Genomic DNA, 285,591 nt, shown 5'->3' on the forward strand with positions numbered 1-285,591 from the left:
TACATAATTTTCCTTAAGTCTCTATCTTATCATCAAACATTAAAAAATGCACTTAACACGGACACACACACACACAAATGGAGGACGAATTCCATACGGCGCTTCGGGAAGAAGATGCAGCATAAACAGTCGCTCCACATAAAGTGAAAATTACGTTGTTATTCAGTGCTTTATTCACCAAATGTATTTTAATGGACTACAGTATGAGACACAGTAGCGCAACTCTCTCTCAACCAAGAGTTTTGGGCTTTGAGTCTCCTGAGGTTGCGTATAAATAGCACGAAGTGTAAAACTCGTGCAATACATACGCCAAATTCCACTTTGGCGTGCATATGATACGCAAGTCCTTCCCATTCACTTAAACGGGGCATCTTTTTTTGTCGTTTTATTTATTGGTTTCTCAATTTTTTTCTGTTTTTTAAACCATTTTCGCTTGGGTTTAGGGTTAGATTTTAGATTTGCTTAATGAGGTTATTTAATATACAGGTTTCTCAATGTTTTTGTCCATATTTAAGCCATGGTCGCTTGGAGTTGGGGTTAGAGTTGGGGTTTGGGTTAGGGTGTCATTTTTATATAACAAAAAGTTGTTCTAACCCTAAACCCAAGCGTAATGGTAAAAAATAGCAAAAAAATTGAGAAACCAATAAATAAAACGACAAAAAAGATGCCCCGTTTAAGTGAATGGGAAGGACTTGCGTATCAAAGTGGAATTTGGCGTATGTATTGCACGAGTTTTACACTTCGTGCTATTTATACGCATTTTTAGGAGACTAGGTTGCAAGGTCATAGGAATAATGGAATAATCACATTTGATTGGAGTTGGACTGGACACATTCAACCGCATGTGCGTACAAAAAATTACTCACTTTAGTGCCTTTTTGTGGTTAAATAGTTTAAAATCACTGCTAGCAAATTATCAACTTTCACCCTATTTAAAATTGCGTATTAATCCGCGAATCACAAGCGAGCCGAACCGTGGGTCGTGATCTGTACGGATCACTGATCAATTGTGATCCCTTACACTAATAAGTATTAAAAAAAAAACATCTTGAGATACTTGGTAGCCTACAATATTTACCTCTTATCATTAGAGACTTGGGCTTGAGTAAGTTAGGCTATTTGCTGGTGGCAAGCTTCTCATTTCTCAGATGAGTCAATGACAACCGGAAGTGAACTTCACAGAGTATTGCACGGAAATCTTGTAGAAGAACAAAAATAACGGTATTAACCGGTTACCAGTATTTTAAGTAAACGATTCTGTTCCAGAACATATATTTTTTAACTTTTCTGGTTTTGTTTCTGTTCCTTGCAAAACATCAAAAGTTTCTGGTTTTCGTTTTCGTTCCGTGAACCGGTTCAAAGCCTTGGTTGTTTGAACTTTTTTTCAGCACAAGCATTTCTGCTACATATCTTTCTCCAACACAGTTCGTCTTTTTTGATTGACTCATTAACCACCAATCACATTAAACTATCATATGCATGGGTGGGTTTAAAATAACAATCATCCAATCACATAAATAAAATCAAACTAGATGGTAAACATGCACATGTTCTCCAAGTGCATTTAAATCAAACTTTAGCGTTTGCAATGGGCTTCTTAAAGGGATACAAAAGTCCTTTACAAAAATGCAATGATCTCAGCTTTTTGCTCAAAATGTTGTATTTTTTAGGAACCCACCCATATTTGAGAGGTGATAAAAACAAATGAAGATAGGATGAAACAGTTTAAAAAAAGAAAATCACATAGAGTCTGTTTTATTTGATATATTTTATGTTTATATATTTAAAGAAGAACATTTTCTGGAAGGCATTAAACTTTTGTGAAAACCATAAAAAATGCTGGTGCTGGCTGGCAACATTCTTTCTGTGTTATCACACACATATGACTGCTTATGAAGCGTTTTACTTGAATACGTTTGATGTAGCTTTTCTTTGTATTTTTTTTCTCAGAAAGACATTCTAGAGAAATTGCCCCTTGCTAATTGGATAAAGTTTGTGATACAACACTCTTTCGCAATGTAAAGGACTTGTGGTATAAAAGGCCGCTCTGCACACCAGATGACAGTCGCTGTTTTCAACAGAGCTACAAGAAGCTGCTTCAAGAGCACTTGCATTCTCCTGTCTTTGATTTCTTCAAATCGTCATTCAAAATGAGCAAGATCATTGTTTATACCAAAGAGGGCTTTGAGGGCAGAACAGCTGAATTCACAAACAATGTCCAAGACTTAGAGAGAAAGGGCTTCAACAAAGTCATCTCATCTCTGAAAATAATCGGCGCACCATGGGTAGCATATTATGACAAGAATTTTGCTGGACAGCAGCTTCTGTTCGAGGAGGGAGAGTACCCTAGCCTTGAAGACAATGCACTGTTCTCTTCTCTAAAGATTGTCACAGATGACCTGGACGACCCTGAAATCCAGCTCTTTGAACATGGGTTGTATCAAGGACGCAGCGTGACCCTACATCAAGAAATCAATCTTAAAAACATCGATTTCAATGACGTAGCTTCTTCCCACAAAGTGAAAAGGGGTGTCTGGGTGATCTACGAGCACATCAATCGTCAGGGTCGCCAGCTTGTTTCTTTTCCAGGGGAGGAAAATCCCGGATATTTTTCAGCCTCCTTCAATGATGTGGCCAGCCATGTGCGTCCCCTGCTGCCAAACCCATAGACAGCATCATTCAAAGCACGCTTTCTCCAGCTCAATATGAAATGAAACCCTTTTGGAAAGAATGAGGCAGGTGGTGGTGGGGAATGACTGATCCTGACAACAAACAATGATTGTGACAGATACGCTAACATTTTATCCAATCAGAGACCTTATCACTTAAGTATACATGTGTTATACATGTGTATACATACTGTACATGTTCACTTGACAATCGTTATAAAGTTGATGGTTGTTTTGGCTTTTCATCTTTAGTGATCAGTGTCAGTAAACATGATGTGATAAAATACAACTTCAGAATTATTGTTATGCATCTACCAAAGATCCTGTTGTCCTTTAATGTATTTCCCTGTTAAAATGGAGTAAAATATTGAAAGGGTTTCTGGATTCATATTGTGAGCAAGAGACAATGAATGCTGTGTTGGTCTGTCAACTCAAAAAATAAACTCTCATAAATATCTTCATTCTCATTTGTCTTTTTCAATCATTTTTATGTTTATGCATATAACAGATGCTTTTATCCACGACAGCTTTCATTACACATTCTATAAGTTCATACCTTGCCTAAAATTTATCCAATGACATTGGTGGTTCTCACGCCATCCTCCACATTTGAGCAACAGGAAATTTGACTTCAAGTAGTACATCTGATCTCAGATGTTGAAAATAGATAATTCACCCCCCAAAAACAATGAGTACAATGAGTTATTACAACATTTGACCTCATCAACTTTCCTTGTAGGGAGAAAAAAACACTTAGCTATTTAACAATATATTTTGTATTACATAGAAACGCATACAGGTTTGGGATGAGACAGGAGTAAGTAGGGAATGGTGAACTATCCTTTTAATCTCTGTATGCCTGTTGATGGATCCTACTTTAGATCCTCACGTGCAGAATGTTTTTAATTGTGTTTTTTAGTTTATTTTTAATAATTTATTCACATAATCATTTTAAAATCATTAGTTAACCATATAATTGTTTATTTGATTATTTAATATTATTTTTATTATTATCAATTTAATTATTATAATTTTTATCATTATATTATTGTTAATTCATTAATTCATTAATTCATTCATTATTATATTTCTATATTTTATTGTTTATTCATTTATATTGTCTATTAATTCATTTATTAATTCATTTCATTATATTTCATTATCTTATTAATTTAATTGTTGTCTCATATTTGTGAAGTTTCATGAGCTGTGTAAACAGAGATAAAGAGAATGTTTATGGAAGCTCAAGGTCTATGGGATGTTGCTATTAAGCAGTTTTTGTATGTGGAATTCATGCTTGTTAGACGAAGTTTGAACATTGAGACATATGCAACTGAAACTGTCCATTAATAAAACTCTGTTCTATTTTATCATCATATATGCTTGTGTTCTCTAGCTTTGATTGATTAACATCTTAACTGACAAAAGCCTGTTAAAAAAGTAAATTTATATTTTCTGACGTGATCTAGCATCCAGGGCAAGATCGTAAATATTTTATTTTGTCTGTGTGGAGACCTGATCTAACCATTTGCACTAATACAATTCTATATTAATGTCTTAACTATAGAGATGCAGATAAATTTAAGATGTTTTATGTTAATCCAGAGTGCTGGTAAAAAGCAAACAATGTGAATGGCATATATAGGGCAGTGAATAGCTCAATGTCTGTAGGAAAATGAATTGTCTATATCTGCCTGTTCTCTTCACCCACACAGAAAGGAGCTCTGCAGTGTTCACTGGCAGACACAGAGGCTCGGTACGGTGCTATACTTGCTGGATTTCAGAAACTGATCAATGTGTTGGAAGCAGAGCTGTGTCAGATGAGGACTGGCATTGAGCAACAGGGTAAAGACTATGCTGCCCTTCTGAACATCAAGAGCCACTTGGAGAAGGAGATCGCCACCTACAGGTGCCTGCTGGAATATCCATTAAGTACATTTACATTTCTGACGTCTAGTTCAACCAAAAAAAAAAACATTCATCCCCATTTGTTTCTAGTTTAGATTCATACAATGGCAGTACATTATAAATCATATTGGTGAACTTTGAGTAAACTATTCCTCTTAATGTATCTTATGATGGGTCTATTTTTATTACTAATATTAAGTAATAAGTTTTTTTCTGATATATTTTTTCATTCTTCCTTTTCTAGGACCCAAGGTAATTTTAAATCTATATTTTGAATTGGATATTTTTATAATTTAAGTTGTATAATTAATATTTAAATTGTGTAGGCTATAATGAGGTCTTCCTATGTTATGCATAACATCTTTTTTTTCCCTTTAGGTGGGCTGTGTACCTCAATGTGTGCATGAAAGCCTGTGGAAATGGTTGTCCAATGTAAAAAAAAGGGTCATTCGGCATTAAGCCAATGCAGGGCAGGAGACTAAGATATCTTGTGTGATATGTGATGTGTGATCCTTAATGAAGTTCACTCCCATTATATGTATGTTTCATTTCTTTATTTATCAGCTTTAACTTTAACAGTTTGTTTTCTGAGGACGTGGTTAACAAATGTTATACATTTTAATGTTTTGACATTAAAATCTGGTGAACTTGTCAGCTACACCTACAATTCCCAGACTTTAAGTTCAGCGAAATGAGTACAAATATCTACATTAAAAATTTCTGGCTATGCCAAATGTTTTTGCACCTGCTGGCAATATAATGACAACGATGATATAGGTTTACATTGATACAGTGTGATTTGAACATCTATAAAGCAATCTGGAAACAGTAAAAAAATACAGATGAATATGTTACTCTGATTTAATACACTAGAGGGCGCGCTCAGTTCAATATATTTGATTCAGCACAGCTGCTGATAGCGTGAGCGCTCGCCGGGCGCAGTGGCGCGCGCCTGTAATCCAAGCTATTGGGAGTCTGAGTCTGGTGGATAGTTTGAGTTCAGGGCTTCTGGTCTGTAGTGGACTATGCCGATCGGGTGTCCGCACTAAGTTCGGTATCGATATGGTAATCCTGGGGGAGCCCGAGACCGCCAGGTCGTCTAAGGAGGGGTGAACCGGCCCAGGTCGGAAACGGAGCAGGTCAAAGCCCCCGTGCTGATCAGTAGTGGGATCGCGCCTGTGAATAGACGCTGCAGTTCAGCCTGAGCAATACAACGAGACCCAGACTTTTGTGTTCATCTAAAACTTTGTTCAGCTCTTGCTGAGGAGCGGTATACACTTCCGGGTTTAGTCTTTTGTAAACACATACTTTATATGTTTTGTTTTATTGTTTGTAATGTGACTGGCAATAAATAAAGGACAAAAATAAAAAAGCGAATGTTATGTGATAATTATGAGGTTCAAAATGCACATAATGGCCCGTATAGTAGCCTAATATAAAGTGCAGCATCAATAGCCTACTACATTTTAACGATATTAGATTATCGATAAATAAATTATAGTTTTGATTTTGCCCTTCATTCATCTACATATAATATTAAGCTATGATATCATACACTAGAGGGCGCATGGTTCGATATATTTGATTCAACACATCTTCTAATAGAGTGAGCGCTCGCCGGGCGCAGTGGCGCGCGCCTGTAATCCAAGCTGCTGGGAGTCTGAGTCTGGTGGATCGCTTGAGTTCAGGGGTTCTGGTCTGTAGTGGACTATGCCGATCGGGTGTCCACACTAAGTTCGGTACCGATATGGTGATCCTGGGGGAGCCCGAGACCACCAGGTCGTCTAAGGAGGGGTGAACCGGCCCAGGTCGGAAACGGAGCAGGTCAAAGCCCCCGTGCTGATCAGTAGTGGGATCGCGTCTGTGAATAGACGCTGCAGTTTCAGCCTGAACAATACAACGAGACCCAGACTTTTTTGTTTATTAACAGCTCTAAAGACATGTTATACGAAGCTAACATGTCCGACAAAACAACACCTATTCATAAAACTAGATTTCAAAATAAGCCTGGCTTATTTTGTTAAGTCTGGCTTATTGCTGGTGGATTTCGTTTCATAAAACAAACTTGAAATAGTTCAACCAACTTATGCTTGAAAACTAGTCTGGTCCGGGGCAGGCTAACTGTCAGGCTAAGCCTCAGTTGTTGTTTAACTAGACTTCCACTAACACTGAACTGTATATGCAATGATATTACAGCTGACTCTTCGACATTTAATTTGACTTTTTTCACCACTATTAATCTTACAATTAATGAAAATCTACTTATATATTAAATTTGATAAAATACAATAGAAATGTGTTTCATAATATGGTATGTTATAGGCCTATCAAATGTTAAATATAAATGATAATCTCAACTACCCCAATATAAGAATAATAGCCACAGCAGTAAAATTTGTATCTAAATTTAAGATGTATCTAAATCCAAATAATTGCAATTTATTGATGAAATATATATATATATATTTCAGATTGTCTACAGCAGGGGTGGGGAACCCTGGTCCTGGAGGGCCACTGTCCTGCAGAGTTTAGTTTCAACCCTAATTAAACACACCTGAAAAATCAAATTGAAGTCTTCAGGATTACTTGGAGATGAAATTCAGGTGTGTTTGATTAGGGTTGGAACTAAACTCTGCAGGACAGTGGCCCTCCAGGACCCAGGGTTCCCCACTCCTGGTCTACAGAAAGGAGATTAAATTGAAATATACAACTCACAAGTCAAGTACAGTCATTGAATTTTTTTTATGCTTAGTGTTCATAAAAATGCACATTATTTTAAAGATCTACAGTATTTGTATCTTTCTCTAGTTGTTAAATTTTTTTTAAATTTAAAAATTCTTCATGGTGTCTGCATGTCTGAAGGAACACGATATAATTTTATGATGGTATGCTCTTGGCATTTTGTTTTAATGAGTTAAAAACTGTGCCTTTGATCTCAGAGAAGATTGTTAGTGTCCTGCAGACAATAATTGTTCACCACACAAGTAGGCTTGTAGTGTAGACTTACAGTATAAATGTGTTTATCTCAGGCCTCTCTTCAACTGATCCTCACCCTGAAACCATTCATAAAACTCTGTTTATATATCAACACCTAACACTACACTGTTAAAAAAATTCTGTAGAAATGACAGTATTACTGTCAGCTGTTTGCAAGTAACTTACTGTAGATTTAAATGTATGTTATTTACTGGCAACAGTTTGTTCAAAGTTAAATGAACATTAAACATTAACACGTCTATTCATTTACAGAATAAAATTTTAAAATAACAGCCTCATGCAAAGCATTCTGGAAACCAAAATATGAAGGAAACAACAGAAAAAGGTTGATCAGGATTTCTGGTTCCCAATATGCTTTGCATGAGGCTGTTATTTTATAGTTTTATGATGTAAAATCATAGACTTGTTAATGTTTAATGTTTAACTGTTGCCAGTAAATAACATACATTTAAATCTAAATAAGTTTTTTTTAAGTTTTTTTTTTTTCATTATTTAATTAAGAATATATAAATGCAATTTAAAATGATGAACTTATTGAGTGTTTTATGTTGTTTTTGTAAATTGTTATATTACTTTGCACTATTTATTTATGGATTAATATTTTATTTCTACATTATTTTATAATCTCACTTTTTATTGCCTAATAAAATGTTACATAATGATTTTTTTGTAACTTTGTCTATTTATACATTAATTAATGAATTTTTAAGCAAATTATTAATTGATATTAAAATATTAATTTTAATTGCTATTTTTATTGTCCAGGTAGTTATTAAATATTGAAGTTCTTTATTAAATTTTTAATGACTCTTGTGGTCCTCCATACATCACAGGTGTGACAAATGAGTACACCAATGTAACGTTAAAATGAGTTGTTTGAAATGAAATTGTATTTTTTTCACTCAGTTTTCATATGTGTAAAAAAGCAATTAAATTAACTCTGCAACTCTTATACCTTTTTGTATGTGTAGTCCTTGAAAATATGGCCTATGGACAACAATCATTACGATTAAAATCTGCTGCTGCAAGTGAGCAGCCTCATAGCGGAGCAGGTCAATGCCCCCATGCTGATCAGTAGTGGGATCGCACCTGTAAATAGTTCAGCCTGAACAATACAGAAGACCCAGACTTTTGTGTTTATACCATAGACTGTAAAAAGATGTACGTAATGTCCATGACTTCACCCATAGGTTTCTGAAGATCATTTTTTAAGCCAATAGTAGGGGGTGCCCGCTGCGCGTCACAGCGCATCATTCCTGAATATCCAAAAATGGGTAAAGAGGCAGGACGCCTAGCTCGACTCGGGTTCACCCGTCACTCAAGTGGCCACGCTCTAAATTATGCAGAATTTTAAGGCTTAATATCATTTAAACAGATGAGATACAAAAATATTCACCCCCTGACAGTTGTCACGAAGGGCAAAATTAGCTATACAGTCAAAAAATGTTTTACCAGGTTGTAAACATATTATATTCTTCTCTAAAGATGGAAATTTTTACATGGGGTCTATGGGAATTGATTCCAATTTGGAGCCAGCCTCCATCAGCCAGTCAATGAATTGCAGTTTAAATCACTTCCGTATTGGCTTCATCAGAGAGATCGAAAGGTTGCCCCTTGGTTTAGAAATGAGGGCACAATTAAAAACGTAGTGACTGCAAGCCAATGGAACTGCTTTTTTATTAGTGCGTCATCACGCAACAGAAATTAATGAGATGAGTTCCTTTTTTAGGAACAGTCCTCATGACCTTTCACGTTACTGCTATTAACAAAATACTACAGCATGCAGGTTTTTATGGCTGTGTAAATTACAGGGACAACAGCTTATTGTTTACCAAAGATTGTTGTCTGAATGCTTTTTGTATTGCCCATCAATGCGTGAACTGCGGCCATTTAAAGAAATGCTCAATTGATGAATAATTTATGTGATTTCATTGTGAATACTTTTCTATTGAAAAGATTTGGTTTGTACTTTGTAAATAGTTGTTTCGGTTTCTCGTTCTTTAAATGTTTTCTTTTAATCAGACTATGTGATGTAACTCTATTTGCATACCTTTAGTGTGTAAAAGTTTCATTCTAGAAAAGTGAAACTTACTGATCACAAAAATATTCAAACTGGATGGAGCCCAGGGAGTTTCATACAAAAAAATAGTTAAAGTGCCTTAATTGCATGGAAGCTTTGGGAAAAATAGTTTTTACTTCTCAAATTTCCTAAAATACAATTTACCGATTTTAATAAACTTACAATAAACTGTTTAACAACATGAGAAAAAATAAATTCTTAATTTATCCATATTTCAATTCTCACCTCTAAAAATACAACTTGATGTCCACCCTATACCAGAAGCAAAATATGTTTACGCTCTTAAAACAAATGTGTGAAATAGCAGATCTCTGTGTTATTTCTGGAACAACACAATTTGTGTTGTTTTAACAAATCTTGTGTTGTTCCTTTTATTTATTTAAACACAAAATCAACATGAAATGACACATAATGTGTTAAAATAAATAGGATAACACAAAACAATGTGTTAAAAATGAACACATACTTTCTACCATCTCGCATCCAGGTGTAAGCATTGATCTGCTTTATGTCTACTAAAAAGAGGAGTGGTAATTAAGGTGACTTTGGCTAATAAATAAATTAAATTAGAACAATTTATGGCAGTAGACTGGCATATACAATTGTGTTATTACATTTAAGAGTTTTTTCTTGGTTTGGTACAAATGTTATACACTTATACTCACACAGTCTTCATATGCATAAGACTGCAGTGTGGAAAAAAGACTCAAGGAATTTTTATTACCACATCGACATATGCAATTTTGGCCATGTTTGCAATAAAAACTCAATCCAGACCCAAAACTGTCTATTTTCAGTGTTTTCATTCATTGATTCAATGATGTTTCTGCAAAATTACAAAAAAGTCTGCAACAGTATCACTCTTTAATGTCAACTTGATTATTTGTAGCATCTAAATCTGTTTGTAATTGTGTGTAAATGCATTAATGTACTTAAACTGCATTAAACAGTCTGTGTAAATATAAACTAAATGCCACTTTACAATCTTCTGAACCACTGAGTTGCAAAGATTGTTTTGATAGCAATTGATAAGTAACAGCTCCTATTATCTTATTATTTTTAATTGGTTATATTTAAGAATTAAATTAAAGACGAGAAAATGTTCGAGATCCTCTAAGATATCTATTTAAACATTTTTGTCTTGAAAATGGGCCAGTGGGGTGTAAGGATTTTTTCCATGAAGAAGGAACTTCATAGCCACGCATACACGCACACACCCAACCCCCTCGCTCCTCCTACCCGAGACAGCATAACCAATCAGAGTTGAGGTTACTCTGAGAAGTTGAAGTTAAAAGGTTCAGTTGAAGAACAGGAGACCAACTGAATACAATTATCAGAGCAAACTAAATCTGGATACCAAAAACTGATCAAGACAATTGCTGTAAGGATTTTCTTTAAGACAGGTTAGTGCTGTGTGGGGATGTGCTAATACTGTATGACATGCACTGCAAAGTTTGCTGGCTGATTTATAACACAGACCTATAACAGGGTCGCATTTGTGTTTTCGGTATTTTTCTTTTACTCAGAAGACAAATGTGTGCTTAGACGCATTTAAAAAAAATTATATATGCACATAATTGGCAAAGAAAAACTCATCTATTCACTTTGCTCAGTAAATAATTCTCTTTCCTTTCTTGTTTTCTATATTTTCTTATTTTTCTGTGTTTGTATGCTACACAAACCACCTTGATATATAAGTGATGTTTATCATCTGATTGCTTGACCTCCCATGTTAATTATTTGCAGTTACTTGTTGCCAACCTCTGTTTCCTTCTGACTGTCTGTTATATTTTGTTTGTCAATTGATAGTATTAATTTTGTAAAGCGACATTGGGTTCCTAAAAGATTTTAGACGGGTTAACAAAAGAAAGCCCTGCAGCGAATTCCAAACTGCGTTTTTTTCGCCCTGAACTGCGGCCCCGAAAGATTGTTCAGTTACACAAAATAGAAAGTGGCTTTAAGAAAATACTTAAAATGTATGCGATAATGGATGCGCTATTACCTAGCTTTTTTGTGAACAACGGCTCAGGGATGCGTTTCTCAAAAGCATCTTTGGCCAACTTCTGTCAACTACTCTTCCCGAAATCAATTTTGCTACGATTTCCGGGTTGAACGACATGTTTCCAGGAAACAGTGCGCAACGGGGTTTGAGATACGTTTTCTTTTGTTTGGTGGGTGTGTCAGAACTGCAGTTTAATCAGCAGCAACATGTAAATAAACCATGCGGTACTAAATAGACAGCTCACACAATGGGTTTAAGTTGTAATGTATTCTTTCATTCTGCCCTGCTGAAAAAACCAGCATACCAGCAAGACCAGCATATGTTGTGTTTTGGTGCTGGTTTGCTAGTGGACACCAGCTAAACCAGCATCAAACCAGCATTAGCACCAGCTAAACCAGCACCAAGCCAGCATTAGCACCAGCTAAACCAGCATTAGCACCAGCATCCCATGCTGGTCATACCAGAATATGTTGTGTTTTGGTGCTGGTATGCTGTAACCACCAGCTAAACCAGCATAGACCATAATTCCCATGCTGGTTTGATGCTGTTTTTTTCAGCAGGGTGGACAGCAAGTGCAGTGACTGTAACGTTATGCAATGTTTTGTCGGGCCTGAACGCAGCACTTCACCTGTCGTTGCATTTATGAGCTTTAAGACCCTGGCAAGAGTGACGTAATAGGGAACTTGCACATGAAATATCTTAAATATCTTAAAAAAAACAACAGATAACTAAGGCTATGTTTACACGTCGGTGGCTATTCGTGAACACATGTCAGTTTTCAGAAAAGTGTTCATTTACACGTACCCGTGCATATTTGCCGTCAAGAGAAGCTCAAGCCCACGTAGCCAATCACTGGCGGCGCTGTTGTTGACGCGGACTGGTTCTTTGTGTTGGAGGGAGGAGTTGTTGCAGTTGGTATTTGATGACGTCAAAGTACCGCGAGAGTGATTTGAAATTAGACCTCTACGTGTAATAATAATAATAATAATAATAATTAGTTACATTTATATAGCGCTTTTCCAGTGCTCAAAGCGCTTTACATATGAATGGGGGAATCTCCTCAACCACCACCAATGTGCAGCATCCACCTGGATGTGATTTCTCAACTCGGTCTGGCAGTACGTTGACATCATCCACTTGTCAGTTCTTGCAGTGCCGCATGAAGTCGAACACGTGTAAAATTGCTGACCTCCAAGCACACGTCTGTGCTGCTCGACATAATGGAGCAGCTCTATTTGCAAATACAAACACACGAAACAAGTTTGCACGAACATAAATGTGATCATGGAAGCATTCAGAGTAGCAGTCACATGTAAACAAAGGTCGCACTTTTGATGTAGGTGCGAGCTCTGGCGCATTCTGTGACTTTGGCCGCCTGAACATCTGTTTGTCTCAGTTTACATGCAAGCATGCAGACGAAGGTTTCCAAAATATCTACTTTGGCCAGAGTTTTTAGAAAAAAAATCTGTTTTAGAGGTGAAATCTTCGTTTACCTGTAAACGAGGGGCGCAAACGAAGGTAAATGTCTCTGTTTTTCAAAATAACCATGTACGTGTAAACGTAGCCTAAATCACGATAACAAAATCAGTCGTCCAGTGCAATATACGTTATTTACAGCAGTAATCTGAAATTAAATCGATTTGCACAGATTAATTAGTACTCCACCTCCCATGTGACATCATCGACTATGTTGGAACCATGGTTCAAACGAGGAATGTGCAACAAAGTTACTATGCTTTTGGGAAATAGTCATGAAAAGCTAGTTAGTTTCTCCAACTATGCATTGTACTTGGTTACGTTGTTGTTCTGTAAATGCTCCCTTGCATAGTAGCAAATGCCTCTCCATCTGAAAGGAACCGTCTTTATGGATGAGATGCGCATAACAATCGCATGAGATTTATTGTGCGAATCTTTTAATGCATGTACTTCTATTTGTTTGGAAATGTATATAAAGTCTGATACGCATTTTGTTCGATTGTTAATCATTACCGCTTAATTGTAGAAATTTTTAATCTCTTAAAAATTAAGACTCCAAAAAGCCTTACACCTTTTTAAACGAGTATTTATGTATCCTAATTATATAAAAACACTATGGTAATTTTTTTTTTTGACAGGTCTGTTTTTCTAAACTACACAGAGATCAAGATTTACACCATCAGTGAAGACATTAACAAATAAATGCAGGAATAATTTATTAAAGAGGCCATTTCATCCAAATGCTGCAATAATACAATGTCTACAAGCAGGTAATGTGTGAACAATCATTAAAGAGGAGATCAATACTGAGAAACACAGAGATCCACTCTCGATTCATCATTAATTATCGGTAAGGAACATTGAAGTAAAACATTACCATTTTATTATGATTTGGTTAACATGACAATAACAAAACCAATGTAAAAGAAAGTCAGATATCACAAAATATACTTTTGTCTCATTTTAGATCTAAAGGAACTGGAAGAAACATCATCAGTGTCAGGAACATCATTCCATAATGGCAGAAATATCTTCTGGTTGTTTGCAGATGAAAAACACTTTCTGTCCAAAAAGAAAGCAAAGAACAGAAGACAGCAAATCTTTTACTTGCCCTCACTGTGAAAAGGAATTTAAAAGAAAAGCACGTCTTGTGGAGCACATAAAAATTCACTCTGGAGAGTCCCCAAACACATGTCTTCAGTGTGGAAAGAGTTTCACTCAAAAAAATGGTCTTAAGATCCACATGAGAATTCACACTGGAGAGCACCTATACCCATGTACTCAGTGTGGAAAGAATTTCACTCGAAAATGTAATCATGATGCCCACATGAGAATTCACACTGGAGAGCGCCCATACAAATGCACTCAGTGTGAAAGGGGTTTTACAATGAAAGCACATTTTATAATTCACATGAGAGTTCACACAGGAGAGCGCCCATTCACATGTACTCAATGTAAAAAATGTTTTATTGATAAATCAATTCTCAGGGTGCACATGAGAGTTCACACTGGAGAGCTCCCATACCCATGTCTTCAGTGTGGAAAGAGTTTAAGTAGGAAAGATAAACTTGCAGATCACATGAAGGTTCACACTGGAGAGCGCCCATACATGTGTCTTCAGTGTGGAAAGTGTTTCACTAAGAAAGATAAACTTGCAGATCACATGAACATTCACACTGGAGAGCGCCCACACATGTGTCTGCAGTGTGGAAAGTGTTTCACTCAAAAAACTAATCTTGATGCCCACATGAAAATTCACAGTGGAGAGCGGGCATACCCATGTCCTGAGTGTGAAAAGAGTTTCGTTACGAAAGTGTATCTAAAGAAGCACATGAGAGTTCACACTGTAGAGGGTCCGTACACGTGTCTCCAGTGTGAAAAGAGATTCACTCGAAAACCTAGTCTTGATGCCCACATGAAAATTCACACTGGAGTGTGCCCATACATGTGTCTCCAGTGTGGAAAGAGTTTCACTCAAAAACCTAGTCTTGATGCCCACATGAAGATTCACACTGGAGAGCGTCCGTTCCCATGTCTTCAGTGTGAAAAGAGTTTCATAGCGAAAGGATGTCTTAAGAAGCACATGAGAGTTCACACTGGAGAGCGCCCGTACATCTGTCTCCAGTGTGGAAAGAGTTTCAGTCGAAAATATAGTCTTAATGTCCACATGAGAGTTCACACTGGAGATGAGAAATAATCATGTCCTAGGTCTGAAAAGGGTTTAAGACAAAAGAAAGTCTTATGAGGCCCATGAGAATTCACATTTGTGCACATCCACATGTTTTAAAATTTATTAATTTTTCTTCATTTTAGTCCATAACTCTACAGGTGAAGGGGCCACTTTATCTTCAAATATATAAGGTCCCACGGGCCAAAACTGATCAGCAATAGAATCTTTTTTATTATTGTTTTTAAAGTGACTGGTTCTGAAACAGGCGTGAGGTAAAGACACGAGTGCACGTCTGCTTAGCATGCACAATATGTGAGTAAAGGCTGGGATGAGTATGTGCTTGACTCTCTCTATGCCCTCACAGCTGGACAATACGTGCTCACTCGATCAAGATGACATTTGGTGTCTTTGCACCTGTGATAAGTTTTTTGAGATGCATTCTAATGCTCAGTTAACTGAAATAGACCAGGCTTGGTGACGTATGCGGCATAATACGGTTAGATTAGCCACAAGCGGGCGTGCCAGTGCCTGCCAGATGAATAGCATCAGAGGTGTCATGCCAAGTTATGCCCCTCAAAGTGGATTTTGCATGCATCTGACTTTGATGCAAAAATACTTTCCTCCAAACATGTTTTGTAGGGTTGCTGTTTATTTTAAGTTGCATGCTTTCAACGCAATTCAATTGAAATGTGAAAATAAACTAAAAATGACAGCATGGCATTAAGATCATCTTACTTTGCATCAAGTTGATTCATTTTATTCCTTGTTTTTGCGCTGTTAATCATTACAGCTCATCACAGATGTGACAGATGAGTGCACAAATGTAATGTTAACATGACTTGTTGGTGTAAAATTAAATTTTTTCACTCAGTTTTTCAAATGTGTAAAATAGCAAATAAATGAACTTGAGAATGCTTTTTACCTTTTATGTCTGTGTAGTCCTTGAGAATATGGCCTATAAACGTTTTTTTTATGCATTTAATGGACGTTAATAATTATGATTCCAGTATGAAGTGTGCACACTGTGCCCCCTTAAAAAACTTTGATGCTTGACACCCCTGAATAACATCATTTTAACTTGCTATTTTTTTACTTTTAGTAAATTGATGCCACTGACGGACAGAACAGTCTGTAATTGTATTCTCCCGAATTCTCCCATTTTTAGAGCTTTTTTACTCACTCATCATACTTTCTGCCTACGCCACTGTGATATCTTAAGGGGTCATAGCGTGAAAATCAAACTTTTTTTCACACTTAAGTGCTATGGTTGGGTCCCCAGTGCTGCTATCAACCTAGAAAATGTAAAAAAAGATCAACCCAGTAACTTTCTTTGGGAAAGCCATTTTCTGCAAGCATGTGAAAAATTAGAAGTAGGTAGCAAGGCGAATTTCAAAAAAATACCGCCCCCTTACTCTGCACTATCCAACCACAGCACTGCTATTCAGAGCAGAGAGAAAGAAAAAATATTGTTTTGTCTAAAGATGCACACCTGTAGTGTTCTTTGTAAGGTATGTTTGTAAAAACGTCTTGAATTACCTAATATAAGGCCTAGTCCTGGATTAATCTAAACCAAGCCCCATTATGATTTTTCCTTATTCTGATGTCATACACTAGAGGGCGCATGGTCTGATATATTTAATTCAACACGACCGCTGATAACGTGAGAGCTCGCCGGGCGCAGTGGCGCGTGCCTGTAATCCAAGCTATTGGGAGTCTGAGTCTGGTGGATCGCTTGAGTTCAGGGGTTCTGGTCTGTAGTGGACTATGCCGATCGGGTGTCCGCACTAAGTTCGGTATCGATATGGTGTTCCTGGGGGAGCCCGAGACCGCCAGGTCGTCTAAGGAGGGGTGAACCGGCCCAGGTCGGAAACGGAGCAGGTCAAAGCCCCCGTGCCGATCAGTAGTGGGATCGCGCCTGTGAATAGACGCTGCAGTTCAGCCTGTACAATACAACGAGACCCAGACTTTTGTGTTCATCTGGGGCCGCATCCACTTAATCTATTGCTTTGTAGCTACACAAGACAAGTACTTTATCTGTTTTTATTTTTTGTCTCATTTTCTAATGTGACTGGCAAAAAATAAAAGACAAAATTAAAAAAGCAAATGTTGATCTTATTGATAATCATTTGAAATCCACTTTCTACAACTACAGACATTAAAAAAATGACACGAACCTCTTGTCATGTCCATATTAATATAAAGTGCAAAATGGATTTATACATTTTAAAACATTTGAATATCGATTAATTAATGATTCTTCACTTATACAATATTATGATGTCATACACTAGAGGGCGCGCATATTTGATTCAACACAGCTGCTGATCGCGTGAGAGCTCGCCGGGCGCAATGGCGCGCGCCTGTAATCCAAGCTACTGGGAGTCTGAGTCTGGTGGATCGCTTGAGTTCAGGGGTTCTGGGGTGTAGTGGACTATGCCGATCGGGTGTCCGCACTAAGTTCGGTATCGATATGGTGTTCCTGGGGGAGCCCGAGACCGCCAGGTCGTCTAAAGAGGGGTGAACCGGCCCAGGTCGGAAACGGAGCAGGTCAAAGCCCCCGTGCTGATCAGTAGTGGGATTGCGCCTGTGAATAGACGCTGCAGTTCAGCCTGAGCAATACAACGAGACCCAGACTTTTGTGTTTATACCCACGAGTTGAAATGAGAGCACAATTAAAAACATGCCGTCTTTCGCAAGTGCCCGTAGTCACTTAAAGACATTGAAAATGCTTCTTTATCAGTGCCATCAGGCAACATATATGTTAGATGAGATCGCTTTTCAAGAACAGTCGTGACCTTTCCCAATACTGCTATTAACAAAATATTATCGACGTGACTAACGTTACAGTATGCAGGTATAGCTGTGTAAATTACAGGGACAAAAGCTTATTGTTTACCACAGATTGGTGTCTGAATGCTTTTTGTATTGCCCATCACTGCGTGAACGCTGCGGTCATTTAAAGAAATGCTCAACTGATGAACTATGAATAATTTATGTAATTTCATTGTGAATCCTTTTCTATTGAAAATAATTGGTGTATGTCATGTTTCCTTACATACAGTTTACTGATTTTAATAAACTTACAATCAACTGCTTAACAGCATGAGTTAAATGAATTGTTATACTGTTATTTAATTCATCATCTTAATTTATCTAAATTTCAATTCTCACCTCTAAAAATATGCAGCTTGCTGTCCACCATACCAGAAGCAAAATATGTTTAAAATGAACACATACTTTCTACCATTTCCCATCCAGGTGTAAGCAAGCATTGATCTGCTTTACCAATAAGAAAAGTGGTATTTAAGGTGACTTTGGATAATAAATACATTAAATAGTTAGAACAATTTACAAAAATGTCCATAACAGTATCACTCTTTAATATCAACTTGATTATTTGTAGCATCTAAATCTGTTTGTAATTGTGTGTAAATGCATTCATGTACTTGAACTGCATTAAACAGACTGTGTGTTAATATAAACTAAATACCACTTTACAATCTTCTGAACCACTGAGTTGCAAAGATTGTTTTGATAGCCTTTGATAAGTAAAAGCTCTTATTATCTTATTATTTTTAATTGGTTATATGTAATAATCAAATTAAAGACGAGAACATGTTCGAGATCCTCTAAGATATCTATTTAAACATTTTTGTCTTGAAAATGGGCCAGTGGGGCATGAGGACTTTTGTTCATGAAGAGACTTTGTGGCCATGCACACACCCAACCCCCTCGCTCCTCCTACCCGAGACAGCATAACCAATCAGAGTTGAGGTTACTCTGAGAAATTAAAGTTAAAAGGTTCAGTTAAAGAACAGGAGACCAACTGAACAAAATTTTCAGAGCATACTACATCTGGATACCAAAAAACGGATCAAGAGATCAAGACAACTGCTGTAAGGATTTACTTTAAGACAGGTTAGTGCTGTGTGGGGATGTGCTGTATGACATAATATGGTATAATATTATAGGCTACTGCAAAGTTTAGTGGCTGATTTACATTGGGATAGCTTCACTAAAAATAACTCACACGGGGTTATAACACATACCTATTACAGGGTCGGGCATTTGTGTTTTCAGTATTTTTCTTTTACTCAGACGGTCTTCCACAAATGTGTGCTCAAGCGTTGTAAAAAAATTTTGAGATAAAGAATCGGCAAAGAAAACTCATCTATTCACTTTGCTCAGTAAATAATTACCTTTCCTTTCTTCTCTATATTTTCTTATTTTTCTGTGTTTGCATACTACACAAACTACATTGATATGATATATAAGTGATGTTTATCATCTGATTGCTTGACCTCCCATGTTAATTATTTGCAGTTAGCCTACTTGTTGTCAACCTCTGTTTCTTTCTGACTGTCTGTTAAATTTTGTTTGTCAATTGATATTAATTTTGTGAATCGACATTGGGTTCTTAAAGGGTTCTCGATTTAGCCTAGACGGGGTTAACAAAAGCAAGCCCTGCATCGCATATTATCAGTACAGGTCGAAATATCATAGTATGTGCAACCTCTTTCAATCCACTAAAAAGTCTATACTTTACCATAACAAAAACAGTTGGGCAGTAGGCGAATTGCGATGCAGGCATGCAGCGAATTCCAAACGGCGTTTTTTCGCCCTGAATTGTGGCACCAAAAGGTAAACAGCCTACTTTTAAAGGTACAGTTATGGACAAAAATCTTGGCACCCTTGGTAAATATTAGCAAAGAAAGTTTTGAAACAAATTTGCAATGTTTCTCCTTTTAAGGTTTAATAAAAAAAACATTGAAGTGAATCAATTGAAGAGGGATTTACATTAGGATTTTTTTTTCTTTCTGTTATACACACTGAACACAATTATTATCTCGTAAGTATTCCCATTGATATGAAAATTTTCACCTAAAGGTGCATTGAAATTTAAATGAAAAACTTTTTTTTTACAAATGACATAACTGTGAGCATTTTTTTTTATTCATTTGCCCTCATAATCTTTCATCAAAAAAGCTAATCTTCATGCCTTCCTTCCTGTGTGTGTGTCTCTGTGTGCGTACGTGTGTTTGTATCTTTATGTGTGTTGTCTGTGTTTTTATGTGTGTGAGTTTAACTGTGACTTTGTGTGTGTGATTCATTTATTCGTATTAGCTGACATGAATTTCCACTGTTATTCGTGTCTCCGGAGACAAATGTCTTTTTCGTCCTTCCCAGCACAATTTTCTATTAATGGCTTTTTGTGTCTGTGCCACAACTTTCTTTATTGTGTCATTTTATTTTATTACATTGTCGCGTGGGGTTAAGGTTAAATGCGGGGTTTGTATTAGGATGTAATTTTATGCATTGGTTTTTACGTGTTTTTCGTCCGCTTTTAAAACTATTCTCGCCTGGAGTTGGGGTTTGGGTTAGGAACTGATTCTAACCCAAAATCCAAGCAACAATGGTACATATGGATGGATATTTTTGAAAGGTCCACACAGTTAGGACAAAAAAATCTGAATGGTCAGTTATTTCCTCTGATATTGTATTTACAGTTACATTTTAATCAATTATATTTTTATGTTTGTTTTTATTTCATTATCATTGTATACTTAAGGCTCAGTACTAACCCCACTGTGTTAAAATATTTTCAATCCCAGCTATCAGTTACTGGTGCTATGTTTAAGATAACAAAGTGATTAAGAAAATATAAAGTATACTGTGTATATAAATTATATATAGGGATGTCTTCATATTTATTTGATGTATAGCATCTTTTTTTATCTTTTGGTGGGATGTGTATGTACCTCAACTCATGTGTCTATGAAGCCTGTGGAGACAGTTGTCTAATGTAAATGTTTTATAAAAGAGCAACAAAGGTAAAGAATGAAAAGAAGGGCTGTGCTTCAACTTGCATAGTTTGTTTTCTGAGATTATTGTTACCAAATGTTACTTTTAATGCTTTGTAATTAAAATCGGGTAAATCATACCAAAAACCAGGCCACTCTTCAGCCTACAATGCCCACACTTTTTGTTTATTGACGCGAGTCTAAAGTATATACAAGAAAATATACATGACTGTGGCTGTGTAAATGGGATGTATAGACGGTTTCATCAGACGCACTTGTGCTGACGCAATATACGTCAGGATCCGAACATTACTTCCGGTTTCGTTTTTTTAATGTTACTAAACTGATCTTTTGAACAAATGCCTCGTCGAAAATAACAAATGTTTTGGTTTCCGTTGTAATCTGCGTGTTATTTTTTTGCTTGTAATATAAATAAACTAAGTTTAAATTACCTTGTTGTTATTTATTCTTAGCGGAGTTTACCGGAAGTTACGTTCGGACCACGACAGCCGCTTGTTTATGTTGTTACTGCTGAAACCGTCTATACAGCCTGCATATGCAACCTCCAGAGGATGCAGCCTTTGAAACGGCCCTTGTAATATGGTAAGATTGAACAACACCAGAGGTGTCAAGTGCCCCAGCAGTTTTTTGTGCCAAGTGGATTTTGCATGCAACCTCCCAAAATCATTGAACCATCTGCTACTTTGTTTCATAGGATAAATATGACCAGTTCTTTACTTTACTGACATTTTCACTGTTTTAATCAGGTGCTTCGTTTTGGACGCAATTAATTATTAATGAATTATACAAATCTAGACGCAACCGAACAGCACTGGTGCCATCATTGTGCACAGTCTCAGATAAGACTGGTGCTGGATTTTGTTATCTTAAATAATTTAAACGGCATCACAAACGCTCGCAAGAATTTCAAAACGCAGCAGCCATGGCAATGTTCAGTTTACCCTACTTGTGTTGAAAGATGATTGTTCAAAGTCCATTTAATCTTTATATCTAAATTCACCCCTAGAGGGTGCACAAAATGTTCATATGCTCTGGCTTATATAAAAATGTATAGACCCTTTTACTGTTAGTACACAATGATGACGTGGCAACGTATGCGCGCGCATTTTGGCAACAGAAGTATGGCAAGAATCAGCAGTGAAGCAACACAGACAGAGATACTTTTTTAAAAAGTTGACTTTATCAACATTTTCAACACAGCTACCAGATCCTTTTACTATAGTGGATCCATTTACATTTCACGTTACTGCTACTCAGTGGTGTAGTGCAGGGTATACGCAGGTATACGGAGTATACCCACCTCTTTATTTGATGGCAGGGGGTATACCCACTTCTACTGGGGGCATACATTAAAAGTACACCCACTTCTACTGGGGGCATAAATTAAGAGTATACCCACTTCTCCAGACACCACTACAGAGTTATGGCTGTGTAAATTAGAGGAACAAAAGCTTATTGTTTACCACAGATTGGTGTCTGATTGCTTTTTGTATTGCCCATCACGGCGTGAACGCTGCACCCATTTAAAGTAATGCTCAACTGATGAACTATGAATAATTTATGTAATTTCATTGTGAATCCTTTCTATTGAAAAGAATTGGTTTGTAGTTTCTAAATAGTTTCGGTTTCTCGTTCTTTAAATGTCTTCTTTTAATCAGACTATGTGATGCAACTTTATTTGCAAATCTTCAGTGTGAAAAAGTTTTATTCTAGAAAAGTAAAACTTACAGATCACATAAATATTCAAACTGTGTTGAGCCCAGTGAGTTTCATTAAAAAAAACGGTTCAATTGTCTTAATTGGGAAATTAAGCTTTGGGAAAACATTGTTTTTACTTTTTCACATTTCCTTACATACAGTTTACTGATTTTAATAAACTTAAAATCAACTGTTTAACAACATGAGTTAAATGAATTTTTATACTGTTATTTAATTCATCATCTTAATTTATCTATATTTCAATTCTCACCTCTACAAATATTCAGCTTGCTGTCCATACCAGAAGCAAAATATGTTTATACGATTTAAAAACTAATGTGTTATAATAACAGATCTCTGTGTTATTTTTTTGGAACAACACACATTTACCACATCTTGTGTTGTCCCTTTAATTTATTTGAACACAAAATCAACACGAAAAGACACATAATGTGTTTTGATAGCCTTTGATAAGTAACAGCTCTATATCTAATCTTATTATTCTTAATTGGTTATATTGAAGAATTAAATTAAAGACGAGAACATGTTCAAGATCCTCTAAGATATCTATTTAAATATTTTTACTAGTCTTGAAAATGGGCCAGTGGGGTGTGAGGAATTTTGTCCACGAAGAAGAGACTTTGTGGCCACGCACACACCCAACCCCATGGCTCCTCCTACCCGAGACAGCATAACCAATCAGAGTTGAGGTTACTCTGAGAAGTTGAAGTTAAAAGGTTCAGTTGAAGAACAAGACACCACCTGAATACAATTTTCAGAGCAAACTAAATCTGGATACCAAAAACTGATCAAGAGATCAAGACAACTGCTGTAAGGATTTTCTTTAAGACAGGTTAGTGCTGTGGGGATGTGCTAATACGGTATGACATGCACTGCAAAGTTTGCTGGCTGCTTTATAACACAGACCTATAACAGGGTCGTATTTGTGTTTTTGGTATTTTTCTTTTAATCAGAAGACAAATGTGTGCTTAGACGCATTTTTAAAAAGTTATATATGCAAAAAATCAGCAAAGAAAAACTCATCTATTCACTTTGTTCAGTAAATAATTCTCTTTCCTTTCTTGTTTTCTATATTTTCTTATTTTTCTGTGTTTGTATGCTACACAAACCACATTGATATATAAGTGATGTTCATCATTTTATTGCTTGACCTCCCATGTTAATTATTTGCAGTTAGCCTACTTGTTGTCAACCTCTGTTTTTACTTCTGACTGTCTGTTATATTTTGTTTGTCAATTGATATTAATTTTGTGAAGCGACATTGGGTTCCTAAAAGGTTTTCGATTTAGCCTAGACGGGGTTAACAAAAGCAAGCCCGGCATGCAGCGAATTCCAAACTGCGTTTTTTCGCCCTGAACTGCGGCACCGCAAGTGGACGTCGGGTAAACAGCCAACTTTTTAACGAAAATCGCTTTTTGTTTTTCAACAATTTAAACGTACAGTTGTGGACACAAAAATTGGCACCCAAATATTAGCAAAGAAAGTTGTGAAAAAAAATCTGCAATGTTTCTCCTTTTGAGGTTTAATAAAAAAAAACATTGAAGTGAATCATTTGAAGATCGAGGGATTTACATTATGAAAAAAAAATTCTGAATACAAAATTAGTCGTCCGGTGCAATATACATTATTTACAGCAGAAATATGAAATTAAATCGATTTGCACAGATTAATTAGTACTCCACCTCCCATGTGACATCATCGACTATGTTGTTAAACCAACATAGTTGAAACCATGGTTCAAACGACGAATGTGCACAGTAGCGCCTCACTGCAGAACACGACATCCGGGGGCGGGGTTGCATTTAGATCCAGGGGCGGAGCTGGATCCCGATCCAGAGTTCCCATTGGTCGTCAGTTTTACCACAAGACACGTCATACACGTTTGCTGCGTTACCATTTCCGTATTAAGTCGTAACTAAATTAAGTTATTATTTTGACATAAAAACTAACTTTACTTATGACTACAATAAAAGTAGTGCCTTTAGGGTGAAATGTAAGTTTTTTGCTATAATGTTTTGGAGTAAAACATTTCTGGTAAGCCTACTATGAGTAGGGTGGCCATTCGTGCCAGTTCCGCCGGACACGTCCCGAACATGTTTTCGGGTTAGTTCTCCGGAAGTCGCGTTGGTCGACCGCATATGTCATCAAGGTTTAATATTTCGGGTTTTAATAAAAAAAAAGCAACCGTTACATTTCAATGTAAGAATGAAACTACAATGATTGTATGTCTTAAAATAAATAAATCTTAATTTTCTAATGTATTTTAACTGAAATGTGTGAACCTCGATGACGTATATGCGGTCGAGCAACGCGACTTCCGGAGAACGAACCCGAAAACATGTTTGGGACCTGTGCAAAGAGATTGAAGTTATCATCATCTACAGTGCAAAATATCATCCAAAGATTGAGAGAATCTGCAACAATCTCTGTGCGTAAGGGTCAAGGCCGGAAAACCATACTGGATGCCCGTGATCTTCGGGCTCTTAGACGGCACTGCATCACATACAGGAATGCTACTGTAATGGAAATCATAACATGGGCTCTGGAATACTTCCAGAAAACATTGTTGGTGAACACAATCCACCGTGTCATTCGCTGTTGCCAGCTAAAACTCTATAGGTAAAAAAAGAAGCCATATCTAAACATGACCCAGAAGCGCAGGCGTTTTCCCTGGGCAAGGATCATTTAAAATGGACTGTGGCAAAGTGAAAAACTGTTCTGTGGTCCAACGAATCAAAATTTAAAGTTCTTTTTGGAAAACTGGGACGCCATTTCATCCGGACTAAAGAGGACAATGACAACCCAAGGTTTATCCAAGTTCTAGATCCATATGATCCCATTCAGACGTCGTCTCTTTCAGGGAAGAGCTTGCATTTTCCAACATGACAATGCCAGGCCACATACTGCATCAATTACAATGTCAAGACTGCGTAGAAGAAGGATCCGGGTACTGAAACGGCCAGCCTGCAGTCCAGATCTTTCACCCATAGAAAACATTTGGCGCATCATAAAGAGGAAGATGCAACAAAGAAGACCTAAGACAGTTGAGCAACTAGAAGTCTCTATTAGACAAGAATGGGACAACATTCCTATTCCTAAACATTGGTCCTCATCCAGCTGTTCCTTATATGTACATTTAACTTTTCTGCCCTCGTATTGCTACCTGTCCCAACTTTTTTTGGAATGTGTAGTTCTCATGAAATACAAAATGAACCAATATTTGGCATGACATTTCAAAATGTATCACTTTCAACATTTGATTTGTTATCTATATTATATTGTGAATAAAATATAAGTTTATGAGATTTGTAAATTATTCCATTCCTTTTTTACTCACAATTTCCACAGTGTCCCAACTTTTTCTGTTTTTGTAATTGCGGGCTGCAACAACGCAAAAATATTGGTTCATTTGGCGGAACAAAGTATATAATGCTGGAGGAGTTGGATCTAGATCCAACCCCGCCCCCTGGATGTTGTGTTCCGCAGTGAGGACCATCTCAATGTGCAACAAACTATGCTTTTGGAAAACAGTCATGAAAAGCTAGTTAGGTTCTCCAACTATGCATCGTACTTGGTTCAGCAGCGAGTACGTCGTTGTTCTGTAAAAGCTCCCTTGCATAGTAGCAAATGCCTCTCCATCTGAAAGGAACCGTCTTTATGAATGAGATGCGCTTAATCTCATGAGATTTATTGTGCAGCTACTCTTAATGCATGTACCTTTTATTTGCTTGGAAATGCATATAAAGTCGGATACGCATTTTGTTCGATTGTTAATCATTAACGCTTAATTGTAGAAATAAGATGAAAATTATTTGATCCTGCTTTAGTGGATTATAGCGTTGTAATCTCTTAAAAATTAAGACTCCAAAAAGCCTTACACCTTTTTAAACGAGTGTTTATGTATCCTAACTATATTAAAACACTATTGTTATTTTTTTTTGACAGGTCTGTTTTTCTTAACTACACAGAGATCAAGATTTACACCATCAGTGAAGACATTAACAAATAAATGCAGGAATAATTTATTAAAGAGGCAACTTCATCCAAATGCTGCAATAATACAATGTCTACAAGCAATACTGAGAAACAAAGAGATCCACTCTCGATTCTTCATTAATTATCGGTAAGGAACATTGAAGTAAAACACTACCATTTTATTATGATTTGGTTAACATGAGAATAACAAAACCAATGTAAAAGAAAGTCAGATATCACAAAATATACTTTTGTCTCATTTTAGATCTAAAGGAACCGGAAGAAACATAATCAGTGTCAGGAACATCATTCCATAATGGCAGAAATATCTTCTGGTTGTTTGCAGATGAAAAACACTTTCTGTCCAAAAAGAAAGCAAAGAACAGAAGACAGCAAATCTTTTACTTGCCCTCACTGTGAAAAGGAATTTGAAAGAAATGCACGTCTTGTGGAGCACATAAAAATTCACTCTGGAGAGTCCCCAAACACATGTCTTCAGTGTGGAAAGAGTTTCACTCAAAAAATTGGTCTTAAGATCCACATGAGGATTCACACTGGAGAGCACCTATACCCATGTACTCAGTGTGGAAAGAATTTCACCAGGAAAGATAATCATGATGCCCACATGAGAATTCACACTGGAGAGCGCCCATACAAATGCACTCAGTGTGAAAAGAGTTTTACAATGAAAGCACATTTTATAATTCACAGGAGAGTTCACACTGGAGAGCGCCCATTCACATGTACTCAATGTAAAAAATGTTTTATTGATAAATCAATTCTCAGGGTGCACATGAGAGTTCACACTGGAGAGCTCCCATACCCATGTCTTCAGTGTGGAAAGAGTTTCAGTACAAGAGCTAAACATACAGACCACATGAGCATTCACACTGGAGTGTACCCACACGTGTGTCTTCAGTGTGGAAAGAATTTTACTAGGAAAGATAAACTTGCAGATCACATGAAGATTCACACTGGAGAGCGCCCATACATGTGTCTCCAGTGTGGAAAATGTTTCACTAGGAAAGATAAACTTGCAGATCACATGAACATTCACACTGGAGAGCGCCCATACATGTGTCTGCAGTGTGGAAAGAGTTTCACTCAAAGAGCTAATCTTTATGTTCACATGAAAATTCACAGTGGAGAGCGGGCATACCCATGTCTTGAGTGTGAAAAGAGTTTCGTTACGAAAGTGTATCTAAAGAAGCACATGAGAGTTCACACTGTACAGTGTCCGTACACGTGTCTCCAGTGTGGAAAGAGTTTCATTCAAAAACCTAGTCTTGATGCCCACATGAAAATTCACACTGGAGTGTGCCCATACATGTGTCTCCAGTGTGGAAAGAGTTTCACTCAAAAACCTAGTCTTGATGCCCACATGAAGATTCACACTGGAGAGCGTCCGTTCCCATGTCTTCAGTGTGAAAAGAGTTTCATAGCGAAAGGATGTCTTAAGAAGCACATGAGAGTTCACACTGGAGAGCGCCCGTACATCTGTCTCCAGTGTGGAAAGGGTTTCAGTCGAAAAAATAGTCTTAATGTCCACATGAGAGTTCACACTGGAGATGAGAAATAATCATGTCCTAGGTCTGAAAAGGGTTTAAGACAAAAGTAAGTCTTATGAGGCCCCTGAGAATTCACATTTGTGCCCATCCACATGTTTTAAAATTAATTATTTTTTCTTAATTTTAGTCCATAACTCTACAGGTGAAGGGGCCACTTTATCTTCAAATATATAAGGTCCCACGGACCAAAACTGGTCAGCAATAGAATCTTTTTTATTATTGTTTTTATAGTGACTGATTCTGAAACAGGCGTGAGCTAAAGACACGAGTGCACGTCTGCTTAGCACGCACAATATGTGAGTAAAGGCTGGGATGAGTACGTGCTTGACTCTCTCTATGCCCTCACAGCTGGACAACACGTGCTCACTCGATCAAGATGACATTTGGTGTCTTCGCACCTTGTTTGAGATGCATTCTAACGCTCAGTTAACTGAAATAGACCAGGCTTGATGACATATGCGGCATAATACGGTTAGATTAGCCACAAGCGGGCGTGCCAGTGCCTGCCAGATGAATAGCATCAGAGGTGTCATGCCGAGTTATGCCACTCAAAGTGGATTTTGCATGCATCTGACTTTGATGCAAAAATACTTTTCTCCAAAAATGTTTTGTAGGGTTGTTGTTTTTTTTTAAGTTGCATGCTTTCAACGCAATTCAATTGAAATGTGAAAATGCACTAAAAATGACAGCATTGCATTAAGATCTTCTTACGTTGCATCAAGTTGATTCATTTTATTCCTTGTTTTTGCACTGTTAATCATTACAGCTCATCACAGATGTGACAGATGAGTGCACAAATGTAATGTTAACATGACTTGTTGGTGTAAAATAAAAAAAAATTCACTCAGTTTTTCAAATTTGTAAAATAGCAAATAAAAGAACTTTAGAATGCTTTTTACCTTTTTTGTCTGTGTAGTCCTTGAGAATATGGCCTATAAACGTTTTTTTTTAAATGTATTTCATTAATGGACGTTAATAATTATGATTCCAGTATGAAGTGTGCACACTGTGCCCCCTTAAAAAACTTTGATGCTTGACACCCTGAATTACATCATTTTAACTTGCTATTTTTTTGACTTTTAGTAAATTGATGCCACTGACGGACAGAACAGTCTGTAATTTATTCTCCCAATTAAAGCGTGTTAAAAAACAAATATTTATTTTACATCTCAAAATCTCATAATATGACCCCTTTAACAAACCTGTGTAAATTTGATTAACAACAAACAAGGCATTAATTAGCCCATTTATAAGAGCCTTTCACTTTAAAAGAACTGCTTCAAATGCAAGTCAAAGCCCCCGTGCCGATCAGTAGTGGGATCGCGCCTGTGAATAGACGCTGCAGTTCAGCCTGAACAAAACAGCGAGACCCAGACTTTTGTGTCAAATTAAAGACGAGAACATGTTCGAGATCCTCTAAGATATCTTAAGATATCACTTATTTTTGTCTTGAAAGGGCCAGTGGGGCGAAAGGACTTTTGTCCATGAAGAAGAAACTTTTGCTGCGTCAAAAACCGCCTATACAATATTAATACGCGAAAAGCAGTAGGCGAGGCGAGTAGTATGTCCGAATACATAGTATTCGAAAAACAGTATGCGAAAAGTACCCGGATGACCTACTACTTCCGGTTAGATTTTGCAGTGTGCATACGATGGACACTTCACTATCCCATGATGCCCCGGGAGAGGAGTTATCCAACGAAGAAGAAGATCATGCGGCTGTTTTCGCGCTGAAATGACATGACGTGATAACAAAGTATGTCACGTGATGTAGCAACATGGCCGATGTAGTACGTTTGAATCTCATTCATACTACCAGGATTCATACTATACAGTACCTACTGTTTTAACGGCAAGTAAGTAGGTACTTCATCTTATTCAGTACCTACAGTATGCGGTTTCGGACGCAGCCGAATAACTGTGAGCATTATTTTTTATTCATTTATCCTCATAATCTTTAATCAAAAATGCTAATCTTCATGCCTTCCTAAAAAAATCTCTTTACTTCCGAATGGTGGGCGGGGCCAAGGAAAAGATTGCAGCTATTAGCAAGTAGCAACATGACCCAACTTAAAACAATCCAATTAGTTCTAAATGGACGAATTCAGGTCCAGCCCTACCTTTTGTCATTTCAGAGGCCATTTCACTCGTATACTTCACAATGGAAAAATTAAAACAATCACAATCACTACTTTTCTTGGCAACTTTAATCATTCATTACAATGGGGAAACCCATTCTGAAGTGCAGCAAAAGATTGTTGAGCTACACAAAATAGAAAGTGGCTTTAAGAAAATAGTTAAACCTCAAAAATAAATGCGATAATGGATGCGTCATTGATGCGTTTCTCAAAAGCATCGTTAGACAACTACTGTCGTAAGTTTCGTCAATTACTGACAAAGTTCAATGATTTTGGTGTTTCCGGAAATCATAGTTCAAACGAACATTTGCGAGCTGCATTGCAAACTTGTGTGGTTTGAACGACAGCGGCATGTTCAAGTTTAAAACGGTGCTGCAGTTTAATCAGCAGCAACATGTAAATAAACCACGCGGTACTAAAGTACAATGGGTCACACAATGGGTTTAAGTTGTAATGTATTCTTTCATTCTGGACAGCAAGTGCAGTGACTGTAACGTTGTGCAATGTTTTGTCGGGGCTGAACGCAGCCCTTCACTTGTTGTTAGAAGCATAGTTCCTTGTTATCATATGTATCATATTACCATTTATGAATGTATAATAATTTGCTTAGAATCATATTTATCTTAGTAGCTACTCAGAAAAACTGCCAAGGTGAAATAGTGGGTAAGAATGTTCTTTTGTTATCATACGACCTTTGATTACTGCATCATCAAGCTGCATCATCAAGCTACTATCTTTGTTTTTGGTAGAATGTAGTCAATCCTATTTTTCTAGACTTGTTACAATTGTGAAGGTCTGTGAGGTTCGACCTTCGAAATGAACCGAGAACCAGTGATTAAAACCTAAATAAATACAGTCCGCAGAGAAGCTCAGATCGAGAGACAGACTGAGTGTATCCTAATGAGACATCTCAATCTGGGTTCTCCCTGCAGAATATATACTACCCCATTCGTGGTCTGAGTGTGTCTTAATTTTGTTAAGGTTCCTAAGTATTTTAAACCTGACACCGTCTTTACGGATGAGATGCGCATAAAAATCGCATCAGGGCCGGCGCTAGCTATAGGCAGAGTAGGCAAATGCCTAGGGCCTCAAGCTTGGAGGGGGGCCTCCATAACTGCTAAATCCATGTGCGCTAGTCCGACAATCACTACTGAGAGCATTAAAGAAATATTCCATTTCTTAAAAGAAAAATCCAGATAATTTACTCATCACCATGTCATCCAAAACGTTGATGTCTTTCTTTGTTCAGTCGAGAAGAAATTATGTTTTTTGAGGAAAACATTGAAGGATTTTTCTCATTTTAATGGACTTTAATAGAGCCCAACATTTAATACTTAACTCAACACTTAAAAATTTTTTTATTGAGTTTTTAAAGGACTATAAACAATCCCAAACGAGGCATAAGGGTCTTATCTAGCGAAACGATTGTCATTTTTGATAAGAAAAATAAAAAATATCCACTTTTAAACCACAACTTCTCGTCTCACAAAAAGGCGGTGTTTTAAATAAATTACTGCATCCACAACAACAAATTTGACCTGCCTTAAAATGATTAACACTTGTGGTTTTGCATAATTTCTAATTAATTTTAAACTAAATTTTATCTATTTGTTAACTTATAAAACAGAAAGTAATTGGGAAAACATGTTTAATCACTGTAGTGGTCAAATTAATTCTTACAGGGTAGGGAAAAAAACACTTTCTCCGATTACTCTGAAAATTAAAGAAGTGTGAGGGGCCTCCAACATAAATTTTGCATAGGGCCTCCAAATATATAGAACCGGCCCTGAATCGCATGCGATTTATTGTGCAGCTACTTTTAATGCATGGCCTACTTCTATTTGTTTGGAAATGCATATATGGGTCTGATACGCATTTTATTCGATTGTTAAACATTCAAGCTTAATTGTAGAAATAAATTGACAATTATTTGATCCTGCTTTAGTAGTTTTAATCTCTTAAAAATTAAGACTCCAAAAAGTCTTACTCCTTTTTAAACAAGTGTTTATCCTAACTATATTAAAACACTATTGTTGATTAATTTACTTGAAGGTGTGTTACTGTAAAATGTATTCATTTATTTTTTGTTTTGACAGATCTGTTTTTCTAAACTACACAGAGATCAAGATTTACACCATCAGTGAAGACATTAACAAATAAATGCAGGAATAATTTATTAAAGAGGCCATTTCATCCAAATGCTTCAATAATACAATGTCTACAAGGAGATCAATACTGAGAAACAAAGAGATTCACTCTCGATTCTTCATTAATTATCGGTAAGGAACATTGAAGTACCATTTTATTATGATTTGGTTAACATGACAATAAGAAAACCAATGTAAAAGAAAGTCAGATATCACAAAATATACTTTTGTCTCATTTTAGATCTAAAGGACCTGGAAGAAACATCATCAGTGTCAGGAACATCATTCCATAATGGCAGAAATATCTTCTGGTTGTTTGCAGATGAAAAACACTTTCTGTCCAAAAAAAAAGCAAAGAACAGACAGCAAATCTTTTACTTGCCCTCACTGTGAAAAGGAATTTAAAAGAAAATGAAAAGTCCCCAAACACAAGTCTTCAGTGTGGAAAGAGTTTCACTCAAAAAAATGGTGTTAATATCCACATGAGAATTCAGACTGGAGAGCACCTATACCCATGTACTCAGTGTGGAAAGAATTCCACTCGAAAATGTAATCTTGATGCCCACACGAGAATTCACACTGGAGTGAACCGACCTGATGTCTTCAGTGTGAAAGAGTTTCATACTTAAATGAGGTCTTAAGAAGCACATGAGAGTTCACACTGGAGAGCGCCCGTACATCTGTCTCCAGTGTGGAAAGAGTTTCACTCAAAGACCTAGTCTTGATGTCCACATGAGAGATGGGCATTAATCATGTCCTAGGTCTGAAAAGAGTTTAATGACAAAAGTAAGTCTTATGAGGCACATGATAATTCACATTTTTGCCCATCCACATGTCTTATTTAGTTTTGGTTTTGGTAAACCATTCTCTACAAGTACATGAGAAAATATGTAGTTGAAATTTGGCTCTCCTTATGATGTCATAAGGAGCTCTTATTATAATAATACCGCCCCTTAATCTGCACTATCCAATCACTGCACTACAATTTAGTGCAGAGAAAAGGAAAGAGGGAAAATAATTCACAGCACAATTGAGTTTCAATTGCAACAAACCGCTCATGCATTTAAAAGGACACACCCAAAGGTACATTTTGGCACACACCTACAAAGTGGCAATTTTAACATGTTATTATAAATTATCTGTAGGGTATTTTGAGCTAAAACTTCACGTGCTCTGGGGACCCCAAAGATTTATTTGACATCTTAAAAAAGTCTTGTGCCATGGCCCCTTTAAAAGGTTCAGTTGAAGAACCAGTTCAGTTGAGGCAAACTAAATCTGGATACAAAAAAACGAATATACAACTATGGATATTGTTTAAGACAGGTCAGTTTTGTGGGAATGCGCTAATACAGTATGCCGTGCATGGAAAACTTATCTGTCAGATTTACATTGTGAGACATTAAAAAAACTCACCACATGGGGTTACACAGGATCAAGTATTTGTGTTTTTGTAAGGCTATTTTCTTTTACTCTGATAAATCAGATAAAGATCTTCCACAAATGCCTGATTTGTTGTCCATCCTTAAGTTTGGAAAGAGTTTAATTAATGGAATTAATTTTGGAACTGTTGAGAAAAATTTACATTTATGAATATATCGTATATATTCTATGTTTCCCAAAAATTTACTTAACCACAATCGCACGCAGTGGTTCTATGAATTGCTGTCCACTTGTCAAATGCTGAAATGAGCTTATGAAAAGACTTGTAATTGTAGCACACGATTGTTTTGGAAAGGTTTAGCCTAATAATGTGAAAGTATTATTAATGGCAATCCCCTCAAATGTTAACAAAGCACTCAACTTTAAACAAAGCATTAAAATGAATTATGCCCCCCCATCCTGGAATTTCACCAACTCTTAATCCCATCATCATTACGGTCTCACCCAGACCATTTCATTATCATAAAAATGGATTCACACCTTAGGCATGATATTCACCTTTGACTTACAGTCATACAATGGAACAAGAGGCACCATGGCCAAAGTTACCTTGCGAATTTCTTTCATGATGAGACAGGAACTTGTAGGAATACATTTACATATAACTAAGAGGACAGTGTTACTTTGCTCTCGAACATGATGAACACATATATAAATAGTGGTTCCCAACCTGAAGTCAGGGGGGACTAGGGTTTTAGGTCAAATACAAATGCAGAAAAGCATTTTTCTGATAACTTTGTATAAAATATTTTAACAATAGTAGGCTTGGATTGCAATGAAATTGAAAAATAAACAGCATTACATTTTGAAATGCTCATGTTATATAGGCCTATTTCTTTTCATCTGCTGTTTTTGCAGAACTGATTTTTGATTAAGCAAAGTTTTTCATTAGAACCAATTGAGCACATTAATGTAATGACGATAGAATAGATGATTCTTGCATAAGAACACCCATGCTCGATTTTGAAATTGTTATCATTATCTGCTGGCGTCTGATTTTATATTTATAACACTATGCCATCCTAACTGAGCCACTTTTTAATTTAAACACATGTCTGATGCAGCTTTGCTTCACTGTATATGAAAATGGACATCAGTTATAAACTTTGGTAACATGTTATTGGTAACAAACTAGCCTATGTCATTTGTCACAAAAAATAACACATTAATATAATTTAAAAAATGCCCCTTGAAATCAATTTAAGATTGTCAAACAACAGGAGAATAGCACATACAGGCCCATTTTATTGATGAAAATAAAGGACATTTTGAATGTTTATGGTAAAAAATGACAAGCGTCTATCAAGAACCAAAATTCTGGTATTTAGCAAACAATAGTTTTGTGGACAGTGAAAGAGTACATTTGCAATAAACGGGCCAGTTGGAGGCATCCAAAGGCACACTTTGATACTGAAGTCACTCAATGTAAAATGACAAGATGCATTTAAAATTAGGATATGTCAGGACGCTGGAAGTCACCTCTTTGCCCACCTGTCTTGCTTAGCAACTTAATGTCAGTAATAATGATGTCACGACTGACAGACTTGCACATGTCGTACAGTGCCAGCGTGGCAACTGTCACAGCTGTCAGAGCCTCCATCTCCACTCCTGTGCGGCCGAGGGTTTGGCACGTTGCCTTGACAACTGCAGTATTTCCTTCCTCCAGCAACTCTATAGTAACAGAGGTGTGGTCAAGAGGAAGCGTATGGCAAAGAGGAATGAGAGATGCAGTCTGCTTGGCACCCATGATGCCAGCTAGCTGGGCTACCGCCAGTGCATCACCCTTGGCAAGTTGGTTGGCACGCACCAAATTAAAGGCCTTTGAGCCTAGGATGACCTTGCCACAAGCCGTGGCTGTGCGACAAGTTACCGGCTTACTCCCCACGTTGACCATGGAGGCTTTACCTTGTGCATCAGTGTGGGTCAGGCAATCAGAGGTTCCATCAGAGCTAGAAGATTTTGGTACTTTTAAATCAGGACCACATTTAAAGGTTTCACTGTGAATTTGCCGTGAACTCTGAGGAACTGAGATGCTGCCTTTAGGTTGATTAGGTACAGACAAAAGGTTTACATTTTTGGATTGTAGCTGTGTAGAGCAAGACCTCCACCAGAAAACATGTGTATGAAAATTGACAACTGGGTGTTTTTGAAAAGCACAAAGATTCACCTGACAATAAGAGTCGGTCATTAAGCTAAGGGTCTTTAAAGCTGCTCTCATCATGTAACAGATATTAACAAACTTATAAAAACTTGGTTGATTATCGTGATGAATCAAATCTAGTGCTTCAGAGAAAGTACTTGTGTAGTACTCATGGACATTGCCACACAAATGCTGATTGTTATTTCTTGAAGACTGGGATGTTGCTGAGGACGCTTAATCCACTCTAAATGCTTGCAGAAGCCAGGTGCAATCTTTACCTGTAGAAAAGAATGAAAACATTTTAATACTTTTTTTTCCAAATCCAAATTTGAGTAAATAGAGCTAAATAAACAACATAGTAAAAAAATTTAGCAATCCAATGATGCACCAGCTGATATCAATGGAATTAAGTAATAATTACATATGCTATCATACATCATCAGATTGATTAAACTAATTGGGGTGGTTTCCCGGACAGGGATTAGACTAGTTCTAGATTTAAACACTTTTAAGAGCTCTCCAAACTGAAAATAACTTGCACTGACATATCTTAAAATACATCAGTGCCCTTTGTTTTACCTCAAAATGCACACAGGTAATGTTTTTAGTAAGGCATGTTTGTTAAAACTAGTTATATTTCCTAATTAAACTAAGGCCTAGTCCTGGATTAAGCTAATCCTGGTCTGGGAAAACCGCCCCATAGTGTTCTGTTAATCAAAAGGGTGTCCAGAGTTAAAAACACATCAGAGTTAATTTAACACTTTAGTTTTTTGATCTTTTTTATCTGCCTGCTATGTGGCATCCTGTCTTTGTCATTTACAGACAAGCACATTTCTAGCTTGGCAAGATAAAAAGGCTCGGGCACGCATAGCTGGGATAAGCCATATGTTTAAGTAAACCGGTCTATAGTAGACGATCTATAAAAACATACTGTAATTTTCAGATCTCAAAACACCTTTTATGGAAACGAGGTTGTTTCATGTCTTTCTGATGTCAGACAGATGAATGAATCAACACAAGACAGCAACACATCACTGCCTAGTTTTACCTAATTTCCTCTTTTCAATTAGTTACACCTACTGTGGTAAACTGATGAGGGTAGAGTAGGAACGAGACAGCCATGACTATAAGTACTGGACGTTTACTGATTCATACTGAATACTGTTTTTTTTATGATAAGATACAAATTTTAATATACACCAATACCAGTGTATGTTGCTTAAACAACATGCAAAATTGTTTAATAACTCATATCATGATATAAGATTTGGTCATATCGGCCGACCGCTAGTTTAAAATCACCTCGTTGGAGCACAGAATTCTGCTTGAAATATAAACAGTGAACGCCTTTGTGACACCTTATCCCATAATTGATCACTACAATACTAATTGTCACTAGAAATGCAATCAAAAGGTGTAAAAGTAAAAATATAACTTTTATTTAAACTAAATTTGTGATCTAGCTGCTTTCTTGGTTGCCATTTTATCGACCAGGCTCGACTAATCACATTCCCACATAGAATTGTGGGACAAGACGGTGAAGGTATCTAAGAGGCTGTTTACACTTGGCATTAACGTTTTCATCGATCGGATCACAAGTGGACGACGTTAATGCAAGGTGTAAACGGTGTTCAAAACGTTTTGAGCTCGTCCACTTTCGACCACTTTCAACCACATCCAGAGGTAGTTGAAACCACTTTCGATCGGATCGCTTTGGAGTTGCGGAACGCATATGTGGTTGAATGTGTTCGAACAGCCACACGCGACCGCCTTCTCTCCGCCCATTTATCTAATTTGAGGTATTAAACACAAGTTTTACGTCTTTTTTTACTTCTGGCGTGAACACATGGTGAACCGCGCTATTTTTAGCCTTTCATTGATAAACCTAAAGCGGCTGATCTCCGTAGTTTCGTTTTGAAAGTGTGTTTTTTTACTTGCTAAACAAGCAGTGGACTCCGACATAATATTAGTTTGCGTCCATATAAACTCATAATTACTCCCACTCGCGTTTGAATGACAGCAGAGAGACTCGCCCACCATCTCACAGACCATCCCCTCACAGTATTCAGGACAGAAGGGGTCGAAAGTGGACAAAAGAGACGGATTTAAATACCAGGTGTAAACGTAATGTTTCTCTCTCGTCCACTTGTGATCCGATCGATGAAAACACATCTTAAAACCAAGTGTAAACAGCCCCTTAGAAATCAAGAAGTAAAGCAAACATTGGACTCTTTGACGTGCCTTGATGCCTTCCTGCCTTGAAATGCTGCCTCTGAAGAATGATGCGCCGGTTGGATGCTGTGACATTTGTCCTGCCCCTCCTCCACTGTAATTGGATGGCTGAGTGAGAAATGACATTGACGAGCTGAGCGTTTCACCCAAAGTCAACTCTCGCTGCTCAGTGCAAACATAACATGCCAAAAAACATAAGTTGGGCATGCTACGCAAGTTCTTTAAGCACATTGACCGGAATCGTCAAGCAGGATTGATTTCTAACTAAATTAAATTTGTACACATCTTTGGGGGTTCATTCTGGGGTTTACTACTTTGCACAATGAACTATCACGTAAATAGCTTGTTATCAAGTCAATAACACGTTATTAATTCACTGTTCATGTCTTAAAAACATAACAGAGAAAATGCATAGGACTCTTATGTTCTATATAAACCTTTCCTTCCACTAAAAAGCACAAATAACCAAAGATCATATTGATGAACCGTTCCCCGCCCACTTTTCGCAGCAAGATCCGACAAATTTTTCAAAGCTCAAAGTCTAGTGTGCACCTTTAGGCATATTTTAGCATGAAGCACCTCAGTGAATCAATGATCAGTGACATTTGTTGCAGGCGTTCAGGGTGGTGTACAGTCACTTTTTACTTTACAGTTTGTTTGTTTGTTTTTTTGCCAGAATTTAAGGCTAACTTACATTTTAATCTGTTGGTTAAAAACTGCCTCTTCTTCCTTTCCTGTGTACTGCAGCTTTAACGTTATGCGTGAGATTTTTAGATATTAGGCTTTTAAGGCTTCCCTAAGGGGCTTTTGGCGAAGCATAGATATGCTGCCTTCAAAAAACTCTTAAAAATGGGTCAAAACTTACCACAAATTTGCGGAAGACCGTCTTCTGCGTAAAATAATCTCTCGCCCCTGTATATGCAATAGGTCCGTGTTTCAGTTAACCCCACGTGAGTGAGTTTTGGTCTTACCAATGTAACGACGTTAACTTAAATCGGATAGCAAAATACACAATCATACCGTATCACATCCCTACAGCAATAACTTGTTTTAAACAATATCCATATAAATTAGCAGTTGTCTTGATCCTCCGTTTTCGATATCCAGTTTTATTTTGCCCTGACAATTTCCCTGGCCCGTCTGCCGTTCTTTCACTGAAACTTTTAAACGTTTCGAAGCACTGCTTGTTGAAGCCTTGAACCATTTACGAATCTTTTATTCGAATCAGTGGTTCGGAGCGTGTTTCAAACTGGCCAAGTCACGTGATTTTAGCAACGAGTCTTTATTACGTCATAACTGTTTCGAAACCTTTCGAAAATCCGATGATTTATTATGCAGGTTTATTAAACAGTCATCCTTCAGACTGATAACGCTACAATTTTGCCTACTTTTTGTTTATAAACAGATTTAATGACAAACATGTGCATAACTAAAAGGGGAGTTAGAGTGTTTATCCTATTGACATATTATCCTAAATAATAAAACAGAATACATTTTACTAAATAGCTTAATTAAGTTAAATAATTTATTTTTCTTAAAAACATGTTTTTTTTTAGAAAAACCTTTGTATGTATTTTGTAAAAAGTGTTACATGTTTGGGCTGATATCTTGTTGCTTTTAAAATGTTTTCACCAGCACGTGGCGCCATATTTACGTGTTTCGAGCGCTTCGAAAAAATGAATCATTTTTCTAAGCAATTGGTTCAGTTGATTCGAAGCTTCGGAAAGGGTCACCTTCTTTTGGTATTTTATGGCGGTTTGGCAAACCAATGAAATGGTGCATTACCGCCACCCAGTGATGTGGAGTGAACAAATTTGGAATGAATAAATAAAATTGAAAAAAATTCTGGACTAGATTCCATCTATTGTTCCTGTCCAGGTATTTAAATAATAATTAATGTTCCTTTGATTGCCTTGATTCGTTTCCTTTAAATACTTAAGAAATCAACTCCAAACCATCCTAATTCTTGTATTAATTGGAATCTCTCCCTTTCAAAACACTCATTAAGAATATGCATCACTGTTGCTAATTCTCCACAATTGTCACACTCTCCCGATTCATGCTTACATATTTTAAACAGACTATAGTTTAATGCTGTATGTCCAATTCTTAGTCTTGAAATAATGTCTTCTTCCTATTTCCATATATTTCTCTCTCATGTCCAACATACTTCTAAATCTGAAAGAGATGTCTTCCATCAGACCCACTAATCCATAAGTATTGCATTTTTTACTTACTTCAAATGATATCACTTTCTTGAAATTACTTAAAGCTAACGTAATATTTATTTGTGGATGATTTAATGCTTTCTAGCAAGTCCACTTCTTCATTTCCATCCACACCCAAATGTGCACCCAAAAGAAATAACCTTGAAGGAAATAAATCTTGGAGGAGGTGGGTGTGTGGAGTCTCTTATCTTCATGGACAAAATTCCCCACACCCCACTGGCCACCCAGCTTGTAAATGCATTTTTAAGACAAAATAGGGTCTAGCATGCTGTCTAAATACTCATCTTTAATTTACTTTTAAATGTTACCAATAAATTATTTTAGAATAATAAGATACTGTAAAGCTGTAATCAACTAAATCAACACAATCTTTGTAACTCAGTGGTTCAGAAGATGCATTTGATGGAACTTTAAAAGTAAATGTTAAGATGTGAGCTTTTGGATTATTAAAAAAAATAAACTCTTTGTTTGACAAAAGTTAAAGACAATATTGCCAACAAGTTAACAGATGAATACAAATTTGATAAATTTTGAAGTGTAAATATGTTATATAAAAAGCCGAATATTGACTTAAAAATTCATAAAAGTTGTGTTCATCTGTGGGAAAAACAGTCGTGACTTTTCACAGTGATGCAATTAGCAAAACATCATGTGACAACAGTGTGCAGATATTTATGGCTGTGTAAATTACATTGACAAAAGCGTACTTTTTAGTGCAGATTGGTGTCTGAAGGCTTTTTGTATCTTCCATTACTGCGTGAATGCTGCGGCCATTTACAGTAATGCTTGACTGATCTGCGATCAGCCATCAGTAGCCATGAATAATTTATTTGATTTCATTTGAAATGCATTTTATAAAAAAGTTTTGGGTTTTACTTTGTTAATGGGTTTTTTTTGGGGGGGGGGGGTTGGTTATTTAAATGTTTTCTTTTATTGGAGTATTGATGTTGTAGGTCAATTTGCATATCTTTCATTTGGAAAAAGTAAAACTTTAGGTTACACATGATCATACAACTGTTAGTAGATACAAGCTTAACAAATGCTAAAAGAGAATTCTGGAATAATGCCACAGTGGTTGATTTGTTCAAGATTATTTGAATAACTAATCTTCTCATATATATGGATGAGTCAAAGGAACCAGAGTCAGGCCATACTGGGGTGGCCTTTTACATTCCCCACTAATAGGAGTTAAAAAGAGGGCAATGGATAACATATCAGTGTATTCTGTAGAATTATTGTCCTGTAAAAAATCCTTTTAGCACTTAAATTTTAAGTTTAAAGGGGACATATCATGAAAATCTTACTTACTATTAACTTAGTTTTGGTAAACCATTTTCTGCAAGCATGTAAAAAATAGACCATGAAATTTGGCTCCCCTTGTGATGTCAGATGGGGATCATTTTATAATAATACTGCTCCTTAATCTGCACCATGCAACCAAGGCACTACCATTTATTGTAAAAAACAGCTCATTTGCATTTAAAAGGACACACTCAAAAATTAAACTTTTTTGCTCACACCTACAAAGTGGCAATTTTTAAATGCTATAATAAATGATCTATATTATATTTTAAGCCAGAACTTCACATAAGTACTCAAAGATTTATTTTACATATTAAAAAGTCTTGTGAAATGCCCCCTTTAAACAATTTGACTTAAACAAGTCATTTCCACTTTCTTGACTAGTGAGTAGTTGGTAGGCCTATAAATAAATAAAATAAATAAAGTTGAATAGGCTTAAGTTACAACTTTAATTTAACTATAACTATAATTTATAGCAACTTCTAACAAGTCAAAAAATTGAATGAATTATTAATTCAAGATGTTTAAACTAAACATTAGAGTGCAACAAGGCATTTTTACATTTTAGGTATTTTATGGGCATTTTAATGGTTGGAAGGAAAACAGAATTAAAGTGTTGTCATAGCTTCTGATTTATCTGTTTATCAGCATCTAGTTTCCAATCCAGAAAAGGAAAGAAAAGATTGTAGATTACTTGGTAAAAAGCTCAATAAAGCATGAAACAATTGACATACAGATATAAATATACAGGTACTACTGTGTAAAGTAGAAATTAAAACTATTATAAAAAGTCAAACACTCAAAATATGGCATGATGAGTATTGGGACATATCAGACACTAGAAACATTTACAATATACAAAAACAATAGTGAACCTATGCAGGAATCCAAAGGAACAGATGGTAATTACACGACTAAGGACAAGACATACAAGACATTGGACGTGCTGGCTTAAATCAATCATTGCACAGACTAGGGAAGCACCCTGCTGGATCCTGTGATTACTGTAATGCACAAGAGACTGGAGAACACATTTTGATACACTGCAAGAAATATGAGAAGGCTAGAAAGGAGGTGGGAAATCAAATCGGACAATACAATACAACAATAGAACATTTAATGGGAAAAACATCTTATAAAAGTATTTATTATGTAATCAATTATCTAAAAATGACTGGGAAATTGTCGACTTTAGGTCAAGTTAGCGCTTGGGATCGTAGTTTATCATCCGCTGCTCACATTCCAGTCCAATAGGTGGCGGTAATGCACCTTTCAAGCTGGTTTGCCAACCACCAATAAATCCATAGAAGAAGACGACGAGAGCCCGACTGAGTGAAGTTGTCAAGGCAAAGTACATTTGGGAACCAAAAACGAATAAAGAGGTCCAGACAACTGCTATTTGGATATTCTTAAATAAAGGTTAGTGCTGTATCAGGTGTAATGCGGTATGAATATTTTGCTGTCCTAGTTTTATTGGAAATAAGACCAAAACTCACTCATATGGACAGTCGAAAAACGGACATCGTTAACGTTACGCAGGGTCAGTATTTTTCTTTTACCTAGAAGACGGTCTTTCTCAAATTTGTGGTAAGTTTTTGAGACGCTTTAAAAGAGTTACTGGACAACGTGTTGTAGATTTGGCAAAGTAAATATCTTATACAATTGTTTTCTCCCCGCTTATAGGCGTATTGATATCTTGCAGGCTTAAAAATATGTTTACGTGTATTTTGTGAAAAAAAAAATCCTCGCCTTATACTGTCACCAGGATTATATTAATATTATATAACTATGATGTTTTGTAATATTAAATCATATTAATGAAAAGCAACAAAGTCTGAGCACGTAATTACTCTTAGTACAACAAATTATGTAATAAAAGTGCAAAAAATAGACTGCATTTTCATATATTCATATATTCACTGCATTTTTATATATTCACATAAAGTTTGCATGTTCATATGACGACTCTTTAGTTACTTAGCAGTTAGTGTAATCACTGTAGTCACTAATCACTGTACTTGGTTGCCTTTGTACGTAGCAACAATCCAGGTAAGAAAATAACTCCTTGAAGAACAATAGGGTCCTCGCACCAAGGTCTGATTTAAGGCTTAAAATACTGTGATTAATATAGCCAGTGTTTACGTGAGGTAAACATAACCTTTAAATTTGATAAAGTGGTCACTTTAGATATGAGTGTATATTGATTGCTGCTGCCTGCCGTTTTTTTCCCGTACTGGGGAAAAAATTACAAATTGTGACACAATTCACAAATTCCTCCTTTCTGGGTTTTCATTCCTGACGCTATTCTGGAGAAGCATAGCCTAGGACTGTCTCCTTGTCGGTTAGTTCATTTTATTGCACATCAACTGTTCAGAAATCACTCACTTCTTAACCTGCGGTCAATGTCAGAAAGCCCCCTCTTGTCCATCAGGGTGGTGTTCCCCCTTAGTGCATGATTGACAACACAAGAAAACTATGAATAGTTTAATCATTTATTTATTTGTTCATTTTTTACTAATTTATGACAAGTTACTTGATTGGTTGACAAAAAAGAAGCTGATTTAGGTTTGTAACAACATGAGAGTAAGAATTTTCATTTTTTTTTCCAGAATTTTCATTTTTAATTGAACTATCCCTTTAAGTATGCAAACTTAGCATTCGCAGCATACAGCCTGTAGACAGTTTGCCCATTATCACACTGTAAACAGCATAGGTTTTTCTTATGAAAAATGAAGATTTTAAAAAGGCTTTTCTTTAATTGATACATACATTCTGCAAGCTATTTTTCAATTCCCCTTAAATGGTTTTGGACACAGTTGACTAAAAAGTGGTAGGGACATGTCACACCCATATCACACACATATTATGCATGCTGTTGCTGTTCATGTATGAGGTATTATCAATAAATGAGACAGACCATTGATGAGAAAGACAGCTGTGGACTGTCATAGAGATTAAGTAATTGCGTGTGTTTTTTTGACAACCTAGACACGGAATAAAATAAAAGGAGGGTAGGCAATGTTTAACAATTAAGTTCTTTGCAGCAAAGTCGTTGCAAGTAATAGTTATTTGAAAGTGGACTAGAATATCAATCCGATTAGTGCAGTTCAAATAGAGAGCAAATAGACAGTTTTATGTATCATAATGTATCATTTATTTGTAATATATAAGCACTTGATTAACTTTGTGTTATTGTGAAAATTTATTCATTTATGTATTCTTTTATTTTGACAGGTCTGTTTTTCTGAACTACACAGAGATCAAAATGTACACCTTCAGTGAAGACATTCACAAATAAATTGAAGCCACTTCATCCAAATGTAAAAATAACACACTATCTACAACCATTAATCAGTAAAGAGGAGAGCGATACTGAAGAACAAAGAGATTCACTCTTGATTCTTTATTAATAATCTGTAAGGAACATTGTAGTAAAATAACTGAAGGAACTGGAGGAAACATCATCAGTAAAAGGAACATCATTCTACTGGCAGAAAAACTTCTGGTTGTTTGCAGATTTTTTTTCAGATTTCTTTCCCAAAGAAAGCAAAGAGCAGAAGCCAGCAATCATTGTGAAAAAAATAATTGAAAGAAGACGACACATTGTGGTGCACATGGAAACTCACACTGGAGAGCGCCCATTTCCATGTCCTCAGTGTGAAAAGAGTTTTACTCAAAAAATAAACCTTAAAATCCACATGGGAATTCACACTGGAGAATGTCCATACCCATGTCCCGAGTGTGAAAAGAGATTCATGTCAAAAGCATGTCTTATGAGGCACATGAGAATTCACACAGGAGAGTGCCCATACACGTGTCCTCAGTGTAAAAAGAGTTTCAACCAGAACGCAAATCTTATGAGGCACATGAGAATTCACACTGGAGAGCGCCAATACAATTGTCTTCAGTGTGAGAAGAGTTTCATGACGAAATCAGGTCTTATGAGGCATTTGAGTGTTCACACTGGAGAGCGGACATCCAAATGTCTTATTGTGGAAAGAGCTTAATATGTTAATTTTAATCCCTAAACTCTTTTTCTTAAATGGCTTCAGTATGCAGAGCAATTGCAGAATACACCTTATGGACTGCATGCCCTCTAGGGGTGGTTCACATTTTGCATCTAAAACCGCATTGAAAACGTGACCATGTCGCTTTTCTCCTTCTTTCCAACGTGGCATTGTGAAAAGTTGGAAGCATTTTCAAATGCATGTGGCCCTGCCGCGTCTGGAAAAAAAGCATGTTGCACCATGTGCACGTCTCAACCGCATCACTCTATCTGAGTGCACTTGATGTGCGTGGCTTTGCCCATGCAAAAGACACGAAATGTGAATGCCCCATACAGCAACATGCTGTTAACGTCACACTTTAGGAGGATGCATGAACTGAGTAGAAACAGGCCTGGCTCTGGCCCTTTGATGTTGAGACCAGACCCATGCTGTCCAAATGTAATAACTATTCTGCTATCCAAGTATCAGATATGATCTAGTTATGCAGACCAGGCTTAAAGGAATAGTCTACCCTTTTGCCATATTAAACTATGTTATTACCTCAACTTAGACGAATTAATACATATCTATCTTTTTTCAATGCGTGCACTGTACAGCGCGTTGTGAATGTGTTAGCATTTAGCCTAGACCCATTCATTCCTATGGTACCAAACAGGGAAGCCTTCCGTGTTTTCCCTATTTAAAGACTGTTACATGAGGAGTTATACCAGTAAGTATGGTGCCACAAAATAAAACTTTTTTTTGGTACCATAGGAATGAATGGGGCTAGGCTAAATGCTGAAAAAAACAAATCTGCAGGTCCAATCAGCAAACAGAGGGGGGTGGCTAAGAACGATGACGTTGAGGTTGTGCGTCAGTTTGAGTTGTAGTTCAGTAATGGCAGCGGAGAAAGACGTGAGAAAAGCTATTCGGTCCGTTGTTGCAAAAATGCCGGCTTATTTCAAGTCTGTGAAACTGGGCTCATATAGTTTGTGCAAGAAGTAAAAATCACGACCTATTGTATTTTTTTTGCGTATATGTACTAATATACCTAATCTGATCATTTAATAAGCATCCAGCTTTTTTAAACACATGGGGACATTAATGATGCCAATAAAAATCTCTTAAAATTTAAAATAAAAAAAAATAAAAATAAAAAATACACTAAACTGAGAGGTAGCCATTCAAAACATTCAGTAGATTTCTAGAAACTAAGGACAAACAGCAAAAATAAATTAGCTCTAAAACTTCCCCAACATGTTATGCAAAACAACGCACAGTGGCATGTGCCTGCAATCCAATTAGAAGTCTGAGTCTAATGGATCATTTGAGTTAAGGGGTTCTGGTCTGATGGTTGGCCATCTTTGTGGAGAACCAGTGGGGGAACTTGGTCAGACACCATAATTTTCTGTATCCTGTTATTATTATCAAGTTAAATATCTAAAAGCCTTCTCAAAAATCTTAAACCCCTTTAACCTGAATATAGGACCAAACTGTGTTAAAGCAGAGTAAAATCAAGAATTCTAGCTTTTTCGACAAAGGTCTCTTGTTATCAGATGTCTTTTACATATCTCTCTGATCTATGTTGGTTCCCAAAGTCTCTCTGCCACTTCCAAATAATAATGAATGAAATAACTCTTAGGTGTCATGCCCAGCAGGGTAAATTGTTTTATAATTCATGTTGTTTGGGGGGAATTGAGCTTTGTTTTAATTCTCTCATGTAGAGTCTTCTCTGAGATATAACAAAAATATACTTTTTTTTCATTGTAACGCAATCTGCAAACAATAAAAAAAATACAGATGAATAGTGAATACTTGATTCATAACGGTTGTTGAAAGTTCGGGTGCTCCCTGAAGGTGCAGTGGTGTGCGCTTGTAATCCAAACTACTGAAATAGTGAGCCACAAACAAGTCTTTGCCCAGGTTAAAATATAGAAATATATATTTGGTGTGTACTCAGCATCACTGCAGTATAGACATTTCTGGCTGTGTACAAAGCTTATTGTTTAGCACACATTGGTGTCTGAATGCTTTTTGTATTGCCCATCACTTTGTGAACACTGCGGTCATTTACAGTAATGCTCGACTGATCTATGATCAGCCAGTAGTCTATGAATAATTAATGTGATTTCATTGTGAATGCTGTTTTTATTGAAAATATTTGGTTTGTACTTTGTAAATAGTTGTTTGGGTTTCACATTCTTTAAATGTTTTCCTTCATTAGATTATTTGATGTTGTAACTCTATTTGCATATATTTAATGTGGAAAAGGTTTCACTATTGAAAATTAAAACTTACAGGTCACATAAATATTCACACTGGAGGGAGCTCACCCAATGTTAAAACATTTAATTGTAAGTGTGGAAAGAGCTTCACACTTTTTTACTTTTTGATTTTGGCCAAAAAATACATTAAATAAAACACAATTGAATCCTATATGTGGCAGTACTACACTGGCATGTACAATTGTGTCATCACTATTGTGTCGCCACTAATCCATGTTACAAAATAGCCTATAATTATTGTTTTTGATGTTTTTGAATGTAAAAACCATGCGGACATCATAAGTAGACATCAGGCAACAGTATAAAACAATAAAATCGACAAATTCACCGCCCCTTTAATATTCTGAGTTTTATATACTTGCTATACGGTTCTGTACTCACACAGTCTTTATGCATAATTATTTGGCTAAAGTGTGAAATAAAGTCTCAATGAATAAATATCACAATTTTGGTCATGTTTACAATAAAAACTTAATCCAGACCCCAAATTTGATGTCCATTTTTCAGTGTTTTCATTCATTGATTCAATGATGTTTCTGCAAAAATGGTCTACAGCAGCATCACTTTTTAATGATCCATATGTATAAAAATATTTTTGTCTATTATACAATATTTTATATAAAAAATATGCATTTATGAGAGGGGTGTGTGGGGTATTTTGTCCATGAAGATAAGAGACTTCATTACTGATCATCAGTCGACCCCACCCCGCTCTTATCACCCCAGGTAGCGAGCATAACCAATCAGATTTGAGGTTACTCTGAAGTTAAACGTTTCAGTCTTCGTCGCTCTGTTCTTCAGTCGAAAAACGAGACGGGAAACCGAGTGAGTAAACTTGAACAAGGCAAACTAAAATTGGAAACCAAAAACGGATCAAGAGGTCAAAACAACTGCTAAATGAATATTCTTTAAGACAGGTTAGTGCTGTAGGAATGTGATACATTAGAAATGTTATGCTGTCCGATTTAACTTGCATTGGGAGAATAACACCAAAACCTACTCACACTGGGTCAATCGGCACACGGACCTCATGCATTTTTTTGGTTTCTTTATTTTTCTTTTACTCAGAAGATGGTCTTCCTCAAATTTGTGGTAAGTTTTGACGCATTTTAAAAGCGATTGGCAAAACTTACTGGGCGTGTTGTAGAGAGGCAAAGTAAATCTCTTTTTTGATTATAGCTTATTGATATCCGGTTTAATATTTTAGACGGGATAACAAAACATGGGTTGCGTTCACTGATTCAAATAAATTACTGGATTGTATGGAGTAAATTTTGTGCCATAATGAAACAATATCTGATTGAGAAAAACCAACGATTCACATGATTACATGCATAATTTTTCCTTGATGATAGGATCACAGATTGGACTAAACCACACCTTTCAATACCATAGAAAATTTCATCCAATCAACCACAATCGTATTGATTAAGGTGTTTACATGAGGGATTTTCAATCTGATTGAGCCATCAATCCGGATTATTTGGTTGCATGTAAACATAGCTATAGAAATTAAGTAATTGTGTGTGTTGATTGACAACCTAGTTGGCGAATAAAAAAGGAGGTTAAGAGGTGTGGCCAAATGTGAATATGCTACTGTTAGGCAATGTATAAAAAGTACGTTTTTGGCAAGTAATAGTTATTTGTGAGTGGACTAGCACATCTATCCATGAAAACAGTTAGTGCAATTCAAATACAGGGCAAACAGACAAATTCTCCTTTTAAACTAGTGTTTTATGTATCCTAACTTTACAATTAAATATTTTAACACCTTTTTGATTAATTGCCTTTATGGTACTGTGAAAATGTATTAATTTACATATTTTTTTATTTGACAGATCTGTTTTTCTGAACTACACGAGATCAAGTTTTACACCTTCAGTGAAGACATTCACAAATAAATGTAGGAAAAATTCCTGCTATCCTAAAGGTGAAGGGGCACCTCTTCCAAATGTAGGAATAAAACAATGTCTGCAAGCGGTAATGTGTGAACAATCATTAAAGAGAACAGAGTTATTGTGGAAGAAAGAGATTCACTTTTGATTCTTTATTAATAATCGGTAAGGAACATTGAAGTAAAATCACTTTACCATTTTATTATAATTTGGTTATAAGTTTACAGTTTTAATATTAGAATAACAAAAAAATGTAAAAGAAAGTCTGATATCACAAAAATATACGTTTATTTCGTTGTAGAGCTGAAGGAACTGGAAGAAACATCATCAGTGTCAGAAACATTGTTGCGTAATGGAAATTCACACTGGAGAGCGTCCATACCCATGTCCTCAGTGTGGAAAGAGTTTTACTAAAAAAACTAGTCTAACTATCCACGTGAAAATTCACTCTGGAGTGAGCCCATTCACATGTACTCAGTGTGGAAAGAGTTTTGCTAAAAAAAATAGTCTTACTATCCACATGAGAATTCACACAGGAGAGCGCCCATTCACATGTACTGAGTGTGAAAAATGTTTCAGCAGTAAATCAAGTCTTAAGATGCACATGAGAGTTCACACAGGAGAGCGCCCATACCCGTGTTCTCAGTGTGGGAAGAGTTTCAGAAAGAAAGATAAACTTACAGATCACATGAGGATTCACACTGGAGAACGCCCATACACATGTCTTCAGTGTGGAAAGAGTTTCAGAAAGAAAGAAAAACTTACAGAACACATGAGGATTCACAATGGAGACTCCCAGTACACTTGTCTTCCGTGTGGAAGGAGGTTCACTCGAAAATATAATCTTGATTCTCACATGAAAATTCACACTGGAGAGCTGCAATACTCATGTCCTCAGTGTGAAAAGAGTTTCATGACGAAAGCACATCTTATAAGGCACATGATGATTCACACTGGAGAGCGCCCACACAATTGTCTTCAGTGTGAAAAGAGTTTCATGACGAAAGGATGTCTTACGAAGCACATAAGAGTTCACACTGGAGAGCGCCCGTACATGTGTCTTCAGTGTGAAAAGAGTTTCATGACGAAAGCGTGTCTTCTGAAGCACATGAGAGTTCACAGTGCAGAGCGCCCACACATTTGTCTTCAGTGTGAAAAGAGTTTCAAGAGGAAAGGATGTCTTAGGAAGCACATGATGATTCACACTGGAGAGCGCCCATACATTTGTCTTCAGTGTGAAAAGAGTTTCATGACGAAAGCATATCTTAAGAAGCACATGAAAGTTCACTGTGTAAAGTGTTAATTTTAGTATGAAGAGAAAATGCAGCATTCAGCCTATGGACTGCATGCCCCTTATCTTGCTGTAGAGAGCATATGTTTGATTTAAACATTTAGATTTTTTTGTATTTCTTTTCCTTAGTAGATGCAAACCTTCTGCAAGCTATTTTTCAAATTTGCACTATTTTTTTTACCTTTTGCAAGCTATTTAAGAAAAATGGTATCAGTCGACTTGGGCAGAAAAGCGGTTGGAATATGTCCCAACCATCCAACCCGCATATTACGCCTGCTGTGCAAGTACGAGGTATTATCAATAAATAAGACACACCATTGTTGACCTTGTTGGGATAGCACTTTCCGATGGAAACAATTTAGGGCCATTCAAATACCCATAAACTCTCCCATAAACTGTGTAATAAATTCTTCATGGATGAATCTAAATACTCGTGTTTGGTATCATTTGAAATGTCTTGATTGATTGACACAATGGTCTCATTTCCATGACAGTAGAGCGGATCATAACAAAGGTTTGAGAGTTTAAGAATATTCTGTTCACTGGGTGATTCATGGGGTTTTTCATCTTTGTAATACTTATCAAGAACATTCATCAGTGTTATCAGATACATCTCCATTTGGGGGAAGTGTACTTTGGTCTGAGTATTTATGGAGAACTGGCAGAAGGTTCAGAGGGATTTTGTAGCTAGATGAATTGGTCATGTAATTGGCATATAACATTTACCTGGCAAATAAATTGTTAATCCTTAATCGCATTCTGAGTTGCTCTAAGATTATTTCTTTAGATTAACCAAGATTTTAAGTTTTTGCAAATCATTGACCAAAGTCAGTACACACTAGCGGTCATGCTGAATAGATCATTGGGGTACATTAGCATTGGAGTTCTAGACATGTCTGACTGACCATACACTAAGGAGTGGTTCCCCTGACAGGGATTAGACTAGTCCTAGACTAAAATAAATTTAAGAGCTGTCCAAACTGAAAACAACTTGCACTGACATATCTTAAAATAAATCAGTGCACTTTGTTTTGCCTTAAAATGTAAGCCAGTAATGTTTTTAGTAAGGCATGTTTGTTAAAACTAATAATATTTCCTATATAAACTAAGGCCTAGTCCTGGCTTATGATAATCCCTGTCCGGGAAACCACCCCTAAAAGAGAACCAAGATGAAAAAGTTCTTAATCAACCACAGTCATCTTAACATGTTCTGCAAAACAACAACATGCTTGGTGGATTGTTTGAGTTAAGGGTTTCTGGTCTGATGGTGGGCCATCTTTGTGGAGGAACTTCAGACACACCGTCTACCTTCATTCTCTATCCTATTATAGTAAAAAGTCAAATATCTAGCTCAGTTTTCCTTAGTCACCATGCAATTTAAATTAAAGCGGTCATATTATGAGATTTTTTTTAAAGCTGTTAAATAAGTATTTGGTGTCCCCAGAGTGCATATGTGAGGTTTTAGCTTAAAACACCCCAGAGATAATTTACTATAGCATGTTAAAATTGCCACGAAATGCAAATGAGCTGACGAAACGCAAACACTGATTGACAATTGAAACTTCATTGTGCTGTCAATAATTTCCCCCCTCCTTTCTCTCTAAACTAAATAGCAGTGCCATACTGGGTTGTGCTTTTTTACGTTTTCTAGGTTTATAGAAGCACTTTGGGCCCAATTATAGCACTTAAACATCGAAAAGTCAGATTTTTTTTTACGCTATGACCCTTAAAAACTTTTTAATGGAATATTGTAGTGTTTTTTCATAAATGACTTATCTGTGCACTTCATTATTATTATTATTATTTAAGTCATGTGCCAATTAAAAACGCAAAACTCCTCGAAACGACCACTCTTCGCTTCCTTGCGTGTGTGTGCAGAATGTGAAAGATAAATGTATTTTATGCTTTTTTTTATACTTTCATTTTTATTGAGAACAAGGAACACACACGGTTACCAGGAAAAAGGAGAAAAAAATGTGTTTTATGCTTTAATTTAAACCCACAAGTCATTTAAAGATCCTTCAAATATACAACCATGCAGGCACATACTTGCACAAAAATCCAATGTATGATTTCTCACTGTGCTATGAGGGCCAGTTACACAATTATGCATTACACATAATACCGAGTAAGAGTCATCTTAATAGACAAGTCCGTAATGCAAAGGAAATGTGATGTAGTGGCAAATAGGCAAACATTTTTAACTATGATAGCAAAAAGTGCATGAAATATTATTTTTGAGAATTGATGGACAAAATATAATACATATTTGAATTAGCTACAATATTTTGTTTTTTAAGGGTTAAAGTCTTTCTCTCGCCTTTTTAATTTTTTTTACTTGGTGCTTTACTTGCAAATACAGTGTTTATATATAATGCTCTCAAATACTCATCTTGGGCCATGGCGCGACCTCTACAGATTAAACTTCACATTTTGCTCAGGTCTTTTCTGTCAGGGCCTCGTGATTATTTCTGTTCTTACGTCACAGAGAGGGGCGGGGTGCCGCGAGGACCATCTCCAACGGTTTGTATGTTGTTTTTCAAGAGTTGTCGGGTGTCTCTGTCACTCATACGGCTAGCCCTAACCCGCAATCCGACTCCACTACCGAAACCAACATCTCTGACCATCCGGACGAGCACACTTCTAGTCCGCACTTTCCATTCTCTTCCCAGCGTATCGACGTTATTCAGCATGCCCGAGCGGAGGCCCTTCATGCGGTTGCCCACTGACGTCTACCCCGTCAACTACGGGCTGCGCCTCAAGCCCGACCTCGTCGATTTCACATTCGAGGGCAAACTGGAGGCAGCAGTGGAGGTAATATTTCACCGTACATCATGCAGACCCCCTGCTTCCCACGTAACCTACATGCTCAAGTCAAGTTTTCAATTTGGATTTTGTAACCGCGAATAACGTTACTGTTGTTGATGCTAATCTTGACCAGTTACCTGTTCGTGAACCAAACAGCGGGTTTGCACGAGACGTCCTCAACCCTTACGGTTTCCAATAGGTTTTAATTAACTTTAGAGTATTTAGGGTTTATACATAAACCGGGTGCACTCTGTTTCTTATGAAGACAAATAAGCGTTAATAGTGTTGCCCTTCAAGCTAAAGTGCTAACTAGCGCAACATTGCTAATCTTGATTAGCCTGCAGAGCTGCTGTCATAAACCATGTTTATGGTTCATGTCTTGTCTAAACACACACACAAATGTCGCAATTTTTGCTTCGTTCAAGGTCGTGGTGTTTAATATAAATGCATAACCGAGACATGAATCAGTCATGTCTGCAAGCTCCTGAGTCACTGCGAGTCTGTCTGACACTTAAACGATACTTTATAGCTTACTATTATCAGTGTTAGTGCACGAGGACGGCTCGTGTATTTTACTGTGGTTTGTAATAAATCAGTGGACTACCGGGTAAAATATCAAAAACATATAGGTCTGAATAAGCTTTTTCATTATAATAATCACGCATATTTCTATTGAGCATTGTTTATACATAACCCTATATGACTTGACTATGAAAGAGTCAAAATCATCTCAAATGTCGCTATCCTAAATGTAATACTATATAGATATTTTTGTTTAAGGCTATACGATCACCTCCCCGATATGGACATGTATATTTTACACACTACTGCTCTTATCTACACACGTACAGATACTTCTAAGTAAATTTTTGTGTTCTGGTAAGTAAACAGACAAGAAAAGCAGTAGTGGTTAACAAAGGCACAGGTCCAGCCTCTAGCAAGGGCATTTACGCAATATTGTTTGTATAGCCTTTTTATAGACCAGCAACTTTGCATGTTAAGTCTTTTGGTACCCCACTCTAATGGAGGGCTATTGTGAAAGTTGCCTAGCTGCTGATGTTTTCTGGATCATGTGAGGTATTAAAAAATAAGATTCACTACATCCCCCACAATGCCATACACTTGATGAAAATCATTACGGGTCAGGTATGGGTCACGTTTGTAAACGGCATTAAAACAGAATGGCTGCTTATCGTAGTAGGCTACTTTCTAAAGCTGTACCATGGTACAGACACAAGGCAAATGTTGTCCAGAATACAACTGACCATCAATAAAGTGTGATAATGGATTAATTAAAGATAAATTAAACCCAAGCATTTATCAATTGTGGTTTACTAAGATCTACATTGAATTTAGTTTTGAAGAGCAGGTTATGGAGAATTAGAGACCGTGATAGCTATTGATCGTCCTAGGAAAGTTTCACTGCTGCCTTGTGCACTTAAAGCACTTTTAAACCGTATATGCAAGAGGCCGTGCAAACTGTTGTTCTTTTTATTTATAATCTGATTATATATGCACGTGTCAGATTTTCATATCGGTAGCTGCGGGAGATTGTCCTTCATCCTCTGCAAACCCTTGAGCACAGAGCACAATCTTTTTCCATGTATTATATGGGCACATAAAAAAGAGCCCTTATACACAGAGATTACGGAAAATACACGGATAATGGACAAATCTTAAGATCCTTCGATTTTAGTTCATATTCATTGCCAGTGATTTTCTGGAATCTGTGTGTGCGTACACACACATCCTATAATGATCTCGTAAAGTCTTGACATCCGGATGTGATCTGTGTTATGTAATTGTGCACTTGGTGGAATATTTTCCGTAGCATCCTAAGTTTGATGATTATCTGTGATTCCTCTCTCCAGAAACCACGCTTGTGCATTTTTTATTTAATAAAGGTACGTTCTTATTTGTTAATACACTAGCGAATCACACAAACCCTATTCGTACAGCTTGTTGATTCCAGAAAAGTAGAGTCAAAAAATGCATAAAAGGTCTACACATCCATAACAACCAGAATTGGGTTCAGGTGCTGGGCAACGAATAATAAATCACAGACAAAATGACAAAGATGCCCACACGCTGATTAAAGTGCTCCAAATATAATTTACTAGTGCAACGTTTCGTCCTTCAGGTCTTTTATCAGGCACGATGCCTGCATGCTTGATGAAGACCTGAAGGTCGAAACGTTGCACTATTAAATTATATTATTTGGAGCATTTTAATCAGTGTGTGGACTTCTTTGTCGTTTTGTATGTGATTCTAGAAAAGTCCCATACAATTGCCATCATGCCTTTTGTGTGCATGCAAACACTGTTTCTGGGATCGTTCCGTAAGGGGGACCTAGTAACATTGCCGTAACATTTAAGGAAAGCGTCCTGTGTGAACAAAAGGCAAAAAACGTTGCAGTAAGGTACTTTTCGTAGTGAGGATGTGCAACAAGAAGCGCTTTTAAATGCAGATCAGCGTTCGTGGCGAGATATATCTCCAAACTGGAATGAAGCAAACATCAGGGAGCTCATAACTATCTGCGCTGAAACGAGGTCGATGAGATTGATCGGCAGCTTAATAAAACTGTACCTCATGCGCTTGTTTATGATCGAATCAGAAACAAAAATGCACTTGTGGTTTTTTGAGAAAGAAAAACTTAAGATGATGTGAATGAAATCCACCAAGTGAACGATTGCATATACAATGCACGTCATGGTACGTGTCTTTACGGGATTTGTGTGAGCGCACGCACAGATTCCGGGAAATCATTGCCAATGTGAATAAACCAAAATAAAATGATACCCAGACAAATCCCAGACATAATTTTCATGTATTTTCCATAAACTGTGTGTGAAGCGGCTATACTGTTCTGGAAAAGTAAACTGGCAAATCTCAGCTTCAGCGCAGATAGTAATAGTACATTCACATGGGGCATAAGCGTTAACGCTTGACGGAAGGCTTGTCTGGAGCATGGCCAATCGCAGTGGCCACAACACATGCTCCGGTCTTGCATAAATGTAATTGGTTGCTCACACTAGGCGGTCAGATTGATTGACACATGCGTTGGCGCTTGAAAAGTTGAGAAATTTTCAACTTTTGCCGCGAGCAACGGCAGTGACACGACGTTGACAGATCCACAATTCAGTTCGGTAACGCATGACGTCACCCATTAAAAGTAAATAAGAAGCGTTTGCGCTTACTCTCTGTGTGAATGCGTCGTAAGGAGCTCCACGTTCTCTGCTTCTTTTCAGGTGCCATACTTTTTTGTTTTGAACATTGATCTGCATTTAAACAGCTGGTCAAGGAGTTGCTCGGTAACTGTCATTGTGACGATGGCGGCATCTCCATTACCACACACCCCTATTTAACATTGTCCCTGCCTTTTGTTCAGATGGCACTCTGGCAGATTCATGACACAGAAGGCAATCTGGCAATTTTATGGCAAGTTTCTGTGATCAACGTGCTGTTTAAAAAGGGTTCAGTTTAAATACTAAAAGAGAGTAGTAGTGCAGTATGAAATTTAGCATTGCTATGTGCAAAGATTAATGGACTGTGTACACTGTACAATAATGTTATGTGTTGCTGCTGACACATAACTAGCAGACCATCAACAAAGCTTGATGATACCAACACATAATCACTCACACAGTCTTCTGTCTGAACTCCACCCACATCACTGTAAACCTGAAAGTGTATGTGTGTAGTATTTACACTTCACTGCACCAGAATCTTCCTGCAATACTGTTATTGTGATGTAATGTATAGGGCTAAAGCTTTTTATGGGTGTTATCTGATACAATATGAGACAATGGCAGCTTTGCAAATCATGTGAAAGTAAGTATAGTTTAGTACAGGTAACTACAAGAGACTGAAACTGTAGATCATAAAACAACTGTTCCTATATCAGCGTTTCTCTGAAATTGCTGAAGTTTGGGGCGGGTCCCACTGGTGGGGAATAGGAACATTACAATTGAGGTGTGAGGAAATGGGAGGAAATTTGGTCATCTCTGTTAATTCATTTATTTATTGACCATACACACAAAATGACACATTTAAATAAAAGCCTGCCTTAAAACAACATCAGACGTTAGCCTACAAAAAACGAATTAAGGTCGAAAATGGTAATTGAAGTGCCACAAAAACTTTAATGTGGCAAAGACAAAATGCATACAAAGTTGCATTATTATTATTTACTTTTGAACAAAGTTTTATTTCATGCATTTATTTTCTCTATGTAATGCTGTTATGTTTTAAAATATGATTTGGTTTAATACATTTCAACAGTTAAACTTAAAGCATAATTTAAAAAAAAAACTTTGGAAAAGGGAGTCGGGCCGAGTACCAAAACACACTTGTAGCCAATCAGCAGTAAGGGGCGTATCTACTGACCGACGTCATTGCTTGGGTTGCGTATGTGTGGGGTGGGTCTAACAAAAGAAAGTCCAGATTCTATTAGGGTAGGGGCGTGTTTGTTTAGGTGATTTCAAATATCATCATTGGCTTTCAGAGATCATGCACCCCACCTTTAAAGCCTAGTTGATGCCATTTTGTTGGGGCAACTGGGGACAAGTGGAAATGGCAAAAAAAGTGTGAGAAACACAGGCATATATAAATGATGACAATTTGACTGTATGTCATTGTTCTTGGCAGGTTACACAAGGGACAAACCAGATTGTGATGAACTGTGCTGATATAGACGTAATTACTGCTTCATTTGTGCCTGAAGGGGGAGAAGGTGAGGGCAAAAACCACTTTTCTAACCCGCATTCGCCAATTTACCCTACTTTTGCTTGATTGCTGGTTTAACCTGCATTATACGTAGTTTCAGTATTTAGGATTAACTGTGCTCATTTTCTCCATATCCATTTAGAAATTAATGCTACCGGATTTAACTATCAGAACGAGGATGAGAAGGTGACCCTATGTTTCCCCAGCACTCTGCTTCAAGGTAAAAAAAACTCCTTTACCTGAGATAAAATCTAGCAGCTGTCAAGCTAACAGTTGCTGTGTAATTATATGCTATGGTTTGTTTGTTGTCATGATAAAGGCTTTATTAACTTCCTGTTAAAGGGGTGGTTTACCCAGAAATTACCCTCATGCTGTTTTAAACCTGTATTATTGAACACAATAGAAGATATTTTGATAAATGATGGTAAACAGACAGCTTTACCTATTGATTTCCATAGTAGGAAAACATATACTATGGAAGTCAGTAGCTATATCACCAACTGTGTGCTTACCATCATTTATCAAAATATCTTTTGTGTTCAACAGAATAAATAAACTCAACCAGGTTTAGATCAACATGAGCGTGAGTAAATAATGACAGATTTTTCATTTTTGGGTAAACAATCCTTTTATTGCATGAATGGGCTTCCCTCGCTCTTCCCTGTTATTATTCACGGGCTTCTTGTTTTTCAGGGTCAGGATGCTTGAAAATAGACTTTGTCGGAGAGTTGAACGACAAAATGAAAGGCTTTTATAGGAGTAAATATACGACTCCCTCTGGAGAAAGCCGCTATGCTGCTGTTACGCAGTTCGAGGTAAACCCAAATCAGAGCGAACCATTCATTCATTTCATCTAACGCATTCACTGTAAGTGTATGTTTTGTCTTGTTTGCCATTTCCTCTTTTCGCCTTTTCTAATATTTTGTTCTTCCCCCTGAGCTCTTGACTGTGTCTTTTGACAAAGATAAATTCACTTGAAACTTTTATTCAAATCAGCTTACAAATGGGGGACCATACGAGCAATTGATCATTCAGGATTTGACACTATTAGCAGTAATGTAGCAGAAAGCAAGTTTTGGGTAAATGCAGAAAATAGTGTTAATAGGAAGTGTCTTCATTAACAGTTAGGGATTGACTGAACAGGTGTGTCTTCAGCTGTATCCTGAGGATCTTGACCAGATTAGATAAAGGTTGGAAGATAGGGAGAAACTTAAGAGGGTCATACAATGGGCGAGAAGCGCTGCATCTAAAAATCTAACTTAAAATCTAATAATCTAATTTTCTATAAATGTACACACTGGCGGCGAATGGACGCTGCTCTATTCCCTGCCGCACCACCCACATAGTTTACATTAAAGGGGACAGAGAAGAAAAAACATTTTAACCTTGTCTTTGTTGAATAATGGTAGTCTACCCGCATTCACAAACATAGAAAAAGTGCTAAACATGCTAAACATCTCAGTCTCATAGAAATTCCTCTTTTAGAAATGTCAGCCAGAAAACGACCCAATCTGAAAAACTGATGCTTATGACATCACAGGCATCTAACTGCCCCTCTACTTTAAAATAATTGGCTACATTTTTTGAGTGGCAGCAAAGTCAGCCAATCAGTAATGAGATTGCAAGTTAAGCCAGTAGGGGGAGCCAAATAGGGGCAAAACCACTTGTTTAAAATCCCCACCCTAATAGAGCTATCTCAGAGAGGTTTTTAGGAATCTTCTAAGGCATTACAGACCCAAACAAAAACATTTTTGTCTACATGTCACATCACAGAACAAGGATAAATACCTCGTTCAACCATTCTATGTCACCTTTAAATAACAGCATATTTGTCCAAAATTGTTAACAATTATAATAATCTGCATCCAATATATGATCCTATATTAACAAACCTCATCAATGGAAAGCTTATTTATTCAGCGTTTAGATAATATATATAAATATCAATTTTGAAAAATTGATCCTTATGACCCTTGACCAACAACCAAAAACATTGTATCTGTTGATGACAGTAAATATATTTGACTATTAACAGGGTTCCCATGGGTCCTTGAAATTCTTGAAAGTTTGTGAATCTGGAAAAGAAATGCCAAGGCCCTGGTAAGGTAAAATAAAGATACATATATACCGGTGATAAAAGTGCCTAAATATATTTATATATAAGTTTTCTGGGGAAAAACCTATATTATTCCCTGTGTAGTATAAAATGACATCATAAAATTCTAGACTTTATTTTTAACTCGCATGCTAAACTGTTAGTTTGAATGCTTATCTTCTCTATGCGAATACCAAAGTGCTTTTTTGCATAGGAGTGTTTGACACATGAAAGCTGTGACAATGTATCTTACAAGGTACTTAAAATGTGTCCACACATTAATTTGAATTTCAGGGTATTGGACATGAGAAGTCCTTGAAAGGTCCTTGAATTTGAAGTTAACCAAGGTGTGGGAACCCTGTAAATAACTCAGCTGACCAATCGAAGTTAATTATTATAAAGAGCAACGTAATAAATGCCATATAGTTGTTAGTTTAATCGTTGTGCTTAATTTAACCATGGCCTTTATTTTCCTGCTTCTAACAGACTTCATTTATATTTTTTATTGTGCATTCAAATTTATATCAATCAAACAGCAGTTGGTTTGTTTTGATTTAAGCCTTCATAACTAAACAGTACAGCTCTTAAAGCTAAGTAGCACAATAAAACACACTAAAACATAATAACATAACAATAAACTTTTGAATTTTGTTTTTAATTATCTGGTTTTAGAACCAAATCATATGTTAAATGAATAAAAATTGCTTTAATAAATGGCTTTTATTACTGATCATCTTGGCTTTCCATGCCTTTTGCCCCTCCTTTTCTTCAGGGGTCCAATACATTTCATTAACATATTTACACATAACTTCATTTATAGTTGTCCTTGGTTTGTTATCTTTGCATGTGTGGATTGCATCAGTTGTGTTACAAACATCTGGTGAAAGTTTCATGTCAATAGCACCTTTAGAAATATACTTATTAAAAAAAATGGTGACGTGTTCAATACTTAATGTTACCGGCTGTATCTTGAAATTTATTGATCAAAAACTGTAAGATCTCTGTTATGTGGACCAGGAGAGATGTAATGTGTGTCCCCTTAAGTTTGATGAGGAATATTTAAGCAGTGGCCTTTTACTGGAACATATTAGGTAGCCATATTGATGTTGGTTAAGGCTGATTCATACTTCTGCTCAGATCGCAAGTCACTGTCTGTTCACTGCACACAGCTGATTCTTCAACAACGTACAGAACAAGCAGCTGCTTCTTCCACTTTTGCATTGATACTGTTGGTTACTCCAGTAACATGCCTGCACCATGTATAGCAGGGGTCTCTAAGCTTTTTGTCAGCAAGGGCTACCACAATGGATAAAACAATACTTTTTTTGTTAATATGTTTTATCGTTGTTTAAATTGTTAACGAGCACAAAAGAAGCCAAGCTAATATAAAAATATGTAATATTAATAGAATGTGCTTTGGCAGGCAACTTGCAGACTCCATGCGGGCAACCTGGTGCCCGTGGGCACCATGTTGGGGTTTACTGATGTCGAGGCTACGGCTTAGGTCAACACAGAAGTATAAATCAGCCTTTAAGAATAGAGAGAATAGGGGGGAAATGATGATCATGATTGGGGTGCGATTGTGTTACTATACAGCTTTTGTATGTTTTTAATATTGTGAATTTTTTCATGCATATGGTTTAATCGCTTGACTGCAGTTCATTATTTCTCTAACACTCCATCTGTGTCCATCTGGCTGCAGGCAACGGACGCCCGTCGAGCTTTCCCTTGCTGGGATGAACCAGCTATCAAAGCCACTTTTGACATCACCCTCATCGTCCCTAAGGACAGAGTAGCTTTGTCAAATATGGTATGTGTCATATTTTTTTATTCTTTCCTCTGCTACCAAACGTCTGTAAATGACTTGATTCACATCAATGTTAGATGGCTATATTATCTAACACAGACACTGAGGCGTTGTGCCCTTTCCCTAGCCAATGTACACTTTCTGTCCGAGATTTAAATCTGGCCTGTGATGGTCTTATTTGCATCACCCTTTGCCCAATGAAAGGGACAATATCTATTTAACCATGAGGGAAAAGCCAAGCCCAAATGTAGAATTTAAAATGGCCTACTTTTTTAGAGAACTGAGGACTTAATCTTAAAAATTCCATAGCTATTAATAGCTATTATTTCGAAATGATAAACCTACATTAACATAAAAAACCTTAGTGTATGCTGTTCATCTCTATGTCTAACATTTTAAATCTGCTTCGTAATGTATGAAATAAGCGCTGGTTATTATTAAGAAAGTGCCTGGTCATTTCAGCTTGGTCACAGATTGTTTACTCGTTTCGGATGAAAAGGAGGCATTCCTGAAAAGTGCACCTCCACAAAATGGGCTGTTTATTTCTAATTCTGACTGAAAGAGGGGGTGAAAATGTACTAACTTGAAAATATGACAACAGTATGATCCCTTTAAATCTGATATTTTGGTGTAGTCCGAGAAGGTGGGCTAAATGGCCCCTGTGTGTTAATACCATAGAGTACTCACTAACCGTAGGCTTCTGAAGGGGACTGTAGATATTGCAGATGTGGATGATGTAGGAGGTTGCAGAACCACTAAAACACTCAGTGATGATAATCATGTAACTCTAAGCTTTTTCTATTCTTAGTAACAGGTATATTTAATTTTATTTGACAAGTATATTCAATGCGTCTTTTTTATGCAGAATGTTGTCGATCGAAAGCCATATCCAGAGGAGCCAAATCTGATGGAGGTGAAGTTTGCCACTACACCCATCATGTCCACCTACCTGGTGGCGTTTGTAATCGGCGAGTACGACTTTGTGGAAAGCCAGTCCTCGGATGGCGTGACGGTCCGCGTCTACACGCCTGTTGGGAAGGCTGAGCAGGGGAAATTTGCACTGGAGGTATACGAGCTCCCCTCTTTGAGACAGTTAAGCAGCAAAACAGATCTGTTTAGTTGTTTATAATCTAAACAACAAAATGACCTGACATTCATATTTAACTTAAATTCCGATTTATAGCGAATTTTTGGAAATGGTTTAGTGTGAACAGTCAGATTTGATTTTAAACAATTGATGTGGACGTAAAGTAACAGGAACGTCATACACAGTACACACAGTGCTGTAATGTCTTTTTGGCATGTTTACTATGTGGTGACATAAATGTTAAGCAGTTTTGGACACAACAAATGCATTGTGTAAATACGAAAACACCTCTGTTACAGTATTTACACATTACTGTTACACCTCGTGAATTGATGAAATGTCATGATGGACATGAGCAAAGGTAAAACTTTCCACTGTTCACTGCTCTCGATCCACAATGACTGCTACTGTTTTATGTCTCTTTAGATTTTACTATAGCAACAAATGTGGATACCCGATATTGCTTTTACTCTCTGAACAAACATACTTTATCTGATTGCAAAGATAATGCTGACAGTCAGTCCGAAAACCACATCACATTTATGTGCAATATGTCTACTTGCTGTTTGTGTTTTTTACTAGTGAGCGTTCAGTGTTGAATGTGTTTGTGTTTACACTTTGGTATTGATGGTGTTAACCTATGGGGAAACTTAAAGAAAAACTGTTCTCTTTTTTTAGGTTGCTACAAAGACCCTTCCGTTCTACAAAGATTATTTCAGCGTTCCTTATCCGTTACCTAAAATTGATCTTATTGCTATTGCTGATTTTGCTGCTGGTATGTATTAAAACTTTTTGTAAGTCATTCTTACTTAGTAAAAGCTAGTTTGGTTTTTCTTTACTTTTTTTTACTTGTGGCTTCTTGCTTTCTGTAGGTGCGATGGAAAACTGGGGCCTTGTAACTTACAGGTGACTTTTTAAGACCTTATAAATTTTCCACTTTTTCAAAGCAGCCATTCAGGAGAGGTTCATAAATAAGTTGCATGTTTACCCCTCCGCATATATCAACAATATGTTATTGTTTTCATTGTTGGTTTTATTGTTATTTCCTGCTTTAAAATCTGGTGTATGTTCCCTTGCAGGGAGACAGCTCTGCTGATAGACCCAAAAAACTCATGTGCGTCATCTCGGCAGTGGGTCGCTCTGGTGGTCGGCCACGAGCTGGCACATCAGTGGTTTGGGAACCTTGTTACCATGGTGAGTGTGTTACTGCTGCTTTCTTGCTAGGGTAAGAAGATTGAGCATCGAGTGTCAGTTTTTAACAATGATGACGTCAATGTTCCCACCTGGAAAAAAACGTGGAAACAGCCCTTGACATTTATGTTTCCAGGCTTGGAAAAGTCATGAAGTGGGTGAAATCGTAAGCGGTTACGGAAAAACGGTGGAAATTTCTTTAGTTTTTTTCAAGTTTTGCTCTGCTGTAAAATATTTAATTGTTTGTATGTTGCTCTTTGGGGGGAGCACTTAAGGAGAGTCAAATTTGTCTGCAAGCCACATAAGTTTGTCTATTGAAAGTCTTGTTGGAAACATATGTTCACTAATATGCATAATCATTTAATTTAAAAAAGTTAATTTTAAGGATGGGTACCATGATTAGGCCTGTAAAGTACAGGTTTATTTGTGCGTACAATGTATTGCATGTTTTTAGTTGTCAAATTATATCTCCATATGATTTTAATGATTTTGTGTTTGTTATTGTTCATAAAGCTGTATCAAACATATACATATGTGACCTTGTCTGTGAAATCCTTACTCTGTAAATATTAAAGAGCACCTATTGTCCGATTAACGATTTAACATTTCCTTTGTTGTGTAAGTGTGTATTAGTACACGTTAACGATATGCAAAAGGTACAAACCCCAAAGTAAACGATGACGCGAGTTATTGTCTTCAACGTAAATCTCTTTTCTTGGAATACAACAAACAGACGGACTGTAGGCAACAGTTTACTTTCTGGGATTGGTGATGTAGACAAGACCGACATTATCATAATTCCTCCTGCTTCATACTCACAGCCTTTAAGTTAACTGCTGTTAGCATTGCATTGTGGTAAGGAGCGTCACATTTCCTCCTGCTGACATCAGAGACATTCAGGCCAGTGACAACGTACAGATCAGCTGGCCAATCAGGGAGTGAAATATGGAGCTACAAAAATGTACATTATGTGGAAAATATTTTTATTTTTTAAACCATAAACCATGTGAACACATTGTATTATACCAAATACACAAAATAACATTGTTTTTATGAAATAGGTGCTCTTTAAACGTATCAAGTTTATATTTTTACAGAATGGTCTTTACATTATGTAAAATAAAAAGTAAACCACAAAACTATATGTACTGAAAGGATATTTCTTGCTGCAGGAATGGTGGACTCATTTATGGCTTAATGAAGGCTTTGCATCTTGGATCGAGTACCTCTGTGTTGACCACTGTTTCCCCGAATATGACATCTGGACCCAGTTTGTATCTGCAGACTACACCAGGGCTCTGGACCTGGATGCATTAGACAACAGCCACCCTATTGAGGTCCGCATTAGATGAGTTTATCTTTTCCCATGCCCCGCAGCTCTCCATTGCTTTTGTGTTTGTGTGGACAGCAGAAAGTTTTGATTTGCACTTTGTTTGTCAGTCAATTTGTCTACTCAGCCATATTACTTACAGCAGTTAAATTTCAGGCCCAGATTTAGCCTGATGAAATATTGATCTCTTCGTCAGTTAGTTTCAGAGCGTGTTTGTGTGTGTTTTAATGGCAGGTTGATGTTGGACACCCTTCAGAAGTAGACGAAATATTCGATGCCATATCATACAGCAAAGGGGCCTCTGTCATTCGGATGCTGCACAACTATATCGGTGATGAGGTGAGGGGTCACGTTTTTAGATGTGCGTGATTTAAATATAACGAGTACAACTGTCAGACAGGCGGTAAAGGTGGGTGCTGCATGGCATGCTGCACATCTGTCTGTGATGCACTAGAGAACAAATCTCAATGTGAAAAATTTTATGATTTTTGTGAAATAGTGCAACTTCAATCGCATAAAGCTTTGGTTTTGAATGTGCTGATCTTTTTTTTTTTTAGGATTTTAGAAAGGGAATGAATGCTTACCTTTTGAAGTTTCAGCACAAAAATGCATCTACCGGTGAGTTAAGTCTTGACAGATTTAAGCAAATTCCAGAAAATGTGGATTCTTTATAAAATCTTTTTTTGAACAAAGGAAAGCTTGCAGTGGGACTTCACCCAAAAAATGAAACTTGTCCCTCATGTTGTTCTAAACCTGTGTGAGTTTCTTTTTTCTGTTGAACAATAAACATATTGTTCTGTTGATAAACGATGGTAACTGCACAGTTGGCAGTACCTACTTACTTCCAAAGTAGGAAAAACAAATACTATGAAAGTGAATAGGTACCGTCAACTATGTGCTTAAATCATTTATCAAAATATCTTCTTTCATGTTCATCAGAAAAAAAGTTTCATACAGGTTTAGAACAATATAAGGGAGAGTAAAAATCATTTTTGGGTGAACTATCCCTTTAAAATGACCTTTGCATCAGATCAGAGTTTGGTTTCAGATGTGTCAGATCCTATGCTGGTTCTGGAACGGTTATCTGGTGTTTCTAGTAGTGTTTAAAAGAATAGTTTACCTAAAAGCAACAAAAAAATTCTCATTGTTGATTTGCTTGCATACACTCCTAACAAAGTATGTGATGTGGCCCTCGTGCTAAAATTTTATTGTTAATTGTTGTGCAGTCAGGAATAAAGGGTGTAATTCCTGGAATTCATTGATTTATTAATTCTTTCTTTCCATATCCCAGAGGACCTGTGGGAATGTTTGGAGCAAGCGAGTGGGAAACCTATTGCAGCAGTGATGAATTCCTGGACCAAACAAATGGGCTTCCCTATTATAGTTGTGGATCAAGAGCAGGTAACTCTCATAAAGACCCATTCTCTTAAACATGGAAATAGCTTTACTTAACCATAAATCTTGGAAAATTGCAGATGCTTGCTGAGATAGAGAGTACAAGTTTTCATTATGAATCTGATTTTGACAAATGTTATCTTGGCAATAAAAGATTTAATCTGTACTGAAAATAATGGGTTTGGTTTTTTATTTTTCTGTAGGATGGTAGTGAGCGTGTTCTAAAAATCTCCCAAAAGAAGTTCTGTGCTAGTGGACCACACAATGGTAAAAGAAAACAGTTAAACTATGCACTGAAACTACTTCACAGGCGTCTATTAAACATTGATATTCTTCTTCTCTGTGTCAGGCGAGGACTGCCCCAGCTGGATGGTTCCCATCAGTATCTGTACCAGTGAAGACCCGAGCTGCACCAAGATGAAGGTTCTATTGGACCAGCCTGAAACCACCATTAACATCCCAGATGTTGCACCTGAAAGCTGGATCAAGGTCAGGCTGCTCTGTGTGTTATATAGTATATTATGGTTTTGTCCAGTGTGCTTAAATATTTGTGACCTTGGACCTCAAAAGCGTCGTAAATCACATTTATGTTTGTTGTAAAAGCCAAAAATGCATGCATGGGTCAAAATTAAAGATTTTTCTTTTACTCCAAAACTAATTAGGATATCATATAAAGATCATTTTCCATGAAGATATTTTGTACATTTCCTACCGTAAATATATCGAAACTTTATTTTTGTGACTGGATGCGACAAAATTGGCCAGAAACTTCTCTACAAACTTGCTCTCGTTGCTATCCGCTTTCCGCAAGGTCATTATTATAATTAAATAATTCACGTAGCTTTTGTATCAACCTGTTATAATCACGGAATATTTTGCTCATTTATCCGTGTCATTTTCGCGGATCTCCGCATTTTTCCATGTCCGTACCACAGACTTTCTTTTCCATATTAGTTTCACGTATTGGTTACTCAATTGTTTTTACTATTTTCTTACCATTTTCGTGTGGGTTTGGAGTTAGAACGACTTTCTGTAACATAAAATGACATCCTAAACCAAACCCAACTCTTACCTTAAGGTCAGGCGACAATTAATTAAAAATCCAGAAAAAAATAGTATAAATCAATAGTTAAAGTGACATCCTAACCCAAACTCCAAATCTAACCTCAAACCCAAACAAAAATGGTTTAAAAATAGGAAAAACAATTGAGTAACCAATACGTGAAACTGACACAGAAAATAAAGTCTGTGGTACGGACACGGAAAAATGCGGAGGTCCGTGACAATGACACGGATAAATAAGCAAAATATTCCGTGACTATACCACGGAACTTGGTGAGATCATGTTGTGTGTATGCATGGAAAAATCAGGGGTCCTTGAAAGTTTGTGAATCTCGGGGAAAAATTCAAGGCCCTGGGAATTTTTTTGAAAATAAACATACATAGATACAGATCATTGAAAGTGCTTGAATCTATTCAAGTTTTCTGAAAAAAAATCCGTATTATTTCCTGTGTAGTGTAGGATAATATCATAAAAATTCTAGACTTTTTAAGCACACGTGCTAAACTGTTCACTTTAAATGCTTATATCTTCTGTATGCAAATGTTGATACCAAAATGCTTTTTTGCATAGTTGTGTTTGACACATGAAAACGTCTTGGGTTACGTATGTAACTATTGTTCCCTGAGAAGGGAACCAGATGCTGCGTCTGCCTTGCCATACTTCCTGCGTCCCTATTACGCCGTCTTTGGCAATATTTCAGATAGCGATATACTTCCTGGCTCCCGCGTCACCCTGTCTTTGTCGTTAAGCCTCACCATTGGTTGAATTTGATATACACATTGACGCACTTACCCCTGGAGGCGTCCCCAAAGTTTCACCGCAGTGACGCAGCGCGAGTTCCCTCGAAAGGCAACTGAAACAGTGTATCTTAAAAGGTAACACGATGTAACCCTGCTCTCACTTGAAATGTGTCCCCACATTTAGTCCTTGAATTTGACCTGGAAAGTCCTTGAAAGTTCCTTGAATTTGAAGGTAACTAAGGTGTGGGAACCCTGAAAAATGTAAAGCGGGCAAGTCATAAAAACGGGATTGTCTTCTTTTTTTGTATCTATACATATCTATAGAATTAGTAACTCAGTCCATCCATGTGTACAGTATTACAAAGAAGTAAATTATAAGAGAGTTAGTTTTAAGTGCACACCAACAAAAGCAATATGTTTAATTCTTAAGGCTGTGTGTTCACCAAAGCGTTGCAGCAGACAACACCAAGTGAGAGTTTTTCTAGCTGAGGTGCTTTGTTTGCTATGATATGAAAATATTAGCCTGTTGTTTATCAGTCATTGTACGTTGCGCCGTTGGTCTGTATAGTGCCCAGCATTCACTGCCGAATAAACACTCAGCACCTCGCTAGCAACCGGCATTTTTAAAAGCGTGGTGCTCCCAAAGCTGACAGTTTAAAGAAATACACAGGAAAAATGCTTTGGTGGACACACCCCCTAATGGGGCGTACACGCCAGAAGCGAATTTAACTATTTGTTTGAGTAGATTGCATACAAAGTCAATGCAAAGACGCAAATAGATGCAAACTTACATGGGGTGATGGGGATTGAGCGGAAAATATTCAACTCAAGCTGAAAATTCACATGACACGAAGTTAACCCCACAAGTGTTCTAGAGTGAGGAATGTGACGCTTCGCGTTTAGTGTGTACGCAGCATAAGGCTCAAAGAGAGGGTGATGTAAAAAGACAAATATTGTAAAATTTGACTGCATGAGTTCACACATGGTTATACGTTTGTGCAGATTAATCCAGGAACAGTGGGATTTTACAGGATCCAGTACAGCTCCTCTATGCTAGAGAGTTTGTTACCTGGCATCAGAGACCTCACACTGCTGCCTGTGGACCGCCTGGGTCTGCAAAATGACCTCTTCTCCCTGGTAAGTTGGCTTATGTTGGCTAATCACTCATTTCAAATGTTGTAAGCATACTTACTTTCTTTAAAACACTTATATAGTCCTATGACTAAGCACTTATCTCTAATTCGTACAGATTATAAAAAACGCAAGACATACATACGTTAAAAACTTTTCTCCCGTGAGTTTTTTAAGCACATTGACCGGAAAACAGAGAAAATACATGGGACATACTTTTATGTACTAAACAAACTGAAAATGTATACTTAGTCCTAAAATATTGTATTGTTGTTTTGAAGAAAACTAAACATGCTTACAACATGAGAACTTAGCGATTAGCCAATAGGCTAATATCCAAAACTGATATTATGCACACAATGCACTATTTTCATCTCATATTAGGTCATATGACCCTTCTAATTTTAACAATCCACATTTTCTGAGGTTCTTGTCCTGTGGAAATTTGTAAAACGATATATTTTCTGTGTTTTGATGGCTGAATGACCAGCATCCTGATACAAAACAATAGGTTTAAAGCACACGCTGGACGTCCATCCCTCACAGCCTCGCTTTGGAATCAACATGGCGGCGGACTGAATAAGGCGTATATTAGCACCTTCTGTTTTATAGTAACGTTTCGCTGTCTCACACTGTCACCCCTTCATGCCCTCAGGCTCGTGCAGGTATGATCAGTACTGTGCAGGTGTTGAAAGTGATGGAAGCTTTTGTGAATGAGCCAAACTACACAGTGTGGAGTGACCTGAGCTGTAATCTGGGTGTTCTGTCCTCTCTGCTCTCACACACCGACTTCCACGAGGACATTCAGGAGTTCATCCGAGATCTCTTCACCCCTATCGGCCTGAAACTAGGGTGGGATAGCAAGCCTGGAGAAGGTGAGAACCAGTCGTATGAGTTTTTTTGGTTACTGTACCTTTAAGACATCACGGGTTGAATGTTCTTTTGTATGTGAAGTGAGTAACAATGCCCCTGCCTAATCTCTGAATGCCGGATGGGTGTTGATGTGTAAACGTTGGTCTACAGAAAGCTTAGTTGAATTCAGACACCCTTCAGGCGTAGTTATGTTTTTGCAGCACCTTGCATATTTTTTTTTTCAATATCTTAAAGGAATAGTCTACTCATTTTCAATATTAAAATATGTTGTTACCTTAACTAAGAACTGTTGAATCATCCCTCTATCATCTGTGTGTGTGCACGTAAGCGCTGGAGCGTGCTGCGACGCTACGATAGCATTTAGCTTAGCCCCATTCATTCAATGCTGCCATTTAGAGATAAAGTTAGAAGTGACCAAACACATCAACGTTTTTCCTATTTAAGACGAGTAGTTATACGAGCAAGTTTGGTGGTACAAAATAAAACGAAGCGCTTTTCTAAGCGGATTTAAAAGAGGAACTATATTTTATGGCGTAATAGCACTTTTGGGAGTACTTCGACTCGCCTGAAAAGTCCGCTCCCCTTCTCACTCTCATAATGGGAGAGGGAGGGTGTTACTGCGCCAAGTCGAAGTACTCCCAAAAGTGCTATTACGCCATAAAATATAGTTCCTCTTTTAAATCCGCTTAGAAAAGCGCTACGTTTTATTTTGTACCACCAAACTTGCTCGTATAACTACTCGTCTTAAATAGGAAAAACGTTGATGTGTTTGGTCACTTCTAACTTTATCTCTAAATGGTACCATTGAATGAATGGGGCTAAGCTAAATGCTATCGTAGCGTCGCAGCGCGCTCCAGCGCTTACGTGCACACACACAGATGATAGAGGGATGATTCAACAGTTCTTAGTTAAGGTAACAACATATTTTAATATTGAAAATGAGTAGACTATTCCTTTAATCAGTACTCAAAGTTTAAATGTTCAAGGTTGCATAATATGGATATACCATCTATATTGTTTCTTTAAATTGCATTCTTCAAATTTAATGTTTAGTTTGACTGGCTTTTTATGCCTCCCTCTCTTTCAGGGCATCTGGACGCCTTGCTGCGGGGTCTGGTACTGGGGAAGCTGGGTAAAGCGGGACATAAGCCCACTCTGGAGGAGGCCCGGCGGAGATTCAAAGAGCACGCGGAGGGTAAACACATCCTCTCTGCAGACCTCAGAAGCCCTGTGAGTTCGTTATCACCTCCTTTATTTGATTTTCATTGAAGATCATTTATATTTAACACATCTTGAAAAACGTGCTTGTAAACGAACATCTGTTTTTGCTCAACCTAGGTGTATTTAACAGTTCTCAAGCACGGAGACAGCACAACACTTGACACTATGCTAAAGGTGACGATTGCCTCATTTCTTATTCGCACAGCATTTTAATTTGCGCACGACTATAAATGGTACTAAGACAGCATGTGTGTGCATTTCTTTCTTCAGCTTCATAAGCAGGCAGACATGCAGGAGGAGAAAAATCGCATTGAGAGAGTGCTGGGAGCCATCCCTGCCCCTGACCTCATCCAGAGAGTGCTTAACTTCGCCCTGTCGGTATGTATAAACCCATACACCCTTACTGGAGTAAATAGGGCAGCTTTTGGACAATATTACAGGATTAGAAACACATTTTGAGTGAGTGTGAAACATCTAAACAAATGAAACGAAACATGAAGCGGGACAAGAATGAAAATTCTAATGGGTGAATCTGATCAAGAGTGATCTAACTTACCCAATCACAGTTGCATTGACCTTTATATGCACCAACATTTTTGACACAACTATTGCATTATGCAGCTGATTCACATAACCTATTGCACAATATAAAGTACATTCAGTTCCTTTATTCTTCAGATGGTTTTGTTTCACGCTTTGTTGTTTTACTAAAGGACCTTTATTGCCCTCCAGGCAATTGGATCAATAAATACTTATCTTTCTCATTCAATTCGAGTTTTAAAAGAAATCAAGTCGTATGTGAGTCTTACGGGAAAAAACACTAGAAGTGTGAACGGTGACACAGTGTGGCTGTGTATTTTTAGGAGGACGTTCGGCCCCAGGACACCGTCTCTGTAATTGGGGGAGTTGCTGGAAGCAGCAAACAGGGCCGCAAAGCTGCGTGGAAATTTGTTAGGGACAACTGGGAAGAACTTCATAACCGTTACCAGGGCGGCTTCCTCATATCAAGACTCATCAAGGTGAAACAATTGCAATACATTAACAGAGACACAAAATACATGCGTGTGTATAAATGCATTCAATGTATATAATTATAAGAAATACACACATTATTTATCTGATACAGTCGGGAGTTGACGATTGTTTTTTTGTTTTTTCTCTGCAGCTGACAGTGGAGGGTTTTGCAATAGATAAAATGGCTGCTGAAGTTAAAGTGAGTGATTTTCTCTTCATCTAAAATGTTAAAGGGTACCTTGACATAAAGACTTGCTTTAAAGGAAAACACCACCGTTTTTCAATAGTTTACTATGTTCTTACCTCAACTCAGACGAATTAAAACATATCTATATTTTTTAAATGCGTGCACTTAATCTTTGTACAACGTGTCGTGAATGTGTTAGCATTTAGCCTAGCCCCATTCATTCCTTAGGATCCAAACGGGGATTAATTTACAAGCCACCAAACACTTCCATGTTTTCCCTATTTGAAGAATGTTACATGAGTAAATATGGTGGCAAAAAATAAAACGTCGCGATTTTGTTAAGCAGATAAAAAATGAGAACTATATTGTGTGGTGGAAGAGCACTTAGTTTGCAGCACTTTGACCTCAGGCGCAGTAATATTGACAGAAGTTTGAGCGAGACGGGGAGTAATCAGAAGTGATGATGGTACTGCGCGCCAAGGTCGAAGTGCTGCAAACTAACCGTAGGTTCACACCAGATGCGTTTGAGGCGTCAAAATCGTATAGTTTCCTGCTTGAACATTTGAGTTGCTCGCTTTATTCGCGTGTGAAATTCTAGCCATCGAGACTTTAACGAGGAATTTTGCGTCATGGGAGCGGCTTCTGCGACTCACTTTCTGTAATCACGTCACTACTAGAGCAAGCTCCTGATTGGTTAACACGGCGCATTAACTTAACATTGAAGTCACTCGCGCTTGACGCCTCTACCGCGGCTTGCCTAAACGCAGCATAAGTGCTTTTCCGCCATACAATATAGTGAAATATATTGAAAAAAAGATGGGTATGTAATTATTCGTCGAAGATGAGGTAAGAACATAGTAACATATTGAAAAACTGTATTTTTCTTTTAATAGTTTATATTTGCCTTCTACTACTAAAATCCATTGATTGAAACGCATTATAGAAATATGATTATTTCCCAACATGCAATACTCCTTTTAACCTATGGAGGCCGCCATTATGTTTGTGCAAAGTGCATTCTGGTTCGATGACATGTAAAGTTTGTTCTACTATAGTTTTACAAGTGAGAATGTATTAGTCCCCACCGTCTTACCTCTCAGATCGTCTTTATTTTGATCATTTCTATGTTTTCTGTATTGTTCAGCATTTATGTTGATGTTTTTGTATTTGATATGAAGGCATCAAGGCATGCAGATGTCATCTTCTGTTCACATCATTTTACAATCGACTGATTGAAGACCATGCTTACCTCGCTGTAGTGTTAACATTATGATGTAAATAATGCCAGCCTCCGAAGATATTTTTTTAAAGTTTAATGAATCTGTGACATTTGTACTGTTTTAAATGTAACATTCATATAGCCAATCCAAGTGTTAATCTATTACACCAAACCATACACGTCCTTCTAGTCATGTAGAGCAGGGGTCGGCAAGTAACTTTGGCCAAGGGCCAATATTTTTTTAGCCAGTAGATGGCGGGCCAGCTGCTGTTCCCACACTTACGTGTCTTATTTTGAATTAGCCTAGTATAGGCTATCTGATCTTTTGTCAAGAAACATTGTCTTTATTTCCTATTTAAGACGAAAGACAGCATTAAAAGTTGCTAAAAACATGGTTATGGATCCGTGTATCATTCGTTTTTCAAATTAAAAACAAAAATGAAAAAATAACCACCACGATGAATTACTGGATTAGACAAATTTTTTATTTAACACCTTTACAGGCATAATATATCAATAAAAACATTTTAAACAGACCAAGTAGGCTACTATAGTGGTAACATATTACAGGCATTTATGCTCTCATGAAAGACTCTTACAGTCCGACTTTTGAACTTTATTTCTTTTTTTATTAATATTTATACGGGACACACACATACACACCTAAGGTTAATGGAGGTCTGCGCTGGACTGTTTTTTTTTGTCCAGCTCCCACAAGATTCTATTCAGTAAACCGCTTAAAATACACTCTGTGTTCACCCGCTTTATTTCCCAACCCGACGGGTCCGGTCGCAAAACATAACGTTAGATCTCGTTTTCAGAATCTCACATTCAAATGTCTCTAAAGAAAAGAGAGAGAAGTAACCTATAACAATTATAAATGCTATACCAAAATTGTGTTCGTGCCAATATAAATATTATATTAACATTGTACTGTCAGCAGAGAAAAAAAATAATGAAATATAAATAATAAATTAAAAAGGACAAAGCCTCTCAGTCAAATTTCTTACCAGCATAAACCGAAACCATTGTTGGTTGCAGAGTTGCTGTTCAAACAAATTGCTCCTTTGCCAAATGTATAGCGTATTAAACGGATGCAAAGATCAAAGAACTATGCGTTAGGAAAATTAATAATGGCTTTATTTTAATAGACATGTAAAACCATATTTTGGCGGATTACTTTAATTTTTTAACGAATTTGCCTGCCCATTTAGTCTTAATAATTAACGGTAAACGAACTTGACTTGCAGTTCTCGAAGGCAGGTCGGACCTTAAGGTCGGGCTCGAGCCCCAAGTTAAGTAACAGAACAGAAGAGAAAAAAAGAGTAGTGAATGAGACGATGAGAAGAAGGAGTTGCAGCTATGCGCCCAGGCATGGAGACTCCCGTTTACCATATGTTTTTAATAGTGACACAGGACTGTTTCCTTTCAAATCTACGTTAAAAGTGAACTAGTTAAAATATTACTGCAGTAAAAGAGTTAATTTTGTATCATATTTTGTTGTGGTTTCTAAAAGCCTGCAGTCATTTGCGATGTCAAGGAGTTTAATGTCTTCACGCGTGACGCATTGACATGATTTGCAAGGTAAATTTGCAAATGATTCATGAATTCATACCTTTGCAATTATTATAGTTATGATCGCGGATGCGCTGGTAGAGAAAGAGAACGAGAAACAGCGGCCCGTTAAGATTAAACTATTACGTAGCTATTATACGCATTTTTGGGCTAGACCTCTGGGCTAGAGGAAGAGTTTTGTGCAGCATTTAATGCAAAAAATTTTTTATCTAATACATATTATTTATCAGTGTGTTATACGCGAAAAATAATAATGAACAAATTCAAAAGTCGGACTGTAAGCGAATGAGACCTACAGGAAAGCATGGTTGCTATTAAAACCCTTAATTAAATGTAATCTGTTAGTACCTGATCTGTTTTAAATTATTTCATTGGTATATGTCTGCTAAGGTGTTCAATTAACATTTGTCCGAACCCGTTTTCATTCATTTTTCTATTTTTGATCTGAGCGCACATTCGGAAAAAAGGCGTTTGATTTTAGTTCAGGAAATAAATAATAGAAAAACAAGTCGTTTCTCTTTATTTTCTTTTTGGTTTTGATTTAAAAAAAAAAAATGAAGGAATGATACACGTGGCCATTTTTGTAAACTGTTATTGTAAAATAAAAGTAGTATTTGATAAAAAAAAAAAAATCAAATTTTTTTTTTCAAAATAATCCGACGGGCCAGAAAATATTGCCTGTTGCCGACCCCTGATGTAGACCCTTTTATAATATAAATGCACATTCATTTCTAAATTGATTCTGTATCTTTAAATGAAATTATCCTACCTCACCTTTTGTGGGAAGTTAAAATAATGTCTTGTATAAATCATTGAATGTAAATGAGTTCTAAGAGGCCTTAACTTCTGCATTTTCTTGTTCTTACTTAACCGAAATGTTGTGGTTGTTTTCAGAGCTTCTTTGAAAGTCATCACGCGCCGGCAGCCGAACGTACGGTACAGCAGTGCTGCGAGAACATTCTCCTGAACGCTGCCTGGCTCAAGAGGGATGCGGACGACATCCACCACTACCTGCTGCAGAGGAAAGCGCCTCCCGTCTGACCTCCGAACTCTTGACCCCACCCTGACCCGGTCACTCGCTCCTAAATGAGCATCATCTTCAGCAAAAATGGAAATAATTAAAAAACTGCAACTTTCATCTTATGAATTCCCCAATAAAGAGTCTAGGATGCAAGACTGTTACTCACTCACGAGTGTGGTGTAGTTCCCCATTCCGCCAGTGGGAGGCACAAGCGCACTCGAGCAGAGCTATGACTGAAACGAGATTCTCCATGTGTTGTTTTATGAGCTGGTAATGCATGTACATTTTTCCGTCAATATGGCACCACTCTCATACATTGGTATTATTACACAATCATCTATCTCTCCTTCATTTCACCAATACAAATAGGCATGATGTTGACGTAGGCATAATTTTAAGTTTTCTCGTTTTTATTTTGTACAAAATCAATCTGTTTTATTAGTAATGGCTATATACACATTTTACCCAGAATCTTCGGGTTTGTGACTGGGCAGAATGGGGTTGGGATGCACTGGTGACTGAATGGACTCTATGGTAACGGCTCTGAATCCCATCGTTAGTAACGGTTAGGACAGAAGACACAAGCATGGTACTGTGTGTATATTGTATACTGAAAGCACTAGTTCTGAGACCTTCAATAGTCTCAAATGTGATTATATATACATGAATATTCTCTCTGATCGTTGCCCTTGTCTCCCGTATGTGAATACCACCTGTTTAACATACCTCCAATTGTTCATCCCTTCAATAACTGCAAAAAAAAAATATAATGAATAGAATGGAAAGATAAACTACACAAAATGTTAAATGTGTCATTAGCATATATCATGATAATACAATGCTGTTAGTGAAACATTTTATAAGATCAATTTAATAATTATTTTACTGTTGGTGCAATCACACTTGAATAGCAAATGGGCCCAGTTCAGAATTCAGGACTCACAAAATCATAATTAAACCCAGAGGCCTTAAATTGGTTATTCTGTGATTGTTAAAGGGCATGGTCACTGATTTTTGACAAAAGAGTAAATGATGAGATTCATAAGGCTCACATTAGCCTTATTGAATGGTAGACACAGAGAATGAATAATCTGAAATGGCTAGTTAATGTGAGATTATGGTTATCAAATTCTGTATCTGAATCCTTCCTTGAAATGTGCTTTGTTTAAAGATACAATTGATGTTCATTAAAGAAGATGAGAACAAAAATGAGCACAAATGTGTTGTAAGAATGTAACTTTGCATGGGGTGTGATTTTTCTTAAAGGGATAGTTCACCCAAAAAATTTAAATGCTATTGCAAAGCATGCACAATAGCTCAGATAGATGGAAAGATGAGTATTTTATCAGAAGAATAAATACTTAATATTTGGACACTAAAGAGATAAAAGATAAGTAATGGAAGTTAGAGTCTGATTTAAAAAAAAGAACACTATTGCAAAAACGTGAAGAAAACATAGAAAGTAGGAAATAAAGAAATCACATATTTCAAGAGATATTCTGTGCAATGGAGTTTGCCCAAGGTCCAGAATGGGTCATCTGCATATTCCAGTATTACCAAATACTGAATATTTTATTCAACCGCTAGTATAATAATAGTTTTTTTAATGATTTGTTTAAAAAATACACATTGCATATGTAAAAAAGCAAAACATAAAACCCACATTATGTTAAAGGGATAGTTTACCCAAAAATGAAAATTCTGTTATAATTTTCTCATCCTCATGTTGTTCTAAACCTGTATAATTCACTTTTTCTGATGAACACAAAAGAAGATATTTTGATAAATGATGGTAAGCACAAAGCTGATTGTAACCATTGATTTCCATAGAAGGAAAAACAAATACGATGGAATTCAATGGGTACTGTCAAATGTGTGCTTACCAACAAAATACTTCAAAAATTGAAGAGTTTGTTTCCAAAACATGATAAAGTCATTTAAAAAAAAAAAAAAAGTTAAACGGTATTAAAAAGTAAATTCTTCATTTTACGCAAAATACGATATCAGCCATGTTATTCTGTCATCTTTTCTCCCTTTTTTCCAAACTGTGACAAGGCCGCCAGTCCTCCTTCTCTGCGAAAAGCAATAAAACCGCTTAACCAATCACAGCGCACCATTTCACGCATTGTAAACAACCATTGCGGTTCTTTGAATACATGTGGAATCTTAGTTTTCCTCATCTATTTGTACTTTGTGATCATCAAACAAACAAAAACACAATAGTGATTTTGAAGGCATTGATAAACCTGTGGTGGATTTCTGTGGCGGAGAAGAAACTTAAGCCATCAAAATCGAATAATTTACATGAGAGAGGAAAAGGAAACAAAGAAAAAATGCTGACTATTACTTGTTCTCCCAACAGCATGAAGCTTCTGTCATGCTAACACATTGACCCAAGGGGATCTTATGAAAAACTTTCCATTATTTTACTCGAAGTCAATGAAAATATAGCAGGACCAAAACAAGTGTTTTGATTCATGCCATTAGTGTTTATTTTTTTAATCAGTGTACACCACTAGTCAACTAAATGAATATAACATGACAAAGATGAATGCACATTTATATATTGATTCAATAGATTTATAGCATTTTGAAAAAATAGTAAATTTGTCATGGATTTATTGCATTTTGCAGAAAAAATTTTTTATAATAAAACTTTAAAATCAAATTATGGATTTGAATTTTTTATGTTATTATAACTTAAAAATCCTATGTGAAAGTTTGTAACAGAAAATAGTGGTTTTCATCTTGTCACTTTCTTGGTATAGAAAACACATTTTTACCCAAATTAGTCTAAATGGATTTATTGCGTTTTGGAACGCAAGTCAATGTTTACAATCAGCTGTGTGCTCACCATCATTTATCAAAATATCTTCTTTTGTGTTTATCACAAAAAAAGAAATTATACAGGTTTAGAACAACATGAGGATGAGAAAATGATGACATTTTCATTTTTGGGTGAACTATCCCTTTAATGGCGTCAGATACTCTAGTACCACTCCTCGCCTTAGGGGGCGCTGATAATTGATTCACGCTTTGTTCAGACACACGAAGCAGAGTCAATGTGGAAAGAACATGGCGACGTCCATATGTAGGACACTGAAATCCCTTCATCTAACAACATGTCATAATATAAAGGTATGTAATGATTACATTTTTAAATTAATAGAAAATTAGTTCGAAACCAATACAGTCTATATGCAATATGGTTGGTTTTGCGGCATTAATGAACATGTATCAGCCTGACACGAAGGTGTTCGTTTTAATGTCAGACGACAGTACATTATATTCTTTATTAAGATTGAGAATGGGACTAACTAACCATTCTCGTGATACTGATGCTCTGTAAAATCCCTCTAATGTGTTTCAGTATGTTGCGCCGCTGCTGGACGCGCGGTTGACGCAGCCGGTGCTGGTTCCGATCCGCACAAAGAAGCGCTATTTCATTCCTCCAGCTGCAAATGTCAAACAGAAAACACACGCCGAACAGGAGGCTCAGGCCCGGGCAGCGGGTGTGGTGGTCCGGCAGGAGTACATGGAGAGAGCAATCAATATCGCATGCACAGGTGCACATATTGACCAACATTACATGCTCACTTATATATACAGTAGTAGAAAATGACGTACTGATTTATTATAGTAACATCCATGTATGTGATCTGTCTTCCCAGCGGGCATTTTTGATCCTTATTTGCCACCCGAGGGAGATGCTCGACTTTCCACATTGTCTAAAGAAGGTCTTAAACAACGTACAGAGCAACTTCGTCAAAGCGCAGCATCGCAGCTAGCGTAAGGATCATCTCTGTGTTAATCCTTTCCTTTTATTCACAATTTTAACAAGGTTATGTTCATCTAACCCACTTGTGGTTTTACACCTGACCAGGATTCGTAAAATAAAAGAACACGACCCTGAATACTCCTCAAAAGTGTTTGCAGCAAGAGCTCAGGAGATTTTTATAGAGGCACATGGAAATCTCACACAGTATGTGGTGTTTACACTTCATGATCTCTAATTTGTACATAAACCGTTTATAGGTTACATTATTAATATCTTCTTCATCTGCTTTCCAGGTTTAACAAAGAAAAGCTTCATTCTTTGGTCACCGAGCGATGTTACCCTGTAAGTTTTTCTCTGACATTTCACAATTGACCCTGCTAACAATTTTACGTTCCCAAAATGTTCCCCTAACGTTAGTTTTTGGTTTCCAGAAGGTTATTTTCCAAGGTTTGTTTTTGGTTAGCCAGGAAAGTTTTCTTTACGAAAATAGTTATTTTATAGTTAACATAATTTTTAGGTTAGTGTAACGTTCCTCTAATGTTATAATAACATTCTCTTAAAGTTAGAATGTTGAATTTACCTAAAAATAACGTTCCCCTAACATTAGAATAATGAAAACTGTCCTGGCTAACCAAAAACCTTGGAATAAAATGTTCTGGAAACCAAAAACGTTAGGGGAATGTTTTGAGAACAAAAAACAACCATTAGGGGAACATTTTGAAAACAAAAAATAACATCAGGGGAACGTTTCGTGGACAAAAAACACTAACCTTATGGGAACGTTTTGAGAACCAAAAACAAACGTTAGGGGAACATTTTGAGAACAAAAAATAACATTAGGGGAACGTTTCGTGGACAAAACATTAACCTTAGGGGAACGTTTTGAGAACCAAAAACTAACATAAGGGGAATATTTTGAGAACAAAAACAAACTTTAGGGAACATTTTGAGAAGAAAAAACTAACGTTAGGGGAACGTTTCAATAATTAAAAAACTAACGTTAGGGGAACGTTTCGTGGACAAAACATTAACCTTAGGGGAACGTTTTGAGAACAAAAAACTAACGTTAGGGGAACATTTTGAGAACAAAAAACAAACTTTAGGGAACATTTTGAGAAGAAAAACTAGCATTAGGGGAACGTTCCGATAATAAACATAAACATGTCCATAAACGGCAGAGAAAGAATGTCTAAAGTTTGGGATCAATACATTCTTATCATTACATTACATTACATTACATTCAGCATCTGAACTGAAAACATCCACTGCTGTTTCACCAAGCGTCGATGAAACAAGGTAACGTAGCTTTCGCTGATTTTAATCCCATACTGTATTTGTAGCGATGTCGTTATGCGTTTTGACTAGATATGATGTTTAGCTTTGATGTTTTGAAGTAGTAAACGTATTCACGTTCAATTGCAAGAGACTATAGCCTAAAGAAAAAGAACCCCTACACACACACACTCACACGTCTCTCTCTCACGCCAGTCAGACCAATCATGCAATGCATCAGATATGCTTAAACTTTTATGTAGCCACGCAACAATAATTTCAGCATGCATTTACTGTATACAGCGGGACGTGATTTTTCAAACGGATTCTTAACCTAAAATGCACCGCAATGCAAGTGATGCAAACCAAATTGAAAATGAATGTATGTATTTCTGCCAAAACCAAACTGCAATGAAGCAACTGAACATCTGACTGGGGTGTCACTCTTCCTCACACACAGCACGCGTACACACACACACAAACACAGATGCACGTGTGCGCGCACACACAGGTTGTTACCATAGCAAATAGGCTCACCCCAGAAATGATATATTATTTGTTAGTAGCCTAATGGTAAATGCTGCAGGTCTAGAAATGTACATAAACCAGATATTTACTTTAATGTCAGGGCTAGATTACAGCATGAAACCTGTTGTGCATATTAATACATTAAAGTGCACTGCTTAACTCTTTCACCGCCATTGACGAGATATCTCGTCAATTAAGAGAAAACGCTTCCCCGCCAATGACGAACTTTCCGCAATTCCGCAACTTATACAACCCGGAAGTAGTGCCTCTAGTGAAAGAGAAAGAACTCCGTGTATGTTTTAAAGATCGCTCTGCATCTGATCTCTATCAAAAGTCCTTCGCAAAAATTGAATTATTTCAGCTTTTTGCTCAAAATTGGGTGTTTTTGAAGAAACCTACCCATGTTTGAGAGGTGATTACAAGAGAACTAATGAAGGTAGGATGAAACGGTTTTCTTTGTTTGAAAGCAGAGGGTCTGTTCTTTTATCTGATAGATTGTTTGTTTATACATTTAAAGAAGAACATTTTCTGGAAGGCATTAAACTTTTGTGAAAATCATGAAAATGGCTGGCACCTTTTTTTTTAAATGCTGGCGGGGAAAGAGTTAATTGTTGGAACTGGCACTTATAAACATTAAATGTGTAAAAATTTAAATAAATAGGCTTATTTTTTGGAGCCAAATGTCAATACCTCTGAGTTTTTTTTAGAAATAAAAGCCAAATGCTTGAACATTTTACAGCCACATAATTTTCCTTATGCATTATTTGTTTTGGTTGTTTAAGAACACACACAAATTCTTTATCCGATTACTCGATTAATCGATCGATTCAGTGCTAGATTACTCGATTACAAAAAGAATCGATAGCTGCAGCCCTATCACAGATTGCAATCAATAATTAAAATCAAACTTTGATGCTCCTCATCTAATATATTCTGAGAGTTTTACCTGGATATCACAGACAGGGTCACATTTGGTTCATTATTTGACCAAAATCAGAAACAGCCATCAACTTCGTTGTGTTTTTTTCGACCTGAACATATTATGTTTGTTTTGCAGGAGATGGTACGTGGAAACCGCTATAAGACTCTGCGGTGGCGTTTCATCGAGTCATTGGAGCCTCCACGGGTGGTTCATGCTCGATGTCCTGACATGGTCAGTAAGGGCAACCTGTATGGTCAGGTGACTGTCCGTATGCACTCTAGACAGGTAAGCTAGAATACATTACAACTGTACGAGAGTGTTATTATATGCGTCTAATTTTCATGTTATTTATCAATCCACTATATTCTCTCTTGCTTGGCGTCTCTCAGACATTAGCAATCTATGATCGTTTTGGTCGATTGATGCTTGGGGATGAGGAGGAACCAAGAGACGTCTTGGAGTATTTGGTGCTAGAAAGGCATCTGGTCAACCCCTATGGAAGATGGAGACTTCACGGCAAGATTGTTCCAGCATGGGCTCCACCGAAAGAACCAGTTATTAAGGTCAGTGGGATTCTTTTCTATAATAGGCAAATAATTTATCATTTTGATTGCTAATCAAATGTGCAGTGTTAAAGTGAGGAGTCGCACAACTCCTAAAATCCTGGCTTAATGATTTTAACAGACTATCATGATTCCTGGACCTAAACTTAAGCCTGAGGAGGATTTTGAGGATCTGAGTTACCAGGTACCAAAGCCTAAGGCAGTCCAGTGGTACAAGTAATTCTGAATGGTGGTGCCTTCCTCCACAGGTCCACTGTGTACATACTGATTTCTAATGTCCATAATCTTCCATAATAAATGTTGTATTTAAAAACGTTTCAGGCTGTTGTTTGTGTCATCTCTTAATATATTGCCATTGTTAAATACAGAGCTGTCACAATGATTAAATAATCATTTCATTGTGATTGTTTGACCTCATCACAATGATTTCAGATCACCGCAATGATTGCTCATCTCTCTAAAAAACACAAGGGGAGCGGCAGCACCGGTATAAAGGAGACATTATCTGATTACTTTTAAATATGTGTTATGTGTATTAATATTAACTGCCATGTAAAACTTGCAAAATATTTATTTTAAATAATCACACCAATGGCTATCTAAATGTAAATCACAATAGAAAAAGTTTAACCATTTGTCTCAAGTTTGAAGCATAACTATATTTGTTCGGTGCAACTGAAAAGTTTATTTGAGAATTATCAATTAACAGTTTTTCAAGAATATAAAAATAAAATGTTGCATATTTACATTGACAGGTTTATGGAAACTTCTGGTTCCTGTTTAAAATTGACTGGTAGTTCTTACAAAAGTCTATCTTCATACAAGAGCACAGTTTTTATGTTTCTGGTTTGAGAAGTTGCAAACTGACAACCATCAATCATCCACTGATCTGTGCATTTTGTCATTTTTTTTACCTATGCGATTTTTAAGAGATAGCTGCATGTAAATAACCTTGTTGTAAAACCCTAAACATGTTAACAAAATAGATTTATCTGTAAATGCTCAATATTCTTAATATAGTTAAAATAGGGGGTTAAAACAGTATTCTTCAAAACAAAATTGTTCAGAAATGTCCAAGGATTTTGTTACACTTGCACTGTATTTCCAGATCAAGTGTACTTTGAGACAAAAGAAACACAATGTAAAATGTAGTGTTAAAGATTTGTGAATGTTACTTTTGATCTGAAAGATCATGGCTCTCATCTTTAGATTCATGACTTGTTTAGCCATTTTTAGATGTTGATTTTATTTGATTATCTGTAGTTGGTTCAACCTTAAAAAAAGTTACTGGTTGTCTTAAATTTTGGAGTTAAAGGATTACTCCACTTTCAAAAAAAGCTGATAATTTAATTAACCCCCATGTCATCCAAGATGTCAATTTTTTTTGGAAAATATTCCAGGATTTTTCTCCATATAGTGGACTTTATTGGACCTCAACAGTTTACAGTTTAATGCAGTTTGAAATTGCATTAAGTAATACGTAAGGTCAAACGTCTAGAGGAATTTTCTTTTATGAAAGTTGAATATTCCTTTAATTCAACCGAAAAATATTAGCTGACACAATTTTTACACAACATTTTTGAGTCCACTAATATTTTTACTTTGAATGAACTCAAACCTTTAAGACAACCAGGTAACTTACTTTTTTAAGTTGAACCAACAAATCTTTTTTACAGTGTAAGTAAAAGTTACTGAATTGTATTTAGCCTGTAATATTCCAGGGCAACTATCTCAAATCACTATCCTACAAAAATAGCTGTCATTGGGGAGGAAGTACCCTTTTAAAAGGTCCTAATATGTACTATTAAGTGCAGATATGTATACATTTGGTACCAGCATATACCTTGAAGATATGAATATGTAACTTTGAGCTGCTAATAAGCTTTCATATGTACCTAGAGGTAGTAATGTGACTCTTTAGGTAAAAAATGTCTACTTTATAAGAGGGTACCAGCCCAGTGACAGCTAGGGCACATATTTTGACCTTTTTTACAGTGTATGCAACTTTCCACAGTTCCACCCCAGGCCTGTAAATATTTGGTTTTGCCGGTTACACGTTCATGGTGGTTTTGCCTATGCATAAATATTTAACACTGCCTTAAAAACACAAAGACACAAAACAATACCATATTAAACAAGGGGTTTGTGTTAATGTAAGGCCAGAGGGAATGTGTAGTGGGGGAGACTGCATTGGTATCTTTATAGATGTCCTACTAGAGAATGAAAGTTGCCATAGGTGCCCTTTAAAAAAAACGTACAATTGTGCTAATCTCCGTGGAGTGACGTTCACCATTATGTCAATTGTGTGACATTGAATAAACCAATGTAAATAAAGCAGAATGAGTCACAAGTCTGGAGGGAAGATGAAGGCCTCCGCAGCAGTTTCTGCATCACCATCATCTTCCTCTGGTATTGTTTCCTCCCAAGTAAAGACATCTAAATGATCATTCACTGTTATTGATTCTTGTCTGCCCCTTTCCATTTCCCAGGGGCATAATGCATCACGGCGAGCTAAAGGAGTGGTAACCCTGACCTCTTCTGTGGTTTCTGTGCCTTCATCTGCAGGCTGCGTGATGGTTATGTCTCTTTTCTCTGTGGGAGTTTGAATGCTGACTTCTGTTTCTGATGGTGTCTCTGGAACACTGTCTTGCCTTATTGATATGACAACATGGGTGTTGCCTTGTGCTTGTTTGGGTGATTGTTTTACCTCCCATGGACAGACATCTGAACGCACACTTTCTTGCTTTTGCAAAGTCTTCCCTGGATCCCCTGTTTCCCAAGGGCAAACATCTCCTTGGACACTTTTTAGTTTTTGCTGTGATTTCAGTACCACTTCACTTTCCCAAGGACAAACTACTTCATGAACACTTTCTTGCTTCTGCAAGGTCTTGCTTGGCTCTTCTGTTTCCCAAGGACAAACCTCTTCACGGGCACTTTCTTGCTTCTGCAAGGTCTTGCTTGGCTCCTCTGTTTCCCAAGGACAAACATCTGCTCTGAGACTTTCTTGCTTCTGCAAGGTCTTGCTTGGCTCCTCTGTTTCCCAAGGACAAACATCTGCTCTGAGACTTTCTTGCTTCTGCAAGGTCTTGCTTGCTTCCTCTGTTTCCCAAGGACAAACCTCTTTATGGACACTTTCTTGCTTCTGCAAGGTCTTGCTTGGCTCCTCTGTTTCCCAAGGACAAACATCTGCTCGGACACTTTCTTGCTTCTGCAAGGTCTTGCTTGGCTCCTCTGTTTCCCAAGGACAAACCTCTTTACGGACACTTTCTTGCTTCTGCAAGGTCTTGCTTGGCTCCTCTGTTTCCCAAGGACAAACATCTGCTCGGACACTTTCTTGCTTCTGCAAGGTCTTGCTTGGCTCCCCTGTTTCCCATGGACAGACATCTATACGACCAGGTTCTTGTTTCTGCTGTAATTTTACTGACACTTCAGTTTCCGATGGACAGACCTCTGCATGAACACTGTCTTGTGTTTGAAAGGTCTTCGCTGTCTTTCCTGCTTCCACTGGACAAGCATCTACACAAACACTTTCCTGCTTCCGCAATGTTTTCAGTGGCTCACCAGTTTCCCAAAGACAATCATCTGCATGTACACCCTTGTTCTTGCTACTTGCTATCTTTTCTGACTTGTCAAAATCTTCCACTTCCAACTGAAATACAGTTGCTTTTGTTGTCTCAGTCTCTTGTGAAGAGGGTCTTTTAATATTGCTTGTATTTTTTTCTGAATCCAAAAGACTTGTTTCAGTTATGGGTGGAGGTGGTTCAGGAAAATTACGTTCTTGCTTTTGTGCTTCAAGTGTTTCCAAGGAACATGCATTACTCTGAACTGTTTCTTGATGTGCTGGACTTTCTTCTGCAGGAACATTAATGACCCTTTCACCGGGTTTTATTGAGTCACTAGAAGTTTTCGTGTATTCCTGTCTGACTTTAGGGTCATTTGTGTTGAGTACATAGGAACGGCATAATTCAGACTTTGTGCTTGCCTGCTTCTGAACAGAGGAATCAAGTGTTTTGTCCTTAGTGTCCGTTAATGGGTTCAAATCTGCTTCCCAAGGACAAACATCAGCACGTATGTTCTTAATTTGCAATTGTTCTGCTTCTACAACTTCCCAAGGACAGACTTCAGAAATGCTGGTTTGATGAAAAGGTTTTGGAACATCCCATGGGCACACCTCTGTGTTTGGTACAGCCAAAAGAGATGGAAGTTGGAACCCAGGAGCTTTGTAGTTATCATTGCTTAGTGTTGGAGATAACACTTGCTTGTCACCATATTGTCTTTGCAATGCACCTTCATTAAGATTCTGCTGCTTGACCTCCATGATCACTTCCTCTGACTCCCATGGACAAATGTGAACAGGAGGTGCTTGTTTAGGGCTCCTCTCAGGAGAATCTATCGATGGCTGCCGGATTGCTGCTTGTTTCACAAGACAAGGTTTTGTGCCGATGGTTGTCATAGCCCGTCTATGCGGCTGTGGGGTACGCTTGTCTGAAGCTGCACTTCCAGGGCACAATCTCATAGATGTGGAGAGGGATTTTTGTAACATTCCCTCCTTAACATTACTTTCTTGAAGACATTTCTCTTTGCTTGGACTTCTTCCAATTTCCCCTATGCCTTTTGCTGCAAGTAGGCTTTGGGTTGCTGTGCAGAAAGAAAGCACTCTAAAATCCTTTGGCTTGCCGCAAACTGTATTTGGAGACCCTGGAGCACTACAAGAGATTGGAGGTTTGTGTTTTGTTGGATCAACATCCAACTGTATTCCATTCCCATTTTCAGTTGCAGGTGGAGTAGGAGTAGGCAGGAATTCCCATGGACAGACATATAACAGCGTTGGTGACGATGCACCACCAGGTGATTTGGGTTCTTCTTGGTTTGCAAGAGAATATGTGACATGTTTTTGATTCTTGTGGGCAGGGACCTCCTCTGGAACATCCCATGGGCAGACCTCTGCTTTGTCAAATGACTCTGAGAGCAAGGCACTGGAGGTCTGTTTCTTTATGTTGACGTCTACATTTTGCTGGTGCTTTTCTCCTGGGGCTGGTTTGGCACAAAGTGACACATTTTCAAAGCTTCTACATGGAGTCGGAGAATGATGATCATTGTGTTCTATAACACTAAGTGACTTTTGAAACCTGGTGGGCTCTGGAAGTAATAGGTTAGTGTCTGCAGTCAGATTGTGTGCACTGGCAGACTTGCAGACCAGCAGTGTTGTGTTGATTGATCCCGTGTCAGAATGCTGTGAAGCCCTTCTGTTAGTTGTGCTTTTTATAGAGGAGTTCAAGTGTGAGTTTTGAGATCTCTCTGGGGCACAGTCATATATGCTATGGGACTTCCGCAGTTTTGGTGAGGGGAGCAAAAACGATTCATTTCTATTAATGCTTGTGGTTTGATGGCTTTTGTAATAAGATCCTGTTCGATTTACAGGTCCAATTGAAGAATTAACATCCTTATCTTCACGGCTGCATTGTCTGCTTAAGCTTTCTGGGATCTCAGTGATTCTCTTAATAAGTGAGCGCCCAATACTGATACGAGAGCTGCGCTTTTTCGGCAGATGGGGGTTGTTGTTTGTCATCGTCTTGGTCTTGTGGACCTCCAGCTGAGCATAAAGTTTCTTCAGCTCATCCTGGTGCATAAGAGAAAGTGTTTCAAATGACTAAAGTTGGAGGGAGCAATACAGTATGGTTTGTACATGCTTAAAAATGTTGGGAGCTTTTAGCCTAAGGGTAAAATATGGACAAACCCAACCGTTTAAATCAGTGGTTCTCAACTCTGTTCCTTGAGGCCCACTGCTCTGCACATTTTGTATGTCTCTCCTATCTGACAGACTTAGTTCAGTTCATAGGGATCTCTACTAATGAGCTGATGATTTGAATCAGGTGTGTTAAATAAGGGAGACAATGTGCAGAGCAGTGGGCCTTCAGGAATAACGTTGAGAACCACTGGTTTAAATGAACCTACGCAGGTTGTTTCAACCCATAGTTGGGTCAAATATGGATATTTTCTTTTTATATATATAATTTAAACCAACAGTTGGGTTTGTCCATGTTATGACCCCTAAGTAAACACTGACCCTAATGTTTGTGATTTTCCTCATGTGGGTGTGAAGGTGTGGGTGGTGTTAGGGTTGCAGCAGGGAGAGGGAGTTTACCCGAATGTCATCAGGGTCTAGACTGTGGTCGCTACAGCAGTTGGATGTGAAACTGCTGTTAAGGTTAGAGGATGAGCGCCGCAGGTCCACCTCATCCTCATAAACCTCTGCAGCTATTTCCTCCCGGACTGACCGTGACATATGAAGAAACTGCAACACAAACACGCCAATACTGATCTTTTCACAAAGAAGAGATGCGGACACAACTTTATTTGCTACGGTCACCTTAAAGGGTACCTATTATACAAAATCCACTTTTACAAGGTGTTTGGACATATATGTGTGCTGCCAGTGTGAACACAACCACCCTACAAAAACCCATTAAACAAAAGCAGTCTCATTACACATGCTATTTTGATTCTCTTATTAATGTGACATCACACAATAATACCCCGCCCACAGTCACTGACTGACAGTCATGCATTACCATAGTTTCGGCCCTCAGCAAGTTGTATGCTGTCCGCTACAGTGCTCACTATCTTATTTGGTAAGGGAGTGAGAAGCATTAGCTCATTTGCATTTAAATTGATTATAGGGGTATTTAAGACATGTTATAACAAATGATCTGTGGGGTATTTGACCTAAACACACCTGAGTCTTATCATCTTAATATAGGTGCCCTCGACAATGCAATTGACAGTACCTTGGGTATGAAGAGCAGGCCGAGTGTTACTGTAATGGTGACGTGTGTGTGAGTGAAGAACAACAATAGCATCCAGTCAGGATGAAGTGATGGTCTGGCAAATCTGAAGATCAACAGCAGACAAAAAACAGTTAATAGAACAGCACCTTATGGATGAGTTTTAAATCACGACAACTCTACTCGCTTACCTGAGAAGATGAAAGAGGGAAGAGAGCAGTAGCTCGTTGTGGATGGCGATACTTGTGTAACGTGGTTCATGAAATGCTGATGGCACTGTCTTTACTGCACTGCACAGAAAACTGCCCCAGCACAGAAACAACAGCTCCGCTGAAAAAAACAAAACACGGGTGTTGTGTAGGTTCAAAATAATTTTGCCACATATGCAATCCCAGCAAGCAATTTTGCGTTTAAAAGACATTTAATAGCCATCCAAACACAGCCTAGATGTCCGAATTTGGGCTGTCACACACATGCTACCATTTCATTTCAGGACATCATTTACTAATTTATGACATTGCAGTACATTTCTTATTTTAATTCGTTATACCATGTTATTAGTATTGTAGGTAGTTGTTAAAGCAGAATCAATTGCAATGTTTTTCAGTGTTCAAATCATCAGCTAAATGATTAAAAGAACATTAAATTATCCAGGACCATTCATCCTTTCATTTGTCTGATCTACTAATGTGCCCCAATTTCAAATAATCTCTCTGCCAGACACCCAAGAAAGCCCACGGACATCACTCACCCACAGCCATCATATAGTCCCACCGGTCCAGATCACACACATTGAAACCCTGTCCTTCTGAGGTGGTGGATATGATCAGTAACGGAACGTTCCGATCTCGATTCTGAAGGACACCAAATGTCCATGCACACAGAAACCAGCTGACAGTAAGCACTATGACTCCCAGCATCCTCAGTATACCTGTGGTTGTGATGTATGGCACTCGCTGGGCTGTACGTGAGAGGAACACTCTCAAAACCCTGGAAACACATCAACACATTTAGTGAACGTGTCAATCTGTTATTTTCTACATGGTGTTGCTTAAAATTAGTTAAAATCATCAGATTATAGATTTATAATAAAAAAGAGTGAAAGAGACAATCCAACCAACAATAAAACCAGTTTTTGCCAACTTATCAAAGGTTTATGTACATCGGTGGTTCTCAAACTGGGGGCCAAGGGGGCTGTGAGATGGTGCCAGGTGGGCCCCAGTTTTATGGCATTTTCTAAAATAAATTAATTTATCATGAATTCTGTGTAATTAAACGAAAAAATAAGGCTACTAACCAACAGCACTACTTTGTATAATTAATTTTTTTGTTTAATTAAAATGTTACGTTTTAAAACAGTTTTTTGTCATAAATTTTCTTTGGGGGGTGCGAAGGATACACAAGGGGGGCTGCATGCGGAAAAAGTTTGAGAACCACTGATTTAGATAAATGATATACTGTATATCTAAAGGGACAGTGCACCCAAAAATAAGACGTCTGTCATTTTCTTATCATTAACTATAATGTAACTTTTATATATTCCAAGTCTTATGAAGTTATTTTATAACTTTTTGTCATAAAACAGGCTGAGAATTATTCAATTTTTACTGATAATCTCTTCCTTCACCAAATCTCTAAAATCTTAATCACATCAAAAATGCTAAATGTAAAATAACATTTGAATAAATTTAAAATCATTCAGAAAATAAAGAGTTTTCAAATGATACAACATGATGGAAGAGTACCACAGGGACTCTTGATCACATGATGTTGGACCCGAGCCTCCGTCCGCAAAGTTTAAAGAGGACATTTCTCAAGATGTTTTTAAGAGGTCAAATAAATCTTTGGTGTCCCCAGAGTACATATGTGAAGGTTTAGCTCAAAATACCAACGGACAATTTTAGTTTTGGGGTGTGTCCTTTTAAATGCAAATGAGCTGATCTCTGCACTAAATGGCAGTGCTGTGGTTGGATAGTACCAATTAAGGGGCGATATTATCCCTGTCTGACATCACAAAGGGAGCCAAATTTCAATGACCTATTTTTTCACATGCTTATGGAAACAAAGTTCCTGGGTTGATCTTTTTCACATTTTCTAGGTTGATAAAAGCACCGGGGACCCAATTATAGCACTTAAACCTGGAAAAAGTCATGATTTTCATGAAATGTCCCTTTTAATGGGTTACTTTACGTTATAGTGTATGGTTGTTTTATGGAACAGAGATGCGTAACCAATTCAAAATTCAAAATATAGAAAAAAACATTTGAACAACACAGAGGTGAAGTAAAAACTGATTTTTTTGGTTGTGCTTTTCCTTTAAATAGATTTAAAAGTCTGCTGCCTTGTTAAATGGGTTTCTGAGAGTAGATGTGCAGGTCAGACATTGAGACGGTGAGTATAAGAGATCACAGAACTTAAGTATTACATACCGGTACATCTTGAGCGTAACAGTCCCATAAACAATAGCAAAGCCAAGCATACGGACCCAGCGGAGTAGTATACAGCGAAACGTGCTGGGTTTGAAGTATAGAATAAAAACCTGTAACAAGATGAAGGACAGTCAGGGGACTCATTTTAATTGTGCTATTATTCATTTTAAGTTTTGAAAAAAGGATTTCAGACACACACTCACAGGGAAGTAAAGCAACAGAGAACCACAAAGGATCATTTCCAGCAGCAAAAGACCAGACGATCGGATCCTCTAAGTGACAGATGGAGACAAAAAGAGGAGAGATGTGAAGGTGGCAGAAATCTAAAACATATTAAATATTACATTACAAAAATAATGTGACCATGCCTGTGAAATCCAGGCTAAAGTCTCAAAATTGAATTGTGAGATGTGGAGCATCAAATTTTGTTTTATTCTTATCTATCTTTGACATGACTTTACCCAGTCAAAATTAAAGATATCAAAGTTTCATTTTAACGCAATGTTCTTTAAATGATGTAGGATATTAGCTGGGTTTTCACATTTGATAGAACGATAAATCTATAAAGTTTTATGATGATGCAAACCACCAAGAAAAGGATTGAGTGTCTAATAAATATGCATGTGCATATGAAGAATGACACATTGAAAACTTACCTTGGTTCTTCTGCATTGATATGCTAACAGCATAATGATGAGCACTAGGATCATGAAGAGTCCCTGCACAGCCAGGACAGTCGCTCTCAGGAGCCAGTCTTCCTGGACCCAACACGGCTCACCATCCTCACACTGAGCACAACCGGGCCAACAGGGCAGGCACACAGGGATTTCTGGATAACATGCTTGGGTACCATTCACACGGCTGTCCTCTGTAAAACCATACCCAAGGTGGTTTATTCCAGTAAACGTAGAAAATATTTATATACATGCTCTCTACTAAAGCTGTGACTCTTCACCAGTCATCCGGTCTTTTTAAACATATGGATTAAAGATTGAACTCACTGTAGATTTTTGTATGTGCAGCAAAAAGATGTTTGTTTTGAAACCTCTTACTGTTGTTTTGTATGTAGTAGCCCTTTTTACATCTGCAGCAGTACTGACCCATCCGGAAACCCTGTTGTGGGATTGGCTCACACTGGAGAGAGAGAAAGAGAAAAAGAGGTAGCTTCATAAGTTATAAGTCATCTATTTTAGTCATTGTAAAAACAAATGCTTTGTTTCTAAAAAGAGACATTTGTGTTGCTGCCGGTTGTTTTAGATTGCGTGTGTGTGTGTGTGTGTTTGATTGTTTTCTCTCTGCTTTCTTCCATTAAGTTCATGTGCCGTCTCACATTAGTGATTTATCTGTGAGTCGGCTGACCCACACATCAGCCTCACTTAGAATTAATCCTAGTTAAATCCTAAATGGAAGGGTAATACCTTTATTCGCAGAGCTTGATCTTTTTATTCCGGGAAATTTAGCGCTGTTCACATACAGACACAAAAACTACATGGCAAGTTATAGTATATTCATTCATACAGTATATATACGTGTATATATATAGTCACATATAACCATTTATACAAAGATGTCCAGCATCATTTATGACCTTTAAAGAGCACCTATTTTATTACTAAAAAACAATGTTATTTGTGTATTTTGTATGATACAATGTGTTCACGTGGTTTATGGTTCAAAAACACATTATTTTCCACATACTGTACATTTTTGTAGCTCTAGATTTCCCTCTCTACCTGAAACACACGATTTTGTCATTGATTTGAAAAGCTCTGTGTCCCTGATTGGCCAGATAATCTGTACGTTGTGATTGGCCTGAATACATCTGACGTCAGCCGGAAATGTGACGCTCCTTACCATGTTTGAAAGATTCGCTCACAATGCAATACTAACAGGAGTTAACTTACAGGCTTTGAGTTATGATAATGTCGCTCTTGTCTAAATCACCAATCCCAGGAAGTAAACTGTTGCCTTCAATCCGTGTGTTTGTTGTAGTCCAACAATAGAGATTTACGTTGGAGACAATTACTCGCGTCATTGTTTACTTTGGGGTATGTAGCTTACCTTTTGCATATCGTTAACATGTACTTATACACATTTACACACCAAAGGAAATGTAAAGTCGTGAATCGGACCATAGGAGCTCCTTAAACCATCCCAGCTAATATATAATACATGTCAAAGGATTGTTTTGTGTGAAGGGGCATGGTTATAAAATAAATTGTTCTAATAATGTTTTTCCATTCATTTTACAGTTGGATCAACTAAATTCTCATTAAATTGGTTCAGTGGGCCAAACCTGCCAGAGGTTACAGTATGATTTGCTAATGTTGGTGGGGGTCTGCCCAATGGGTGGGTGTATGTGAGCATCACAGGATTATGATCCTAATCCTTCAGATCATCCTGCGCTCACATCTTTAAATAGAAAAACTGTATGAAAGTGGGAGGATGATGATGAAAATCAGTGGGAAGAGGAGATGAACTATGTGATATAAAACATTATTCATGTCATAAATAACATTCGAGTTAGAATATGATGCATACATAGAAAACTTCTGTGTGATGAGATATTGTATCATCAGCCTCTGGTGGTTATAAAGCATTGTTAATGTTATAAATAAGTGCTCAAAATGTGTCAATATGGGAAGTGGTAGAGATAAGCAGATTATTATCAGTTTGTTATAAATGGCATTCCCGAAACCTAAAGAATGGACTTGTGTTGTCATTACAGGACAATATTAGAAAATACCTCAGATGATAAAGTAATGCAACTATAATCTAGTAATTTAGTTTTATTATAATAACTCTGAAACCTGTTTGTTTAAAAAAACAAGGTTTTCTTTTGACCTCAATAGCAGTTATATCACAGTGATGAATCAAAAAAACTTTCACAAAGGGAGACACATACAAAACAAATCAACACCCATCACTTCACTAAATGTCCTCTTTACATTTAGTGACAGAGCATTTTGAGTGGACCTAAATGTGCACTTTAAATCTGTAAATAACCATATAATGTAAACTACTTGCTTTCAATTTCAATTTAAAATCAAATAAAGTCTGAATATGTCATTTGGACCATGGCATCTAGTCAAGTACATTATGTACAGTACAGAATTCCTTATTAATCTGAATGAGGTCAGTGTAGACTCACCTCTGTGCTGGTACGATTACACTTGTGTGTGTTTGCAAACCAGAAGTCTCCGCTGGCACACTGATCCACATTGAATCCCTGGATGTTCACGTCAACACGGATCACACCCCTACCACCAGAACGGTCGGAGAGGTGACAGACACATGGCAATAACAAAAAATGAACAGGAATGAAGACAGATTTGAAATTAGGTGGATGGACACAAAATGGTTTATTCCAAAATGTTCTTTAAGACAGTAGGGGACAGTTTTCCGGATAGGGTTCCCATATGGCAAAAAGAATACATTTCTCTGGCCAAAAATATGTTTTAAATATATGCTATATCTTATACAATGTAAAGCCTAATTAAATGTAAATTTTTTATTTTAAATTAAATTTAGCATTTATCAACATTAATTTCAAAATGTATTTCAAGGGCAAGCAAATACATTTCTATTTTTACAATCCATATGGCAAGAAATGTATTCTATAAGTAGTTAATTTATAAAGTATATTTTGAAAATATATTTAATTTTAACCTATTTAAAAGTTTTGTTACATAAACATAAAGTTTTTCTTTTAATGTGACGTGAATATATTTCCTTGTTTTGAATGGAGGGCTAAATATATATTTTACAGGGGACATATCATGAAAATCTGACTTTTTCAATTTTTAAGTGCTATAATTGTGTCTTATAGTGCTTCTATAAATATAGAAAATGTGAAAAAGATCGACCCAGTAACTAAGTTTTGGAAAACCATTCTCTGCAAGCATGTGAAAAAAATAGGTAATTGAAATTTGGCTCCCCTTGTGATGTCAGAAGGGGATAACACCGCCCCTTAATCTGCACTATCCAACCACAGCACTGCCATTAAGTACAGAGATCAGGACACTCAAAATGGCATATTTTTGCTCACACCTATAAAGTAGTAATTTTAACATGATATAATAAATTATCTTTATGGTATTTTGAGCTTCAAAGATGTACTCTGGGGACACCAAAGATTTATTTTACATCTTAAAAAAGTATTGTGAAATGTCCCCTTTAAATGCTTTAAAATATATTTATTTATAAAATATATTTCAGAATATACAAAAAAATTGCCAAATATATATATTGGTGAAAAATATAGTTAGTATTTCAAAATATGTTTCAGCAAATATTTTTTTGGCCATTTTTTTTATATTTTGCCTATTTAAAAATATATTTTTTGCCGTATAGGTTTAGATTAATCCAGGGCTAGGCCTTAGTTACATAAAGACATTAACATAGTTTTTACAAACAAATCTTACAAAAAACATTACTGACAAAATATTAAGATATGTCTGTCAGTACAAGATGTTTTGAAATTAAGGCAGCTCAAACATGCATTTTAGACTCAGGACTAAGATCAGCCCTGTCCAGGAAACCACCCCTCAAAGTACAAAAATCTAGATACTAATTTCATTAACATCTATGAGCTAGTGTTCCTGTAGCTGTAGTTCCTGGGGAACACCCACAAACTGATAACGACACATACTGTCTTTTGATAAAAGCATCTGCCAAATGTCAGAAACAAAGGTACAAAAGCTGTCACTGGGAAGATATCTTTAAGAAAAAGGTCCCAATATGTTTCATACTTCATACTTTGAGGTACTAATATCATATGCACCCCTTAGGTGTACTTTCTAAAAGGGTACCACAACAGTGACAGCTTTGTACCTTTCTATCTAAGAGTGCATATGTAAATCTAGAATCAAGTTCACTAACCTGAACTCTGGGCTGAGATCTGGTTTCAACCCATAAAACGGCATTGAGAGGCTGATAAGCCATCCGGGAGAAAGTCGTCCGTCTACACACTCGAGAAACGGAGATTCGCCCCACTGAACCCCACTGCTATTAATCACATAACTGTCACCCCGTGCCCATTTGGGAGTCTCTAGGGTGCTCAGATCATTAAGAAGAACTCGTTTAGACAAAGCATGGAGGGGTGGAGAGCTGTACTTAAATGAATTAAACCAGCTTTGATCGGGGTCAGGAGGAAGGAGGCTGCTCCAGGCAGAAGTGAGGTCTTGCAAGAGGATGTCCTGTGTCAGACCCTTAGATGCACGGAGCACCAATTGGGGCTGCTGGATAGTCGGGTCAGCATCAAACGTCAGAAAAGCTCGTCTGACCAGGCCCGGCCTGTCTCCTTCCAGCATGGCCCGGACAAGTGCGTGATACCACTCGATATCCTCTCGTACGCTGGTTTCTCTCAGCTCGCTGGCTTGGAATATCAAGTTGAGGAAATTGGCAGCGTTGGTGAGTGATGCAACAGCTTGGTGCAAGAAAGGATGAAGGTCTTTTGGAGGAGACCCTCGCTGAATGGGAAGTTGATAAGACTTGGAGCAAGTAGACCCAACTGAGGACGACCACTCGCCAGTGTAGAGATAATTCTCTGCTGCAGACAAGTTTTCTTCCATGTTTACTTTCACTGTTGGGCTGAGTTCCTCACTGGTGGACGGGATGTTGGTGGACAACATTTCTGCAATCATGCTAGTATTTGGGACGGTAGGAAAAGGTGCTCGAGTGAGATCCAGCCTGAAAGGGCTTTCGGGTTCAGACACAGTGCTGGGTTGAGCAGAAAGTAAGCAGGGTAGTGAAAACAGTAGGAGCAGCACTCCACCATGTTGGCCCATGCTTGCAAGGTGCTTTCTTAGATGATAAAGGTCAGTCTCCTGCTTTTTTAATATGCTTTTGGAGAGCAAGGTGTCATTTCGGCTTTTTCTGTGGTTTTGAATCTTCTCTCCTGTTTCTGTATCGCAGGTGTACAGCAGGATGCGCTGCGGCAGGTGACAGTGGAGAACTGCAACGGTCGTCTCACTTTACGAGTGCACAGAATCACGGTAGTACTTCTCAAAGCTGAAGCTAAAGGAAGAAGGCATACATCCTGCGCTCAGTCCATCCAAAATCGACATTAAAATTCTTTGAAGATGCTGATCGCCAGCTTACCTTTTGACTTACTCCGCAGTCCTCCTGTAAAGCTCTCTCTCTCTATGTTTCTCTCTCGCTTTCCCAATCTCCTGCAGTGGTGGATGCTAAGAGTGGCACATCTGTTAATGTTGGATTGTTATGATGTGTGTATGGGTATGAGGATGGGTTGATGGATGAGAGGATGGGAGGGTAATCCTCTCTGTCAGAATCTCACCGCTTTGTGGATTAACCCAACACTCCCCGGCTGAGTCACTTATGAGTGGTCTTTTTATGGACTGTGCATGTGCAGAAGACTTTGTGCATAATGGAGTTTGCAAGCCTGCATCTGTTGGCCAATGATATGCACTGAAATCTATAATAAACAAATTTATTTTGTACATCAGTCAGGGAAATTTAAAAAAAGACATGCAAATACAAATAAATGTTTCTCTCTTTCTCTTTCTCTCTCTCTCTCTCTGTGTGTGTGTGTGTGTGTGTGTGTGTGTGCGCGCGTGCGTGCGTGCGAGAGAGAGAGAGAGAGAGAGAGAGAGAGAGAGAGAGAGAGAGAGAGAGAGAGAGAGAGAGAGAGAGAGAGAGAGAGAGAGAGAGAGAGAGAGAGAGAGATGATTCAGACAAATCCAGTCATATTGGGTAATGCAGGCGAATCCGTGTTTTTGGTGCCATGGCAACAGGAGTCTGAGATTCAACACTCATTCCTGTGGGACCCCACCCCCACTCAGGACTGCAGAGACTCTAGCTTATGTGTATCTATATACATGCACACAATACTCAAAATAACTAAACTATTTACGTGTGATTTAGGGTTTTTCCGTTTATTTTGCTATTTGGAAGAGCATTTTGTGCATTAAGTATTTGATTGTCAAAGCATATTTGCCAAATGAAACAAAAACACATTTTTTCTGAATGTATGTGCAAAGCCATAACTATAATGACGTCCATAAACTCTTAGTGTTATGAGATGGTTTGTTTTAAAAGGCTCTGTGGGCTTGTCAATGTTTGTATTAGTTGGCATACAGCGACATCGTTCGGTCCGTCAGTGAAATTGCATCACGAATCCAATACAAAAATAGCGCATATTAAAAAGTCTTGACCATAGAACAATGGCTGAATGTAAACAATAACTGAGTTTATTTGAAAATTATGTATTTAGCATGTATTAATATATACCACACATATTTAAAGTAAGCTAGTATTATGCCACGTAATATATTGTTAAAAAATACAGTATACAGCAAGCTGTTTTATTTGCACTGTAAATGACATTTAGTTTTACAAGTGACCTTAATTATTAAACATTTGTAAAATAATCGAGATCAGACTACAAATGCGTCGGATTTGCAAATGAGAGTTTAATTTGCCTCATAATGCATGGGAAAATGCGAAGCCAAAATTTAGCAGCTGATATGTGTCGTATTTTTGACAACAACGTGATAGATGACATTTGTGTGACCAGCAGGACGTGCAAAAAATAAAAACATTACAGCACGGTGCGCGTCACTAAAGGGGGCAACACATAGCCTGCAGCCAAGTGGACAGCAATGGCACTGATAAGACCAAACGCGAAACGCATCGCATTTGCGGAAGTGAGCGCGCGGGTGGGGCCTCGGTGTGTGCCGTAGAGACGGTGACTACAGACGCCTATAGGATCCCGTGAAATGAAGCGTTCTGTATGACCCTACAAAGACCCGTGGATTTTTTTAAGGCCGGACATTAAATGGCGCCGATATTTGGAAATAACAGGGGTCACCGTGCGCAATGTTGAAGGAGCGGCTGAAATAAGCGTTTATATTTTCTAATTGTCTAGCAGCGAGTGGGCTAACTAACACCAAGAGGATTAAACCCTGTTACCATCACACAACCGATATCTCATGACTGGAGCAATGTGAAACGCCGATATCGCTCATTCCTTCAGTCTATTGAGGAGGAATAATAATGAACGACGCGCAAGATATGTCTCCCGATTTTGTCTTGATGCGCCTGGTCTCCGCGGCCGAGGATGACCGCTTGGATGAGGAGAATGGGAATTTGTCGTCGGGCAGCGCACTGACAGTGCAGGAGGTCTTGGCTCATGGGGGTATTAAGGGTAACTTTGAATGCACGTCGAATCAAATGGCCCGACACGGACATATGAACAAAGCTCCGCAAGCAAGCGGACCGGAGGCACCTGACACTGGAGTGATGGCGACCAGACCTGCGCTGTCTGTACCGCCTCCGCCGCTTCATTCAGCCGAGGCCCACGGGTACGATCTCACACACAGAGGGGGAATGGGGCCTCAGCTGCTGGTCTTCAGAAACATATCGAGAGACTCTGAAGGATTTGCTGAAAATAATTCAGATGATCAGCGCGCGGTCAGGGCTTTTGAGGACCGAGCGGCGCTCGCATCCGAATCTAGCGGCAGCATCAATAACAACATGCTTGGCGCCGTGGACGCGCAGCATCCTTCGGCGTGGACCCTGCATCCACAGCTCAAAGCTACAAACATGGAGGGAGCCGAGCTGTGTCACCGGCATCGTCTGATCACGGACAAAAATGACTGGCCGCCGGTGGTGGATAAAAGCAACCCCGTGTCGATGACAGAGCCTGGCTGGAGCTGCACAGCGGCGCAGCGACAGCTCCAGCTTCCCGACGGTCCCGTATTAGAGCTGGCGAGGAAATTCGGGGAGCTGGGGGTCACTCCGGTAACCGAATTTTTACTCAAAGACGGTGAGCTCCCGCACTGTTCGTGTCAAAGCGTCCTCGGTTCGGCGGTAGCTGGAATCAGGCAAGGCGAGGACCCAACCGAGACCAGTGATGCTCTGTTGGTGCTGGAGGGCCTCGGGTCAGAAGAGGTGAAAGGCCTGGGCATCAATACCTGTCAAAAGACTGAATCACAGAATGTTGGGGGACAGGGTGAAGTGGTGAACGCGATGCCGGGTGCGTTTGCGCTCAAGTGTTTCCCAGCGGTGCAGGCCATGGGGGTATCCGGGGGACTTTGCGCGCCCGCGTGTAGTGAATCACGGCTATGTTGTTTGTTGCGAGATTCGGTAAACACCACGGCTCAGGCTAATACCGCTGACAAACGGACTCCCGAGCTTCTTTTACCACTGTCCGTTACAACCCAGGCTGAACCGAACCAGCACACTCCGTGTTCCAGCCAGGCGTCCACTCCAAAGGCCCGGCCGGACAGGAGCGCGTCCCGTGCGCAACTCTCCTGTGCGGTGGGCAGTGGAGAGAAGACGCTAAAGGTACCAGGGAAATCCAGAAAGGGGTCACTTAAAATCCGCCTGAGTAAACTTTTCAGAACTAAAAGTTGCAGTGGCTCTAACAATATTTTGGACAAGAGACCTTCGGTTACGTTCTCCATATCCTCAGCAGGCAGTTTAGTTGACATGTCAGGTGCAAGCGGTACTGAACAAGACGCAGGGAGGTGAGTAACAACAGCCGACAATAATATACAACAGTAATATTACAGTAGGTCTGTCATGTTTATATGTCTACAAATATCTGTAATAAACTGTATAGCAATTAAAGTCAAAATCTTTGACACGGAACATATTTCTCAAACTAAATAATTACTATAATAATTGTCTTTCCACAGCCAACCTCGACTCACAAGGGCACAAAGTGCCTTTTCTGCAGCCTCTTTTACTCCTCTTTTCACAGGTAAAGTGAGATTTTATAGCAAAGGGAGGATTAAGGAAAGATAATGGGGTGGAAGCTTATGGAATCCTAGCAATATATTAAATTATTATGGCACATACAAATCACTAATAAGCTTATCACAGTGCATGATGAAATATAATAACCCAGACACAAGATTTGGATGAGATTACTCTCGTTTTAGTCCAATCTTAGGAATTAAGAGACATTATTGTAAGAAATGTTGTTAATGCCATCTTTATAATCATTTCTCACCATCACTCTTCTTTCAGGAGAGACTGTGTCTTTAGTTGATGTGGACATCTCACAGCGAGGGAGAAACTCTCCTCATCCTCCCACTCCTCCACCTCCTCCTCGACGGAGCCTAAGTCTGCTAGGTGAGCCCCACTACAGATGTTCTCAAGCCTCCTTTGATCTCCCTCATTTCTTTTATTTTTTTTCCGTTTTGCCTTTGACTTCACCATCTGTTTAGCACTTTTCAAATATTTCTCTCAAAACCTCCCCATACTCCGTGGTATACTCCCTTTATCCTTGATAATGTCACTTTTATCTTCTAGATCCTTGTCCATACACTGTAAAAAGTTGGATCAACAAAAAAATTAATTCAGTTGCTAACATCTACAAATTTTAACATTTAAACACATAATTTGAAACAATTTTGTTGTTGATCCAACTATGACCCTGTTTAAACCTGGTATGCATTGTTGTCCGATCACCATTGGTTTTTTGATTGGATTACTTCAACCACACTTGGATGTAGTTAGAAACGCACATGACTGCATTACATCTATCATGAATGCCAATCTGTCAAAAGTGACTTTGAAATTTTTTTGTTTGTGTTCTGCAAATATCAAATTCATTGAAGTATCAAGTGAGTTTTTGTGTAAAGTTTTGTCGTGGTTGGACAAGTTAAGTTTTATTTCAAGTGAAGGGTGTAAGTTCATCTGCTCGGAAGGAATTACATCTGAATGTTGTGTGATGAAGCTGTCTGTGTTGGTGAAAAAAGATGATTCATTATGTTTGATTATTCAGGCATGGGTTGATTCATGCAGCTGCCATTTTGATATTGAAAAAGGGATCGGATGGGAAAACTCTTTTAAAAGTAAATAATGTCTGTGTCCGAAATCTAAGGCAGATGACTTGAAGCCTTGTGAGGCAATGACTTCGGCGGCGTGAAGGCAGCTCCGGGAAACACATTTGCACAGCCTTCATAGGCATCGTAATGGAATTCTGTTCGAAATATAAACAGAGAGCGGCTTTTTGATAACTAGTTGCAATAAAAAAAAACACAATACAAATTTCTTGTTAGAATTGCAATCAACATTTAAAATAAATTTACACTAAATTTGTGCTCCAGCTGCTTTCTTGCCCGCCATTTTTTTTTTTTCGAACTTGACCATGCTCAACCATGATCACATTCCCCATGCATGCCTATGCATAGAATTCCGATGAAAGTTTCTCAGGAGACTGGAAGTAAACCAAACATTGAATTTGGACGTGCCTTTATGCCTTCATGCCTTCGAATGCTCCCTCCGAAAGAAGCATTTTAGAGATTTCGGACGTGGCAAATGTCAGACAGAGAGTTACCCTATTGCAGGGTAAGGCTATTAAATCTGTGAGGTGAAGTATTTAACTTTGGTTTTTGTAAGATTTTTGTTTAGGATTTTTTTTATTGATTAACTACTGTCTGGATCAATACCCTTCATACAAAATATCTTAAATTATTTATTATTGTTAATATTTACACTTTTACAATCACAAACCAGTAGGACTACTCATGAAATATTGACACTAATTTCAACAACTCAAGAGCAATATTACTGCGTTTAGGTTAGGTCGTATTTATATCACATATTGAGATGAACGTGCATGAACACCACCACAAAGTCATAAACAGGACGGGGCGTGTTAGGGAGAAACATAGTTTAATCAATGGATGTAACGTCTGTTGTTGAAAATTGTCAGACATTTTTATTTACAAATTTTACAAATCTTACAAATTTAGGTTTCAGACAGGCAAAACTATATGTTGTTTGTACATACCTGCATTCAATTTTGATAAAATATGCAAGGTAGATTTTGCTAATAGCATTTGATCTGAATTCAGTCATGTTTATCAGTCATCTTTATAGTCTGCATATTATTTGCAATTATACAACAGATAGTGTGAAGTAAATTCTGATTGGATGAGCCACAAAGCCAATGTGACTATAAATGACACAAATGCACATCTGTGACTACACATGTTATATTGATACAGATGGTTGCAACATTGTTTGCCAACCATAAACAGCCTACAGCAGATAATAAATTAAATGACTTGGCAGACATCTTGTTTATGCCGATAATTATTCAAAATAAGTGGAAACTATTAAAGGGGTCAAATTGTCAGATTGCATGTTTTCCTTTGTTTTTAGAGTGTTAAATGATGTCTGTGCACATAAAAGATCTGTAAAGTTGCAAAAATTAAAGTTTCAAATCCAAAGAGATCTCCTTTTTAAACGTGAAGCCTCATCATCGCCCACCTAAAACGGCTTGTTTAACACGCCCATGCAGTTAGACGTCATACTGGTTTGAACACCGCCCTCATATATACGCAAAGATGGAGGGTGTAACTTTCAATCACGCTGTAGTATTGTTTTTACTGTTTTACAACAGAGTAAACATTAAGAAACTGTTTCAGAACAGTACAGCCCAAATGTTCGATTGTGTGCTGCACATTTTAAGGAGGATTACTTTCTACTACTCTGACATCCTGTAAGTAGCCGATGTTTTCATATTTAATACATTTCCTCACTGATGATTCAAAGATGAGTTTGGTGCAGAGACGCGCCTGTGTCTTAATGCATTTCCTAATGATGATCCAAACGCGAGATTTGAGAAGTGCAGATTAGTGCTTGTTTGTTGTTTCTACGTTCACAAATGCAAACATGGTTTATGTTTTAGTATCCTTACCTTACCATCGGTTACGTTCTGCTCACATCGCGCTGGTAAAGTTGATTGATTAGCTTAGCCATCCGTGTTTTCTGGGTCAGATTCAGGCTCGTGTTGATAAGGTAGTAGTAAATATGATAGTATCTCGTGTCTTTCAATATTGTTTTGGGAGCTCATCTTCCAAAACTTGGCAAGGAGCGTCATATTTCCGATAACGTTACTGAGATATTCGGCCAATCACAACGCACTGGATAGCTGGCCAATCAGTTCACACCCGTTGACACCGCGCTTTCTCACAACGATGAGCTTTGTACCAAACGACCTGTTTCAGATGGGCGAGACTTAGAGGTGCTAAAAAATGTATGGTATGTGGAAAATAATGATTTTTTTTTAACCATAAACCACACGAACACATTGTATTACACCAAATACACAAAGTAATGTGCCCTATAATATGACCCCTTTAATAAACACTGGGGTCTTTATTCATAGTGCTGTTGCCTGTTTTATAGACGGTTTCACCAGTAACAACATAAACAAGCGGCTTTCGTGGTCAACACGTAACTTCTGGTAAACTCCGCTAAGAATAAATAACAACAAAGTACTTGAAACATAGTTTATTTATATAACAAGCCAAATTAACAACCCGGAAACCAAAACATTTGTTATTTTTGATGAGGTATTTGTTCAAAAGTTCAGTTTAGCATCTAATCAGACTATTAAAAAAAACTGAAACCCGAAGTAAAGTTCGGACCTGACGCACGTCCAATGAAACCGTCTATACAAGCATTAGTTTATTTCATATTATACCACGGGGCTGTTGAATGCTCTATTCTGATTGGTTGAGAAATGTTCCATGGGTATGCATTATTTTTTTATAAATGTACACTTTTCTTAAAATAACCACCAGAGCAATGTCTGTGGTGGTAACCGTGGTATAAGAGGAATAATTGACTCCGGTCCTTTGAATTTTTTTAAATTAATGCACACGTCATGCCGCATTACCACTTTGGGTGTGCATTATTTTCAAATAATTCAACGGCCCGCAATTATTCCTTACTTATACTAGTAATATTTATTTGTTAGAAGCTGTATATATTTATATAATATCCAACCATTAGATAAAAGCCAGATTATAATTTTGTACACACAATTGTAGCAACACTGTGATAAGGCATTAAGAGTTTATTCTGAAACCAAATCTTATTTTAATGAAGTAAAGCCTTGAGTTTACAGCTGTTTGGTCTGAACCTACAGTACACATGGAGCTTTGTTGACACTTTCAATGTAGTCAGCTTCAAGCCACTACAATGCACTGTTGGACGCGTTTAGCATCGACCTGTGTTACTATTGTGACCCGCTCCATTGCTTTATCTATCCCATCTCCTTATTCTCCCTGCTCTGATACCTCCCTCCTGCTCTCTTCCAGACGATATAGGTGGGCCGCAACCTGGGCCCTTCCTAGTGAGCGTAATGGGGGCATCCCTGCACTCTCTCCCTCTGCCTCTTCCTCCTCCTCCCCCTCTCCACACTACCATCCAGCATAGTCTCAGCCTCAATGGTAAGACTTGGGTGCGGTGGAGGGGGCTGTGTGTTGGTGTTTTTGGGGGCCTTTCTGGTTCTGAGAGCAGACTTAAATACACCTGTCCGTCTCTGTGGACTCGCTGCCCTCAGAAGCATTTTTACTCCTAGAAACACTGTGTGAAATTGAATAAAGTGTGAATGTGACTGTGATGTATTTGTGGAAGGCAAAGACAATACATACCGCCTAACAGATGTGTTGCTTTGTTAAATGGAGGCTTCATCCGACCGCACGGTTTGGTTTCAGTTCCCTTTGCTGTTTGGTGGTGAAAAAGGCGGTGTGACTGATGCATGTTTTTTTTTAAGACAGGAAGTGTAGGCATTATTGTATCACACCGCATCACACAATCTGTGTTCTACTTGTTTTTCTAGGCAACGACAGTGTATGTCGTGTATAAGATATAAAGGATCGTCATGCTTAGATTGTGTTATTTTGCATATAGGGGACTATAATAATAGTTTACTACAATTTACCGTATAAGTATTTGGACACTTTAAGGAATAGTTCACCTAAAAAATAAAATTTTGCTGACGTTTACTTTCGTGTGGTTTAACCCAGTATGACTTTGGTTCTTCCATGGAACACACTTCTCTTTTTTCCGTACAATAAGTGAACACTGTCAGTCTGTCTATCACCTCCTTTTGTGTTTCATCGAATAAAAGAAAGTCATACATGTGGGTAAGTGATGCCAGAATTTTATTTTTAGGTGAACTTTTCCCTTTAGTCACACTCTTAAAAATATGAATGTAATTGCATTTGATAAGGTATCAAACCAAGTGACATTCACATTGAGGAACAATAGCAGAAGAAAAATCTGTTTTTTTTAGCAAGCTGTTTTATTTTCTGGTGGTTAGTCAAAAGTCATTTTTAAACCAAACAGGTTATTTATTAACAAATATGGTTCGTTTGTGTCTCAGATGCTTTCTTCCGGGCACTTCCTCATTCGGCCCCATCACCAATGGAGACACCCGCCCCTGCCAGAGTGGCCCCACCACCGATTATGTGTCCGCTGAGAGGGGCCGATTCCAGTAGCTTCACTGCCAGCCTGAGAGAGCTGGAGCGGGTAAGATGCCAACACCTATGCCATTAAGTAAAAACTACAAAAAAATTATATTCGTATAATTGTAGTGTCACTGGGCTCTATAAGCAGCAGTTTTATAATGTTAAAGCGATACTCTAGCCAAATATAAAAATGTACTCACCATCAAACAATCCGACATACATATGTCCTTTATGTCTTTCAGACGAACACATTTTGAGTAACTTATCCTTGCTTTTTCCAAGCTTATAATGTGAGAAAACAGGGACCAGGGAACAACTTCTGACTTTAAACCCCATGAAAGTGCATCCATCTTTCACAGATAATCGATGCGATATTGTAATAAAATTATCCATGTTTTAAACTTTATAATACTATAATAAACTAGCTTCTGGTAACACGATTCACGAGAGTCACTGCGCAACGTACCCATGGCAACGAACGCTCACTACGCTGAGTCCAAGATGGTGTAGTTACCGAAAAGCTAGTTATTATTGAAATATGGATTTTGTATCGATTACCCGCAAAAGACCTTTATTAACCCCTTGGAGCAGTGTGGATTACCTCTGTGAAGGATGTAGGCACTTTTATTTTTATGGGGTTTAAAGCATAGACTGTAAACAAAAGATGGAAGATGTGACATCACTTCCTTCCATTGTAATGCATTGAAGCCAAAAATGTCCGACCACGAGTATGCTATGTTACGTAAAAACGTCAGTTTGGAACCAGGGCATGCGCTGAAGGAATCGTCCATGGAGCCAGAGGCGGAGCCGTGATATCAAACTTCCGCCCAAACGCTTGCGCGCCAATTCAACCATGCCAATCATAAGGACACGCCTTGTTTCTATAGCATTAAATTACTAGCTAAAATGAAACTTATAACAAAAATGAACAATTAAACATATATCAGCGTGATAACAACTACCTTAAAGGACCAAAACCATCTTTCGGAATATTTTATTGAAAGTGTAAATAATTTTTTTATTTAGACCAGAGTCCTGTTTCGTTTGCTTGGAGAGGGCGGGGTTTATGACTTATACTGCAGCCAGCCACCAGGGGGAGATCAAAGAGTCAGCAGCTTCACTTTTCAAGATCAGAAGTTGTTCCTTGATCCCTGTTTTCTACCGTTATAAACCTTGGAAGAGCAAGGACGTTTACAAAAATAACTCCTAATGTGCTTGTCTGAAAGATGATAGACATATGTATGTAAGATTGCTTGAGAGTGATTAAATCATGGTGTAATTGTGATATTTTGATGGAGTTTCCCTTTAAGAGGTCATTGTGTGTTTGTGTGTGTGTACAGTGTGGCTGGTATTGGGGGCCAATGAACTGGGAGGATGCTGAAATGAAGCTGAGAGGAAAGCCAGATGGCTCATTTTTGGTGAGGGACAGTTCGGACCCACGGTACATCCTCAGTCTCAGCTTTCGCTCGCAGGGAGTCACGCACCACACACGTATGGAGCACTATAGAGGTAAACACACACGTGCATTACAGGTACAACAACACACACGTATTTTGTAAGAGTTTGTTTAGACAGACAGAAGTAAATCTGATCTTATAATTTAAAGGTGACATAGAATGATTGAACGGGGTATTTATCCTTGTTCTGTGATGTGACATGTAGACAAACATTTTTTTGTTTGGGTCTGTAATGCCCTAGAAGCTTCCTAAAAACCTCTCTCAGATAGCTCTATTAGGGTGGGGGATTTTAAACAAGTTGTTTTGCACCTATTTGGCTCCCCCTACTGGCTAAACTTGCAATCTCATTACTGATTGGCTGACTTTGCTGCCATTTAAAAAATATAGCCAATTATTTTAAAGTGGAGGGGCAGTGAGATGCCTGTGATGTCATAAGCATCAGTTTTTCAGATTGGGCCGTTTTCTGGCTGACATTTCTAAAAGAGAAATTTCTATGAGACTGAGACGTTTAGCATGTCTAGCACTTTTTGTATGTACGTGAATGCGGGTAGACTAGGTAGACAAGGACAAGGTAAAAATGGTTTTTCATTCTCTGTCCCCTTTAAGCAGTGTTTATATGATGTGCACAAGGACAAAAGTTTTTGCTCACTCTGTGGTTGTAGCAAACCAAGTGATAATCACACATTCATCTAGTGAATATTAAATTGGGTTGGTACAGTGTGCACTATTGCAAGGCTGGTTTGAGCCTTGGCTGGATCGGGAGCCATGTGTAAAGATTTAATTTGTGTTAAAATTCAAAGCATAGTTCACCCAAAAATTGAGTTTTCAGTTTCATAATAGAACAGAGGTGAAGTTTTTAGGTTCTTGTCCACTCTTTTGTTTGTTTATTTATTCTTCGCGCCATTCCAGCATCTATTTAGCTGTATTCATGTTGAGAAATGGTTAATCCATAAACAAGTTGATGCACACAAGTTAATCCATGCATACATTAGTTGAGGGGCCATTTGACAGTACCCAGAGTAAACCCACGCTGGACACAGGGAGAGCATGCAAACTCCACACAGAAAGGCCACTTGACTTACCCAGGGCTCAAACCGGGGACCTTCTTGCTGTGAGACAACAGTGCTACCCACTGAGCCACTGCGCTGCCCCTGTTCACTCTTTTTACACCAAAAGCTTCACTCAGTATGTTGTCTTGTCTTCATGCTGATGCTTACATCACTTCTTTCGCAACCAATGTAAATCTAAAAACCTGCTTGTGTGTAAAAAAGCATATGAACGCTACATAAATAGACATACTGGGGGAGCCACATGGGTAATTCACACATACATTTTATACAGTCAAAATTTTAATATCTGTTTTTCAATCTCTGTATGTTCACAGGAACCTTCAGTTTATGGTGCCACCCTAAATTTGAGGACCGCTGCCATTCTGTGGTTGAATTTATCGAGCGAGCCATCATGCACTCTAAAAATGGGAAATTCCTCTACTTCTTGCGTTCACGTGTACCTGGTGAGACCCTGCAAATATATCCTGCTCATCATTGCCAGTCACAATTAATACATCTACACTCATGAAATATGCGCAGAGTTTTGTTTGTTATGTCCAGGAACATGTTTAAACGTTAGATGTGAGAGATTAAAGTAATAAAAGATGTGGTATGTGTTTCAGGGCTGCCTCCAACCCCTGTGCAGCTGCTCTATCCAGTCTCACGCTTCAGCAATGTGAAATCACTCCAGCATTTGTGCCGTTTCTGCATCCGACAACTCGTCCGCATAGACCACATTCAGGAGTTGCCCCTTCCCAAGTATGATTCACTCTTCTTTACTGAAAATTAACTTTACTATGAATTCAATTAAATTTTGTTTATGATGACAGCATATTTGTTTGTACCTGACATAGTTTCAGTTTCCTATTTTATGGTTTTGAGTTTATCACAAATGTCTATATGGTATTTTGTTTTATTAAGCTTCAAACAGGCACACCACCAGTGACTTTGTCGCTGTGTGTCATCCGTACCTTTCATTGTGGTTGTAAAAGCGTCATGAAACACTAACCAACACTTTTTTTAGATGTTAACAAAGTTAGTTGTGTTGCATATCATAGAAGACAATGTTAGTATCTGTTAAAAACTAGTTAATTTGTAGCTTTTTGGTGATATTTTTTTATGCGATAATTTGTGTGCTCTCCCATTGCTCATCGCTGGTGATGTGCACACAGCTTTAAAGGAACATGCCCACATTTGGGGAATTTAGCTTATTCACCGTATTCCCCAGAGTTAGATAAGTCCATACATACTTTATTCATCTCCGTGCGTGCCCTAACTCTGTCTGACGCACCCACCGCTAGCTTAGCTTAGCACAAAGACTGGAAGTAAATGGCTCCAGCTAGCATACTGCTCCCTATAAGTGACAAAATAACGCCAACATTTTCCTATTTATATGTTTTGATTTGTATAGTCTCAGCGTGTACAAATAACAAGGTCATATGAGACACAGCCATCTTTTAACCGTATACATACTGGGAACTATATTCTCAGAACGCGAATCACTGCTACATGGCTGGAGTGACTCTGACCAAACTCTCTGCCCCTCACCAGGGGCTTCTCGGGTGCTGCGAGCAAATCACTCCACCCAAGTAGCAATGCTTCGTCTTCTGAGAATATAGTTCCCTGTATGTATACTGTTAAAAGATCACTGTGTCTCATATCACCTTGTTATTTGTACACGGTGTGACTATACAAATAACAACATAGAAATAGGAAAATGTTTGCGTTATTTTGTCACGTATTGGGAGCAGTATGCTAGCTGGAGCCATTCACTTCCAGTCTTTGTGCTAAGCTAAGCTAGCGGAGGTGCGTCAGACAGAGATACGGCACGTGCGGGGATGACAAAGGTATGTATGGACTTATCTAACTCTGGGGGATACGGTAAAAAAGCTAAATTCCCAAAATGTGGGCGTGTTCCTTTAAAATACAGAATAATCTAGTTATACAGTTGATTTAGGATAAAAAAATATAAAATATTCACCTGCTCACAACAAATCTATCAACGCTAACTTTTCTTCTCTCCTAGACCGCTCATTGTCTACCTGAGGAAGTTTTATTACTATGACCCAGAAGAAGAGACGTACCTGTCAATCAAAGGCATGCGCCAGGCAGCAGGTGTGGAACAGGAAGCCGAATCTGAAACATAGCCAGATCTGTACCGGTTTTCACTGTAAGTACCTACAGAAGTGAGGCATCTGATTGTAAACACGCATTATAAAACGATGAATTTTCTGTAGTCCACTAGCATGTTGAGATGCTTCACATTTGATTCATTTCACAGGATTTCTGTGTGGATAATAGATGGAACAGCGCATGGACACTTCCTGGTGCACAGCTCTGCTCCAACTCCCTGCCAGTCTTCCAGCAGCAGCCAATCAACATCAGCGGACTGGCCCCTCCTCTTTGACCGAACATGGACAGAGGGAGTTCAGAGGAGTGCTGGAATACTGTCTATGTTGAGCAGACAAATAAATCCAGAGACTGAAATGATAGACAAAGGACTTGAAAACACTGGACAGCATACAGTGGACTTAAAAAATAATAAGTTTAAACAAAAATCGATCATGGACATTTGATTTGGGGTACTAGCAAAAGCCTTCATCTGTGAGTTATATTACACTGGAGTTTTTAAAATGGCCGGTTTGTGAATCCGTCTCTGTTTTGTTCTTTCTTTCTTTTCCCATCAGGCTCTTGTCGCTGGGTGGAGTGTGTGACCCCTTTATTTGTCCTTTCTGTAATTCCTTCAGTCTGACCAGGCCACATGAACTGTATTTTGAGTAAAAGACAAAGTAAACATGAAAATAAGTGGTGGCATACTTCATGACTTTATCATATTTTTAACTTGGACATAGCTACTACCCAGTATTGAGTGGTACAGTATTACTGATAAAAGAGTATTATTGTCTTTTGGAAATGTACCGTAGTTATTCCATGGGTTTCTTTGGTGTATTTAAACTGGGGTGTATGCTTTATTCTGATTGGTTAAGAAATGTTCCACGGGTATGCATTATTTTTGATAAATGCACACCTGACCTGTCAAATGACTTAAAATAATCCCCAGAGCAATGTCTTAGTAATGCATGTGGTAACCGTGGTATAAGCGAAATAATTGAATCTAGTCCTTTGAAATATTTGAAAATAATGCACACCTGCCGTGTAACCTGCATTAGCACATTGGATGTGTATTGTTTTCGAATAATTCAACAGCCCGTCATCAATTATCCCTTATGGACCTGTCACATTACTTTGAAAAAAGATGACACACTCGGCTTTTAACTGCAACAAGAATCAAATATGCAATATTGCTCAAGTCAGCATGTAACTTGGTCAATGGTTTGGTTAAGTTGGAACTCATTATAATTTTATAATTTATTTAGATTTTATTTTGTGGAATCATTTAAGAAACAACTTTTTATAGTTAACTTTTATTTATTTTAAGAATTATCGTGAATATTTATTTATATTTATGTGAATATAAAAATGTGCATGTTGACAGGGGGTATGATTAATGAGATGCACCATCACCTACTGGTTGCATATCATTCTTAGAAAACAACACAATAGTTTGAAAAAAGAGAAATTAATCTATGTATACACATTTACAAAACTAATACGTAAACGTAGATCAATCGATCGATCAGTCAAAATAGCTGTCAATTACTTTTGATTGATATGTGTTATCCATTTCTTACTGGGTGAACTATACGTCAGTCCAATTCAAGGCTCCTCATAATTGGTTGATTTCATAACGCTGATTGTCTCTCAACGCCCGCCTTTTCTTCTGAAGACTCGACAAGCTATTGGTCAAAGATATATCCTTCAACTGTCACTGAAAAACATCCTTATCCCAATGGTTGGAACAAACGTCAATCAAACAAATGCATTTCTGTGATTGGTCAAGATTGTTATCTCTCGCTGATTGACATGTAAGCAGATTGGACAGTGGTTCGGGTTGGGCGGTATTTCGTGTGGGCTCTTCAAGGCTTCACGGAGAGCGAATGTCGTCATGAGCGGTGGGTAGGAATTATAACGTTGGTGTTTATATTACTGTTACTTTCTTAAACCTTTCCATCTACGATTTAATGACACAGTATTTTACATGCTAGTTTGCACATATGTGTTTTAAAAAGCAATCGTTGTATTGCGTAATTTATCAAAGGCACACTTCCGTAATCAGGTTTCTTTTCCGCAGCGAAGAGTTTATCTGCTAGTTAGCACTTTAGCATGCTAAGCCAGCAGTTTCCTCTTCTATCAGCGCACTGAGAGTCCCTCTGCCCGTTTGTTTCTCACCCATATGCCCCTGAAAATCAGTAGACTTGTAGACGGGTGATTAAAATGTATTTTAAAACGAGATTGAACTGATGTTTTAAATCATTAATGTAGCATAGCTTACTTGCAAGCGTCTGAGGTTTAGCCAGTTAGCGTTAGCAGCTGTAGTTTGATTTTATGCAGACGTAAAATGTTGCAAACACCAAATTTACCCATGAGTTCTTGTTTAGCAAAACATTACGTCTTAGCCGTTCCGGTGTGTACTGCTTTTTTACCATAATAATCTTATTAGGTGGTTATAAGGGCAAGTTTTTCATAAAGTTAAGTTACAAAACTGTTGAATTTATTGGTAAAACATCAACTGTTGTGTGTTTAATTTCCGTTGTAACTCTAGACGTTACCACGAAACTCGCTGACATGGTTACATTAATGCATTGCCATAAGTAATGCGTTTTGCTAACTCTGTCAGCATCATAACATCTAGAGTGTATTTGGATTGTGATCTGAGGTTCTATGGGGGCAGTGCTGGGTGGTTACTGTATAAGTAAATATAGTAAAGTACATGCTTATGGTGCAAATTGCTACAGTGTGCTATTGGTGGATTTAGTTTTATACCCTGCCCGCGAATGTCCGTCCTCTCCAAGGTTTAGATTGTCACAGGTAACGCCTCCTCAGTCTCACTGAATAACTGCAAGTGCATGATGATGCTTCCTTTATAAACTCTACAAATTTCACAAATGTCTTGTGCACTTTCAGTTGTAACTCATAAATTCAAAGAATTCCTGGTGTGTTACTCTAGAAAATAAATATTAGGTAGTTCTGTTCTTTACATGAATCAATTCACCTTTCTTTTACAGATCAAAAGGACAGTATGGCCACCACTGTCGCAGTCAGCCCCAGTGAATATCTTCAGCCCTCCACCACCACTTCTCAAGTAAGATCCATTTGAAACCATATTTTAAATATTTTTTTATGAAATCACCATCTTTACACAGCTCTCTGAAATGCTTGATTTTGATTGGATAATCACAACATTCTGTGGTCAAATATTTTTCTATACTCTAAAGTAGAGATCGACCAATACTGATTTTTTTAACCGATACCAAATATTTGGATGCTTATGTGCCCGATAACCAATATGCTGAACCGATTTTATTTACTGTTATACTACTGTTTTTGACACAATTACTACAACACTGCTGAACTGAAAAAAACCCTTATAATAATAACAATCATTCCATCTTTGCATACAAAGTAATAAATAAAGGGGTCTGAAAGAGAAAAAAAAATATTTTTAATGAATCATATCATTGTAAAAACAAACAGGATAATAATAATAATAATCAGGAAAGTAACAAACAAAACAGCTTATGTGTCATTGAATTTTACAAAATGATTGCGTTTATCAGTCAGTCCGATATTACAAAACTGATAACGGATAATGGGAAAATGCTTAAATATCGGGGAAAATGCCGTGAAACAGATCTCTACTCTAAAGTTTAATTTGTTGCTTTGTCTGGGAATGAAATTCAGTTTTGAGTCGCATCTAATTGAGATTAGAAGCATCAAAGTTTTGATTTCAGTCATTGGGTCTTATTCACTAATAATTGGGTAAGATTTTTGTATTTGTATGCAAATTTATATGGACATTTGAACTTCTCGCGAAAACTTAAAGCCTAATTCACAACACATGCGCACATACATGATGTTCTTGCACTTGTTCTTACAATAGTGAGTTTGGTGTGTTCTACATGAGCAGCCACAGGCAACAAAGTTGGCAATTTGCATAATACCCACCCAAACCAGCTCCATATTTTAGAGCTGTTTATCACGGATGCACAAGAGCTAGAAAAAAAATCCATGATCATATTTATTATCTGTATATTTCTGTTTTGCTTTACATTTTCAATTTGGGAGGTTTTAGTGTCATTGGAGGAAACCAGATGTGCTGTATGTCCACCGGAGTAATATGTATTGGTAAAAAAGGAAGTATATGAGATGACGTTTCGACTTCTCATAACATCACGTTTACATTAGGCATTAAAGCTTTCATAGATTTATTTAAAAAGTGAGGAAGAAAAGTGTGAAGATTTGTCATCTTTATGTCATGTTTTGGCTGTTTTAGTGTTTTTGTCTGTTTTTTTTGGGGGGGGGGGTATTTTCCCTCTTTTTGTCACATGCATTCTTGTAATTATGTTCAGCTCAATTACTGCTTAATCATTAAAAGTGTGCTTCTGTTAATTGTGTATTGATGTTTTCTCATGTAGGATTCTCAGCCCTCCCCACTGGCCCTTCTGGCAGCTACTTGCAGTAAGATAGGGCCACCTGCTGCTCAGGCCCCAGCCAGCATGCCACCAACTCAGCCAACCACACGCCGTCTCCACCCCATCAAGCCCGCCCCCATTGCTCCAGCTCCACCTAAAAACTTTGGGTTTCTCTCTGCGAAAGGGAACGTTATCCAACTCCCTGCAGGCCTTGGTTCTTCAGGTGCCAGCCCTATTGTCTTCACTATTCAGAGTCCTTCGCGCCCAGCGGGCACATCTACTGCCAACATCCAGTATCAAGTGATTCCTCAGTTCCAGGGATCTCAGACCATTCAGATGATGCCTCAGGGAGGACAGATCCAGATCATCCCTGGAACCAACCAGGCCATCATCACCTCACCTATGACCGTTCAGGCTACAACACCTGCCCCACCATCTTTGACTCCAGTCACCCATCAGAAGGCAGTGGCTATCAAGCCATCTTCACAAAAGCGTCGGCAGAATAATGCCAACTTATGTAATACCAATGTTGTACGACTTCCGAGTGGACTCACGCTGCCTCTCAATGTTACTACAAGTGATGTGGGAGGAGCTCAGGTTGTTACAGAGACTGCAGTTACTCCAGTAAAGGGCAAGAGGGGAAGGAAGAGACAGTTGGCTGTAGCCCCCTCCACCCCTGCCCCTCAACCAGCCTCACCGCCACCTGTAGCTGAGCAGGTAGAAACGTTGCTGATAGAGACCACAGCTGACAATATCCTTCAGGTATGAGGACATTTTTATAATTCTGTTTTTTGTTAAAACCTTGTGGCCTAAAATTCCCTGCACGGCAAATTGCTGGATTATTGGTTGTCTTAAATGCCATCGGATAGATTGTTTTAGTAAAAGCTCTACAATTTCTGCACTTAGAGATAAGTCTAAGATGTATACGTAAAAATGGCTGCTGGTAATGACACTATTCTGTGCTGACAGGTGTGGCTTATGAGTTGTTTTCAGGACAAGGGAAAATCTCTTGTGTCTTTTTTTGTATGATGCTTATCAAGAACAGTGTAGTTTCAAATGTAGTATGGGTGAATTTCACAAAACTATCCAAGAACATGTCTTTGTTTTTCACTTGCTAAAAACCCCCCAAAAAAGATTGTGCACATCAAGTCTGTTTGCAAAATAACTAGCAAGTAAAAAAATAAGTTCTTGGAAAAATAAGCAGGATTCTCTGCTCTCAAACGCTGGGGGTGTGTCCATTGTTCATGCTGAAACCACGCCATGGATGGTCACTGTTGTGTTAGGGGCGGCGCCATAACCCTGAATGCAGAAATTTGGAAAAGTTAAGTTTGTTCATGTTGCTATTGCTGAAACCGTCTATTGACAGTGAAGGTAAATACAACAACTCCTATTGTTTCACACTTTTTCACAGCATCATCTAACTACGCTATTGTTTCTGTGACCTCTTGTGGTAAAAATAACTATGGATGCTCCCATCGATCGGCCACAGACCGGTATCGGCCGATAACGGCATTAAATGACTCGATTGGTACTCTATAGACCCCTTCAAGGCTTGTAAACATTGAATGACTATCGTGTGGGTGCGCAGCATGGGTCAAACTGTTCATACCATTTAGGCTTTCTAGTTTAATCTAACCAGGCTGAAAAATGATGACTTACCTGAAATGAAGTGAGCACTACAAACACAGGCCTCTTTGATATTTGCATTGTCCCAGTCTGCACGTTTAATTGCTTGCAGCCACAGATGTTGTATTTTTTGTTTTTGAGATTCTGCAGGAATCCCGAAAAACTTAACGGCAGACCTGGTGCAATTTTCAAAGCCCACGACGCAAGTAGGCATTTTTGACGATACAGAATAATACGCAACTCAATCTGCTGTAATGAGTTTTCTGACCCCAACATGCGCAGTCGGATCCGCCTGGGACATGAACTGTGAAGGGGTCTATAAATTTGCCGATCTCTTGAACCGATCTTTCTGTTTACCTTTGTCATCATATGGCTCCTGAACGTGGCTGCAATGAGCAAATCGATCTTCGATTAATGGCTGTGCAAAAATATAGATACAGCTAAATACCGTGATACATTTTCCGCGATAGTGTATAGTTTATCAATTACCTCTGTGTGCATCAAAGAACTTCCTCCGCCATTGCTATAGTTGTCGCTGTCCAGTTGTCTGTCATATACGACCATTTGACCAATGTCTCAGAAGTTAGTGGGAATGAGAAAATGGCAGAAAATTTTAAAACGCCTGCAGCTTTCAAAGCCGAAGTGTGGATTTTTTTTTCCATTTTTTTATAAAAAAAATAAAAAGTATTGCAATGTATCGCAACATGTAACGCACTGTATCGTGCTTTCAATTTAACATTATAATTTTTGGTAAATATGCAAAAACTATTGATAAGCCTATCATAAAGAGAATTCATTTCCTTATCCAGTATTTCCTTTGGGTAAATTTGAACCAGGCATGCTTCTTTGATATTTTGTACTGGGATCTCAATTTTGTTTTTTTTGCATCTGTTCCTAATAATTGCTTCTATTCCCAGGCAGGGCACAATCTCCTGATAGTACAGAGTCCAGGTGGAAATCATCCTGCTGTTGTGCAGCAGGTGCAGTTGGTTCAGCAGAAGTCTGAGCAGCAGGTTGTTCAGATTCCCCCGCAGGCTCTTAAAGTGGTACAGGCCGCCTCTGCCACACTTCCCCCTGTACCCCAAAAACAGACACCCAGTGTGCAGGTGTCCCCCTCAGAACCCACACAGGTACTTTTGATAACCTTATTTGGATTATGCTCTCAGAGTATAAATCATTAAATATTCAATGCTGTTGTATGTACCTGGGTTTGATTTGTTGTGCACTGCATCTCTCCTAGGTGCTGATTAAAACAGCCTCAGGTGAATGGCAGGCTGTACAAATACAAGAGACCACGGTTACCACGCCAACAACGTCCCCCAGCCACTCCACACCTGCAATGGTCACTAAGAAGGCTCAAACAGGAACGCGAAAAGAGAGGACGCTCCCTAAGATTGCGCCGGCTGGCGGGGGTCTCATAACATTGAATGCAGCCCAACTAGCTTCTGCTGCTCAGGCTGTTCAGACCATCAACATTAATGGTGTCCAGGTGCAGGGGGTTCCTGTTACTATCACCAATGCTGGGGGTGAGTTAGTCATTTAGACTTTTTTAGATCCATCTTAAATGGATAATCTTAAATGGATATATAATAAAGGCTGTGGCTATTCGATCCCAGGGAACACACATACTGAACGTGTATACCTTGTAATGTATAGTAAGTCACTTTGGATAAAAGCACCTGGCAAATGCATAAATGTAAATGAAAAGTTTTTCCAAAAATTAGAAACCTGTTCCAACTCATTCAGTCATGATGCTCATGTAAAATCTTTTCATCCTCCGCATTTCATCTCTAAATGGATTGTATTCAGGGCATGTAATTACCATTTGGTATTAGGTTTAGATCTTCATTGCAGAAGAGTACAAATATCCTCACTGCCAAGCTGATGCAAACCTTACATTTATTTGGAATGGTGCATTTTGAATAACATTGAAATCTTGCCGCAGAGATTGTGATGTGTATTTTGATTTTCTGTGTTTGTGTCTTGCAGGTCAGCAACATCTGACAGTACAGACAGTTCCAGGTGGTGGTCTTCAGCTGGGCGGTATTCAGACACAAACTCAAACAATGCAGATGGAGCAAACACAGACACTCGCACTAGAACTGCAGACACAGCCAGGAGAGAAAAAACGGCGCATGGCCTGCACCTGCCCAAACTGCAAAGATGCAGAAAAGAGGTGCGAAAGTCATGAATTATTTCATCAAATGTCTTAAAGGGATAGTTCACCCAAAAATGAAAATAATGTCATCATTTACTCACTTTAATGTTGTTACAAACCTGTATAAATAATTTTTTCCTACTATGGAAACGAATGGGGTCCACGTACGGTTTGGTTACAAACATTTTAAAAATATCATCCTTTGTGTTCATCAGAGTGAGTAAATGATGACAGAATTTTCATTTCTGGGTAAACTATCCCTTTAATAGACTATTATTAACAATGTGACTGAAAGATGGAGTGTCACATTAGCATACTATACATCATGGGTCTCTGGAGACCACCTGTCCTGCAGATTTCAGCTCCAACCCCAATCAAACACACCTGAACCTGCTAATAAAGGTGTTCAAGGCTACCTTAAAATTAGGGGCAGGTGTGTTGGAGTAGGGTTGGAACTAAAATATGCAGGACAGGTGCCCTTCAGGAACAGAGTTGGAGACCCATGCCAGACATCAATCTTGTGTAACTAGATTGTATCACAAATAAAATGTTATAAGATATATGGTGTTTATATGCTACAGGCCAGGAGAGGTGGGGAAGAGAAAACACATCTGCCACATAGCAGGTTGTGAAAAGACCTTCAGAAAGACTTCGCTGCTGCGGGCACACGTCCGGCTGCATACAGGTGAAAGACCCTTCGTATGCAGCTGGGTTTTCTGCGGAAAACGTTTCACACGCAGTGATGAGCTGCAACGACACGCCAGAACACACACAGGTGCGTCAAATACTTATGCATAATAAATACAAATGTTTGTTAATATTTAAAGGTGCAATGTGTATGAGGATATAATGACAGAAATGCTATATAATATACACAACTATGTTTTCAGTGGTGTATATAGCCCTTACATAATGAACCACTATGTTTTTATTACCTTTTAATGAGCTGTTTTTTTCTACATACACCACGGGTGCCCTTACATGGAAGTGGCCATTTTGTGCCTTCATGTTTTTACAGTTTTCCTAAAAGGACAAACTGCTTTACAGAGCACATCACTGTTGTCTTACGCTGCGTTTACACCAGACGCGGTAGAGGCGGCAAGCGTGAGTGATTTCAAAGTTAAAATCAATGTGAAGATGCGTTGAAGTGCATCTGGAGGTGCCGCGGTGCTGATGAGGCGTTTAGCGCAGCGAGTAAGACGCGTTTTCGCCTCATTGGTGCTTTTTGTGCATATTGCGTTTGACGCAAATTTGCGACTGACACCCGAGTTCAAAAATTTGAGTTTGGCGGATTTGAGTTTGACGGATTTGAGTTTGACGGATTTGAGTTTGGTGGATTTTCGCGCCGCGTTAACCAATCAGGAGCCTGCTTGCTGCTGTGGCGGCAGCCCCGCCCGGAGTCACTCATTCAGCATGAAGGCTTGATATTGTCCGCGAGCAGTCACCTGGAGCTATACGACACAAGTTTTTATTTCTATAGAGACAGGAATAAATAGGACCTCGCTTGGAAGAGTGTCAGTGAGGACATTGGGCAACCTGGTAAGTTGTAAATGCACATTTTACTTTTGAGTCACGTAACGTTTATCGACCCGCGCCGTTTATTTTCCCCCTATAGTAAGATTACCAAATACAAACCGGTAACTCTCGATAAATGCACAATCAACATCACCCATCCTGCAAACAGACAACAGCACATCACTTGCCCCTCCCACAAGAAGCGGATTTTGCCTCTGACGCGCGTCTACTTCGCTCTACATGCATGAATGCATTCAAACTGTTCAAGCGGCAAACTAGGCGTGCTAGACGCGATTTTGACGCCTAAAACGTGGTTGGTGTAAACGCATTATTAGACAACGACATTTTTGTCTTGCGCTGCCTACTGTAGCTTCTCTATGTATTTTGAAGGGAGGGCGGTAAGTGGTGAACTGAACCATTACTTGCATTTCATAACCTCACCACTAGATGCCGTTAAATCTACACACTGCACCTTTAAATATTTAAATGAATGAACTATTCCTGTTTAGGTTTTAAACTTGGTTGCTTTGAGTTTTCATAGTATATTTCAAGTAAAAGTGTCATTTTAAGTGTTGATTTTTTCTGATTGTGTGCATCTTTTTAGGAGACAAACGTTTCGAATGCAATAAGTGTCAGAAACGTTTCATGCGGAGTGACCATCTCACGAAGCATTACAAAACACACATCAACACAAAGAACATGTGAATACAGGGTTTCAAAAACTTTGAGGGAGAAAAAGAAAATCCCTTATACCGGGGCTTGAAGGATTAAAGGAAACAAAGCAGTCAACCCCTCCTTCATCTGTACGACATGGCTCTGGAAAATCACCTGTTCATACCAGACTTCACTCCTGCTGTCCCCTTTTATTACTCATCCTTATTGTCAGAGGAAGGCTGGCAGGCCTCACAGGATCAGTAAATCTTGGTGTCTTGGATGATTATAAGCAGTGGAGAAGGATGACTGTTCAGTATGAATTTTAGCACCAACAGGCACTCCAGCAAAAATAGAAGATCCTCCACAATTTACTATTTTTTCACATGTATGCGTTTCATTTTATGTCAAACCCCCTTACATGATGTGTAGCAGCTATTGGACAGTGTTTTCTGGCTTTTATTGTGTAAATGTGTTTGTTTTCATACATACAAACATACATTTGTACATACACTGGCACAGTTGAATATAAAAATAATGCTTTGGACAAACTCTTTAACCCAGTTAAATGAATTTCAAAGTCTAATTTTAAAGTTCAAGTGGATGCTTGAAACTTTTGTTACTTGGTACAACTTTGGTTGATTCGTTTTTTTTAATATTAGAGGTGGTTTGGAAAAAATAACTTTTTTTGGCTTTTACATTTCCAGGGTTGGACAATCATGTCTTGTGTACAGAGGAGATAAGGTAAATATATTGGGATATACAGCAGGGGATAGGATGGTGGTTTATTAACCATACAAAATAAGGAATAAGTTATCAAAAGAAAAACTTATTAAACTAATATTAGTGCATATGTGCGGAATGTGTCTTTGTTGAAAGATCGCTAATGTTTTCATGCAAAATTGTAGATAAACAAGAATTCGTGTTTATTTTCTGTTGTGAACTCAAAGCAGGCGGACATTTCTTTGGTGATGGAGATGAAAACCAGTTTAAATGCTTTTATTTTATCTACGGTACAGGTACACCAGCTATAGGCTAGTTCAATTTAGTCATTCCATTTGAGGATTTGTCCAAGCTCTCTACAAGAGGCCTTAACATGAAAAATATCTGTGCTTATGTATGTTTGTATAGTGTCTGAATTCATACTGTTGTATTCGGGTGTAAAATGTAGGATAATTGTTACACAAATGTGTATTGGCTGGTGTTGCCGAACATAAGATGTGGACTGTGTACAGTGTAAATGAGAAGGAAAAAACAACATTGTATATTTTCATTCCTATTATACGCAAGACTAATAGATGACCCTTTTTATTGACTAAAAGATGCCTTAGTCTGCAGCACGCCATATTTAAAGAGATTTGTCCTTTTCCAGAGAACTGCATTTGTAGACCTGCTTTATTTTTGTGTCTAATTTATAAAGTGTTAAGAAATGCCAATTTATGTGCACTGACCAAATTCAGGGTTTTTGCTGAGTGGATAATTTAATTATTTGGTTCATGTACCTACATTTGATTTGACAGAATCGACAAGTTCTTTATCTATCCTTTATATATACCCCACATTTAAACAGCCCTGGCTTTGAAAATTGGTAGATAAACCTGTGTTTGTATTACTTGTATTGAGGAGCTTAGAGCAGAAAACTTGCTATCTTTTTCTACAGTCAGACCACCTGTTCCACTCACCTAATAAAGCTTAACACAAAACACTCAGTGTGTCCTTGTTTTTGACAAGAAAAGAGAGTTAATTCTCATGAACTATGTTTAAAGTCTGGACATTTAGTTATTACGTTATACAGAAATAAAAGTAAAAAAGTGATGTGAGAAAATGGTAGGATATTCCCGGGGACTTTTATTCTAAAATGAACTTTTGCAGCCGTTGGAACGGTGTTGCCAAGTCCTCATGAATTTGCGGCGATACTTCAGAACTATTCGTGTTTTTGTGGGTTAAAGTGGAAGGATTTTGTTTTCAGCTGTCAATCCTGAGGTAAGATGATTTATAGAATATTTATTTTATTACTGTTTATTATTACCAAATAACAGTGATTCTTACGAAGAATTATGTAATAAATGAATAATTGAGCAATGCATAAAAAGTGTAAAATATGCAGAGGTAAATTTTTAAGTATCTGTATTTTTTCGTGGTGTTTTTCTTTTACTTCAATACATTGAAGCATAATATTGTACTTTAAATTCCATTACATTTCACTTTATATATAATTTAATACATAATAAGTTACATAAAAATGTAAATTAGGTAAAAGTACAAGTTTATTTAACAGTAAAAGTATAGGCGTACATAAGATGTAACTAGATTTGATGTATTTAAATGTAAAAAGCAAGTTGCTTTTATTAAATGTATTTAAGTAAAAAGTACAGTGCATCGGAATGTAGTGAAGTAAAAGTTTGCAAGAGAAAAACACTGATAAGTACAAATGTTTGAGTGCTTTATACCTATAAAAATATGTATTTTAGGATTAGTATTTTTAGTATTTGGGATAGTTTTTGTATATAGAAAAGGGTCATTGGGCTACCTGTAGGTTTGATTTCCAGTGGGGTGGTTTTGCGACGCAGATCTGGCAACCCTGCGTTGGAAGTTCTTCAAAGCTTTTCGCTTCACAGTTCGCGCTGACGTGCATGATGCCTGGAGAATAAAAACATTTACACTTACAGCAGGTACTAAATGTTTATATGACTATTCTACTAACGTATAAGCAGACTCTTAGTTCTCTTGGTTTTCAAGATGGATTTCAGACTAATTAGGATACATTCTGACTGACTGAGCCCATTAAGTTTTAGTACCTACTAGTGTGATGTAGGCAACATACAGGGCATGTGAAGCTTTGTCGGTGCTCTCTTTCATATCTGTCTGTCTTCAAATCTTGACAATCCTGTTTGTCCTAGGACTGCATTCCAGTCCTCATATGATCTCAGAAGGCCATGGAGGGCAGTCCAGCTGGATTTGGACCTGCTGAGCTCATATCAGAGCTATGTCACACTGGTGTGGACACACCATTACCTGTGTGGCAGAATGGGACCATCAGTCCCTGTCTGAACCAGCTGATATTTGGATCACTCTCGCATGCTATTATTGCCATCTTCTGTGTCTGTTACATTAGTGTGCCCAGGTAGGTGTAGTTAACTTGTTTTAAAGGCGGGGTGCATGATCTCTGAAAGCCAATGGTGATATTTGAAATCACCGTAACAAACACACCCCTACCCCAATAGTATCTGGACATTCTTTTGATAGATCCGCCCCACACATAAGCAACCCAGCCAACGATGTCGGTTAGTAAACACGCACCTTACTGCTGACAGGGGCGAAAATCTCATCTAAATGTTGGGGGGGACAATAAACATAAAATTTTTCAAGAACAATTTTTGAAGGGGACACCAATAATACAGGCAAAATTGTACTTGCAAGGAAATGGGTACAGATAGAAAACGTTTCTCTTTCTCTATGAACGGACGCAAATTTAATTTTAATACATATGAATGCAGAGGTGAAAAGAGTAATACAATTTTCTACTTAAGTAATAGTAAAGTTACTTTAATAATATTTTACTTAAGTAAAAGTAAAGTTACTGGTCTAAAAATCTACTCAAGTAAAAAGTCATTTTAATTTTAAGAGTTACTTTTTTACAGCGGGGAGAGGTTTCTAGTATAGTTCACAAAGGAAGGATATATACATCTCAAACTATGTTTTTAATTGTAAACATCTCTACAATTAAAGTGCAATAACAAATGTTAATAAAATAAAAAGCTTTTTATAACTAAGAAACATTTATGGAATTATTTAATGATTTTTACAGGTGAGTTATGCACTTTTGAAGCAAAAATAATATGAGGTCAGCAGCTAGTAAATACAATCATTATATGAAGGTTGTAATTGATGTATTGCTGGTAACATACATTGTTATTAAACTATATACATAAATGAACATATAATGAGATGAGTGCCATGGCTATACACTATACATCCTTTACACGTTTATTAGCTCCCAGACCTGTGTACCTGATGTCTTTCAATCTATCTCTCTCGCGCTCTCTCTCTCTCTGCAATGTCTAATGATCTGCGCATTCTCGAGGACGTTCTCAAGTTGTTTGACTTGACGCGAAGCTGCTAGACCTCGGAAGATAATGCGCATGTATTAAAAATGCATCGTGCAAATTAGCGGTTAAACACGGTCGGCAATTCTCAAACTCCGTACTCAAGAGCATGAACCCTACCTGAATGAAACAATCGCTTTGCGTCAATGGCCAGGGGTTTCTTTCGTAAGAATTGAATTGAGGGTCTGCATTAGCCTGCGCCTGTCTCGTCCCTCTCCATGGTTCTTTTTGCGCGTTCCCCCGCCCATCAATCAATCATCCGACCGTGGCGCGTCTTTATCACCTTACTTTTTTATTTATTTTTACTCAGTAACGGATATGATTTAACATGTAGCGAAGTAACCAACAATACTTTAAACATACTTAAGTAAAAGTAAAGTACAGATTTTAAAAACTACTCAAAGTAAAAGTACACAAAAAACTCAGTTACAGCAAGGTGAGTAAATGTAATTTGTTACTTTCAGCTCTGCCTCACCTCTGCATGAATGCATAAAAATGTTTTCTTGATCGTTTATCTGCTTCTGTTCTCAGAAAACGAAATATGTTCATGTTTATATGTCAAAATAGTCCAGTTTTAAAACATATGAGGATAAACTGATAAGTGATGGGAAACGTTGTATTGTATATAGCTTATTAACGCGTCGGCTCCGTACACTTCTCTACCACCGGAATGTGTGGTGGTGAGGTAAAAGGGGCGTGGGCAGTGGACCAAACCACTGTGAGGCAAGGGAGGGGGAATCCAAATATTTAAAACGTTTTTTTGTTGTTGCTCCGTTTGCATTTGTATTGTTTCACTTCTTACACAACTAGTTTAAGTATTATAAATCATTAAATTATTTTCAATACACATATTCTAATGATAATTTAGGGGGGACAACCCTCAGATAGGGGGGGTCCTGTCCCCCCCGACCCCCCCGGGATTTCCGCCCATGACTGCTGATTGGCTACAAGTGTGTTTTGGTATTCGTCCTGACTCCCTTTTCCAAGTGTTTTTCAAAAACCATGCACCCCGCTTTTGGCACGTATGGTCACCCTATACAATTCTTCTTCTACTTCTTTCTCGATTGTCAAATTATTATTATTTTTTAATAATCCTTGCATTATTTTCCACAGGCTTAGTTATATTGCTTCCTCCCTTCCCATTGGCTGGGGCTTCCGGGCCGCATCCGCCCTGCTGTTGGCTCTTCTCATTGTTGGAGACCTGGTCCTCGTTTTTGAACTTCAGGCCCCAGACATATACCTGGACGTCTTAGCTGATGGATGTTGCTTGTTGGCCTGGTTGGTCCATTTTGGTGCCGTTTTGGCTTTACAGCGGTCCATCTACAGAAGAACTCGAGGTCCAGCTGCACTTCCTGTGCTGGCGATTTTCTCACTTCCTAATCTCGCATTCACCCTCGCTACTTACATCCAAGAAAACATTCATGTTGGTTTCTCTAAGCCTCTGCAGGTCATCCGTCTTGCTCTGACGATAGCCAGGGCTGTTTTGGTTCTGGTCTATTTTCTTGGCTATACCTTTCCCTGTTACAGAACTCAAAGGGACCTTCTTTCCTGTAATGCGGAGGATGTGGCTCCTTTAGTTGTGTCGGAGCTCGATGATGGAGTTACTGTAGCAGAGGACGGCTGCAGCTTGCTCTCCAGGTTCCTCTACCTGTGGCTTAATCCACTGTTAAGGCGAGGCAAACGTGGAGAACTGGAGAGGCCATCTGACGTCTTCCAGCTGCCCCATCGATTGCGCACTAAAGCGGTCACAATCCGGTTCCACCAATGCTGGCAGAAATGTCTAAATTCGAAAGGTTTGGAGAGATCTGATAGACCTCTTAGAGGAAACCTGCAGGAAAACTCCTGGAGTGAGGTCCAGCCTGAGGAGGTATCTGAGGGTGCAAGAAAACAGGATGTCAGGCTTTTTCAAGTGTTGCACAAGGCTTTTGGTCTACGTTACTACCTACTGGGTGTGTTGAAGTTAGTGGCTAGTATGCTTGCTTTCGCAGGTCCGTTGCTTCTAAGTGCATTAGTGGGTTTCATGGAGAAAGAAGGGGCGCCACTAAGCCAGGGTGTGTGGTGCGCTGTGGGACTTTTTGCCAGTACGTTTGTTGCTGCAATCCTGAGAAACATCTTTGTGTATGAAGTTTCAAAGGTTGCACTGGAGGCTCGGGCTGCCGTGATATCTGTCATATACAGTAAAGCTCTTAAGGTCAGTGGATCTGCTCTGGCCCGCTTCAGCATGGGTGAGGTGGTCAACTTCATGAGCACTGACACAGATCGTCTGGTGAATTTCTTCAACAGCTTCCATGAGGTTTGGAGTCTTCCCTTCCAGTTTGTCCTCGCACTTTACCTGCTTTACCTACAGGTTGGCGTGGCTTTTTTAGGAGGGGTGGGTGTGGCCCTGCTGCTTGTGCCTTTAAATAAAGTCTTGGCATCACGAATACTAGAAAACAACAAGCAGATGTTGGTACACAAGGATGGAAGAGTAAAGGTATTTTAATGCATTTCTACTAAATATCTTCGTATTCTTTTATCATTTGCATCACTCTTGACATGAAATTAATACTAACCAACTATCACTCCTTCTTGTTTTTATCCTAAGCTAATGACAGAGATCCTCTTTGGGATTCGGGTCTTAAAATACTACAGCTGGGAAGAGCACTTCACTCAGAAGATTGCCGAAGCTCGCAAACAAGAGCTACATCACCTGAAAGTTCTCAAGTACCTGGATGCTGTGTGTGTATACACATGGGCTGCTTTACCTGTGGTCATCTCTATACTCACCTTCATCACATACGTCCTGCTGGGAAACAGTTTGACAGCTGCAAAGGTGTGTAGCCCCTTTAAAGGGGACAGAGAATGAAAAAAAAAACATTTTTACCTTGTCTTTGTTGAATAATGGTAGTCTACCCGAATTCACGAACATACAAAAAGTGCTAGACATGCTAAACATCTCAGTCTCATAGAAATTCCTCTTTTAGAAATGTCAGCCAGAAAACGGCCCAATCTGAAAAACTGATGGTTATGACATCACAGGCATCTCACTGCGCCTCCACTTTAAAATAATTGGCTACATTTTTTGAGTGGCAGCAAAGTCAGCCAATCAGTAATGAGATTGCAAGTTAAGTCAGTAGGGGGAGCCAAATAGGTGCAAAACCACTTGTTTAAAGTCCCCACCCTAATAGAGCTATCTGAGAGAGGTTTTTAGGAAGCTTCTAAGGCATTACAGACCCAAAAAAAAAATTGTCTACATGTCACATCACAGAACAAGGACCTGAAAATGTAAAATGGTGTAACTGGCAATTGCACCAAATAATAAGAAATATGACATATTTTATCTACCTTGATGGCATGCAACGGTAATAAAAAAAATATTTTAAAATATTATTTTATTAGTTATTTTTAAATGTACATTTTAATATTTTTTGTAATATTTGTCCTGACATACTCTGAAAACAGCTCTGTTTTCTAAATAATCTTTGACAAATTATGTAAAAATGTATGTAAAAAAAATCCATATTACACTAAACATTTTATTCCACATTTTTATGAATATATTTTTATTTAAAAAAAAAAACTAGTTACACCAATTGACACAGCTTGGTTACACCACATTGACATTTTTGCAATTATCCGCCAAATATTCTTTCAAAATGAAATAAAGTCAGAAATTTAAGACCTGGTCCTCAAAAAGGGAATCTATGCAAAGTAATCTGCAATTTATTTTTACATTTGAACCCTTTTACATTTAATTGAACCATACGGACACAAAATAATTAACGTCATTGACCCACTAACGTTAGGAAATGTACAATATATCTTCATGAAACATGATCTTTACATAAAGCAACACTATGTAGTTTTTTTTACCTTTAAATAATGTCTCTAAAATTATTTCAGTGATAGAACAACTTTTAACTGGACAAATTGTACTGTTGCTGAAACCTGAGCAGCCTCCTAGCTGCTACAAGCACACACTCAAAGTGGCGGTGGAGGGTAGGAAACACAGCCCAGCCCCGCCCCTCCCCCTGCCTGCAGAAGAGTGTCTGATACCAGGCACTGTTGCGCTTTGCAACCACATGGGGGAGCTGTAAGTCATTTTTACATGGAAACTACAGAGTGTTGCTTTAATATACTAATGATTTATGTGACTGGTTTTGTGGTCCAGTGTCAAATATTGTTTCATACTCTTCTTGTTTCACAGGTGTTTAGTACTCTAGCTCTAGTGGGGATGCTCATCCTGCCACTCAATGCTTTTCCATGGGTGCTGAATGGAACGCTGGAAGCCAAAGTGTCTTTGGATCGTATTCAGCGATTCCTTACACTACAAGATCAAGACCTCGCCGTCTATTACAGTAAAGGTACTTGGTTTCTACATCTCATGATAGTGCTCATTGCCTTATGTACCTTTAAAGGAGCTTGGTCAGATAACAAATGGAAATAAATGGCCAAATTGGTTGCGAGGCCACCGGTTTTCTTTCCATCTGACTGCTGCGTGTAAGGCTGCAGATTGCACACATGTCAGTGCCGTTTACATTCTGGTCCAGTCTGTCTTTTTTTTGTATGTATGCATGTCGAGTTCAGGTAAAAGTGATTCGGGTCATTTCAGATCGGGTACATTTCTTTGGACACGAGAAGACATCTACCGTAAATTTAGTATGTTTCCTAAATATTTATGAATATATTATAGTATTTTTTTAATTTAGTACAGTCAGAAACCTACATACAGTTACCTTTTAACATGCGTACAAAGAATATTTGGTTGTTCAGTGCTTTATGCGTTACTTTTGTTCACTCACCTAACAATAAATTAACTCTTATATTTTACATAAAAACACCATCTACATTTTACTTCATTTCTGCAGTGTCTCCTGAAGACCCTTCCTCTGTAGTTCAGATGGACCAGGCAAGTTTCTCCTGGAAGCAGTCAGAAGAAGCACATTCTGTTGGCATATCTGATGACAGGACAGAGGAGGGGTCATCTCCCAGAAGCTTTTACCTACATGCTCTCAACATCAACATCAAAAGGGTTTGTGCTGCAGGACCATCAGCTGAATTGTTGATCTTCAGTAAAAAAATCCAAATTGATTGACTTAGATCTAGTTGATCTATTATATTGGTCTGTTGGTTTGTAAATGGTTCTCTGTCTTTGCTCCAGGGTTCTCTGGTGGTCGTGGTGGGGAAGGTTGGCTGTGGGAAAAGTTCACTGCTGGCTGCCATAACAGGAGAACTTGAGAGGTACAACAAATTCAAAATATCCAACAGTAGCGTGTCATGAGATCTCTTCCGGGGAGGCTCATCAAAACATGTATGTAGCTCGTCGTGTGTGTGGCGTATCATGTCAAAATATGTGTAGGTGCATCATGTGAACCTATGTACAATCACACTTCATGTCAAAATACGTGGCTGCTGCAGACACGTAAAGGGGTTTATGATAAAAGAGACCCTCGCGTTTGCTAGATACTCGCTTAAATTCAAGTATAATCAGAGTTAAGAGTTAAGCTTAACACTTTTGAGTATCGAGCGAGCATTAATTATGAATCTCCTGTAGGTGTGGAGGGGATGTTTCTGTTCACGGAAGAGAGCAGGGATTTGGATTGGTTGTCCAGGAGCCGTGGATCCAGCACGCGACAGTGCGGGACAATATTCTTTTCGGCAGAGACTTTGATAGCATGTTTTATCAGGCTGTGATTGAGGCCTGCGCCCTTGCTGATGATCTAAATGTGAGTGTATTTTAGATTATTATTATTATTTTGAATTTTTGTACAGTATGACACAAAAATCTGTGGGGCAGTTTCCCGGACATGGCTCATCGTAGTCCCAGACTAAAATGCATGTTTATGCTGCCTTCATTTAAAAACATCTTGTACGGACATATCTTAAAATATATCAGTGCCGCTGGTTTGTCTCAAGATGCACACCAGTCATGTTTTTTGTAAGGTATGTTTGTAAAAACTACATGCATGTCCTAATATAACTAGGCCTAGTCCTGGATTAAACTAAAACCCATCTGGTAAACTGCCCCAAAGCATACCAAAACTTTTTGTGACAAGTTATCCAAAAACTTGAGCCTAGGTTTTGTGTCTTCAGACTTTTGGACCCCATTTTATGTTATGTGGTTGAGATGTTATGAGCTGTATTATTTCAGTGTTACGAATCAAATTGAACTGTTGTTATTTGTTCAGGTTTTGCCTAATGGAGATCAGACAGAGGTGGGTGAAAATGGCGTCACTCTGAGCGGAGGACAGAAGAGCCGTCTTGCATTGGCCCGGGCTGTTTATATGGTGCGAGGCTGCTGAGTGATGGCTTAAATATTTATACTGGTTTGGCCAGATATTTGATATGTCTGTTATAGTACATCCTTTCTTATATTTTTTTTTAGGACAAAGAAATGTATCTGCTGGATGACCCATTAGCAGCCGTAGATGCCGACGTCGCCCACCATCTCATGGAGAAATGCATTTTGGGAATTCTCAGAAACAAGACAAGAATTCTTTGCACCCATCGGATAGAGTTTGTGGATAAGGCGGATGTGGTTGTGGTGATGGAGAATGGGATGACAATAAGAACGGGTACTGTCCAAATGTTCCTGTTTAATTTATATGTATTTGCATATTAATTTGCAGTTATTTATGTATGAACTCACTTATTTTTTTAGGGACACCAAGTGAAGTTCTGTCTTTTGTTAAAGCCGTCCCTAAAGACAGCAAGAACAACAGCAATGCTATGGAGAAAGGTATTCACTTATGCTTTTCATTCATTTGGGTATGACCGCATGAGCTGTGATTATAAATACAAATCTATCTTAGATAGTTTAGGTGAGGATGAACCAGCAACCAATCAGCTGGAACCAGAGGCGGAGCTAAATACGTTTGGGGAGGAGCAGAAACAAATGGGCAAGCTTTCATGGGCCGTGTATCGTTCCTATTGGAGAGCAGTGGGTGGATGCATGGCAGTGTTAGTCCTGCTTTCCCTCTTTCTAATGCAAGGTACTTACAGCCATATCAGAATCAGCTAAATGTGAAATTATAACATTAAAAAAGTAATGTTACTCTGTTCCAGCCTCCAAAAACGTCTCTGACTGGTGGTTGTCTCATTGGATTTCACATATAAAAGGCAATGTCACTGACTTGCTGTCTCTGTCAGCCGGTCCACTTTTAACACTGACTATAATCTCCCCTGGAAGTCTTTCGTGAGTTAAACATTTCGTTAAAAAATGTATTAAACATTTCTATTAATATTGACATTAATTATAATTATCATGTCAGGTTTTACGTACTCGATCGAGATTCAGAGACTTTGGGGAATGTGAGCTCTGACCTAAAGTTTTACATGAGCGTGTATGGATCTCTGGCAGCAGCTAACACACTCTTTACAGCTGCTCGAGCTTTTCTCTTCGCCTACGGAGGGATCTGTGCCGCTACCATTGTTCATAAGAGACTGCTGTCCAGTGTACTTAAGGTATTTGGGTGACATGCACGTCTTTTAGTAAAGCATTATGTATGTGTGCATTTATTTATATAATTTTTATGCTTTTCCCATTCTAGGCCCCCATGACGTTTTTCGACACTACACCGTTGGGTCGCATCCTAAATCGCTTTTCCTCCGATATTTACAGTGTGGATGACTCGCTCCCCTTTGTCTTGAACATCCTCCTGGCGAATGTGTTTGGGCTGGTTGGGATGCTGGTTGTGATGAGCTATGGTTTGCCCCGGGTGCTGCTCCCCTTGGTTCCACTGGGGGCGCTGTACTACCAAACTCAGTGTTTCTATCGTCACTCGTCCCGTGAGCTCAAACGACTGTGCAGTCTCACTCTCTCACCGGTTTATTCACACTTCTCAGAGACTCTCAGTGGCCTGGCCACAGTGCGAGCCAGTGGACATACTGCAAGGTCTTAAAGCTCTCTGTATTTGTCCTTACGTCCTGAGATCTTATTTAGGATGCACATGTCCTGCCTAACCCCAAGAAATAAAAGAAATGACAGTAGAGATAAATCAAATGAAGCAAGCAAATTTTGAATCAAGCATGCAAAGTTTATATTTAAAGTAATGCATAACAAAAAATATTTTTATGTAAATTTTAAATATATTTAACTTTTTTATAATTTTTACCTTTTTATATTATTATATATTATTAAAGTTTTTTCAAAATAGCTTAATGATGATAATGTCATATTTCTGTTGACAGCCTGTGTTTTTTGTGTGTTTATGAGCAGATTTGAGGAAGAGAATGAGAGGCGTTTAGAGCAGAATCAACGCTGTCTCTTCAACAGTAACGCTGCTATGCAGTGGTTGGACATTCGCCTTCAGATGATTGGTGTCACTGTGGTAACCGGCATCAGCGTGATTGCTGTTATCCAGCATCAGATGAAATCCATCGATCCAGGTTAACTATTTTGCATTTAGGGCATTTTAACAGTTGCTCTTTTCAAGAGCGACTTACAAAAAGTGCTTTGAGCTTCATTTAAAGTATCATTACATCTTAAATAATTAAAGCATTAAAGGGATAGTTCACCCCAAAATGAAAATTCTGTCATCATTTACTCACCCTCAAGTTGTTACAAACCTGTATAAATTTCTTTGTTCTCCTGAAAACAAATTAAGATATTTTGAAAACAACAGATCTGGGGCACCATTGACTTCAGTAGTAAGACCAAATAATGCTATGGAGGTCAATGGTGACCCAGACTTGCTTGTTTGTTTGTTTTCAGCAGAACAAAGAAATTTATACAAGTCTGGAACAAATTGAGAGTGAGTAAATGATGACAAATTTTTAATTTTTGGGTGTACTGTCCCTTTAAGACATTTACAAATGATTAACTGGCAGTGGCGGCCGATGACTTCTTTTTTCGCGGGCCCTCAATGCAAAGTTCGTCACAACATGTATGTAGCCCGTCGTGTGTGTGGTTCGTAATTTCAAAATATGTTTTCGGCGCATCGAGTGAACCTATGTGCATCACGTGTTTTGTCAAAATAAGTGCCTGCTGCAGACGCATCTAAAGGGTTTATGAGTAAAGAGACGCTCGCGTTTACCAGATACTCGCATAATCTCATGCGTAATCAGAGTTTAGTGTTAAGGGAGTGTCTTGCGTGTATTTTGTGAACGTGAGCGTCTCTTTTATCATAAATGGTTTTGATGCGTGTGCAGCAGGCATTTATTTTGACAAAACACGTGATGCACATGGTTTACATGACACAACAAACACATATTTTGAAAACACAAGCAACACTCATGACACTCCGAACACATATTTTGAATTTGCGCCCCTCGGATGAGCAGTCACGAGCCGCCACTGTTAACTGGTTGATTAAGATATGGGCAGGAGGTGCTAAATCTTCTCCATTCCATCAGGTCTGGTGGGTCTGTCTTTGTCCTACGCGCTGTCCATCACCAACCTGCTGTCAGGCCTGATTTTTAGCTTTGCGCAGACAGAGATGCAGCTGGTGAGCGTGGAGCGTACCGAAGAATATTCAACCAACATCCCACAAGAGCCTCATCAAACTAACACAGAGGTCAGAGAAGTCCTATGGGGGCAAAAAAGCACATTTTGGAATTGTTTTGATTTAATAAAGGGCACTTATTATCCACTTTTACAAGGACATAAACGTGTGTTGGAAATGTGTAAACACAACAACCGTACAATAAAAAAGACCACTCCCTTTTTTTTAAAATCCCCATTAAACCAAAGCAGTCTCATTAGACATGCTGTTTTGATTCTCTTGATAATGTGATGTCACATTAATAAAGCCCCGCCCATGGCCACTGACTGACTGGTTATTTTACCTAAAAGCTTTTCTAAAAATGTTTGTTATCATGTTTTAGGACTAATGCGGCTAAAGATATTATTGTCTCTGAACTTATTCACAGGAATCAGATCTATTTTTAACTGAAAGCTCATTTGCATTTAAAAGTTTAAACATGATAACAGCACTTTTTTCCTCCTTGGGGGCATTTTGGTTATTTTAAGCTAGACATTCTAGGTACACCTGAAACTTTTCAGTTTGTAAAAATTGTCATAATTTGTGCCCTTTAAAAGAGGAAGTCCTAAACTTTATTGTTACCCCATGACCTAAATTATTTACATGAATTACCCAATAATATTTCACATAATCCATTAAAGATCCAATTAAAATTCTAGATTTTGTATAAAAATATGACTTTTCTTAATCTTACCACAATTCCTATTCTATCGAAAACCCTTGGAAACCAGTATTGAACATTTCAGACACTCCTTATAGTCCAATGCAGAACATTATCCTAAAACTAATCTACAGGTTCCAGACATGTGGCCTGAACGGGGCCGAATTCAGTTTGTGGGTGCTGTATTGGCGTACCGGCCGGGCCTGCCCAACGCTCTTGATGGAGTCAATCTAGAAATATTACCTGGTGAGAAGGTTGGCATCGTGGGGCGTACAGGCTCTGGGAAGTCCTCATTGTTTCTCGCCCTGTTTCGCATGGTGGATCTGAATCGGGGTCAGATTCTAGTGGATGAAGTGGACATCGGCTCAGTCAGGCTTGGTCACCTGAGGTAAGAGTTAGAGCTCCTGTTTCTATTTTGTTAGCCAGATGAGTTTCACAAACTGTATATTATTATTTTAATGATTCCTTTAATGATTCCTGTGTCTCCCTCTATAGATCAAAGCTGGCCATCATTCCTCAAGATCCCTTCTTGTTCTCCAGCTCAGTGCGAGAGAACCTTGATCCGCATGGGCGTCATCCAGACTACCGGTTGCTGGATGCTCTCGAGCAATGCCATCTGGGAGATGTTGTACAAAGAATTGGTGAGGTTTTTAATCTTTGACTGACATGTGAAATCCATCTGCTCTGTGAAAGGATTTAGTTTTACATGTACGATTTATCTGTTTATGACAGGTGGCCTGGATTCTGAGGTTGGGGAGAGAGGAAAGTCTCTCTCTGTGGGACAAAGGCAGCTGCTGTGTCTTGCTCGGGCTTTGCTCACTGAGGCTAATGTATGGGTCACATGTTTGTTCAAATACAAAATACATATACACTTCCTGACAAAAGTCTTGTCGCTTCTCTATTTTGTAGAAACACCTGCTACTAACCTGACTTTTAATTAATCAATTGGTGTTAGAAATAGCTCATATGAAAAGCTAAAACCCTCCCAAATGATGTTTAATCCACTGAAATAAATTAGTTTTACTGGGAAAAATATTTATCCTTTAATCAAGACAGAAAGGTCAAATTTTGGCAAGACAAAAGTTTTGTCGCCTATACAGAAATTGAACAAATTTACTGCAAATACAAAAATGTCAGTAAATTAAGTAGTGGTGCTGTGAGATCCAAATTTAATATATTGTATGACTTCCATGAGCTTGAAGGACTGCATCCATGCGGTTTGGCAAGAATTCATACAATGTATTGATGAAGTCATCAGGAATAGCAAAGAAAGCAGTCTTGCATGCCTCCCAGAGTTCATCAATATTCTTTGGTTTCGTCTTCCATGCTTCCTCTTTCATCCTACCCCACATATGCTCAATGATGTTCATGTCTGGTGACTGGTCTGGCCAATCCTGGAGCATCTTGATTGTCTTGAGGAACTTTGATGTGGAGATGGAAGTATGCGATGGAGCACCATCCTGCTGCAGAATTTGGCCTCTTTTATGGTTGAGAATATAAGAGTTAGCTAAGATTTCTTGGTATTTTAGACTATTGATGTTGCCTTCCACCCTGCAGATATCTCACACACACCCATACTGGATGTAACCACAAAACATGATTTTTCTGCCACCAAACTTCACTGTTTTCTGTGTGATTCTCGGATCCATGCGGGTTCCAGTAGGTCTCCTGCAATATTTGAGGTGACAGTGGTGTAATTCAACAGAAGATTCTGCTTTTCCAGCGTCCATCCTTTTAGCAGGCTGTGGGCCACACGGTTTTTCAACTGTCTTTTGTTTAGTGCTGGCTTCTGGGCACTGATTCAACCATGGAGGCCATTTCGAGACAACATCCGACAAACTGTTCTGGTTGACAAAGGGACTTCAGGTGACCAGGTCTCGTGGAGCTCTTCTCCAGTGGAAAATGGGCTGACCTTGGATTTTCGAGAAACGTCTCCGGTCTCTTCAAATCTTTTTTTTATCCTCTGTACTTGACTCTGAGACACATTGAAGGTGTCTGCCACATCAGCAGTGGATCTGGTCTTCAGCCTCTTGATTATCAAAACTTTAGTCTCAGGGTGAATCTTAGGCATGTTTGCAGAGGTCAAGTTGCAGTTGATGTGAAGTTCTAGTGTACTAGGGTTTTTTATACACACCTGAGACCTAATTGATCCATTATTAGTCACAGATGAAGCTCATAAGACAAGGTGACAACACTCATGTCTTTGCAAAAATTGACTCAATGGGCTTTACCAAGCTGTGAATATCAGAATACTTTTTGACAGTTTCGTTTTGCACTGAAACATCATTACAAAAGCTGTTGGGTAAATGAGCCATTTTTCTTGTAAAAATTTTTGATTAGAAATATATTTAAGCGACACTTCATGTCAATTTGTACACGAGCAAAAAGACTTTTGTCTGGGAGTGTATATACACATATAATTTATATATACACACATAATATTTATATATTAATTTAAAAAAATTGATAATAAATTTAAGGCCAAATAAAAATGGCTGGGCATGTAAAATCATCTTTTCTTTACATATACATATATACATACATACATACATACACACACACACACACATATATATATATTCATTAGAAAATTTTGAAACTTTCAGTGAACCCCAGCTAAAGTAATTTTTGTGATTTTCTACTTTCTACATAAAATCATCCTGCGTAATGTAATGAACATTCAGTGAAAATATAACTTTATATCTTTAATATTGACAAAGTAAGGCCATGTCAAAATTGAAAGCAAAGATTAAATCGAACTATCTCATAATTAGATGAAGAGGAGCCTGGATTTTACAGACAGGGTCACAATTGACATGCAGTGCAAAAACATTTTTTTTTTTCATTTTTAAATTAATTTGCTTATAGTGTAATTTTCCAGTATTAGCATATAATTCAAAATAATAATGTCCAAACATCACAGAAAACCAAACATACACAAACACAATATTTTAAACATTAACCTGACCTCTTTGATTCTGGCCTCAGGCAGCCGAACATCCTTATTGTTGGGACCTATTGTGAAAAACAAACAAATACCTGTTTAACCTCTTTTTTGCTTCAATAGATTTTGTGCATTGATGAGGCCACAGCCAGTGTTGACCAGAAGACCGACCTTCTGCTACAGAAAACCATTCGAGAAAAATTCAAGGATAAAACCGTTCTCACCATCGCACACAGGTTTTAATTTACTGCTCTTTAATATTTGGGAAACAATAGTTCAAAGCCCATATCTTTTCTATCTTTGTGGTTTTAAAAAAGCATAACAATATTGATTTATTACATAACATTGCCAATAAAATCTCTGTTGCTACAATAATTAGGGTTGTCACAGCGACCTTTGCAACATTCTTCAATAAATAGTCATAGTGTACAAACCCAACCCATCTTTCTCATCCCAAAGGCTAAATACAATCATGGACTCCGACAGAGTACTAGTGATGCATGCTGGGAAAGTGGTGGAGTTTGACAGCCCAGATGCTCTGTGCCAAAAACAGGATTCTGTTTTCAAGAAACTCTTACAGGGAGGAGAAGACTGAGCATTCGCTACAGGCATGAATACTGCATTTTCAGTTTGTAGACGAATGCAGAAGGATTTTAATAAATTACCTTTAGTGCTCCCTTTATATCTCTGCCCATTGCTAAACTTAATGCATTAAGTACTTGCATATACCAGCAGTCATGTTACGTAATGTCAAACTCAGGGATTTTGTTATAATAAACAATTCTTTACAATGTAAAATAATCTTTTACTTATTGTCTGGTTCACAGATTTGTGAATAAACATAAACAACATTCACACTAAAGATCTGATTTTGGTTTTTTGAAAAGAGCCAATCAAAAGGATTTCAAGTAGGGCGTAACATTGCATTGTTTTAATATGTTTAATATTATAGTTTCAATGCATTGTCTCATCTTGAATGTTCACAAAGCAAAATGAGTTTCATTGAAGGTGTGAACACGCCATAAGTCCATCGCCGCCCAAACAACACTTTCCAGCAGGGTGAGAGCGAGGGACTACGCCTAACAGGTGACAGTTTTCAAACTCGGCACATATGAGTCATATGGGAGTACCTGTGTGCATAGTTGTCCTTTATTTTAACCACCTCTTTTGATTTCTTCCAATCGATCTGGATTAAGGGAGTGGTTTTATATTGTTTTGTAACCTTACCTCCAGTCAAGGACAAGCAATGATGCTGAAGCATTGTGAAGTGCGTGAGCTCATAGATGGAGGTTAAACCAGTTTGGCAACTTTCGAGGTGTTTTACTCGCCGCAATGAGAATTCAACAAGCAGTAAGAAGAGAACAGAGGTAAATACGGTCTTCTGCTTCAGCGTGTCAGAACTTCTCAGCATGACACATTATCGCTACTGATATTTAACAAGGATTTTAAAGCTTAATACAGTGTCATGGAATACAAGGTAAGACTTTTATTTGCTATTTAAGCTGACTGTTTTCTGTGTCTAATGTTTGCATAAACAAAGCCTTTATAGGACTTCAGATAAAGTTTGAATGCTTAGCAGGTGTATGTGCTCTGCTCTTTGTCTTATGGATAACTATCCAGAGCATCACTTTTCTGGAAAAAGATGTCTCTGAATTGTTTATTTTAATGTATTTTGCACTGCTTACTTTACTACAGCACGACCTTATCTCATCATTATTACTATAACTAGTACTGTGCAATGCGGGCAGCGTTTTTTAGCATTCATGTACCATGCCTTTATGAACCTGGATTCATGTAAATATCCAAAAGTATTAGTTGTAATTGTTAGGTTGTGAAAATTGTAGGTTATGAAATACCGTATGGGTCTATAAATACAGAAAGATGATCATCTTAGCATCCACTACCATGTTTACAAGTTTAAATTGAAGGTGTGGTTAATAAGGTGAGGTCTCTTCATACTTTCCTTTGTTCTGGCTTAACCTGTTCCTAACTCTCTGTTAAACTATCCCAAAATTCCTTGAATTCCTCACAGTTTCGTCTCTACGTTAATCTCCGTGTGAGATGATTTAATTGCGAGAGACAATTTTATAATGCAAAATGGGTGTGTCATTTTAAATTATATAAGTACTCGGTGAGTTTAAAGTATGAAGGGCCTGACCTAAAGTTTTATTGAGACTGCAATGAGCAAACAACCATTAAAGCTCAAGTATGTTTCTGCAATAAAAAAGCAAAATGATGACCCGGACAATAGATAACTAAACAGATCGTCCCACCGCAAAATCACAACATTGACTTAGGCAATGTTGCTGCATTCATCTGTCAGAGCAATGTTTTGAAAGCTGAGCAGTGTTTACACTTTCAACCTACCAATGGCTTTCACTTGTTTAGAAATCGGAGAATATCTTTAAAAGCTTTAATAATACAGTAATTTATATCCCACTGGGGTCGAAAAGTTTGTGCTAAATGCAGTGATCACAAAAATGTGTTTTAAACCACTGAAAAAAGACCAAATGTAAGACCATGTCAACACTTTCTTTAAGGCCCCAAAACTTGCTCAGACGCCAGAGGGTTAAACTCACCAGCACTGAAGCATTTGTGTCTTATAGTTCTATTCAGAGATGACATAGACTTAAACCTCCTTTGTTTTACGTCAACAGGTTTGAGTTTTGGAACCGTTTCTTCACTGTAAATATATAAATACTAGAGCAATGGTATGTTAACTTTTTTCCATTTCAAATTGTAATTTTCTGTAATTAAAAGGATGTATCTTCAAGTTGTGCAGTTGACTTAGGAATATGGATACATCATCAGTTTATGCATACATCAGTTTATTTTATGTAAAAGTGCCATGACAGTGTCTTGGATTTTGCAGGCTGGTCATCGAAGATCCCTCTCTGACAGCTTGCTGCTTGAAGATGATTTACCTGGAGAGAAGTCGGAGTTCACAGACAAGCACTTTTTTGAAGGTACAGAATGCTCTTATAAAGTGTTTATGCAGTAGAGTGTGACATTTGTCTGGATATGGAGAAAACCACAATTAAACAGTTTTAAAGTGTTGATAATAAGGTATGATAAACATTACATTGTTATTTCAGAAGATGATGGTGCCAGCATTCACGTCACGCAACCCAAGAAAAGTGAAGCTATTTTAAGAATGATTGACAATAAGGTGAACAGTCCTTCTATAAAATCCAGCAGAAGCATGGATAGTCTAGATGTCAGAGCTCCAAATGAGGTTTGTGCACATCACATTTCCATTGTCTTGTGACTTTTAATTATACCACACATTAATTTGTATCAAATGTGTCAACAGGTGTGGAAGGATTCTTATGATAAGCTCTACAATACTAAAGTTAAGAGATTCATGAAAGGAAATAAAACAAGCAGACAAGGCATGCCTAATGTGACAACCCAAGGAGAAACACTTGACACTGATACCAGTGAACCCCATTTAATGCATTTCCGCACTGCTAACTCTAAGAGAAAGGTAAATGTTGCAACTTTCCTTAACAACGCAGATCGCATGAAGCTCGCAGACGTCAATTATGATGGAAGTATAAAGGGATCAAACCCGGCAATGTCGTCCTCTCAGTTAAGTGCAAGACTAGATGGTTCTGATTTTGACATCCATGGACCAGATGTTGATCTCAAAGGTCCGAAAACAGATCTTTCCCTTCCAGACATGGACATGCCATCTGGAAAAATTAAAATGCCCACAATCAAGATGCCTGATTTTGGTCTCTCAGGACCCAAAATAAAGACACCAGACTATGAACTGAGGTCTCCTGAAATGGATCTTTCAGCTCCACGGATAAATGCGGACTTTGATTCCCCAGACTTCAACATCAAAGGTCATAAGCCAGATATCACAGGCCCAGATATGAATCTTGAAATTCCTAAAGGTAAAATTAAAGGACCAACTTTAAAGAAGCCAAATCTTGATATTAATTCTCCTGACCTCAACGTAAAGGCCCCTTCAGGGAAACTGAAATTTCCTAAATTTGGCTTCTCCAAGTCAAAAGGATACGATGTTAATACAAATTCTCCAGACCTGAACCTCAAAAGCCCGAGAATTAAAGGAGGACTTCAGACCCCAAACATGGATTTGTCTTATCCTCAATCTGATTGGGAAAGCCCAAAACTAGATATCAAGTCACCTGATATGGACATTGATGGCCCCTCTGGTAAATTTAATATGCCAAATTTAAAAGTGCCACATTTTGGAATGTCAGGTTCGAAAGGACCACAAATGAATCTTAATGCTGACATTGATAAGCCAGAGCTTAATCTGAACCCATCAACTCCCAAACTAAATGCTGGGATACATGGTCCAGATATTGACATTAATGGACCAAATGTTGATCTCAAAGGTCCAAAAACAAAACTTCCAGACATGGACATGGCTGCTTTGAATCCGAAAACGCCCCCTTTCAAGATGCCTGAGTTTGGTCTTTCAAAACCCAAAATAAAGACACCAGACTATGAACTAAAGACTCCTGAAATGGATCTGTCACATCCAAAGATTAAAGCTGACTTTGATTCCCCAGACTTCAACATCAAAGGTCATAAAGCAAATATTACAGCTCCAGACATGAATGTAGATATCCCAACAGGTAAAATTAAAGGACCAACTTTAAAGAAACCAAATCTTGACATAAATGCACCTGACCTCGATGTAAATGCCCCTTCAGGCAAACTGAAGCTGCCAAAATTTGGCATCTCAGGGAGCAAGCCACATGGGCCCGATCTTAATATCAATTCTCCAGACCTGAATCTCAAAAGTCCCAAAATTAAGGGAGGACTTGACACACCCGACATGGATTTGTCTCTCCCTCACGCTGATTGGAAAAGCCCAAACCTAGATGTCAAATCACCTGATATTGACATTAATGCCCCTTCTGGTAAATTCAGTATGCCAAAATTAAAAGTGCCAAGTTTTGGCTTGTCGGGTTTAAAAGGACCACATATGAATGTTGATGCTGACCTTGATCAGCCAGACATTAATCTGAACACATCAACACCAAAACTAAAGGGAGGAATAAATGGTCCTGATTTTGACATTCACGGACCAAATGTTGACCTTAAAGGTCCGAAAACAGATCTTTCACTCCCAGAAATGGACATGCCATCTGGAAAAATGAAAATGCCCACATTCAATATGCCTGATCTTGGTCTCTCAGGACCCAAAATAAAGACACCAGACTATGAACTGAAGACTCCTGAAATGGATCTCTCAGCTCCCAAGATGAATGCAGACTTTGATTCCCCAGACTTCAACATCAAAGGTCAAAAGCCAGATATTACACTCCCAGATATGAATCTTCCTAAAGGTAAAATAAAAGGACCAACATTGAAGAAACCCAATCTTGACATGAATGCACCTGACCTCGACGTTAATGCCCCTTCAGGTAAACTAAAGATGCCAAAATTTGGCTTCTCGGGTAGCAAAGTAAAGGGACCCAATCTTAAAATGAATTCTCCAGACCTGGATCTCAAAAGCCCCAAAATCAAAGGAGGACTTGACACACCCGACATGGATTTGTCTATCCCTCAAGCTGATTGGAAAAGCCCGAACCTAGATATTAAATCACCTGATATTGATGTTAATGCCCCCTCTGGTAAATTGAGCATGCCAAAATTAAAGATGCCGAGCTTTGGCATGTCAGGTCCGAAGGGGCCACATATGGATGTGGATGCTGACATTAATAAGCCAGATCTTAACCTGAATACATCAACTCCCAAACTAAATGCAGGGATACATGGTCCTGATATTGATGGACCAAATGTTAATCTCAGCGGTCCAAAAGCTGACCTTAAACTTCCACACATGGGCAAACCTTCAGGTAAAATGAAAATGCCTACTCTAAAAATGCCTCATTTTGGTATGTCAAAACCTAAAATAAAGACACCAGACTATGAATTGAAAACCCCTGAAATGGATCTGTCAGCTCCCAAGATGAATGCAGACTTTGATTCCCCAGACTTCAACATCAAAGGTCATAAGCCAGATATGAATCTTGAAATTCCTAAAGGTAAAATGAAAGGACCAACTTTAAAGAAGCCCAATCTTGATGTGAATGCACCAGACCTCGACATAAATGCCCCTTCGGGTAAACTGAAGCTGCCAAAATTTGCCATATCAGGAAGAAAGCCAAAAGGACCCAATCTTAATGTAAATTCCCCAGACCTGAATCTCAAAAGCCCCAAAATTAAGGGAGGACTTGACACCCCTGACATGGATTTGTCTCTACCTCAAGCTGATTGGAAAAGCCCGAACCTAGATGTAAAATCGCCTGATATTGACATAAATGCTCCCTCTGGTAAATTCAGTATGCCAAAGTTAAAGATGCCGAAGTTTGGCTCAACAGGCTTGAAAGGACCACAAATGAATGTTGATGCTGACATTGATCGGCCAGACATTAATCTGAACACATCAGCTCCCAAAATAAATGCAGGGATAAATGGTCCTGATTTTGACATCCATGGACCAAATGTTGATCTCAAGGGTCCGAAAACAGATCTTTCACTTCCAGACATGGACATGCCATCTGGAAAAATGAAAATGCCAAAACTAAAGATGCCTGGGTTTGGTGTCTCTGGACCCAAAATAAAGACACCAGACTATGATCTAAAGACTCCTGACATGGATCTGTCAGCTCCCAAGATAAATGCAGACTTTGATTCCCCAGACTTCAACATTAAGGGTCACAAGCCAGATATCACAACCCCAGATATGAATCTTGATATTCATAAAGGTAAAATTAAAGGACCAACTTTAAAGAAGCCCAATCTTGATGTGAATGCACATGACCTCGACATAAATGCCCCTTCAGGTAAAATGAAGTTGCCAAAATTTGCCATAACAGGAAGAAAGCCAAAAGGACCCAGTCTTAATGTCAATTCTCCAGACCTAAATCTCAAAAGCCCGAAAGTTAAGGGAGGACTTGACACCCCTGACATGGATTTGTCTCTCCCTCAAGCTGATTGGAAAAGCCCGAACCTAGATGTCAAATCGCCTGATCTTGACATAAATGCTCCCTCTGGTAAATTCAGTATGCCAACGTTAAAGATGCCAAAGTTTGGCACAAAGGGCTTGAAAGGACCACAAATGAATGTTGGCGCTGACATTGATCGGCCAGACATTAATCTGAACACATCAACTCCCAAACTAAATGCAGGGATAAATGGTCCTGATTTTGATATTCATGGACCAAATGTTGATCTCAAGGGTCCGAAAACAGATCTTTCACTTCCAGACATGGACATGCCATCTGGAAAAATGAAAATGCCAAAACTAAAGATGCCTGAATTTGGTGTCTCTGGACCCAAAATAAAGACACCAGACTATGATCTAAAGACTCCTGACATGGATCTGTCAGCTCCCAAGATAAATGCAGACTTTGATTCCCCAGACTTTAACATCAAAGGTCACATGCCAGAAATCACAGGCCCAGATATGAATCTTCCTAAAGGTAAAATTAAAGGACCAACTTTAAACAAGCCCAATCTTGATGTGAATGCACCTGATCTCGACATAAATGCCCCTTCAGGTAAACTGAAGCTGCCAAAATTTGCCTTATCGGGTAGCAAGCCAAAAGGACCCAATCTTAACGTCAATTCTCCAGACCTAAATCTCAAAAGCCCCAAAATGAAGGGAGGACTTGACACACCCGACATGGATTTGTCTCTCCCTCAAGCTGATTGGAAAAGCCCAAACCTAGATGTCAAATCACCTGATATTGACATAAATGCTCCCTCTGGTAAATTCAGTATGCCAACGTTAAAGATGCCAAAGTTTGGCACAACAGGCTTGAAAGGACCACAAATGAATGTTGACGCTGACATTGATCGGCCAGACATTAATCTGAACACATCAGCTCCCAAAATAAATGCAGGGATAAATGGTCCTGATTTTGACATCCATGGACCAAATGTTGATCTCAAGGGTCCGAAAACAGATCTTTCACTTCCAGACATGGACATGCCATCTGGAAAAATGCCAAAACTAAAGATGCCTGGGTTTGGTGTCTCTGGACCCAAAATAAATACACCAGACTATGATCTTAAGACTCCTGACATGGATCTGTCAGCTCCAAAGATAAATGCAGACTTTGATTCCCCAGACTTCAACATCAAAGGTCATAAGCCAGATATCACAGTACCAGATATGAATCTTCCTAAAGGTAAAATAAAAGGACCAACTTTAAAGAAGCCAAATCTTGATGTAAATGCACCTGACCTCGACATAAATGCCCCTTCAGGTAAATTGAAGTTGCCAAAATTTGCCATAACAGGAAGAAAGCCAAAAGGACCCAGTCTTAATGTCAATTCTCCAGACCTGAATCTCAAAAGTCCTAAAGTTAAGGGAGGACTTGACACCCCTGACATGGATTTGTCTCTCCCTCAAGCTGATTGGAAAAGCCCAAACCTAGATGTCAAATCGCCTGATATTGACATAAATGCTCCCTCTGGTAAATTCAGTATGCCAACGTTAAAGATGCCCAAGTTTGGCACGACAGGCTTGAAAGGACCACAAATGAATATTGATGCTGACATTGACCGGCCAGACGTTAATCTGAACGCATCCACTCCTAAACTAAATGCAGGGATAAATGGTCCTGATTTTGACATTCATGGACCAAATGTTGATCTCAAAGGTCCGAAAACAGATCTTTCACTTCCAGACATGGACATGCCATCTGGAAAAATGAAAATGCCAAAACTAAAGATGCCTGAGTTTGGTGTCTCTGGACCCAAAATAAAGACACCAGACTATGAACTAAAGACTCCTGACATGGATCTGTCTGCTCCCAAGATGAATGCAGACTTTGATTCCCCAGACTTTAACATTCAAGGTCACAAGCCAGATATCACACTCCCAGATATGAATCTTCCTAAAGGTAAGATAAAAGGACCAACTTTAAACAAGCCCAATCTTGATATGAATGCACCTGACCTTGACATAAATGCCCCTTCAGGTAAACTGAAGCTGCCAAAATTCGCCATAACAGGTAAAAAGCCAAAAGGACCAAATCTTAATGTAAATTCTCCAGACCTGAATCTCAAAAGCCCCAAAATTAAGGGAGGACTTGACACACCCGACATGGATTTGTCTCTTCCTCAAGCTGATTGGAAAAGCCCGAACCTAGGTGTCAATTCACCAGATATTGACATAAATGCCCCTTCAGGTAAACTGAAGATGCCAAAATTTGGTTTCTCGGGTAGTAAGCCTGATGTTACATTTAAATCTCCAAAGATGAATCGCAAAAGTCCCAAAATCAAGGGACAACTTGATACCCCTGACATGGATTTGTCTCTCCCTCAGTCTAACTTGAAAGGGCCTAACTTGGATATGAAATCACCTGATATTGATGTGGATGGTCCCTCCGGTAAATTCAGTATGCCGAAGTTAAAGATGCCAAAGTTTGGCACATCAGGCTTAAAAGGCCCACAAATGAATGTTGACGCTGACATTGATCGGCCAGACATTAATCTGAACACATCAACTCCCAAACTAAATGCAGGGATAAATGGTCCTGATTTTGACATTCATGGACCAAATGTTGATCTCAAAGGTCCGAGAACAGATCTTTCACTTCCAGACATGGACATGCCATCTGGAAAAATGAAAATGCCAAAACTAAAGATGCCTGAGTTTGGTGTCTCAGGACCCAAAATGAAGACACCAGACTATGAACTAAAGACGCCTAAAATGGATCTGTCAGCTCCAAACATAAATGCAGACTTTGATTCCCCAGACTTCAACATTAAAGGTCGCAAGCCAGATATCACAGCCCCAGATATGAATCTTGAAATTCCTAAAGGCAAAATTAAAGGACCAACTTTAAACAAGCCCAATCTTGATGTGAATGCACCTGATTTTGACATTAATGCCCCCTCTGGTAAATTCAATATGCCAAATTTAAAGATGCCAAAGTTTGGCATGTCAGGTTTAAAGGGGCCACAAATGAATGTTGATGCTGACATTGACCAGCCAGACATTAATCTCAGCACATCAACTCCCAAACTAAATGCTGGGATACATGGTCCTGATTTTGACATTCATGGACCTGAAGCTGATCTCAAAGGTCCGAAAACAAACCTTACACTTCCAGACATGGACATGCCATCTGGAAAAATGAAAATGCCTACTTTCAGGATGCCTGATATTGGTTTCTCAGGACCCAAAATAAACAGACCAGACTATGAACTGAAGACTCCTGAAATGTCAGCTCCAAAGATAAATGCCGACTTTGATTCCCCAGATTTCAACATCAGAGGTCATAAGCCAGATTTCACAGTCCCAGATATGGATCTTGATATCCCTACAGGAAAAATTAAAGGACCAACTTTAAAGAAACCTAATCTTGATGTGAATGCACCTGACCTCGACATAAACGCCCCCTCAGGAAAACTCAAGCTTCCAAAATTGGGATTTTCAGCTAGCAAGCCAAAAGGGCCAGAGATGGATATTTCTCTTCCTGAATCTGACTACAAAAGTCCAAACCTAGATTTTGACGTTCGTGGAGCAAATGTTGATCTCAAAGGTCCGAAAACAGATCTTTCATATCCAGACATGGACATGCCATCTGGAAAAATGAAAATGCCTACTTTCAAGATGCCTGATATTGGCTTCTCAGGACCCAAAATAAACAGACCAGACTATGAACTGAAGACTCCTGAAATGTCAGCTCCAAAGATAAATGCCGACTTTGATTCCCCAGACTTTAACATCAGAGGTCATAAGCCAGATTTCACATACTCGGATATGGATCTTGATATCCCTACAGGAAAAATTAAAGGACCAACTTTAAAGAAACCTAATCTTGATGTGAATGCACCTGACCTCGACATGAACGCCCCCTCAGGAAAACTCAAGCTTCCAAAATTGGGATTTTCAGCTAGCAAGCCAAAAGGGCCAGAGATGGATATTTCTCTTCCTGAATCTGACTGGAAAAGTCCAAACCTAGATTTTGACGTTCGTGGAGCAAATGTTGATCTCAAAGGTCCGAAAACAGATCTTTCATATCCAGACATGGACATGCCATCTGGAAAAATGAAAACGCCTACTTTCAGGATGCCTGATATTGGTTTCTCAGGACCCAAAATAAACAGACCAGAATATGATTCACCAGACTTCAACATCAGAGGTCATAAAACACCTAATCTTGATATGAATGCACCAGACTATGACTTTGATGCTCCTTCTGGCAAATTCAAAGTTCCAAAATTGAGTCTCTTAGGCAGCAAAGAAGAAGGACCAGATACTACAATCAATTCTCCAAAGATGAATCTAAAACCCCCCAAATTTAAAGGAGGAACTGATTTTCAAGATATGGGTTCTGGTATTGATTTTGGTGCATATACACAAAGGGACAGTAACAGTTTTACGGTGCCAAGAGGTAAACCTATAACTGTAAAAACATATAATTATTATGATCCCCCAGAAGACATCAGAATACCAGCTCATCACAAATATGGTGCTTCAGATCTGAACATGCAGGAATCCTATCATACATCTTCAGGAAATGCCCAGTGGCCTACAATGCAAAAATATATACCTCACTCTTCTAATACCAAAAAGGCTTTACCACCCCAAGATATCAGAATTTCTGGAATAGGTCCAACATCATCACATCCTCACTACAATGATATGCCTAGGCCACCCAGGTCAAGGGTTCGTAAAACAAAATCAAGTGGCTATGAATTTGAAGGAAACTGGAACCACATGTCAGCTCCAAGAGTTCACGTTTCAAGAAGTAGAGAGAATTTAGCTCTGACCCATTCAAACATGGGAACGTATACCACACAGAGATCACCCCATATGGGAAATAATGGGGGTTATTATGAAAGATCTCGCATGGTTCCTAGGCGTAATTACACAACTGATGATATATGCTACACTTATAAAGGGATGCCAAGGGTAGATGGATGGGGAAACAGGCAAAATGAATATAGGCAAACATCAAGTGGCCATAGACAAACAATGAATGGTATGCGATTACATGCTATGGATCTGGAGGTTCCAGAAAGCACTTCAAAAGGGGCCTGGTTTAACTTTCGTAAGCATATGTAATAGCATGATGAAAAAAAGGGAGGTGGGTGGGTGACAAGAATTTGCTTGCTATTGTTTACAGAGTTGATATTTTTGGTGGGTTGATTTATGTAGCGTTTGCACAAACTTTATCCTAAACCTTTCTTACAACACACTTCTCTTTAAAAGAGTTTTTTTTTTTAAATGTTAACATAAAACATTTGATTTAATATACTTGACCTCTAAATAAAATAAGTACATTCCAAATACAAGGTATTGTAAAAACTTTTATTTTATATGTACAATGTCACATGCCTGATAAGAAATCTTGTATGCCTGATTGTAATCTAGTATTCACATATATATTTTGTAAACTATGTATAAAGGTACTATGTATAAATACAATGTTTTGGGGTTATGCATGTGTATAAAGTCTGGAAGTTTATTTCATATTGATAAATGTCTTCTATTTGTGCCATGTTATGTCTATGTATGTGCTATTGCGCAAACAGCACTATTGCACTTTTCTTAACATGTTTGTTGATAATAATATTGTGATAAGATTTAATGTAAGAACTCAATTAGTCACATATATTTTGACTAAATTTCAGTTTTTAAGGTGAATAAATCAATATTGTTTCAATAAACGTTCAATGTTAAATAATCTTGTTATAAAGGATGTATAAAGTGTTATGTGGGAAATATTTCTGTACCAACACTTGAGCTAAAGGATAGCTCCAGGAACTGTTTGATTACTAAAAAGCAATGAAAAACAACTGGTGTTGATAAGTTGATGTTCTAAAATATTTGAGGTGATATGAAAATAAAATTGATTAAAATGAACAAAAATATCTATGTATCTATATTACATTAATAAACCACACCCCAACTGGTATTAACAACGGTTATTTTTTCAACCAAAACGTTTTAACTAAAGCCAACGTAGGATCAGTTCTTGCTGTCTCATAATGGAGAAATTATGGGCATTTTTATTTATTAATTATATTAATTATGTCACACAAAACCCTGGTATTCAGCTGTCTGATTTTGTAAAGTACTTTAAGCATGAAAATATCTCAAATATAAAATACATTTAATAGTTTTGCCTAAAAATTGGATTAGGTAGGCAGGACATTTGGATAAAAAAATTACAAGTTACCCGCTAGAAAAACCCTCCTAAAAAAGTAATGGTTTGTCTCATTCTCACATTTGCACAGTATGATGTCAACACGTGGATGAAACACTAGAAGGTATGTTCTCTCTCTCTTCCCTATTGGTTAAAATAGCAAACCTGTGTCAAGAGTGGATTAATTGACTGTCACAGTGCTACACAAGTATTATTGATGCAAATTTTAACAAAACAATTTAACTAAACTCATGTTTTGTTCATAAAAATATTTTTATAAACATAGTGGGCTCCCACGTTGAGGCCCAAAACGTCAACTAAGTTGCCTGTCAACTGTGTTACCCAATAAAAGTAACATAGTGAGCAGTGCAAACATAGTTGGTATTTTATGCACATATTCCTACAAATCACCTTTTTTATATAAATTTTTATACAATATAGATTGTTTCAACGCATACTGAAAACCCTAAAAGGTTGACTGAACATAGTTGAATGGAGGGAACAAGTTTACTCAATCAACTAAAACTTGTATATTTAAGTTTACTTAACTTTGTGGTCATATAGACTGAATTAAAAAGTTCACCAAACTTGGAGTTTGTATAGTGTACTTTAACAATTAAGTTCACCTTGTGTTTAAATGAAGTTAAATTGGCATTTTACTAAGAAGGAGGTCTCTGCAGAACAAAAAGAGGCGTTTTCTAATTTCGGGGCGTCTTCAAACTGAAAGGTGTTTTCCACCTTTTTGTCTGATTGGCTCAAATTGAGTGGGCGATTCCCAAATGCATTTTTTTGAGAAGGAGGTCTCTGGGGAACAAAAAGAGATGTTTCCCAATTTTGGGGCATCTTTAAACTGAAATAGGTGTTAAAAAATGATATATGGCATTAAGGGCTTCTGTACCTTTTTGATTGGATGGTAAAAAATGCCTAATACCAGTCTGAAAACACCCCAAAATCAGGAAACGCCCCTTTTTTGTTCCGCAGAGACCTATACTTGATTTAACTTGGTGTTCATTAAATCTTTTTAGGGATATTATGACATAGTGTAATAAAAGGAATTTATGAATAAATTTGTCAATCAGTGAATGAAATTAATTACAAATAATTGTAATAATATTTTTAGGTAACTGCACTTAAGAAATTGTAAGTCATGATTACTTGCTTGTTTAAGTACAAACAACATTAGGGCTTACATAAACAGGAACTTAATAATTCAGTGATGCAACAGAGATTATTTTAAAAACCCTTTTGTTTCAAAACAGCATATTTGACTTATTTGAGAAAATGTGATGACCCTATTTTGTGAAAATAGAGATCTATTATACCTCTACTTTTTTCAGAAAGTTTGAAAGATTAACCTTTTTTGTTTTGGTAAGTGAATACAGAATCTGTCAATTAGGTTACCATTTAAATTATACTTATTTGAATATTTCAAGCTATAAACCAGTACTTGTTTTGTCAGCAACATAGTTTTTAAACAAAATGGATGAGTTAATGACTTAATGATCTACTGTAAATAAAAGGTTGCCACCTATTGGTTTTACAGTGTAACTTGCTAAAGGGGGACTGTATTATGGTTTATATGCACTATCCCAGCACTCTTTACGGACAATCAGATTCAAATATATGCATTTAATAAAAACTACTGAATATCTGATATTGCTCACGAAACAATCACATTGTTAAGTGTTATTTACACCACAACCACACAATAGAACATTATACAAATAAATAAGAAATATGCTGTAATTGTTGAAATCTTAATTGCTGGCATTGCTTTATCTTGCACATTTAGTTTAGTACAGGAATGCCCCTAATAGTACAGGAGCCTACATTCCAGCCAACATTGATATGTGGGTCCATGTGGATTCTATCTAGGCAGCATGGGTTCCATGTGGGCATGGTCTTCACATGGGCAATAGATGTGGGTCCCATGTGGGTTCACTATGTACATTTTGGATGATAATATGGGACCCTCTTAGGACCTATGTGGGCAAAATAATTTCATGCTTGAAATACATCTTTATACATTTAAAATCTTGAAATAATAAATTTTGGTTGATAGTCACTTTTATAGAAACAGCAAATAATTGAGATAGGATCTGATCAGTATAACACTTTTTTTAATATAAAAATGCATTATTCTCTATTGTAACATTAAATTTTGTTAATGATATAATATTAATTATAATGTTCACCTGGCAATGAATTGATCAAATATTGTGTGGGTCTCATATGGCAGTGGTTCCCAACTCCAGTTAATCCATGCCCATAATTAAAATATTTAATAAAGTTTAGGGTTCTCTAGGATCTGGGGTTTTTTAGGATCTCATAAATAAAGCCTATAGAGTAGTTTAAGGAATTTATTGTGTTTCTGACATGCGCCATTAAGTTATATTAAATTTTACAAAAAGTTTACAATGGAGCCCTTAAATATAATGGTTTACAGTGTTATTCCCAATTCTGATCAAATACATTAAAATAACACTCATGCTCGTTTTTTTTTTACATAAAATAAAATTTCGTCCTAATTAATTTTAATTTTATTTATTTTTTAAATATATTATTTGGTTAAAATACTGTTGGATTATCCCATATGCTAATAATCAGTATAATAAAAAGTTTACTCCAGTGAGGTAAATAGGTTTGGTCGCGCGACAGGTCTCGCTTTCCGGTTGTAATCGGAGTTTTTCGACCGCCTGCCTCCATTTTGTACCGACTCCTGAATTTCCGGGATATCGTAGAACTGGGTTCGCTCAAACCCGGTGATCCAGTAGAGACACATTATCGCCCATTATAACTGGGCAACATTATTGGGAAAATGAATCTGTGAATATTTCTGTTTACGTCTATTTTTCCGCTGTGACCTACTTGGAATAACTTTACAGGGTTGGCAATAACCAGCCGTCAGCATGACAGCGGACAACAAGAAGTTCTCTCCGGTTTAACGTTAGTTACTCAGTTACTAGTTTTTATTCGGTGGCGGGTCAGAAAGCAAGTCATCGACGAAAGATCAACTTGTAACTGCATTACATTTCATATTGTTTCGGACATAAACTCAAACAGACAGGTAATGTTAACATAAAGCTTTGCCAACGTCTTTACAGCCGGAAGGGATGAACAATTTATCATGTTAAACTGTTTGTTTGTTACGGTTCTTATGACATGTTTTAATGAATACATTGTCAACAGGATATTTACATTATTTAATTGGAGTTGTATCAACGAATTCGTTTTACAAAATGTAACGTTAAGTCTACTTTGGGGTTGTTTTTCTTTCGGCTTCTGCAAGTAAAGTCTAAGTTACTTTTAAATATTTGTATTCTCTTTAAAGAGTTCAATTTGTACCGATTTTGGCATTGCCTAACTTACTTTTCATTGTTTAAACATGTATAAGTTTTTATACCTCAGGATCTTGTATGGTATGACAGGTATGGTGACTTCAGTTTGTGTACAGTTTTAATCTGTTGATCGAGCTAAAACTCGACATCTCAATCGACATAATCTCGTATTTCATTTTTAGAGGCTGCTTTGACCTCCCTCATTATCAATTTCTTAAATTTTATTTTGAAATATTATGTCGACGAACCATCTTGCCATACTTATATAAATAGTTACACAGTTGCTCTGAACTGCTATCAGTTTGAATGCATGAACATTGGTATAAACCTGGATTAATTGTCAAGTCCACATTTATGTTTAAATTGGTTCACAAACACATTTTTTTTTTAAACAGAAATCCCTGTTGTTGGTGTGAAGGCCCTGATAGATTTTTGTATGGTTGATCAGATTTGAGATAGGCTGCCTGTTATATGACATGTAAAGAATGCTTTATGCTCTTCACAGTTAAGCCTGTTTTTCTGGAATTTAGCAGTGTTTTCTGGGAAAAAAATATCATTTACAGATGAAATGTGCATTTTGTGTATTTGTTTGCCTTTACAGATCAGTCAGTTTACAAGTGGGTCTATTGACTGGTTAATTGTTTTATTGTATTGCACATGATTCAGTTTTAGAAGTAAAAATGAAACTACATTTATAATAGGCGCTGTTCCATATTTATTAGTTTTCAAAGCCAGATATCTATGGGATGATCAGCATTGTGTTTTGCATAGAAAATAATATACAGACATACTCAAATAAGCCATAGGGTTGTATATAGACTTGCAGGGACAGTTGTTTAAACCCAGTCCCAGACTAAAGTGTATGTTTCATCTGCCTTAAAGGAATAGTGTACTCTTTTGCCATATTAAACTATGTTATTACCTCAACCTAGACGAATTAATACATACCTATCTTTTTTCAATGCGTGCACTGTACAGCGTGTTATGAATGTGTTAGCATTTAGCCTAGCCCCATTCATTCCTATGGTACCAAAAAAAAGTTTTATTTTGTTGCACCATACTTACGGGTATAACTCTTCATGTAACAGTCTTTAAATAGGGAAAACACGGAAGTGTTTGGTGGCTTCCCTGTTTGGTACCATAGGAATGAATGGGGCTAGGCTAAATGCTAACACATTCATAACACGCTGTACAGAGCACGCATTGAAAAAAGATAGGTATGTATTAATTCATCTAAGTTGAGGTAATAACATAGTTTAATATGGCAAAAGGGTAGACTATTCCTTTAACTGAATACAGCTTGCACTGACAAATCTTAAAGTATATCAGTTTAATTGTTTTGCTTCAAGATGAGGTGTTTTGGTAAAAACTTCTTAAATGTCCTTATATAAGTAAGGCCTGGTCCTGGTTTAACCTAAACCTTGTCTGGGAAACCGCCCCATAGTTTTAAAGATTGTATGTAATGAGGATGACCCATTCAGGGCGTAAGTTTTAGGGTTCAGTTCTGGTTCAGCTACTGCTCTTACCCGCTTTTTCACTCTTTAACTTAGTCGTTACGTCATTGCAGATCCTGCCTAACAAGATTCCTGCTAGTTTTGTATCACGTCGCTTTATCTCAGCGATCATTTCTTTTAAAACTACTAGGAAAAGGAAGCAGGGGTGTCTCATTGCAAGCACAGGGAAAAAGGTATATTTTTACCTTTGGAATTTAACCCTTGTCAGTGGTTTACTACTTTCCGTCATATGCAGAGTAGTTCCTGGAACTGTCATGTGAATTGTTGTGAGTAATGTTATGTTAATGATGCCAACCAGTTTTACATGTATCACAGTGATGCTTACTTAATTTTGTCTGTATGAAGTATTTTGGCAAACTGGAATCTGTATGCCAACACTGATTTACGTAATGTGATAAAAGTCTTATGGGTGTATTTCTTTCATCTTGCAGAGCTTTTGTGTGTAAATCAAATCAACAAACGAAGATTAACGTGACTGCTGTAGTCTTCAGAATTCACCAACATGCCCGTTCCTCCTCCCCCTCCACCCGGACCTCCACCACCCCCAACTTTCAGCCAGGTCAGTATAAAGCATATGGTGTACTCGCATTAAGCGTACCGTACCATACTTGAGTACGTTTGGTGCCCAAAGTCTGGTTCTTTTGTATGTTAACTGTACCCTGGTACGCAAAGATGGTCTTGATACAGTTCAGTTTGGTTCAGGGGTGTGGCAGAAAATTGTGAGTGCCAGCGGATTTAAAAGCTATGTCATAAAACTGTTTATATCCCCCTTAAACTTCAGCTGTCACAGTTAAATCCCTTCTGATACATACAGCATGATCACATGCAGCCACGTGTTGCCACATCCCAAACAGCAACAAATAATAGTTGTGCTCGACTTCATGCAGCGTTGTTGACATTGCTGTATGACGTTAAAGGGATAGTTCGGCCAAAAATGATATTAAACCCATGATTTACTCACCCCCAAGCTGTCCGAGATGCATATGTCCATCGTTTTTCAGACAAACACATTTTCGGATATTTTAGAAAATGTTTTAGATCTTTCAGTTAATTAAATGTGAAGATGCGGGGTCCACGTCCTTCAAGTCCAAACAATGTATAATAAATACACAAAATAAATCCAAACGGCTCCAGGATGATAAACAAAGTTCTTATGAGGGTAATCCGTGTGGTGTTGTTGTATAAATATCCATATTTAAAACTTTATTAACGAAAATAACTACCATCCATATTTAAAACTTTATTAACGAAAATAACTACCATCTGGTAGCGCCGCCATCTTAGACTCCTCTGTATTCCGGAGAGAGTATTAGCATAGTGCACTTTTCTTAGTGACGTATGACAAATTCCGAGGGCGAGGGCACAGAACATCAGCAGAGTAACCTCCGTAAGCTTCGATCTTGAATGCGGACGCTACTAAAATAGCGGGGTTACCGGATGGTAGTTATTTTCGTTATTAAAGTTTTAATTATGGATATTTCTACAACAACACCGCGCGGATTACCCTCAGAAGACCTTTGTTTATCATCCTGGAGCCATTTGAATTTATTTTGTAAAGGATGGATGCACTTTGTTTGGACTTGAAGGACGTGGACCCCGTAACTTTACATTTAATAAACTGAAATATCTCAAACATTTTCTAAAATATCTGAAAATGTTTTTTCTGAAATACAATGGACATATGCAACTCGGACAGCTTGGGGGTGAGTAAATCATGGGTTTAATATCATGTTTGGCAGAACTATTCCTTTAAATAACCACGAGAGAGATTTAAAGGTGCTGTTGAATGTAAAACTGTATTTAAAAAGGCATAAATTAATAAAACGAGTTCTGTACATGGTAATGACATATTGTGAGCCTTAAACACGATTGTTTCCTTCTTCTTATGTAAAGCTTGTGCATCCAAAAGACTGCTGAAAACAGGCCAATCATACATAACATAACACCAACTGTGATGTTACATGTACTAAAAACATGGTAAAGTTGTGACTGCTGAGTTAGCGCTATATGCTAGTTAATGCTATATGCTAGCATTAACAGTTAAAGGAACAGTATGTAGGATTTTGGCCAAAACTGGTACTGCATTCACACAACTGGTGGCCAAAACACAACATAACAACATAAACATCAGTTGAGGGCTGCAACTCCACTTTTTAAATGACAATATCCTGGCCGGACCACTGTTGTCAGTGATATAAGTATTTGAAATGAAAATTATTTCTTAATGTCTAGTGACATAGCAGGGCCATTTTATGATTAATTGATATACATTTCTTACATACTGTTCCTTTAAAGTATATTAATGTTATTAAAATCAACCCAGTCAGCTTAGCATAGAATTATAATAAAACTAGTAAAGTTGACTAAACTTTACAGAAAGACACAAAAAAATCTTAGTGAAATTATGTCTTATTTTGTTGGGTATTTCAGTTGTGAGGTGTCTTATCAATTAGACAGTGTTTTTTACTGTACTGCCTCTTGAAATTGCAGACATTAAAGGTGTCTAATGCGATGCTTTCAAAATTGCACAAAGCAGACAGTTTAACCACACATTCGTCACAATGTGCACACAGTCTGTTTACCACACTGCGTGTCAGCTGATGTAAATAAAGGATCGGGCTTATACACACAGCCAACCCTGATCTGTTTAAAAATGTTGTGATTGGCCTAATACTGATCTTTGGGAGCATTGAAGCCATGTCTAAGGGCCAATCCCATTTCTCTGTCTTACCCCTTCCCCTTACCCCTACCCCTTAGTTTTGCACGTTCACGTGAGAGTAAGGGCTATCCCAATTCTCGTTTTGATCAAGGGGTAGGGCTAAGGGCAAGTGGTAGATACCCCTTAAAACCAAGAATTTCCGCGAGCTTACTTGAAACCAAGGGGTACCCAGAATACACTGCGCAACCGGCAAAAATGGCGGAGAGAGTCCCATAAATGTAAGTATTTTCGGCTTAATAATTAATTTAAAAATTGCTAACGTCTTGTTTTGTGCTCTACACAGTCCTGTTCATATATATTTGAATTATGTTCTTAATTTAAATGTTTTAAAATTTCGCTAGTTTGCTACGCTAACGTTACGTTGCTGATTTGCACAACATTCCCGTATTTGCTGATTTGCACAACATTCCCGTATTTCTCTAACTAGCCATGAATGGACTGCATGCTTGTCTACAGTTTTAACTAAATTCCATTAACGTTAGCAGCGAATTTCGTTTGATATCAGTGCATAACACTACTTGCTTTGGAGACATCGGTACGTGCTTTACGTATACCGTCCTGTATCACACAGGGACGCCAGAAGAAACTCGGCGGCTGATTCACTTTCACTTGCACTTGTCGCGTCTGGTGATGTTGCAGCCAGCAAACGACGATGTATGATGACGTAACCGTAACCAAGCGGTGTCTCATTTCATAGGGGTATGTTTTCACCCCTAGCGCTTAACACTTAGTTTTGAGGGACAAGGGCTAGGGGTAAGACGAAGTGGTAGGGGAAGGGGAAGGGGTAAGACAGAGAAATGGGATTGGCCCTAAACCTGTCCAAATATCCACTATATGTTTGTTATGTGTGAGGTTTGTATATTACACACTACTTTGGAATGCTTGATTCTGATTGGCCAGTCACAACATTCCTAGGCCTAAAGCCACTAGGAAATGTTTTTTTCCTTCTGTAAGGTTTGCATTTTTTACAAATTAGCTAGTATAACTCAATATACAGCAAGTAGCCGTATACAACCGGCTGGTCGTACATTATTTCTTGTGTAAAATAAACTTACATTTGTAGTTGGGTATCAGTCTTGATCCACTTGAATCTTTTTACATTCAGGCAAACACAGTTCCTCCCAAAATTAGCCGAGATGAAGCCAAAGGAAGAGGAGCTCTGCTGTCAGACATTTGCAAAGGCGCCAGACTGAAGAAAGTGGCTGCAGTCAATGACAGAAGTGCACCTATAATTGAAAGTAAGTCATCAGTGGTGAATTTATGTTTGTTTGCAATGCATCTTTTACGAGATCTATAGCTAATCATGTGATATCTTTTCTGGCAGAACCTGGAGGTCGAGGTGGCGCCAGTGGTGGCATTGGAGCAGGTGGTGGTGGTGGTGGTGGTGGTGGTTCTGGGCCAAAGCCCATGGGAGGGTTGTTCAGTGCAGGAGTGCCTAAACTACGACCAGTTGGAGGTTTGTGTCCCTTTTATAGCCGGTATCTACAATAAAAGGCTATTAACTCTATTTTGATGAGAAATTAAAGCATTTCTTTGTTTTTAACTGGACCCTTTATCAAATCCTAAATATTTAGGGGAATTTGCATTGGCCACATTGTAATACTGTTTTTTATTGATATGTGCTCACAGACGGCACTGTTGGAAGGTCAGCACTGCAGCCACCTGGCTCACGCCCAGCAATACCCCGTGTCGCAAGTCATTCCGAGCTGGATGGATCTTCACGTAGTAGTGAAGGAGATCGTACTTCAGCTCCTGAGCAGTCGCGAAACAATCGACCCTTACCGCCAGACGCTCCCAAACCATCTCATGTCAACACAAAACCTAGCAGCTCTGCTCCACCTCCACCTCCGCCATTCAATCGCGGTGGCAACCGTGGACCCTCCTCAAACCAACAGAGTTCTGGGTCTTCCTCTCAGAGTCGTGACAAACACTTTCCATCTCCACATCCAAGCAAGGGGGGGCCTCCTCCGCCACCATCTTCTGCCCGTGACGGACCTCCTAGACACCCCCCAGGATCTTCTCGCACCTCTTCATCCACAGTCTCCTCCAGTGCTCCCCCACCCCCACCTCCCTACAGACAGTCACCTAATGTTTCCAATGGTGAGCTAGCTCCTGAGTTACCACAGAGGCGAAACTCGCTGAACAAGAAAAGCCATCCCAATGCTCACGTCCGTGGACAAGCACCTCCTCCTCCACCCTCTTCCCAACAGAACCGAAGACCACCACCACCAGCACGTGAACCGTTACTGCGCACCACAGGTATGTTTGCTGTATTGTCATCATTTAATCATACTATTAGCTTTTCTCTGTGGAAAACAACAGATTTTGTTGGTTGCATTGTGCCCAACAAATGATAAATATCACCTATATGGCTTGTCTACAATATTGTAGATCTTGCAGAGCAATACAAAAAAGGTATGGTAAACAGAATTAACATTCTGTAACATGATCATTCAGCTCCTCAGGCTCCCCCTTCTGGGGCTCGTAATGGGGTTCGGGATACACCACCTCCACCACCCCCTTACCGGTTACAAACTGAAGCCCCCAGTCGAGGGAAACCCCCTCCTCTCTCCTCTGCTGGACGGCAGCCTTCTGGACACGCACCTCCTCCACCTCCACCAATCCGCAATGGGCATACATCTCATCATTCTAGGTCACCTTCTGGTGAGTCTAGTATATTAATCATGGACATTATATTTATTACAAATCTCTCTCTTTGTCATTAAATGGATAAGCATCAATCGTTGTCCATTCTCCAAAATATTTCAAGAAGTATAGACTATAATTATAAACTATAAGAAGTATATTTGTAGGATTTTAAGATCACAGTTTAAATTCTAGCTATTTTGCAGCATTGCATTTTTGTCCATCAGTGTTTATCAGCATTTAAAAATAACTGCAGTCAAATGACCTCTTAGGAATTCAAATACAGGACCCTTATTTCCTCGTACTCCAGCCAACAAAACTTTCTCAAAACAGATAGTCAAATAGTCCTGAAACATGGGATCATTGTCACCATTAATTTGCACCAAACTTTTTTTACATCTGTTTTTATCTCAGTCGCAGATCATATGCAAATCATTTGCAACTCTTGAGTGTGTGAAAGATCACTGTGAAAACGCATGCATAATGCATATCATTAAAGTCCTGCATGTTTTTATGTAGAAGTTATTATTTTTAGGGGAAAACAATTATTTATGCAATCACAAGTCTTAACATTCATGTGCTAAATAAATAAGGGATGGGAATTTTCATAGTATTATATTGAAATATTTAAGCTAAAAAAGTATTATTCGATTATATGTTTATTTAAATGCCGTCGTTTATCAAGTCTTAATATTTTGACTTTTTGTGCTTCATTATGTCACAATTTTACAACAAGCTTATAATTAGGAAATATGAACAAGGTGCTAAAAATGTCTGTACATGTTAATAAATATATATTTTTTATTTCTCATTGTAAAATACAAAAAAAAGGGTTTAAACCAAGTGGCAACCTTCCTTAAAGCATGTGTAAATGGGGTCTAAACCATTTTGAGCTTTTTGTCCACATTCAAAGGATGTTGAATACGCATTCGACCACATTGCGTTTGTGGTGTAGACGCTCATGTGTTTAAATTGCCACAAAAGGCCGCCTACTGACCTAATACTAGGGATTTAAATTTATGCAATTTCACATATTCGATGATCGTTTAAATTAACAATCAAGCAATTGAATAATTTGGCTAGCGTGTAGCGCCTCAACCAGTAAATAATGATCAGTGATATATGTTGCGGGCGTTCAGAGTAGGGCTGGGCAAAAAATAGATTTTTCGATTAATCGGTTTTTTTTTTATACGTGGTCGATTCAGAATCGATTCTCAAGGAGCAGAATCGATTATTTTTCCTGCAAAAAATTAACGTAAGATGTTACCAAGGAGCCTGTCATTCTTTCATTCAGTGCTTAAAATGGCGGTTTTAGGTGCTTCATCAACTTTGATGCCACCTAAACTTAAAAAGTAAGAGGTATGGAAGCATCCCGAGAACCGGAATCGAAAATTGAATCGAGAATCGGAATCGAATCGATAGCTTGTGAATCGAAATTGAATCGATCTGGAACATCTGAATCGATACCCAGCCCTAGTTCAGAGTGTAACAACAGTTGCTATGCTAATCTTTGAGGCTTACCTGAAGAGGGTCTTTGATTTCAGTATGCTAACCGTATTTGCATTTTCTGTATCGGACCCTATCAGATCCACAGCTTCGTCTCGCATGACGTTAAAAAGCCCAGGTGTGTGTCTGACATCGAGCATCGTTGTGATCATGGCTAGTTATACTTCTGCACGCTGGTTTCATTTTTTTCTACGGCTGTTTGTGTTTTGCGCAGGCACTGCACTCACGTGCATGATCTTGCTTATTCGACAATCGTTATGTGTTATCAATTAATTTTTATCGACAATTAATCGAAGATCGATTAATTGTTAACATTCCTACCTTATACGTAATGTACCGAGCACAATGTTTTTCCATCGGTCCTGATTTCTATCGTGAACCCAGTGTTCAGAACAGTCTTTAGGCTATCATTGATATATTTGCAAATGTGTGAAAGTTGCATTTGCTTATTTTGTCCATCGCTCTAAAATATCCGAGAAAACTTTACAAAACTTTGTGCCGCATGTTTACAAACAACACGAGCAGCGGTACTCTGACATAATACTTGTGAGCAGTAACTCGTCATTTCTCCCACTCATGTTTTAACGAAAGCATACATTCTTTTGAAGTAATCAGGACAGAAGAGACTGATTAAATCGCCAGGTGTGAACAGGATTGTGTCTTTTTATCCATGCACTTGTGATTTGATTGACAAAAATGCATCTTAATACCAGGTGTAAACAGGGCCTAAAAGGTTTTGGTCACTTGATTGACGACATTTAAGTATATGGATGCAGCAATTCAGACAGATAGGAGCTTGGTTATACTGATAAGGGAACCTTAAAATTGATTCTGAAGTGAATGGGTAGACAATGAAGAACACTAAATATTGGAGTGATGTGACTGTATTTATGACTTCTAGGAGCTGCATTTTGGACCAGTTATTTGGAAGCAAGCAGTTTGAGACTTGAAAATGCTGCAGTTTGCTGAATTCATAGACTTTAAAAAAAGATAGTCAATGCGATGTCACTTCCTTACATTGTATTGAATTGAAACTAAAAAATGTCATACCATGGGTGCTGCCATGTTACGTAAAAATGTCAGTTTGGAGCCAGGGCATGCTGAGAAGGAATTGTCCATGGAGCCGCGGAATCAAACTTCCGCCCAAACGCAGGGTGATCAAAAACGTAAATCTTAAAGGACCAAAACCATCTTTCGGAAAATTGTATTGGAAGTGTAAATCATTTTTTTAATTAGAGTCGAGTCCCATTCGTTTGCATAGAGAGGGCGGGGTTTATGACTTGTACTGCAGGTAGCCACCAGGGAGTGATCAAAGAGCGGTAATTTACGGTAATCTAATCGAGAAGTAATAAAAGCATGAACAACAATCTGGAGTTTTGTTAATTAGAAAGCACTAAGGTGGCAAGGATAAAAGAAAAGAGGGGGGCTCCAAGATTGAACCTTAGGGGAGACCCAAGGTGAGGTGAGCAATGAAAGAGGAAAAATATCTAACTTGACTAAAAACTTGACCCAAACTTGGGACTGTTCTGTTGACTGTACTGTTTAAATGACAAAATATAAAATGTGTTTAACCTTTCTCCTCAGATGATTTTGAATCCAAGTACTCCTTCCACTCCATACAAGACCTGCCCCCTCCAGAAGAATATAGACCGTTCCAGAAGATCTATCCCAGCAAAACCAACAGAGGTAAAGTCTGGTTTATACCTGCCAAGTATGGTTGAACACATTATATATTTTAAGGAAAAGTTTGTTTGAGGCTGTAGTTACACAGATGTCATTTTTCTTTTATTATTCAGGTACTGTAAGGGGTGCACCTCCTTTGCCTCCTCCTGTGCGATGAACATCATTCAGGGAAGACAAGGACCAAATTGAGATGACACACACACACACATACATATATATTGACCAAATACTGTGTATATTTGTACCACGCAAACAATAATTATTCATACGAAACACTACTTATATAAAATCATTCCTAGGACAACACTATGTATCAACACTCTTATCCAAACCACTTGAGAATGCTGTACTTCTAGACACTGTGCAATATCCCTGTGCTGCCTAGAAATCGCACCTTCTAATACTGTGCCTTATGACGGGCACAGTGTTGTGACCAAAACAGAGCAAACGACTCAACTTACAATGGGGTTGAATGCATATATTCCACCTCTCCTATAAAGCTACCAAAGTTTAAGAGTTATAGTTTTAATAAATAAGAAAATGTGTAGCACTTGTAGATTATTGATGTCTATACATATAAGACAGGATTCTGAGACACTTGACAATCAATCTATTACGTATCATATTATGTTATTGTTACTGTATTTTGTTCTAATTCTATTTTTATCTAGAATAGTGTCCAAGAGGAAGTTTCATTGAAATGCAAGTGTTTGCTTACACTACAAAAGCTATGAAATGGTTTCTTCTTTCAAACCGTGGCCACACTACATTAGGGAACATTAGCCACCCATCACTACTTACTTTCTCAGTTATTTTGTGAAAACTATGAGTAGTTCATTGAACATCTCAGTATGTGTGAATGACAATACTTGTTTTACTGACGTTTGTTCGCTTCACCTCTGTAAAGGGAACTTTGTTTTTGTTTAATATTGACCAAATATGAATGAAGTGCCAGAGGTTCTGACAAATACTTACATGGTGATCTGTGTGTATTTTTGGAACTGTATACAGGTCTATGCAATTCTATAGTGCCATCATGTGGCTTATTTGCACCATTTCTTCTACTGGGTACCATGTTTTTAAGGTGATTTATACGTTGCCTTTTTTAATAGTTTTTGTTTCAAACCTAAGCTGAATTTTAGGACGTACATTTGAATAGATTTTGTATACAACACTCGCGAAAACGGACGTTTTACAAGGGATTTATTTTAATTGTGTGACATTTAAAGTCGAGTAACATGAACTCTTAACATTGTCACGTGTCCAGGCACTTTCTGGATGTTAACTTTAGAAGTAATGTTTGGGGATTTGGTGACCTTTTATTCTGATATGTGACTGTCATTTTATCGCTTGTTTATAATTGTGTTAAAAGTTATGTTAATATGATGCATTTGAAATAATAAAAAGGTTATGGGAAATTTATCTAAAGTTTCTTTTTCTGTTTTGTCGTGTTGATGATTCACAATTTAAATGCATTGATAGTTCACACAATAACGTCACGTTCACATCCTCTCATAAGACATTCAATACTAATATATATATATATGTATTCTTAATATTTAGTATTGAACGTATATTTCAGGTTGATTGGCTAAGATATTCAGTGTGTGTCAACACCACAGACTGTAAAAAAACAGGTACTACTTACATATTTCCCGGGAAATTATTTGCGCCAAAATATCTACAAAGAAATAACGCGCCTTTACAGTCAAGCAAACGGGGAGGGGTCTGAGAACCTTATTGGTTGGCCGAGAGAGATTAACCTCAACAACCAATGAAATGCGTTGTCATCGGTGCATACGTCAGAGAGCAACGCGTCAGCTGTGCTTAGAGGAAGAGCTGAGAGACATTTGGCGCTAGTATGACGGCGGCTCGGTTTGAGGAGTAGCTTGTGTAACCAGCTGCTTGTTTTTAACATAGATTTTACAAAGCTTCACCAATATAAGGTAAGACATGAAACATCATCACTCTAATCTTGTTATTTAAAGGTTGTCGCGCAGAATTTATGGAGTGCTGTTGCGTTTTATTTAGCTGTTCTGATGTTGGCTAAATAGTTTGGCGCCAAGAACTCGCAGCATTAACTAAGACTTGGCGGTAGTTTACAGTATAAAGATAAATCAATGCTCTGATCTGTATACTAGTGTGCATACGCGTACTTTTTATATATTTGTTATTTTTATATACATGTTTTTTTGGGTTGTTTTGTAAATTGAAGTAATGAATGGAGTTACTGTTACTAGTGAATGAAAGCCAAAACATTTCTGTGATATACCAAAATACGTTGTGACAAGATAAAATTCTGCCTTTTATCTGGGCGATAATGCATGAAAATGAATGAAATCTTTCTGTGTTAGATTTAATATCACTTTCAACACTCATAAACTCATTTTAGTCTGGCTTTGTCTCACCCAGAAAGACGTCTTGACAAAACAACAGTCTCTTGCTAAATTCCTCATGGTTTGCTCAATTGCACTGTTGAATTCAAATAAACTTGAAATGCAATTTAACTTGCATATCAGTAAAGTTTTGTGACTTAAACTACATTTAACTACACCATAGGTTCACATTCTAGTTTACAAGAGTATTATTCTAGTGTCATTTATATCTATTGCCATGTCACAAATGAATATTTTTGTTTCTAAATCATCCCTGTGTTTCTTCTTAGACGTGTTTCCTGTTTTAAGACTAAAAATGCCCAGCACACGCTCCCAGAATCAGCCCACCCTACAGTTCCCCAGGCGCAAGTCATCCAGATTGGGTCCTCGGCCCAAAGTCTCCTCTGAGAACACAGCGGACATACAGGCAACCCCGCTGTCCCCTAGAAAGACAAATGTGGTGGATCCAAGAAATATCCCACTTTCTCCTAGGAGCTCTGTGTTGAAAACCACCTCTTTGTCTGAACGCTTGCCTCTGAGTCCTCGCAAACGCACCGGTGAGTACATTAGCACGTGAATGTAGGTTCACATTAGCTTGTTTCATAACAGTATGTGTTGGTAAGTGTTTAAATGTATAACCCTGTTTGTTGATGTGTTCCAGGTGATGAGAACGGATGCAACCTCCCAGCTTCTCTGCTTGGTTCTCCCCCCAAACAGAGTCGTCCTGCGACATGCTCTCCCCGTAAACTGTCCTTCAACGAAAACACGCCTGTCTTCTCTCCTCTTCGTCCCATCCCATCTTCACCAAAAATTCCTCTCTCTCCCATCTCTCGTCCGTCGCCGAAAAAGCCCCAGGAGTCTGCCCGCATCAGTCTGTTTCCACAGACGGAGGGGAAGAAACCAGTTGCACGACTCGTTCATGTTAAAAGTAGGTTTAAAAGTACCATTAACATGCTTGTAATGGTAATTTGTTGATGGTTTGCAAGTCGTTCATGTTTGATTGAATGGTTCACTAGGTAAAGTACAATGAAAGCATTGTTTAATTTACAATGTCTGCTAATCCTAAAACTATAACTCTCTTTTTGTGTGATAGACTCAGAATATCAAAGTGTAAAGCAGGCCCTTCACACCGCAGTGCCAGAGCGTCTCCTTTCCCGTGAAGCAGAGAGAGGCGCCATTGTGTCCTTCCTGGAGAACCATGTGGTGAAAGCTAAACCATCTAGTCTTTACATTTCTGGAGCTCCTGGTACAGGAAAGACGGCTTGTTTAAACTGTGTCCTACAAGAGCAGAAGGTGAGTTCATAAAAATGAGTGAATAAATTGATCTTTGTGTAAGAGGGGTGTTTTGGCCAATGCATTGGACTCACGTAGCTTTTTTGCTTTATTTTTTAGGCTCTATTGAAGGGAGTTCAGACGGTAGTCATCAACTGTATGAATCTGCGTAGCTCTCATGCAGTCTTCCCCTTGTTGGGTGAAAAGCTGGGTGTCCCCAAAGGCCACAGCGAGGCTCGGCTACAGAAACTTCTGACCAGCTCAGGGCCCACTGTGTAAGTTCACATGCAAGCTTAGTTGATATGCATAACGTCACACTGACATGTCCATTTTTGTAGTCTGACTGAACGTTCTCGTGTGTTTTGTTCATGATTTTGGTTTTGTGTGTGCAACAGCCTGTTGGTTCTTGATGAGATGGATCAGTTGGACAGCAAGTCCCAAGAGGTGCTCTACACGATCTTTGAGTGGCCTTACCTGCCCAAATCTCGCCTCTGTCTTATCGGTAAGCTTTTTACCACCACCTTGTGGAAGTTGTTGGAAGCCCATGATATTAAGATATTATACTTTAAATATTCACTGACTAATGAACCTTTGTCTCCTAAGGTATCGCTAACGCTCTAGACTTGACGGACCGCATTCTGCCTAGACTCCAGGCCAAGCCGCATTGCCGACCCAAACTGCTCAACTTTCCCCCCTACAGCCGCGAGGAGCTCAACGCTATCGTCCAAGACCGACTCGCGCTGGTCCGTATCCATTGGCGTACAATCTGTTTGCTGGTTAACACGGGCATGTTTTCTGATGTAATAATGCGTTGTCATGTTTGTGCATCTTCAGGTGTCAGGTGAAGGTCTTATGGACGCAGCAGCTGTTCAGTTCTGCGCAAGAAAAGTCTCAGCGGTGTCTGGAGATGCTCGCAAAGCTCTTGACATCTGCAGGTAAGATAACCTTAAACTGCATTTAATACATTGGCGTAATGTTTGGTTCTGTGAGAGACTTATGAATCTATATGTCGATCCATTAGGAGAGCTGTGGAGATGGTAGAAGCAACAGACCGGTCTAAAGCAACATCTGAACCTTCAGCCAGTCCTAAAGGTAGGAATTACTCTAAAATTTCTAATTTGCTGAGCACGTTGCAAGCATAAATGTTGTGATCCATCACAGTCGTTTTTATATTATGTCATGGTTGCACTGTAATAACTGGTTGGCACATAACAATGTCGCTAATCTATTGCAGCGTCACGGGTGAGCGTTCCTCAAGTGGCCCGGGTATTGTCTGAGGTATACGGTGACCGCATGGCATCCAGCAGCGGGGAGGACGGCGAGAGTTTTCCTCTGCAGCAGAAACTGCTTGTATGCTGCCTGCTTCTGGTTATTCGTAATGGAAAGAGCAAAGAGGTCCAGTTGGGAAAAGTGAGTTTTTAAGATTTAATCTATTAAACTGCTTTTTTAGCAAAAGACACCATTATTAATGTGTGCAAATACTTTGTTTCTCTCTGAAGCTGTGTGAAGTGTACAGTAAGCTGTGTAAACGGAGGCAAGTGGGTGGAGTCGGGCAGACTGAGTGTTTGTCTCTCTGTGGTCTGCTGGAGAGCAGAGGAATCTTCACTCTCAAAAAGGCCAAAGAGGCTCGACTGACTAAGGTAAGAGGCTTTGTGTGGTGCTTCTACTAAATCATTACTTTGATGAGTTTAATAAGAGGTCTAAGATTCAACTTTCTCCTCCTTAGATCTCGCTGAGGATTGAAGAGCGAGATGTGGAGAACGCTTTGAAGGATCGAACTCTCCTTGGTAGCATTTTAGCGGCTGGCCTGCCATGATGCTGATGCATGTAGTTTTTAAATTTTATTTAATTTTAGGTCTGTGTAAATAATTATATCGCTCCTTTATGAAAGTCTCATTTAAAATGAGATTACTTGCTTGTTTGGAGGATGATTTGATCCAAAAGGGTTTATTGAATTTTATGTTTGTGTCAAACGTTTTTGCAAGATTATTTTAATTTTTTTCAAATGCCACACCTTCTTTAAACTTTTAAGAGAAGTAAGTGCCTTTTTGTTTTGTGCATGAACTTTTTAATTTCGATTTGAACATTTAGGCTATACATTTTAATAAAGAGAAATGCACACCAGTTTGATCTTGTTTGTGGTTGCTTCATTTTAAGTTTTTTTTTTCTTTTCTTGAAGATCTTCTAGTGACACACATATGAGCTGTTATTCAGCGCTACTGTAGTTATATTTAAGCGGCTAATCATATTAGTTTCCTTATTTTCATGTGCTTTGTACTCTAAGCCAGGGGTTTTCAAACGTTTTGGCAGTCGAACACCTTTCACCAAAATTATTTACCTCCCCCCTGAAATTTTACATTCATGTTTCAATCTGACAGGTCAAGTTAAACTTTTATTAAAACATTTTTTGCCATCCAAGTTTTTATTAATAGTATTTTACGTTGTTATTTTCTAGTTGTATATAATATATGTCCATTTTGCATGAGTTCTTGGTTTTTGATATGGTGTAGTGTTGTGTAATGGTCACATTCAGATTAAACGCAATATTTTTGTTTAAGTTTTAGTTAGATATTTTAAATATTTACATTTGATTTCATTATTTTTTTTAACTTGCGAACCCCCTGCAATTCCCTCGCGAACCACCAGGGGTTTGGGAAATCCTGCACTAAGGTTTTTTTTTTTACAGTTTTTCTCAGTCGCTTTGGTGCATTTCTCACATCACTATTTACATTTGCACAACAGTTAATGCAGTTCTCAAAACAATTAGTACAAACTGCAAAACCTAGTTGATCACCTGCAAAAGCGTGTCACTTGCTCAAAATGGATACGCCATTCCTCAAAAGCAAGTATGATCTTGATGACACTTTCGTGTCAATTAAATTGTCAGTGTCATCAAGATGAAAAGTCCTGACACCATTGTTTATGAACAAGATAGTCAAATGGCATTGTCATGTTTTCATTATGACAGTTTACTCTATAAATGTTTTCCAATGCAAAAAAGTCAAATCTTGGTGACACTACCTGAAAATGCTCAAGACAGCACTATATGATATTTGCACACTTATTTGAAAAATACAGTAAAGTTACACATGACTTTATTTAGTGAGGTAACTGAGTACAAGACACTGAATAGATATATTTCACATTTTACTGCATATGCTCTGCAATTCAAATTTGTTTAGAGCATTGTGCAAAAGAAAAAATACACCCTTATTTACAACAAACATAAACTTTGTGTAGAGCTGTGCACAACTGTAAACAACATTGAAGTACATATCGGAACTGAACATACAAAACACATAGTACTGTAATCATTCTTGCACACCTAGAAAAAAAATATTTTGACAACTAGTTCAAAATTTTTGTATTGACTCAAGCAATGAAATGAGGACTATTTTATATGGAATGACTATTCAGCATTCGCAAGTATAGTTCATTTTGACTGACATGACATAAGCAAATGATAATGTTATAAAACAGTGGAAAATTGTATGAAAGCAATTGATGCATGTCCAAAAGCATTTGCAATTTGTTTGAAGGAATGAGAAACTGCTACTATGATGTGCACAAATGACTAAATGTTGTAAATAGTGGTGCAAATGTAAATAGTGATGTGAGAATGCACCAAAGCGACTGAGAAAAACTGTAAATGGCAGGTTCTAGATTTTATTTTATCTAAGTTTTTATTTAGTTGCATTTATAGCATGTTTATATTTGTAAAGGGTAGGGGTTTGACGAGAAGAGACTTTAAGAAATCCTCAATAAAATATATGAATGGGAAATTCAAATCACATTTTAAAATGTTGGATTGGCCCTAACAATTATTTTGGTAATTGATACTAAAGTATTTTTATTAATAAAAATAGAACTAAGTGAACACTAACCTTGAAGATGACATATAATAATGATGATGCCGTAAAATAAACCATTACAAATAAGTAAATTCATGGTTTTATTAAAAACATTTATGTAAAAACAGCAGTATGTATTATAGCAAATGCCTGCAGAGGGCGCCACAGTAAAAAAAACTCCCACTTTTGACCAAAAAAAACAACGGTATTGTATTTACAATAGATAAATACAACATTGTAATTCTTAAAGAAAATGCCTGGTTTCTTCTTCCTTTATTTCTTTACGCCCTTCCAGCATCTACGGCTATATTCATGACGAGAACCAGTTAATCCATACACAAGTTTTAGTCAGACAAGTTGATCCATACACAGGTTGGGGCAGGGACAATTTGGCATCTCCAATTTTCAATGTTTTTGGCATGTGGGAAGAAACCGGAGTAAACTCACGCTGACACAGGGAGAACATGCAAACTCCACAAAGGCCTCCACATGAGGTCACAGAGGTCCGGACCTCGGTAATTTTTTCATATAAAAAAATAAAATTTAAAGTTCTCTGATTGACTTATTAGTTTTTCAACAAGAATCCGCATATATAATTAAGTTTGGACAGTTTACTGTATAGTGTAAAACGACGAAGATTGGGTTAAGCTGCGACGGCGCGGGTACAGAATTTGCAGTGTTGCCAGATCCTATTATTAAAAATCCTCTTTAGACGTAATAATTAAGCAATTAATGTGACACTTTGACATGATCTATAAAGTGATTGTTAGGTGTAGGTTAGTATTAGAGATTTCTCTAAATTTATTTCTGAAATACAAGGTTTGGACGAACTTTGTTTTTTAAGGCCAATTATTTTTGCTTGTTTTGTACTAATATCTGGCAACATGGAAACTGAAAGTGATCAAATAACAGCATCATTCAGCGTGAGCAGGTTATTGCTGATACTACATTCGGTAAGATAAAATCAGTAATCATCAAAATTGTGTCTGTAAGAGTATCAACAACACTATCGAAAAACAGAAAATAACTCTGGTACAAAGATGTAGAAGAATTGGGTTTAAATAAAATATGCCAAATATGTTAAAATGCGTAGCGTAAAACGGTAAAGCTAATCTCAACAAAATATAAGCATTAAGAATTTTTTCATTTAATTTAGAAGTTAACCTTTATCAAAGTAATGCTGAAAACAATAAGAGCACTAAACAAGTTCTTGTATAAAATCTTGTAACGTTTTTGTTATATAAGATTGCTTATTAAAATGATTACAAAAATAAACATTGCATGAAAAAGTAATAAATAATCCAGCAGTCCCAGTCCACCCCCCAAAACAGAGTGTGTACCCAAAGTGTAAAAAGGTTAAGACAGAATATTTTAGATCCCAGGTAAAAATAAAGTATGCTTAAACCACTTAGATACTAAGTACATTTGTAAGTTATGTAAAGCTATGCTACAAATATACTTATTAAAAGTAAAGTTCTACTTCTTGAGCAGTACTTCAGTTTACCAGAAAAAGTAAGAATACCAGTACCAACTAGATTTTTATTAAAATAAATCATGTCTCAAAATAACACTTAGATGTTCTTAACTTAATTTTAAGAAGTACCAAAAACAAATGTGATATATAAACCACAAAATGAGTGCACGAAAATAGTACATTTACTAAGTGTACTTAAAAAGTGTATTATATTTAAGTGCACTTTTTTCACTTGGGATAGCATTTGTTAACTCTTAACACCCCATTCTGGACCTCGGTAATTTTCAAACCCTGGCTACAGCCATGCCTGCAGGGGATCGAACTGAGAGGCCTGGTTTCATAGAAAGCAGTGGTTCTTAACATTATTCCTGGAGGCCCACTGCCCTGCACAGTTTGTATGTCTCCCTTATTTAACACACCTGATTCAAATCATCAGCTCATTAAAATAAATCTCCATGAACTGTCAGATAAAAGAGACATACAAAATGTGCAGGGCAGTGGGCCTGCAGGAATAACGTTAAGAACCACTGCGCTAAAACAACGACTATGCCTTAGATGTTTAAGCATCTTTAATAAAGTTTCCTCAGAAAAAGATGTACATGTTTAAGCTGTTCCTAAGCCTCGTCTGCGAAACCAGAGCTAAATCATTTAAACTCAATCTGCTGAGACACACAGGTGAATGATCAACAAACACAAAGCCTCTGAGACTTTATATGAGTTCCCAAATTATTTGAAACCCTAACAAAAAAGCTTAAAATAGAAATATTGATGATTAAGGTTATTTATTAAAAGACAGATGCCTTGTCCAGGCACTTGTTGTGCAGTGCGTTTTTATGTCATACCACTTGTGTTAGGGCACATGACTTTTTCCAAATGGACCCCCTAATTGGTTCTTGGTCCCCTGTGCCACCCCATAAAAAAAATTCTAGAATGCCCCCTGCTCGCCACACCCCTTGTGTAGATTTTTATTCTGATCATTATCTCAATGTGATTAGAGATGTAAGTAAAGTGTGAACATCATCCTTCCCACAAAACTTAATGCCAGCACAAATTTCCAGTTATATAATAAAAAAATGAAAACATAACAGCTTTAGATAACATGATTTTATTTGAACTTTTTGGACAGTGATGTAAAATGCTACAAATACAGTAATAGAGTAAATCCCTTTGTCTGTTTAACTAAAATATTCTGATGCTTGTGTAAAGCTAGTTTTAGTAACAATGATATTATTTAGTTACACGTTAGTCCCTTTAGTTCAGCACAGTGTTTATTCATGAAGTAAATATCAAACATTCTCCACTCGCAAGATCCGTAAAATCATTATTTTCTCATCTATACATTAAGACAAATTGCAAACGACACGTGGAGTGAAAGTGAAGTGTAAAAAAAATGGTCACGCACATGTAATATCTCTTCATTAAATGATGGTCTCTATAGGTACGGCGGTGAACTTTATCAAGTTCTGTTAAGATCCGCAGAAAAATTTCTTTCAGTTTTCATTCACTAAAGCTGACTACGGATCAGCTCTGACTTTAAGTCAGTTATTGTGAGATCACATGTCTAAATCACTGATAACATCCAAGATCTTAAAACTACAAAAAGCAACACGATCATCATTATAAAATATTATAATAAAATCTCTTTGGCATAGTTTACCAGTCCTCTTACCAACAATGTATTAATGCACCCATAAGAAACGCTAAAATATAACATTTTCTACAAAAAAAAAAGTGTAAAACTCCGCTAGCTGTCGTCCTTGTCTGAAGGCAGTATGAGGAGGTTGTGCCTTACCCAGCATAGTAAGAATTGCATATATTACAATAACAGCGTCAGTGTGTGTTTGTGTACAGAAAAATGAACCACAGGCACCCAGCAATAAAAAAAATCCCTCTGCTTGGAGTTTCTGCCTCTCTGTTTTTCATATTCCTCTCTTTCTGTGTAATTTATCATCAGGCTGTGGAAAAAAACAGCTAAGTTATTGACTGTTGTGCAAATTTTACCTCAGACAATGAGCAACAAATTGTCTGTAAACCTAGAAGACCATGGTTCACCTTTAAAACTTCCTATTTTAGAATGCCAGTTTTGTAAAGAGACACACAGTCATACATCAAATGTGCATTTTGAATCCACATTGATTTAAAATATAGACGTTTCAGCAGTAACAACATAAACAAATGGCTTTTATGGACTAAACACAACTTTTACAGTAAAATTATATGTAAAATGAATGTATACAATGTTAGCTACAGATCCTTTAATTCCTGGCTGCCAAACCTTTCTGCAAAGTCGTGATCCATGCTCGTCGTCTTTCCATTTTCTACAACGTATTTGTTTCAGGTATCAGCTTAGCCACTAACCAGACTGATAAATAAACACATGGTCCTCTGGGTTTTTAGACTGAATTGTGTATTTTGTACAACCTTAGTAGTGGTCATACGATCTGCCCATATCATAAGGCATGCCAGGGCCGTAATCGTCTTGCATATCAGCTTCTAGAGGATGATTCTCCATATGCATGGCATCACCATATCCTGGATATCCGCCTGGGCCGTAGCCATCAATTTCTGTAAAAGACAAGACACAAGAAGGTCTCGTAACGCTGTACACGTTTATCGGCAAATGTCTTCAATTAGAAATAGTTCATCAAAAATAACAATTCTGGCATCATCGCCATGTTGTTAAAAATGTGTTTAAGTTTCTTCTGTTTAACACAAACTAAGATATTTTGCTAAATGAAGGTAAGCAGTCTATGGCACTTATTGACTTCCATTGTATGTTTTTATCCTACAAAGGAAGTCAGTGGGTACCGTCAACAACTGTGTGTTTACCATCATTCATCAAAATATCTTTTTTGTGTTTAACAGAAGAAAGAAACTCATACAGGATCAGAGCAACATGGGTGAGTCATTTTTTATTTTTATTTTTGGGTGAACTATCCTTTTAAAGCTAACGGTACATTCACACGAGGTTTAAGCATTGATGCTTCCCATTCATTTTTAATGGGTGACGTCAAGCATTGCCGAACTGAATTGTGGATCCGTCGGTGCCGCGTCACTGCCGTTGCTCGCAGCAGAAGTTAAACATTTCTCAACTTTTCAAGCGGCAACGTGTGCGTCAGCCAATCAGATCACCTTATGCAAATAACCTAGGCAGAGCCAGCCAATTACGTTTATGGAAGACCGGAGCATGCGTAGCGGCCACTGTGATTGGCTGTTGGCCAAGCTTTAGACAAGCCTTTCGTCAAGCGTTAACGCTTCTCTCCCCCGTGTGAATGTACCGTGAGAGTCAAAGATGAATGGTTGGCAAATTAGGGTGAGTGAGGGAATATACTAACCGTCAGCGGGAAAGCCAGGATCCATCATGGCGCTGTTTTGAGCCTACAAAATACAAGAGAAAAGATAATAATTTTACCATATTACAACACAAGCACTGTTCTAAAAATAAGAGAGGTATGAGCTTCAAATTAACATGAAGGATGTAAATATTTAATACACGTTTCCGATCCTGTTGGGAACAAGAAAAAATGTCTTTCTATCAAGAGTTACCTTACATGACCAATGTGACCAAACCTGCAACCAAGTTTCAACCAACTGGTGGCAGCAATGTTTTTTTTTTAACAAAAGGTCTGGTTTTCACACCCCAATCAATTCTCAATGGATAAAGGCTCTGTTATTTAAATATTTAATACAATTTAACTGAATATTTCAAGTTTTGTTCAAATGAAACTTTGAAATGCGCCCAACTCACCATCTCCCATGCAGCAGGGTCGTGTTTGAAGAGCGAATGAGTGAGCTCCACTGATACTCGTTTCTTGTAGTCTGCGTTCTTGTCCTCGGAAATTCGGAAGAGTACAGCGGCGGCATAGGTGGCTGATGGGTAAAAAAAGCATTGATGTAAAACTCCCATACAGTACTTCCATGATGTTTATTTTTAAAAAAATCTGTTCTTGCTTAATAACTCACCAATGCCTTCGTTGCTGGAGTGCAGGAGCTCCATGAGAGGAGCGCAGGCTCCCTCCCCGTCAATTTTCTCAGCCGACTGTTTATCAAGAGCCAGTTCACACAGAACACCAGCTGCCACACGTTTGACGTTGTCCAACGGTGAATACAAAAGCTGCAAACGGAGTAAACACGAGGCTGTTAAACACTAACCACTAACTAGTGCGTAAAAGCAAGACAAACTCGCTCTTGTAACTATCTGCAACCTATTTGCAACCTCAACTAAAACTAGCTGGTCTCGATTTAGGAAATTCTAACTTCTGAGGCTGTGGGTGAGATAAGAGACCAATGCAAAACAAAACCACACTGCATAATGCACAATATGATGTGTTTTACTTCCCTGTCCCTGAAAAAGGTTTAACTGACCCGAAACCAGTGAAAAGGTTATATACTGAAACTAGGTGAAACTTAAAAGAGCACCTGAACAAACAGTGGAATGGTATCCATGCTGCCAATAATGGCTCTGTTTTCTGGATCTCTGGCCATGATATGCAGAGCACCGGTGGAGCCCTCCACAATCTCTTCCATTTTCACCCCATCCTGAAAGCAAAGGATCATTTTACTTATTTTGTAACTAAACACGAGTCTATACATTCTGTGAGTCAGTGACAGATAGAGAAAACATGCCTGGTATGTCTGTTGAGCACTTGAACCGTGTTTCTGTGCATCCTGGTGAGCTTTCACAAGCAAAGCGACCAATCTGGGAATGGCCTCGGCGTCTCTTAAAGGAGCCTGATTGGCTGGACACAGCGCAAGGTTACGGACGAGACCGACCACAGCCTGGAAAGAAATAAGTTGGGGTCAGCAAGACATGGTTATAATTGGGGGGACAATAGGGAGCTTTGTCTTGGTCCCTGGGATAAAGGGCCCCACTAAGGTCCTCTGGTAAAGCCTACACATGGGATAAAAACAATTTCGGGCCTTGTGAATTTATGGCCCTGCTACATACAAAATGAATTTAAAAAAATTTAAAGATGTGCTACAGTCAGTGACTTCAAAAAACAAAAATCTGTTTCATTCTGCATAAGGCATATGTCATAGCACTGTTGTAGCATAAATATAAATGTAAGATTCTTTAAAATAATTTTTTCATTGACAATAGATTCAAGATCTTACCTTAACAACTGGCCAGTAGTAAGGCTGATTGAGCAATTTGACTATTGGGGGAATGCCGTAATGGTTTCGTACGGCATTCTGTGCGACCTCAGCATCTGGATGCCGGCTGGTAAGGTGGCGCAGGGCACAAACCGCTGGCTCAATAATATCCTGTTTGGAACCGGCCCTGATGATGGTGTGAATCAGCGACTCCACACCGTTACTCTGGGTCACCTGCGCTTTGTTGCGCGTGTTGTTGCAGGTGAGGTTGGACAGGATGCCTGTGGAGCAGGTTAACATGTTGATGTCATCTGAAGACAGCTGAGTGACCAGGACTTGAAGCAGACCTTCCATTCCGTCCTGCAGGGGGCAAGAGAGAGCAAATGTTTACACAAAACTGCATTTACAAGCCTGGTCTCACTGTTTATACGTAGTATTGAAGGGACAGTCCACTTGTTTTGAAAATATGCTCATTTTCAGCTCTCCTAGAGATAAACATTAGATTTTTACCGTTTTGGAATCCATTCAGCTGATCTCCGGGTCTGGCGGTATCACTTTTAGCATAGCTTAGCATAATCCATTGAATCCGATTAGACCATTAGCATCGCACTCAAAAATAACCAAAGAGTTTTTATATTTTTCCTATTTAAAACTTGACTCTTCTGTAGTTACATTGTGTACTAAGACCAACGGAAAAATAGGCCAATATGGCTAGGAACTATTCTTTAATTCTGGCGTAATAATCAAGGACTTTGCAGCGACAATGATATTACGCAGTGCCCGAAAATAGTCCTCTGCTATTGAAAGTTACCAAGGGGACTATTTTCAGGCGCTGCGTAATATCATTGCGCCTCTTGCAGCCATGTTACGGCAGCAAAGTCCTTGATTATTACGCCAGAATGAGAGGATACCGGTAGTTCCTATACATTTCTGCCTAAAAAATCGCAACCTAAAATTTTTCACCGGTCTTAGTACACAATGTAAATACAGAAGAGTCAAGTTTTAAATAGGAAAAATATCTGCATTATTATTGAGTGCAATGCTAATGGTCTAATCAGTTTCAATGGATTATGCTAAGCTATGCTAAAAGTGCTAGCGCCAGACCCGAAGATCGGCTGAATGGATTCCAAACTGCTAAAAATCAAATGTTTAACTCTAGGGGTGCTGGAAAATGAGCATATTTTCAAAAAAAGTGGAGTGTACCTTTACTACGTGACTTTAAAAAAAACCTTTTCTTGTTTGTTTAAATAGATGCTCAAGCCTACAATATTAGATGTATTTGCAACATTTAATCAAAGCATTATTACGTATCACTAGCAGTATTCTCATGAGATCACGTTGGTATTTCTGATGGTGGCCAAGTTCAGTTCAAGTAACATGGACGTGACATTTCTTTTCTGTTTACAGTTGGTACAGAGGTGTCGAAAAGTCTATTTAAAGGGATAAGTGTAAAAATGTGTTTCTCCGTCAGTGTGAAAGTGTTTCGAATGAAAACAGACCTGTCTGGTTGCAGCGTCTGACAAGTTTCTCAGAGTCCACAGGCAATTCTGCGTAAGACGTTGACTAGACCCATTGAGATGCTTACCAAGCGCTTGCATTCCACCTGAGAGACAGAAAACATGAGATGCATACTTTGTCTTTGAGTATAGAAAGTATACCACAATGCTCATGGTGGCTTCCAGGGCAAACTTTAGATGGTACAATCCCAAAACCTAAGAGCGCTTATGTTAAGCAGGTCCCTAGATACATCCCAGGTCCATACTTTAACCTTTAATACATAATAATACAGATGCTTGCCTTTGAAAGTACAACTAATGTATGCTGTTAAGATGTCCGGTTTGACTTACCAGCATCTACAATAGCAGGCTTGTTACTGGGACAGACTGAGAGCACTTTGAGGACACGGCTGGTGGTCCACAGCAGCTTTTCGTAGTTGTAGGTCCTCATGATCTGAACAAGACCCTCAGGGCCACCATTAGCCAGGATGATCAGCTGAGGGACAATCAGAAGGTTATACATGACTGCCTGACTGTAAATGATATCTTAATATCATACATGATCAACAGGTATAAACACCTTGCTCTCCTGATTTCCATAGGACAGCAGCTGCAGACAGTCTGTAGTGATGGCTAAGAATTTGGGGTTGCTTTTCTTCAGCAGGGGGACCATTCGCTGCAGCCCGTCAGCAAGACGCACCGCCATCTTGGCTCCCTCCTGGTGCAGGATCAGGTTGTGTAGGGTGGTGATGGCGTAGAAAAGAACCGAATCGATCGGAGAGCTGAACAGGAGACAGGACATTGCATGGTCAAATATATAAAAAAAAAAAACATCTGTGATGAACACACGTGTGTTCACTTAAAGTTCTTGCCAATGATTTCATGAAGGCGGGCCACACATGAAATATTTTTTATTTTCAATAGCATTTGTATTTTGTCTTTCTCACCTCAACATGCGCACCAAAGCTGGAATGCCCCCTGATTTAAAGATGGCGAGCAGCCCCTCGCGCTGGTGAGAGAGGTTGTGCAGGATGCTGGCTGTGGCGCGGGTCGTCTCCATGTCTGATGTGTTCTGCATGGCCCTCACCACTGCCGCCACCATCTGCGGGGACTGCATGAGAGCCTTCCGCGATGCATCTCTACGGGTCAGCTGGTTCACAATCATAGCTGCTTTATTCACCACCACCTGATGTCGAGAGAAGGGGCAAAGGTAAGAAGAAGAAACTACCGTGCTGTGCGTTCGACTGTGTCCATACATTCATTTACACGTAAAACAGGCTTTAATCGGCATCAGACACAAAGTTTAAGAAAGTGGTGAGGCACCTGGTCATCATCATTGAGGAGCTTGGTGAGCTCTGGAATGGCGCGTGTGGCGAGTTCAGCATCATCTTGGTAGTTGATGAGATGAACGATGGCGGCTTTGAGCTGCTGAGAGGGTTCGGCCAGTTTCTGTACGTTGGTTTGTTGGGATGGATCCATCTGTGTGGAGAAGATGGTCGTTCCCTCGGTCACGGTCTCTGGAAACATAGCTGCCCTCACGCGCTGGGCACGTGTCTGAACGTACTGAGTCTCCACTTCTACAGTGACAGAAAGAGAAATATTATAATCTAGTAGAGTTTATAACTAGTACTTAACGTTATTAAAACGCTAAAGACTTAAAATGTTAAAGAGACACTCCACTTTTTTTAAAATATGCTCATTTTCCAGCACCCCTAGAGTTAAACATTTAATTTTTATTGTTTTGGAATCCATTCAGCTGATCTCCGGGTCTGGGGCTAGCACTTTTAGCATAGCTTAGCACAATCCTTTGAATCTGATTAGACCATTAGCACCGCGCAAAAAATAACCAAAGAGTTTTTATATTTTTCCTATTTAAAACTTGACTCTTCTGTAGTTACATTGTGTACAAAGACTGATGGTAAAAGTTGCGATTTGAACACACACGTCCAAACATTTGACATTTGCATAATAGGTGCCCTTTAATACAAAATGTACAGTACATGCAACTAAGTTCAGTATTCACTAAGTGTAATATCTAAATTAAAGAGTTGTCATACGTTAATGAGCTGTGTGTGTATATGTTGTGGTTGTATTTTACCTGCAGGGTGTTCTGAATATGTGAAGTTGTATTCATCATCTGATCGAACCGTATTGGCTCCTGTATGGATGCCTGAATCTGTCCCGGAGTATGAATGTTGCCACTCCGTCACCTTCACCATACCGGGCTCTGCCACTGATACACAAACATAATTGTGTGACTTATCAAAATCAAAATACTATTTATTAAATCTCTAGTATAAATGACATTTACTCACTGCGCATTTCCATTTTGGCCTCCTGGGCTCAAACCAAACAATCCAAAGATAAAACCTGTTAAAAAAACCACACAAGCACAAATTACATGGATATTAAAATTTTTAACTAAATCAGCATGGCAGATAATCTAAAGTTCAAACATACGCAAGAAATCAAAACTGGTGCAAAGGATCATGGGAGAAATGGAGAAGTAGTTAAGGAGGGGGCGATAACTAACGTCAGAGGGACATTCTGACCCATTTTGATCTTCAAACAAGGCGTGTGAGTGCACAACAACCTCACAAAACCAGTTCTGCATGTTCTGACATTCACACACCTATACACACCAAACTCCTCTCCGATCAAACAAAACAGTAACCATTTCAACCCAAACTCAGTACTTGATAACTAATGTGTCTGGACTACTAAAAGTCAATTTATAACACAAGACAATAATATAACTTTGTTATCAGTAAGCAAGGATAACAATTCCTCTAAAGAATTTGCTTATCATAACTTTTAGTTTTATCTACATTGTGGTGCCATTTTACAGTCTTGCACTTGTCCTAATTTAACCTCCAAATTTAAATTTTTTTTTTAGTGACGTTATATGTTATTTCTTTCTCTTCCTATGATACAGGTTATCTACACCTCACTCCTTTTTAATAGTACACTCAGAGTTTGCCCTCCTGACACTTTTGAATTCATGAAAATATTAAATTAGTAGTTAAATAACTACATCAATGCACATCAGATCCAAAAAGCGACCTGAACATTTCTTAAAGATGCACTGTTATGCTACGTTTACATGGAAACGATCTGAAAAGAAACCGCAAAAGTGGTGTTGCGTTATCACTTTTTATTCCGCGTTTATACAAGCATTTTGAGGGGGAAATCTGCGTGCATATGGTGACGCAAAAGTGTGTGATATTCAATGTAGTATGCACTCCAGGCGGCTAGGTGGCAATGTGAAGCACTGACACACAACAACACCAAGTCCGTGAGCCTGCGTACAACCTTCTTCCTGGTTCTCCCAGGTCTCATTCAAAGCCGTCTGGTTTGCCTCCGACGAATTGGCGCATCAACAGTTTCACTGAGGTAATTAATGCGCCTTCTCTGATCAGTAATACTTGCTGTGAATAATTCGTACAACTGCTGGAAAGACTTGTATATTTATCAGAGCTGCTATGGCAACTTGAAGGTCCGACGTATGGAAATAATCTGACATGTTTGTTGTTATTTTCCTGAACTGGCGCATGCCTGTGACGTAAACGCGTGCGTGACGAGAGCCACCGTGAGCAGACTTTTGCGTTTTTACTCTTTAGACGAGAACGCGACAGTAGATCGTTTTTAAGATTTGCACTCTGAAGGGTGGTTTCACTTTTTTGCGTTTTTAAGCCCCCAAAATGCCGTCGCCGTGTAAACGAAAGGCACATCCGATAAAATATTTTTACGTTTTTACCCTCGAGCGTTCTCGTGTAAACAGGCCCTTAGACTTTTTATTGGATATATGCAGTAACTCACTGGCAACGTGTTGGTACTGCCCTATTACAGTACCATAACTGTACATGTTTTTTACAGTATGATGCCTTTACCGCAGTTCCATTTTACAGTATAATACCCTTACTGTTACCTATTTTTAAAAAATATATTGCCTTGAAGGGGTATCGAACCCGGGTCACACGTGTAGGAGGTCCATAACACTACCACACTGCCACAGAGTCACTTGATAAAAGTTACTTGCTACACTCCCCAAGTACCTCTTCTGTCACTTTCCTAACACTCCGAGGAGCGAAATCTTGGCGTCACTAGTGTTTTGAAGTCTTGAGGTCAAATTCAAATCTGACAGTCAAGCATTTATCCATAATCCCTTTATTGTTTCTATCTACGTTTCTCAATAAATTATTTACACTGCTGAAAAACAATTTACATTTTGAAATTTGCTTCACTGCTAATAGCATAACAAATAAAATGTATTTAATTTCATAGATACATTTTATTTTTCCATTTTTTTATGCTTTTATAACACAGTTTTATTCAACTACAGTAGCACTACTGCTGTTGTTTTACGGAAGCCTACCGTAAATTCAAAACATACAGTAAATCACTGTAAATTAAATGTTAATACCAATAATGCAATGTATATTACAGTAATAAACTGGAAAAGAAATTGATGGTATTTTATTGGGCATTTTGTGGTAAGTAACTGTAGAAATTACAGTTAAGTCTAACAGTGTGCATTTCTTAACACCAATTGGCTGTTCTAAAGGGCGAGGGCAGGCTTAATATAAGAAAATGGTCACTGCTATGAACATGATTGGTTTAATAAGGCAGCCAATGGGAATGAGCTAAATATTATATAGATCGAATCCAATCATCTGGATGCACTACATAGCGATTCAATGCCTTCCATCTACGACTGCAAGATATATTGAAATAAGCAAAATATCACACGTTTATATGTTATGCAATAACTGAATGACTTTAATACTTCAAAAAGTAACGTGTACTGCAAGTTATAGGTTGATGGAGACAGCAAAGTGACTTGGGAGACCTGATGCTTTCTTTTCCAAAAAAAAGAATGAAACATGTATGCTACCTTGATATCACTGTTTAAAATACATTTGAATAAAATTGTAATTGATTTAAAATATTATTGTATCGCATATTGCATTATTTAGCACGTTATTGCATATAACATTTTCTTCAATACCGTGCAGCTCGCTCTACTTCCATCAAATAAATCCTGCAGTTTTCAAATGCACTCCAGAAAACAAGTCAAATGTAATCAGAGGGTTTAAAACTAGCAGGAAACCAGTGGGAATCTGACGCCAGGCCACAATCCTTCAAAACAACTGCGTGAACGATTAAAGTTACAAAATTTTTGAAACAGATTACATAATCACACGCAGCACAACATGTAGCTTTCAACACCAACGTCTTGGATTCAATTCCCAGGAAATGCATGAACTGATCTTGATCATGTACAGCATAAGCGATGGCAAATGTGTAAAAATGTAAACGTAAAAATAATTTTTTCTGCATTGACTTTACACAAACGCTGAACTGAGAACATCAGGAGAGCAAGCATAAACACATATTTTACATGCCTTACGTGTTGACACTTGAAAAGTATCTGAACACACACACACACGCATAGGGTTGTGTGACCAATAAGAACAGAGTATCTCAGTGAACATATTCTTTAAAAAGCACGCAGCCAATGCTAAGCAGATGTTTGTAACTATAGTGTTTATTGTGCTAAAATAAGTCAAGCATTACTAGTGACTGTAGTTGCTGAGAACCAGCATCATTCCAAGTAATGTTTCTAAAGATTTGCATATATTAAGGTCCTGAAAGTGAAAAATCCCTCTGCTGGGGCAAGTGTCATAACACACCTTACTGGGTGTAGCCGAGTCACAAGCGTGTGGAAACATGCAACATGCTGTGACTCCTGTCAGCCCTGCAGGTAAAAAAGAGAAAGCCCCTGTGAACAATGAGGCGTGGTTTTCTCAAGCTCGCAATCCAGTGAGCTCAACACATCTACACACCCAGTGTGAAATATGCATCTAGAACGCATTACCGTCCAAGTAATTTGTAAAAATGATACGACAGATTGGGAAATGACTTAAGATATCGGTCAAAATCAAGTGTACATCTTTTCGATTTTGGTCATTGGACAAGCAATTGCAGTTTTTAAGTCTACATTCTTGCATGTTATTTTATAAAACGTCTATTAGGGTGTGGCCAATCACCCAATTACAGTGGCACACCCAAAATAAATAAGAAACCGAGTGGTGCTTGCTAAGGTAAACGTTACTATTACAACAAACACTTTCTAGAGATTTCAATAAAAACTTCTACTTTAAGTTTGACATCTTTTAACTTTTTCTGACTGCTGAATTAATCAAATCCCTTTAAGCGTTAAAAGGATAGTTCACCCATCATGATGTACTAAACCCGTATAAGTTTCTTTATTCTGTTGAACACAAAAGAAGATATTTTGTTCAGTTATTGTAACCACACACTTAATGGCACTGACTGATGTCCATAGTATCACAATAAAATACCATTCAAGTCAGTGAGTGCCAATAATTGTGTAGTTGCAGTACCATAATTTAGGGATGGGACGATTACTGGTTTCACAATTAACCACAATAAAAAAATGTCCTGACGGTTAGTATTATCGTTTAAAATTTAATTATCATTACAATCATGTTTGATACCAAAATTTTGAAAACTCGCGGTAAATCCTGTCCAGCCAGAATCAGTTTGACACAGGCGCGCACATGCAACGTAGTTTTTTGCACAAGGCGGCATTAAAGTGATAATGTATTGTATTTATTCATGGTAAACTTATAAGACAGATTTCTTTATTTTTTACCACAGAAATAATTTCAAGGACATGAAATATTAAATTTTGATTTTCAAAAATAAAACGTAAAAAAAAATGTTTTTAGTGTGTGTATCAGTTCTTTTTAATCATTTTCATCTCATTTTTTAAAAACCATGATAATATTGATAACCGTGATAACTTTGGTCACTATAATCATGATATGAAATCTCTATTTATTTATATTTTAAAAAAAATTTGTTTTGTTTTTTAACATAATAAAGAAACTCAAACATGTTGAGGGAGAATAAATAATGACAAAATTTTCATTTTTGGTTTATCTTTTTAACTCTTTCTCCGCCATTCACGAGTTAACTCTTTAAATAAAAGAAAACGCTTCCCTGCCAATGACAAGTATTTCCGGCTTACCGCAATCATCCACCCCAACTTATAAAACCCAGAAGTAACCCCTCACATGAGAGATTAAGAACTCTGTGTATGTTTTTAAAAATCGTTCTGAATGTTTTAGAAGTCTTTCACAATAATGGAATTATCTCAGCTTTTTGCTCAAAATTTGGTGTTTTTGAAGAAACCTAGACATATTTGAGAGGTGATAAAAAACTAACGAAGGTAGGATGAAAAATTTTTTTTGTTTGAAAGCAAAGGGTCTGTTCTTTTATATGATATATTGTATGTTTATATATTTAAAGAAGAAAATTTTTTGGAAGGCATTAAACTTTTGTAAAAATCATGAAAAATGCTGACGCTGTCAGGCAAGGTAAAAAAACCCGCTGGCGGCGAAAGAGTTAAAGTCGCTATAAAACTGAAGTAGCGTCGGATTCATTTTCCCCATCATGACGTAAATCTCAGCGAAACAACTTCTGAAATGAGAAAAAAGGTAAGACAGGACTTGATTTTATCCGACAAGAACTGATTGAATCGTTTTAAGTTGGGTCATGCTACTAACTGATAATCACTGCAATCTTTTCCCTAGGCCCACCCTCGCGTCATTTCTCGTGACAGGACGTAAAGAGTGATAGTTTCGATTAGGGGAGGAGATTTGCGTTTTTGATTAAATATTATGAGGGCTAAAAAAATAAAGGTCACAGATAAGTTATTTATAAAACAATACCACAATAATCATAAAAAAAGAGTTTCAATTTCATGATGACTTTAAGCTTCAGCTTGCTTGAGCTACTGACAATTTTAAACTATTATATAAAAAATATAACTACATTATGTTTAAAAAAACACCACAGTATCCAGATGAGGCCAACGTGATAAACACTTTCACTGTGTTTTCGGAGCTGATATTAGGTGTGCACTGCTGTCTGTACATTGAACCTCACACACAGATGCGATGATGATGATGATGATACGCTAATGAGTAACAGTTTATTACTGTACAATCAATTTCACACTGAGACAACTGAGTAATGTCACACGCCCTTCAGAAACATCTCCCACCCCCATCTGACTGACTCCACCCACCCATCCCCGCCCAATAGATCCAGGAATGATCAGCATGGACGACTCTGAAATGAGGCTGAGATTTGTGTGAGTTACACTGTGAGGAGTCATTGGGCTGTGGACATGACCAATCACATGGCAGATTCCCAAAACTGTAATCCTGGTGTGACATTCTACACTAGACTATAGTGTGCTACCTCTCTCATACACACCCTTTCTGTACTTCTGTCATACATAAATACACGCACTTATATATATATAATAACATAAAATAACATATTATACACAGACAGTGCACTTATTGGGTCAAAAAATGATGAACCAAACCCATTGGGTTGTAGTTTAACCTAAGCTGGGTTGTTTTAATCCATTGTTTGATCAAATGCAAAACATGTTCAGGGTTAATTTAAACCAACAGTTTATCTTTTTTTCCAATGTAGGGTCAAAAATAACCCAACAATTTATTTTGAGTTTACGATTCAAAAGAAGTGTTTATCATTATTTAAAATATATTTAAATCTGAAGACGTGTACTTAAATGTTTGAAAGTAAATCAGCCATTAAGAGCCCAGAATAGATGGAAATGATTTTAGGTTTACAAAGCATCTCAGCGTGAGAACCCAAGAAGCTACTTGATTGAATGCCAAGACATTTTTACAAATTCTAGGCAAAATGTGACGCTGAAGATGCTAAAATATAACAGATTTGTGCTTTTTAACTGTGTAATACCATAGTTTCATAATAATGTTTGTCCAGCTGGCGTTCCTCAGGTTTTTTTTAACAAGAACCAAAAGCAACATGTAAGCTGACCAGCATTATTTGCAGGTGTAAAGCTGGTCCACCACAACCAAACCAGCAAAACTGTATAAATACACAGAAATGTATACTTGTTAAGGGTGGTCTGAATCTGAAGTAAGTAGGGATGCACGATATATCTGCCGACATACCGTTATCGGCCGATAACTGCTTATTTTTAATATTATCGGTTATCGGTCTGATAGCAAAATTAGGCCGATAAATGATGGATTATTTTGGTTTGTTTAACCACTTCACTTGCTCTTGCTGGCCATGTGTAGTTTTAATTAGTGCTTTCTGTGACATAGCACGAAGATGACACGTGTTGGGGGCTCAAGAAGAGTATGCTAGACTAGCACAAAGACAAGATGTCTGGGAGTTTTTCATTGTGAAATTAATATGAATATTTATCGGCCTATATATACTCTTTATATTTGGGGGCCGATAAATATATCGGTTATCGGCCCCCAAATATAAAGAGTTATCGGTATCGGCCAAAATATCCATATCGGCTAATAATCAGTGTATTTACGAGGAAATGAACTGTATTCATAACCATTTGGAAACCCTACTGTATTGCTGTACAAATATGTCCTTTTAGTACATAATGACAGAAAGAGACATGCTGATGGTGCTCATTTACAGAACAATAGTGAGCACTAAGTAACAGTGAAGTCAAAGCTCACTGCCCTGCCCTCAGGATAGACAGGGAGTGCCACTGATATGACTCGGGTGTAATTTACTGTCAATGTATGTGAATAGCTTTTAAACAAACACTTTCTAAAGCTTTTTGTCAGTACTGATAACAATAAAATGAAAATTAAATTCCCTTTTTTAAGTAAAAGAGAAGTTTATAATTATTTTCCTTTTAAAACATCCCCTTTAAATGTTGCAAGTTCCTTAAAATGTGGCCTCAAAAAACACTTTAAACTACAGGTTACACTGAAGTTATCGAGATAAAGAGTTTGGTTATGTTATCATGTTTTATTGTGCTATTGGCTGTATTTTTTTTAGTTATGAAGGCTTTAATCAAAACAAACCAACTGCAGTTTGATTGATTGCTGTAATTGAAATGCACAATCCAACCAAACTCTTCATGAATTGTAGGAACAATGAACAATATCTACTGTTTGGTAATCTGAAACCTGTTTAACCACTTTTAATTAAATATTTTAAGTGTACTAAAATATTTACCACAGCATTTCACTACTTCAAAGCAGAAATATATCCACACAAAAATAATGTAGCATGTTTTAATATTTACTATAGTAAACTGTAGTGTACAATAGTCTATTTGAACTAAAAAGTAAAGGGCCCCTAACCTAGGTGTTTTCAGCAATATAAAAATAGTCTCTGGTATCCCCAGAATGTCTCTGTAAAGTTTCAACTCAAAATACACAACAGATCTTTCATTATATGATGTTAAACATGTCCATTTGTGGCTGCAATGAAAATGCACTGTTTTTGTGTGTGTCTCTTTAAATGCAAAGAAAGCTTCTGTTCCCCTCCCCATATGCAAAATAGGGGGTAGAGCACTTAGACATGTACTTTGGATTACATCAAAACATGTAGGGCCCTATAAAATCCGTTTAATTTTTTCCCAAATTCCGTTTTATTTTTTCCCAAATTCTGTTTTGTACGTTGAAATTTTTGCAAATTCCGTTTTGTCCGTTTTAATTTTTGGCAATTATTTTTTTTAACCTTTACTGTTATTTTAGTCATAAAAAGAGTGTGCCTTTAATGTTAATGATTAAAATGTACACAAATACAATAGGAATGACCTTAAATTTATTGAGGTAACATTTTTTCACATTCCCTGTTTGCAGTAGGCGGAACCACGATGCAGATCATAATATTTTAAATGCGAAGGATAGTTAGTTTGCCTCAGCTCGCTTGAAACGCATAAAACTGAACAAATACATGAAGATTTGTGTTCGGACTTCGGTCAGATGCGAGTGTGTGCACGTTATAGAGGTGCAGTGAGATGCAGTGAACGGGATGTTGACAAAACTTACAAAATAACAGTACTCCGGTCACATAAAGTCACGTGAGAACTGCTCGGAACTAAGTGCTTAGCGTCTAATTTCTTAATTTTTTGCTGACGAAAGCAGAGTCGTGGAGAGCCGCTTTGCCATGGTTTCAGTGTTTTGGAGGGGGTCTGAAATGACGGGAGGGGGTGTGTCGTCCAGATTTGCTTCCCCCGGTCTGCATTTCCCCCAGACATACGTTCTTCTCCCACACAAAAACAGGATTTTATTCAAAATATGTATAATTTCGCAAAATTTCGCGTTAACACTAGATTCTGTGTTAATTTGCCAATTCCGCGATTTCGTCCGTGATCCCGTTATCGCGGAAATTATAGGTCCCTAAACATGTGTCTCTGGCAGAAGGTTGAACTACGCGCTAAGGTGGAGTCTGTGAGCGGTTATGGCTGGGCGTAATCAATGTGACATCACATTGATAGGGGATCCCCAACAGCCTGTTTTGTGTGACTGTTGTGGTTTTAAGGAGATTACACAAAGAAGAATAGACAGATTTGTATAATAACAGGATGTTTCTGCACACACACTGGCAACCCATTTTCTGATAGAAACACATTTAAACGTACATTTTTTTGGTTGGGGGGGCTTTAAAGTATGTTACAGTACTATTTACTGTTTAAACTTTACAGTTTATCAAAAAAAAACTAGTCGAGATTACAATTTCGGGACAATTACATAATCGGCAAAAGCCTCAATTGCTCATTTCTGTGCGTCTCGGCAGTAGGTTTGGTTACCTACGCAGTGGTGAATCAGAGATGTTACAATTTATAAGTTAACGTGTCCTTTAGCCTTCATTTGGTTTTTTCGAACATATCTTCCATAATTATTTGTTATTTACACATTATATTATTTTGTTTTGGATGTTTAGAATTTACCATGCAGCTGCTTCACAGAAAGTTATAAAACATTTCAAAACTTAAATGTAAGTAACAAAAGAAAGATCCGCACACCAAAAAGCTCCCTTTCACATCATTTATTGGAGTGACGTTTCGGGTCTCTACTGAGGAAGGGTCGTAGAGACCCGAAACGTCACTCCAATAAATGATGTGAAAGGGAGCTTTTTGGTGTGCGGATCTTTTTTTTGTTACTTATATATTTATTTGATCCTGCAACCATATTTTATTTGGATGTTCGTGATTCTACAGTTAAAACTTAAATGTAAAACAATAATAATAATAATCAAGGTGAAGTATTGTCAATTATGATTTTGTCATAATCGTGCAGCCCTGGTTAATAATAATAATAATAATAATAATAATAATAATAATAATAATACAGAATAATGTAGTATAGTAAACATTAAAAAAAGTGTAGTAATATGCTGCAGAACACTACAGTTTACTACAGTAAGTAATATAGTATTCTACAGTTTTTAGTTGATCAATTCACTACAGTTAATACTACAAAATACTGTACTAAACAGTGTAGTAATAACTATAATATACTTCAGTATACTACCAGTGACTACAGTAAATGTTATAGTATACTCTACATTATCTTTTTGTGTGTAGACCTAAATGTAGAAAGTGAAGGATAAGTGCAGAATAAGTGTGTAAATATGTTTCAGGGTCACAGCATATTCAGGATGACTGTATTATTACAGTCATCATAATAAGCCATTAAAGCATTTACATCTGAATTACTGCCAGTAAGCAGCCATTTTGTTTTCAGAATCAGTCTCTAGAGAATAAACAGCTGCTATATCTTCTAGCTTTCATTCAGTAGCATGAAATCCAAAGCCACCCACACACACATTGTTAATGACATTGTGACCTGGCAGCTACCAGCTGAGCCTGTACTGTTAAGAGTCTGCTGTGTCTGAGTTTTCCCCAGATACTCGACTTGCATCCGCTGTAGACAGCGAGGGGGCGAGCAGGTGGTCTACGCTGGATCGGCGGGTTTCTTTAACCCCTGGCTAAGTACACATACAGGCCCCTAAACATGCTAATCTGTCAACAGACATATTCATTCACAAAGTTATAGTACGTTACAAACAAAGCGCAAATGTTCGGTAAGGTGTACTACATATCAGAATATTAACTGCAAACAAGTATAAATCAAAACAATGTATTTGTATGGATCTAGTCACAGTAGGGTTGAAATCCTGAAGTTTTTTATTTAAACTTTTTTTTTAAATCACCATCCAAAAAGATGGAAGATTGTGAGTCACATGTTTGCAATAAATACGTCATACTCCAGTACAACTTGTGGTGCTAATCCATCATAAGCCATTTTGTCCATTTACATTAAACACCAAAACAAAGATTTAACAATGAAGATGGACATGGAACTACAAGTGCCTTAAAGAGTACCTATGGTCCGAATCACGTTTTTACATTTCCTTTGCGTGTGTATTAGTACATGTTAATGAAATGCACAAAGAAAACAATGATGCGAGTTATCATCTCCAACGTAAATCTCTTTTCTTGGACTACAACAAACATACAAATTGTAGGCAACAGTTTACTTCCTGGGATTGGTGATGTAGTAAAGACCGACATTATCATAATTCCTCCCGCTTCAGACTCACAGCCTGTAAGTTAACTCCTGTTAGTATTGCAGTGTGTGCAAATCCTTCAAACATGGTAAGGAGCGTCACATTTATGGCTGACGTCAGAGGTATTCAGGCCAATCACAAAGTACAGATTAGCTGGCCAATCAGGGACAGTTTTGTAGAAAATCCATGCATTTCAGGAAAAGAGTGAAATCTGGAGCTCCAAAATTTACGATATGTGGAAAATAATGTGTTTTTAACCATAAACCACGCAAACACATTGTATTATACCAAATAACGACGTTTTTCAGCAATGAAATAGGTGCTCTTTAATTTGCCTTCTCCTTTGATCACAAAGGTCATTTTGGAAACCCTTGTATAGGCTTTACTAGTCTATACTTTAGACTTAAGATCAATGACTGTTTGTGAACTTTTAAGAAGTATTTGGTTTTCTTCTACTTCTGCATTAATAATACCCTCCCCTACAAAATACTGCAACCAATCTTTGTACTGTCTAAGGAATGAACAATGTTCCTGCATCTATTAAAATGAAACCGTAATAATCTGATTTAATCCTATTTTACATATATGTTGAATCAGTATTATTTTTTGAAGACAGTCAGCACAGAACATGCACATCTGGGCCATGTTGTTAACTTACACGTCAGTGTTATTGCACAACTCAATTCAATCATTATGTGATCTAGCTAAGATGTGATTTGTAGGGAACCTCCTCTGAACATACCTGATGTACGTTAAACAGCACTGACATATTCAGGCATGTAAAGACAGGCTGTGTTATTTTAGCCTCTAGCTAAACCATTACAGCCCTTGCATGACATGTTATAGGAAGTACAAAATTAATGACAACATATTACATATATGAATTTGCACATGCATACCGATGAGGCTAAGAAGAGTTTCAGCATAGTTTTTACTACAGATAAGCTGCGTTGGCCATACTACTACAATTAGCCATACTATTAAATTTTAAAAGCTTACAAGACTAAATGACAAGCATTTGGTCAGGGGTGTCACTTGCATAAAGTGCATAGATTAACACAGACAGGAAGAGACAGGGCATGAGTCAATGCTGTCTGTCTGCTTAAAGCACCCTTGTGTCTCCTTTTATTGTTCAATGGGATAGATTCACGGATACATGATATGAGACAAAAGACAGTGGCCAAAATCTGTCTTCAGAATCATGCATATGTTCAAACGCCAACTATCCCATAATCCCTCTTCTGTCTCAGTCCAGTTGAGAGGTTGTTTCATCTGAATGAGCACTTGTCTATGACTTAATAGACGATCAGTCACAATTCACGTTATTGTAAGACGTTTCTCGTCTGAGTCATTACCAAAAGGCACTTAATGTAAAGTGGGGCGTAATCCGAGACAGAGTTTCAGACATTTTGCCAATATTGTGAGGCTTTCCCTATCCGATCTTTTTTCCTTGTTCTAAAAAATGTCCGTAAACACGGCATTGTCTAAAAAAATCGACTCAAATCGATGCAGTATACATGCCAGACCAGAATGTGGCGCTGTAAAAACTAAAGCATGTAGTCCGCCATTGTTGTTGCCTTTACATGGCGTAGCAGTGTCTAATTAGGGTCGAGACATCATCATAATCACAAAAAAACAGATTGCTGTACACATGAACACCCAAGGGTGTTCCCAAAACGCTAATTTTTTTTACGTGTTATACAGTTAAATGCATCTCTGCGTGCACAGGCTCTGAGAAACGTCAAAATCTCTCCCACATTTTTGAAGAAAACCATTTCTCCAAAAAATTGCCGCATACGCAGTCTTGGTGCTTGTGGCCCTCCAAAATGTCTAAATTTAGTCCACTGTTCCCTTCTCTTCTCTTTAGGAGCGTAGGTACTTCATCATAGCTATGCATGAGCTCGTAGAGCAACACTGAGCCGATGTGACAGTCGTTGAATATTTCATCAGTCCAAGATAACCTAAGGGAAACTTTATACCGCATAAATCTAAAGGGATTTAAAAAAACACCACACTATTTGACAACGCGAGTAATTTAGGACTGGAAAGGAGTCTGAATTGGGCTACTGCTTTATACAGAGTTGGAGTATAACTGGAGCGTGCAGTTTAAATAGCTCATGAAAGCTAAGAAAACTTGCTAATATAGTTTAATGTGTTTATGTTCCAGACCGTTTACCAAATTCGTACACATGTTCCCATTTAGAGCTCTGACTCACTGGTACAGTAGAGATATCTACAGCGATCTGGAGAACAAATATGTAGGCGTGTCAGTGAAATAAAGCGATAGATAAAACCTCACAGGGGTCAATAAAAAACAAAAACCCTCTTACACTGGACTATGGGAATGTTTTTGCCACCAAGTGGAACTGAATAGAAGGCCTGTTTGGATTGATTATTCATTACCGTGACATTGTGTCTCTTTGGTGTGTGAAGATTCCCTGAATGGCCCCTTTCTCCACCTCTTCTTGGTTACTGTACACCTCCCAATCCCTAGTACAGTTGAATTAAGGAGTGGAGATGTCTTGATGATACATGCCCAAAACCTCCCACAGTTTTTGACTCTCCCCTTGGCCCTCCCTTCTCTCCAAATGGACAGTGGTCATGATACAGAATATTTCAACACTTCATTTTGATGTGTGACATCCAAATCTGAAGTCATGCTATAGGTGTGACTTTTAAAATAATTGTAAGGAGGGGGTGTACACCAAAGCGTTACACGGGGGCTGAAAACGGCAGGCTGATGCTGATTGTTGGCGCTTGCCAGGTTTTTTTTAGCCGAGTGCTTTGGTTTCTATGATTTGTTTAGAGTCGTTGAAAGATGCTCCGGTTGGTTGTTGTTATATTTGGCCCTGCCCCTCGTCCAATGTGATGGGCCGGGTGAGAAGTGACATTGACGTGCTGAGCGTTTCACCCAAAGCACAAAAAAAACGCCAAGCGCTGGCGCTTAGCACCGACAAAACCCGCCAGCTGCTGGCATTTTTGAAAGCGCAGCGCTTACATTGGAAACGACTAAAAACATACACCACCCATCGGCGTAAACGCTTTGGTGTGCACTCTACCCAAACACTACTCAAAATCTCAGTCCCCTATTGTCAACAACGAAACAAAAACATTGACTTCCTTGGAAACATTGCTTCAGTGCAATTATAATCTTGTGGCCGATCAGCACAAAACAATGCAATTCAAGATTACGTTACACTTTTAGCACCGAGTGCAATACCAGGGGTTCGCCACAAAATATTTTCCTCGTTCAAACTTCAAGCCCACAGAAAATTAAATTATTGATTTCGTAAGGAGTGTTAAATTCACTTTTCTTATTAGAGTTTGAGTATAGTTTTTACAAAGAGTGAAATATGAGGAGACTAGTGGACTGGGATAAAGGCCATCTTGTGTTCCTTTGTGACTTCTCTGTGTTAATTCAGTCGGTCTGAGTTGCTGTTGGGACTGTTTATTGACATCCGAGGAGGGCTTTGTTAATTATTAATAAGAGGAGTGCTGACCAAATGTCGGACACAGTGAGTAGTACAGTATAAATCTTACTACTAGGTAGGAATAAAACATTGTGGGAAAAGATCACTAAATGTATACAACTAACCTGGACATTCACTTTAGATTGTGGCACATTTGAAATGATATGCAGTGAGTAGACTGATGTATATAAAGAAACGCATCTCAGTCAGGAATATCCTATTCTGGGATCAGACCCATTAAAATAGGTTGGTACTTTAAATGTGAATTATAAAAGCCACAGAGTAAAAGAAATACTCAAATTAATCTAAAGAAGTGAGAAGGACCCTGAACATTTAATCTAGACCGATATGTAGACTAGACAGATAATCTAGACTCCTCTTAAAGGGTATTTATAATGCAAATTCTCGCTGCACATAGCTGTCCTAATGTAGGACAATATCAGGGATTTGTGCTTAGGGAGATTAACAGCTACAGTATGTGTGAGCCCAGATGCTATAAATCTCAGCCGAAAACTAACGGTGGTCGCAAGTCACTGCACAACTCAACTCACCGACTCCCACAAAAAGCAAATGCCACATCCTGTGTGTTAAAATCAATGGCAACTGACCCATACAAAGATATAAATAGACTGTTAGATTGGTTGCTGATATTTATTTATTAATTTATTTTACTTTTTTAATAAACATTATTTGTAAATAACAGTAAATCCCCCCCCCAAAAGACTTCAGCTGGCAGGGTCACATTTTATCCTCCATGTGCCAGTATAGGGCATGCGGATGCCATCCAAAAACTGTTGATCACATTAGTACAAAACTGCTTAAATGTGGTAATGCTGGTTAAATCCATGTGATTAAAGTTAGCAAAATTGAGTTGGGTCCGTTAAGAGATTAGACGCTGACGGAGGATGTCCTTTTGCTTCCTTGCTAACCAGACAAACAGGAAAGGGTGTATCCCAAGGAACGTTGTTTCCTTCGAGGCAGATTAATAAAATGATTCCTTGACACTAAAAGACTAATTAACTTTAAAGTAATTAACTATCACCCAAGTGTGAGAAAGAACTGGTTGTATTGTATCTCTCAGGATCTCTCTGAAGATGTGAAGTCAGCTCTTTAGCTGTGTCCTTATTAAATACAACATATTACTTTAGCCCCACCCAGAAACACATAACCTACACTACACAAATCGCATAAAACCCAAACCAACAATGTAAATACATATTTTTTTAATTTAAAATATTTATTTAATTTACTTTTCTATATGAATTTCTTAACTTTTGACTACACCAAGGTCCATAAAGCTACGACCTACTGTAGATTCACGATGTTAGAGAAACCCAACAGTGATCAGACACCAGCAAGGTGTTACAGGTGAGGCAACAGACCAACGTCACAACCTGGTAGTCTTATCAAAAACGAATGGTTTCTGCATGTCAACAGTTTATATCACTACCATCAGTACAAACTACAACCTTATCGGCACAATATTCACAGAGATGTTTAAAGTTTGCTCATTTATTTCGCACGCGATATTTTGTACCAGCTATTACGCCTGTTTAATGTCAACAGTTGAGGTTAGGGAATGACGGGAGGTCGAGTTCGTGTCCCAAAAAGGAAAGATCGGCCGTTTCTTTGTATTCCCGGCTTCCTCCCTCTTCTTTGTACGTAAACACAATCGCGTGAATTACATACAAATAAAATCTGTATATATAGCCAATGTTTAGTGGACTAAATGCATTTAAAGTTCGCGTATCAGACGAAACCCGACACGCGGAAGTGAGGGGGAATCTCGTACAGGTAAACCAACACCGACAACCCAGAACACTACAGAGTAAAACAGTTTCCCAGGAGATCAAATGCGAATAAAAGATTGCTTTATAAACATCACTGTATTGTATACTATTAAAACGAAACTATTAAAAACTGTTTAAGAGTAACAACCGCGGCGTTTAAGCACTAAAAAACACAGCTTTAATTCGACTTAAACACAAATCTAAAAATCCGCTTTTCTTTTACTTACCTCAAACACTCTCCGTCCTAAAAACCGACTGCTTTCCGTGATTTAGAGGTCGTTAAGTTTCCCTCCACTACACAGACTTGCAGTTAGTGCGACACTTTCTCTTGCATTCAGATGAGGGTGAACAATGTGCACTCAACAGAGAGCAAAGTCTCATCCAGAGCTCCGCCTCCCGATACTATACGAGCCCTGCACCACACCCAATACCCACACCCCTGCACCCTCAGATCAACACGTTCAAATAAACACCAGTGACACGCATGAACGCATCTAATTGCTTCAAATTATCGTACTTTTTTATTTAAGATGTACACGTACATGCAATGGTTTTATTAAGTGTAATATCTTTGTGCCATAAGCAGGGATCTCCTACCTGTAGGGCATATTCCCTCATCAGAGACCGCACCTTCACGTTTCGACATACAGAGCTGTGCGTCATGAGTCATGTCATTCTCAGACAATGCAACAGCATGTGTCTAATATAAAATCTACATTTATTTTTACATTATTGTTCACATGGTTGAGAAACTGATTTGGACATCCACACAAAAATATCTAAGTGCTATTATTGTTTTATTTTTATCCAGTTTATCTCTTTCATAACTACTATGTGTGCCTCTGAACTCCTGACAGATGTAATGAAAGATATATAGGCCTATGCAAAAAATGTAAAAAAAATTGATAGAATTAACAAGTTTTGACTTGTTATAAGTTGACATAACTTATAAAAACAAGTTGAAATTGTGTAAGTTAAAGTAATGTAAAAATATACGTTAATTTGACATAAAAGTTAAATTTTTTTACAGTATAATGGTTGTGGACTGTAAAAAGTGAAAGTTGAATCTACTTAAATAAAAATACTTAAATTTCCTCACTTTAATTAAAAAATGTAAAAACTTTAAAATTAATACGATTTTTCACCTCAATTTTTTCAACTTTTACTTTTTACAGTGTGATTGTATTTTTGGATACACCAAGACAATCACTCATATCTAACTTGCTCAATAATCTGTCACTCTCGCAATTGGAAATGATTTAATCGTTGTGAAGTGGGTGATTCAGTTCATGTTATAGTTCAAGTGAAAAGGAGAGAACGGAGAAAAGGGGTGGAGAAGGGTGTGGATGAGCCACTCCTTTGTGTTAAAAAGCATGACATATACACAACAATTAAAGTAAAAGTGTAAGTACATGGGTCAAAAATCAGGAACAACTTCTGCTTTTTGACAGGTACGCCTAATTAGGATCCAAGACAAGCAAATAGCTAAAAATGATTAGCTTTAATATAAAATCAGAATTTGAAATCAGATGCTTGAGATTTATTTGAAAGGATACAGAACAGTTGGTTAGCTGTTCTCTGTTGTGCATGATTATATAAAGAACCCAGTAGGAAGTCTGCTGCAAAGTTTACTTTATATATTTGATCACTGCACAAATATGCTATAAAGCTAATATAGTTTAATAGTAAGAACAAAACATTCAGTTTTAACAACTTCAGTTTCTGTTCATCATTTCATACTCCTTATAAAAAATCTTCACAGTCTGAATAGAGGTCAGAGGTCAACATTCCTAGGCTGCCTTTCATGCGAGCCAAGGAAGCCAAAATAACTCAACATGTGCAACAGACAGTGTTTCTGAATCCACACTGTTGTACTCATTTCAACTTTAAACACTCTTTAGGGATTCACTACATGCCTCAACAATCAAGATATTGCGTAATAAACAGTCAGTTTTAGAAAACATATGTTCATGCTTATTGAAAGAATTTGTTCGCCTAAATCATTGTAAATGATGTTTATAAAATCCTAAATCTTGAAGTCTTTTGTTGATATATTAAGCTATTGTATTTGTGAAATATAATCTGTTAACCAATATGGGAAGAGATGTAATTTCAATTACCACATAAATGCAGCAATCCAAAATAATTTGCAGCCTTTCTTGCTTCTCCTGACATAACTTCAGTCTAACCTCTTTAGTGGTAAATGTGGAGGCCATAGAGATGACAAACTATACTTTATGGTTTTGTCTTGCATTCTGTGTGAAGAAATGCTTATGCAAAAAATAGGCATTTAAATATACAGCAAACTTAACACTTTATAGTTATAGTAAACCGTTATGGTATCCACGTTTTTATTTTATTTTGCCATTTTAAAGCATCAATAAACAGATTGGAAATGTATAACATAAAAATGACAACAAAAATATATTTTATAGTATGTTCAATATCAGCTTTCATAATTATAAACTAAATACATATATGATCTAAATACAATATGGTTAAAATTCCATTAAAGATTTTGAAAAAATTTCTAAAAAAACTTTTCTCTTGTGTACAAAAGATTTTTCAAGAGTGTTATAAATAGCTTATATACAGCCAAATCCAGTCTACTTTTACTCTCTAACAGGTTTTTGCACCAATATAGATCTGTATTTAGATGAACAGCTCATTGCTCAGTGATGTGGCGACCTCTAATGGTCTAATGGTGAATCACCACCTGGTGAATGCTGCGCGTGTGCGCGTTCACAGCGGATAATCTGACCAAAGGCTCCTGACAGTCCGACAGAAACTTCACCCGGGTCAAAAACTTCAGCGATACATGGACAAGAGAGATAAAAACGAGATAAAGTAAGTTTGAGGTGTTAATCCATATACTGTCAACAGACTGTTTGCCTTCTGATTCGTAAATTCACCCGCTGTCCCCGTTATCGGCCAGGGTGGAACGGGTTTTGTTTGGGGGGTTTCATCTCCACTCATGCATAGAATAACATATAACATCACATTATAATTAATATTTTTTGTGTTGCATTTTTGTGTTTGGTGTATTAAAGGCGCGTTTTGTTTGTTGCAAAATAAATGCGATAAAGTGGAGATTTACTCTCTTTTTTTTGCTTGACCGGTCCACTTCCTCAATTGCAAATAAGGTTAGATAGTCAAAGACACTATTTAGTATTATTTAAGCAGGTCTTTTGTTTTGTGTTTTTACAGTGCACGTTTAAAGTGATATATGGTATAGGCGAATATTGCCACACAGCCCATTCATATGGTGTCTTAATAGCTTACTACAGCATGTACAGTATGTGCCGGTGTACACGTTTCCCATACAGTAGCCTACTTGGGCAAAAATAAACTATTGTAGTGATAGTTGGGTGTTGTTCAGAGATTTGTGTGCTTTAAATTGTGTGCATCAATTTAATATCTAAAAACAATTTATGTGGCCATAACATGCATACACTTAAAATAAAGGTTCCTAAAAGGTTCTTTGTTGGCTGTATGGTTCATTAAAGAACCTTTGGCATCCAGAAACTGACACAAAAGGTTCCTTATATTTGAGAAAAGTTCCACAGACTACCCTTGTGAAAAATTTAGGTTGGTTTTAGATGGTCTTCATGCCTGATTTTAGCTGATTTTGAAGACCTGCTTAAACCAGCCAACCAGTTTTTCCTTATCTTTTCTGTATAGAAGTTAAGAAAGTAATGGTTCTTCAAAGAAGGAAGGTTAAGGATATGGTTCTTCCACGAAATCGCTGTGAACAGCACCTTTATTTAAAGAGTGTAGGCTGTAGGTCTTTTCAGTTCATTTATGCTGTGCCCTTTGTTTGAACTGGACTTTACCCTAAGTTAAGGACACACCCTAATAGGTATCTTTTCTCCTGAATTGACACACAGCAGCTGTTTCCGTATTAGACACTGAATATATTCATTGTGTAGGCCTATCGTGCAGAATGATATAGAAAAAGTTTCTAACAAAATAGTTTAAAATCTACTATATTTTACATGTTTTATTCTAATTGACTTTTAAAAGTAGATTCATGTACACACCTTTTTGTGCCACAGCCTGTGCACACCTGCACACCTGTGCCCATGCTTTTCCAGAAAATGCAAAACATAGAGCTCTGTAGTTTGTTTAGCGCTCCTATCAGTGTGTAAAAGATCCAACTGAAACACAGTCTTTCATGAATGTTGAAGTAGGCAAAGTGGTGACTCAGGGGGTAGAGTCTAATTCTGGACTTAAGGAAAGATTTATGCCAGCTTTGTGCAAGATTTACAATAAGGAAAATATAAAGTCTGACTGGAAATTGTTATAAAGCTCTGGTCAGAAGTTACAAGAATTGTTTTGAGAGACAATATGATATAGTACACGTGTGTTACACAATACACACCTTGTTAAAGGGATAGTTCGGCCAAAAATGATATTAAACCCATGATTTACTCACCCCCAAGCTGTCCGAGTTGCATATGTCCATCGTTTTTCAGACAAACACATTTTCGGATATTTTAGAAAATGTTTTAGATCTTTCAGTTGATTAAATGTAATGTTACGGGGTCCACCCATAGTCCACGACCTTCAAGTCCAAAAAAAGGGCGTCCATCCTTCACAAATTAAATCCAAACGGCTCCAGGATGATAAACAAAGGTCTTCTGAGGGTAATCCGCGCGGTGTTGTTGTAGAAATAGCCATATTTAAAACTTTATTAACGAAAATAAATACCTTCCGGTAGCGCCGCCATCTTAGTCGCGTCCGCATTCAGGATGAGCGCTTACGCAGCCTACGGAGGAGGCTACTCTGCTGCTGCTCTGTGCCCCTCTGTGCGTACACTACGCTAATACTCTCTCCTGAATACAGAGGAGTCTAAGATGGCGGCGCTACCGGAAGGTATTTATTTTCATTAATAAAGTTTTAAATATGGATATTTCTACAACAACACCGCACGGATTACCCTCAGAAGACCTTTGTTTATCATCCTGGAGCCGTTTGGATTTAATTTGTGAAGGATGGCAAACTTTTTTTGGACTTGAAGGTCGTGGACTATGGGTGGACCCCGTAACATTACATCTTTTCAACTGAAAGATTTTTTTTCTTCGACACATTTATATTACTTATTATTTTCTCTACATTTACCAAAGATCACCAAATACCACATGTTCCTTTACTGTAAATGTTTATAGTATTACATAAAATTATAGCCTTTTATTTTTTTGATTTTTTAATTATAAATTTTCCACGTCAAGGAACCCAAATCCAGTCATAGACACGTTGCGGCAATGAAAATGTTCCCCTTAAATGTGGAAAAAACAACAAAATTGGTTTGTATGATGTCATTTGAAATCATGTGCGATATAGTACATGAAGAGATGTATGCTTCTTATTTTGATATCATTTACGTTTCTTATCAAAACGTTTCATGACACCTCATAAGTCTAATTTCGCGAAAATCACCCCATTCATTCCTATGGTTCCAAACAGGGATGATTTTAGAAGTCATTAAACACTTCCATGTTTTCCCTATTTAAAGACAGTTACAAGAGTAGTTACACAAGTAAGTATGGTGGCACAAAATAAAACTTAGGAATGAATAGGGCTAGGCTAAATGCTAACACATTCGAGAAGCGCTATACAAAGGTTAAAAGTGCACGCAAGATAGGTATGTATTAATTCTTATCTATGTATTTTGTAAATGTTCGATCTTTAATTGATCAATTAATTAATTCAGTGCTTAAAAGATTCCTTAAGTGTCACATCATCATTACCACATTTGGTTCATTATGTAAATGAGTGACTCAGTCATCAGTAATAATATAAAACTAATCTTTGAATGGATTTAATAATCATTAGCAATCATGACTGATAGTATGAACGGTCATTTTATTAATGTTGGCTGCTCATTTTTAAATGCAGGTGCACATCTGTTTGTCCAACCAGGGGAAGACAGTGGAAGTATCTAGGAATCTGGTTTGATTTCATAATGCTAGTGGAACAGAAAACACACATCAGCTTTAATTAATCAGTAAATCTGTTTGATTATATAAATGTATCTCGGCCATTTGATTAAATGGACCTGGCTGTATTACGATATGAGCTGCAAAGTGCTGGCTCACTCACTCACTCTCTCTCTCTCTCTCTTTCCACACCCACTTTTCTTACTCCACCCACTCTCTCTCTTTCTATTCAGAAAGTGCTCTTAGTTCAGTTCAGTCAATTGAAAGACCGAAACAGGGCAACCTTGAGCAGGTGTTAGGACACAGTCAGAAAGGACACTAGCTTCTGTAAGTGACCTCTCCCCCCGGGTGACCGTCTGCTTTCGCCTGTTGCAAGGATCATCAGTCACTGTAAGTAGCTAAAGACTTCTTCCTCTCACTTGTATCTATCAGCTGTCTGTATGTCCCATTACGGGACCCTCAGTTGTGCTGAAGCACGTGCCTATAGATGTTTATAGGACATGACATATTTTGGGCAGACTGTTTGCATGTGTACCACCAGCTGTATGTGGTACTGTAGAAATGACACAGGAGATGATTATGACGACCATGTGTGTATTATCTGTCTCTGAATGTACTATTACCCCAGGCTGAATGGTTGTTATTGACTAGTTTGTTTAACGGTAAGGAATACTGAGAGACAATGTTGGCAGTGCTAATATCAAATATCAGTGTCACGAATTACACCCCTTTAGTCATGTTTAGTTTATTATACAAACACATATACACCCAGGTAAAATGAATATTTTAATAGATCTAACTTTTCATTTAAACTCCATTAACTGTAAGGAGTGTGATCTGTAATAAAATGAGATTCAGGATGTCCTCTGAGCTATAGTGATAGTTTGTATAGCATTTAAGAAATCCCCTTACACTACAAATGATACAGTAACAGGTCTACATAATACGTGACAAACATAACTCTTCACATGACACCACACAACAAAAGTATGTAGCAGATGTATTTATGAAGCTGCATGCATTGTATTATATTAAACAACGTGCTTAACAGCATTGCTTAAGGAATTGAGTAAGACTGATGCCAGTCAGTTTCTTTTTTGAAATTTCTTTGAAGCCTTTTAAGGATTGTTTGATGTATTAATGGCCACTAATATGAATGATTTGTGGTCGTAATGTTACACACTAGTACTTGACATGTGGCAATACAGAGATGTATAAATACTCTAAAATTAATGATTAACATGCACACGTGCATACAGTACAGTACAGGACGAGGTCAAAAAACAAAAAAATCAAAGTCATTTCAAAGAAAAATCATAAAGAGGATAAAAGTAAAACGTACAGTGGTTAACAATGAAATGTAACGAAAATAACCACAAAATAAACATTTATTTTGTATTGCATTAACATTGTAACTGAAAAATATCTAAATCTGTGTTGAAAAAGTCTATTGGATATTACACTTATTGCTATTCAAATTTTGCTTTAAGGCAACAGTAAACGCATTCAATTCAATTAAATGAGCAGATATCATTTGAATAGGTGATGTCATTTAATACGTGAAAGGACTTGTAGCATAACCTTGATCTCATAAACTCCTCACACTAGCCCGAAATGTATGTATCACGTTTTTCCATCTTGTAAATGATTGTTGGCTCTTTCTCCCATATTTCTAACTTCTTACTACTACATCATCTTTGAAGAAAAAGGTTTGACCCGCGAATAGTAACCATTCATGTATAAAGTTCAGAAAAGTAGAAGCAGCAGATGAAAAGTTGTTGGTCAAACTGTGTTGAAGCTTAAACAACTTAATTCTCAAGTCTATTCAACCAATACTATGTTTTGACTTGTGATAAGTTGACATAATTAAAAAAAACTTTGTTAAGTTAAAGTAATATAAAATTCTAGTTATATTTTTTTTACAGTGCAGGCATACGGACAGACTTTGTTGTTAGGTAGACCTGATTTTATAATAATAGAAAAACCTGCTCAAACAACTCGTGTGAAATAAAAGGAGGAGTCGGACAGGTAGAAATGATGTCATAGACATGATTGTGAGCCTTTATGGTTTATGTGTTTATTGAGCCAGCGTGGCAGGAAGCAAATACTTTCATCTACATCTTATGCCAATGAGTTTAGGGCTGTAGAGATTTTATGGTGGATTTTGTTTATTATCAACTGTCATGTTTGCATTCACATGATCTCTCTGGATTAAGTACTGACACATTTAAAGGCCTCATATGCCTTTAGAAGTCCTGTCAATTGTTAAAAAAAACATTAAGGTAGGTCACAAATATATGTTTTGGTTGCTGATGCGCTGATGTACCTACAAGGTATTTGGTCTAGCTAGCATAACCAGCAAGACTCTTGGTTGACCAGCTTCTATAGATAATTTTTTTCTGGTGAACATGCTGAAAAAGCCCCTACGGTCTGATTCACGTTTTAACAATACCTTTGGTGTGTAAGTGTGTATTAGTTCATGTTAACCATATGCAAATGGTACAAACCCCAAAGTTAAGATGACGCGAGTTATCGTCTCCAACGTAAATCTTTTTTCTTGGACTACAACAAACACACAGATTGTAGGCAACAGTTTACTTCCTGGGATTGGTGATGTAGACAAGACCGACGTTATCATAATTCCTCCCACTTGGAATCACAGCCTGTAAGTTAACTCCTGTTAGCATTGCATTGTGACCGAATCTTTTAAACATGGTAAGGAGCGTCACATTTCCGGCTGACGTCAGAGGCCATTCAGGGACACAGAGCTTTTCAAATCTGTGCGTTTCAGGACGAGAGTAAAATCTGGAGCTACAAATATTTACGGTATGCGTTGTTTTAACGATTGTATTATATAATTTTTTATATGCTATGAATCAATTTGTTATCATTATGTCCCCTACGTCAAGTTTTCATGTTTGCACAAACAAAAAAGTAATAATAAACTCTTCTTCAATAACAATAATAACTTTTAAGTGCGTCTTTACAGAAAGTACTTTGCGTCAGGAAACTTTACTGTGTGTACAGTAAACCGTTTGCATCATGTATTGGTAGTTTTATGATTTGTTTGTCCTTTTAAGGCCTCTTTAGTGATTGTGTGCAGGACTGCTCGTAGGCAATGGGGATTGTATGCATTGACGGCACACATTATCAGATATAGCAGTGATAGGGAGGACTTATCTTTCAACTGTGGAGCAGAGAGGAAGGTTTTTACCTATATCACAGATATAAGAAAAGCCTTGAACTACTTTTGGTCAACATCAATTGCAAGACCTCAGGCAACAGGGAAACATTTGAAAAATGAGAAGATTATCAGTTTTTATTTAAAGGTCGTGGAGAATCATTCAGAAGATATTGGTGAATTTTCATGGATTTTACAATGTTGTGCATCTCAAAGGTAATTCTTTCAAGATTGTTTCTTGTGCTGCTGGCATTGTTTACATATTCGTGTCTGTATACAGACACACCTTTGTTGGTCTACATATTGTTGGCTAAAATTTATTGCAAGCGTTGAGCCTAACAAGCCTGCCTGTTGTGAATTTGGCAGTATTTTACGAAAATCAAACTTATTTTTAATTTTGTTGTTTGGTCTACTAATGATTCATTTGTAGGATGCTAATATGTTTTTTGGCACTTTGATTTTTGGGACAACAATTTTTACACAACTTTTTTGAGTTAACTAACATTTTTAAGTTGAATTAACAAAAAATTTTAAGGCATTTTTAACCAACAAACTTTCAGTAAACAGTGAACAGTTATTTTATAGTGCTTTAAAAACCTGTAAAATCTATCCAATTTCTTTTGTTAAACTGGGTATTTAATTGATTTCTTCAAATTATTGTTTATTTCACATAACTTATTCATATAGCAAGATTTTTTTTTTAATCCTGAAACCTTTATTATTATTTATTATTTTCATTTTATTAATTATTTTGACAATTTTTTACCATGGCACGTTAAATTTTCAGAATGTCCTTTTTATTATATTTATTTCACATTATTTAACAATGAAATATTTTTTAACATTCCAGCAGTCATTATAGGACCTTTTTACACCTCTCTGATCAGATAGCTATAAATAGACTTATTAAAAAACAACAAAGCAATTTTTCATCGTAGGACTTTACTGATTCTAGGAAGTTTTTATTACATACAGCAGTTGATCTTCATCATTCCTCTTCTCATTTATGACATGAGATGAAGAGCTAAAGTCTGTCGTTCTGATAAAAATCTGATAACATTTAAAAAATATTTTGGTGTGGCCATAGCTTTAGAAATGCATAGAGAAGCTACGGTAGCCACCACGACAAACATGTTATCGTCTGACACAATGTAGTGACGAAACGCGCTCTATAGACAGTTTCATCGGACGCACGTGCGGTGACGTGATACGCGTCTGGTCAGAACTTTACTTCGGGTTTCTGTTTGTTTAATGTTCTGACTAGTTGCTAAACTGAACTAAACTACTTTAAAAGGACTTTGTTGTAATTTATTCTTAGCGGAGTTTGCGTGTTTTCAATGAAAACTGCTTGTTTATGTTGTTACTGCTGAAACCGTACATAGGGCAGTTTGTCTACTTAGGGCTATTGTAGAAATATGGCAGCGCAAAATGTCGATTTCCATGTAGCGGGACCAGTGGTGTATGTAGATAAAAACGTCTCATTCTAAGGTAATGAAAACAATACAGTTCATTTTGTAAGGACTTATACTGTACACCATTGAAAATATAGTTTTATATATTGTGATTAGCATGCATTCATTTGTTTATTTCACAACTAATTCATAGATTATAAGACTTTAACCTGGATTTCATAGACAGTCACATATTTGCTAAAAGTTGGTATATTGCACCGTGTAGTGAAACCTTAGTAATGTTGCTAACTTCCTATGTTATTTAATTTTATGAGGAAAAAGAGTCTTCACACATGTAGAAATCTGTGTGTTTGTGACAGATGCATCATGTGGCCGCACGTTCACAGTCCTCAGGTCTCCTAGGAAACGAGTGGATCAGAGTGCATGCTGCTTTCATCCAAACACATGCTTTCTGAACATTGAACCGGCCCCTCCCCCTAACATAAACTGTAATTCAAGTGTGTTATTCAGGACCGTTCTGATAGGCTGAATGAAGTCCGTCTTTGTTCTTTATGCCCGTCTCTCCTACTTTCTCCTCGTTTATCACTCTCTCTCTCTCTCCTGCCCCGCTCTGTCACTCTGGAGATGTGGAGAGCCCTAGAGACTATGTGAAAAAACACACGTAGGCACCTCCAACAGGAGTTTGGCTGCCAGACGGTCCAGGAGCGCATACAGTCACCTTGAACTATAGTTCATGACTCTGTCTAAATGTTAAAGTGACTTCAAACCTTTACATTTACGCATCTTACAAAGAAGCCTTTTGTTTGATATCCCTTTATATATGCAGTTAATTCAACCTGATCTGCTTAGCATTTAAACTTTTTTGTGGATCAACTTATAGGTGTGTTATCTAATTTTTTTGTGGTGTGGTTTTAATTTTGTCAAAACATGTACAGTACTTTAGTTTTTATATGCCACTCCCTGAATTATTAAAAAGTGGGTCATGTCATTTAATACTGGATTTTTTTCAAGCTGAAAGTGTGTGTGTGTGTGTGTGTGTGTGTGTGTCGGGGCCTATCCAGTTACATTTCAGTGGCACAACACAATCACTGACCCATTTTTTTACAAACATGATCCACCTCAGAGAATCAGTCTTTTCCTTGCTCCTTTTTGTATAGAGTACATAAAACATTGGTATTAAAATGAATCTAAAACAATATCAACAACCCATTTTGTAAAGACCACTGTCCATTTGCATAATAAACCATTATTATTCTCTCATATATTTCTTTGTCTATTCCCACTAGGCCACATGTGCACTTTGTATGTCTGCCTGCCTATTCTGCACCTGAACCTTATTGATCCAGTAGCAGTACATCAAGCTGTTAAGAGCCCTGAGCACCCATCACCCTGAACTCCAGCAAATCTGTCACACTGTCTCACTCCATTGATCCTGCCCCATTTCCACCTGGTCGTCCTTCTCAGCCCTCCCTGGAGCCCTCAGGGGCCCTCACCCTCCATGGAGAGCAGGGAGAGGGAAGCAAGACCCTCGCCCAGGAGCCAAGCCTCACTTCTGGGAACCTGAGGGAGGGTCCTCGGCAGGCACAGGGCTTTCATGATGTCTCAACTCTTACAGGTACAGTAACAGTGTTTGTTGGTGTAAGATTGTTTCCCGGTTGCATCTAAGTGGTTTTTCACCTAAGTTTTTAATTATGAATCTATAACTATGCTGTATGCTTTGAGCTCATCTGTAAATTTTAACAGAAGTAATATTTATCCAAATTTTGTCCAATAAAATGCTTTCTAAAATAAGAATGTCTCTCATATCACCTTGCACTGATTTTCAAAAGCAATCTATATGCAATGTTCAGAATATAATAATACCTTATTGCCTACTGTAATACAGTAGGGGAGAGCAGGGCACAACCTAAAGCAAAAAACATTTGAGTTTGATTAATTCTATTTTTACACAAGCAATACCCCACATCTCTGCCACAAATGTACATTTGAAGTTTGTTTCTAGTACTTACCATTCTTGGACAATTACACCAAACGTGACAGAAGTGCAAACTTACCACATAGGTGGGGTTAATTGTAACAGACAGGGGGTTAGTTGTAACATTTGCTAAAAATGAAGTTTGCAGGCAAATATTGCAATACTATTTTGTCTATATACTTGTAGTGGATATTGTTTATATATCTGTCTATAATCTACAGGTATCCACACTGTATTCATTCATCTAGCCCTTTTCTAACAATAGTTCAATTATAAATGGATACAAATGTCTAAATATGTGAGAAAAAGCAGAACAATTATGACAAAACATTTTTGTATATGTGACCCAGTGTGTAATAACCATACTACAGTTTCAAAATCAAATTCTGAGATAATGAGCATCAAAGTCTGATTTTAGCCATTCATTTTATTATGATTTCAATCTTTGACGTGACCTTATTCAATCAATATTAAAGATATGAACAAAAATACATTTGACACGATTTTTGATAAGACAGGCACATTTATTTTGTTGGCAGCCAGCAATCATTTGTGTGTAGACTAAACAACAGCAAGAATTCCGCTAACGTTAGCGGTTTTTATATCGTAAGTGCTGAGGGGTTAGTTGTAACACAGCGTTACAATTAACCCCCCTGGGTCAAAATATTTTCAAGCTCACCAAAAAAGTAACTAAGAGCTGCAGACATGTTTCAAAACGATGCTATGTTTTAGTCAACAAGACACTGATTAATAAGACATAACATTGGATTTTATATCTTACACACCCAACTTAGAAACCGAAAAAAACCTATGATGAAAAAATTACTTACATGCCACGAAAACACTCGTTTATCAAAAACTCTCTGGAAAAACATTATGCATTTCAAATAATTTGCGGGAGATCGTCTTTTGGCAGCGTAAAAAAATACAGTATAAAACAAAACACTCAACCTTGTGCAACAATGTAAACAGTCCGTGTTACAACTAACCCCACATTTGTTTTTGCCCCATGCACCCCTATATAATGTTCAAGATATAATTTATACTGTTTTTACTATACTGTATACTGCTATTGAACAGTAAAATGCTAACATTAGCATATCAGTCAATAGTGATTTTACCAAGCTGTGGTGTAAGCCAGTGTTTCTCAACTCCGTTCCTGGAGGCCCAATGCTCTGCACATTTTGTATGTCTCTTTTATCTGACAGACTCAGTTCAGTTCATAGAGATCTCTTCTAATGAGCTGAGGATTTGAATCAGGTGTGTTAAATAAGGGAGACATACAAAATGTGCAGAGCAGTGGGCCTTACGTTAAGAACCACTGGTGTAAGCTATTTAAACTATTGCCTATATAAAAGTAATGTTATATGGCTTACCCCAATTTTTATTTTCAATTGCAAACAGTGAATATGTGAACACAGGTAAAACCAAACCTGCTCCATCCAAATAATTTAAAGGAACACTTCACTTTTTGGAAAATATGCTTATGGGAAAATATGCTAGGGTGGCCATTCGTGCCAGTTCTGCCAGACACGTCCCGAACATGTTTTTGGGTTCGTTCTCCGGAAGTCGCGTTGGTCGACCGCATACGTTATCAAGGTTTAATATTTCGGGTTTAATTTCAGAAAAGCAACCGTTACATTTCAATGTAAGAATGAAACTACAATGATTTTATGTTTTAAAAGAAATAAATCTTAATTTTCTAATGTATTTTAACTGAAATGTGAGAACCTCGATGACGTATGCGGTCGAGCAACGCGACTTCCGGAGAACGAACCCGAAAACATGTTTGGGACGTGTCCGGCGGAACTGGCACGAATGGCCACCCTACGTGTATCCGAGTAAAACCGGCCTCTGAAATGAAAAAGGCAGGGCTGGATTTGAATTTGTCCATCGAGATCTGATTGGATCATTTGAAGTTGGGTCGTGTTGCTAATTGCTAATCGCAGCGATATTCTCCCGGACATCGGCCACCTGCCATACATTATGACCAGAAGTAAAGAGAGATCGTTTTTAGTAGGGGAGGAGATTTGCATTTTTGATTAAAGATTATGAGGGCACATGAATTTTTTAAAATTAATGAAGTTCACAGATAAATCATTTGTAAAAAATATCACAATATTACAAAACAAATTACAGTTTTTTATTTTACTTTTCATTGCAACTTTAAAGTGGAGTGTCGCTTTAATGGAATTGTTCACATAGTTCAACTTAAAGGTCCAGTGTGTAGATTTTAGCGCCATCTAGGGGTGAGATTCCTAATTGCAACCAACAGCTCAGTCCACTGCTTACCCCTCACTTTAGAAATGCATAGAGAAGCTACAGTAGCCCCAACAGGACAAACATGTCATCGTCTGAGACAACGTAGTGATGAAATGCACTGTAGAAACATGGCAGTGACTTCCACATAAGGGGATTCACGGTTTATGTAGATAAAATTATGTAGGGTCTTTATACACCACTGATAATGTAGTTATGTATATTACATTGAAATTGTTATCAAAAGATCCTCCTTAAAGTTACACAATGCACCTTTAAAATACAATGTTGTAGGTCTGTTTATTTAAGCTCTATTTTCGTTTTTCTATTTTTAGATTATCAGTTTGTAATTTACCATTATAAGTAATTTGTTTCTGTCCCCCTAAGTATATACATTTAAAAAAAATAATGTTTTGACCAATATGGTATTGTTCACGTAGATGCTGCGTCCTACAATTGTTCAGGACTGCCTGTGGTTCACCGATATAAGTTTGTTATGATACCTTTTTAGCTAAAAGCAAACAAAGGCAGGAAAGTTGCTAGAATAAGGAAGTTACATTATGTGCAAGCTCCTTTCTAATTATGGTCCATTGTTAGCAAATAGTGTGAGCTGTCACCTATAACACCCACTATTTGTGTTTACAGTATATATCAACTCTGATGATCTACTTATGAGATTAGGAGGATCAAAGTTTGATTTCAGTCATTAATTTCACATTGAGATCAATCTTTGACATGACCTTACTCAGTCAATATTAAAGATATCAAAATTATATATTCAAAACATTTTCTTTACATTATGCACAGGATGATAATTTCATGTAGAAAACAGCTGGGTTTTCACAGAATAGGTCACAAATATTTAACCTACACTATCAGAAAAAGGTCAAGAATGGTCCCAAGCTGTCACTAGGCAAAAGGTCCTTATAGGTTTTTTATTTGACATAAATTAATATGTATCAATATGCATGCTTTGGTGCAGTATGTACCCCGAGGTACTAATATTCACTCACAAAATATGCAAAAAGTGTACTTTTTGAAAGAGTACTGCCCATTTGTTACTGTAAGTGCTTCTGCATTATGGTTTGCACACTTCATGGCTCGGTTGCAGTAGAGATCAAATCATATTCCCACTTTGCGATTTTATTTGTTCATTCTGTCTTCCGGATAATTATATGTGTGTCGTTTCATTACATCAATAAATGTGCACACTCATCTGAATTATGTAACACATTTATTTCTAGATTACATAACTGAATACTTTTCAATTTTTATTGCAAGGTCAATTCGATTAACATTTAGAGTAGTCAAACTGAATAGTTTTCTGTTCCTTAAACAAACACAGATCTGTGCTACAGCGTGGATTTGCCAGAGGTGGAGATAGTCAGCTTGTTGACAGAGGAGTTGCCTAAATACACTCTGCGGGCAGACCATGTGTATGGGTACGAACATGATGACTGGCTGCACACCCCCCTGCTGCCACCAGAGGCTGCTCTTGGACTTACAGAGGAGCAGATCGACGAGACACTCAAGTACTTCTGTAAGTGCACACATTCATCCATTGTAACCTGTAGACCTTACAATGTTTTTTGTGAAAACAAAAATGAGATTTACAGAAAAAAGTTTGCATGAATGAAGCAAATTGTATTACACAGTTTAAATGTTATAGTTACTTAGAGTTTCTAGGTCTGGGCTAGGTTGTTATCCTATGGCAAAATCTGACTTACGTTTTTGGCCAATGTCACAAAAAGTCTGTCGATCTAGGTTAAGTTATTGATTTAGTGGGGTCTCTTATAGCTGGAATCTGCTATCTGTTTGGTTAAAGGAAAACACCACAGTTTTCAATATTTTACTATGCTCTTACCTCAACTTAGACAAATTAATACATACCTATCTTTTTTCAATGCATACACTTAATCTTTGTACAGCGCGTTGTGAATGTGTTAGCATTTAGCCTAGCCCCATTCATTCCTTAGGATCCAAACAGAGATTCATTTAGTAGCAACCAAACACTTCCAAGTTTTCCCTGCATCACAATTCGAATACTATCAGTTCTAAATATTAGTCAAAATTTTATTTAGTATGTCCCATCTCTGTTAAAAGACTCAAATGTCCATAATTTTTCATAACAAAAACAGTACATACTTTTAGGGCAAAGGGCATAGTAATTAGTTTACAGGCATATAGATATAACGTAGTACTTAAAGGATTAGGGCATTTTTCTTAAAAAAAAATCCAGATAATTTACTCACCACCATGTCATCCAAAATGTTGATGTCTTTCTTTGTTCAGTCGAGAAGAAATTATGTTTTTTTGTTTTTCTCATTTTAATGGACTTTAATGGACCCCAACACGTAACGCAGTTTCAACAGAGTTTCAAAGGACTTTTAAACAATCCCAAACGAGGCATAAAGGTCTTATCTTGCGAAACGATTGTCATTTTTGACAAAAAAATATTCATTTTTAAACCACAACTTCTTGTCTCTCTCTGGTCCTGTGACGCGCGACCTCACGCAATACGTTATCACGTCAAGAGGTCACGGATGACGTATGCGAAACTACGCCCCAGTGTTTACAAGTGTGGAGAAAGAGGACCGTTCCGACGTTGTTGTTGTATGTGGAATGATACTAATTAATGTCTTTGTGTCAGTTTATTGTTTAAAATGGTCCACAAATGTGAGTTTCATATATGTAACACGTGACCTTTTCACGGCATTACGCAATTACGTGTGGTCGCGCTGGCGCGTCACAGGACCGGAAATAGACAAGAAGTTGTGGTTTAAAAGTGCATATTTTTGTCAAAAATGACAATCGTTTCGCTATAGATAAGACCCTTATGCTTTGTTTGGGATCGTTTAGAGTCCTTTGAAACTCTGTTGAAACTGCAGTTTTAAACTGCATTAAAACTGTTACGTGTTGGGGTCCATTAAAGTCCATTAAAATGGGAAAAATCCTGGAATATAACCATAATTTCTTCTTGACTGAACAAAGAAAGACATCAACATTTTGGATGACATGGTGGTGAGTAAATTATCTGGATTTTTTTAAGAAAATTGACTAATCCTTTAATGTAACTTGCAGTTTTATGTATTAAACAGAGGTGGCGACAGAGAGATAAAAGTTACAGATTGCAGCTCTAACTGTTTGGGACCTTCACTTTCCCCCATTAATATGACTATGTTGCTATTTAAAAGTTGCATGTGGCACTTTGTATATATCAAGTTACTTGTCATACACCAGCTGCATTTCATTTCAAAGCAATTTACAGTACACTGATTACAGTTACCCTCCAGATCTCCAGCTGTCCCTCACTGTCCCCCCAGCTCAGACACAACCATTAGGCCTACCAATAGCCTCGAATTGGTGACACAGATCTTAAATGGGTCATATGATGTGATTTCATGTTTTCCTTTGTCTTTGAAATGTTCAAAGGTGTTCGAGCCTATAGAAGATCTGTAAAGTCGCAAAGATTAAAGTCTCAAACCCAAAGAGATATTCTATCTAACAGTCGAGGCTCATACACGCCTTTCTAAATGCCTCATTCAAATACGCCCCCACATATCTACATCCCTGTGTGTGGGAAGATTTGCATAACACCGCTCAAATGTATACGCAAAGAAAAACATAACTTTTATTCTCACTGTATTGTTGCCATCGGCGCCATGTCGTGGACATGCTGTGCTTTAAGATGTGATATTCCAAATAAGGGGCGTAATATTTCCATCACATGCTTGAGGTATTTGGCCAATCCCAATGCAGTGAATAGCTGGGAAATCAAGAGCATATGGTGCTTTTCAGAATGATGAGCTTAGAGAAGCAACAATAATGTACAGTATGTGGTGTATTCCTTAGGACTACAAATTAATATTTGTGACCTAAATGAACCAGTTGCTGTAGGCACCAGTGCCATTGTTGACTACTGGGATTGATGCCAACCTCCCCCTGCGGTATGGGTAGGGCTGTAATCCCAAGCACTTGCCTTCCTTGTGGTGCACAGATGCAAAATGCCATCAAGAGGATTAGCTCCTTACTGCTTAAGTATAATTAGACTTTCTGCTGTTCTCAGTCCTGGCAGTCTACCCCATTCTATTTCAGACATTGTGATTTACATTAGATGAGCACTGCTAAACCCAGGGCACTGCAGTGGACACTTTGGATCAGGAACATTTCAGTTTTGACAGTGGATTATGCAGTCTTTGAGAAGTGGTCACTGAGATATAGCAGGATAACATATATGTATATGAAATAAAGAGGCTGATATATGTGTAAGTGTAACATACATTTGGTCAACTTTGTTGGCATCATAATACTGACAATGGTTGGTCTAGTAATGGAAAAATTCCAGCACCAAATAAAACCGCTAAGTTATATTAGTTTATTTTGTACTTTTAAAATGGGAGGAAGGATAAAGACCGACCTGTATCTGGTCTGCTTGACTTGGTTAAGGTTGCTGTTAATTTCGTTTTAATCCATGTCAAGGTAAGACCGCCAGTGATGTCTTTACCTGAGGCACAGTCTCAACACAGCTGTTGTTTCTAATTAAAAAATCTGTACACGGTTTAGATTTACACTTCCTGTCTTTAATCTATAAAAGATATAGATGTTTGAACATTATTTATTGTTATTTAATGTTATTATATTTAAATGTTGTTATTTATTGTCTTACCTGTTTCCTTGTTTTTTCTTCTTTGAACTTTGGCTAATATAGTATTATGGCATTTTGTTAATAATATAAAAGTGAAGATTCCTGTAGATTGGTTTCACTTGGGCAAAAATTATTATATATTTTTCATCCATATTTTAAACAAGAGTCTTTGGCTGCACCAGATTTATAAATGATTCCAGATTTGGATAAAAATATTTACTGCCAGAGTCAAGCCAATATGTATGTATGTACATGCAGTTGTGGAAGTTTAGAAATTGTGTTTATTTTGGTTACTCCCTGTAATGGTTTCCTCATTGTCTGTATTCTTTCCAGAGCTCTTAATACGTTTTGTACTTTAGATCAAATTTTAATACAATTTCATGCTGTGTCACGACCTGCAGTCTGCAGACTGGCATTATGGCAAGATTGGCAAGATGAGAAAATCAAAAATCTTTTTAAAAAACTTGTTTTAAAACCACGCATCAACTTTATTTCAGTGCAAATAGTGTATTTATGTTAAAATTATACAATAAAAAATCTCAAATGGTGTAACCGCCAATTGTGGCAAAGAATAAGAAATATAAAATATTTTATCCACCTTGATGGCATGTAAGTGTAATAAAAAAAAAATCATTTTATTAGTTATTTCTAAATGTTAATTTTAATGCGTTTTTGTAATATTTGTCCTGACATATGCTGAAAACAGTTCTGTTTTCTAAATAATCTTTGACAAATTATGTACAAATGTATGTAAAAATCATATTCCACTAAACTAAATGATTATATTTTATTCCACATTTTTTATGAATATATTTATATTTTCAATAAAAAAATAGTTACACAAATTGACACAGACCGGGTTACACCACATTGACATTTTTGCAATTATCCCCCAAATATTCTTTTAAAATGAAATAAAACCAGAACTTTTAGACTTGGTCCTCAAAAAAGAGAATGTATGCAAGTAATCTGCAAACTTATTTTGAAAGCTTAACCCTTTTACATTTAATTGAACCATACAGACACAAAATAATTAACATCACATCATTGATCAAGAGAGGAATGCAGTGCATTAAATGTATACATTTTCAGCATATGTGTCCCCTGGGAATCAAACCCACAACCTTTACACTGCTAACACAATGATGTACCAGTTGAGCTACAGGAATATTGGAAATTTCCCCTCAGAAGTGGGCTAAAACTTATTTGTGAGCCAGATATTAGTTGGTCACCAGATTTTTTAAATAAAAGTGAAAAAAAAAACCTTTTTATAAACACAAATCCTTTGGTTTTAAAGCTTAAGCGCTCTCTGTCTCTCTCTCTGTGTGTGTGTGTGTGTGTGGGAGTGTCTGTCTTGTTTGCAGCAGTATTGTGACATTAATCTGGAACGTACCATATTTAGTTTGAACAGGGGTGCATTTAATTTGCACAACAACTCATACTTTAAAAATTAAAACATAAAAAAATTAAAACCATTTCTCAGAATAATTACACAAAATCTAACATCCTAATACTTCATATTATTATCAAACTATTATATCCCATATATTACATCAGCATTTCTAGTTTCACTAGTCTGTTCTCCCCTGCCCTCCCTTACATAGTTGCGCTTCTCCTGTGGCTCAGTGCAGCCAGGTGAGTCTGAGCTGCGATCAGTCATGAGCAGCAGTGACACACTTCACACACGTATAGGAGCCTGTGCATTAGTGCATCTGTTTCAGCAGGAGTTTGACTGGCAGCACAAGCTGGTGTCGTAGATAAGCTGAGCACAGACAGAGCACGGTGAGAGAAAGACAGAGAGAGAGAGAGAAAGAGAGAGAGAGAGAGAGAGAGATACGGACAGACTGCAGATCTTAGTAGCACTGAAGTGCAGAAATGGAGCATGTGGGGAATGTAGAGGTATGGAGCAGTTCGGGAATGGACGAGAGCGAGAGAGATAGCAGCATGAGCCATGATGAGGATGATGAAGAACCTGAGGAAGAAGAGGAAGCTAACGCTAATGAGCTGGTGCAAGGTAATAGCAGAGCTTAAGGTGCTTTGAAAAGGATTGAAGGAGAGCTAGAGGAAGAGACAAGAGGGGTAACTGAATGAAAAGAGCTTGCAGAGGAAGAGTTAGAGAGATGAAGGTCATAGTTACTGCAGAAAATGGGAAAAGGGTCTGGCATGCTGGGGTGCACGCACATCCACAGCTTCCCAATTCCTGGCTATCACGTGTCAAGGAAATGATCAGTTTTAGTGTGCATGAGGAAATCTTATGTTTGTATCACCAAAGTGCTTGTAATGTAGAAAAACAATAGTGTGATATTAAAAAACGCGATGCGATAGTGACATTGCAGGGTGATCTACTAAAAAGGTGTAAATTAAGATGTGATTGGAAAAGAAACATTTATGATAGACTAAATATGGTGTGTTGTTTCTCTTCAAACCTGTGATTTCCATTTTTTGTTTTCAGAATAATGGTAAACAAATCAGGTGTTTGATTGACAGATGATAGTTTTGACCTTGTGGATACGCAATTCTAAAGCTATGTGCAAAATGTTTTCAGATTACTTGGTGAAAGATCTACCCACACCTTTATTTACATTATACAATCTCACACTCATTAATCTTTATATGTTAAATGAAGGCTATAAAATGTCTGTCTGGTTTTAGTGTTTTAGTTAATTCTTTGTTTTAAAATAGCATCACAGCTAAACATAAGGTTAAACCACTCCTGGCCCGATGGTTTGAATAGGATTGACACCCAGTTTAGTAAATCACTGTAATCTGTCATGCACGCAGAACATTAGTTTAGCTTGTAGTACTGTATGTCTTACTATCCTCATGTCCTTCATTTTCACATTGACGTAAATCACAGACTATACTGAACTGCTTTCAGGTGTTGAGCAGATTACAGGATGAATAAAGGATAGATGTTAATACTAAACTAAAATAATGACGTCACCATCACTTTATGCATCATTTTGGTATAGATATGTACGTTTGAGGAACCAGTATGAAAAACGTGTACTTTTGATGTACCAATATGCACGTTTTACAAAGCACAACATTGTACTTTTTGAAAAGGTACTATCCCAGTAAAAAATTTTGTACTCTCTTTTCTGAGAGTGTACATAAAATCATCCTACATAACTTAAAGTGCATTCTGTAAAAATATAACTTTGGCATATTTAATATTGTCTGAGTAAGATCATGTCAATGATTGAAATCAATGATTAAAATCAAACTGTAATGCTCCTAATCTTATTATTTGATTATAAGACTTTACTCTGGATTTTTTCACAGACAGGGTCACAATATCCGTAAAACTAAACATTAAAATATGTATTAGATTGATCTGCATGTGCATAATTGTTAACACAAGGTGGTTGATATAGAAACTATTTAATGTTCCTTCTGTATGGCTATTTAATACGAATTTATTCTTATTCTTTAATAAAGGATTAGTCCATTTTCTTAAAAAGAATCCAGATAATTTACTGACCCCCATGTCATCCAAAATGTTGATGTCTTTCTTCATTCAGTCGAGAAGAAATGATGTTTTTTGAGGAAAACATTCCAGGTTTTTTCTCATTTTAATGGACCCCAAAACTTAACACTTAACAGTTTTTTTCAAAGGACTTTAAACGATCCCAAAAGAGACAGTTTATTGTTTAAAATGGTCCGCAAATGTGCGTTTCATATATGTAACACGTGACCTTTCGATGTCACTACGCAATTACGTGAGGCTGCGCTGGCGCATCACAGGACCGGAGATAGACAAGAAGTTGTGGTTTAAAAGTACATATTTTTTTGAATCGTTATCGCTAGATAAGACCCTTATGCCTCGTTTGGGATCGTTTAGAGTCCTTTGAAACTCAGTTGAAAAAAACTGTTAAGTGTTGAGTTAAGTGTTAAGTGTTGGGGTCCATTAACGTCCATTAAAATTAGAAAAATCCTGAAATGTTTTCCTCAAAAACATAATTTCTTCTCAACTGAATAATTAAAGACATCAACATTTTGGATGACATGATGGTGAGTAAATTATCAGGATTTTTTTTTTGGACTAATCCTTTAATTCATTCTGTATTTTGTAAATCTTTATTCTTCTGGGCACAAGAATAGCTATATCTCTATTTGTATATCTTATGTTGTATTTTCGTATGTTGTAAAGTTTTATTGAACTTTTCCAGTGATGAGGGAATGTCAAACAACCAGTCCATGTTGACATCTGCTTATTGTCACTGTTTTGATTAGAAACACACCCTTTAAAATCCTATCTTGGTAAACATATTTATTTTGCAGTCTTGTGTGGCTAAGTGGTTAGTCGGTTGTCAATATGTACACATAGTATTGCTTTTCCCTTATCAGCATAGAGCCAAACATAAGCACATCTCTGTGAGGTCAAAAAGAAGATTTACCTTAAGCCAATGATAGCTGTTATTCACTTAATCTATTGTGGTTTGGTTAGGCATGCAGAGATTCAATTTTGCTGTGGTCTGAGCAGTGGGATTTGCAGGAGTGTTGCTTTTGATCCCATAGGTTTTTATTTTTTAATAGGCACTACTGTGAAATGTGATGTCATTGTGTCAACAAGGCACATTAAAGTATTTTTACTTCAAGAGCCTCACAAGTTAACTTCAGTTTTTCGTCTTTATGTCAAAATGATTGCAGCTGTCATGTATTTCTGACACATTACCTACTATTTGTCGAACCCAGTGCTGTTGGTTAGTAGCCTTATTTCTAATTTCTGAGGTTTATTTACACAGAATATATGATAAAGTGATGTATTTTGTCATAAAACTGCCCCCACCCTCGGGACCATCACACGCCCCCCAGTTTGAGAACCACTGGTCTTACCTGAATAGGAGACCTGTTTTTGTTCAGGTTTTTGGTAGCTTTGTTCCTTTGATAACATCTGCAGTATGTTAAAGTGTTTCTTGTGTGTCAGGTTAAATCTTTCATTAATTCAGACTTTGATGAGCCAAGCTGCAGTGCTGTACATTTCTGCCAAGCTTTTAGTTTAGCAAAGTCAAACACGCCTCATTCCAGGTTTGATTATGCCTCAGGGAAAGACTGAAGGACGCTGAGTGAAAATACCAGCGTTGATTAAACCAAACCAGCAAATGTGTTATAGTATATTTAGAATCATCTACAATATAAACATAAGCACATATATTTTAGTGACAAATATCAATGATATTTGAGATGACTTCTTTTAATAGAAGCAAGTGTCCTGGATCTGTGTCCTTGTCATGCTGAGATGTTTGTAAGTGCAGATCTGATTGGTATTTGTAAGCAGGGATAAGAATGCAAGATTTATCTCTTAATGAGGATCAGACTGAGAAGAGGATGTGCTCTTGACCGCACAGATGTCTGTGTTTTATTTGTGTCTTGCCTGGGTCCCTTTGACTTAGCAGTTCTGTACAAGAAAAACACTTGTAGTGTACACTGTCAATACAGATGTGTTGTACAGTCATATATGACTATTTAACTAATTCCTCTTTTTTATACTGTAAGTGTAAGGGATCTCAGGTTTCAGAAGGAGAACAAAACTGCAATTGTTCCCGGGTTTCGGACAAAATGTCTGAGATCGTTGCTAGAGTACGAATATACTGTATTGCAATATGTAGTGTTTAAGTATTAGCACTAAATCAAAACATAACAGTACTGACTTAGATACAATTGAAATGGTTACACTATAAGTGCATGAAATGGTAAAGAATACAAACAATTAACACGTTTTTCGCAATATGCTGCTTAATACCCATCCATACTTATAGGAAATATGTTGCACATATGTACAAGAATTACATTTTAACTCTGTTAAAGGGATTGTTCGTTCAAAAATGAATATTCTGTCATCATTTACTTACCCTCATGTATGAGTTTCTTTATTCTGTTAAAAGACAAAAGAAGATGTTTTGATATATGATGGTAAGCAGCACAGTTGACATACCAATTGGCTTTCATAGTAGGAAAAAATTACTATGGAAGCAACTGGGTACATTCAACAGTGTGCTTACCATCATATATCAAAATATCTTCTTTTGTGTTCAACAGAATAAAGAATCTCATACAAGTTTTAAAGATCATAAGGGGAAAATAAATAATGACAAAAACTTTAACCCCTTGATCTCTGCAAACCCGCCGGCGAGTCCAAAACTGTGTCATTAAATAAAAAAATAAACATATAGTTGTGGAGCACAAAGTTTTCTGTAAAATAAGACCACTTTTATCAATTTACTCTAAAGTATGTGGGTAGATGCCTCTTTTAATTCAGGCATGCCCAATTTAGCAAAAATCTAATTGTACTGCAGAGCATATTTGTATGTATTTTTATCTGATACTTTAATCATGAACCCATCTCACTATCAATGTCTGTTTTTTCCTCTGCAGTGTTGTGCTCAGAGAGAGTCGGTCAAATCACAAAGACGTATCGTGATATTGAGGCCGTCACACATTTGCTTGAGGAGGTGAGAGAGTGTTGAGCACGTTTGTTTGGTGGTGTAAATTATTATGCCGCTTTACGTCCACTAACGGCATAATAAATCTCCCACGTGATTGCGTTTCTCTGCAGAAAGAGAGGGATCTGGAATTGGCAGCCCGGATTGGCCAATCGCTGCTCAAGCAAAATAAAGATCTGACTCAATGCAACAAACTACTGGACGAACAGCTGGAAATCGCCAAGGAAGAGGTAAATAAATAAATAAATGTGTCCTGTGTTTTTTCTTATACAACATTTCAGTTGAAAATGCTGGTGTGGGGCACTGTTGCCTCACAACATGAAGGTCCCCGGTTTAAGTTAGGTCAGATTCCTGTGTCAGGGTGGGTTTACTCTGGGTACTCTGATTTCCTCCCACAGGCCAAAAACAAGCAGGTTAGGTGAATGGGGGATGCCAGATTGCTCCTCCTCCAACCTGTGTATGGATCAACTTGTGTATATGAATTAAACAGTTTTCAATATAGACATGGGTACTGGGATGGTGTGAAGAATAAATAAATAAATTGCTGGTGTGTTTTAAACATTTTGATATGTCATGTATCGTTTAATTACTTTTTTGACGTATAGATGTTTATGCACACAGTGTTTTTTCCCATCACAGTTGCATATGACTTCCTTTCATTAGTTGAACACGAACAAATAATTTTATTTTAAATGCTGTCATGTTATCTTCTTATATGGGGGACATCATGGCTTCAAAAAGTACATGTCCATCACTAAATTAATTTAAATAAATTGTGTTAATATATGAAGAGTTCAGAGGCAAAATCCCGCAAATATTAATAGTTTTCTCTTACAAATGTATCGTTTCACTTAAAAAACAAACTCCTACGCCATGCTGGCATTATATAAGTTGATAACATGATGCAATTTTGAAAAATTATGCAATTTTGAAAAAGTCAAATAAAACTGAGAGTGTAAATTATGAGAGAATTTGAAACTTTTCCTTTAATGCTGATCCTGGATCTGTTCTTACAGATAGCACAGCTGCGTCATGAGCTCTCTATGAGAGATGATCTCCTGCACTTTTATGCCAACACTGAAGATCTAGAGCACGCAACTGAAACACTGTGAGTGTAACACACACACACACACACACACACACACACACACACACAAACACACACACACACACACACACACACACACACACACACACACACACAAACACACATGGCGCTTTTCCATTACATAGTTCCCCACGGTTTGGGTCAGCTTACCTCACTTTGGCTTGGTTAGCTTTTCCATCGAGTTTAGTAACACTTTGCAGTGGGAGGGATTATAGGCAGAGATGGGACCAAGTCACACATGTGCAAGTCTCAAGTAAGTCTCAAGTCTGAACCTTCAAGTCTCAAGTAAGTCCCAAGTATTTTTTTTCTTGGGGAAGTCAAGTCAAGTCGAGTCACAGGCTATGTCAAGTCAAGTCAAGTCCTGTAGTAGCTCAAGTCAAGTCCAAGTCAAGTCACCTTATTATTTTAATTTTACCTGCAGAATCTGATCTTAATAAAGTGACAAGATATACAGTAAGTAACTATCAGTAAATTACAATAATTTGGATTTGCATTGTAAATACTCATGTTCAATAAAATACATCTTGGAATCAAACAAAATTGTAACTTCATAAATTATTTATTTTTTCACTTCTGCCAACCGTGTTTGAAATTTTCCACATTGAGTCCATAAAACAAATAACAGCTTAACATCCAACAGACCCCCCTCTGAACACCTCCCTCTCTCTCAAACACAGTTTACGTACAACATTAAACTTTGTTACATTTCTCCTCTCTCTCTCTCTCTCTCTCTCTCTCTCTCTCTCGCGCTCTCTCTCTCTCTCTCTCTCTCTCAAACATGTGCCCAGAAAAAACGAGCGCGTCGCACCTCTTCCGTTCGCGCGCCTAAATTTGAAATAACGAACTTGAGCATGCAAAAGACGCGAAATGTGAACCGCCCCTAACATTGTAGAATCAAGTAATTTTTCTCTGTGTGTGTGTTCAGGTGGCAAACTTGAAAAAGAAGTATTCAAAAATAAAAATAAGTATTTTAAAAAATAAATCAAAATTATTTTGCCCACATTTGTCCCCAACACAGTATGACGAGGGCTACATTAGCTATTATTACATTAGCTAACTACCAACTAACCAGATATTAACAAAATGACAAGCACTTACTGGGCATAATGGCTCTTTAAATGACGACCAAAATTGGAGGTTGCCGTCTGGCTGCCTGTGATTTTAATGTTGCATGTCTTGCAACGCAATGTTCGTCTTTTGCCATCTTGTTGAAGCCAAAAACGATGACCCTCCGTACCCCATTCGGCTGACATGTTGATATCTGATCTAAGTGGGCGTGGTGTGCGTGTGTGTACGAGAGGGCATGGCGAATGATAGTGTCGTGATTCAGTCATGACAACACCATTCTCAGCCTGCGCTCCAGCTGGGTCGACTTTATTTTTTTAAATAATTTATATATTTTATATTTAAACTGAAAACATGATGTGATTAACACTCAAGTCATTCAAGTCATCGTGTCTCAAGTCAAGTCAAGTCCCGAGTCTTTAACTTCCAGGTCCGAGTCAAGTCTCAAGTATTTTATTTTTTGTCAAGTCAAGTCACAAGTCACAAAAATAGCGACTCGAGTCGACTCGAGTCCAAGTCACCAAGTCACAAGTCCCCATGTCTGATTATAGGCGTGTCGTTATATTTGCGCTGCCTACTGCTTATACAAGTGAGAGCGTCTTTGTACATTCCCATACATTTATTTATTTCTCAGTTGATCCACAAAATTAAAATTGGCCACCACAAATAGATGTTTGCACATCGCGTTTATCACAACTTCTGATAAATGGCAGTTTTTGTACAAACATCGGTGGCTTCAGTCGGCGCGCTCCGCTGAGCCTCATTTATGCACTATGGTAAAGTGAATCTTTACATTATAGCGATGACGCTGGTAGTGACGATTCTCTCAGACCAATCAGTGATCTACAGTGTTTCCGTGTCATGTTTTGGTATCAGCTCTGGTTGCTTGGGACCCAGACCGAGGTGGTACAAAAAAAAAGTATCGGGTACTCTCTACTGCACCCAGTGGAAAAGCTCACAAATGCAAGCTGACCCGACACAAACCAAACCGTGGGGTACTAGGCAATGGAAAAGCGCCAATACAGTGATCAAGGACTTGATTCTGTCATACTAATACATGTCTTGCTCTTCTTTTTAGACTTATACGCAATGATTCATCAACATCTCTTAGTAACTGTGTCAATTATGACTTCCTTCACCAAAAACTCAAGGGTTTGGAGGAGGAGAACTACAAATTGCGCTCAGAGGTTTGTTAAAACACATTCACAGTAAAGCCGCATTCACATTACAAGCAACTTTGTCACTGTGTGTCGCTCGTCTTTTTCACCGGAAGTCGCCAAGCTTCCATTGAAATCAATGAGATTGCGTTGCTCTGCTACTGCTAGTCCCTGCTAATGTGAATAGGGCTTAAGTCACATTCACTAATAACTGCATCATTCTGGATAAATAAAATAATTAATTTGTAGGGCATCTTAGTTTTTTTATTTCAATTAGTAATTTTCATATAATAATATTAAAATAAATGTTAAAGGTGCAATCAGGGAGTTTTAGCAGCATCTAGCACTGAGACTGTGAATTGCAACCAATGGCTCAGTCCAAAGGTCACCCGTCCTTTTCGAAACGGATAGAGAAGCTACGGTAGATGCTACAGGACGAACATATCATTGTCTGAGACAACATAGTAACAAAACACACTCTACAGAGCAGTTTGTCCATTTGGGGCTACTGTAGAAACATGACAGCGACTTTCATAAAAGGGGACCTGTGGTGTGTGTAGATAAAAACGGCTCTGTTAACTATGTAAGGTTTTTATAAATCACTGATAATATAGTAAGTTATATTATTTATAACCCATTTCTGTCAATACATCCTCCTAAATTTTACACACTGCACCTTTAACACCCATGCACAACAAATCCATCAGAGCACATTTGTCACATATTTGTGGTAAATGACTACGTGCGAGATGTTAGTGAATGAGACTCACTGTCACAACAAATAACAAAAAGCTGTTTGGGAACTGTCAGTACTGTGACATAGGTAAATGTTTGCACCCCATTACAATTTTTCAGGCTGATGAGATAACATTCGAGACCAATAATTATGAGGAAGAAGAACAGCGGCTTATGATGGTGTGTGTGGATGAACTCAGTGAGTAAACTACATTACCCACAATGCTCAGCTCATGATTCAAATTGATTCATTTAATAAAAAAATTCCCTCTGCTTCTCGTATCTCTCACCAGCGAGTGTAAATAAGCAGGTCGTATCGCTGTCGGACGAGTTGGCACGGAGGGTTGAAGATTCTCTAAGACAACAAGAAGAGATTAGCGCTCTTCTGGCACAGATTGTTGATCTGGAACAACGCTGCAAAGGGGTAAGAAACACATACGCACACACGCAGAGACAATAGTATTGTCGTTGTATATAAGTTTCAAACTTTTTAGACCCGTCTGGAACACTTAATGCGAATAAATATTCATACTTGTCTTCTCCCAGTTCACCTCTGAGAATGAGGAGCTGACCCAACATCTCAACGCCTCACGAGAAATGCAGTCACAGCTTAAAACAGAGGTAAGATCCTCAGAAGAACAAATCATCCCAGGCATTAAAAGAGAATTTTAACCCCTTGTGTACTGTGAGTATTGGCCAATGTAGAAACCAGGAAAGTCAAAGATTTTCTTAAAATCATTGTTAACGCATCTCCAGACGTGCTTCACTTTGACTGTTCGGTCATGAAATATTTTTGTTGCATGATTCATCTTTCAGCTACCAATAAGTACCCATGCTTAGTGTGTAGTAACACGTCTATTTAACACATACAAGATCTAATGTTTATGCTGGGTCTGCAAATACTACTATTATCAATAAAGTCCTTTGTCTCCCTCTGGTGGCAGCTGAAGGAACTGCAGGAGAGGTACTCTGAATGTGAAGACATGCTACATGAAGCAAGGGAAGACATTAAAAACCTGCACAATAAGAGTTTACCCAACAGCACCGTTCAGCGGTACAGCACCCTGGCTGCCATCCTCCCAATGGACTCACTTGCGGCTGAGATCGAAGGAACTTTCCGGAAAGGCCTCGACAGCCCGGCGCCCACTGAGTACAAGTGAGTTATAAACTAATTATATGTATGCAATGCATGACTACCATGACTTTCTAATTTTCTTGAATTTCCTGCCGCAGGAATCACCCATTCCGTGTGTTCGAGACTGTGAAAGTGGCCAATCAGGCGTCTCGGCTGCGTCCTCAAGTCCACTCACCCCAGGTTCCGGGTTCGAGTCCTACGTCATTACGCTCCAGTCGAATCAGTACACCGCGCACCAGCTATAATGAATCGGACTCTGCTAGCATCAACTTAGAGGATAAACACTCCCCGCCGACACACACACATGAGCATAGGTCAGTGTCTGCTAAGTCTAGCGTCTACCTCTATCAGTCAATCTGTAATAAATAACAACTGTATTTCCCACACAGTTCATTGGAGTCAAAGCGTTTGGGTGAGCCTGGGACACCGGGCGGGCAGGATTTACAGGCAGCGTTGCGGTCTCTCTCCGAGCGACAGGAGAGTCACACGTCAGAACGTCCGTTCTTCGAGGTGGAGAGAGAGAGGAAACTTCGAGCCCTCCAGACTGGAAGCAGCGGGAGTGGTGGTGGATCCAGCGGATTCCTGACGCCCAATGACAGCGTAGTTTCCACGGGAACCAACTACTCGGGCACCTCCGCGCACTCCTCGGGTTCAGGCTCCTCACGCTCGTATCTGCCTGAACGTCTGCAGATTGTTAAGCCGCTGGAGGGTGAGCAGACATGCAGTGTTTCCAAAAAGGAATTTTCAGATTTGCTTTATAGTCGCAGATTTAAATGTAGTTTGTCCACAGGTTCAGTCACTTTACACCAATGGCAACAACTTGCGAAACCCAATCTCGGAGGCATCCTCCACCCACGGCCAGGAGTTCTCACCAAAGACTTCAGAGAGCTGGACGTAGATCTCCAGCAAGTCTATAGCCTCAATGACTTGGAGGAGGATGAGCCCGATCCATCCAAATTCCCCAACTTCATACCCAGCACTGTGGGTAAGGGCCTGTTCACTTGCTACACCACATTTTTTATATATGAATATGTTTATGATTTTCCATGTCCACAGCTTTTATCATATTTTTTATCAGCCTTGCTTTTAGTGTAGTGGTAGATGATGTAGGTAATGATACAGTAGCTGAATTTTAGTTTGCGTGTTTGTGTTTCCTAACATCAACGCAGTCACTTCATCCGGGCCTAACATCCCTCAGAACTCTTCCACACTCCCTGTCCCTAGCTGTCAGATCCTTCATCCCTCTACTCTCCTCTCCTCATTCTCCACCAGGTAAGACATGATCACACAATGCTTGTTTCAGGACTTTCATTCATCCATCATGCGCTTTCTTGCATTAAATGCCATTATCAAGGTTTAATTCTAGCATTTGCTTTTTGCATATCCCGGGGGCGGTACCCTGCATGTCACCCTTTAAAAATGATCTAATATGTACCATTAGGTATAGATACGAATACATTTGGTACCAATATGTACCTCTGAGGTAACTCTTTAGGTTCAAAGTTGTATTTTTTAAAAAGGTACCGCCTTAGTGATAGCTGGGGTACATATTTTGACAATTTTTGGTGATAGGTTACCGTACTGTATGGTACAAAATGTAAGAAGAAATGATTTATGACTACAAATCATGAGCTTTGATGTTGATCCAAACTATGTTTAAAGTACAAACTTTTTTTGGATCTGTTTCCCAGCATTATTTTCCTATTTATTCTTGTTTATTGTCTCTTCCTCCTTCTGTCCTTCAGGAAACGCTGGAACCGTCTCTTTGTACAGTTTTAATGTAAGAAGTGTCAGGCATAACTCATCTGAATACTTTACTGGGATCATCACCATGAGCATATGAAAATTTTCATTATACTTTATTTTGATAATCTACTTCATAACTATATATCAACTAACTCTCAGTATTAGTAGACTGTTAGGGTAGGGGTTAGGTTTAGTAGGATAAGTTAACATATAGTTGCAAAGTTACGTAGAATAGAATATTCATTGTGGGTTTATCACATTAAAGTGTTAGCAGATATTCAGCAGACAGTCTACTAATACCCTAATGACTGATATTTAGTTGCACTATAAGTTACTGGTAACACTTTACAAACAGGTTGTACTAGTAAACATTTGTAAATGCATTAAAGGTGCAGTGTGTAGATTTTTGTGGCATCTAGTGGTGAGGTCGTAAATTGCAACAAAAGGCTTAATATTTTTCAACAGAGTTAAACATTTGATTTTTACCGTTTTGGAATCCATTCAGCTGATCTCCGGGTCTGGCGATACCACTTTTAGCATAGCTTAGCATAATCCATTGAATCTGATTAGACCATTAGCACCGCGCTAATAAAATAACCAAAGAGTTTCAATATTTTTCCTATTTAAAACTTGACTCTTCTGTAGTTACATTGTGTATTTGGACCGACAGAAAATTAAAAGTTGTGATTTTCTAGGCAGATATGGCTAGGAACTATACTCTCATTCTGGCGTAATAATCAAGGACTTTGCTGCTGTACCATGGCTGCAGCAGGCGCATTGATATTACGCAGCAGCCAAAATAGTCCCCTTAGTATCTTTCAATAGCAGGGGACTATTTTCAGGCACTACGTAATATTATTGCACCTCCTGCAGCCATGTTACAGCAGCAAAGTCCTTGATTATAGCGACAGAATGAGAGTACGGTCCGCATAGAACTGATGCGCTGTCAGGCTGTCGGAAAAGGTACACTTATGCTGCGTTTACACCAGCCGCAGTAGGGGCGGCAAAAACACGCTATTTGCGTGTAGTTGGACGCTTGAACATTTGAGTTCACTCGCTTTATCCTCGCGTGAAATTCTAGTTATTCGAGAAATTCATGTGGAAATTCGCGTCACGGGAAGGGCTTCTCATCTCTGCTCGCTTCCTGTAATCACATCACTACTAAAGCAAGGTCCTGATTGGTTAACGCGGCACGGAAAAACTGAGAAGTTCAGATTTTTCAACTCGCGCGTTTCCCATAGCAACGCTTAATTAGTGCGGAACACGCGCTGCAGGATGCCTAATCGCGTCTTTGTATTGACTTAACATGTAAATCATGTTAAAAACCTCTACTGCGGCTGGTGTAAACACAGCATTAGGCTACGGATAACCTATGGCGTAGACCTTACGCACGACTACAAAATGGGCTTTAGTCCACTGCTTAACCCTCTTTCGAAGCACATAGAGAAGCTACGGTAGCCACCGCAGGACATATATGTCGTTGTCTGAGACAACAGTGATGAAATGCTCTCTGTAGGCCACTAACCCTAAACTGTTTGTCAGTTTAGGGGTTACTGTAAAAAAACCTGTGACGTCCATGTAAGGGACCCGCAATGTAATAGTAACGGCTCAGTTTATGGTAATAAAAAAATAACAGATCATTATCTGAGGTCTTTATACACCACTGAAAACATAGTTATGTATATTATATTGCATTTCTGTCAATAGATCCTCCTAAAATGTACACACTGCACCATGAACAAACAATATACAATATAGTTTTATTAGCACTTATTCATTCTTGTTAATGTTAGTTAATGCCAATACAGTTATGTATGTTAGTTCATGGTGCTTTAACTTATGTAAACAGTTTAAATGTTTTAATATAGTGGTAATGCTAAAATTAACATGAAGCAAGATTAATAAATGCTGTAGAAGTATTGTGGATTGACAGTTAATGTTAGCTAATGCATTAACTAATTGTTAACAACAGTGGCGAACCGTGGGTACTTCAGTTGGGCCTTCAAAATATGCAATGAAGTGCAAATGCCTCTCCATCCATAATACTAGGCTATTCGTATTTCGTTAAATCATACAGTGAACATCTAAAAATTCTGAGCACGCAAAGTTAAATTACAGAACGGGCATTGTCTGCCTTTAAATGCAGTTTTAAAGTTTAAAATTACTTTAATCTAACTGATAAACACAAATACAGACTCTGCTGCTCTGTAATGACAGGGGCTCTGTAAATTTGCATTTAACAAGCTTAAATTATGTTCTTTAATTTATTTTTTGGAAATATATATTTAGCTGTAGGATACCTTGTTAGTCTTTTTCATAAGGGGAAATATAGCACCCTGCGTTCTCAGTGCACCTCCTTGTGGCTTATAACTGTTGTTATAAGATATCCAAGGCTTGCAAAATCTCTAGCTCGAGCCCCGAGGGCTACCAAAATGTATCTCCGCCCTGCCCATTGGGGGATAGCGGTATAGCGGGGAAAAAATATTTGAATGTTTTCGCATTCTCTCAGATTTAGTTAGGAAATTATATTGTATGTAATTCGGCGTCGTCTGTCAGTCATTACTATCCTCACGTAACAAGTGAAACTGTCAGGAAGTAAAAGTATAATTAAACCCATTATTTTTCTCGCTCGTGTTCGCGTCATATACAGGCTCCTTTGCACGCGCTTCTCCCGGCTGTGCTCTTCACGAGTACGCGCTTAAGTTATTTCGTTTTTACCTCAGCCCTATCAAGCTAGCCACAACGTCAATCACGTTTTCCGCCATTTACCTCAACCACTCTCACCGCAGAGTTTCGGGCCATTAGACTGTATTTATATTAACGGTCTATGATCTTCGTCTTTGGTGTTCTACGGCTGCTCGCATCCAGTTTGTTGCATGCATAGGACTTCATGAAGGCTTACAATGTTTTGTTTTTTACCCGCCCACTTGAAATCAAAACGTGATTGGTCGATTTGCCCGTCACTCTCCACACCAAAACACATAGCTTGGCCTTCCCTGGGATTCATGAAGTCCTAACCAATGAATGAGCCAGATAACCGGGCCTTAATAGAGACAGACGATTCTGATTGGATTAGATGTTTTCATGACATGAACCTGACAGTAAGCTTAACGTTAGAACATAGATGAGAGAAAATATATTACATGTATTGTATTAAATTGAATTAAATAGAAATTTAAAAATGTAAAAAGATATTTTTATTGAATACTATATTATTTATTTGTATTATTATTAAAAAAAATATTTTTATTAATTTTTTTAGGCCTTCTCTCAAGGCGTAGAAGGCCCTGAAGGTTCCCCACTGGTTAACAAATACAACCTTATTTTAAAGTGTTACCAAGTTACTTAAATAAGTAAAATATCTTAAGTGGATTATCGAAATAAAGTGTTACCAGTAACTCTCTTACTTTTCTAACCTTGGGCCTTATTTCTCATTTATCAACATAAAAAAACATTTTAACACAACAGCATCAAGATCCTTTTGTTACTAACTCTGTCTTCTCTCCTCTCCTATACACGTATATACTGGGGTCCAAAAGTCTGAAACTACTAGAGAAAATTATTTTTATATATTTAAATATATAAATTTGATTTTGAATATATAAATTTGATTTCAATATGAAAGACTTTTGAAGCCCAGTTTGTAGGTTTAGGTATGACAGCTATCATATGAAATGAATTTGTAATGTGTGCATTGAGTGTTTGTGTGTTCACTACTCTGGGATGAGATAAATGCAGAGTTCGCATTTTTGAGTATGGGCTACCATACTTGACCATCACATCCCTCACTTTTAGGCTTTAATGAGACTAAGAAAATAATGTACTAACATTATGCATGTTACATTAAACACTTCCACTAAAGGGTTTTAAACGTTCCATTATCATTTTACACTTATCAGTAAGCATGATAATACTGTGTAACTTATCTGTTTCTAACCAATATACTGTCTCTTTCCATTATACTAGCATTTATCCCAGACAGCAGATGACTCCGGGTTGAATCCGCACCAGAACTGCTGACTTCGGCGTGTATGGAGTGGTCTGCTGTCTGGGTTAAAGGTGGGATGTGTATGGCCTTCCACGAAGCATCTGACCATGTTTTGCTTTTCCCCTCAGCGTTCGGCCCCGCAGTGTATCCGCTTGTGGAAGCTTTGAGAACGTAAGACCTTCATCATCCCTCCAGTGGATGTCTGGGTCCACAACTCACCTCAACCATACCACCAACTCCTCATCCCTCGGCCTGCTGCAGTTGGTTTCAGAGCACGGGATCTCAGCATCTACCCAATCCATCTTTCCTCTTACTCAAAGAGCCGTGACAGCTCACACTCTCATGGACAGACAGCAGGACTTTGGTACTATTGCACAAAGATACAGAGGACAGGGACATCAGAGCATTTTCAGCATCAATCTCGTGGAAAAACTCAGAAGTCTGGGCCTGTATAAAGTGGTTGCAAGAGGCTTGATGGATTTTAGTAGAAAAGAGAGGCCAGACTCAAATAGCTGAGCATTTAAAGAGGCATCGTCTTCCTTTTGGCATTCAGCTAATCTATCCTCATTTATTATGGGGTCTTTTGCAAGCCATATCAATTGACAGACTTTAAGGCCTGTGTTAGCGTCGATCTCTTATTTAACGTTCGTAGCACTGGGAAATGAAAAGTCACAGACTTTTTTTTAATCATTGTGTTCATCTCTTCAAAAGGGAATTGTATTTTTGTTGACTTTTTTTTAATGTCATCTCTTGTAGAGAATCCGTCTTTAAATCACTGTGTTTTAATTTAAGTAGAAAATGTTATTTTGTAGCATCACTACTGAATACTGCACTATACTTTACAACCTCTGTTTTGCTTGCTGGCAACCAAGCATCAGAAGAGCCTGTAGTGTACCCTGAAATGTTTCTTGATAGCACTTTCAGATTCAGTTTAATTCCCAGGGGAATGCATGGTACATTATATGTGGTTATGTACTGTACCTGCAATGTGCACGCTGTAAAAGGACAAACTCATTTTGAGGATGACTGTTGGTGATTGGGGAAACATTATACAGTCCTACTTCTGTACTTTTACTGTGCTTTAGTTCAACAACACCTTGATGTGCACACACATACACTCACTCGTGCGTATATACTGTATATTTATCAACACATTTTCACCAGTAAAGTTTGTATTGTTTTGATTGTTTTGCCAGAATCAGGGATGCAGAACATCAATGAATAAATTGTGATGCCGCCTTCTCTGCAGTTTAGTTCTCAAGAGCCATAGAGAATAGTAACCCAGTTAACTGCTACTTCTCCATCAATGTTGTATACATGGACTTGCAACTGGCAACCAAGCTCACATTTGGAAGTCATGAGATACATATAATAAGATATACAGTGTTTGCTTTGAGGTTTTCAAATGGCCATGATGTAGTATTTTATAATACAGAATTATATTAAAATAATATTTAAAAATTAATATATTTAAATGAAAGCAAACACTTCTTGTAGAATATGTAAAGAATTGATTCACAGGTTAAATCTCTAAACAGAGGCAATATTGTCATTATTCATGAAGTCTTTCACATTGAAGCCCTTGAACTCACTGTATGTACATGAACTGTTCTGGGCACTGTAAAAACTTTGTTTTACATGACAATAAACATTTCAATGTATTTTTATTTGTTCTTATGTTTTAGTTTTTGTTTCAAATACATACATTGACACACGACACAAACTTGTATATTTGCATTTGGTCTTTTAATGACAAAGACTTGCTTTATTCATACATTGCTTTGCAGTCAGGTGTTTTCATTCTGTACTCCGACGTCCAAAATCGACCCAACCTTGATAGTCGGTGATACAGTCCTCTCGTTGAATGATCTCTGCCAAATGAGAAATTAAGTAAATATGAAGATACTTCTATCACATGGTCGTCGACCTATGAACAACTATCAACAGCTGTGAACGTTATTTACTTAAGTGTTGTTAATTTAATTTAACTACCATGCGGTATTTCTTGGTACCTATATCACTTGAAAAGAGTTTTGTTTTTTAGAGTGAGAATTTTTGGCATTTGTAAGTATGACTTTTTTATGACTTAGTGTCTCATAATAATGAGAAACTTTTTTTATAATAATGATTTAATAACTCTTTAGAAACCTTCTCATTGTAATGACTTAATAATCTCTATGTCGGTCTCTGTAGGTTGCTTATGATTTGTTGGATAGGAACCAATATAACACCTTGATATTTGATAATGATATTAGTAGTTAAAACATTACAATTCAGAGACAAACAAAACGCACGGTACTACTTCCAAGATTTAAAGCCATGGACCAGTTTCTAGACGAAACAAATAAAGAAATACATTTGTTTTAACTAATCCACCCTTACGAAAATTAACCATGGTTATATTGTGGTAAAAGCGTAGTAACCATGGTTTTTTGGTGTATTGATTGCTATCAGCAAAACCATTGTTTTACTACACTAACTATGGTTTAACTATGGTTTTTGAAAACCATGATTGTCAAAACCATGGTTATTTTGTAGTTACTATGGTTTTACTACAGTAACCATGGTTTTTTGGTTTTAACTGTAGTAAAACCATGGTTAATTTTCGTAAGGGCAATGTCAGTGATTTAGGAAGCCTTGGTAAAGACAATTACTAAAACCTACCAAATACACATAAACTTAATTGTAAAATTAATATAATAATATAATGTAAATTATATTTTGTAGACTCTATAACCTAATAAAAAACATAATTGAAATTGCTTTGTAAAAGTACTGCGTCATTCTTAATGCAGTTACACCACTGTCACCAGCGGATGTCGCTAGCGTGCAGCGTCTGGGCCACAATACGCCTGCGCAGTTTAAGTCATCATTAAATTTGTGAAATTTTGACAAAGTTTTCATTATTATCAGACACTAAGTGATGATAATGAAATATGTCATTATTTGGACTTACTTATTCTAATTTTAAATGTGGCAAAAATGATACACAGTTTCCCACAGTTTTAGCATTATTATCAGCATCTATATAGAAACGCACCTGACAGCGCCTGTAAAATCTGCCGGGATATGAACTCTCGCTGATCCTCAGGTAAAGGCACGGCCCGCTTCACCCGTGCCTCAGGAGCCTGTGGGGAGAGTTGCGTGACTTCTGTGTTTGTCGGTGTGTCTTCAAAGAGAGGCGACGCCACACATGCCACTGCCAACATCGCCGTTACAGTCAATGCAATATATTTGGCCATCATTCTGTGAGGAAGATTTTCATTTTTTAAAACAGTTAAATCCTTTTGTCTACAAACAAATACAGTTTCAGGGTAATATTTTGTATAATTGTAATAGTAAAAAATAACCATTACCTGAATAGTGACAAGCCTGGACACAGTCTAACACGAGATCTGTAGTATAGCAGCATGGTCAAGTTCCCTTTATATTTCATTTCTCAGCTGAAAAAAATGTTTAATGATCAGATTAATATTGCACGTCACCTGATCAATAAACAAAACCAGTCTTGAGAAAAACATGATAATCTCTGGGGAGATTTTGTCCTAAAGGTCCATTGATCAATGAAATAGCACTTAACATGCATATGCAAACTGACTTGCAGTGATGAAAGTACAGTACATGCAGTATATTAAATAAATGAATTATTTAAGCAGCTGATAAGAGTTCTTGCCTAAACAATTGTCCTGATGTTAATGAGTTGTTATCAAACAAAAAATGTCTTATTGATTTAAATAAGTAGTTGGGATAAGGCTGTGACGCAGTACATTTTATTTTATTGGCGGGAAGGAGATCATAGTTTCCTCTTAGGATCATTACATTTATGTACCTAAAGATTTTACCCTGAAATAATGATCTTTCAATACTCTCATTTAACATTTATTTCATAAAATACATTGAGCTATGACATCATGGTGCACAAAATTTTCTTCAATAATTGCTGAAGATCTATCTAGTCTGATCTTTAGCACAAATAATTATCTTAGTTAAAAAACATCTATGTTTTTACAAATGAATATAGCCGGTACAAGACAGACAAAACTAACTAATGAAGGATTTTGTATACATTTCTCTCATCATGTGTAATCAACGTCTGATGTGTTAAATTAAATGGCTGTAAAAATGTATCAGATACATTTTTTTGCATAAATCTGTTAAACTACCAAATGTTTACAAAGTGATGTCACTGATTTGTGAAAAAAAACCCACACAAAATGACAGATTTTCAATATTAAAAGTTAATGTGGACTGGATTTTATTTCACCTTTTCACAGTCTTGAGCAATTTTTTTCACACCAATAAGTTGTTTGTGGCTTTTTTGCCCCACTGACTTCCATTATAACCACATTTTTTGATTGCAGAGTCATGACACCTTTTTATCATGCATTTTTGTTTGTTGGTGTTTTTTCCTTTTGCCAAGAGGTAAATTTGTAATTTTTACTGTTGATTACCATGTGGCACCATTAACCCTTTAGTAGGCCTGTGCTAAAAAACAGAGCCTAATTTACTTGCTTGTACATTGAGTTATATGGAGTATATTTAAATTTGACCTCTTAGCAAAAGGAAAAAAACACCATCATTAAAAAATGCATGATTATATGGTGTCATGCCTTGCAATCAAAAAAATCTAAAAACTAATCTTTAACATGCCCAATCACTTTTTATTACAAATCTGTCATTTTGTGTTTTTTCCCAAAACAGTGACATCACTTATGAACTTGGCAATTAAAGAGTTAACATCAAGGATTTTTTGTAATCATTTGGTAGTTTTGATCAGAATTGAGGTTGATTAACAGATTTATGAAAAAAAAAAAAATTCAAAATTTAAAGCATTTTCTCAAAATATGTGTCAAAATAAGTTTTGTCACCAAAAATCATTCCATTTGCTGAAACACTGAGAAAGTTGTGGCCAAATGAAGACTCAATCAAACCAAAAATGGACTCAACAACCCATAAGGTTTAAGAGTTAAAGGAAGAGTATGTAGAATTGTGGGGTAACATTTTATTTTATGACCCGCAAAGTACTGCGTAATTAAACCGAATTTACAGCATACCTATTTGTAACAACAGGGTACCTCTACAGTACGTACTTGTAGTTATAAGGGAATAATATTTTAAGTTTGGGGTAATAAGGGGGTAAGAATATGAAGAATTATAAATTATTTATAGACGGTTTCATCGGACGCACGTGATACACGTCTGGATCCGAACTTTACTTCCGGTTTCGTTTTTTTAATGGTATGACAAGTTGCTAAACTGATCTCTTTGAACAAATGTCTCGTCGAAAATAACAAATGTTTTGGTTTCCTAGGTAATCTATGTGTTGTTGTTTTTTTGCTTGTTATATAAATAAACTACGTTTAAAGTACTTTGTGGTTATATATTATTAGCGGAGTTTACCGGAAGTTACGTGCGGACCGCGACAGCGGCTTGTTTATGTTGTTACCGCTGAAACGGTCTATACTCTAAGTATTTTATAACAACAGGGTACCTATTGTAATATTACGTGGTATGTATGACTTAGTCAAGTCTATGGGGAAATTATGTTTTATTTATTTTTTATTGAGAATTTTTCTTATTGACTACTGAATGTTGTATACAGTCAATGTCTACGAGCCACATCGGCAAATAAATATAACAGCACATCACTTTTATTTTAGTAGCCTATATTACTTGCTTTTAATAACAAAAGTCCAGCTGATTTAATGTGGTTATCTTTTTTTTAAGGTAAGTACAATAAAAATAGCAACTTATTCCCTATTTACCAGGAAACTCCTACATTTGCGGACATATTTGAAGTGGTGCTTTGCAATTTATTAACTGTAAACACAAGTATTTTAGCCAAATATAATTTATGCAATGGCAAACCAGAATGAAACAACAGCAGATATCAGCTCCCGCTAAAGCAAAAGACGACTACATGCGTAGGCTACTGCGCAGGTGTAGAACGCGCGGCCGTCTGCAGGAGGTTTGCTGGAACGCGATCCTGAGGTGAAATTTCTTTAAGAGGTTTTAAAAATGTTCTACACTGTGGAGTACAGCTGCGAGTGATGTCAGCAGGATCCGCATGCTGGATAAGGTGACTGGTTTTGTTAATACATGACGCGTTTCAAACAATGTTTTTTTCAAGAAAGTTGCTAGCTAACGGTAGCAGGTTAGCTAGCACATAGGTTAGCCCAAAGTTATTAACGTAACTGGCTCAGAAAACTCTGTTTCTGTCAAGGCACAGTGAAGAAACATTTACTGAAGGCTTTCATTTATGTTTTTTATATGTAATGCAGAACAGCATTTGTGAGACGACATCAACTCATCATCCGAGTGGACAAGAACACCAACAGAGGAAGCCAAGCCGCAAAAACAATGAAAAATTGTCATGACTTTTTATTTTAAATAAAAGTTATGTGATAATAAACATTAAGTGTTGGCTTAATTATAGTGTTTTAAAGATGTTTTGAAATAAGTTGTTTTAAAATAAAAATAACAATATTCTGTATGTTTATGGTATTTACCCTATAACATTTATAACAAGAGGTGAACAAAGCACCACTTTAGTTTACAGCCCGCAAATATAAGAGTTACTTGGTACATACACAGAACAATCGGGGAATAAGCCCCACTTTAATTTACAGCCCGCAAATATAAGAGTTACCTGGTAACTCCTGTATACATATACAGATCAAAGAGGTACAAGTTGCTATTATTTTTATTGTGTGTTATATTTTATTTGCCGACGTGGCTTGAAGACATCAACTGTAGGCTATACAAAACACTTCATCAGGTAAGTAGCAAATATGAAAAAAAAAAAACATATTACACATAGACCATATTACCCTTAGACGTAAGTCATACATACCACGTAATATTACAATAGGTACCCTGTAGTTATGAAATACTTAGAGAATAATTTTCCATATATTCTTACCCCCTTATTACCCCAAACTTAAAATATTGTTCCCTTATAACTACAAGTACGTACTGTAGAGGTACTCTGTTGTTACAAATAGGTACGCTGTAAATTCGGTTAAATTACGCGGTACTTTGCGGGTCGTAAAATAAAGTGTTACCGATTGTGGCCAAAACTGGTATTGCAATCACAAAACTAGTGGCTAAAACTGGTACTGCAATCACACAACTGGTGGCCAATACACAAAATGACAACATAAACATCAGTTGAGGGCTGCAACTCCACTTTTTAAATGACAATATCCTGGCCAGAATACTTTGGTCAGTGATATTAGTATTTGAAATTAAAATGTTTTCTTAATGTCTAGTGACATATCAGGGCTATTTTATGATTAATTGATATACATTTCTTACAAACTGTTCCTTTAAAAGTGTGAAGTCTAATGTTTATTAGTGTGCAAACAAACAGTATATGCATTTTACTATGGTTCTCTTGCAATAAACAACAAGTTAGCACAGGCTAATTATTGTTATTAATTTATAAATGCATGTTTGAGAGGGTTTGTCTGTATGTCCCAATTGGTCATTCTGAATAAGCACCTTTAACAGACCTTTTGTTTCATTATCACACAACTTCTCCTGTACTGGTCATGGCTGATTTGATCAAAAACAATGGTTGTGGATGTAACCGGAGACCAACTACAAAAAAAGAGGCATGGAACAGAGCCTCCAAATATAACAATTGTTCAGATGATGTAAAATCAGTAAAGTAAAATGAGAATGATAACTCACTAGAAAATTTCTTGTTGTCCTGTCGAGTATCAGAATAGGAATGCCAAAAAAAGATGACCTTCATTTTTATACATATTTAAGACACCGTTTGAAGATAAACATAGGTGTTTATGATTGCAAAAAGCCCTTATACGGACAGACTGGAGTGATGAAATCATCTGAAAATCTATTAATAATTAAAATAGAAAATAATTAGAGAAGATGTCCCGTGTTATGTTGAAATCTGATCCCTCTATGCGTTTCTTATAGCGTCTTCATCACGTTACGTTTATAATTTATTAAGAAAGATTTTAGATTTGAATGGGTTATACTGAAAAAGCAATAATATCACTATTTATTATATATTTATTACATTTTCTGTTTTCTATTATTTCTTTTTACCTTATATCTTGTCTTGTTCCTCTTTGTTCTAAAATTATTATGTTTACATACTTAATAATAAATATATAAATATAGCACACACACATGATGCAAAGTGTTATTAATATATAAACAAGCCTATGCATATTAATTTGTATGTAAACATAATAGTTTTATAATAGTTTTAGAGCGAACATGTAAGCTATAAATATAAGGAAGGAATAATAGAAAACAGGAAAATGATGAAATATTTAATAAATGGTATTATATAAAATAGGCTACATGATAGTATTGCTTAATTTTTTATAGCGATTCATACTGTAAAATAATTGATTTACCAATAAAGAACAATACAATATACATTACATACATACACATAATCAGTAGCCAAGCCATTTAAACTTTTAATTTATCTAATAAAATAAACGTAACGTGATGAAAGAAACATTACACTAAATAAAAACAGACTTCGACAGAACACCGGATCCATAAAAATCACAGTTTAATGCTAAAACACTTCACACCGCTACTGCAAAGCTGTCACTTTCGGCCACCAGTTGGGCTCCGCCCACTAAAAATGTCATCTCTGTTTGCAAACAGGCAAATGGTGGGCCTTGCTGGACATCAAAACAGCTTATGGAAAGACACAGGGCTTAAAAACAAACACCAAGAAAGATGGATGGTCTGTGATTTTGCACAAACAAATTCAACAGCACCTGCAGAAGTGTGAGACAGATAAACTGCAACATCAGATTAAAGCTGAGAAGGATAAGATTTGAGCATTAAAGTGCGCATTTTCAGCTTTTCTCTTGTATTGGAAGCATTTTGTGCATGCAGCATTTACTGCAAATGTTTATCTTCAACGGTGCCTGCCACAAAGTGCCATGTCTGGAGAAGGGACAGGATTTTGGGTGCACGGGCAAGGCGTGAACCAACTCCGCTTCAGCTTTGTAACCGCCACCGTTTTGCTAAACACTTGTGGCTGCCGTGTACCGTGTGAAACGCCCTTTAGCAAAATGAAAAGAGAGATAGAGAGCAACTGTTAAACCAGAATGAGAAGTTGCTAAATTGATTTCCAAACAATGGAATCAAAAGACTGTTTCATAACAAGGACATTAATTAAAGAAACTAGTAGCTGTGACAAAAGTGTTTAAGAAAGCTGTTCCACATAGAACATACAAACCAACAACACCTAAGCAAATTGACAAATGGTCAAGGGAACTACCAGTAGTATACAAGCATCCATAGAAGGTTTGGCAGGTTCTTCAGCGACTGCAACTCGTTGGATGGAGCAGTCATTATAAATATCATAGACGGTAAAAAAGATGGACGACGCGACGGTGCCTCCCTCCATTGTAATGAATTGCAGTAAAAAATTTTACGTAAAAACGTCAGTTTGGAGCCAAGGCATGCGCAGAAGGAATCGTCCGTGGAGCCAGAGGCGGAGCCGCGGTATCAAACTTTTGCCCAAACGCTCGTGCGACCAATTCAACCACGCCAATCCTAACGACATGCCCCATTTCTATAGCATCAAATTACTACTACTTGAAAGGACCAAAACCATCTTTCGGAAACTTTTATTGGAATTGTAAATAATTGTTTTATTTAGAGCAGAATCGCATTTGTTTGAATGGAGAGGGCGGGGTTTATGACTTGTGTCCCGATACGGCGCTGAAATCTTGGGTCTTGAGTCTGCACAGTGGTGATTTCGGGACCAGTCCTGCGCAGTAGTGAGCAGGAAGTAAAGCTGCGAAATCAAGACCCCGCCCTCGCAGAATGAGCATATCATAGCTGTCAATCATGTCGTGACACCACCGTTTTTATAGCATTACATAACTAATTAAAAACAAACTTTTTTTAAAAACAAACACTTGAATTTACATCGGCGTGAGAAAAACTGCAGTAAATGAAAGAAACCAGCTTTAAACATTAAGCAAGTTGAAAAGGCAATCTCCAGAGAGCAAATGTTGGAGAGCAAATGGGAGATTCAGCAAACCAAAAGGATAACAAACAATACAGTAATTATGTCCATAAGAATCCTGGATAAAGCCCTTTAAAAAATGTCACAGGCAGGCCCTTACTCAGAACAGAAGATATGCTTAAAGCTCATCTGAATGACAGCCAAGTCCTGAGCAACTCTGAACCACTCAGCCTGATAGTACAGGATCCTGGAGCCGGTTGCACCAGCCAGACCTAAAAAAAGTTGGGTGTAAGCCCTACGTCGGGCTTAGCTACATCCAATGTTTTGAAAAATATTTACGCCTAAAAACGATTAGTTGGCTGAACAACCATTATTTATTAAAGTAATTAGATTAAACAAAAAAACTTAGTATTTATAACTTTTCAACCTCTACTTAACATATTTAGAATGTGTAACACAAAAATGTATGTCACCAGGTGAACTTGTATGCAAAAAAAAAAAAAAAAAAAAAACCATAAGTAATGCCAACTACTATAACAATTGCGTCAAAATTAAGTAAATCTAGCATAACATTTTAAATAGGCCTACACTGTAAAAAATACTTGGATTTACAAGTCATTTCAACTTATTATTTATTAACTTATTATTTATCTTGACTAGAGATGAGTTGTTATAACTACAGGTGACTTTTCTCAACTATATTTTCTAAGTTGTGACAACTCATCTCTGTTGACATGACTTGTAAATCTGAGTTGATTCAACAAAAATTTTTAAGGCAGCAAAGTATTTTTTACACTGTTCCTATAGAGCCACATGAAATGCAAATTTCCCATGATGCCTTTCCAGACAAAAATTCTGACATCTGTCGTATAGCCATAATGTGAAGCACATGCACTGTAAAAAAAATCTAACTTCAAAATGTTCTTTCAACAAAGATAATTAAGTAACTTGATCAAAGATTTTTTTGTTTAAGGGGCATCAATTCATTATTTTGTGTTCACTGAAGGAAAAAAGCATAATCATCCTGCTAACAAATAGTATTTTTGTTGACTGGACGTAGATACATAAATTTTTGTCCAATTCGCTTACCCAACTTGCCAAACTGAGTAATCTGAACAAGCAATAAAAAAAACAATGGTCTGACTTTGGTTCACTTCTTTGGTTAAAGACTCGGAGCCTGCAGACCCCCACCCAGAGACCCGCATTCTCAGACCCCTCGGTTTTTGAGACAGCGCAACGTGACAAGAAACATGAGTATTGTCAATTTTATTAAGCAAATCATCCACATTAGAATTGTTTTTAATCAAACTACTTTAGCTCATCGATACAATACATTTAATATTTGTAAAGATAGATTGCAACAAAATGTGAGCAGATAATGTATTTTTTTTCGCCTTTTCCCCGAAAATATTTATAGCTAAATAATATAGCTAGCTAACGTTAGCTTATAACCTCGGACTTTTTGTAGACAAGCCATTGTAAAAATTCGATTAAAATAAGTTGACATAAGTAGACCAATTAAATACATTAAGGGGTGGTTTCCCGGACAAGGATTAACTAATATAAATATAAGAGCTGCCCAAACTGAAAACAACTTGCACTGATTGTCTTAAAATCAGTGGCCATTGCTTGGCCTCAAAATGTACACAAGTAATGTTTTTAATAAGGCATGTTTTATAAAACTAGTTATATTTTCTAATTAAACTAAGGCCTAGTCCTTGCTAAAACTAATCCCTGTTTGGGAAACCACCACAAAGTGTGTTAATATCAAAAAATTTCGACATTAATTATTTAATCAGATTTACCGTTTGACCTTTTTTTAATTACTGGACCTTTTTTTCCTAAAACTATAAATTGAATTAGTTAATGCAGGAGTATTATACTTTATATAATTTATGTAGACTACTTAAAATTTTTTTTTTTTAAGTATTAAAATATAAATTTGTTGCCAGCCATTTACAACTGATTCAATTGGCTAATAATCAAATTTACTATGCTTTCACTATTTATTAACCAGCCTATGGTATTAACATGTGAGCTAGAATGTGTCATTTTGCCTTTTATTTGGGTTCCTTTAATGGACTCTGTTGGGTGGTCTTAAAATTTGAATTGAGTTTGACTCTGTCTCTCTTTTAAAGATAGATATAATGATTCAAAGGGGGAATTCACTTCCAGAAATTCCAAAATGTCACAAATGCTGCAGTGATTTTAATTACCATCAAAGTGATTCCCCCTAAAGCCATGTGTGTCTGTCTACATGGACAGTGAGGAGCAGTGTCCTATTCTTTTTCAATACATCAAAGCTCTGCTTTATAAATCTAAAACTCAACTAAACTTCAAGAATGAAGTGGAATTTATTTGTAGTTTTCTTTTTCCTGAGGTAGGCCCAAACATGTTTGTCAGTTGGATTGTTTGTATCATTGTCATATATGCAATGTTTTTATATTAATTAATTGATGTATTTATTTATATGGACAGTATGTGAAATGAAGGGATTATCAGGAAGATGAGGAGGTGTTCCTCCGTGGCCCTTCTTATCACTCGAGTTATGCTTGTAATTTGCATTTGCAAAAAAATTGTATTTGTGACTATATTTTTGACAATGGCATTCATCTTTTATTATTGTGAAGTCGAGGAATTTGACAGAGCAGTTTCCAAAAGACTGAAAAAAGAGGGAAAAATCACCTGCAGGAAGTAATTTACATTATTTTATTATTATAGTATTAAATTAGCAGACGCTTTTATCCAAAGTGACTTATAAATGAGGATTTCTTGTTAATGCAATTAAAGATGAAAAGTAAAGTCACTAACACAATTCTTTCTTCCTTTTTTCTTTGCTTTCTCCTGTTTACAGCAAGATGATGTTTAGGTGATTGTTCAATAAAGTACAGAATTGTTAATTGTTTGTGTTTTGTCTGTTATTATTTAAGTTTTGCCTCATGTTCAAAATATCAAAAAACAGGTTTTGTAATGTTAGCATGATATAATGTTAATAAGACTATTATAGGTTGAACTGAAAGAAAAATTGGAATTTGCATGAAAAAACATTGCAGCTATATAATATCACATAATATTTTATAAGATAGTTCAATCTGTAATTGTATCCCTTCCATCAGTAATTTTCTTTCAATTATTACACCCACGCTCAAAAAATACTGCAGACTACTGGATAATTTGTTAGTCAGAGAACACAATGAGTTTTTTGGCACATGCATTAAGCCGGGAACGCAAATATTTCTTTGGATAAAATTTAAATAAAGCATGACCGTAATATTGCATCCTTTTGTCTTCAATGCCATTTGGATAAGGGTGTTATACGATCTTCCAAACAGCAGGGGGCGCTATCTCAAAAACCGAGGGGTCTGAGAATGCGGGTCTCTGGGTGGGGGTCTGTGGCTGCAGGCTCTGGGTCTTCACCACAAAAAAGGTCTCTGCTTTAAGCAAGAGCTAAGTCAGACAAAGACTTTATTCAAGTGACATTTCACTAACACAGTTCAAAACATGCAGGTTAGCTAAATTGGATATACTAAATTGCCATGAACAGATGATGTGCGTCCCCGCGTATGCGTTTAACTGCAGTGATATTGCGACGCCTTTGGCGTTTACTCTGGTAATAACTTTCCTGGCGCCAGCTAATAGATGTCAAATGAGAGCTTTCCCTCCTCACCAGTGCACTTTACCTTAAGATGCGTGTGTCACATGCAGACCACAACCTGCACATTAAATGAAAGCCTTTATCATTTGCACAAAGGGTAGTAATTTGCAGATACAATACAATTATCTCCTCAGGTCATCATTAGGTCACATTCTCATAGGTTCTCTGTGCCTGTCAATGTCACTTCAGAGATCAAAGTATCATGGGTTTGTCATGGGGTGCCATTGTATTGTTTGTGTACCATGTATAAAGGTTTGCTCACACAGGCAGTACCTTGGGTTTAGATCAAGAAGACGGCTATGCTACACGACTCTCTTCAATAAACTCTTTTCCCCTGAACCTCCCCCGGTCCGGTTTACTACTTTATGTATTAGAATCACATGCATTGGCAAACTGCAAAAACCAAGCAGCCAAATTCAAGAAAATTTAACAGTACTAGACATAGAACAAACTGTTCCCAGTAAATAACATGCATATAACTCTACAGTAAGTTACTGGGAAACAGCTGCATAACTACAACACATTTTTACAGTGTTGACGTTGGGGTGTGGTTTTGTTTTTGTTTTTTTATGATAATCGTATTCACTTCATACAAATTCATACAAATTAGCAAACTCATAAAATACGTACAAATTCAGTGAATTGTAGTTTTTTGTTTTAAAGCATTCATTTAGAAAGTTTCCATCAAATTACTTGTTTATTAAGGGCGGTATGTTTTTATTTTATTTTAAAGAAACGAACTTCTCCTACGTGCACACATTTCTTTCGCAACATCGTTAAGCTACCTTGCGGTTTTTTTTCAATAATGACTTCTAACATAGCATATTTTTATTTAGTGAAAGAAATGAACTTGTCTTACTTGTTCACCTTGCTCTGGTAACATTGTCCATGTTCCTTGTGGTTTTTCTTAATAAATATTTTAAAATTAAATCTCACCAGCAGATCCTGTGAGAAAGAAGATGAAAAACATTTGGGTAAACCGATTGTTTGTCAAATATTCAGTAGCCTATGTAGCAACATATAGATGGATGCATGTGTTGTATGAATAATGAAATGGTGTGGTCAACATTTTCATGGTTGGTGTTGAGGAACAGCAGCTCCTTATTTAGTGTACTGGATCTGCATGCAGGTCTCCAATGAACAGTTTATTCTTTCCCAGAAGCCTTTGCAGTCAAGGGGAATGTGCAATCAATGCAGTGTCTTATCTATATTCACAGTTTTTGTAAAAATACATTGCTTTTAACTCTTTATAGTCTCTAGACCTGCATTCCAATACAGATAACCCTTTATGAAACATCATGGAGATCAAAGTACCGTAGGCCCCCAAGCAGCCATAGCCAACACCTTAACATCTATTCATTACCATTCAACGTATTAATATAAACCTGTCAATCATGTAGCTCTGCAGCCTTTAAAACATGATAACTATTCTCTGTGAACTGATACTGTTTACACTGGTCGGCTTCCAGCTTCCATTAAAAATAACTTTTATTTTTATTCTTTATTTCTTCTAATTCTTATTTATTTTAAATGCAACCAATAAAATTAAATATTAACCATTAAAATTGTTTAATCCGAGAAAAACAATAATACAGCATTTAAATTATTTTTTATATAATTTTGCAATACCTGACAGGCTTCCTTAGGCTATCTGTTTAAATCATCAGAGCATTCATCAGATTTATTTCACGATTGACATAACATGACATGACAAACATTAAACTTGCTTAACCTTGGTAAAGCTGCAGATCTCAACAATAACCATTAACAACAAGCTCTTACTTGATTTAATTTAATGTCATGTCAGAACAGAGTGAATTAAAAAGTATTACATAAAACCTTTTAAGTAACCGTCTCTGTCAAATCATTATCTCCTGTAAGTTTGTATTTAGCCCCAGATCAAAACACATTAGCTGTTTAGGAAATGTAAAGAAAGACGATACATGTGAGCTTTTTTAAAAGTAAAACTTTAAACAACTTCAATTGTGTTGTCACACAGACTGTGTTTATGTCAAGCAAAATGGTCCTGATTTCCTTTATAGGCTATTCCACTTTGGCAGCAGAAATTTGAGATGTTTGAAGAAAACGATTGAAGTAAATTCCCAATCAGATGTTTACTTAAGCTTTTCTTAAGAAATCTTATTCAAGTACGTTTGAAGTGGATCAAAACCTTTCATAAAAGTTGTCTTTGTGTTTTGAACAATACCTGTTCTTGTTTAGGATTACTTAGATCAACTGTTTTGATCCATTTCATATGTTGACTAGTCTAAATCACATTCGAAACCTGTTGATGGATATTGTTGTAGCTTTACGAAGCCTGACCAAGTATTGGAAGACAAATAAAGTCACACTTTAAAGGCGGAGTGCACAATGTTTGAAAGCCAGTGTTGATATTTGAAATCACCAAAACAATCACGCCCCATCCCAATAGAATCTGAACCTTCTTTTGGTAGACCCGCCCCACACGTACGCAACCCAGGCAACGATGTCGGTTAGAAGACATGCTCCTTACTGCTGATTGGCTACAAGTGTGTTTTGGTAGTCGGGCCGACTCCCTTTTCCAAAGCGTTTTTCTGAAATTGTGCACTCTGTCTTTAATGTGATATCCCCTGTTGACCATAAGTAACGCTGCACATGTCAACAAACTCCTATTAGAGTATAAGTAGACTGTTATGGCGCTTTTCCATTGCATAGTACCCCACGGTTTAGTTTAGTTTGGGTCAGGTCAGCTCACCTCACTTTGGCGTGGTTAGCTTTTCCATCGAGTTTAGTATCACTTCGCAGTGGGAGGGATTATAGGCGTGTCGTTTTTTTTTTTTTTTTTTATAGGCGTGTCGTTATATTTACGCTGCCTACTGCTGTGACATCATACACGTGAGAGCGTTGTTGTACATTCCCATACATTCATTTATTTCTCAGTCTGCCACAAAATTAAAATTGGCCACCACAAATAGATGTTTGCACAACGCGTTTATAACTACCTCTGTCTCACATGACAGTTTCTGTTCAAACACCCGACCCATGGCGTCAGTCGACGGCGCTCCGCTGAGCCTCATTCAAGTTGCATTTAAGCATACATAATGCGGACGTGCACGTCGCGAATGTGCCGCAACAAACTGCAAGTCTGGAAAAAATTTTTATGGTGTCCCAGACTCTCAACCTGCGGATGTTTTTCATCGCTAAAAGGGTGTTTGGAAACTTATAGCAGAACACAGATAACAACATGTTTGCTTGAGACAGCGCAAGCTAGCAGTAAGCTAAAGCTAATATTTACATTATAGCAATGGCGCTTCTCTCAGACCAATCATTCATCTACAGTGTTTTCGCGTCACGTTTGGTATCAGCTCGGGTCGCTTGGAACCCCAACCGAGGTGGTACGAAAAAAAGTATCGGGTACTACGTACTGCACCCAATGGAAAAGCTCCCAAAAGTAAGCTGACCCGACCCAAACTAAACTAAACCGTGGGGTACTATGCAATGGAAAAGCGCCATTAGTGGTAGGGTTAAGGAGTGTAGAATAAGTTACTATTATTTGACTGCTCCAGATAGTATTAAACCAATAAAAACATTGAAGTATATTTATAATGAATGGAGAAGAGTAGCGGACAGAACACACAACCTTGTGGGGCACCAATTCTGAAAGTGCAGGTGATGGATGTAAACTTTCCCTGCTTTCTTAGCTGCTAAGTTAATAGTCCACTGACAGATGGAGGTGGGTACAGTTGTAAAACACCAAACTGACATCAAACAACTAGCGAAAATATTGCATCACGTCACCTGTGTCTGCGTTAAAAGTTGAAAACTCTGTAAAGACAAATGACAATGGCTAACTAATATGCATGTGGTATACATTTGCATAACTCTCACATACCAGCAGTAGTCTGGATTTTTTCATTCAAAATGGGAAACTGAAGGATCTAGAACTGTGGATATATAAAGAAGTTTTGCTTACAATATTAACACTGATCTCACTCACTATTTAAATTTGTATAGTCTTTAAATATATAAAATGCATAACTTAAAAAAAACAACATATAAGCTATATATACACATAAAAAGTATAACATATTATCTTGTATTAAAATAACAGTTTATAGGCAAATAATAAGCTGTAAAGCCAATTAGGGATGTGTTTCCCAAAAGCAATTATGGTTGCAAGTTCTGACAGTTACAATGTTTCGGGTGTTTCCAGAAACCAACAAACATTCGCAAACTCGTGTGGTTGGAACTACAGCTCTTAGGTCTGACATGAAGACATCATGTTTTTGAGCAAAAGAACATGTAGTACATTGTAAAACCATCATTCCGTATAGAAATACATTTGCGATCAAAAGTTTACATACACAGAATCTGGAAAATGCTGCATTTTTTCAAAAAAGAAGAGGAATTTTGAAAATGAAGATTAGTTTTTAATTAAGTCTTGCCCTGAAGTTATTTCACATGAGTGTAATGACAATGTTTTATTTTTTTATGGTGTTTTGATTACCAGTGTTTCAACTGTAGTAAAACCTATAAATATGGTTTATTACCCTTATAAAACCACAAGGCCATTCCAGCATCTTTTGCAATATTCATTACGAGAACTGGTTAATCCGTACACAAGTTTATCCACACAAGTTAATCAGGGCCTGTGTTTACTGGATTAATGCAAACAATATAAGTTAATCCCATAAAAAAATAGTTGCAGGTGTAATCATTTTCAAAGCTGCTAATCATTTTACAGGGGTTTGGCAGAGGTGCGTGACAGACAGGTTTTGGAGTCAATAAGTTTGCACATGAGAACAGACAGGTCTGTGATCACATTCCATGTACTTAGTGGTTTTTACAATCTTACAGTATGTGGGATGTGACAAATGATTTTTTACCCATTGCTAAGGCCTATATAAGACAACGTCCAACGATTCGTTTAGACGACAGCTTTGAACTGAAGCATCTTTACTTGCAAGTACACAGGTATCTTCTCACACCGATTAACCATGTTCCCCGCTTACAGCAGTAAGAGCTCACGGGTATCATTCGGATCAAACCGCCAGATGAGTTCCTCCAGGGGCATGAACGCATTGGGGAGTTCAAATTTTGGATTTGATCCCTTCGCCTCCAAATCTGGGATGCCTGCTTATGAGGTTGGAGTGTCCGGGAATGAGAAGCAAGATATGCAGAATCTCAATGAGCGTCTGGCATCTTACCTGGAGCAGGTAACATACTTAATATTAAAAATAAATGAATTAAAAGTCTTAAAAATAGATTTATGCAGACCTAAAATCTTCTCAACTAAGCCCAAACAAGAATATTGGTTTAACTTATATATTTTTGACCATCCAACATTTCATTAATTGCTATTTACAGTGTATTTTTAATTACTAATACAGTAAAATAAAAATTATAATTATTAGAAAAAGTATGATTAATTATTAATAAAAATTATATATCTAATTGCAGCATGAAAAATGGTTTTAAAACGTAAATATATATATATATATATATATATATATATATAAATATATATAAAAATATAAATATATTTAAGTTTAATTAACTCAATTTTAAGGCAACCAGGTAAAACATTTTTTACAGTGCTGCATTGACTGACTTTTTACATTGTCATTCATAATTTTAACTTCAAATTGCAGAATGATTACAAAATTGCTATAAAAATAAATATAGACTGGTTGTCTCTGTCTGGGATAAATAGAGTATTTAAAGGGAAAATTTTTATTATCAACAACACTTACATTGTTCATGTTTCTTATCACACACATTTTTCTTAGGGGTTTTAATTTTAGTACAGTTGCAATGCATTTTAACATTCTTTAAAGATTCCTTAAACATTCTGGATAAAGATTTCTTATTTTTGTGAAACATGTTCTTAAAATGATTTGTAATAGTTCAATAAAAATGTTTAATAAGGCAGTAAATAGACAAACCTTTAATCACTGTTATACTGTAACTTTAGCTGAGGTTTTACATGCAGGGTCAAAATTGCTCTGATTTAAATTTCTGTTTTCTTCTTCCCATTTGTCTTTTTTTAATTTATATTTTTTTTGCTTTAGGTGCGCTTTCTTGAGCAGGCCAACAGACAACTGGAAATGCAAATTAAGGCATTTTATGAAAACAAGCTCCCAACGCAGGGCAAAGACTACAGTGGTTACTTCAAAATCATCTCAGATCTCTATACACAGGTAACCCTGCAGTCAATCACCATCAGCCAAGCCACACCCTTGAAATAAATGAAATGCCTTGCTTTGAAGCTGTCAGCTACAAGCATAGCATTCTGTGTTTTAAATAGCACAAACCACATTTACAGAAGTGTACCGGGTACATTTTCAACATTGTATGCAAAGATGTCATTATTATACAATAGATGAGCTCAGGGGTGGAGAGCAGCTGGCAGCCAAGTATTATTTTGAGAATATAATGAGGTAAACAGAAAATGTCCTTGTTAACTATATATGCACATTTTGTCCTGATAGATTCAAAGAGCTACTGTGCAGAATGCTGAACTCACCCTACAGGTGGACAACTCCAAGCTTGCAGCTGATGATTTCAAGTTTAAGTGCGTGCACGTGCATGCTTACAAACACACTTGTAGAAAAAAGGTTCAAAAAGGTACAAAATTTTTCACCGGGCAGTACTTTTACCTTAAAAGGAACAAATCTGCCAAAATGGTAAATACATGACCTTTTTAAAAGGTACTGTGCAAGTGACAACTTTTGTATCTTTTTTCTGACAATGCACTATTTAAACTTTTGAAAGCATTTGATATTTCTCGAATTTTGTGATGTTTTTGTGACAAACATTTTGGTTATTTCATCAATATTACTGATGGTTATAATATTAATTTTAATATTATGAATATTACTGTAGATTTTAAAATTGCATTGTTGCGTTTGATCTTCTTTCACATGATCACATCATGGCTCTGCAGGTATGAGAATGAGATGAACATGCGTATGACAGTGGAAGCAGATTTAGCTCAACTGCGAAATTATTTTGGGGAGATCAAAATGTCCACTGAAAACCTGGGTATGCAGCTCAATGGGCTGAATGACGAGCTGCAGTTTCTCAAGAGCAACCACGAACAGGTCACTCAACCGTTTCGTTCATCCCTCTGTCCATCTACCCATCTGTGGCTTCAATGCATCCAACACACAATCGCTTTTCCCTCTTCTCTATCTCACAGGATCTGCTTTTGGCGCGAGAGCAGCAAAGCGGAGGTGTTAATGTGGAGATGGACTGCGCAGCTAACTTCGACCTTGAAAGCATGCTACAGGAGATGAGGGAGCAATACGAGGCCCTCATTGAGAATTCTCGCAAGGAGTCTGAAAAATGGTACCAGGGCAAGGTGAGCCAGTAGGACAGGTTCATGTCTTTCACTAAAGAAAAAACATGTTTAGACTTTTATTTACTTTGTCCTAAAGGTCAGCTGGGCACGCTGTTATGCAAGAGGAATGAAATTCATTATCTATGACATTTCAAGGAAATCTTTGAATAATTAAACGGATAACAAATGTCTTGCTTCAAAACAACAGATTCAATATTTGGAAGCTATCTGCTGTCAAGATTGTCATGTTTGTTGTTTTTGTCTGGCTTAGATATTGGACTTCCTATATGTTCAGTATAGACAGACTAACAGACTATATTACAGGACTTTTCACAGATATTGACTGGACAGACTGGACATGCTTTTTTAATTATAGCTTATCGGGTGTTGCTGTTTTATTTTTAAAGGTGAAAGAGTTGCAGACTGCGGTGACCAGCAGCGTTACTGAAATCAAGACATCTCAGACCGAACTCACTGATCTTAGGAAAATTCTTCAAAGCCTTGAGTTCGAATTACAAGGACTTCAATCATCGGTATTAACCCGCTCGTTCACTTCTAATATCATTACTCTCATCAATAGGATCTAAAGTAAAATTTACAATAATGTGAATTATAACATATATATATATATATATATATATATATATATATATATATATATATATATATATATATATATATATATATATATAATGCTGGATTATTTTCAACCGGGCATTGGGTCAAAACAGGTAAATTAACCCAAATGTTTAGATTTGACCCAACAGATACATTTTTACAGATAGCGATAGATGTCGATAGTCTCATGTCCAAATAAATATATATTTATGTTAAAATATACATTTGTTATGAATATTTTAATGTATTATCTCTCTTTTATTAACCTTGTCATGTATTCACTGGCCACAGAATCATCAGCTGGAGCAGAATCTGTCTGAAGTGGGCATACGCTTTTCAAACCAGCTGAATGGGCTGCAAATGAAAATAAACTTCATGGAGCAGAATCTAAGTGTACTTACACATGACATACAGGTCCAGGCCTCTGAGTATGATCTTCTGCTGAACCTTAAGATGAGGCTTGAGATGGAGATTGCGGAGTACAGGAGGCTGCTGGAGGGAGAAACACAATCGTACGTAGGACACTGACTGCAAAAGTTACCCCAAAATGATATTGGCATCATTATTTACTCACCCTCGTTCTAAAGCTTTATGCGGTTTTAATTTATTTACACAATTACAGCTTATATTTACAATTTATCTGTTAATGAATGAATGAATGACTTAAATCAGGGGTGGGCATGGAGGGCCACTGTCCTGCAAAGTTTGGCTCCAACCCTAATCACACACATATGAAAAATATGTGTGTTTGAATAGGGTTGGAGCTAAACTTTGCGGGACAGTGCCCCGCCCTCCAGGACCAGAAATGCACACTCCTGATTTAAAGCACTATGGTATGCTAGGGTAGGCATAAACAACATATTCATAAACATTTTTTTATGCTGGTTAAAAGTCTCTCTGATGGCAATAAATAATGGGGTTTTAAAAGTTCAAACATATCTGTATAGTCTAAATATTGCATTTGGTCTAAATATTTATAGTGGATAATATAAAAGCAGAACAAAACAAATTGTGATTGTTTGGAGAATAAAAAAGTTTTGATGGATGCTTTTATAACAAAAACAGTATATACTTTAGGGCATAGTATTAAGCATTAATATTAGCAAAATTATGATGCTGGACATGTGTAGTGAGGAAGAGAAGGAATGGGATACGAGTTTGAAAACCTGTAATCCGATCCACACCCAGAAGGTGGCGGTAATGTACCAATAAGCTGGTTGTCAAGAAGAAGAACTCTGGTTTGGCAATGTTGTGGCTAGAAGGGATACAGCTACGGCCATAATCTCGTGAAATCTCACCGGATGAGCGCTGTTTTTACACCAATCCAACCCCTAATGCTGCGTTCACACCAACCGCTTGTTTCAGGCGTCAAAATCGTGTCTACCGCACCTAGTTTGTCGCATGAAAAGTTTGAATGCATTCGCGCGTCAAGAGCGAAGTAGACGTGTGGATAAAGCAAGCATTTGACACGCATCAGAGGCAAAATCCGCTTCTTGTGGGAAGGGCAAGTGCTATCGGGTTGTCTGTTTGCAAGATGGCTGATGTTGATTGTGCATTTATCGAGAGAGTTACCGGTTTGTATTTCGTCACCTTACTATTGGGAGAAAATAAACGGTGCGAGTCGATAAACGTCACGTAACTCAAAAGTGAAATGTGTATTACAACTTACCAGGTTGCCCGATGTCCTCACTGACACTCTTACAAGCGGGGTCCTTTTTATTCCTGTCCCTATAGAAATAAGAACATGTGTCGTATAGCTCTGGGTGACTGCTTGCGGACAATATCAATCCTTCATGCTGAATGATTGATTCCGGGTGGGGCTGCCGCCACAGCAGCAAGCAGGCTCCTGATTGGTTAACGCGGCACGAAAATCCGCCAAAGTTCAAATTTTTCAACTCGCGTCAAACGCAAAAAGCACCATTCGCGAGTTCCGCGCCATACGCTCAATTCGCGCCATCTGCCTCTACCGTGGTTGGTGTAAATGCAGCATTACCCCAACATTTGGTTTATGCTGCGTTTACACCAGCCACGGTAGAGGCGTGAAGCGCGAGTGATTTCAATGTTAAGTCAATGTGAAGATGCGTTGACGCGCATCTGGAGGTCTTGCGGAAGTCGCAATTCTGCCTTATTGAGCGCCTGGCGCGATACATGGATATGCGCGAATTGTGTTTTTTGTGCATCTTGTGTTTGACGTGAATTTGCGGCTGACACCCGAGTTTAAAATTTTTAACTTTGGCGGAATTTTGCGCCACATTAACCAATCAGGAGCCTGCTTGCTGCTGCCCGGAGTCACTCATACAGCATGAAGGCTTGGTATTGTCCGTAAGCAGTCACCCGGAGCTATACGACACAAGTTCTTATTTCTATAAAGACCCGAGTTTAAAATTTTTAACTTTGGCGGAATTTTGCGCCACATTAACCAATCAGGAGCCTGCTTGCTGCTGCCCGGAGTCACTCATACAGCATGAAGGCTTGGTATTGTCCGTAAGCAGTCACCCGGAGCTATACGACACAAGTTCTTATTTCTATAAAGACAGGAATAAAAAGGACCTCGCTTGGAAGAGTGTCAGTGAGGACATCGGGCAACCTGGTAAGTTGTAATACACATTTCACTTTTGAGTCACGTGATGTTTATCGACCCGCGCCGTTTATTTTCCCCTATAGTAAGGTGACGAAATACAAACCGGTAACTCTCTCGATAAATGCACAATCAACATCAGTCATCTTGCAAACAGACAACCGCATAGCACTTGCCCCTCCCACAAGAAGCGGATTTTGCCTCTGACGTGCGTCAAATGCTTGCCTTTTCCGTGCGTCTACTTCGCTCTAGACGCGTGAATGCATTCAAACTGTTCAAGCGGCAAACTAGGCGCGGGACACGCGATATTGATGCTTGAAACGCGGTTGGTATAAACGCAGCATAAGAGCAGCATGACCCTACAGTCACATTAGCTACAAAAGTGAGCGACAATGAGCGACACGCACTTGCTAACACAGTCTCACCCCATGGCGTCAATATTTGACGACACTTGACCATGCGTCAATATGTTGACGCGGAGGGTATACCTTTCGCGTCATTTTTTGACGAACTGGGGACTTCAATACTATTACGTCCGTTGCATTCTCTTTCCTATTTTATTACCATTTTCGCGTCGGTTTAGGGTTAGATTACGCAAAATTAAACAGTGTACGCGAAATTGAACAGTTGTCACCTGGCGTTGGGGTTAGAGTTAGGTACGCGAAATTAAACAGTTGTCACCTGGCGTTGGGGTTAGAGTTAGGTTTGGGTAGGGATGTCATTATGTAAATCTAACCCTAAACGCGAAAATGGTAAGAAAATAGGAAAGAGAATGCAACGGACTTAATAGTATTGAAGTCCCCAGTTCGTCAAAAAATGACGCGAAAGGTATACCCTCCGCGTCAACATATTGACGCATGGTCAAGTGTCGTCAAATATTGACGCCATGGGGTGAGACTGGGTTGGGCGTTCCTTGGCTAGTATCTAAAAGCGGTATCAAAAGTCACTTTAGAGGTATTGTTAAGTTACAAAAACAAAAGTTTTTATTTTTTTCGATAAAAGTAACAAAATATATGAGGTAAAATGCCACACTTATCAGATAAATACAGGACACACATTTTCCGCCATCTTGAATTATTTTCTTTGACTCGGCCACAGACCAATGTCACGCTGCCCCTTCACTCCGATTGGCAGTCGCTTTGTCGCATCGCTCAGCATTTGCATAAGATAGCCTTCTTGTCTATTTTGGCCCCACCTTGCTCGCGCAGCGGCGAGCTCGTCGCTGGCAAATGGCCACTCCCATTGAAAATGAATGGTAGCCTGTCGCTCTGTCTCTTGCAGCTAATGTGACTGGGGGGTTAGGCTGTGGCTGTAGCCCGTCTAGCCAGAACCGTTTGCCAACCTCCAAACATGAAAAAAGAAGAGGAGAATCATTGCAAAAAATAAAGATCACATTAAAAAAAAAGAAATACCAGCATGATCGCCATTAAACAAGAATACGAAAAAGAAATGGTGTGCAGTAAACAAGAAGAAGAGGAAACGCCATGTATGATTGTTATTAAACAAGAATGCAAACAGGAGCCACCATTCAAAACTACACCTGCACCAACACCAGTACCTGCACCACCCATCACAGTAAAAAAGGGTAAAAGAAAGACAATCTTGGAAATTGCTACGACAAAGAAGCGTCTTGAACAAGCGCGAGCTAAAACGAGAGTTAACATTGGTGTTGCTGGAGACAACTGCGAGACTCCTTTTTTATTCAACAGTTTTAAAGAACTTACAAAATTGCATCATGTTCCCATTTGTAACAATAGAAAAAATACTTGCACAACAACAACAACAACAAACAAGAAGAAACACCAGAGGGGAATTATAAAAGGTTAAACATTGAAAGCAGTAACTGCGAGACTCAAAGGGTCTGAAAAATGACGCCATGGTTGCAGTTTTTCTTTTGGACAGGTTTACATAGTTTGAGTTTTGTTATATTTTGTTATATTTCGATTATACATTTTGTTGTTTACGTACCGTTATGAATCAGTGTAAAATGAAAATGATGTTATGTTTTCAAAGGGGTAGGGGAAAAACTGGAGGATCCTCATCTTTGGCGAATGGATTTTCAAGATCATCAGCTGCTTCCAATTCTTCTTCTTCTTCTAAAGGGTGAGTGCAGACTGACTGTGTGTGTGTTCACGTGTATGGAGAGATGTGTGAAGACGGTTGGATCGTCCCCTCTTATTTTTTAGGCATTACAAAACTGCCCACCCTAGATTTAAATTCCCCAACTGTGTTCAACATTAATACAACCTTCTTACAGGTTTTAAAGGGCATGGGTTAAAAATACAGTTTTAAATAAAATATTCCTTTAGTGTAAATGCCAGTTGATAAATCAGTAATGTGAGTTTGTTTTTGTTGTGAAGGACCGTCAATACAGCTGACTCCACCAAGATTGCAACAGAGGCAAAATCAGTGAACAAAACATCAGAGGAAGAAGATTGTGAGTAAAGTGAAAATTTATCCTACCTTTAATCCTTTCATTTATCTAACACGTCTGTATCTTTCATGTTCGAAACAGCGAACAAAAGAAAAGGGATAAAGGAAGAGATCAAGAAAGAGATCAAGAAAGAGATAAAGGAAGAGAAAAAGGAAGAGATAAAGAAAGTGGAAGGTGAGTGAAGTAAAAGTCATTTTTCCTTTAATTTTTTAATTCAGCCAATCTATCATCATCTATCCAAAACTACAGAGTATAAATATAGGCGGCAGTGGCCTAGTGGTTCATGTAGGTTGTCTACAACCCGGAAGGTTATGTTAAAAGCGCTATATAAATGCAGTCCATTTACCATAAACGAACATTAATAAATATGTTTTTTAAACCCTTGCAGTGCATACTCCTCAGATTCAGCGCCGAATCAAAAGATATGCGGAGGAAGTGATAAATGGTGAAATTGTTAGGACTGTTATAGACGAGAACATCGAGGACGTCAACTGACAAGATCATCAAATGTAATCTTGTTTAAAACTACAGTAACCAAATGTTAAAGGACGAAGAATAAAGCTGAATTAATTCTGTGTCAGTTAATAGCATAATAAACATGTAAATGGTTAGTTTTCCTTCCTATTAAAATCATACATTTTTCTTCTTCTGCATTAAGGAAAGTTATGAAATTAGGCACGTAGATAGGGCTGTCTAAATAGTTACCACACTAGATCATAACCTCTAGTGCCACCAACAGTTCAAAATATGACACAAGTTTTTGCTGATCTATGATGCACAAGTCAGAGAAACAACATTTTCCACCATTTTTACATTTTTCCTTCTAAAGTTTGTCCGATGGACACTAATCAAGAGAAGACACTATGTAGAATCTAAAGACACTCAAGACAAAAGGTTATTAAAATATTTCTGATACACCAATTTGATGTTGTATGGGTCAATGATAAATCAAGCTCCTAAAACTTTTTCTATCTTTTAAAAATTAATGTAATGCATATTTTTGAATAAACATTTATTCAAAAATCTTATTCAAGATTTCCTTTTTTATTTGCCAGACAAGTTTATGCGCTCCCTGTGTTGATTGTTTATTTGATGTGGCTTTGGACATTTTAAATCCATTTAACATTTGAGGACTCAATCATTTAAAAAAAGTACAATTATTGACAACTTTAGCTTGTATTTATTAAAACTTAAATTATTGGCTAAATAATTAAATAATTTGGTTTATGTTTTTATTTCTTCTGGGCATTCATATATTTGCACTCTTTGACTTACATTTAACCGACTTCTACTTGCAGGCTGGTCTAAGCTTTTGACTATGATTTAAAATTCATAAATACAATTAAAATGTTTTTGATAAAATAGCATTTTTCTAGTTTTGCATTGGTTGTACCTGACACAGAAAGTGTTCCAGCCTTCCCAATACATTAAAATGGCTTTTTTCTACAAAACTACAAACCTTTCATTTAGCCATAAACACCATAAAGTTCACTAGATGATGTGATATCATGTTTACTCTTTATACTTGTTAACTTCTTAATAAAAAGCCCATGCTTTTGGTTGTACCACCCTGACATTTCAAAACATCGAAATTGTTAGACAGAAGACTTTCAATCATCCCAATTACTACTGATATTTGTAAAATGTGTTTGTAGGAGAGGTTTTGAACATAAACAATGCCAAAGTATTTGAATTTTCTATGATTTAAACACCATTTTTAACCAAAACATAAATTAATATTTATTATAAAAAATTATGAAAATGTATTTAAACTATATAAGTTTTATAGAATGAAGTGACACGTCATAAATTAATCAAGTAATTTTAAAATAATGCTGCTTGATACAAAATGTCATGTCACTGACCCTTACATTATTTATAGGTGAGAACTGTAGTGTAATTGTCATCCTAGTGGTTATTCCTTTATTACATTTTATGTTGATGTGGTTATATACAGTGAAGTTTATTTAAAAAAGGTAGGTAAAATGAATAAAAAATTTATTATTAAGAACTTCATTTGTGTCATCTTATGAATTTGTGTTACCATATAGCAAGAGTTTACTCTAAACATTCTTAATTCTATGACAAGTTCTAAAGTATATACAGATAAAAAAGGAAAAGTGAAATACAACACAGATGTATAAGATCTACTCTAGTCAGACTTTCAGTGATAATACACACAATCTGCCTTCAGATCCTATATCCTTCAGCTGTAGCGTCTGCACAGAGACCAAAATACACTCACACTGATAAAAAAAATAAAAAATAAAGATCAGTTTATTTAAGGACATCATGCAATTCTTGAATACTCCAGGCTGCATGCAGGGAACTTGGCTGTATGCCCACTTTCAAAAATGTTGCTATAGCATTTGCCATTTTTACATTTAGAAGACTATAAAAACATTTCTTATTAGTATAAAAATTAATGGTCAGTTGAGTGGACATGAACAAGACACTTAAAGGGATGGTTCGGCCAAAAACGATATTAAACCCATGATTTACTCACCCCCAAGCTGTCCGAGTTGCATATGTCCATCGTTTTTCAGACAAACACATTCTCAAATATTTTAGAAAATGTTTTAGATCTTTCATTTGATTAAATGTAATGTTACGGGGTCCACCCATAGTCCACGACCTTCAAGTCCAAAAAAAGTGCGTCCATCCTTCACAAAATAAATCCAAGCGGCTCCAGGATGATAAACAAAGGTCTTCTGAGGGTAATCCATGCGTTGTTGTTGTAGAAATATCCATATTTAAAACTTTATTAACGCAAATAAATACCTTCCGGTAGCGCCGCCATCTTAGTCGCGTCCACATTCAGGATAAGAGCTTACGCAGCCTACGGAGGTTACTCTGCTGCTGCTCTGTGCCCCCGCCCTCCGAATTTGTCATACGTCACTAAGAAAAGTACGTACACTACGCTAATACTCTCTCGTGAACACAGAGGAGTCTAAGATGGTGGCGCTACCGGAACGTATTTATTTACATTAATAAAGTTTTAAATATGGATATTTCTACAACAACACAGCACAGATTACCCTCAGAAGACCTTTGTTTATCATCCTGGAGCTGTTTGGATTTAATTTGTGAAGGATGGACGCACTTTTTTTGGACTTGAAGGTCGTGGACTATGGGTGGACCCCGTAACATTACATTTAATCAACTGAAAGATCTAAAACATTTTCTAAAATATCCGAAAATGTGTTTGTCTGAAAAACGATGGACATATGCAACTCGGACAGCTTGGGGGTGAGTAAATCATGGGTTTAATATCATTTTTGGCCGAACTATCCCTTTAAGGCAATTAGGAGGCTTTTATTTATGTGTTTCAGGACACAAACTATGGTTTTACTATTTAGGCCTACAAACTTTATAAATACTTAAATTACACATAATTTATCATCCTCATGCCATACCAGATGTATGTCATTCTTTCTTGAACTAAACACAACTGAAAATACTTTATAAAATATCAAACACTTTATACAGACTTGTAGTTATCAGCCCAATTAATTGACACCCAAGTGTGTTGTACAGCTGTATGATCACAGGACGGCCACTAGATGTCCCACTACGTTCATTACATGAACTGCTAACACGCACACGCACGCACGCACGCACGCACGCACGCACGCACGCACGCACGCACGCACACACACACACACACACACACACACACACACACACACACACACACACACACACAATATAGCTATAGCTTTCTTTTTGGCCATGTTCTCATCCACATCACACCTGATATCTTCTCTGGCAAGGCATCTTGGGAACAATACTTTGCCATTTCTTATCTACCCTGAAATTGTTCAGTTGTGATGTCTGGGCATACACCATCCCAAACATTTAGGAGGGACTGGAGGAAACCTCACCTTATCCTGGTGATCTTCCACTGACTTGTGCAGGCATTTATCTTACTTTTTTGTGTTGCTGTATATTGTTCCTTTTCCGCACAAGATCGATCCAAAGAGGTCCTCATTATTGTATTGTATATGGTCATGCAATTGAAAGTGAAGAGTGTGTTTTCTAGATAAAAATCAGCTGTGATTTATTTGCATATGGGTCAATAAGCTGTTTTTTTTTTTTAATTTACAGCTTGTTAGTAAATTGCTAACAAGTATTTACCAAAACGCTAAATACTTTTTTTTACATATACTAACTCTATTAAAACACAGCAAACCAGATTCAAAATAGAGTCATTCGGTCAAAACATTAGAACTAGTTTTCTATATAACAGGAACTAGTTAATCATAGCGTAAAGACCATTTTGCAAGATGTAAACAACACTGGTCCAGAATGACTTCCTGTTTCAGTTTTTTTTAACACTGAACAAAATATTAATATTAATTAATATAGGCTAAATGTGAACTAAAAAACTTAATAAGCTTTTAGAACAGTGTTGTTTATATCTTGCAAAATATATATCAGTGGATATCAGTGTTGCACAGATTTCTGAAGAAACAATTTTTGTCAGTTGTTTCCTTTTTTGTTGTTGTTGGGGGAATTTACTGCTTCTTTCTCTTTAAAATATCTTTATTCTTCTTTAAAGATGGGTAGTAATGATCCAGTCAGGCAACATAATTGTCTTAGGTCATAGTTTCACTTTATTCTTCTTCAGAAACTTGTGGATATTTACATGCACCGTGCTTTAGATCATCAACATGACATGTTTTCTATCTGCCAGGTTTCTGGAGACATTTTGCACTCCTGTATCCTCATATCATCACACATCACATCATTCACAGATCATTTTATAAACGGTCGTATAATCTGAACTGTGTCAATGTTTTCTAACTTTTGTTTCAATGATCTCAAGTGTATGCACCTTTGTTACATTCAAAGTTCTGTTTTACAATAGGGTCTTTCTAAAGTATTTGTTTTTAATTGTTCGTAAGAGGAAATCTTCCACCTGTCAACTTAGAAACATTTTCACTTTGGCCTTGTATGTCAAACAAACATTTCTGAAGTCTTGTGGTTTGTTCAGATGCAACAGAAAAACCACATGAATTTTATTCAATTCACATGTGATCACGTTTATAATGTGATAATGTGTGCCGTTGTGTTTTCTGTGATTTGATTGACAGCTCTGTATTCAATAGCATAACCCTGCCTTTTGTTGAGGTCTTTTATATGCCATTTTATCACCTGCGGGAATAAAGGGTCCATAATTCACTGCTGTCCTGGGCTGTCTGTTTTCATGTCAATACCTGTTGGTCTCTACAGTAGATGCATGGCAAACATCTGTGCACTGTGTCCAAATGCACAATTTATGCATTTAAAACACAAAAGACAGGAAATAAAAAAACAATGGTACATTGTCCAAATGCTTTCCAGGAAGACATTTGAACAAAAAAAGACAAAAAACATTAAAACAACAAGATAGGAGCTTATAAACTCTAGCCAAAATTAAAAGCCATGCTGAAAAGACATAACTTTAAGCTCAACTTAAAACATCTACAGAAGTAGCTGATTTAATATACAAAGGAAGAGGGTTCCATAAGTGTTACCAGGGGAGTTATTAGGCCATTTTAGGGGGTAGCTTTAGCCCACCAAAATTCTTCTCAGCCCCCCTAAAAATGTTGCTGTGTTAGTTCCATAAACTTTACAGGAATTTGTGATCACGCCAGTAATATTTGTAGTAAGGCATGTTTGTTAAAACTAGTTATATTTCCTAATTAAACTAAGGCCTAGTCCTGGTTTAAGCTAATCCCTGCCTGGCAAACCACCCCTATGTGTTGAGGGTCAGAATTTTGTTATAATGAACAATGTACTTGGGTGTAAAAATGTAGTTGCTACTTTTTAAGCCATGAACATGAGAAAATGAGATTTGTTTGTGATTAATCTGAGCCTATGTATAACATTTTTATAGGACCAGGACAGGGTTTCCCGCAGAAAATTTGTTAGTTAAGGTGGTAGGGTTGTGCAGGTGGGCGGGCCGGGGGCGTGGCAATCAAAGGGGCGGGGCGTACGCGTCATGATGAAAATATTTTATTTAAAACACTCAAATAAAACTCAATTTTGAAGAAACTATGACAGAAAATGAACACATAGTACTAGATTAGTAATGAATTAAATGTTTTATCAACAGGCTAGTTATCCTTCAGACAGTGACGGACCATGTCTTTTTCTCATTTCGGCCATGTGGCGTTTGGTGGAATTATTTTTTTGGACAACCTAGTTAAGGTGGTAGGGTATCCCAGCTTAGGTGGGCTGCCCGAACTGAAAAGTGCTGCGGGAAACCCTGCCAGGAGTCAGGAGTGTATATCCTTGGTTTGAGTCTTTTTAGTTGAATCTTAGCAGTTCATGGAACATTAAGGGGCAATTTCCCGGACAGGGATTATACTAGTCCTAGACTAAAACATTTTTAAGAGCTGTCCAAACTGAAAACAACTTGCACTGACATATCTTAAAATACATCAGAGCCCTTTGTTTTGCCTCAAAATGCACACAGGTAATCAGGGCCGGCCCTGGGCATAGGCGGAATAGGCAAATGCTAAGGGCGCCGCTGACCCCTTGGGGCGTCCGTGCGCCCAAATTATTATTTTTTTTAATATATGTATATAAACATTTTACTATAAATATTTAATTCTGCACAAGAAAACAGCAGTTATTAATGAATTATTAGTAGCATAGTATCTCGGAAGATCGTGCTTGTTAAATAGCTCTATACTGCACTGAAGCGGCAGTTTAAAATATAAACCCAGAATTCAGCGAACGTCAAGACAAAGAAAACGGAAACAACAATCAGACCGAGATGCAGAATTTACATAATGTTACACAAATCATGTTTAAATTTCAATGTTTCTGGACAGAAATACCAACTTGTTCACTTTGTTTGGTATTAATAAGTGCTGGCCGCGGTGCTGAAGAGGCGCTCGGACGGAGTACTGGTGGCACATGCACAGATATTTACGTGCAAGCCATTGGAAACTATTATTCGTTATTATATAATTATTATTCGTTACTTTCACTTAAGAAGAGTTCTGCACTTTTTATTTCAACATTTCTCTTTATATAAATTCTATTTTGTACTTAAATCTATAATTTCGTTACTAACCCAACGAACTCATCTGCGCTTTCCGATAGGTTGCACGTAATGGGAAAAGTATAGCTTTCTTCCACTTGAGAAGAGTTGTGCATTTTTAAACTTTTAAAAAAAATATCTCTTTAACAAAAACATTTTTTTCTTCTATTTAAAATCTATAGTTTCGTTATTTTACTTACCCAACTAATGACTCGTCCGCTTTCCAATAGATTATGCAATATCTGTGCATAAGTGCCAGTACTCCGTCAGAGCGGGTCTTGGTCTTCAGCACCGCGGGGAGCAGCCAGCACTCCAATGCGCAGCTTATTAATACCAAACAAAGTGAACAAGTTGGTATTTCTGTCCAGAAACATTGAAATTTAAACATGGTCCGTGTAACTTTATGTAAATCCCGCGTCTCGGTCTGATTGTTGTTTCCGCTTTGTTGTTCTTGACGTTCGCTAAATTCTGGGTTTGTATTTTAAACTGCCGCTTCAGTGCAGTATAGCCACAGTATGCGTGCGTGCGTGTTTGTTTGTGTGTGTTTCCAAAATATTTTCAAAATAAAGAAAAAAGACAAAGCTGTGCAGTTTGTTTCTGTATAAGTTTATGAGCAAAATGATTGGAACACAATTGTGATTCTGTGATTCTAAAGGGCACCAGGTGAAATCTTGCCTAGGGCAGCAAATTGGCCAGGGCCGGCCCTGCAGGTAATGTTTTTAGAAAGGCATGTTTGTTAAATTAAACTAAGGCCTAGTCCTGGATTAAGCTAATCCCTGTCCGGGCAACCACCCCTAAATGTTTAGGTTTAGGGTCCTATCTTACACCAACACAGTGCATAGCCAAATGCAAGTGTCTTTTGCTTAAGACAAACGCAGTTGTTATTTTCTGTCCAGCAATGAACATAATATACAATATATTTCTGTGATTGGTCTGCTTACATTTGTAATTATTTACTTTTCAGTGTTTGTATTACAATAAAAAAGTTAATTTCAACACGGATTATTACTTTTCTTTTACTTAAGTGTTATCTGATGGATTATTCTTGTATTAACTCAAGCTAGAACATGTCTATAACAATCAGTGGTACACGTTACTATGCTAAAAATAATTAACAATATTTAATGGAAACAAAATAAATGGTGATTTAACAGGAAAATAATGGTAACACTGCTGCCAGTTGTTTCCTGTATTTTTTGTGATTCACAGTAAATTCCTGTTAAAAACATTACGGGGAGTGCACTGTTAAAAACATTAACAGTAATTAACTGTTAAAATACATTATGGGGAGTCACTGTAAAAAAAACATTAACAGGAATTAACTGTTAAAATACATTATGGGGAGTCACTGTAAAAAAACATTAACAGGAATTAACTGTTAAAATAACAGGAAAATAATGGTAACCCTGCTGCCAGTAATTTTTCTGTTATTTAACAGGGAAATAATTAACAGTTTAGTGTCTAATGTATGCTCTGTAATGTTTAGATTATTGCCTTGTGTGTATTATTTGAAAGCCTTGAGAACAGGTGAAATGGTTCTGAAGGGATTTTTTGATTTTGCTGAAGGTTCAGGGATTTTGTGAATTTAGTTAGAAAATTTGGATTTGTGTTTAAGATTTTGAGAAAATGAGTGCTGGTTTCGAAAAACGTGTTTTAGCAATTCAGAAAAACTGTAAAAAGTGTTTGATAAATAGTGCCTAAGAGCCATTTGTGAACACAGCTGTTAGCAAACCAGGTGGAACAGGATCTAAGGGATGCGTCCCTGGAGCAGTATAAATTAAGAAATGTTTCAACTGTGTTAAGGAGATTTGGTTCAAAACTAATAAAGTTACTTAAGGAATTTAAAAGCACGCAATCAGTTTTTGAGGAAATGGATTCCATAATGTAAAGATCATGCAGGTTAAACTGAAACATGACAAGTAATGCCGTTTTTGTAATACCAGTAGTTTTAATATAGTAAAGCTATACTGTTTTTATTTTTAAGTAAATACAGCATAGCTTTGCTCCTATGATTTATTTCTGTGCTTAATGTGATCTACAGCTAATCGTGAGTCGTGACGAGAAAGGAGTACTGTATCTGTGCTTACTATAATCATTGTATTGTATTAAAAGTAAAACACAGATAAACTTATGTTAAGTTACCCTTCAAGTTGAAAGCTAATAGGTTATTATTTTTAGGTCACTATAAAAAATCCTCGTTGCACTCAAACTTTTAAGTGTAATCAACTTGAATTTATTATAATTTTTAATTTTTATAATTAATTTTTATAATTTATAGCAACTCCTCACTAGTCAAGAAAGTTAAAATTAATTGTAATTTCAAGTTGATTAAACTTAAAAATTTGAGTTCAACAAGGAATTACAGTGTAATTATAGTGGTTATTTTATGTTTCTTTTTAAAGATCTTATTCAAGCCATTTTAAGTGGATGTGATTATATACCATGCCAAGTTTACTTGCAAAAGGCAAACAAAATGAATAAAACCTTTTTCTTAAGAACTCCAGTTGTGACAGATCCAGTTTTAACGAAGCATGTTTACTCAGTAATACACATAAACATTCTCGATTCTATGACCAGCAACAGATTAAAAAAAAACAAAGTTATGGGTAAGCAAATAAAAAGTAAAATACAATGCAGATGTGAGATGTACTCTTGAGTCAAAATTTAAGTGATCTCTCAGAAAATACATCTAATTTGCATTCAAGAAACTCATATCACCTTCAGGTGTGTAACGTCTACACAGAGATCAAAGTACCCTCACACTGATTTGAAAATGAAAGATAATCAGCTTATTTTCAGGACATCTGCAACTCTCGAAAACTCCAGGCTCCAGGGAGTTTGGCTGTATGCCCACTTTTTATTATTTTTACGTGTTTTAGGACACGATTAGCTGTCACTATTTACATTCTTTATAAATGCTTACATTACACATAATTTATCATCTTCATGCCATACTAAATGTATATGGCTATTATTCTTCAATTAAACACAACTGAAGATTCTTTAAAAAGTCCATCACTTCATATACATTTATAGCTACCAGCCCTATAGTAAGTAACCTACCAAGGTGAATACAGGATGGCCACTACAACTACGTCCATTATATGAACTGCTATAGACTAGTGGTCTCCAACCCTGCTCCTCGTGAGCAGATTTTACCCCAATTAAACACAGCTGAAGCAGCCAATCAAGGTGTTTAGGATTGCTTGCTAATTAAAAATTTATAGATTTACAGTATGATAACTATTTATTTGGCTTTTTTGGGCTGTGCAGTACAAAGTGTGATAATGCATAGTCATAATGTAAGAATCATGACATCTTTATTTGGCAGATTGAACAGTTAAAACAACTCTATTTCCTTATTATAGTTTAGTTGTCACACAAATGAAGTGTATTTATCTATAATTAAGTGTGTATGCCATTGGTTCTTTTCCTTCCCTGTCTTTTGTGTTCTTATAATGCATAAATGATGCATGATCTCATAAATCTGGAACTGCTGAGAGAGGCAAAAATTTGTTGTCAGTTATGCTTTAAATTATAGCTTTAATGCCTTGAGCGAGACCCCGACACATGTTTGCCATGCAGTTTACTGTACAGACCAACAGGTATATCATCTCTGCATGAAAACAGACAGCCCAGGACAGCAGTTGATTCCTGCGGGCGATAATATGGCAGATATAAGACCTCAACAAAAGGCAGACTATGCTACTTACTACAGGGCTGTCAATCAAATCACAGAAATCACAAAATTGGTGTGCTTCTTTTTTTTTACCAGTGGCAGTGCAGACAACTAAGGATCCTTTAATTGAAGCAGACATTTTCAAATATGTCCATCAAAGTAACCCAGAACAGGTTCTAACATCGGTACCAATTCTCAACCATAAGTTAACCATATCAACGACACAAAGCGGAGTGCCTGCAACCTCTTCAGCCATTACTTATTCACGATACAACACTTGCCTCGACTACCTTATTGCTTTTATAAAACGGTTACCACACAATATTAAAGTAAAAAAACAATTAGTGCAACTTTCATAAAGTTAAATCAATAAAAGCATTTCTTCCGCTAGAAAAAATAGTCCCTGACCGTGAACAACAACATTCCAATGTGTGATATGCATGAAAGCTCAAATAAAAACAACAAACTGTTCTCAAACTGATAGATGTGGTTGCTAAGGGTGTTGCTAAGGGCGCAGTGATAGAACCGTTGGGTGACCGTTAGCTGTGTTTTATTGTGAATCAGAATCAAGGATTGGAACTAACCGTTTTATAATAATAAATAATTCACAAGAAATATTATTTCCAAAATCATGAGGCCACATTCGGGCCGAGTTCATCTGCTCTGTTGTTATTGATTCTTTGTGAAAGCTTACCGGAAGTTACATTTGTTCCACAAAAGCCGTTTGTTTATGTTATTTTTGCTGAAACCAGGAGAGTTTGACAACAAAGGAAAGAGCAGGGACTGAAAAATTGGAGCTTATAACACTATGTATCATCAAGAATACATGTTAAAAACAAATTGGTATAGCGTTTGTAGTCTGTGTTATTACACTATAGTGGACATTTGAAGTGGGTCAAAAAAATTCATCAAAGTTGTCCTAAGAACGATTATTATTTAAACTTTTATAAAAGGTTTTGATCCACTTCAAATTTTGACTAGTGTTGTTGATCAAAAAACTTTATTAAAATGACACACTGCCAGTTATACAACCTAAAGAAAAGCGGAAACGTTTGATGTTTTACCATACTTTCAACATACTTTAAATTCTAAAGTTTGCTTTACTGTATGTTTCCGTGCAGTTTTACCATGGAACCGCACATCAGATAACTGTGTTTACTGATACTATATGATGACATCACACTGAAAGCCCTAATGCTGTTTGTACTCAAAAAGTCAAGCAATTTAAATTTTGCATTTTGGATCCATAACTTAACTATCTTTGTTCATTCAACTTATTCTCTTACATAAACCATAAACTTCAACAATCAAGTGCAATTAACGTTAGATTATCAGTTCAAAAAGGAATACCCATAAGCCCTTGCGCCTGAAAGTTTTGAATGATTTACCTTTGGTCCAAGAATAACAACTGATAGGACATAAAAATTGGTTGATAATATTTTTTAAGAGTTTTACACTCTTTGTTACATTATTGATTTTTTATGTTTCTGTTGTGGTAATTCCAGGGCCGGCGTCAAGGGGGGCATTCGCGGGCAGTGCCCCCCCAAACAGGTTGTTGTGCCCCCCTAAAAAGTTTTTTATTAATTTAATATATTAAGAATAATTAAAATAAATTAAACATTGAATGTTTCGTGACTTGTAATGTAATCAAATGAGGAAAATATAGTTGATATATGTTTTCTTTAATTAAAATAGACCAGTTTCTCTGATTGGATGTATTGCCGCGTCTCACCCGTCTTACGTCTTTAGCATATTTGTGACTTGATATAGCAACGTGTTTTTTCGCGGCATTTTATGGATCGTGTAAAATATGGATATTAGAACATTTAGAATGAACCAGCACTGCCTGCTTCATCTGACTTCATGCAAACACAGACTGCCTCAAACTCAGAGATTAGAGGTCGAGGTGGAATTTACAAATCTACAGGACACTGTTTTAAGGAAGTTTATGTTCGTACACGTCGTCTCCAGCTATTTTAAAGGTAAGTTAGCGTTGTTTTAAATTACGTAAGCTTAAATGTGAAGTGTGGCTATAAACCGTTAACAGCATTACGACGTGATTATGGTAAAGCGGCTTTTTCATTTGAATGGCTTGCGCCGCGCGAGGGCGGTTTTTTGTTGCGTAGAGCAAAGCGCGAGAGCAGTAGAGCTCAGCTTGCGATCACGCCGCGGTCAAAGTTCAATAGTTTTGCGCATAGTTTGTGGTCTTTGCACTTTATACAGGAAATGAGCTGACAGTCTGTACCAGTTGTATGAGTGTGTGCTTGCATGTATTTGTTGTTTAATGTCTTGTTTTTGCAAGTTATTGTTGCTATTGCGTGCCCCCCGTTGGAAGCCAAATGCCCCCCTGTTAGTTATGGTCTGGCGCCGGCTCTGGGTAGTTCTGCAACAAATGGAGAGTTGTGACATAAAACAAACACATCATGTGCCTAAAATCATTGTTTTATTATGAACTGTGATTTCTTTTTAGTAAACTGCCACCTATAGTGGAAGCTCTGCCCACTGATGCCACAGGTGCCCTTGATTAAAGCCAGCAGGATATCTTCCTTTGAGTATACCATTTGCATTAAAGGGTTCACCCAAAGTTAAAAATTCTGTCATCATTTACTTACCCTAAAGTTGATCCAATATTTTATAAATTTCTTTGTTCTGCTGAACACAAATGAAGAGATTTAAAAAATGTTTTAACCAAGCCAATCTGGGGCACCATTAGGAAGAAACAATACTATGGAAGTACATAAGAAATTTATACAGGTTTGGAACAACATGAGGGTGAATATATAATGACATCATTTTAATTTTTGGGTGAACAATCCCTTTAAAGTTTGAGCATGTTTCTAAATATATAGCTTAAAAAAGGCATGCAGAAAAATGTGCTATTAATAGCTTTGATGTTTGAGAGAGGAAGAAAGATGATATCAGAGTATCAACATCAGCAGTACTCAGCTTTGAAATATAACTATCAGACATTAAAAAGTGTTATCTATCGTAGCTGTCCCTATAATAAAACATAACGTCACATCAGCATAAAAATGTTGATGTGCAGGTTTACTATATAACGTTTTCCTCAGAAGAATGCAGAATGAATGTTGTTGTGTGCCCACTTCCGCTTCACTTCCCCCTCACAGGCAGGTATTTAACATAAGCCAACAGAGCGGTCTGATACAGAATAGTTTAAAGTCACGCTTAAAAAGTCGCTTGTGTGCTTTACTCTCCATCTCCACTCAAAAACTTAACAATGCCTGTTACACCTAGAGCCTTCAGCGTTTATGGGGGAGCCGGTGGCCGAGGAACCCGCTTCTCCTCCTCTTCTTCTGAGGTCATTTATTCTTCTCCAGCTGATGAGAAGGCCACCATGCAGAATCTGGATAGTCGTCTAGCTTCATATCTAACAAAAGTGCAATCGCTACAGAAGACAAATGCTGAGCTGAAGAAAAAGATCAGGGAGTGGCATGGGAGTCACACACAGTCCCCGTCTGACCACTCTCACTACCTGGCTACCATTGAAGACCTGAAGGAACAGGTGAGTTTAGACTGAGATGAGAAGATTTTATGCTTAATGAGATTAAACATGCTAACTTAGTGGCTCTTCTAAGGTTACTGTGGATTCTCTAGTGTCTAATCCAATCCATTTCTATTTGCATGCTATTTTACAATACAATATTTGAACTTCAGGTCAGCCATAGTTGTATAGATAATGCCAAGATCATGTTGGACGTGGACAACGCCAGGCTAGCAGCTGAAGACTTCAAAATTAAGTGAGAAAATATATTTTTTTGTTTTGAATATCTAGATTATTTGTTTATCATTTAAAAAAAGCAAATCATTAATAATTATTGTTTCCTGTACTCTATTATAAATCTAAAACAGTTTACCCAAAAAATTAAATCTGTTATCATTAATTTGCTCTCACATGTTTCTGTGGAACACAAAATAATGTCAAAGCTGCACTGTCAAAAAAAAACTGCATTATTATAACCATTTTTTTGTGTACTTTTTTGTCCCCCTGCTTTCATTGTATAAAAGAGGTCAACTTAAACATTCTACTAAATAAGACTTTTTTAAATAAGTCAGTAAATGACATCAGATTTTCATTTCTTTACATCAGGTATGAGTATGAGCTGTGCATAAATGCAGCTATTGAAGCTGATGTTGCAGGTCTGAGAAAGGTTCAGCATAGTTTGACCTTAGATAAATCAGATTTGAAGTTAAACTATGAAGGTCTAAAGGAGGACCTTGCTTTTCTGGAGAAAAAACATGATGAGGTATGAGATATAACACTTATTTCACATCTTTATTTAATTTTTTGTGATTTACTGTTTATATAAACCACAACAATGTTAAGAACATTCTGTGCAATATAACCTTGATGTCTTTAATATTGTAAGATTGAAATCAATGACTAAATTTAAGATTTGATGCTTCAAATCTTGTTTGCTCCAATTCATTTCACAGACAGACTCACATGCAAATCACACTTTTTACTTTTCATGTTCGTAGGATTTGTTTTTTGTTAGGAACAATGCTGGTGGTATGTTGAACGTTTCTGTTGATGCAGCGCCCTCTATGGACCTGAAACAGGCCATAACAGGCAGCAGTGAAGACTTTGATGCTGCGGCTGAGAAATATATAACAGACCTGGAGGATTGGTATCAAAATAGGGTAGGCCTACCTCTTAAAACTACGCCCACCATTGTGCTTACAATAAATGTATTTTATAAGTAATGTGATTTGCATTCAGCTGTTCAACAAGCTCAGAATAGAAAGCTATAATTTCAGGATCTCAAACCATGATCTATGTTATAATAGTTTATTCATATTAACTGCAGGACAACACACTGCAAAACGAAGAGATCACACATAGCAATGAGCTTCAGAACAGCATAAAACTTAAGAACGAGTACCAGAAACTAGAGACTCATCTGCGGTTCCAACACAAAATGGTGAATATAAGTGCACAGAAACAATCCCTACAGTCACTCTCACTCATATGTGTTCAAATATTTCATTAAATTCCATCTTTGTGGCAACATGTCTAGGCAGAAAGGTTTTTTTTAACATGAGCTCCAGAAAGTTGTTTTGTTGTGGCCTTACCTCACCCCCTTCACCAACCAGCTTTTTGGAGCAGTCCGGGGTAATTTAGAAAAGCATGCTTCTTAAAGCAGAAGATAAGGTCCAAAACTAAAGTACCAAATAATAATCACTGCTTTTAAAATCAGAAGAAAACATGTTTTGTAAAAAAGTATTCAAATTATCATCCCAATCAGGAATAGTGATGGAAAAGCAGCAAACAAGTAGCCAGGAAACACATTTACTGTAATACTATTAATGAATTAGTTGCGCAGCACTCTTAGCAATGTAAACATGTAATACAAAGTAAGACATGATCATTTATTATCCACAGAGGATAGTCGATGAGGGTACGCTGGAGGAATGGAATGCCAAATATTGCACCAAGTTAACTAATCTTCAAGTCCACGTCACCAGCCTGGAAGACCAGCTGAATTTTTTCCGTTGTAAATATGCCCAAAACAATCAAGACTATGATGAGCTGCTGGACATCAAGACCCGACTGGAGCAAGAGATTGCAGAATACAGAAGCAGGTTATTGGAAAGGAAAGGTAAAGCTCTGGGACTTTCTATTTTCTTTGATATTTTGTGATGTAAAATGTAAAACGTGCTTACACTTTACTGGAGTATGTTAAAAGCAGTATGATTTATTTTTATAATCTTTTACTGACAGTAGCTTTCTTTTCCTTTTTTCATTTGAAACGATTCTCTCTTCGTAGTGACAAACACAGTAAGTAACTTCTTTAATATCCTATGTGTTTTTATTATTTTTTACAGTGGGGTACAAATGAACCTGATCTAACTCCTTTAGACACAGTGACTGAACCTACTGTGGATGCAAGTGCAGTAAAAAGCAGTGAGAAGGTGGATGACAAAGAGAAAAAACAACAAATCTGGCTAAAATCATCACTATTCAGACGTTGGCTGTGAAAATCACGTCTTGCTTATCAGACCAACTCTGTTCAAAAACATCGTCTTAAAACAATAAATGTATTTAACACAAAACAAAGCAGAAGTTGTGCTGTGTCATCATTTATTTTATTTGTAACAGAAGTGCATCAGAAGGTCTGAAGACTCATGTGACAGCTGTAGATGGACAGCAGAGTCTGATGGGTTTAGGAGTTTAATTTACAGAAGTTGAAACCACTTTACCATCAACAATGTTTTCCACCAATGTTTTGTATTCTCTTCGTGATATTTATATTTCAGGATAGCTCAATTAATTGGCCAATGGGAGCAGATGCGAGCAGCACGCCCCAGAGAATGGGGACTCCACCCCCAGTCAGTTCAGCTGATTTTGACATTATGGAGCGAATTTAGTGCCATTGACGATTTACAAAACGTTTGGTACTCCCCACTGCCTTGGCAGCCAATTAAGCGGAGTATCGGCTGTCACCCTATCATCAGATGTATTCACTGTAACCTGTGTTGAGCCCTAGGAATCCATATAGCGTCCCCATACGCGTGGTTCCTATATTAGCTTTTTTCCCGCCAGCATTTTTTAAAAAAAGTTGGCAGCCAGCGCCAGCATTTTTCATGATTTTCACAAAAGTTTAATGCCTTCCAGAAAATGTTTTTCTTTAAATATATAAACAAACAATATATCAGATGAAAGAACAGACCCTCTGCTTTCAAAAAAAAAAAGTTTCATCCTACCTTCATTAGTTCTCTTGTAATCACCTCTCAAACATGGGTAGGTTTCTTCAAAAACACCCAATTTTGAGCAAAAAGCTGAGATAATTCTATTATTGCGAAGGACTTTTGATAGAGATCAGATGCAGAGCGATCTTTAAAACATACACGGAGTTCTTTCTCTTTCACGTTAAGCCCTACTTCCGGGTTGTATAAGTTACGGAAGTGCATCACCTGGTGGATAATAGCGGTATTGCGGAAAGACGGAAAATTTTGTCATTGGCGGGGAAGCGTTTTCTCTTAATTGACGAGATATCTCGTCAATGGCGGCGAAAGAGTTAAGCTTGCCGCGATAGTCTGTGAAACTGTAATAACCGGTGCTTCAGCCTCTCAACGGTTAGATCGCTTGCCCATCGCGACACCGTCTTTCACCGAGGTTTTGATATTTTTCTTGTAATTAAATCATTTAGTTTCGTTAGAGAGAGCAAACACTAACAACTGAATGTGTCTGCTGCCTGAATTCAGCGGAGCTGAACGCACGTCACCGACCAGACGATGGCAGAAGCCGCGTGCTTACTCGTTTTTGTTATAATATACATAAATGATGTTTAATATAAGCGAGATCGTTTTGTTGTTGTGTTTTTTATCAAAAAAAAAATTATAAACCCATCATTAAAGCAGCGCTTAATGGAGAAGTAGCCGGTTGCTCTGCTTGGGACTGGCGGGTTCTGTGAGAATTACCGGCACATATTGACTCAAGCACTTAATTACCAGCTGTTGCACTCGCATTGCATGCAAATTCATATGCCATTTATCGCAGCTTACGCAAGCGCTGCATTTAAACAATTGCGTAATTCAAAAGTGAAAGTAAAATGTGCACGTCTGCATGCGCATTTATAAGCCCCTCCCACCCGGTGATACTTACGGGTTCGCTTCCCAGTTTGCCTAGTTGACTATCGTGGGTTCAGGAACAAGTAGTGACCAGCCTTCTGCAGTAAGCCCAGGTTCAGCCTCTTCAGATCTAGAGATGGAAGGTTTACGCAGGCAATGGAAGGGGCAGCTCCCGTGGCGCTTTGGTATGGATTTTTCAAATATGTCTATCACTGAATATTTCTGTTACGTATGTAACCCTCATTCCCTGAAGGAAGGGAACAGAGAAATCCCGTCCCGTCGCTAGGCCCTGCTGTACCATTGCTGATGTCGGCCGGGCAAAGAATGCTCAGCTTTCTCAGCAAAAATAGCTGATATGGTATTGTGCCTGCCCCTCGTTTTATACTCTGGCGGCGCCAACAAATGGAAATACCTGCATGCCAAGTTCATTGGCGTTTTACAAGTTTCTCGAAGTTGATTGATCTGTGAAGCACATTCCCAATTTGTCGGTCACTATGTGATGTCTCTTTTACGTTATTCAGGGAACGAGGGTTACATGTAACCGAGACGTTGTTCACACTTGACTTCCCCATTGTGATCTAGTTTTTGTTAAATAAATAAATGATGACACACTGTAAAAAAGATTTGTTGGTTTACTTTTAACTTATAAAAGTTAAGTTAATTTAACCCTCTGGGGTCCGACCATTTTAGGACACTGGCAGAGGTTCTGACATGCTCTTACATTTGGTCTTTTTTCAGTTGCTTTAAAACATAATAATAACACTGCGTTCAGCAGAAACTGGGCTACAATATTATATGAGCTACATGTATGTACATGTTTGTATTTTTCAGAGAAAAATGTTTATGTGGTTTTTGAAAAAGCAAATTTTTAAGTCACTGATATAGGTCCACAAAACCTATACTAAACATGTTTTAACAAGACTTTTGTCACCAGGTGACTATGGTAGGGCGGGAACCAAAAGTGGCGGAGAAAGGTTCCGTGAAGATGGTTTCCGCCCAGACCCGATTTTAAGAGCACCATTTCGCTTCCTGGTCTCCCTAGCGACACAGATGATTTACAAACGAGCAACAGGTGTGACCAATCAAGCTGAGTACTCATGATTGGAGGATGGAACAGAGACAACGGACATAAAAAGGCCCAAAGAAGCCCAAAGAAAAAAAAGTCGTTTCGGGCACGAGTTGCTGCACTGCCTAGGGCAGACCCGATCACACGCTCCGTCCTTAGAGGAGCCGGAGGGCGCCGTTGATCCACTGAAGTGCTTATGGCACATGGAAAGAGTGCGGCAGCCAAGAAAGGCGAAAAGGACGGAGCGGTGGATTTTAAAGGAACATTGCACCGGAACGTGCTTGTGGTGTACTTTGTATACGCTGTGTTGCTGCTTTGCAGACGGACTATGCTGGCTTGATCGTTTCCCTGTGGAAGAGAGAAAGGCACAGTCAGCTAGCGAAGGAATACTGG

The 285,591-nt window shown here is 37.6% G+C and overlaps 18 protein-coding genes and 2 long non-coding RNA genes across 30 annotated transcripts in view; 15 read left to right on the forward strand and 5 right to left on the reverse strand.

The window, feature by feature from the left end:
- The first annotated feature begins 14,133 nt into the window (after positions 1-14,133).
- LOC135719352 (uncharacterized) lies at positions 14,134-15,393 on the forward strand. The gene has a single exon (XM_065242041.2). It carries the CDS (start codon positions 14,151-14,153, stop codon positions 15,327-15,329), a length of 1,179 nt encoding a protein of 392 aa, XP_065098113.1. The 5' UTR covers positions 14,134-14,150; the 3' UTR covers positions 15,330-15,393.
- An 11,895-nt stretch (positions 15,394-27,288) lies between these two features.
- Positions 27,289-28,737, forward strand: LOC135719353 (uncharacterized). The gene has a single exon (XM_065242042.2). It carries the CDS (start codon positions 27,360-27,362, stop codon positions 28,395-28,397), a length of 1,038 nt encoding a protein of 345 aa, XP_065098114.2. The 5' UTR covers positions 27,289-27,359; the 3' UTR covers positions 28,398-28,737.
- A 6,593-nt stretch (positions 28,738-35,330) lies between these two features.
- Positions 35,331-39,694, reverse strand: LOC135719073 (cyclic pyranopterin monophosphate synthase-like). Its single transcript, XM_065241620.1, has 2 exons — positions 39,349-39,694; positions 35,331-36,529 (listed from the first exon to the last, which is right to left on the reverse strand). Exon 2 carries the CDS (start codon positions 36,330-36,332, stop codon positions 35,562-35,564), a length of 771 nt encoding a protein of 256 aa, XP_065097692.1. The 5' UTR covers positions 36,333-36,529; positions 39,349-39,694; the 3' UTR covers positions 35,331-35,561.
- A 3,626-nt stretch (positions 39,695-43,320) lies between these two features.
- On the forward strand, positions 43,321-48,765 carry LOC135719074 (uncharacterized). The gene is made up of 2 exons (XR_010521010.1): positions 43,321-43,432; positions 45,248-48,765. It is a non-coding gene; the product is annotated as an uncharacterized lncRNA (long non-coding RNA).
- Positions 48,766-49,023: 258 nt separating this feature from the next.
- LOC135719441 (uncharacterized) lies at positions 49,024-51,879 on the forward strand. 3 transcript variants are annotated; one of them, XM_065242126.2, is made up of 3 exons: positions 49,024-49,109; positions 50,123-50,344; positions 50,481-51,879. In XM_065242126.2, the coding sequence occupies exon 3, from the start codon at positions 50,532-50,534 to the stop codon at positions 51,480-51,482; it is 951 nt and encodes a 316-aa protein (XP_065098198.1). In that variant the 5' UTR covers positions 49,024-49,109; positions 50,123-50,344; positions 50,481-50,531; the 3' UTR covers positions 51,483-51,879. The 3 variants fall into 3 exon arrangements, with proteins under 3 accessions (XP_065098198.1, XP_065098196.1, XP_065098197.1); XM_065242124.2 differs by having other exon boundaries at positions 49,083-49,201; XM_065242125.2 differs by lacking the exon at positions 49,024-49,109 and adding an exon at positions 49,222-49,376.
- Positions 51,880-53,968: 2,089 nt separating this feature from the next.
- Positions 53,969-79,161, forward strand: npepps (aminopeptidase puromycin sensitive). The gene is made up of 23 exons (XM_065241621.1): positions 53,969-54,284; positions 58,926-59,010; positions 59,146-59,223; positions 59,697-59,818; positions 62,801-62,908; positions 63,771-63,971; positions 64,671-64,767; positions 64,865-64,898; positions 65,072-65,186; positions 66,356-66,520; positions 66,748-66,852; positions 67,071-67,131; positions 67,805-67,914; positions 68,112-68,175; positions 68,258-68,397; positions 70,714-70,848; positions 71,498-71,717; positions 72,803-72,945; positions 73,054-73,110; positions 73,207-73,314; positions 73,800-73,955; positions 74,102-74,149; positions 77,826-79,161. The coding sequence occupies exons 1-23, from the start codon at positions 54,000-54,002 to the stop codon at positions 77,970-77,972; spliced, it is 2,784 nt and encodes a 927-aa protein (XP_065097693.1). The 5' UTR covers positions 53,969-53,999; the 3' UTR covers positions 77,973-79,161.
- Positions 79,162-80,976: 1,815 nt separating this feature from the next.
- On the forward strand, positions 80,977-85,333 carry mrpl45 (mitochondrial ribosomal protein L45). Its single transcript, XM_065241623.1, has 8 exons — positions 80,977-81,090; positions 81,323-81,518; positions 81,624-81,741; positions 81,836-81,934; positions 82,024-82,072; positions 84,588-84,737; positions 84,842-85,015; positions 85,137-85,333. The coding sequence occupies exons 1-8, from the start codon at positions 81,028-81,030 to the stop codon at positions 85,233-85,235; spliced, it is 948 nt and encodes a 315-aa protein (XP_065097695.1). The 5' UTR covers positions 80,977-81,027; the 3' UTR covers positions 85,236-85,333.
- A 103-nt stretch (positions 85,334-85,436) lies between these two features.
- On the reverse strand, positions 85,437-100,150 carry gpr179 (G protein-coupled receptor 179). The gene is made up of 11 exons (XM_065241622.1): positions 99,111-100,150; positions 97,381-97,489; positions 95,282-95,363; positions 94,886-95,097; positions 94,433-94,501; positions 94,230-94,339; positions 92,552-92,790; positions 91,992-92,130; positions 91,804-91,906; positions 91,161-91,310; positions 85,437-90,635 (listed from the first exon to the last, which is right to left on the reverse strand). Exons 1-11 carry the CDS (start codon positions 100,016-100,018, stop codon positions 87,360-87,362), a joined length of 5,397 nt encoding a protein of 1,798 aa, XP_065097694.1. The 5' UTR covers positions 100,019-100,150; the 3' UTR covers positions 85,437-87,359.
- A 1,667-nt stretch (positions 100,151-101,817) lies between these two features.
- socs7 (suppressor of cytokine signaling 7) lies at positions 101,818-114,793 on the forward strand. Of its 2 annotated transcripts, XM_065241627.2 has the most exons (10): positions 101,818-103,720; positions 103,892-103,956; positions 104,226-104,330; positions 108,317-108,448; positions 109,387-109,532; positions 110,812-110,980; positions 112,313-112,441; positions 112,601-112,736; positions 114,004-114,147; positions 114,259-114,793. In XM_065241627.2, the coding sequence occupies exons 1-9, from the start codon at positions 102,246-102,248 to the stop codon at positions 114,122-114,124; spliced, it is 2,478 nt and encodes an 825-aa protein (XP_065097699.1). In that variant the 5' UTR covers positions 101,818-102,245; the 3' UTR covers positions 114,125-114,147; positions 114,259-114,793. The 2 variants fall into 2 exon arrangements, with proteins under 2 accessions (XP_065097699.1, XP_065097700.1); XM_065241628.2 differs by lacking the exon at positions 108,317-108,448 and having other exon boundaries at positions 101,819-103,720.
- Positions 114,794-115,919: 1,126 nt separating this feature from the next.
- sp2 (sp2 transcription factor) lies at positions 115,920-126,165 on the forward strand. 2 transcript variants are annotated; one of them, XM_065241629.2, is made up of 8 exons: positions 115,920-115,990; positions 117,104-117,180; positions 118,514-119,272; positions 121,054-121,266; positions 121,377-121,662; positions 122,126-122,312; positions 122,876-123,069; positions 124,414-126,165. In XM_065241629.2, exons 1-8 carry the CDS (start codon positions 115,984-115,986, stop codon positions 124,512-124,514), a joined length of 1,824 nt encoding a protein of 607 aa, XP_065097701.1. In that variant the 5' UTR covers positions 115,920-115,983; the 3' UTR covers positions 124,515-126,165. The 2 variants fall into 2 exon arrangements, with proteins under 2 accessions (XP_065097701.1, XP_065097702.1); XM_065241630.1 differs by lacking the exon at positions 115,920-115,990 and adding an exon at positions 115,999-116,906.
- Positions 126,166-127,006: 841 nt separating this feature from the next.
- Positions 127,007-154,558, forward strand: LOC135719079 (ATP-binding cassette sub-family C member 10-like). 3 transcript variants are annotated; one of them, XM_065241626.2, is made up of 23 exons: positions 127,007-127,132; positions 127,361-127,584; positions 129,680-131,039; positions 131,151-131,378; positions 132,753-132,909; positions 133,414-133,577; positions 133,707-133,786; positions 134,100-134,271; positions 134,734-134,832; positions 134,931-135,120; positions 135,207-135,284; positions 135,358-135,537; positions 135,611-135,740; positions 135,817-136,009; positions 136,096-136,439; positions 136,764-136,933; positions 137,900-138,060; positions 138,823-139,076; positions 139,184-139,329; positions 139,421-139,518; positions 141,756-141,868; positions 142,092-143,109; positions 144,290-144,349. In XM_065241626.2, exons 2-22 carry the CDS (start codon positions 127,397-127,399, stop codon positions 142,225-142,227), a joined length of 4,641 nt encoding a protein of 1,546 aa, XP_065097698.1. In that variant the 5' UTR covers positions 127,007-127,132; positions 127,361-127,396; the 3' UTR covers positions 142,228-143,109; positions 144,290-144,349. The 3 variants fall into 3 exon arrangements, with proteins under 3 accessions (XP_065097698.1, XP_065097696.1, XP_065097697.1); XM_065241624.1 differs by lacking the exons at positions 127,007-127,132; positions 127,361-127,584; positions 129,680-131,039; ... (16 more) ...; positions 139,421-139,518; positions 141,756-141,868 and adding exons at positions 144,505-144,598; positions 144,728-144,867; positions 144,946-154,558 and having other exon boundaries at positions 142,225-143,109; positions 144,290-144,343; XM_065241625.1 differs by lacking the exons at positions 127,007-127,132; positions 127,361-127,584; positions 129,680-131,039; ... (16 more) ...; positions 139,421-139,518; positions 141,756-141,868 and adding exons at positions 144,505-144,598; positions 144,731-144,867; positions 144,946-154,558 and having other exon boundaries at positions 142,225-143,109; positions 144,290-144,343.
- Positions 154,559-157,481: 2,923 nt separating this feature from the next.
- wipf2a (WAS/WASL interacting protein family, member 2a) lies at positions 157,482-169,620 on the forward strand. 2 transcript variants are annotated; one of them, XM_065241641.1, is made up of 8 exons: positions 157,482-157,859; positions 160,076-160,203; positions 163,469-163,601; positions 163,688-163,819; positions 163,993-164,622; positions 164,821-165,027; positions 168,100-168,201; positions 168,312-169,620. In XM_065241641.1, exons 2-8 carry the CDS (start codon positions 160,147-160,149, stop codon positions 168,353-168,355), a joined length of 1,305 nt encoding a protein of 434 aa, XP_065097713.1. In that variant the 5' UTR covers positions 157,482-157,859; positions 160,076-160,146; the 3' UTR covers positions 168,356-169,620. The 2 variants fall into 2 exon arrangements, with proteins under 2 accessions (XP_065097713.1, XP_065097714.1); XM_065241642.1 differs by having other exon boundaries at positions 157,482-157,738.
- Positions 169,621-170,037: 417 nt separating this feature from the next.
- Positions 170,038-173,960, forward strand: cdc6 (cell division cycle 6 homolog (S. cerevisiae)). The gene is made up of 12 exons (XM_065241637.1): positions 170,038-170,144; positions 170,864-171,130; positions 171,235-171,501; positions 171,667-171,866; positions 171,966-172,120; positions 172,241-172,347; positions 172,449-172,588; positions 172,680-172,780; positions 172,867-172,937; positions 173,080-173,255; positions 173,345-173,485; positions 173,572-173,960. The coding sequence occupies exons 2-12, from the start codon at positions 170,890-170,892 to the stop codon at positions 173,659-173,661; spliced, it is 1,689 nt and encodes a 562-aa protein (XP_065097709.1). The 5' UTR covers positions 170,038-170,144; positions 170,864-170,889; the 3' UTR covers positions 173,662-173,960.
- Positions 173,961-178,259: 4,299 nt separating this feature from the next.
- jupa (junction plakoglobin a) lies at positions 178,260-202,833 on the reverse strand. Its single transcript, XM_065241635.1, has 16 exons — positions 202,679-202,833; positions 186,076-186,130; positions 185,859-185,993; positions 185,084-185,337; positions 184,708-184,946; positions 184,341-184,542; positions 184,112-184,256; positions 183,764-183,867; positions 182,286-182,624; positions 181,797-181,949; positions 181,590-181,709; positions 181,134-181,284; positions 180,919-181,040; positions 180,506-180,548; positions 179,592-179,735; positions 178,260-179,125 (listed from the first exon to the last, which is right to left on the reverse strand). Exons 2-15 carry the CDS (start codon positions 186,086-186,088, stop codon positions 179,593-179,595), a joined length of 2,163 nt encoding a protein of 720 aa, XP_065097707.1. The 5' UTR covers positions 186,089-186,130; positions 202,679-202,833; the 3' UTR covers positions 178,260-179,125; position 179,592.
- A 2,368-nt stretch (positions 202,834-205,201) lies between these two features.
- On the forward strand, positions 205,202-214,503 carry LOC135719092 (uncharacterized). Its single transcript, XR_010521013.1, has 3 exons — positions 205,202-205,298; positions 208,624-208,780; positions 214,270-214,503. It is a non-coding gene; the product is annotated as an uncharacterized lncRNA (long non-coding RNA).
- Positions 214,504-223,507: 9,004 nt separating this feature from the next.
- hap1 (huntingtin associated protein 1) lies at positions 223,508-240,909 on the forward strand. 4 transcript variants are annotated; one of them, XM_065241632.2, is made up of 15 exons: positions 223,508-223,876; positions 228,241-228,317; positions 228,422-228,538; positions 229,325-229,416; positions 231,560-231,668; positions 232,494-232,572; positions 232,667-232,797; positions 232,920-232,994; positions 233,318-233,529; positions 233,607-233,822; positions 233,898-234,217; positions 234,299-234,493; positions 234,678-234,780; positions 235,254-235,288; positions 239,371-239,509. In XM_065241632.2, exons 1-14 carry the CDS (start codon positions 223,738-223,740, stop codon positions 235,285-235,287), a joined length of 1,899 nt encoding a protein of 632 aa, XP_065097704.1. In that variant the 5' UTR covers positions 223,508-223,737; the 3' UTR covers position 235,288; positions 239,371-239,509. The 4 variants fall into 4 exon arrangements, with proteins under 4 accessions (XP_065097704.1, XP_065097703.1, XP_065097705.1 ...); XM_065241631.2 differs by lacking the exon at positions 235,254-235,288 and having other exon boundaries at positions 239,371-240,909; XM_065241633.2 differs by lacking the exon at positions 234,678-234,780 and having other exon boundaries at positions 239,371-239,556.
- A 103-nt stretch (positions 240,910-241,012) lies between these two features.
- LOC135719090 (uncharacterized) lies at positions 241,013-242,716 on the reverse strand. Its single transcript, XM_065241644.1, has 3 exons — positions 242,599-242,716; positions 242,283-242,488; positions 241,013-241,113 (listed from the first exon to the last, which is right to left on the reverse strand). Exons 1-3 carry the CDS (start codon positions 242,676-242,678, stop codon positions 241,040-241,042), a joined length of 360 nt encoding a protein of 119 aa, XP_065097716.1. The 5' UTR covers positions 242,679-242,716; the 3' UTR covers positions 241,013-241,039.
- Positions 242,717-257,772: 15,056 nt separating this feature from the next.
- LOC135719086 (keratin, type I cytoskeletal 19-like) lies at positions 257,773-266,852 on the forward strand. The gene is made up of 11 exons (XM_065241638.1): positions 257,773-258,068; positions 258,924-259,052; positions 259,344-259,426; positions 259,799-259,955; positions 260,054-260,215; positions 260,602-260,727; positions 261,104-261,324; positions 265,404-265,493; positions 265,751-265,827; positions 265,906-265,998; positions 266,213-266,852. Exons 1-11 carry the CDS (start codon positions 257,850-257,852, stop codon positions 266,317-266,319), a joined length of 1,464 nt encoding a protein of 487 aa, XP_065097710.1. The 5' UTR covers positions 257,773-257,849; the 3' UTR covers positions 266,320-266,852.
- A 12,918-nt stretch (positions 266,853-279,770) lies between these two features.
- Positions 279,771-281,551, forward strand: LOC135719354 (keratin, type I cytoskeletal 19-like). The gene is made up of 5 exons (XM_065242043.2): positions 279,771-280,062; positions 280,215-280,297; positions 280,648-280,804; positions 281,040-281,201; positions 281,369-281,551. The coding sequence occupies exons 1-5, from the start codon at positions 279,778-279,780 to the stop codon at positions 281,549-281,551; spliced, it is 870 nt and encodes a 289-aa protein (XP_065098115.2). The 5' UTR covers positions 279,771-279,777.
- A 1,074-nt stretch (positions 281,552-282,625) lies between these two features.
- Positions 282,626-285,591, reverse strand: part of krt15 (keratin 15) — a 17,049-nt gene continuing 14,083 nt past the window's right edge. The window contains exon 8 of the mRNA XM_065241640.1: positions 282,626-282,712. The gene's annotated coding sequence lies outside the window, so the exon portion shown is untranslated. The remainder of the gene's footprint in view (positions 282,713-285,591) is intronic.

The sequence above is a fragment of the Paramisgurnus dabryanus genome, chromosome 14 (genome assembly GCF_030506205.2).
Source record: "Paramisgurnus dabryanus chromosome 14, PD_genome_1.1, whole genome shotgun sequence".
Lineage (NCBI taxonomy): Eukaryota > Metazoa > Chordata > Actinopteri > Cypriniformes > Cobitidae > Paramisgurnus > Paramisgurnus dabryanus.

Coding starts and splice junctions, on each gene's coding strand:
- LOC135719352 (XM_065242041.2), top strand. CDS start 14,151: ATGGCAGAAATATCTTCTGGTTGTTTGCAGATGAAAAACACTTTCTGT.
- LOC135719353 (XM_065242042.2), top strand. CDS start 27,360: ATGAGGATTCACACTGGAGAGCACCTATACCCATGTACTCAGTGTGGA.
- LOC135719073 (XM_065241620.1), bottom strand. CDS start 36,332: ATGATGAGAGCAGCTTTAAAGACCCTTAGCTTAATGACCGACTCTTAT.
- LOC135719441 (XM_065242126.2), top strand. CDS start 50,532: ATGGAAATTCACACTGGAGAGCGTCCATACCCATGTCCTCAGTGTGGA.
- npepps (XM_065241621.1), top strand. CDS start 54,000: ATGTTGTTTTTCAAGAGTTGTCGGGTGTCTCTGTCACTCATACGGCTA. Junction 66,853..67,070: donor ACAACTATATCGGTGATGAG/GTGAGGGGTCAC, acceptor TTTTTTTTTTAG/GATTTTAGAAAGGGAATGAA. Junction 70,849..71,497: donor AAAATGACCTCTTCTCCCTG/GTAAGTTGGCTT, acceptor TCATGCCCTCAG/GCTCGTGCAGGTATGATCAG.
- mrpl45 (XM_065241623.1), top strand. CDS start 81,028: ATGGCGACGTCCATATGTAGGACACTGAAATCCCTTCATCTAACAACA. Junction 81,091..81,322: donor CAACATGTCATAATATAAAG/GTATGTAATGAT, acceptor AATGTGTTTCAG/TATGTTGCGCCGCTGCTGGA. Junction 84,738..84,841: donor TCCGTATGCACTCTAGACAG/GTAAGCTAGAAT, acceptor GGCGTCTCTCAG/ACATTAGCAATCTATGATCG.
- gpr179 (XM_065241622.1), bottom strand. CDS start 100,018: ATGGGCCAACATGGTGGAGTGCTGCTCCTACTGTTTTCACTACCCTGC. Junction 97,490..99,110: donor GATCTCAGCCCAGAGTTCAG/GTTAGTGAACTT, acceptor TTCTGGTGGTAG/GGGTGTGATCCGTGTTGACG. Junction 94,502..94,885: donor ATCAATGCAGAAGAACCAAG/GTAAGTTTTCAA, acceptor TCTGTCACTTAG/AGGATCCGATCGTCTGGTCT.
- socs7 (XM_065241627.2), top strand. CDS start 102,246: ATGAACGACGCGCAAGATATGTCTCCCGATTTTGTCTTGATGCGCCTG. Junction 109,533..110,811: donor GCCTGAGAGAGCTGGAGCGG/GTAAGATGCCAA, acceptor GTGTGTGTACAG/TGTGGCTGGTATTGGGGGCC. Junction 110,981..112,312: donor ACGTATGGAGCACTATAGAG/GTAAACACACAC, acceptor GTATGTTCACAG/GAACCTTCAGTTTATGGTGC.
- sp2 (XM_065241629.2), top strand. Junction 119,273..121,053: donor CAGCTGACAATATCCTTCAG/GTATGAGGACAT, acceptor TTCTATTCCCAG/GCAGGGCACAATCTCCTGAT. Junction 121,663..122,125: donor TACTATCACCAATGCTGGGG/GTGAGTTAGTCA, acceptor TGTGTCTTGCAG/GTCAGCAACATCTGACAGTA.
- LOC135719079 (XM_065241624.1), top strand. Junction 144,599..144,727: donor AGACAAGCACTTTTTTGAAG/GTACAGAATGCT, acceptor TTGTTATTTCAG/AAGATGATGGTGCCAGCATT. Junction 144,868..144,945: donor ATGTCAGAGCTCCAAATGAG/GTTTGTGCACAT, acceptor ATGTGTCAACAG/GTGTGGAAGGATTCTTATGA.
- wipf2a (XM_065241641.1), top strand. CDS start 160,147: ATGCCCGTTCCTCCTCCCCCTCCACCCGGACCTCCACCACCCCCAACT. Junction 163,820..163,992: donor TAAACTACGACCAGTTGGAG/GTTTGTGTCCCT, acceptor ATGTGCTCACAG/ACGGCACTGTTGGAAGGTCA. Junction 164,623..164,820: donor ACCGTTACTGCGCACCACAG/GTATGTTTGCTG, acceptor ATGATCATTCAG/CTCCTCAGGCTCCCCCTTCT.
- cdc6 (XM_065241637.1), top strand. CDS start 170,890: ATGCCCAGCACACGCTCCCAGAATCAGCCCACCCTACAGTTCCCCAGG. Junction 171,131..171,234: donor GAGTCCTCGCAAACGCACCG/GTGAGTACATTA, acceptor GATGTGTTCCAG/GTGATGAGAACGGATGCAAC. Junction 173,256..173,344: donor AAGAGGTCCAGTTGGGAAAA/GTGAGTTTTTAA, acceptor TTCTCTCTGAAG/CTGTGTGAAGTGTACAGTAA.
- jupa (XM_065241635.1), bottom strand. Junction 184,257..184,340: donor ATGGAAATCAGGAGAGCAAG/GTGTTTATACCT, acceptor ATTGTCCCTCAG/CTGATCATCCTGGCTAATGG. Junction 183,868..184,111: donor GCCTGCTATTGTAGATGCTG/GTAAGTCAAACC, acceptor TCTGTCTCTCAG/GTGGAATGCAAGCGCTTGGT.
- hap1 (XM_065241631.2), top strand. CDS start 223,738: ATGGAGCATGTGGGGAATGTAGAGGTATGGAGCAGTTCGGGAATGGAC. Junction 228,539..229,324: donor TGGAAATCGCCAAGGAAGAG/GTAAATAAATAA, acceptor CTGTTCTTACAG/ATAGCACAGCTGCGTCATGA. Junction 232,995..233,317: donor AGTCACAGCTTAAAACAGAG/GTAAGATCCTCA, acceptor CTCTGGTGGCAG/CTGAAGGAACTGCAGGAGAG.
- LOC135719090 (XM_065241644.1), bottom strand. CDS start 242,678: ATGAAATATAAAGGGAACTTGACCATGCTGCTATACTACAGATCTCGT. Junction 242,489..242,598: donor CCAGGCTTGTCACTATTCAG/GTAATGGTTATT, acceptor TCTTCCTCACAG/AATGATGGCCAAATATATTG. Junction 241,114..242,282: donor GATTTTACAGGCGCTGTCAG/GTGCGTTTCTAT, acceptor CTCATTTGGCAG/AGATCATTCAACGAGAGGAC.
- LOC135719086 (XM_065241638.1), top strand. CDS start 257,850: ATGTTCCCCGCTTACAGCAGTAAGAGCTCACGGGTATCATTCGGATCA. Junction 258,069..258,923: donor TGGCATCTTACCTGGAGCAG/GTAACATACTTA, acceptor TTTTTGCTTTAG/GTGCGCTTTCTTGAGCAGGC. Junction 259,956..260,053: donor TCAAGAGCAACCACGAACAG/GTCACTCAACCG, acceptor TCTATCTCACAG/GATCTGCTTTTGGCGCGAGA.
- LOC135719354 (XM_065242043.2), top strand. CDS start 279,778: ATGCCTGTTACACCTAGAGCCTTCAGCGTTTATGGGGGAGCCGGTGGC. Junction 280,063..280,214: donor TTGAAGACCTGAAGGAACAG/GTGAGTTTAGAC, acceptor TTTGAACTTCAG/GTCAGCCATAGTTGTATAGA. Junction 280,298..280,647: donor GCTGAAGACTTCAAAATTAA/GTGAGAAAATAT, acceptor TCTTTACATCAG/GTATGAGTATGAGCTGTGCA.